The sequence below is a fragment of the Podarcis erhardii genome (assembly GCF_964252035.2).
Source record: "Podarcis erhardii genome assembly, chromosome: 1".
NCBI lineage: Eukaryota > Metazoa > Chordata > Lepidosauria > Squamata > Lacertidae > Podarcis > Podarcis erhardii.
In genome coordinates this window covers 104212156-104488826 of record NC_138497.1, presented here as the reverse complement: position 1 = coordinate 104488826, position 276671 = coordinate 104212156, and the positions used below count along the sequence as shown (strand labels likewise).

The 276671-nt window shown below is 41.5% G+C and overlaps 4 protein-coding genes across 14 annotated transcripts in view; all 4 read right to left on the bottom strand.

Moving 5' to 3' along the window:
* Positions 1-37159: 37159 nt before the first annotated feature.
* On the bottom strand, positions 37160-99425 carry LYPD6B (LY6/PLAUR domain containing 6B). 7 transcript variants are annotated; one of them, XM_081873962.1, is made up of 7 exons: positions 99173-99425; positions 46201-46278; positions 42713-42809; positions 41943-42094; positions 40968-41066; positions 39913-40043; positions 37160-37720 (listed from the first exon to the last, which is right to left on the bottom strand). In XM_081873962.1, exons 4-7 carry the CDS (start codon positions 42055-42057, stop codon positions 37556-37558), a joined length of 510 nt encoding a protein of 169 aa, XP_081730088.1. In that variant the 5' UTR covers positions 42058-42094; positions 42713-42809; positions 46201-46278; positions 99173-99425; the 3' UTR covers positions 37160-37555. The 7 variants fall into 7 exon arrangements, with proteins under 7 accessions (XP_081730088.1, XP_081730084.1, XP_081730085.1 ...); XM_081873958.1 differs by lacking the exon at positions 46201-46278 and adding an exon at positions 65217-65300 and having other exon boundaries at positions 42709-42809; positions 99173-99423; XM_081873959.1 differs by having other exon boundaries at positions 42709-42809; positions 99173-99423.
* A 10298-nt stretch (positions 99426-109723) lies between these two features.
* KIF5C (kinesin family member 5C) lies at positions 109724-180006 on the bottom strand. Its single transcript, XM_081871395.1, has 25 exons — positions 179303-180006; positions 161763-161853; positions 155924-155997; positions 148376-148480; positions 144269-144317; positions 141949-142004; positions 139892-139979; positions 137435-137559; positions 136836-136940; positions 136315-136463; positions 134872-135020; positions 129526-129701; positions 128520-128588; positions 126173-126379; positions 124169-124315; positions 122252-122440; positions 122010-122127; positions 119676-119752; positions 118122-118231; positions 115377-115478; positions 114315-114375; positions 112573-112644; positions 111424-111528; positions 110296-110512; positions 109724-109825 (listed from the first exon to the last, which is right to left on the bottom strand). Exons 1-25 carry the CDS (start codon positions 179426-179428, stop codon positions 109731-109733), a joined length of 2862 nt encoding a protein of 953 aa, XP_081727521.1. The 5' UTR covers positions 179429-180006; the 3' UTR covers positions 109724-109730.
* A 6198-nt stretch (positions 180007-186204) lies between these two features.
* Positions 186205-237992, bottom strand: EPC2 (enhancer of polycomb homolog 2). 2 transcript variants are annotated; one of them, XM_081871476.1, is made up of 14 exons: positions 237570-237992; positions 208324-208483; positions 206170-206315; positions 201115-201321; positions 199739-199887; positions 199304-199436; positions 198028-198219; positions 197449-197538; positions 195983-196128; positions 195527-195870; positions 190350-190480; positions 189070-189226; positions 188257-188590; positions 186205-187461 (listed from the first exon to the last, which is right to left on the bottom strand). In XM_081871476.1, exons 1-14 carry the CDS (start codon positions 237720-237722, stop codon positions 187389-187391), a joined length of 2415 nt encoding a protein of 804 aa, XP_081727602.1. In that variant the 5' UTR covers positions 237723-237992; the 3' UTR covers positions 186205-187388. The 2 variants fall into 2 exon arrangements, with proteins under 2 accessions (XP_081727602.1, XP_081727601.1); XM_081871475.1 differs by having other exon boundaries at positions 190350-190486; positions 237570-237990.
* A 28093-nt stretch (positions 237993-266085) lies between these two features.
* Positions 266086-276671, bottom strand: part of MBD5 (methyl-CpG binding domain protein 5) — a 105697-nt gene continuing 95111 nt past the window's right edge. For all 4 annotated transcript variants that reach the window (XM_081870507.1, XM_081870505.1, XM_081870508.1 and 1 more), the window contains 3 exons: positions 273900-273973; positions 270560-270635; positions 266086-269485 (listed from right to left, as the gene is read on the bottom strand). In XM_081870507.1, coding sequence (XP_081726633.1) covers positions 269414-269485; positions 270560-270635; positions 273900-273973 — 222 coding nt within the window. In that variant the 3' untranslated portion in view covers positions 266086-269413. The remainder of the gene's footprint in view (positions 269486-270559; positions 270636-273899; positions 273974-276671) is intronic.

Sequence of the window (276671 nt, the reverse complement as noted above, 5' to 3'; positions counted from 1 at the left end):
AACGTCAAAGTTCTGTTGGCCAAACTGGCTCTTCCTATTAGGTGAGTGCGGCAACTCCATTCATCCTGTTTGAAGTTTTAATGAAATGTCCTTTGTAAAATCCTCAATACTGTGGTGGCTGCTAAACAAAGAATAGTTTAAATCAACTCGGGCAGCAGCAGCAGCTGGAAAAAGAGGGTGGCCCCCTAATGACAAGTGGGGCTGAGTCTGGCCCAACAAAATTAGAAATAAACAGTGTGGCTCTGAAACAGATCAGGTTGCTTCCCAAAGCTACATATGCAAGTCAAATATTGTGGCTGGTGCACACCACCAGAGTAAGACCTTTTGAAGTAAGTGAAGCAATAACATTACGATCATTTAATTCAGTCTAAAATTATGAGTGCATCGCTGGCTGGAAATCTCATCTATAATGAATGTGTATTAAGTGTTGGGGATTATATATTGCTTCTTATGGTGTTAATTACTTTTAAAAACAATGGAGTACACCTATTAATGACTGCCCATGCAATCCTAACCTCATTTACCTGGGAGTAAGCCCCACTCAATCAAATGGAACTTATTTCAGAGGAGAAAGAGTTAGGATTGCTGCCTAATTTAATCCAACTGATTGCAGTCTGTGACTTAGTATAAGAATTTTTGGGATGAGTTAAGCTAAGAAATAATTTTTAAAAAGAAAACAGAATATTCTTCACTGCATGTCATGCTCTAAGCTTCCATTTTAAAAAAATTGTTTATTTTGTGAGTTCTTCTGAATGCCCACACAGGACTTATTTGTTTTGTTTTGGGGAAATGCACTTAATTCCTTCTGTTTTCCTCCATTGATTATAGAATACACAAAAAGAAGCAGCTCTGGGAACATGCCAGAAAATGCAGGGACAATGTAAAATATTTCTAAGCGAGGATCACTACAGTCCGTGGGAGGAAAGTATTTTGCAGAACTGGAATCTGTGATTGGTGCAAATTAATGAGGAGCTTCAGAAAGGCTGTAAAGATCTCATTAGGCGAAGTTCGTCGAGGATTACATCTTTGTTTTCTTAATTTCACCTTTAAATGGTCTTTAAATGGAAAGAATAATTACGCCATGAGACAGAAAGGGATAGGCAGTGGTGAATCATATTTCACAGCTCAATAGTTCCAACTTGAGCCATTTACTATGTTAACTTAGGCAGGAAAAATGAAGCACATCTATCGCTGGCTCTAGATCACCTACAGCAGACCGGTGAACACAGCCCCAGCTTTTCACCAGATGAGCTAATCCTACCCAATGCTGACTGGACTGGGACCAGCACTTGTGAAATTAATGGAACATAAACATCTGGTGCGGATTTTGCCATTCTCCTGCCCCACATATGAGCCACTGGCTCACCATATCTGATTTCCAGAAAAGCCGTTATTATGCCAAAGGACCCACCAGTTAGCTTTGATTAACAAGGTTAAATGCCAATAAGAGCTTCACACACCAAGTATGCACAAATTATTGTTCATTTGCCGTGGCATGTGGAATTGGCTATGTGAATCATCATAAACTGTTCCCAACCGTCATGTGGGTGTCTTAAAAAATGTTAACAAAAAGAACACCATCAAGCCCAGGCAAAGTTGAGGACTTTTTGAGCCCTCTTTATTTCACGAGCAAAATGAAACAACACTGTTGTTTTTAGAGCTAGTAAAACAGGGTAAAAAATCCTATTTTATGAGCTCTTAACCATTATATCATAATTATTATTAACATCATGCAGGACCTGTAACACAAGGTTGGAGTATATATTCAGGGTTCCAATCAACACAGAACAGCAGCTTTATAGTGCTATTTAAGGGAGAAGAAGAAGAAGAGTTTGGATTTGATATCCCGCTTTATCACTACCCTAAGGAGTCTCAAAGCGGCTAACTGTCTCCTTTCCCTTCCTCCCCCACAGTAAACACTCTGTGAGATGAGGGGGCTGAGAGACTTCAGAGAAGTTTGACTAGCCCAAGGTCACCCAGCAGCTGCATGTGGAGGAGCGGAGACACGAACCCGGTTCCCCAGATTACGAGTCTACTGCTCTTAACCACTACACCACACTGGCACACTGGAGAAGCGTAAGAAGGAGTGAAAATAATGAGGTTGCCGATAGGATGTAGTGGCTGGTGTTGAACTTGGGCCTGGATTCAAATCCCCACCCAGAAAGACACTCGCTTAGTAGCCTTGGGTTAGTCACTGTCACTTAACCAAATGCACTTCACAGGGTTGTTGCAAGGATAAAAATAATGTAGGCCACCTTGAGCTCTTTGGAGCCAAGTTATAAACACAATAATAACATTAAAAATAAACTACGCTTCCAACCACTACCGCTGAGACCTTCTCCTGATGTGCTATGTATTGTAAGAGGGCTGTTGACCCCAAACCTGATAATTTTATAGCTGTATAATGGCAGATGGAAGATGAAATTCTAAGGAACAAGCTACTCCCTCTTTTTGACAGACCTCCATTTTCCTTCTCCCACCTGACACTGTTCCCTGGCGTGAAAATTAACCATTTCAGTGTATGCGGTTTTGACTAATATATTCACTTTTATGCACCCTGTCCCCTAATATATGTCATGCTTCAATTTGCTTAATGTTTCAGAAAGTGTGCATCTGATAGATTTGCCTTTAAATGAGAATAAAATCAAATTTCTCTCCCATCCCTATAGCCAATAGGCATGGATGAGAAGAGTTGTAGTCGAGCAATATCTGGACGGTCATAGTTTCCCCACCCCTGTTCTAGACCTTCCAGTCATTTTCGTGACAGTTGACCATGGCTCCAGCTTGCCACTTGGGTTGAGGACAACTACATTAGTAAAGGAACAGTGGTTTGAATGCGCTATAAACATGCAACAACAGATGGCGCCAGAGAGCAGGAATTTTTTTAAAACACTATTTCCCATAGAGATTTTTTTCTTTGGTTATAAAGATCTAATTTCTGACTTATTTGTAGCGGGGGTTTTTTCCTGTGTCTAGATCCACCCTGAGAGTGATTCTGCTATTTTGTAGAGGTTGGGTAGCTTGTTCATTTTGTTTAAATATTCCTTTCTGACCTAAATCCACCCTGGACAATTAATATACAGTTGTACCTTGGATCCCAAACGCCTTGGTATTCGGATGTTTTGGCTCCTGAACACTGCAAACCTGGAAATGAGTGTTCCAGTTTGTGAACGTTCTGTGGAACCTGAAAGTCCGATGGGGCTTCCACGGCTTCTGATTGGCTGAAGGAGCTTCCTGGTTTCTGAACGTTTTGGAAGTCAAATGGACTTCTGGAATAGATTCTGTTCGACTTCCAAGGTACAACTGTATAGCATAAAAATGCAATACAAATACAACACAATGTCATAAGGGAACTTGAACATTACGGGGGCAGGGGCGGGACATAATGAACCAATTTGATTCTATGTCAGGCTCTAGCAGATAACCTCAGGGGATAGGATCTCAGTCCCAGGAGTTCTAAGTCTCTGATCCAGATCACTTACGAAGGAAAGCAAGGGCAACCAGTCAGCTTACTTCAAGCAAGCCAAATTCAAACACTGGGAATCAGCCTAGGTCCAGAACATACAAGGCAAAGTGGCTATCACACAACAGCCAGATAAGGCTGTACAGTGGTACCTTGGGTTACAGACACTTCAGGTTACAGACGTTTCAAGTTACAGACTCTGCTAACCCAGAAATATTACCTCGGGTTAAGAACTTTGCTTCAGGATGAAAACAGAAATCGCATGGCGGCGGCGCAGTGGCAGCGGGAGGCTCCATTAACTAAAGTGGTACCTCAGGTTAAGAACAGACCTCTGGAACAAATTAAGTTCTTAACCCGAGGTACCACTGTTTATTTATCACCTATATATATCATTTATATATATCACCTACCGTAGATTCTGGCGTATTAGGCTGCCAATTTGGGGGGGTCAACTTATATGCCCAGTCTTATACGCGGCAGCTTTGCTGGGCAGTGGCAGTGGGCGGCAGGCTCCGCGCCGGGAGGAAGCTGCCCAACAATGCTAAGCCGGTGTCACTGGGTGGCTTCCTCCCAGTGCGGAGCAGAGCCCGCCGCCCACTGCCGCTGCCCAGCGAACCTATACCCGGTGTATAAGACGACCCCCGACTTTTTAGAGGATTTTCCGGGGTTAAAAAGTCATCTTATACGCCAGAATCTACGGTATATATTTTCCCACAAACTAAAAGACTCCCAAGGGAAGCCTTATATACTCTGCCCCCCTCGATCACAGCTACAGCTGCTGGTGATGAAGGTGTCTCAGGGATTGCTTGCTCTCAAGGAGACCACTTACTCTCAGGTTGGGTATGTAGAAGTCATTGCTCTTTGGTCTGGAGCCAGTCTTTCTGGCAGCAGCATTCTTGCGGGCTGGAGGGTGGCTTGGCCTCCTCCTCTGAAAGCACTAAGGGTTTTTCAGTGAGTCTCTTCATAGAAAGCCCCTCTGTGCCAGTTCCAGGGGGGCCTTACTGCTCTCCTAGGTGCTTAGCCTGCAGGGACTTGGGTTCGTCCTCTAAGGCCTCTGAATCCAGTACCAGGTCAGGACTAGGTATGACATTCAAGCAGAATGAACCAAAAGAAAAACCCACTCCTTCTCACTTTCTCCCAAAGCAAGTATAGTACCAGGGCACTCAGAACAGGTTCCTTCACCAAACCAGGCCAGAAGCTGGATTCAGACTGCATACACACTATACCAGGCACAGGCAAACTCAGCCCTCTGTGTATTTTGAGACTACAATTCCCATCACCCCTGACCACTGGTCCAGTTAGCTAGGGATGATGGGAGTTGTAATCCCAAAGCATTTGGAGGGCCGAGTTTGCCTATGCCTGTACTATACCTTTAAAACACATCTGAGGTGCACACTCCCCTGAAAGAGCTCTGGGTTTACACCTCACAGAATTATAATTCCCAGCAGCTCATAACAAACTATAGTGCCCATAGTGATTTGAGGGAAGAAATGTGCTTCGAATGTGCTTTGAAGTTTTGGCATGTATGCAGCCTGAGATGGATTCATAAAGTACATCACACTTCCAGAGGAGCAATAGTCAAATTTCTGCTAAAGAAGGGATCGGTTAAAATGGATGAGGAGGAAGGGAAGTTTACAAACGTGTTAAAAGTATGTCGCACTTTATAAACAGTATTTCAGTTTTGAATGCAAAGGACGAGGCGTAGCAATTCAAGGAATGTTTAAGGTCATGGTAATATTTATCAACTCCAGAGAGCTTCGGAAGAAAGCGCACCCTAACAGTAAATCACATTATGACTCCAGTATCCGTGAGTGACAGCTCAACATCCTATGCTACCTATCAGACCCAAATCACTATTTATTCCCATCTTGGAAGAGTGCATGTATGTGCAAACAAACTCAGGAAATAGCACAGGGAGCCAAGGCTACTAGATATTGCTAAGCACATTCTATTAATTAATTTCCTAATTATTGTTCGTGATATGCTTCCGCAAAACCTGGGATGAATGGTTTTATAATTATGGGTGCAAAACATTAATTGTGATTAATAGGTTTTGGCTCTAAGAACTACAGGAAGAAATAATAAAGCAACATATTATCTCATCAAAAAATGGAAAGATTTATTACTGTTGAGCAGAAAAAGAACAACTCAAGTTTCTTTTCAGCCATCGTTCTAGTGTTTTTTCTAGCCTTTACATCACAAGAAGTAAATAGTTTCTTTGTTGGCACAGAATCAAAGAGTTGGAACGGGCCCTGAGAGTCATTTCATCCAACCTTATGCAGTTGGCCCATATGGGATAAAACCCACAACCTTGGCATTATCAGCACCATGCTCTAACCAACTGAGCTAACTAGTATTCATAATGCAGTTGACAGCAGACAGTCATTTATTTTAACTTTGGCCACCTGAAAATGCCATGCAGTTATTCCCTTTCAGCACAACATAATGAAGGATCTGGTTATACTAATGAGAGGGGGGGGTGTTGGTCTGACTGATTCCTCAAGGATTCGACTGTAAAAGATCCAGGTTTAACAAGGTGTAGCCAATATGGTGCCCTCCAGATGTTGGGCTCCAACTTCCATCGCCCTCAGCCACCATGGCCAATAGCCAGGGAAATAGTAGTTTAGCAACATCTGGATGGAATCACATTTACTGCCCCTGAGCAAAGTTATCTGCTCAGATGATACCTTTGTTTAATGGGTAAAAAAAAAGAGAGGAGGAGGGGAATGGTTTGTCCTTTTCTCCTTTGAGGACACAGTAAGCTAAGCTGGCATCTAGGTTGCCTCCAGACTGCCAGTATTTCACGTGAAAAATTTAAGTGCATATGGGAACTTTAGATCTTCACAATTAAATTTGATTAACGCTCTCTCTCAAGCTACCACAACAAACACAGTTTTTAAAAGAATTGGACTTTTGGCTGTTCAGAAAGTGACCTGGAAATGCATGGGAAAATGTGGGATGAATAAATGATCAATGGGAAAGATGACAACGTATAAACACTGTGCAAGCAAATCTGGAAGGAGGCTTCTAACTGCCCCACAAATAAATCAGAACAAACGCCCAATAAGAATCTGACATCGTCTAACCTCCCTGTGAGCTTTGTGCAAGCATGAATGCTCAATAAACAGGTCATCTAGAGGAGCCCTCAGAATACCAGTGAAGAAGTGGTGCTGATATTGGCCCAAATTGGCAGCGGTGGCAGGGCGGGTGGAGAAGCAGTGGCAGCGGCAGCAGATATGGCAGTGGCGGTAGCAGTGGCAGGGCAGGGCAAGGCGGCACTTTCTCCTCAAGCAGCGAAACAGGACATGCTGCCTCTGCCCCCAGGAAATCTAATACGATATATTGGAGTGTTAATGCTCTGAACCTTTCACTTAGTCATATCCTTTAGGTAAAGATAAAGGGACCCCTGACCATTAGGTCCAGTTGTGGCTGACTCTGGGGTTGTGGCACTCATCTCGCTTTATTAGCTGAGGGAGCCAGTGTACAGCTTCCGGGTCATGTGGCCAGCGTGACGAAGCTGCTTCTGGCGAACCAGAGCAGCACACGGAAACGCCGTTTACCTTCCCGCCAGAGCGGTACCTATTTATCTACTTGCACTTTGACGTGCTTTCGAACGGCTAGGTTGGCATGAGCAGGGACCGAGCAACAGGAGCTCACCCTATCACAGGGAATCGAACCACTGACCTTCTGATCGGCAAGTCCTAGGCTCTGTGGTTTAACCCACAGCGCCACCCATGTCCCATCATATAATTTACTTGCATGTAAATAGACCATAAACCACCAACATAACGCAAGCCTCCAAAGGAACCTGGCTACACACTGTGTCTCTGGAGTTCTCACCACACACTGAATTGGCATCAGCATAACAATACATCTAAGGGATATTGATAGTAAGGCAAACTAATGGAACCTAAAGTTTTTTTGCAAACGCCCTGCTAGGGATGGGGAATAATGTACATTAAATTAGGACAGGGGCTAGCAAACTTGTGTCTCTCTTCAACCAGATATTGCACATTTACCCATGCACAATAACAAAAACTGCATCTCAATTTCCGCATGGAATCCCTGGTTTACTCATATGCTTAAATGTATTCACATGCGTACCTGGACTGGGACCCAGATTGCTTGTCTGGCAGAATATGTGGCCTCATTAACTGCTTTTGTGCAGTACTAGCAACTAGAAGGACACAGAAATTGCAGTGGGATAATGTGCTTACACAAGGAATGCTGGATGGAGGCCACGCAAGTTAGAGATGTGTCACTGCAAGGTCAGAAGGTATGGAATATTCACAGCATCAAGAAAGCATTGTGTAAACTCTGTTGACTGTTAAAGTGGGGAATTGGCAGTGCGTGTGAATCTCATTTAATATACTGAGGGTTGTTGTTGTTGTTGTTGTTGTTGTTGTTAAAAAAGGAAAGCCATAGTTTTTCTCCATAAAACCGTGAGCACAGCAGGGTTTGTAGATTCCCTGTCATCCTCCTGAACAGATTATGGAAAGAAGAATGCAACATTTGTGCGAGACTGTTCTCCTTCCTCTGCAGCCTCCCATGTGTCCCCTAAATCTGCTCTGGAGGGTCCCCATACCCCGTGGGGCAGATTCTTAGGGTGCACAGGATGTGCAGGGACTACAGGGGTGTACTAAGATGACGTCCCATTACAGAAGCTGAAGTCACACATAGACCCACAGAAATCATAAGAAGCCAGGATAGAGAAGAACAGGATTCTGCATCAGGAATGGAAAACTTCTGACACTTCAGATGTAGTTAGAACGTAAGAGCTGTTCAACAGTGGAATAGCCTCCCTTGAGAGGGTATGGACTCTCCTTCCTTGGAGGTTTTTAAACAGAGGTTGGATGGCCATCGGTCACGGATGCTGTAGCTGAGATTCCAGCACTGGAGGGGGTTGGACTAGATGACCCATGAGCCCCTTTCTACTCTAGGATTCTATGAAAAGTTACAGGATTTCAGCCGGAAGCTATGAAACTTGCTCTAATCTGAAACAAAGCAGTATGTCCTACTCAAAACCTTTTCAGGTACAAACAGTATTTAAAGAGAAATCACACATAATGATACCTGATACCACATATACCTGATAGCACATATAACCATGAATGCACAACAAAAATGGACCTCTGGGGAAGCCCTAATGCATTCTACAGAGGTTGGGAAGGCTACAGAAGCACTATTTTAATTTAGAATTGCCATGCAATCACACATCTCTGGGACAGAGGGTATAATTTTGGGAAGTAATCATTCCATTATTCATGACACAGGATTATATCTTTCATTTGTCATGGCCAGATGCAAAGTTGTATCATATCTCCATGGCTTTGGGTTTTGTTTTGTTTTTTTAAAAAAATGCTGTCTTCCATTTGTATTATCTCCCTGCATTTACCAGCAAAACCGTAACAATGGGAATATTGAAGACATGCAAAAGGCAGAACACAGAGCTATTGAGCTGTCTGGTGTATCACAGATGCTATCGACTGCAGTGTCTACTGCTACCTTCCTCTTCGCTTCCACTTCAAAGGCTATCGGCAGAGCCAAGCAAATGTAATGTAATTGCGATGCACTTAAAGGTTCCAGAAGAAGAAATGACATTTCAACGTCCTTATTGTACAAAACATGAAGCAAGCATGCAATGAACCTTCCATTAATCATCTAGCAAAGAGACCTCAGCTCATTAGTTATTTCTCTCTTTCTTTAAATGGTCAGTCAACAAAAGAAACTACAAAAAAAAAAGGGAAGGTTAGGTGCAGTCATTTAATGCAGTCATTTAACAACAACAAGTTCATATGCATAACTTGTGGAACCTTCCTATCTATACCACAGATGAGAAAAAGATGTAAGAACTTCTGAGTGGTCCCTGCACTGTTTTTATATTTAGCTTTTGGTTTTAGTTAGTTCATTTCCTTTCGTTAAAAATATGTTTGCTTTCGGTACAGAAATAAACAGGAACCATGGAGTAACACTGAAATAACAGAACCCACATTTTTCTCCCCATCGCTTACGTAAATTAAAATCAGTGGTGACTATTGGATGCATGCAACCTCACCTGTATGAATTGAGGGCCCAAGGAAGCGTTTTAGCATATTGGAATCTCAGGTGGCAAGAAATGTTCAGGTGTTGTTTGCATCCCACTTGGCAGTCGTTAGCTGCTGGTAGGTTATTCTGGTCTCTGGTTTTGGATGGTGTTGCTGATTGAGTGCGATTTATTACTCTGTTTTAATGTGAATTTGTACTTTGTACTTGGAACCCATGCCCTGGGATCAGGGAGATGCAGGCTATCCATATTCTTAACTAACTAATTAATTAATTAATTAATTAATAGGGGTATTCATTCATTCACTCACTCATATTAATGAATATGAGTATCTACCTACTCCCTAGGGATGGGCAAATTTGTCAAATTTTGTTTTCTTCTCAATTTCTCATTTCTGCAATCTTAAGGTCAGTTCTCCACATTTCCACATCAGCTTGCAAATTATTACTTTTTACAGTAGAAGTCCTTGTGAAAATGTGTGTTTTGTGCAATTTTCTCATAATAGCATGCAAGCTATGCATTTCCAGTACACTCCCCTCACACAGGAGAAACCAATCCCATAGAAGACTGGCTTTAGAGTTATTATTGTAAACCAGGGTTTCCCAAACTTGGGTCCCAGCTGTTTTTGGACTACAATTCCCATCATCCCTGACCACTGTTCCTGCCAGCTAGGGATGATGGGAGTTGTAGTCCTAAAACAGCTGAAGACCCAAGTTTGGGAAACCTTGGCTTAAACATTTGGGGAACACGGGAAAGTGCCATATACTCAGTGGCAGCAGCTGTCCAGAGTTTCAGGCAGAGTTCTCTCTCGATCTGATGATGGCGGGGATTGAACCTGGGACCTTCTGCATGCAAGACAGATGTTCTACCACAGAGCTATGACCCTTGGGTATCCACAAACAAACCTGATCCATCAACTTGTTTGCACTTCTGCAGCTAGAACAGAGTTCTGGGCCTGGCAGCTAATGCACATTCCTATTTGCCAGCACATGATTAGGCCACTACAGGATTTCATTGGGACATTACAGCTCTGAAGGATCCATAAATCTGGAAAGCGAGAGTGGATGAGGGTCCCTTGCTTTTTCATTGATAAAACTATTACCTCATCTCCATGATTAATGATGTTTTTTTTACGAGAGATCTCATGGCTTCCCCAACTTCAGGCAATCTGTAATTTGACTATCTTTGGTCCTGGTGAAAATTATCCATGCGTGTTATATTCAAACAAAATGCACTTCCAATCCCAGAGCGGCAGACAAAGGTTAAAGATCAATTAAGGGAGCTCAAAGATAGCCCGCCTAAGGCTAGAAAAATTCCAAAGATGCTTCACTAGAATACAGGCATAATGATGGGTTTGAATATACCGATGGCAGACAGAAACACACAGACAGTCATGTGGCTCTCTGTGGAAGTTACAGTTTTTCAATTGCAATAAAACTGATTTAATACAAATCATGCTTAAGGTTGGAATCCTAAGCACATTTACTTGAAACATGTCTCAATAAAATCTATGAAATTTATCTCTGAATAAGCTAGGTGACAGATTATAATTCTCATCTGTGATCTGCCCAAATGTTGAGATCATCTTCAGGGACCCTGTCCCAGGTACTACACCTTTGGAGATAAGGCTGTTGGCAACTGGGGACAGAGCCTTCTTTGTGGTGGTGCCTCAGTCCTGAATTACCTTCCCAGAGAGAATAAAAAAAATATTTCCAGTAGCACCTTAGAGACCAACTAAGTTAGTTATTGGTATAAGCTTTCATGTGCATGCTTTTTTAAAAAAATAAAAATTCAAAGGCAGTCCTTGCATCACATTGTAAGCATATTTTTACGAGTTTGGGGCAGTTTTTTTTTAAAGAAAGATCATAAAATAATGTAGAAACAGGATGGAATGGACTTAAAAAAGAAGTAAAACTGGCACATACTGAATTTAGAGTTATTAGCTTATTCCTACAATCAGATTGGTCAATACTGATCATCTGACCTGGTATAAGGTAGCTTCCTCTGTTTTTAAAAAGCGATTGTGCCTGGAGAAGGGTGCAGATCAAGGAAGGCAAATCCGAGAGTTCCTTCATAGGCATGGCACTAATTGCCAGCTTCTTGTGTATCCCGCATGGATATCCAATATCTCTTCCTACTTTTATGCATCCCATTAGACATCAGAACTGCCCTGGAGTTCAAATATCTTACCATGAAGTGTCTCTCCTTATTGTACACTGTCTGTCAAGTTTCAAATTGGCTTTTAACCCTGCTGAAATGTAAAACCTTCCAAGACTGGATCCTGTGCTGCTTGAACAGTCTGAGCCATTACTTCATACCTCCCGTTACTATAATTATCTTGTCATCGTCTTCAGTTAGGCATTGGCCTCCCAAAAGTTATTTCCTTCATAATATATATTTCTTGAATGTGCATCTCCTATGTCCTTCCTCCCCCCCCCCCAAAAAAAAAAACCCTACCTATCTTGTCTTTCTCACTGTGGTCCACCAGTTAGAAGGAATGGCACGTGTAGGAAGAATAATTGTTTTAAGCAACAGTAATGTCTTTCATATTCCACAGGGGCAACAAAACCCAGAATACTGTGAGATCATCAGCCACCATCCATTTGTTCATTTGTTTAACTTTGTCCTCACCTATAGGGCTATAGGACAGGATCTTAAAAAGCAGAGACATCACCTTGCCGGCAAAGGTCCGTATTGTTAAAGCTATGGTTTTCCCTGTAGTGATGTATGGAAGTGAGAGCTGGACCATAAAGAAGGCTGATCGCCGAAGAATTGATGCTTTTGAATTATGGTGCTGGAGGAGACTCTTGAGAGTCCCATGGACTGCAAGAAGATCAAACCTATCTATTCTGAAGGAAATCAGCCCTGAGTGCTCACTGGAAGGACAGATCCTGAAGCTGAGGCTTCAATACTTTGACCACCTCATGAGAAGAGAAGACTCCCTGGAAAAGACCCTGATGTTGGGAAAGATGGAGGGCACAAGGAGAAGGGGACAACAGAGGACGCGATGGTTGGACAGTGTTTTCGAAGCTACGAACATGAGTTTGACCAAACTGTGGGAGGCAGTGGAAGTCAGGAGTGCCCGGTGTGCTCTAGTCCATGGGGTCATGAAGAGTCAGACACGACTGAACAACAACAACAGCTGCCTGAAGTCTCTTGGTGGTGAAACACCACCTCTGGAGTCCTCTCCCAAGTGAAGCTTGCCAAGTGCCTACTCAGTGCTTTTCTTCTAGAAAAAGAAGTGCCAGAACTCACCATGAATGCCTTCCTTATTCTCTTATAATGGCAATGGTGCCCATCTGAGAGGTGCCAGTTCCAGTGAGTTCTGGCTGGGGAAAAAGCCCTACTGACGTTGTTATATTGTTGGTTGAATACCACCCATAATCTCACATATTATTTTGCAGGTGCTCTTATAGAGCAGAGTGAGAGGAGAGTAGTATTGAACACTGGGAGAAAAATGACTTAAGTGTATTTTGATGAAGTAATGACAGTGGCAGCCAGAGGAGAAGGTAGGAAAGACTTGGAACAGTATCATGAGCCACAAGATTGTGCTTAGAAATTAAGAAGATGTAATAATTGTACATAGAAGTGGGACGGAGTCTCTATTAAAGTAAGGTTTGGTTGCCCTGCTGGAACAGAGATGGTAAAACTGCTTGCGCTACATAATGACATGTATTTGTATATGCAAGAGTTAGAAATCTGAGTTCTCTGTATGAATAAACATTGGAAAAGTAAAACCAGTCCATAGAAAGCTTCTGAGGTTTATAACATAAATGGAAAAGTCATTTACAAGTTAAATTTGTTCTATCTGTCCAGCATATATATATATTTAAATGCCCAGTAAGGGATGGGCAATTTGAGCAATTACTACAGGAACGCTGTATGAGCCAGATGGCTGAAAATCATTTGCATTTTTACTGATGCACAGACAGTGTGAGGCACATAATATCTGCAAGGAAAGTGGTGGATCAGCGACCAGGGGCTAAGTAGAAGCATTGTACTTTTGCAAATGCACGATTGATATTTTTTTAATTTTTTTTTGCTATCTCCAGGAGGCAACCCAAGTCTTTCTCACAAAAGGCACAAACTAATTTCTTTGCCACATGCGCTCCATGACATCACACTGATTTTTCATGACACTACTTTAAATATTCATGCTTAAATGAGCGTGCATTGAAATGCCAGGCCCTCTGTTTTATTGCAGGAAATGATGTCCCTCCTGCAGGCAAGTTCAAACTGGCGAGGAAAACGACTGACTGATGGATAGAAAGATAGAAGAACGGAAGAGAACGCTCCCAGGGAAGGCAATACATCTGTTGACGGGTGGAGGATAATGCATGGACACCAGCTCACTTCAAATTAAGCACCCACTATACTGGTGGGGAATCTCCTTCAAATGAGAAATGGTGTTTCTGCTCCTGCATGGTCCTTTGGAAAGAAATGCAGCTCATTGGTGGAGCATCTGCCTTTGAATGCAGAAGGTCCCAAGTTCAACCCCTGACATCTCCAAGTAGGACCAGGAAAGACTTCCTGCCTGGAAACCATCAGTGTAGACCATGGGTAGGCAAACTAAGGCCCAGGGGCTGGATCCGGCCCAATTGCCTTCTAAATCCGGCCCACAGAAGTCCGGGAATCTGCGTGTTTTTAAATAAGTAGAATGTGTCCTTTTATTTAAAATATATCTCTGTGTTATTTGTGGGGCCTGCCTGGTGTTTTTACATGAGTAGAATGTGTCCTTTTATTTAAAATGCATCTCTGGGTTATTTGTGGGGCATAGGAATTCATTCATTTTTTTTTTTTTTCAAAATCTAGTCCAGCCCCCCACAAGGTCTGAGGAACAGTGGACCAGCCCCCTGCTGAAAATGTTTGCTGATCCCTGGTGTAGACAGTACTGAGTGAGACTTAACAAAGGTCCCGCTCAATATAGGACAGCTTCCCATGTTAATTGATTTTCCTATTTTCTAAAAAGGAGTGCCACAGCCAAAATGTCACTAGCTGCAAGAGATATCTCAGAGCCAAACTAGATGCAATGTTAACCCCATAAATGCAATTAATGTGTGTGTTTATTTAAAAAGTTAATAGCAGCTGCAAGGGGGGGGGAGTAGTGGCACCACAGCAGAAGGAGAAGGAGAGTTTAACTCTCTCTCCACCCCTACCCCACTGTGATCCTGATGAAAGTCATCTCCCTGAAGCTGGCTTCTACACTGGCATCAATGGAGGGCTTCCCTTCCTGTGCAAATACCAGCTTCACTGAGATTATTTTCATCAGAACCACAGTAGGGAAGGAAAGGTTAAATTTTTACTCCTTTACTACTGTGATTGCTCCAGCCCTGCTGCAAATGCAATAAAATAAAAAAGAGCAAATTAATTGCATTCATTCTGGAGTGAGCCCAAGGACTGATGGGTCAAAGTTACCACAAAGGAGGCACTTCTCTATAGAAAAATATCATATGTCCCACATGTAGATTATCACTTGGCAATTGCATATGCTGACATACATCTTTACATATGCACTGTCTAGCTAGGGTCACTACACAAAGTTGATGTCTGTGTGGCAGAACCACACACATTCAATGCCCCTTTTTAATGAGTTCAAAGAATTCCACCTATTGGCTGTCACATGCCAAACCACTGATAGGTGGGATTTTAGCTTTTATTGAAGAGTTGTGTGTGCGCACAGTTCCAGGGGGTCTGTAAGAACCCAAATGGATCAGGACAAGGAGGTACATGGCACTGGGAAGCTACGGGCAATCAAGACTTCACAGCATCTACAATATCATCATTGCAGGGTAACCTTTTTACAGATGGTTACTCAGGAAACTTTAATGAAGGTTATTGTGTGGCTTCTGTTGATTTCCATAAAAACCTCTTGGTGATTTTCATTGTTCACAGCAGTATTTTTTTAAAAAATAAAAAACAAGCAATGAACAAACCAAAATAGGATGGCAAGTCATGTCTAAATTTGTTCAATCCCTACACAGAAGTGCTTTTGTGCTGAAATGTTGTCAAGTCTGAAGTGGCTCTCAGAATAGAGCATTTTATGATGGGCACCATGGAAAGTTTGCTTTCAACTCAGCAATTAAAAATGTTTATTCGCAACCCCATTGCCAAAAGGCCCACGTTAGTTTTATCTCAAGCTCAGTCAAGATAATCTATTTCATCTGGCCCATCACTCCATGGGGCTACATAAGCCAGAAGAGCCAGGGGACAAGATGCTGGCTTGAAATCAGTGAGTCGTGAGCCACATGGAAGTCTCTAACCATCTGCTGCTGACAATTTTATTTTTAAAGACTTTCACATGACTTAGAATTATTTATTTTATTCAGTCACATTTCTCTGGCCCAGAAGAATCATGCTGGATGCCTATTTTTCAGGTACTTACTTTTCCATCAGCCAAACAGTATCTTTTTCAGTTTTATAGCTAATCCGCTTTTCAGCATAAGTGAGGCTGTGAAATGCTAGCAAAGCAATGAACAGCAAAGCATGTCTTGCAATAGGAGGGTGGGGACAAGAGCCCCCTCCAGAGACCCTTTTTATTGTGGATTTGTGACCATTTGTGCTCCCCATGGCACTGCGGGGTTTATAGGCAATCCCACTTTCAATGCATACTTGTTTGCACCTGCAAAAGTTTCGGCGCAGACATACTGCTTCATTTCTGTCTCTCCCAGTAACTTCCTGCTGAAATCATGTCTTTTTTCCATACCACAAATATTCCAGATGTTTCGCCTTGGTTCTGTTGCTCCATGGTGCAAAGAGCACCCCTGTAGATGACAATAAGGCCATGACAACAGAGAAGCATCTCAGAACCACTAATAAATTGGAATGATGTGTAAATGGTCCACCACTAACATTGCAATGGCAGCAAAAGACACACCAGTCTGGAGGGACCCAGGTTTTGAGAACCTATGAGGCAACAACAAGAGGAAAGAGTAATACCAAGAACAGGAATCTATTTAAAGACAATTATGAAAAATGTTGGTCTGAAATCAAAAGGGATCTAGATGTATGGTCAAGATTGAAACTCTCCTTGTCAGGACGTATTGCTGTTATCAAGATGAATGTATTGCCAAAAATGTTGTTTTTGTTTCAAACTTTGCAGATAGTGGATAAAATGGAGTGTTTTGGGAGGTGGCAGCGAGATATTTCTAAATTTGTCTGGCAGGGCAAAAAGCCCAGAATCAAGTTTAAGATATTAACTGATGCTAAAGAAAGAGGGGGCTTTGCCCTGCCAGACTTAAAGCTGTACTATGAATCAGCAGCTTTCTGCTGGTTGAAAGATTGGCTACTTCTTGAAAACACTGATGTTTTAGATTTGGAAGGATTCAATAATGCGTTTGGTTGGCATGCATATCTGTGGTATGACAGGGTTAAAATACACAAGGCTTTCAAGAATCATGTTGTCAGAAAAGCAGTCTGGTCAAAATATAAGGACCTATTGGAAAACAAGACCCCAAGGTGGTTATCACCAATGGCGGCTAAGGCCCCGAAAAGACTCAATATGGAGGCCAAATGGCCGAAATATTGGGAAATAATAGAAAAAGATGGAGACAACTGGAGGTTGCAGAGTATGGAGAAACTAAAGGGGAAAGTGCGAGATTGGTTACATTATGCTCAGATCAAAGAAGTTTTTAAGTCAGATAAAAAATTAGGATTCCAGGTGGAAAAATCAAAATTAGAAACAGAATTGTTAGAACCCAGCTCTAAGATACTTTCAAGAATGTATAACTTGCTGCTAAAATGGAATACACAGGATGAAACGGTCAAATCAGCTATGATAAAATGGGCACAGGACATAGGGTACAACATCATGTTTGCTGACTGGGAAAAGTTATGGACCACAGGTTTGAGATTTACGGCATGTAATGCCTTGAAAGAAAATATTATGAAAATGATATACAGGTGGTACATGACTCCAGTCAAGCTTGCAAAGATATACCATTTGTCGGACAATAAATGTTGGAAGTGTAAAGAAGCTGAAGGAACATTCTTTCACCTCTGGTGGACTTGCCCTAGAGTGAAGGCTTTCTGGGAAATGATATACAATGAGATGAAAAAGGTATTTAAATATACCTTCCCTAAGAAACCAGAGGCCTTTCTCCTGGGCATTGTCGGCCAGAGTGTGCAAAAGAAGGATCGAACTTTTTTCATGTATGCTACAACAGCAGCAAGGATACTCATTGCTAAATGCTGGAAAACTCAAGATTTGCCCACACTGGAAGAGTGGCAGATGCAACTGATGGACTATATGAAACTGGCTGAGATGAGTGGCAGAATCCGAGACCTGGGAGAAGAACTGGTGGAGGAGGACTGGAAGAAATTTAAGGATTATCTACAAAAACATTGTAAATTGTATGAATGCTAAGAAAGATCTAAGATTTGTAATAACATGGCTCCAATAAATTAGTAATAAGGAGTATAAATTTGAATGTAATTGAAAGAAAAGACAAATTTCGGATAAACAATATTTTATAATTAAATCTGAACAAGAGAGTTGTTAAATTTCAAAATTTGAGATTTTAACAGTGGAAAATTTTATTATATAAACTAAATTAAGTTAATAATTTGCTGTCAAAATTTATGAGTTTAGAAAGCAGGAACAAGAGGTGCGAGGAAGTCCAAGGAAGTGTATGAAATGTGGATATTGGAAAATGTTATGTTATTATGTGTTCTTTACTGTTAAACAAAAACCTAATAAACATTATTAAAAAAAAAAAAAGAGGAAAGAGTAATACTGAACATTCTTGTAATATTGGCACTCCTGGCTAGTTGGCTGATTGCCACCCAAAAAGGGATGCTCCCGTTAGGATGTGAAGATCCACAGCAATAAAAATGTCTCCTGTGTAACGCACATACTTTCAACCTGAACGCTTTGCTTTTATTGATGAGTGGCATTGAAACGCTTGTTCTGGTAGAGTTGCTTTAATTTGGATAAAGCATTAGGATTTTTTACTCTCCAAGGCTGTCTGGAGAACAAAATTCATTACCAATGCATTCCTGAAGAAGAGCTTCATTCGATTCAGAGCATAAATCGCCTGCTGAAGATTTGGCATGCCTTTCATTATTTCCATGGCAGTATTTTTGCACTTTGCCTTCACTACTTGGCCATCTTTAGCCCTAATATGAAGAAGTCTGTAGATGTGTCAGATAGCAAAGACGGAAAACTGGCTCCTACTCTGTGCCTGATGAAATCATTTGTCCTGTAAAAGACAAAAATGGATGACCTTACTGAAGTCCAGACCTGAGCCTCCTACAGCTAGGCAGTGCTGAAAGATGGTCTGTGTCTTTTCCAGATAGTGGGGACATGGTGAAGCAGAGGAAGAAAGAAAGGTTATAAATACTGGTGTACAATGAAGCGTGGAAAATATATTACCAATTAAGGGGTATGTTTATAGATGTTGGTACTTCTCTCTTTAACAATCTATGTAAGACCATATCCCCATTAATAAATGCTAATATCCCACAAACAAAGCAACCCTATTGGCTGAAGTCATGTGGGGAAAGTATCATATTGGCTACAGTCATGTGGGACTCCATACGGGCCAATAAGACAATGCAACAACTAGCTATGAACACAGCGGGTGTCGCAATTTATTACCGGGTTTTGATTGTGTCAATTATAGCCAGGATGCACTGTGGTGGCCCCATAAATGTATCTATCAAAGCCAAATCAAGTTACGTGTATTACATTTTTTCTTTCTAGCCAAGTCATAAACAGAGCCTCCATGTGCCTTCATCTTTAAGATCCAGAAAGCAACGGACTGGCACCATAGGAACATTTTCTTTCAACAGCCAGAGGCAAAATCTAACACAATCCTCCACTTCAGGTAAAGTTTCATCTTAGAATTAAAAACGCCACCCTGTTTTTAAAATTACTATTGCAGAAGCAGCAACTTTTTGATATATCCTTCTTAAGGCCTTGTGGAATACGGTGGTTTTCCTGTGGTGTTAAAATAATTAGAGGGTAAAATATCTCAAAGTAGCTATGGGTGTGTACAATCTACATACCTGCAGAATTCTGCTTTCTTCCATCTTTTTTCTCTAATGACACATGTGCCAGGCTCTGAATCTAATGTGTGTGTTTGCCTTTCTTGCTGGACTTGTTGATCCAGCTATGTTTTCACCTCAGAACTTTTTGTTTTAAAGGCAATCTTTCTTTCTCTTACAATGCTGCAAGGATTTTGTGTGTGTGTGTGTGTGTGTGTGTGTGTGTGTGTGTGTGTGAGAGAGAGAGAGAGAGAGAGAGCGAGAGAGAGAGAGAGAGAGAGAGAGAGAGAGAGAGAGAGAGATTGCCACAAGGGCCAACCAATCAGCACTCTCCATTGGCAGCTTGTGCGGGAAACAGAAAGAACTTGAGTTCGATTCTGACTTGCAAGAAACGTCCAAGTAGAGAAGGCAAAGTGCAGAAAGACTGCCACGGAAATAATGAAAGACGTGCAAAATCTGCAGCATGCAATTTATGTTCTAAACTTAGTGAGGCTCTTCTTCAGGAATGCATTGGTGATTAATTTTGTTCTCTAGACAGCTTTGGAGAATAAAAATCCAAATGTTTTATCCCAATTAAAGTAACTCCTGCAGAACAAGTATTTCAAAGCCGCTCATCAATAAAAGCAAAGCTTTCAGGTTGAAGCTCTGCATATTATACATGGGACATTTTTCTTGCAGTGTATCATCACATCCTAAGGGAGTGCTCCTTTCCCACCAGCTAGCTAATCCAGAATACTCCATTCCATTCCCCTTTACCAGTTGTCCATTCTTTCTTTTCCACCTGACATTTAACACTATATAGCTATATAGTTTTCACTGAATGTTGCCCCCATGGCATGGTATCCAATGCATTCAATGAAAATGACCATCACTCTGAATTATTGAAGGTCAAGGACTGTTGAGAATCTGAGTGCTAACTTTGTTTCAAAACTTAGTTCCTTTTAAAGTTCACAGACAAAGTGGGTTACTCATGCTTTATTACTGCCACAAGGAGAGGTTCAGTTGATGCTGGCTGCTGACAGAGTTTCATGGACCATTTTTTCCACACAATAGAAACCAGCCCAGGAGACAAATGCTCATTAGTAGAATACATTTTGGATGAGAAATATTTTTACGAACTTGAGCTTCTGCCAATGTGAACTCATTAACCAAGTGCAAAAATATTCCTTCTTTTGCCAAATTACAGTAGCTGTGTATGGCATAGCCAAAACTAATTATGATAAAATTTCTGCTTTCAAGAGTCTAGGAATGACCTCTTGTTCTGCTTCATAGACATCTTTGGAAATTATCACCACTTCCATTACTGGTTTATGATCGAGTTAGATGGGGTAAGCTTCCTATTTATGAGACGTCAGCAGGCATTCTGGAGCTTTAAAGCCACACAGAGTTATAAAACAATATTCCACAATGCCGAGCTTGGCAATGTTTATTTATTTAAAATAAATACACTGCAAATGTATGTGCATTGTTTATCTGTATCAAAATTACTACCAGTAGGGATATTTTTTAAAAACCAAGCTCTTAAAACATTTTCATTACCATCACTAAAGACCAGAAGGCAAAATTACAAGCTCAACATTCACAAGACAATCATAGGAAACCATCTTACAATGACTTAGACCATTGGCCCATCCAACTCAGTACTGTCAACACTGACTGGCCCCATCCCTCCAGGATATCCAATCCTACCTAGAGATGCCAGGGATGGAAGCAAGGACCTTCTGCATGCCAAGAAGTTGCTCTATGACTGGATAATGACCCTTCCCCTTATTTTACTTCCTGAAACAAAAGGCAAGATGGTGGTTCTCCTCACATTCCTTATTCAGGAGGAGCCACCTAGCTGGTAATCGAATCCAGTTCAACACTGCTAATGGAATAGCATGCTCACTCACAGGCTACTTCAGGGGACATGGACGGACCCAGCTCTGTCCTCTAACTGAGGGGAATGGCCAGTGGGGGCCAAGAGAAAAGGCTTGAGGCTGCCATCACTGCTTCCACACCATCAATGATCTGCTGCCTCAGGTGACTGCTGTGTACATGCACTGGGACTTCTAAAGGCCTCCATTCTTCCTCAAGTCTTTTCTACTAAACACACACAAACAGGGGACCTTTGTGAGAAGCATTCTGCATGGAGGTCAGCAGCTGGAAAGGAAAGTTGTTCTTCCCCATCCTGTGTTTATGCACACATCTTTAAGTCATGCAGGGGGCTCACTTGCACGTGCCCACACTGATCATGCTATATGAATAAAACAACCTAAAAATTAAAACCATGAAATCAAGGGGTTGGATGCAATGGCTGGGGGTCCAACAAACATCAGGTGCTCGCTTCTCTTTTTGAAAGAGGAGTTCAGATCATGGAGATCTCTCCACGGAAGCCTCTTGTTCTTGAAACAGAAGCTGAATCTGTACATGAAATGGACTACTTTGGTGTCTTTGTTTTTGTAAGCTAAGGTTACTTGTCAATAGCCCCCTCCCCCCCATTTTAAAAATGTATTTCTTTCTAATCAATTTTGGAAATGGAAACATTTTGGACTGCTTCCAAAGTTTTACACCTCCTTTTCACACTGTCCTTTTCTTACAAGGCAGAAGGGCACAAGCATATTTTGTCTGGGAATAAGGGAGAGATGATATGGCAATGCACTGCAGCAACATTTCAAATTGATGAATGCTTTTTTCATTGATTATATCCATAAACAGTGCTAATAATATTTGCCCTCTGTAGAGGATGGATGTCAGGCTTCATCTGGCATTTGGAGGCACTGTTCGTAAGGAATATATATATATCTCAGTGGTGAAGTGCATTGTTGCCTTTTTGTCATTGTTAATAGTGCCATAGCTTCCCCTCTTTTCCTCTGCACACATTAATCGGAAGATTTCCTGTGGCTTTATAGCTGGACTTCCTTCTGAATTTAAAATGCCTCTGAAATGCACAAAGGGATCTCTAATTATCTATATCGCAGTGTCCAATCTGAGAATCAAAGGGCATGGGGCAAGCTTTTGAGAAAAGGCTATTATATTTTCTGGCACTTAATTTAACATAGTGTAAAAATAGCCTGAATAAAACATTTTAGTGGAAGAGACTAAAGCGATTGATGAGGATAATGATGAACTCATTGAAACTACAGTGACACTTAGCCTGCTGCCACTAACGCAGCCTCATGCATAATTCTTTTTGGAAATTTTATAGTACGGGAAATGGCATCTCACATGCCGACATTGAAATAATTTCCATTGAGGCCAATAGAAATAAAGCCTACAGATGCCTTGAGGGAGGAAACAGGCTGATAAAGAATTAATACACCCTTTATGTAAAGCAGTATTGGTTTTGTCCTCTGTTTTCACATGCATGGATGGTTTTCATTGCAGTGATAACCCAACAAATCCAACTGGATTACTTCAGAAGTCTCATATTATTACTATACATTCAAACAATAAGGGCTTTTTCAAATCTGATGCAAAGCAAAAAATATACCAATGTAGAGGTGCTCCTGGAATTAAAATCAGTATGTGTATATGAATTGCATTTATGGACACAAATGCTGATCCCAGAAATTGGTAGAACAAGCAGATTCATTAACAAGCCTGATTTAAAGGGTACACGATACTAGCATTAATGCTTTAATACTTACTAGTACAAAGAGCGGTGTACAATAATGCATGGGGTGCTTTTGCCGCACACAGGTGGATGGGAATTGTTTCTAACTTGCTCCTTCTCCTCCAGGGCTCCTGGTACACACATTCTCTCTCCGTTACCTGGGACATTGAAATCCTCTCCTTGACCTCCCCGTTCCTGTGCCTTGGCTGACCATTTCCTTGCTTCCTAGTGAGTAGGCCCCAATTCATAAGCAGGTCATTGAGGCCTCCTGGTGTCGTGATGGAAGAAGCTGACTACCCAGTACCGTATTTTTCGCCCTATAAGGCGCACTGACCCATAGGACGCACCTCGTTTTTTTGGGGGGGGGGATGAATAAAAAAATTATTTTCCCACCCCAGCCCACAGAACAGGCTGCTGCCTCAAGCCTTGCGCGCCCGGCAGGACCTCCCGCCGGGCGCGCAAGGCTTGCGGGCACCTGCCCAAAGCACGGGGCGTCCTCCGGAGGGCGCCCCATGCTTCTGGCTGCAGGCTCCCACCCGCAAGCCTTGCGAGCCCGCGGGAACTCCCGCCGGGCGCACAAGGCTTGCGGATAGCTTCCTGAAGCGTGGAGAGTGAGAGGGGTCGGTGCGCACCGAGGCCTCTCACTCTCCAGGCTTCAGCGAAAGCCTGCATTCGCCCCATAGGATGCACACACATTTCCCCTTCATTTTTGGAGGGGGAAAAGTGTGTCCTATAGGGCAAAAAATACGGTATTTCCACGGCAGGGATGCTATTCAGTGTTACAGCACATGCTTTGCAAGATACCTTGGCCTCTCAAGATAGGGCTGAGAAAGCCTCCCACCTGAAACCCGAGTGTTATAGTTTCCTTTCTGAGCAACAGCGTGCAGAGCTCAGTGGAGTGGGGGGCCAACTAACCAGAAGAGTCTCTGAGGTGTACTTGCCTGGAGACAGAATCAGCTTCCGAAGTCAGGACCAATCCTAGGGTTGGGCAAACAGCCATCCGCATGGTCAGATGGTCCGGAAATCCGATGATCAGGAGTACAAGGGTCAAGCTGAGCAGGAAGGAGCAAGGTAGAGCCAGGAACTACAAGCATTACTACCTGCTTGCTGCTGGAAGCCCTGCTTAAGAAAGCTGAAGCCAGCTGGTTCTCATCAGTGCCTTCTCCTCTGTCTCCTTGAAAGCTGATCAGCTGCAGGTGGAGTCAGTCCAGCTTCTCCCCCTTCAGGCTGCTGTTCAGCAGGTGCAGCTGACACCTAGAAAGCCACCCCCTGTCAGTGTAGCGAGAGCACTGAGCCAGGTGGACTAATGGCATGTGTTCCTTTGCTCCTTCTGTGCTTAACTTTTCCAGCTTTTTTCCTCCCTCTCCCCCTCATTTCTGTAACTGGGGGTCCTGCCAAAGAGGGATTGTCCTTCAGGTCTTTGTATACATTCATTCTCTCTCTCCAGGATCTTTGAGGGAGTAGCTACAAATCTCGTAAAGACAGGGTTGAGAAACTTGGAGCCCTCCAGATATTGTTGGACTCAACTCCCATCAGACCCAGCCAATGTTCAGGAATGATAGGACTCGAGGAGCCAGTGGTTAGTAACTCCTGATTTAGTGCACTACAATCTGCTCATGCCAAGGTACCTGACTTGAGTGACAACTATACTGTTTCAGTGACTGGACATCAATAGCAGCTGCAGGTACCGTATGTATTACTGAGTGTAAGACAACAGTGGAGCACAGCTGGGCACCCCGTCCCTGTTCATTCTTTAAACAAATAAAAGTGTGATCCCATGGATCATGCAATGGCCTTGCCTTAAGGCTGCTGGGTGGTGGCTTCAAATCTAGTGTATGAGAGCTGATGGGTTTTTTTTTACCTCAGAAAATAGAACAGGTTTTTCCTAAAGTCACTTTTTATAAAACATGAAATAACTTCACACTCTCAAATTCTGTGATTCTTCCATATGATTTTTAAAAACCTCACATCCCTTTTAAGCCCTGTCCCTGTTATATCTTCCTAGCCGTCAAATTCAGATGTCGAAAAGAGCCGGGAATGTGTTTCACATTCCGTAAATCATGTCCGTGTTCAGTCTCAGATGTGCATTAACACTTTATGCCAAGCCCATAAATTTCCATTCCGAGAACTCCCACACCGCATGAAGTCATCTCCAATGACCTTTGAAGCAGCCTCCAGCTGATAGCAAACCTCAAGATCAAACCTTCAGTGAAAACATTTGCAAAGCCCAAGCACTTGTAAAAGCTAATAGCTTACTCCTTGTCGTGGAGATACTGCCTTTCGATGTCTTTCAACTGTCCAGGTTTGTTTACATTGCGCCATCCTATCTCCTTAACCTCTGCTATAGATAGTCTTCAGCTTCTGGGCATGTTCCACAGCTGCAGATGTGCTATGAATGAATCACAAAGGAAACGTGATTGTTCTCTCTGGCTTTTACATAGCACAGTGGCTAAGAGATGGAAGTCTCATCCTCATCATGCAGTCCAGTCATGGCTTTCCCCAAAGAATCTTGGGAAATGTCGTTTACACCTCACAGAGCAACAGTTCCCAGTACCCTCAACAAACTACAATTCCCAGGATTCTTAAGGGAAAGCTAAGTATGGATGTTACCTGAGCTATGATTCAAGAAATCCTATTAATCTTGCCTCTGCCATTAATAGGCAAGATGTTCCATCTATGCAGAGGTAGTATGAGGAGGAAAATTGAATGCTCCAGACTGAGTCTTAGACCAGAAGTTGTACTCCCTTGAAGGACTATGTCCATGGTTTGGAAATTCTCAGGGATTTGACCCTGAGTCTCCCAGTCCTAGCCTGACACTGTTAACTGCTACCCCACACCAGTTGGGAATTCAATACTACATATAATTCAATACTGCTTCTTTTCACTCACACTGAAGGCTAGTTGTGCTGTCGCTTTGGAACTGCATCACCATCTTCTCTCTTCTGTTTATGGTGGAACAAAACCACAGGGTGGTGATCTGAAATACCAGCGATAAGAACAAAAAAGAGCTGTGCAATGAAAAACAAAGGAACACTGCGCTGCGACCTTTTAAACCACATCCTGAAATGACACAAATATATCCCAACACTCACAGCACTGAGGAGCTTCCAGAAAAACTTTCACTTGCTGGTTTAAACTGGGAGTTTTTCACACACACAAAATCACTTCCTGCTGATACTTAAGTTTGAAGCAAACAAGTGAGTTCAATGTGGGAAATAGAGGATACCTTAATATAAGGGTTAGCAGACAGCATACCATAGTCCATCGGGGGCAAATGGACTAACTTCTAGTCAAACCATCATCTTATTATTACCATCATTGCTGGGTCATAAACAGAAGAGAGAAACCTTTCTTCTTCTTCTTCTTCTTCTTCTTTTTGGGGGGGGGAATAATTGGGGGGGGGTGTTTTTAAAAACTGTGTTAAAAAAATAGTTGTCAAGTGTTTTTTTAAGGTTTTGTCAAATAATAACTTTTATGGCTAAAAAGTAAATACAGTGGTACCTCGGGTTACAGACGCTTCGGGTTACAGACTCTGCTAACCCAGAAACAGTACCTCGGGTTAAGAACTTTGTTTCAGGATGAGAACAGAAATCGTGTGGCAGCAGCGGGAGGCCCCATTAGCTAAAGTGGTACCTCAGGTTAAGAACAGTTTCAGGTTAAGAACGGACCTCCAGAATGAATTAAGTTCTTAACCCGAGGCATCACTGTATTGTCATTGAAGAAAAATTACCACTGTGGGAGAAAAACATACAATTTCAGACAAACCAAAACCCAAAAACCTGTGCAAAGCACTATGCAAGCCCTGCATAACAGACTTACGTAGAAGGCTTTGGGATAGCTCAGTTGGTAGTGCAACAGACTCTTAATCTCAGGGTTATGGGTTCAAGCCCCACGTTGGGCAAAGGATTCCTGAATTGCAGAGGGTTCAACTAATGACCCTTGTGTTCCCTTCCAACTCTACAATTCTATGATTCTAAGGTGGCTTTGGCTCAACTGTCCACCAGCTGATGGCCAGTAGAGTCAAAGGCATTATTTTGCAGGCACTAGCTGTGTGAGTTCCCCAGATCTCTTGCAGCCAATCCAGCAGGCAGGTTTCTGCTCTTCCAGCTGATGGAAGTAAAGCCCAAGTCTGTTTTCCCTTGCCAATACACCAGTGGGAATGCACTTTCAAGGCTCCCAATGGTACATTGGCGGCTGTGTCTGTACCTGCCTCTCACCTGAAGTCACGTAAGATGTCAGACATTGGGCTTATGGGCGTGGTTTGTGGAAATCGGCTTTACAGGCCAAATTTGAAACCCAAGTTTGGTCCCCAGGCTAGGGATATCCCTTCTGTGCTCTAGAGCAAATTATCAAAGTAGCCCCCCACAGCTTGGGATAAAAGGTTCCCTCTCCATACATATCTACACTATTTTTATATGTGCATGTTTTACTTCAAATCTTGAAAACTCTTACCTGCCACCACTGGTAGATTTACAGTTATGCACAAAGGCTTATGGAAGCAACTTCTTTTAAAAAAAAAAACACACATTCCCCCACCTCCCCAAAAAAGTTCAGATCTTTGGTGCACTCTTCTTTTTAAATTGCTGGAAATATTTGTGGCTTACATTTTTGGCAAATGTCTCTCCTGTATTTAATTATATCCCCCAAATCTTTCCCCTTCATTAAGCTCCCTTTTCACCTTTAAGTGCTGCATTTAGCCACAAAAAGGGGGTGGTGTCCTACACAATGCCTTTACTAATCTGTTATATCAATCTCATCACACTTATCTGGCTTCGGGGTATTAAAGCTCACTCCCCGACCCCAATGAATATCATCCAAATCTTTGTCTTCTTAATCTCCTTAAGGGTTCAATTATGCTGCTCCTCGCAACATGGGGCGACGAGGAGGAGTGGCACAGGTGGGGATGGAGGCTGCATGTCTTAAAAAAAAAATGTGTATCTGAAGAAGTGTGCATGCACACGAAAGCTCATACCTAGAACTAACTCAGTTGGTCTTTAAGGTGCTACTGGAAGGAATTTTTTTATTTTGTTTTAAAAAAAAAAACCAACCCTAATCCTTTCAAAGGTTCTGGAGAACCATAAAGAGAGGCACAGTGAGTGTGTGCTTCCTCAAAGAGCATGCATATGAAATACATGGGTGCTCTCGTGTTTCTTGCGCTTCTGTCTTGGCCAATGATACAGAAGGTCAAATACCAGGGCAATATAGAGTGTTTGTGTATGCATGGCTGTGCAATTATTTATGGAACACTTTGTTTTGGATGTTTCTATGTAATGCCAATACAAGGTTTGATGATGATGATGATTTATGGAACACCAATGGACAAGAATTAATGATGCCAAAACAGATGTGCTACACACGGAGAGACTTTTCCGAGATGCAGTCCGTTTTTCCTTCCTTGAGGCCCCCCCCCATGAAGACTATTTGCATGAGGAAATGGCTCCACAAGTGCAGTTTCCCCACTCAAAACTAGCTTTCTGGAGTCTTAATTTAACTGAAGCTGCATTTACATGCACATGCAAATCAGGACAACTTCCTCTACCTCCCATAAATTGGTCTTAAAACATGCATGTGGATGTGCCTGGCGCAAAGAAAGAACGAAGGCTGCCTCAAGTTGTAGCCAACATTTCTCACAAACACCTTCGTCATCTCTTCTCCCTAGGCAACAGTCTTCAATTTCAATCATTATATGAATTGTGAACCTGTGCAAAACGTTCCCAGCAGTGGAGTCACAATTTATAGAACTATGATACCCAAAATAAAATATGATGAGTTAGTACAGGAATCTGTATTTGCTGCATTCCAGTCTCTCACTTTGCTGCATCTCTCATATAAGAATCTGCCTTTCCAATCATTCATTCTGCCCAGCAATTTCTGCTCACAATGCAGTGGTATCAAAGCAACATTGCAATCTGAGATCCTTTAAGTCACAGGTGGGAAACCTTTGGCTTCCCAGATGTTGTTGGGCTCCAAGTCCCATCAGATCCAACCAGCACTGCCAATGGTAAGGGATGATGGGAGCTGGAGTCCAACAAAATCTAGAGAGCCACAGTTTCCCATCCCTGCTCTAAGCAGAAATGCTGGGGATTAAACTAGAACCTTTTACATGCAGAGTGCATGCTTGGCCACTGCGCTTTGTGCTCATGGCTTGTTTCTAGCTGTGGTGTGCATTTGATCTGAATATCTGCTCCTATTAAACATAGGGTATTTCTTGTTTTAATGGAAGCTCAGTATAAGGTTTATCCTCATTTGTGTCGCAAACTCTAGAAAGTTCACACTCTAGAATTTGTGAATTTTCGCTCATTAACCGAAGTATCCTAAATGCAATTTAACCCATTATTTCTTCCAAAGTGACACAGTACAATACTCTTAATTAAAGCACCAATTAAATGGCATCTAGCTATTGCTTTGTGATGCCATTTACAACTTGCAAAATTTCAAATTTCAGCCCTTTGTGTGTCTCACACACACATGCATAGTAACCAAAAAAGCTTTTAATAAAATAGCACCACACGTTAATCCTGTTCCCAGATTATCTTGGCTTCTCTCCAAAAGACTAGCCATCACCCATATTGGGCAGTGACCTTTTCTTTACAGCGTAAACAAAATCAAACCATTACCTTGTGTACAAGTAACAAAAATTTTTTAAAAACAAAGGACATATATTTTTGCAAACAAATGTCACAAAAATCAGGAACCCCCCCTATCAAAAAAACCCAACAACGAATGAGCAATGCTCATGGAAGAATTCAGGTTTAAGTGACGCATAATTCAGCAGAGGTTGATTTTCCTACTTTCATGCAATTCAAATTTAGTTAAATAAAATTAGAGCCTGAGCATGCAAAACCTTGGTCCAAAAGCAGAATGATTTAAGACACCCATGAGCATGGTAAAACAGAGCAATAATTAAGGAGAGTTCTGCAGTTTAAACTGCAGATGTTACTCTCTGTAAAAAGACTATAATAGTAAAAAAAATAATATTACGTTTCCTAGGCAACTGTTTTATCTAGACATGATCACTCCAAGTTGCAGTGTTTTGTCATCATATGTACAATACATTTAATACCCGGGGGTGTGGGGTGTGATCTAGCCCTTCCCTGAGAACAGCAAGGTATACATGCAGACCTGCACATCTGTGCAGTTTTTGGTGCATGGGAGGGAAGAATCCCCTTGTACATGCAAAGATCTCCACGTGCAAAAGAATTCATTCCGAGAAGGACCAAATCATGTCTTTATTTTTCTCATCCTCACAACAACCCTGTGAGGTAGGATGTATTTGTTATGTAGGGAAAGGATGTTCCCACAAACTGACCTGCCTGCAAGTCAGTAGCTGAGCAGGGATTTGAAGGTTGGATTCCTAACTGCAACATTTCATCTGCCTATAGATATTGGATGGCCGCTAAGAACACATTCAAAATCCACAGGATGACTGGATAAAGCTGCCCCCCCCAAAAGGAGGAGGGGGAGGAACCATGAAGGCAAATTTTACAAGAGGAAACTATTGTGCACTGATGAGGAATGACCTACAGGACCTCGGGGTTTTGTTTGGTTTCCACTGTATAATATCGCTAATTATTTTCTGTAAGGTCATGATGAACAAGATCCAGACAAGTTACACACATTGAAAACAATTGGGGGTGGGGGGAAGAGCACAATAGGTTTTGCTAAGCTACCAAATTTCAGGTGTATGAAACGCTTTCTCACTAGCTGTATAGGTTTCCAAGTAATTCATACACTGTTTGTAATGCTAATGGATACTGGTGGCCTCCATCCAGCGTGGGTTCATTGGCCACATGCAAACTGTTTCTGTGCATACACTGGAGTTTCCCCTTTGTCTTCTTCTTGACTATTATGCTGAACTAGTGGCAGGATCTAAACTAAAGGCTTTAGGTGCTTTTTTTCTGGGCTGTGAAGGGGTCCAGAATTTCCACACACTGCTTAGACTCAGGCACCGGTCCCCACCCAAAAAACACCCCACTTTATACTTGGGTTTAATTCAGGCATCATGGTGAAAGACACTGATCCATGACAGAAAAGTAGAGATGCCATGGGTTGTAATTAGTTAGCAAACTATAATTAGAAACAGGCTTGCAAAACCAAGGTTTGTGCTGATTATGATATCTGAATTTCCAAACCATAGTTGCAAGAAGAAACCTAGTAAACTGAGTCAGACCTTGGTCCATCTAGCTCAGTAACTGTCTACACTGACCAGCAACTGCTCTCCGAGATTTCGGACAAGAGTCTTTTCCAGCCTCACGCAGAGACATTTGTATTGAGCACTGATACCTATCTGTAATTACATAGATTCCTCCATGAATTTTCCATAGTTTATTATTGAAGAACTGATGTAGCAAGAGAAAAACCATGTAATTCACATTTTATTGCTGTGGTATGGCTTGATGTCCCAATAAATAGGATGTTTTAGCAGATGCCACACTGTTCCATCCGTTTTAAAGACTCATCGTCATCAAATTGACTATTTATTCTGAAAAGCAATATTGGGGGGGAAATAGACATGAGGGTTCAATGCTTAACCTCCATATCAGAGGGGGGAAAGAACAATTCCTTATTAAGATAATATGCTGTCAGGGAACTGCCATCGGAGAGACAGGTGGTGGACAGGCTACAGGAGAATAGGAGAGAATCTGCAGTAGAAGAGGGAACCAGCAGGGGGAGTGCAGGAGTCACAGCGGAGGGGAGGCTCTGGGATGCTTCCAGTGAGAGTAGTGGAGAGGTAACGGGACCCCCGTTGGGAACGCCCACCCTTCGCCGGAAACTGTCACGCAGAGAGTCTCGAAAGCGCATGTCTGTCAAAGAGCTTTTATGTTGGCGTAAATTCCGTAGACGCCCACTGTCAGATTCTACCAGCGACTGACGGAGTCATGCTTTGGGGGCTCCGTTAGTGCATCGGTTTGGATGACCAGCCAAACCCCAGAGGGATCAAGCTTTTACGCACAAGCAGCTCACTATCCCATCACAGCAATCTGACAGTCTTTGAAAGCAGCTTGTGCAAGCAGAAGGCATCATGAGCGAACCATCCGGAACCGGAGGAGCAGGAGCGGGAGCTGGCGCAGATCCAAGCCTGGAACAAAGGTACAGGGCGTTGGAGGTCCAGCTGGCACTGCAAACGGCGAGGCTCGAGGAGAGGAGGGCTCAAGATGCAGATAAGGGGAAGACCACCCCACTTGCCAGACGGGTGCCTGGACTGGTGCAGAAATTTGGGGGGGATCCCCGGAACTATCAAGCCTTTAGGACAGAGATGCAATATGCTCTCAATCTACTGTTTGATGACTTCCCCGACGAGAACTCTAGAGTGGCGTACGTGATTGGCCATCTAGAGGGAGGGGCGAGGGACTGGGTTCGGCCCCTGATGGCAGCCAATAATGAAATCTTAAAGGACACAATGAAGTTTTTCCGCGCCATGGACTTGATGTTTTCCAGCGAGATCGAGCAGGGAGTGGTGCGCAGGCAGTTAATGGCGTGTAAACAGGGGAGCCGATCTGTACGTGAGTACTGGACTGAGTTCACCATGCTGATTCATAGACTTGGGTGGGACCTTGCTAGTGAACCTATTCAAATGCTGTTTGAAGAAGGTCTCTCTCCGGCAGTGAAAGATGAACTTTCCCGGGCGCCTAGGGCGGAGTCTATGGATCAGCTGACTAAATCAGCGCTGTCCATTGGGGCACGCCAGGAAGCTAGAGCTATGGAAAAGCGGGAAGGAAAGGGGGAACGTTGGAAGGACTTCCGCATTCCAGAGATTCCGGAGCAGCCTTTCCCGCCAGCAGAGCCGATGGAACTTGGAACAGCGCGCGCGCGCGCAGTTTCAAACACCAGTGAAGGGCGGAAGAAGGAGGGAAAGAGCGGCAAGCGATGCTATCTCTGCCAACAGCCAGGTCACTTTGCCAGAGTCTGTCCGCAAAGGAAGGAATGGCAAGGGATGGCGGGAACTGTTGGGGGGAAGGAGGAAGAAGAAATCACGGAGCCAGTAAAAGCCAACGCCTGGTTGCCAACATCAGGGCACAGCAGCCAGGCCAGGGAGTAATGAATGTGCCCACGCCGGAACCTCCAAGACCAGCGCTTGTGATAGAGGTGTTGCTGGAACTGGCAAACGGACACCCACTGAAGATAAAGGCGCTATTGGATTCAGGTAGCTCATGTAATTTCATGAGCAAAGAGTTTGCAGCTGCACACCAAATACAGACTATCCCATTGAGTAAGCCTTTGCAGGTTACCACGATTGATGGGAGGGAGCTGTTGGGAGGAGAAGTGAGCCAACAGACTGTACCAATGATAATGAGGGTGGCACGACACACCGAACTGATAGCGTTTAACGTAGCCACCTTGGGAGGAGCTCCTATTATCTTGGGTATGAGCTGGCTGGCGCTACACGATCCGCTAGTAGGCTGGCATCAGAGAGTGGTTTCCTTTGGATCAGCACATTGCCTAGAACACTGCAAGGAGGGAGAGGCTCAGGCAGGCACCAGGGGCACTCTAGCAGTGATGGAAGTGATGGACAAAGGGAGGGTGCCACCACAATACGCTGACTTGCTTGACGTATTCAGCGAAAAAGAAGCAGATAAACTGCCCCCGCACAGACCCTTTGATTGTCAAATTACCTTACTCCCAGGAGCACAATTGCCAGTGGGCAAGCTGTATGCAATGTCAGACAGTGAGATGCAGGAGTTAAGGGAGTTCATTGACAAGAATCTCAAGCGAGGTTTCATCAGAGAGTCACGAGCGGTGGGGGGCAGCCCAGTGTTCTTTGTGGACAAAAAAAACACAGGCAAGCCCAGGCTTGTATGTGATTTCAGGGCCCTAAATGCAGTGTCAGAACCAGTGACTTTCCCTATGCCCAGAATTGATGACATTCTAACACGGGTGAGAAAAGGGAAAATTTTTACCAAGCTGGACCTTAGGGGGGCATATAACTTGATACGTGTGAGAAAGGGGGATGAGTGGAAGACCACTATGTTCACCCCCTTGGGGGCCTTTGAGTACACCGTTATGCCTTTCGGATTACAAGGGGGCTCCGCCTGTTTTCAATCATTCATGAATCACGTCCTGGGGCCACTGCTCTACAAGAACTGCGTAGCGTTCTTAGATGACGTTCTGGTGTACTCAGACAATGAGGAGCAGCATGTGCGAGATGTAAGAGAGGTACTGAGCAAGCTGCGAGAAAACCGGCTGTGGGTGAAACTGGAGAAGTGTCAGTTTCATACCAAGGAGGTGGAATTCCTGGGGTACCGGTTGTCTGACAAGGGATTGGCCATGGATCCCAGCAAGGTTCAAGCGGTACTGGAATGGAAAACACCAAAGACCAAGAAGGACGTGCAAAGGTTCCTGGGCTTCGGAAACTTCTATAGGAAGTTCATCAAAAACTTTGCCCATTTAACAGCGCCCATCACGGATTGTCTTAGTAGCAAAAAGAAATTTGTTTGGACGGGAGAAGCGCAACAAGCGTTCGAACGCTTAAAGCAGGCGTTTGCGTCGGAAGAGCAACTCTTGCACGTGGATCTACAACAACCAATGAGAGTGGAGACTGACGCGTCAGACCGAGCGGTGGGGGCCGTTCTTCTCCAGCCGGGAAAAGATACGTCTGAATGGAGACCGTGTGCATTCTTCTCGCGGAAGTTGAACAAATCAGAGAGGAACTACACAGTGTACGACCGAGAACTGCTCGCCATTCATGAAGCATTCCGGAAATGGCGGCACTTGCTGATTGGGGCGCAGCACAAGGTTCAAGTCCGAACTGACCACAAAAATCTGGAATACTGGAGAACAGCCCGAGTGCTGAACCAGAGACAAGTGAGATGGGCCCAGGAGTTCTCCAAATTCCACTTTGAGATTCGTTACGTGCCCGGCTCCGAGAACGTGAGGGCGGACGCTCTTTCCAGGAAACCTGAGTACTTAGAGGGGGAGGGAGCGCCTGAGGCAAGGCATGTAATCTCTGAAGACCGCTGGGTGTGTGGGGCGGCATTGGTGGGGCAGAGGGAACTGATAGAGGGTACGGAGAAAGATGAATACGCCCAAGAGAAACTCAGAGAGCTCCGGAGGACAGAGGAGAACACAGGGGGGTTCGAAGAAAAGAACGGGGCGTTGTATTACAAAGGGGCACTGTACATACCCGACGGGGAACTGAGGGGGAGAGTACTCAAGCAGTTGCATGACAGCCCCACAGCGGGACATTTTGGACAGCACAAAACCATGTGGTTGGTTACCAGGGAGTTTTGGTGGCCCAAGGTGAGGGAGGACGTACGGGAATATGTCAGGGGTTGCGACAGGTGCCAGCGAGCGAAAGGAGAGAGGGTGGCGCCAGCGGGGCTATTACAACCCTTACCCACGCCCGAAAGGCCATGGGAGGCAGTATCCATAGATTTTATGACGGACCTGCCAAAATCCAAAGGCAAAACAGCTGTCATGGTGGTGGTAGATCAATTAACCAAGATGTGTCATTTTATAGCTTGTTCACATGCAGTCACAGCGGAGGAAACCGCCAAGTTGTTTGTAGAACATATTTTCAAGTTGCATGGCGCCCCCTTGAGGGTGGTCAGCGACAGAGGGAAACAATTTACTTCCAGGTTCTGGAGGAAACTTATGAGCTTACTGCACGTAGAACTCAATTTCTCAACTGCCCGGCACCCAGAAACCAATGGGCAAGCGGAAAGGGCAAATGGGGTTTTACAACAATACCTGAGGTGTTATGTAAAAGACAGAGAAAATGATTGGGTGGATAAGTTACCTCTAGCAGAATTTGCCTACAACAACGCGGAGAACGTGTCCACAGGGATGAGTCCCTTCCTGGCAAATTATGGGTGTCACCCCCGGGCATTCCCAGGAGAGGGAGGGGAGAGGTGGAGCGTGCCGGCGGCGGAATATTTTTTTGAAGAGATGGAGGCGATCCACCGTCAGCTTCAACTTAACTTAGAGAAAGCCAAGGAAGAATATAAGAAGCAAGCAGACAGAAATAGGAGGGAAGGTGAAACTATAAGGGTGGGGGACCGGGTGTGGTTGTCCACCCAAGGGCTACCGTTCAAGGGCGGGAGTAAGAAATTGAGGCCCAAAAGATTGGGACCCTTTGAGGTCATACAGCAGGTCAACCCAGTGGCATTCAAACTCAGGCTGCCCAGTCACATGAAATTACACCCAGTATTTCACAGGTCATTACTGTCGCCGTACCGAGAGGGACGCGAGTGGGGGGAGCGTGAGAGAGAGGCCACCCAAACGCCCGTGATAGAAGAGAGAGAGCGCGACATGAACGTGGCAGGAATCATTGATTCCAGGTGGAAGGGGAATCAGGTGGAATATCTGGTAGAATGGGAGGGGGAAGCAGAGTCGGAAAACACTTGGGTACCAGCAGAGGTAGTCAATGACGAGGTTTTAATAGAAACATTTCATCAGCGTTTCCCAAGAAAACCGCAACCCGTGGCTCGATTTAGAAGGGAACACTTTGGGACCACCGATGAGGAAGGAGAGTTTGAAGGGTTCCCAGAGTCAGGGGTGGGTGAAGAAGCCGACTCCGACGAAGAAGAGGAAGACGGGGAGAGAGACGGTACGCCGTGGCTGGAAGTGTTAGAATCCTCGGACGACGAGGAGAGTTCCTTCAGGGGCTTTCCGCCCTCACCGCCAGTGGGAGAGGAGGCGGGAGGGGGTGAAGGGGGCCCTGGGGGGGAGGTGGATGTCAGGGAACTGCCATCGGAGAGACAGGTGGTGGACAGGCTACAGGAGAATAGGAGAGAATCTGCAGTAGAAGAGGGAACCAGCAGGGGGAGTGCAGGAGTCACAGCGGAGGGGAGGCTCTGGGATGCTTCCAGTGAGAGTAGTGGAGAGGTAACGGGACCCCCGTTGGGAACGCCCACCCTTCGCCGGAAACTGTCACGCAGAGAGTCTCGAAAGCGCATGTCTGTCAAAGAGCTTTTATGTTGGCGTAAATTCCGTAGACGCCCACTGTCAGATTCTACCAGCGACTGACGGAGTCATGCTTTGGGGGCTCCGTTAGTGCATCGGTTTGGATGACCAGCCAAACCCCAGAGGGATCAAGCTTTTACGCACAAGCAGCTCACTATCCCATCACATATGCAAAATGTACAAATTCTCCTATCAACCAGAAACTCTTCAACTGACTAGAATTCCAGTAACTAGCCAAGTCAATACAACATTTGGTCATTGTGTTTGGTTTTTTTAATACTTTGAGCAAGCATCTGCTGGTGTCTTCACCGTAAAAGCAGCACTCTTCAAAAACAACAGGACACAGCGCCATCCTATATTTTTTCTTTGTTTAGTAGATGTCAGAGGATTCTTCTTCTTTGTTACCATCTCATGTGGGTGCCATTGCCCTTCTAAGAGGATGAGGGAGGCATTCAAGGTGAGTTCTGGCACCTCTTTTTCTAGAAAAGTAGCACTGGTCACCATCTGAGAGACAGTCTTCATATAGCTCCAAGTGACAAATTAAGTCTCCTTGACAGAAAGAGTCATGTCACAAAACAAAAATGGCGGTGATTGAAACCAGCAACAGGATACTAGCAGCCTGTCTGCTGCTGCCTGACGTCCTCCGAGCATGGACAACTGCAAATACCGCATTAGTATGATTTGTTGGTATGTCTACATTGCAGATCATCCCTTCACAGCAAGAGATGCATTCCTGTAAGTTTTAAAAGACAACATATGATTTTTTAATTTAATTAATCAATGAATTAAATCGGCAAAAAGTTGCAAGGGAAGAAAAATAAACATTCTGAAGGAGCATTTTTTGTTTTGCTATAGTAGGCTCAACTTAAGAAAAGGCATTCCATCAATACACCATGGCAGAGGGATGCCTCTTTTATGGTGGTACCTGGCATCTGTGGGTTGGTGTTTTGTTTCACAAGTACCTGCATTATAAATAAGCAAGTGATCTGTTTCCTGATTTATTGGAAGGCACATATTTAAAATTAAAAGTTTTTTAAATCATTCATTTGATAACAATTAAAGTTGCTTCCACACCAAATTCCTTACACTTAACTGGAAAGGAAGTTCCACAGAGCAGTAATATGGCACTATGTTATCCAAATGTACTGTACCTCTGTGTCAAGGAGGCAGAAAGGAACCCACTGCTCTTGAATAGAACAGGAGCTAAGTGGCAGTTCATTATTATCCATCAACTGAACTGAAAGCAGAGAAACAGCGGCTGCAATGTTTCTACAGAAGTAAAAGTTGTAATCCTCAGCAATGCTTTGCCTGTCTACATTGCATTTGTGTTGTACAGCAAGAAATAGAAAACAAATGCCACAAATTGAGCCCGGCGGGGAGGGATGGGGACTCCTGGGATATAACAATTTGGCAATGGCATTGTCTGGATCCTCTGTAAGAAATGAGTGAACGAACGACAGCAATTCCTGAGAAAAGAGCTAATTACAGTGGAAGCAACCTAAATGTCACAGCCTCATATGGCAGCAGTTTCTTTACCATAATTAATTAACGGAAACTTGACATTTTTATGTAACTGTTAAATGCATAATAAAGGGCTGTATCCCTGCTAAATGTGTGCTTTTAAATGGAAGGTTAATAATTTGTGTAGTGCACTTGAGATGTGATGTGCAACCTAAAATGTACACTTGCAGATTCCCATTGCCAGCAACAGAATGGTAAACCATGTGAGTGCAAAGGAAACATCCTTCATCTGTGGCCAGCATTGTTGAATGTTCTGGCTTCCCCCTGCTTCATAATTATCATGGTTTTTCTCCTCTGCATCAGCTCTGTGAGTATAATGCCCATTGTCCCCATTTTATGGTTGTGAGACTGAGATTCAGCCTGAATGAGATGCCAAAAGCACCCAATGAGTTCTGTAACTGAGCTGATACTTCGGCCAATGTCCAAGCATGACACTTCTGTCAATAGGCCACACCAATTCCCAACAGTGAAGACCTGAGTCAGTGATTCAACGACATATAAACATGCATCATTTTGTCTACTACATGCTTGCAATATCTAGGTCAAAATGTATTAACCCATATACAGATATTCCCTTAGCAGCCTGATCACAGATGTCTGACAGTCTGGGACCTCGGCTATCAGCAAGAACACAAGGGCCAAGGAAACCTTGCTTTTTCCAGCCTCTTGGACAGGATTGTGTCCTTTAAAAATAAATTTAAAAAATCAAAATTCTAGGTAAAGTTGACTGATGTTCTGCAACCTATATAAACAAACACAAACCAAGCAATAATTATTTGTATGTTCTGTGCAATGTAATCAGCTTCTTCTGGAACGCTAATATGTGCATAATAAGCTGCTCCTGGAGAGTGACTAAAATAAATTTAATAATTAAGAATATACACTATGGCCTTTTAAACTGGGGGGGGGGGTACTGTTTTTGTTTGTTACTATGTTGTGTCTTTTTGTGTTTTTATATTGTAAACTGCCCTGTGATCCTTGGACGAAGGGCGGTATAGAAATTTAATACAGTCATACCTCGGGTTGAAGTCGCTTCAGGTTAAGCCTTTTGTGTTGCACTCCACGGCGACCCGGAAGTAACAGAGAGTGTTACTTCCGGGTTTTGCCGCTCGGGTATACGCAGACACTCAAAATGACATCACACGCATGTGCGGAAGTGGCAAATCGTGACCCATGCACATGCAGATGCGGGTTGCGTTCGCTTCAGGATGCGAACAGGGCTCCAGAACGGATCCCGTTTGCATCCAGAGGTACCACTGTACATCATCACCATCATCACCAATGCAGGCAACAACTATACTTGGGATGGGGATTACTGTTGCCTAATTTATGCCTTGGGCGTGGAGGACAGAGAGGGCACCATGTTCTAAAGTACTTTCCTGTACACAAAAAGGCAATGCTCACAGTGTGACTAGTTTCCCTGTGGTGGCGACATCCAACAAAACGGCACTCTTCTCTGGTAGCACATTTTTTAGTGACAGAGGTGCTCCTTCCATGACTGGTGAAGTGATGGACTGTCAAGCAGTACTCTGTGTCTAAGCAACCAAAAGGAAGAACAGAAAATCAGTAACAGAGTTGATGAAGTGAGATTCAAATCAGAGACTGGACTTTCTGCCCAGAACTCAAGATGTCTGGAGTTTTTCATAAATAAGGCATTCTTTTTCTGCCCCCACTGCCCTGCATCACCTGGTTTGACCACAGACACATCTCTCCTTGCTTCAGAATATTTTAAAAGTTTGTTCTATTGGCTCTGAAATTAGGGCATACACTTTCTGGTCCTGTTCTTCCTTAGATGGGAAATCCCTACATATTAACATACGCTCCTGCATTCCACTGGGTGCAGGTTTTCCCAAGTACTGGAGAAGGTGGCCAGGGTACCAGCACAACCCACCCTGCACCCATTCCTTTGACCAGCACATTTTCCCACACAAAAGGCAAGACAGCACTGCTTGCATCTAAATGCAATCTGCAGCACACATAGAGATTGGGAGTGTGGGTGTTACCTAGAAAAAAACTCAAGGAGTGAACACCACCTTTCCACTACCAAGTCACCATTTTGTTTTCCAATAACATGTTCCAAAGGTGCCCTTCATATATTACAGAGGAAATGCTGATTTGTGACATGTTAAAGTCTTGGCATCCTATTGGTGGGTTTGGTCTTGTGGGTGCTTTCTGTGCAGTGGATGACAGGCTGGGAATGGAAACAGTGCTATGGGAAAGAGCCTTACAGCAACAACATAAAATGAAGTTACTGATAAGCCGTATGAAGGACACCAAAGTCAGATATACATGTGATTGGCTCTGTGACAAATAAGAAGCATGGCAAGTATAGCAGCGTACTCTAAAGCCAATAGTGTTAAATACCTTCTTAGCCACTTCAATATCTAAAATACGGTGTGGTCAGATGGAAAAGCCAGAACAAAAAGCATTAAATACCTTACTGTTCCCCATGTACTTACTCTGAGGACACCATTTGTCTTCAGCCCATCTGTTACAGTTGTAATTGTCAACCACATTGTCACATGTAAAACACTTGAAGCTGCTTGGAAATGGAGTAGCTTTGAAATTAAAAATTAAAAATAAAGAAATGAAAAGAAGTAAATAGTTTCAGAATCCCAAATGTCCAAATGTCATAACTCCAAATTCAGTTCTTCCCCAGTTAGGTTCTGGAGAGAGGGGAACCAAACAGCAATGAGCCTTGTTGAATTGCATCACAATCCTAAGTATACTCACTATGGGCCTATTGATTTAAGAGTGGGTTTCAGGTGTGTGCAGGGGGCTGCCATGCGGGGAGGAGCTAGGAAAGCCCCATTGCATGAGTGGAGTTTTGCTCAGTTTTCTCTGCATGCAAACGTTAATCATTTATATCCTGTCTCTCACACCCAACCAAGATACTCAAAGTGGATTTTGTCTTTTGGATGCTTTCTTGATTTTATTCTTCATCTCAAGAGCCCTCAGTGGCAGCTCAGCCCATTGTAGGGTACCCACTGTACCAGGTTAAATAAAACAGATCAGCACTAACTACAGTACAGTGGCGCAGGCAGACTTTAAACGAGGAACCCATCCAGCCCCTGGTTTCTTGTGATACAACATCCAAAGAGCCAGGCAACACATGGAAAACCGCTATGTTCAATTACAGATGCAAAATCTCAGCAGGATGTGTCCTAAACAACAGTATGAGAAAGATGTAGCAAAAGTAATAAAAAGAGGAACATGCAGGTGTGCTTTAATCAAGGGTTCAACCAAAAAATTAACAACTACCAAAGACAATCAAACTGATGTTTAGCTTTTAGGTCTATTAGAAATGCATTGTGAATTCAGGATGATGATGATGATGATAGAAGGCATTTCAAATAGAAAATGCCCAAAGAGTTGAAAACATATGCACTGGCATAGCCAACAAAACTGTAACAGAACTGTAACTGGCTACTTACGGTCTACTGGAAGTCTCACATTATGGAAGTTGATGTTCTTGGCTAGAATCCAACTATTGGAGACTATGAAGAGCTGAACAAAAGCTGCAGCCAACATTTGATAGAGGAACGGCATGCTGTTTGTTGCACATCAAAGCATAAGGTTCTTATAACTGAGAGGAAGAAGGGGAGAAACAATGTATCATTACCAAAAAAAAGCCTGAGAGCTGATTTTATGTCTGGCACACTCTGTACAATACGTTACTCACATCCACCTCTGCCAGCACTGTTAGTCCCAGCAATGGCCTAGGGGGCATACATGAATTAAAGGTGACATCAGCTCCACAAAGCTAAGCTGGCACTGCCTTCTGCTGGCCTGGTTGTAATGTACATCACAGCGCTGCTACATATTACAGCAAAAGGCCATTCAAAAGTGCAGCGGTTGTGATAGAGCAGAGGAGGTTAGGGGGGGAAATCCATTAACAAGCTTGAATGGATAAAATTAAGCTTTTTTAGAAAGAAAGATGAGTGCAGGTTGCAGTGGCCACTGGGAATCGGAACTGCAGAAGCATATAGGCCTCAGGTTTATTTTTTAAAGAGGGCTTTCAAGACTCTGGTCAGAATCTACAACACTATGATTTCTAGGCTGTCCATTTTCTGCTGAATGCAAAACAAGTTCACACATTGTCATTACTGCATGCATTTTAAATTTCTTAATTAATGCTTATCTATCTTTAACAGGTAGCATGCATATTCAAAAAGTAGTTGCTCCAATAGAATTGCCTACTTGCCTATTTTGCATCTCTCATCTTGCACAATGCCATCAAATCAGCAAGTATCAATGCTCAGGTTGAAGGTATCAGAATTCCACATGCAGATCTGCAGATGCTAATGAGAAATAAAAAGGCATTCAGTGTGATTTCTCCCTCTAAAGGCCACATTTAAAGAAAATGTCTTCATGGATAAACATTAAAGAATTTTTCCAAGTCACAAAGACTCATTTACCAAAATGGGAGGGGGGATTTGATACTGGTTACATAAAGGACAAAAGAACTTAATAAGTGCAGTCATCCACTCAAACCGAGGATGGATTTAATCCAAAGGTTTGGTTAAAAGATGAATATGGGACATAGAAGACGAAGAAGAAGAGTTTGGATTTGATATCCCGCTTTATCACTACCCGAAGGAGTCTCAAAGCGGCTAACATTCTCCTTTCCCTTCCTCCCCCACAACAAACACTCTGTGAGGTGAGTGGGGCTGAGAGACTTCAAAGAAGTGTGACTAGTCCAAGGTCACCCAGCAGCTGCATGTGGAGGAGCAGAGACGCGAACCCGGTTCCCCAGATTACGAGTCTATTGCTCTTAACAACTACACCACACTGGCTGTGGGTCAGGCCACTGGTGTATTGAACTCAGTAACACTGCCTGACAGAGGCTGTCCTGAATTTCAGACAGAACTCTTGTCCATCTCTCCTTGGAAATGCTGGAAGTTGAACTACAGTCCTTCCACAAAATGTATCATCAATATCACAAAGTATTTTGCCATGAATGACATGATTTACAACAGAATGCACATGTGTCAAAGCTTACAAGCATGCACACGGTTAATGTTGTCATGCAGGAACATTGTTGGCACTTCTGAATATTGCCCAAACACAACATGGACGTGTCAGATATTAGTGGACTGTATACAACTGCTATTCAGAATCACCACTAGATGGCATAAGATAAGATGAGATCTGCAGAGTTTCCAAATCCCTTTTTGGACACTGGGATCTGAACTGCAGCCAGTTAAAGTGCTGGGAACCAGCCTGTGCTTCTTCTCTCACTCAACGTGCACAAGTTAAGTCAAGTTTCATTGGCTAAAAACCAATGGCCATTGCAAACATGTGAAGGTGACTGGGTATTACAGTTTATCATAGATTATTTCCAGAAGAATGTTCCATGTTTAGCAGGCCAAATTAATCCCCAATTCTTTCTAGGACACACACATTCTTGTGTATGATATGTTTATCTCCATCTGGTCACCAAATGAATTAAACAATACCCATACGAACATCCCAACACACCAGGCCATGTCCATACTTCAGGGTTTCTAACTTACCGTGGTTTATTGGAAACTAGCTGTGTGCTGATTAATTGCTCCTGCTGAGCTCCTCCTTCCCTGGTGCACGTGAGAGAAACAAATCAGGAAATTGATACTAAACTTGGCTTTTTTGAGATGTCCTGGATTGTGCACTGTTGCTCCCTGGCAAACCAGAATTACTAGCCATAAAAGCATGGTTTATTGACTAAAGATTCCTGGCTACTTAAGAGGAAGCAAACAATGAACTTGGTCTGAACATCTTGCTTTGGATTTCCCTGTGCATGACAAGAGCACAGTAGAATATATCTGCTTATTCCTGATAAATCATGAGAGGAATTCAATGTTGCACTAATCATTCTATCAGTGCAAGCATTTTGGCTTGCCACACAGAATGATGCCTCCTCTTCTCCCCACCACCATGTGCTTTTCCATGGGTTCTTCTGATCTACCCCCAAGCCAATGTCGGTGGGCACAGGGGGAGGAGATGGGGGAAAGCCCCATTGCACAAGAAAAAGTCATTGCAAAGGGCTTCCGCTGACAGGACGCATTAGTTGAATCCTGCCCAATGGAAGCAATGCTGACTTACTGTGACGTGCAAACATGCCCAGAGAATATACTGTCACACAAAAACAAGTCCAATTTGTTAGCAAAGTTATTATGTTATAACTTTAGAATAATTCCAGCCACCAATACCAAGTAGAAAGTGCTCCCCCCCCCAAAGGATGCTGATTTTCCTTGCTGCCAGGGGTGCCAACTTGAATAAAATATTGTGGGGGCCCAAGGTAAGCCCTGCCACGCATAGTCGATCACATGATGCAGTGCGCACACACCACTTTAAGAGGACTGCCCATCAACTTTGTGGGAGCCCAGCCCCCTAAATATTTTATTGTGGGGGTCGAAGCCCCCATGGCCCCTAGGAGTTGGTTCCTATGTTTGCTGCGGACCAGTATAAGGAGGCACACACTGTTCTTTAAAAATATTATCTTCGATCTTGTCTGCTTAGAACCATGCATTATTTTTGCTTTATTTCCATTTGAGTTGGCAACTATTTATCCCTGATGCACAACTGAAGAGTGGTAACAGGAGTAGACTCACCCTTGAAATACAGTGGTACCTCCATTTACAAACTTAATTCGTTCCAGAAGTCCATTCTTACACTGAAAGCGTTCTTTAAAAAGGCGTGCTTTCCCCAGTGAGGCTTCCCATTGCCAGTGCTGGTTGGCTTCCATTCGTCTTCCAGGGCAAAGCTCGCTAGCCGGAACACCTACTTCCAGTTTTGCAGAGTGCGTTGCCAGAATCATTCGTTAACAGGACTGTTCTTAGACCGAGGTATGATTGTACAGTGGACCCTCCGGATACGAATTAAATTCATTCCGGGGGTCCGTCCGCAATCCGAAAAGTTCGTAGGCAGAGGCGCACAGCAAAACTCAGAAGTATACACTTCCGGGTTTGCCACGTTCGTAACCCGAAAGTTACATATCCAGAGCGGTACGTAACTAGAGGGTCCACTGTATTCTAAAGCTTTGCATAGCTTTGACCGTACACAGTGTTGCAACACAGAGAACTTTGTTTCTCCCAGTCCTTGAAACTATTGTTTCTGTTCTCTCTTTAAGTATCTTGTTCTGTACTCTTCAAACACCAAACTAGCCAAAGAATCTTGGGCCATAATATAGGGTATGTACACATTAGCAGCTTGGAGCCCAGCAAAGTCGTTTTCCTCTGCTACATTTTAAGTCACATCACCAATGCCCATTACCTTATCTGTTTCAGTGCACCAAACCCCAGTTCACTGAAGATGTAATCTGCACATGCGCAATGACTGCCTGAACTGGTTTCCTATGGCTTGTGGCTAGCGTCATGTGTACTCAGCTTCCACCACCAGTGGTGCAAGTGTGCTGGAGCTGAATTAAGTGGTAATATAGACAAAGCTTTATTTCTGAATAGCTCACTTAATGTTTGCTCTGTGAGGGTGGGGCACTGAAACCCTTCAATGCAGGGCTTGTCTGTAGCAGAAAAGCAACCCGTTTTTATGGGAGCAAGGCATGACACAGAGCTTCTGACAGCCAACACTCACCTTAAAACACAAAACTGCACCTGCACCACCAAACAAACATTTCACTTTAGACCTTGTTGCTTCAGTATGAGCCACTTTGAAGAAAACAAACAATGCAAGCCAAGACCAGCCTTCGCCTACTTGCTGCCCACAACTTATTTTGGGTAGTAATTCTCAACAGCCCCAGCCAGCATAGATTTTCTCCACTCTGAAACATCCCTGTACAATTTTTTTTAAAAAAAAAACAAACAAACAAACTCATGGCATGTTTTTCTGCAATCCCAATCCCTCATCTAGGATGCCTACTATAAGGTGTCACTGGCTTGAACAAGCCTATTCTCTATTCTCTGCCTCCATCTTGTTATCTCCTTCCCTCCTTCTCAGACTAATGCCTTAACATTTTGTATATCCTGGAATCCCATGGGTCCTTGCTTGGTTGCTTAGAGTTTCTTAATATATATTTTTTCTGTTGATTTACAAACTTGCATACAACACCACACCTGGGTTGTCCCCTGAGTATGTGGAAACCACTGACTTGTTTTTGAATGAGCCCATTTAGTTGCCAGACTGACTAATGCTTGACTGTCTGGGTTTACTATCAGAGAAGTGATTCTCAAAACTCTCCTCAGCCCCTCAGATAGACCACTTGAAAAATGCTGAGAGCCTTGGTGGGACCACTAAATGATTTTTCTGCCTGTTGCAGCCACAGTTTGAGAACCCCTCTGAAAGGGAATTGCCTAAATTTGACCAAACTTTGGATGTAATATTCTTTCCCTTCTTCATTTTTAAAAATAAAACAAAAACTAGGAACAGAAATCTGGAGAGCTCAATGATTTAAGTTGTAATTACTCAGTTTTGGAATTGTCTATTTTTATCAGAAATTTTCTGCCCTCCAAGCTAAATACTCTAATGTGGAATGTATAGCTATTTTTCCTCTACACATAGAGTTCTTAATTTAAATCTGCCCACCCCAGGTTACATATTAAAAGCCAGCCGAGTTAATAAATCCTTCGGTCAATAAAGTCTCTGTATCTCAAACATTTACACTGCCACTACCCCAAAGGGAACCAGCCTGGATATTTCCAGAGATTTCTGCCCACCATCCACGACTTCATTAATCAAATTGTTTTTACACGGCAAATGGTGTGCAGCAGCCTGTGAAAGTATTTGCTACTACAATGCGAACTGAACAAATGCACTGTTTAGGGTTTGTTTTTTACCAGTTGTTCCTGGAAGCTATCTTTTTTTGCAACTGAAAATTGTAACAATCCAAGCCATTTCAGCTGCTACTTGTAATTAAAAACCTAAATGGAGTCACCAACTGTGAAAAACTACAGTCCTGTTTAAGTCTTGTAAAAGACTGATAAGAACATAAAACAGAAGCAACTGGTGTTAATGTGTTGGAATGTAGTATTTCAACGTATGGTTTTTGTTTTTAATGAAATACAATCTCTTTATCATTACCTAATGCAATATATATCCCACCTTTTTTTTTTCTTTTTTCTTTTTTTCTTTAAAGGAGAAGATAAATAGTAGTGTGGTAAAGTAATGGTAAAGGTACCCCTGCCCGTACAGGCCAGTCGTGTCCGACTCTAGGGTTGCGTGCTCATCTCGTTCTAGAGGCCAGGAGCCAGCGCTGTCTGCAGACACTTCCGGGTCACGTGGCCAGCATGACGAAGCTGCAGCTGGCGAGCCAGCACCAGCACAGCACACGGAAACGCCGTTTACCTTCCCACTATAAAGCGGTCCCTATTTATCTACTTGCACTTAGGGGTGCTTTCGAACTGCTAGGTGGGCAGGAGCTGGGACCAAACTACGGGAGCTCACCCCGCCACGGGGATTCGAACCGCTGACCATACGATCGGCAAGTCCTAGGCACTGAGGTTTTACCCACAGCGCCACCCACATCCCAGTAGTGTGGTACCTTAAAGATTTATTTATTTATTCTGGCACAAAACTTTTCGAGTGACGTCCTGCTCCATTAAATATAAATAATATAAACTGAACAGAAGTGGAACCCATGTAGAGTTTTGGTACACTGAGATTACCCAAAATCAAGCCTTTCTATTGCTGTATGTTTTGTTTCTATGTACTGTTTCAGCATCAGAACATTTATGTCATGGGTGGAGAACTTGGGTTCCTCTAGATGTTGCCTGAACAATGGTCAAGGTTGATGGGAGTTGGGGATCCAACAATATCTGGAGGGCCACAAATTTTCCATCCTTCCTACATCCTTATCTTCCCCACCCCGGTTGTGTAAGCCCCACCAATCACCTGATTGTTGGCACTGGCAAAGTGCTGTACAACCAGCTGGTTGACAGTGCCTACAAAGCCCCTTTGTCGCAGCCACATCTTTCCTTCCCCATACCTAACGTCAGATGTAGGGCTGGTGGGTGTGGTCAAATGGGGGTGCTGTCTCTATGGGCTGGACATTTCCCATCCCTGCTATATGCCAAATTAGATCCCATACATTACTACACCTTATGTATGACTGAGAGAGCAAGGGGGAATGCAAGTACTTGAACCAAGATTTTGAATTTTTGATTCATATTAAACCAGATTAAAATTTAAATGAAGGGTTGAATGATTGACAGGGCATTTTGTTTTCCTAAGCACAATAAAACTACTTTATGTGTGGGTAACAAGTGGATGCAAGTTTTCTCCCCTGCTTTCTTTACCATTTTAGGTGGCACACCTGTGCTTCAGAAAGGCGTCTTTGTTCTCTCTCGTTCCACTGCTGTCCTCTCTCCCTTGCTTTTCTTTCTTCAAGCTTGTTCCCTTTTTTACTGCCTCTGGTTTCTCCTTTTGCAACAAAACAATCCTTCAGGGTTGTGGGGGAGGCGTCTAATATGTGACAACTGTGGTTATGTCCAATAAAATATGGCAATCTTCCTGTCTATAACCAACATGCCATGCATCTCTGAATTGAACTGAACCCTGACGTTTCATTAACAGCTCATTCTTCAGATATTGGTGACTCAAAGGGGGAGGGGGGAAATGTGTGTAAACAGCTGCAGTTCAAGTTCACTTCTTTTTAAAGTATCACTCCCTTGTCTGCACTACAGCAGAGCCTCGTTTGGGTTAGGCATGTTTGTACTTACGCTTAACTGAAAGTCCAGTCTGATCCCCAGCTTCAAAGGAACACAGACTGCTGGTAAAGGACTGCAGGGCAGCATTTGCAATGAGCTCACTATACCTCCCAGGACTTCAGCACTGCAACCCACAGAGGCAGCATTCCCCTGCATGTGTCTGAATGTTCCCTTTCTGACTGCACACTTTCCCACTGGGAGAGCCATTGAACGTGTCCTTACCAGAACGCCCTCCTGCTCTCTGCTAACAGAAGACCAGTTCAACACCGATGGTAAAGAAAGAGTAAATCTTAACATGGTGTTGTAAAGCATGATTACAATTGTAAAGCAACTTGTGGTCTCTTGATGAAGGGCAGTATGTAAATTTAATAAATGATGACGACGATGCTTTGTGAAATAACAGGGACCAAGGGCTAAGAAGCGCTCCCAAAATGAGGGGTTCAGCATCCTGCATCTCTTGACTAGCAACAGGGTTATGTAAAAAGGCAGTGACCTGCTTAAAAAAGCAGGAAATGACAGAGAAGTCCCTCCCCATTGCTAAGTGCAATGTCTTCTCCCCTACCTGCACCTTCCGAGGAGCAGATTAATGGAAGAAGAGGCTCTGGCCTAGCACTGAAGACAGAAGGCTGAGATACAACCTCCTTCTCTCTCTCTCTCTCTCTCTCTCTCTTGGTAAGGAGATTTAAGTGGGGGAGCGTTGGTATTGCCCAGACTGCAGTTTGAAGCAATATAGGCCATTCTGCCACCTCAGGACTTTACACCTCCCTCATCTAATATACTGTGGTGGACAGGCAGACGGAAGGAGATACAGATGGTTTGGGTTCAGGGAAAGAGAGTCAGTGGTGGCGACAGAAAATGTGCTGAAGAAGGGGTGAGGCAAAGTACATTTCTGGGGCAGGCAAGCACTGTCCACCATGTTAAGATTTCTGAAAAAGAAACAACAGTGTATTTCACATTGGCATTCCCATCCATTCATGTCCCATTAACTTTGATGGACTTGACCAGTAGGTATGCTTAGGACTGCAAGCTTGTTTAATTTTATTATTAAACTGCAACTTGTATGGAAAGAGTGCCTTTCCTTCAAGCAATCACATACGTTGAGTAATTGGGAGACGGGAAGGGGCAAGACACTTGTCTAGTGGCCCTCCAAGAAAAGTGAGGGAGATTGTGTACTTCCTCTGAAGCTGATCCAATCCAACTACAAATAAACCAACTCACACCCAGGCATCAACCCATGTGTATCAATGCTTCCTGCAGACCAACCTTTCCCCAACCTTGGGTCTCCATATACTGGGTCCCCGTCATTCCAAGCCACCACAGCTAATGATCATGGATGATGCAGGTTGTAGTCCATCAATATTTGATGACCTCGAGTTAGAGGAGGCTACTAGAGAACGTGGGATTTTGTAGAAAGTTTTATGGGATGTGTATGAAGGGCAGGTCATCTGAACATCACACTATTTTCTGCAAGGGTTGTCTGCACAATCCTGTCCTTGGTAGTTCACATGCAGTGTTGCACCCTCTAGTACCCCCACAAGCACTCATTTTTCTTGCTCTGTCATAATTCCACTGTATGTCCTCATTCAGCCTACTGTCTCCAGAGGCTTCATTAAGATTGATCTGATTAAAGGGAAACTAAACTAAATCAACAGATCAACTGAAGTAGGTTAATAAGAACTTCCTAAAAAGAGGGCAACATGCTTCACTTACTTCATGCCTGAAAACAAGGTAATAAAGTAGAGATGCCTCAAGGTAATGTGTGTGTGTGTGTGTGTGTGTGTGTGTGTGTGTGTGTAGGTGGGTGTTCCCTCCAGTGTGGTATGCTGCACACTCATGTTAATAAAATGTACCTGGAGTTTTCACCCGCAACCTGCATACCTTTCACTCAGATATAAATCAGGAGCATGAAAAGGAAAGGAAGAGAAAAGCAGGTGGAGATACTACAGTGTCTCAAAACGATTAAAATTCCAGCTCTATGTGGTTCAGCACCCAGTAATTCAGCACTGGTATTTGAAAAACTGATCCCTGATTTCAGCAAAAGCAACCTTAAATTAGGACGGTTTCAACAAGGTAATGCTTAGTGACGAAAAGGTAAGATAGATGAATAACCAGGAACAATCTTGATTAACCTACCTCTTGTCCACCCTGATAACATATGAGTAGGAATGGGCAAATCTTGCAATTTCAGTTTCTAATTTTTCCAGTCTCAAGTTCAGTTCCCCACATTTTCACGAGAGTCTGAAAATTTTTATTTTTATTTTTAGAAAATCCTCACATGAATTTATCAGGATTTTAGGTCACATTTCTCCTAATATGCATATTTTTTCAAGCACTTTCCCGTAATATATATGTTTTGGTATGCTATTTCCAGCAATATAGGCATTGGTTTCTTCTTATTATTCTTTTAATAAAACCCTTTTTATTTACCTTTCATATGCTGTATATAGGTAACTAATATCCAGTGCAGATAAGTAATGCAATGAGTATACAGAGGTAAATGACACAACAAGGATAAACTAACATCTATAAGCAGAAAATAACAACAGCAACAAACATTCCCTCCCCCACTGCATTTCTATACACATGCTCCCCTAATATACACACACTGAACATGTTATTTGGTTGGAGAGCCACACTGCAAAATTCAGAGTAGTGCACATTTTGAAGAATAGCTATGTTTCATGTTTGCACATTGTTTTGGGACATGCAAATTTGCATTAAAACGGAACTCCATCCCTTTATATAAGATATGAGTTTTGCAGTCATCATTAGGTTTTTGTATTTCTGTTATGTCCTGTGGCCAATATGAAAATAAAGCTAGGCAGGCAATATATCATGGTGGTGTCAAGTCCTGCTAATCTTAAACTTGAGGAGATGCTGAGTGTCTTTGCTGAGTAAAGGTTTCCTTGGTGTTCTATACCAGGCTCCCTCAACATCGGCCCTCTAGATGTTTTTTGGCCTACAACTCCCATGATCCCTAGCTAGCAGGCCTAGTGGTCAGGGATGATGGGAATTGTAGTCTCAAAACATCTGGAGGGCCAAGGTTGAGGAAGCCTGTTCTATACAGTAAAATGGACTAAATTCCTTGGGGCTTTGAGGCATCCCATGAAACTACTTCAGCACTATGATGAGGATTTGAGACAATACTTCAATATTAGCTGCCAATTACCCAGATGTTTATATTACACTTCAACAAGTCCAGATTTGCTTCAGAGTACAAAATTGTGCCGCGTCAGATAAGAAGGTTTATTTTATTTTTTGCACATATTATACATCACATCTGACATGGCATGACACTGTGTGTTGAACGCAAAATGTAAAACAAGAATTATCTCATTAAATGAGTCAGCTCCTCCCATAAGTGCGATGTGGCCTTTTTAAAACATACTTTTTAAAAACAGGGGCACTGAAGCTAAGGTTAGCATTCCACCATCGCAAATATTTCTTTTTGCAAATCAGACTGTTCTCCCTCCCCCCCCATCCATTCTTCTGGGTTCCCCCCACAACTCTCCAGATGTGGGGATGGTGCAAAGCCACACAAGGGGGAGGAGAGGGGGGGAATCCGCTTGCACTAGCATGAGAAGTTAGCTGAATACCATCTAAGAATGCTTAACATGTTTTTAAGGCTGCAAATTTATGCACATTTAATCCCACTGAACAGCAGGACAGAAGTATAACATACATGGATTTGTGCTAAGATAAGGAGACTCTACAAATAGTGTTTTGTCTCTAGTTTTGCTAGTTTGTTCTAAAGTCTATGCCAGGGCTGGCCCACCCATGAGGCAAGGTCAGGCAAATGCCACAGGTGGGAGGATCTACAGAAGCAGCAAATCCCAATGCAACTCTTTATTTTCCCACCCCCTTGTTCCTGATGCAGATCCTCACTCCTTCTTCCCCGGAGGGAAAGAGAGGTGCCATTTTGTGGTTAGCCTTAGGTGCCAAAATGTCTTGGTCCAGCCGGGCCCGGTCTATCCTTTTACTAATTTAAACCCCAGTCTGCAACCGTGAGTAAAGATTCCCAAAGCTGCACATCTGGTAAAATTGGGGTGTGCTTTATACAAAAGATGACACAACAGAGCTGCACAGCAGCTGTGTTGAAAGCGTGTATATAATCATTCACAAAATTCTCCTGTGCTCCTAAAATCTTTTCTGCCAACTGTCAGCCTGAGGCAAATTTTTACAGGTGAGTTATAGCTTTCACTCTTGAAAACTGGGAGGGGTATATAATGGAGCTACTGACAAACCATCTTAATTACTACTGCTTTGAAAAATATGTTAGAAAGAAAGTCATAAAAGCCCCACATCCAAACCCCCAAAAGAGATTAAATCGGTAAGAATTCCTTTGCTATGAAACTACCATATGGGTATACAAAGGGAAATCTACATTATGCCCATAAATCAATAGATCCCTTTGATCTCTGTGTAACCTGATGAATTCTGTGCCCCTGATTTACACACCAGGTGGTGGCAGGCAATTGTCAATTGGCAACCAAAAAGCAAAAAAGAGAGAAAAAGAAAAGAAAACAGCAGCCAGCAAGTTTATTGTGGACCAAAATGTTCACAATAGCTTTTGGAAATCAGGACGTCATTCTTCTTTTCTTGATGTGCACATATTGATCATGAACTGAATCATGGCGTTCAAATGCCACCAATAAAAAGCAACATTCTAATCTAGTTCAGGGCTTACTGTATATGGAGTCACATATACTGTGGCAAGAGTGAAAATTCAAGATTCATAAGCGTTTGTCAAGGACAGAATACAGGCATAGAGCAAGTTTTGTTTGTTTTTTATGTCCATGTAAACCCCAGTCACAATTTGGCACCCCTTTTATTGAAGTGAGAGAAATTTATGTGCATGCTTTCCCCTTCCAGTAAAATCAAGGAGACAGGAAAGTGTCAGACTCTGGGAGGGGTGTGATCCTATTGTTTCAACCCCCCCCCCAACATGGGCAACTGTTAGAAGACTAAAACGATTGTACAAGCCCCTGTCATATACTAAACCCCTGCTGGCTTGCACAAAAAGAGCAGAGTAAAATTACTAGCACTTAAAGCAGGCTGAGCATTTAATTCTTGGTTATTAGGCACATATAATTTCCTGCAATTTAGACACTGCTGCTGGATGCCTCTTTGATGTTCCATAGTTTTAAGGTTGAAGAAAGACCACCACTAGCAGTACCATCCCAGAAAACGTGGCTCCTTGTTCTTTCATTTGTACTTGTTTGCTCATAGCACTGTGGGTGGAGGGGGAGAGGAAATCTCTTTTCTTTACATATTAAAATTGCTCTCAAGTATGCAGTTAGCAAAGCTTGTCCTAACAAATCAGTGGCCACACACATAAAGCAATCTCCTGGCTCCCAGGTAATCTGCACTCTGCAGCGTTAATGCTACCAACATATATTGTGTTGTGCTAAGGAAGAATATCCAGCTGGTGTTGTTCTGCATAATGACTGTGCCCTTATGGTCTATTTACACTGTGATGCTGTCAGACAAGTCTTATTGGCTTCAGTCTAGCCAAGGTTAGTCCCATTGAGAACCATAGTACTTAAGTTAGTTGCAACTAGATTATTTATTTAATTTGCATACCACACTTCATCCAAAGAGCACAAGGCAGTTCACAACGTGCAAAAATACAAAATGAGAAGACAAAATACACAACACAAAAACAAACTAATAACTCCCCTCCCACAAAAACATTTTAAAGGCCATAGAATGTTAATCAGCCAAAGGTCTGATTATGTACAGTGGTGCCCCGCAAGACGAACGCCTCGCAAGACGGAAAACCCGCTAGACGAAAGGGTTTTCCGTTTTGGAGGCGCTTCGCAAAACAAATTTCCCTATGGGATTGCTTCGCAAGATGAAATGTCTTGCGAGTTCCTGCGGGTTCCCCCCTTTTTTCCCCCTTTTCCTAAGCCCTAAGCCGCTTATCAGCTGATCCGCTTATAAGCCGCTTATCAGCTGATCCGCTAAAAGCCGCTAAACCGCTAATAGCACTAATCCGCTAAGCTGTCAATGGGCTTGCTTCGCAAGACGAAAAAACCGCTATACGAAGAGCTTCACGGAACGGATTAATTTCGTCTTGCGAGGCACCACTGTATCATTGGTCAAGACGCAATGGGGACACTGAGTTTAACCACTTAGCTACCCAAGAGTATGTCATTTTGGGAATAACAGAAACCAGGGTGGAAATTGAACCTGGAAGCTTTCCAGAGGGTTAGCTATGCTAATTCCTGGCAGCAAAAGCAACAAAGAGTCTGGTGCCACCTTAAATAATAACAAATTTAGTGTGGCATATGCTTTTATGGACTAGACTCCACCTCCTCTGGTAAAGTACAGTGGTACCTTGGTTCTCGAACTTAACTCATTCTGGAAGTCCATTCCAAAACCAAAGCATTCCAAAACCAAGGCGTGCTTTCCCACAGAAAGTAATGCAAAATGAATTAATCCGTTCCAGACTTTTAAAAACAATGTCTAAAACAGCAATTTAACATGAATTTTACGACCTAAGGAGACCATTAATCCATAAATTGAAAGCAATAAACAATGTACTGCAGTCACACAATCAATCAATCAGTAGGTGAACTGCATTCCACAGTCACAAAAGCAAAACAAAAAGAGCCACAAAAACAAAACCACAAAATAAATAGCAAAATCAGACAGACCTCAGTGTAACACTCAAAATGGAAGTGTGGCACTCAAAACGGAAGCGTAACACTCAAAACGGAGCATGTTCAGCTTCCGAAAAAAGTTCGCAAACCAGAACACTTACTTCCGGATTTGCAGTGTTTGGGTTCCAAGTCGTTTTGAGTGCCAAGGCATTTGAGAACCAAGGTACCACTGTTTCTATTTTCATTGTTACTTATTCAAAGATATACAAAAGTTTATACCCAGTACAATGTTATCTTTTTATAATACTCCACTTCATCCAATGTAGAAAAACAAAACAAAGAAAACCTATGCCACATTCAATTTGTTAAATCCTTAAGGTGCACCCATGAACTCTTAGTTGAGATTTCCAGTTTTAGCTTGTAAATGTAAAGCAAAAGCAAAAGCATTTCAGGCCTCATGCTTGCTGTGTCATCTCCCTGCCTGAAACCCTGGAGAACCACTGCCAGCCAATGGAGACAATTCTTCTTCTCCTCCTTCTTCTTCTTTGGCGATCACTCGTAGCCGAGTAAGATTGTCTTTCATAAACACGGTTTTAACAATGAGTCCGTAAGTGACTGTGGAGGCCAATTCTGGACCCACATGTCCTTCCACAGTGGGGACATTGTTTTCCAGGCAGGAGTTGATCACGGTGTGGATTTGCCAAGTGTGCCTTCCTCTTAGCACGTTTCTCCCTTGTGTCCTGAGTTTGAGTGTCTTCAAAGTCCATGACACCTTTGGTAAAGGCTGTTCTCCAACTGGAGCGCTCGCAGGCCAGTGTTTCCCAGTTGTCAGTGTTTATACTACATTTTTTTAGATTTGCCTTGAGACAGTCTTTAAGCCTCTTTTGTATTATGCTTTCCATTTTTAAGTTCGGAATAGAGTAGTTGCTTTGGAAGACGATCATCAGGCATCCGCACAACATGACCAGTCCAACGAAGCTGATGTTGAAGAATCATTGCTTCAACTCTGGTGATCTTTGCTTCTTCCAGTACACTGATATTATGGAGACAATACTGGCTACACTTATTCTGCATCTGCGCCAATCCTGTATGTTCATCTAGGGTTACCCGGGCAGGTATTATTTATGCCTAAAGCACATTCCGAGTGAGTTCCGTAACTCACTTTTCTCTACAGGCAACCATAAAGGGATAGGTTTCTCACTCCCCCAGAGTATGGTTATCACAGTATCAGGTCAGAGGTTAAATGCCCTAAATTATGTCGGTTCAGGTGAAGAACACAGCACTGCTTTGTAATGATTTTGCAAGAAGGGCTTGCAATTTTGCTTCTTAAGAGCAGAGGTGTTTGCTTGCTTTAGCCACTGCACAAAAGATAACAAGAGATAAGAATAAAGCTAGCAGCATAATAAAGCCGTGCAGATAACAGCACGTACTCTCAAAACAAACTCAACAATTAATAACCAGTGGCAGGAACACTAATGTGATGGTGACAATGCAAATGCAAGAGAAATACTAAGCTTGCTTTAATGCTGTTCTATTGCTTTTGTAACATGTACTTGAAAACTGAGACCTGACAGGATAGGCAATGAAGTCAGATAGTAGCTGGGTATGCAAGTTTTTATGACCCAAACTGTGCAGGTCTATGACACATTTTTGATAACAAAAGCAGCCTGGAAGATTGGGAGGACTGTTCACATATTAAACACTACTTGAAGAGTATCAAGCATTGGTTTCAATGTAACCAACTACCTAAAGCTGTTAAAGAAATATATTTCATCTGTTGAATAGTTGTAACCTCTTGGAAAACTTTGACTAAAATGGAAAATTTATTGAAATTTGCTGCTATTGTTTAATGAATTAGTTAGCTGCCCTTCACTATAAGGTCCAAGAGTGGATTAAAAAATTTAAAAGTGCACTGTTTTAAAAAGTTTAACACAAATTACATTTGCAAGACTGGAGGTGGATCATAAAAATATAGATCTTAAGTGTCGAGGTAAGAAGACTGATAGAATTTCAGGGATTCACCTCATTATACCTGTCACACAGAATTCATGAGATGTCTTCTACTGAAAAAAAATAAGCTTTGGTATACGTATTAATATATATATGTCAGCATTCTACCTCACTTTGCTGTCAGAGGCAATTGTTTAGAATCTAAAATCCCTCCCCCACCTCAGTTCAAACTCTTATCCACACCTGGACCCCCTCTTTTCTTACTACCAAATGTCTAGATTCCAGAGTCTTCCATATGGGTTCGTGTATTATGTATAAGCACTTCTTGTAATGGAGGAGAGGGGAATAGTCTTTGCAGTTCCTCTTGGCATGACTGGCCCAATTTTTTGCAATCAGTTCTGGCTTCCGGTGGCTTCTAGTCAAGATGGCGGCAGGCCAGGCAGTCAGCTCTGGAGCTCCACAGATTTTAATTGAGTTTTAACTTTAGCCCTAATATGCCTAATATGCATTTTACAGACAGGCATAAAACTGTTTGCAACATATACTCCTTCTAATGCCTTCTTTCACCATTCAAGGCTAAGCAGAAGCTACTTAGGAAGCCAACCGCATGGCACAGTGGAAGCATGTCAGCACAAAGTAGCCGAGAAAGGCATGCCACGGGGCTGACCCCACGAGGTCTTTCTGGGAAAGAAAAGTGATAAAATGTATTCCCACCTTATTCACAAGTAGCTCTCCCATTAGTAAGCAAAGATTCCAGCCCTTGGCTTGCAACATACAGCTTGAGGGCACCAAAGATGCCAAAAGTGGAACACTCTGGAAGACCACAGTGGCAAGATTTATTTCAAGTTGTTAAATCACAATGAGCAAAAGGGTGATTTTCCAAACCAGGAAATGAGATAACAACTAGTTTGATAATAAGTTAAGTTCATAAAGTTCAACATAGAATATTCATCCATATTTTATTTTCTTTGTTGCCTCAGGTTAGCTAATATCACAATGCTTCCTGGATGTTTAATTCACCCAGTCAGCCCTCCCTGTCAATACTCAAAGGTCTGCAACCTGGCCATTTCAGTTTCAACCAGTGTTTCTTGTTTAACTTTGCACATAGTACAGAAGATTTACCACCTGCCAAATGATATCTATTGAAAACAAAGCAAAGGTAAATTTGTCAAGCTGAGTTAGATAGACATTGTTTGAATTTCCATTTATTACCCCTCTTAGCTCATGGTAGAAATTAGTTCAAATATCCTTCATAGGATTAGCAACAGTGGGTACCATAGGGAGCACAGAATTAACATGAGGAGTCCAATGTGTACACTAGATTGGCTGCACACAGCTCAAGGTTTAGAATTTTATGGAAATACTTGATCATGAGACTTCAGAGAATAATGTAGAAAATACCTGATGGGTTGGTCACAAAATAAAACTAATGGCTTGCCCACTCCAGAGCAAAATGTGGATTTGCACACTGCCTGTCAGGCTCTCAGGCTACTCAAGCCACTACCTTCTCCATAAGCTACAGCCCTCAATAGCCCTGCTTTGTACTCCTCAAGTATTTTTAGTTGGTTGGAATGTGTCACTGAACTCTGATAATGCCTCTTATTTGTCCAGATGTAAGTGTATGTAGAAACTAGCTGACTATACAAAGGCACATGATCTTCACATGATTTTCGGTTTCACTGCTGGAAAAGCTGCCATCCTGGCTTGCACAATGCTCTGCTGTGTTCAGTGCAAATTCTCTCTAGGAGCTGCATCTAATAGTGTCTTTGCCTTAGTGGAAATTGCTTCCACTTGTCAAAGAAAGTTTTATAGAGTAGAAAACTGAATTCGCTGTAGTTTTACTGAAGACAGGAAGGGGTAAAAATAATCCATGTAGATTAACAGCCTTGGTTTAGTGAGAAGCGTATTAAGATAGCCAAGTAACAGATAACTTTTGACACATAGCCACATAGCCAAAATAATTATAAGGACAAGAATTTTGGGAACTGTTTGCTATGCTTCCACACTATCCCTCCCACACTCCGAGGCGCCTTAATCACCCTGCAGTCTTCATCCCATATCTCCCTTTGATAAGAGAGAGGGAGAAGAATGTCTAGGAGGCATTCCTTCTGTACCAGTGATGGGCCACTTGGAAGAGACAAGAGAATGCTACAGCAGCAACTTTCCTGGTGTTATTAGAAAGCACCACAGGAGAAATCAGAAGTGCAAACCGCTGCTGCACAAGAGACTGCTGCTGAACAACCACCATTCATTCCATTGAGACAAGCAGTTTGTAAACTATATTCAGAACCATGCCGAAGAAAACTTAGAGAAGAGACATTCTGCTCCCCACCCCCTTAAACCAGGCATAGGCAAACTCCGGGCCTCCAGATGTTTGGGACTACAATTCCCATCATCCCTGACCACTGGTCCAGTTAGCTAGGGGTGATGGGAATTGTAGTCCCAAACATCTGGAGGGCCAGAGTTTGCCTATGCCTGCAACTGTCACATAGCATTACAAGGCATAAAGACTGATACATACTTGGCTCCTGTGCACATTATGCCTCTCCTCATGTGTACTGCAGCATCTCTTTGTGTTTTCTACTCAGACGTTCCACTGCACTGAGTGTGTTTAGGATTGCAAACTTCCTTGCTCTTTGAAGAGTTTAAGGCACATGAGGTGTTTAAATGCCTAGATGAGTAGGTCCCATTTGTGTGGTCCATCTATTATAGAAAGGGGTGCAGATCACACAGAAATTGCTTGCTTAGGCACTTAACATGTGTAGTCCATGGGTTCACGTTACAAGGGTCCATGCACAATGGGGTAATGCTCCCATGCCTGCTGTGTGTATACAGAACAAGGCCTTATGTGACTCATACATCAGTCTGGTTCTACCATGAAAACTATTGCTGACCTTTATCAGTATCATTAATTAGGAGCCCCTTTTGGACTTTTTTGTGTGAAAAGGAAGATGAACACACAATATTTGGGTTTAAAGATTGGGATAACACTGGATTATGAAAAGTGGAATAGTTGGATGTTACAGTGGAACGAATGTTTGAATAATTATTTTTATGTAACTGACAGATGAAGAATCATAAGTCCTTTCTTTCTTTCTTTTTACTTTGTATCGTAGAAAAGCTTTAATAAAAAAAAAATGGGAAAAATCTGGTTCTACTGTGGAGTGTATGTGGGAGAGGTGCCTTTTAAAAAATGTTAATGACTTCATTTAGATCACCTGGAGCTACTCTGATTTATGTACAAGAGACTGCTCAGTAGATTGGTAAACCAAACTAATCAATATACCTAAGCAAAGTAAAAATTAATTATGTTGCCCTTTGCTCATTTCCACACACAATTATCTCCCAGGATGAAAAATGAGTCCTTATCTGGCTTAGCATTACATGTGAACCAGTGCTCACGGTTTGCTTCTCCCAAACTAACAAGCGGCAAGCCAAGAACAAACCTTGGCTTCCATTTATTGGAATATTGGAGAGAAACATATACCGTATTTTTGTCCCATAGGACGCTCCGTCCCATAGGACGCGCCTAGTTTTTTGGGGGGAAATAAAGGGAATTTTTTTCCCCTTTATTTCCCCCCCAAACCAGGTCGGGGAAACCAAACCAGGTCGAGGAACAGCGGGATGGTGGCGCTGCGCCTCCCTGCTGTCCCCCGAGCTTGTGGGGCTGGCCGATGTCTGCCCGGCGTGTGGGGCGCTCTGCTTCAGCGCGCTCTGCCCGCCGGGCAGCAGGCTGCTATCCGCAGTGTGGGGAGCCCTGTGGGGAACTCCTGCAGGGCTCCCCACACTGCGGATGTCTGCCCGGCGCGAGGGGCGCTCTGCTTGAGGGCGCCCCTGGCACCGGGCGGCAGGCTGCTATCCGCAGCGTGGGGAGCCCTGCGGGGAACTGCCTAGGCTGCGGATGTGTTCCCGAAGCGCCGGGCGCTCTGCTTTCAGCGCGCCCGGCGCTCCAGGAAGCAGGCTGCTATCCGCAGCCTAGACAGCCCTGCAGGAACTCCCGCAGGGCTGCCTAGGCTGCAGATGTCTTCCTGAAGCCTGGAGAGCGAGAGGGGTCGGTGCGCACCGACCCCTCTCGCTCTCCAAGCTTCAGTGAAAGCCTGCATTCGCCCCATAGGACGCACCCAGATTTCCCCTTCATTTTTGGAGGGGGAAAAGTGCGTCCTATAGGGCGAAAAATACGGTACTGAGCCCTGGTTCTCACACTCAATGCTAAGCCAAGGCTTGTGGCTTATTGCTCCTAGCAGAGCAGAGCAGCACTAGCACACTGTTTTGTTTTTTTTGTTTTTTTTTACAGGAAGCTATAAATCACGGCACACCATGATGAGCAAACCAGCCCCGTATACAGGGATTGGGAAGTGAAAGGATGCATTGAATATATATCAGGCTTTTAAGAAAAGTCTTGTAGACCTTTGAGTAAATGATCCTTAGGGGGGACCCAACAGGTACCATTCCTTGTTATTAGTTTAATTTGAGGGACTGCTGCTATAACCCAGTTTCTAGCTTACCCTTGTCTTTAGTTTCCTGAACACAGATGGTGATGATGTCCACTGAATCAGAACATGAACATAATTGCTATACTCTTCCTATGCCCCCCCCCAAAAAAGATCAGCATCTCAAGTAATAAATAATCAGTTGGAAGTTTGCCCAATGCCTTATTTTTTTTAATGTTATATGCAAGAGTGATCCTTTTTATTTTAATTAACTGCCTCATATTTCCATGTGCTCCTTCTGAAACCTCCTCTTGAAACACTGTTCTGAAAGGTTTGCCTAACAGGGAACATTTTTTTTAAAAAAGGTCCACATGGTGTTTCAGGGTTTGCTAGATAAGAGAAAACTCAACAGTGTGTGTTTTTAGTCCTATCTTTATTGACAAAGGCATGCCTCCTGGCAGGATGGTCCACTTAAGAGTGTAGTACTTTGCTCTGAAAAATGCTGAACACAAGTTTCGAGGGCTTTGCTATCTTGACAAATTCCACCCCTGCTAGGAAACAGCCAAGCAGCAATGGCCATGTTGTATGACTGGGGCACAATTCCTCATCATTCTACAATTCCCCAAGAGGCCCAACTCTTTCTTTCTCCACATGACAGCACTCTGGCACAATTATCCTTTCTTGTACCTTTCCCAATTCATCATAAAGTGAACTTGCTATGTGCCAGACCAGTGATACACTTTAATACAGCCTTTAAAGAATCCCAGGGTGAATAAAGTATATACCCTACCACTCTCACACATTGGCCACTGCTTTATTTTCAACTGGGGACTAATGGCTGCTTAGGTCCCATTAATCTTCAATTTCCCCTTAATTTCCAGGTTTCTTATACTATATTTCCAGGCTTCCAGAACACCTTAATAGCTGCTTTCCTTGGGTCTGAGTTCCACACGGCAGACTCTCGGTCAAATCAAAATAAAAAAATTCCTTCCAGTAGCACCTTAAAGACCAACTAAGTTAGTTCTTGGTATGAGCTTTCGTGTGCATGCTTAAAAGTAGCACTTTTAAGGTGCTACTGGAAGGATTTTTTTAAAAAAATTTTTTGACTATGGCAGACCAACACGGCTACCTATCTGTATCTTGGTCAAATGTTCAGCAGTCAGCAAGCTGGCTTGTAGTATTAGAGGTGAATTCAGTATTGGGCTATTACCTGCAGCATTTCTCTCTCTGTCATGGCTGATGTTCAGCAAAGAGAGGAAGGCACTCTGGGACTCAGCATCTCAGATCCTCCAAGTGTCCCTATTTTCCAGGGACAGTCTTAGATTTACAGAAGCTGTCTGGGTTTCTGATTTGATCCCAGAATGCCCTGCTTTTCCTTAGGACGTCCCTATTTCATTGGGGAAATGTTGGAGGGTATGGTGGGATGTTCCTATTTTCAATGGAGATGTTGGTGTTATGTGAGCTGTTTAACGTTTAATGTTTTATTATGTTTCTATATATATTGGAAGCTGCCCAGAGTAGCTGGGACAGCCAGTCAGATGGGTGGGGCATAAATAATAAAAATTGTTGTTGTTGTTGCTGTTGTTGTTGGTATTGAATAGGATGTCTCTATTTTCATTGGAGAAATGTTGGAGGCTATGGGATCTGGTCACCAACATCAGGGTTCACCCAGATCAGCTGTTCTACATGTCTCTAGCAGCACATGTCACGTTCATTTGGTTCCCTGGAGCAGGACAGAAACCTGAAAAGTCAATAGAATCTCTCCTCTCTCCCTCTCTCTCATATATATAAACAGTTTATTTGAAAAAGCTGCGCTAATGGGCTCATACTGAATAAGGGAATGGAAGGGGGGAAGGGGGAAGGGGACATGCTAGCACACCCATACATGCAATAGCACCTGCCACCACTTAACCCAGAGTTCTCTTGACAGCGCTTTAAGAGTATGTTTGCATAAAATCTCTAAACACTACTGTAACATTATTACAAGGAAAGGTAGGAACTGGGTCAACCGTAATGAGATGGCAGATTTCTTCTTCTGGTCCCTGGAAGTTAGCAAAGCCGGGCCAAGTTTCTAGCTCAGCCCCTCCAACAACAAACGGTCTTTGTGCACACCTGACAGAAAACGAGACGCCTGCATTCTAGTGTTAATAGGTCCAACAGAAATGATAAAGGTATCAGTGCCTGCATTCCCTGAGAAATCCTGGGCTTTGTTCACTCACGGTGGCAGCCATCCAGAGGCACAGTGACTGCAGCACTGTTCTCCAGTCATTTCTAAGTCTCTCTGCTAGCATTAGGAAAACTGTGGAGGGCAGGAGCAGGGAGAGAGAAAGTTTCCAAGTTAGAAAAGAAATTGCCTTGGGGGGGGGAGAATAATAATAATAATGCAATATTTATACCACCAGGGACACTGAACTAATTAAGCTGAGGCTGGCTTAATTATGTCAAATTATAGACATTGCAGAGGGTTGCAGCTGTGCTGGTTTCCCAAAATGACACACCACCCAGCACTATTTGTTGACATAATTGTGCCTCTAAACACTACGGCAGAATAAACACTCATTTATATTTAAATTATATCCAGGTTTGCTGCTTTCTGACATCCCTCTTTCATCTCAAATGTGGCACAAACTTGCCACGCACACAGTGCTTAACCCCCATTCTTCTACAATCCCCCCGGAAACGACGACAGCAAGCGGCAGAAGCAGAGAGAACTGTGAACCAGTCATCTGCTGCAAGTTTATGAAAATTCCAAGAACTCTAAACCATATGTGTCTAGTGGTGCCTGTTGAATGCTACCAGTGCCACCTAGCCTAAGAGAACCATGCATTCCAAACACCAAACTCACACTGCAACCCCATGCAATGCACTCAGAGGTCTGAACTGGCTGTCGATTTGCAACTGGGCTGAGTTCAAGGTGTTGCTATTAGTAGATAAAGCCATTAACAACTTGCCTATGAGATTGCCTTACCCCATTATATGTGTCCACTTGACCACTTTGATAGGCAGAATTGGAACTTTTACAGGTGCCACTTAATACCCACACCCAGCTCTATTTTTCTAGAAAAAGAGGTGCCGGAACTCACCATGAACGCCTCCTTTGTTCTCTTATAATGGCAGTGGCACACACCTAAGAGGTGCCAAACAGGACTGCAGTCAAAATGAGACCACTGAGAAAGAAGACCAGGGTGTCACCACACTTAGGGTAACCCAAGGGTTTGCAGAATCTCACATTAAAACTTTAGGAACAAAATCCTATGCTGCAATCCCCTAAAAATAGCCCAGTGAGGCTGAGATTTCTCATTGGCAATGTAGTGGTGAAGGTGGGGGGTAGAAAACTATAAATGGAATGGAGTGAAATTATATCATAATAAACATTAGTTTCTTCTTCAAATGAGCCCTTTTATTGTCTGGATGATAAATATTTATCAATTCCTAAATGTTTTCAGTTCTACCAAATAGGTAACCAATGCATGCGAAAAGTATATGGCATTAAAACAGTTGTTTCCAGCAAATGCTAAAAGTCATCAAAATGAAAAGGCAGTTACTAAATGGATTTATAATAAAAGAGATAAAGATATAGAGATAAAGAGGACAGGTCATCAAACCAGGCTCAGCAGACAATATCCAGGGCTGTCACGCAGCTCAAAATTCTGCAAAGCATATATGAAGAGCTGGTAGAAAGTGAGAGGCAAAGAATGTTAACGTTTTGAGTAAAACCGTGTAGCTAGTTTTGAGACAAACCTGCCTTTGAAACTCAAAACAGTTCTACAATTCAAGCTCAGAACATCTGCAAAGGAGCTGAATGTTGCATTTCAAATATGTATGAATTATTCATCAAGTAAAAGATGCACTTCCAAAAGGTGAGAGAGATCATTTGCAAACATAGGCACAGGTTTATATGGCAGGTGGCCGGCACTGAAGTCGTTTTCACACAGAGCACACTGATGCATGACCTAGTGATGGAGCGGAGCATGAAGAAGCCGAGTTAAGGAGGGTGATGGAATTTTAGAAATGGAAAGCTTGTGCTGAGAGGTTCACGTTAGAAGCACTTAAACAGAAAGAAATTCCCTCCAAGGATCTTACCTGCCCAATGCCACCTGTTAACAATCAAGAGGTAGCAGAGGACCCTCTCTGATTCACTCAGGATGAGTACTCCATGCTTGTTTATCTCCTCATCACATTAAAAAGGCAAGGCAAGAGGGCAGGCTAATCTGATTTCATTATACTGCCTCTGACATGAATTCTCAGAGTCGGCTTTGAAAATATGAAAACATTCCTCTTCTATGCATCCCAGTCTAACTTGGTGGCTCATAATCATCTATCCAAACTTATTAGACTGAGAAGCTTCTTTCCCCCTATATCTTCTTTCAACAGCAGTGCCAACCTTTGCTGCCACAAAGCATTTTTTTTTTAATATGTTCTCAACATTACTGCTACTTACATATATGGTTTTCATCTCAAATCCAATAGGTTTCTGTTGCCTGCTGTTGCTGGGCTCTATACCTGGTCCCTCTTTTGCTCAGCTACCTGCATCTCTCTGTTGTCTGTTAGCACGAGAGTATTTGGTAACTTTCCATGGATGTAGAGAAATGTTGCAGGAGCAGAAGGCAGAGCCAGTGTAACATCTTTAACAGCCTGCCTTCCAAAATAAAGTTGGGAAGCCTATATATATAGATGTTCACATCTCAGTGAAGGTTTTGGGGAATTTGGTAACTGGAAGCCTCTCCCATCAAAGGAGCAGTTTAGCAGCAGGCATAATAGAGACTCCAGAGAGCAAGATCCAGTTACAGAAATCAAGCTACAAAAGGCAACAAAAACAGTATTCATGTTTCTTTGTGGGGGGAGGGAGAAGCACAGAGGATTGGTATTTACAGGCAGGAGAAAATCAACACAAAGACATGGCTTCTGCTTGTTTGTTAAGGTGGAAGTAGCATGCTAAAAGAACTGTAGGGTCCAGATCCATGGTAAAAACTCTGGAGCACCGAGGGCATTGCCCTGACAGCACACACAATTTACTATTCAATATTTAAAAAATGCAATGATGTGATTCATAGCTTTCCATACAGGAATGAATGTGAAACTCAACTCATATAAAAGAGCAGGGCTTTTCCAAGACATTTAGGCACCTGAGGCAAACCACAAAATGGCACCCCACTCTCCACCAGGGGAGAAGGGGTGAGGGAAGATATTCATCAGGTGAATAAAGATGTACATCGGGGTCTGCTGCCCCTGTGGATCCCGCTGCCTCAACTTGCCTCATGGGTGGGCCGGTCCTGTGAAAGACACGGAGTGCAATGATCTTTTATGAAGATATCCTGCTGTGTGCACACAGCAAGGGATGTGTTTGCAGCAATCTGATAATCAATTGTTACTATTCTGAAGGCATCTGAAGGCAGCCCTGTTCAGGGAAGCTTTTAATGTTTGATGTATTAGAGTATTTTAATATATTTTTTGGAAGCCGCCCAGAGTGGCTGGGGAAGCCCAGCCAGATGGGCGGGGTACAAATAATAAATTATTGTTGTTGTTGTTGTTGTTGTTGACAAGAGATTGCTAAAAATCCTTACAGAGACACAATGACTCATTTTAGCTAACTAGGGTATTTTTTAACAGTTGAAACATTTTTGTACTTTCAACTTTTTTTACTGTAATTTTAACTCCTAATGTGTTTTCTGTATTTTGTGAACTTTTTTGGGAAGCTAATTCGACTTGATTGTAGGAATAACACCAGGTTGAATTCAACACTGTGCTCTTCCAGTTGTTCCATCTGTGCAAACATTTCAGGTTGCCAGGTGGAATGACTCCCCACCACTCTACCTACTGCATACTGTTTTGGGAGCCCTCCCAACCTCCATAGGGCCAATTTGGGGGGCATGCCTCTCTAATAATACTCAACATGACTGTTTCTTCACTACAGGTTCTCCCTCCCTAGACCTACCATTGCCTTCCCCACCATGTTGCCCACCTCAAGCGGGGGCTCCTATTTGCCTTCCTCCTCTGGCCAGATCCTTGCTATTTTTCCCTTCAGTTATGACCTCTTATGCAGCAGGACACAAACTCACGAGAAACATCTCATATACAATTCTAGGTCCCTTCACTTTTCTTAAACATCCAAGTTCTATCATGGGCCACAGTTTGGCCTTGTTCATCTACCCAATTGCTTGAGTACCATAAGCAAGATAACCTGGTGGCCTTGAGATTTTTCATCTTCGCCAGCAACTACCTTCCCCGGCCTGGTGCCTTCCAGATGCTACCAGACTGTAACTCCCATGGTCAGTAATGATTAGAATTGTGATCTGGAGGTGGCCAGTCTGAGGAACACGGGCCTACAGGATGTCATGCATGTTTGAGTCATACCAGGGTAAAGCACACACCCAACACCACTTAACTTGGATGACCTTCAAATCACCACGAGCCCTGCAATTTTATAATTCCAGTTTTTGAGCTTCTGTGATTAGGGTGGCAGTGATGAGAGAAGAATGAGAAGGTAATGACTATCCATCTAACTTTTATTTAATTGAAGTGAAGGTTATTGTGCCTAGCCTTGACTGGTGGCAAAGAGCCAAAACCTTGGTAACAAAGCTAGTGGTTCATCTTTCATTCTGAAGCTTAGTCAATGTGTTAACCACACACAAAGGGGTATAGGGGTGGGGAACCACAGGAGATTAGCTCACGATAGTGCTCCAAGGTTCATACACATTCATGCCAAAAAAGATAGCTGTGATGGACTCTCAAAATGTCCTGGAGTTTCTGCCTTGCAGGTTCTTGACTTTGTCTCTTGCTGTATGTCTTCTGCTATGGATTAATATTGTAACTATGTCCATTATTTAATATCACCCTTTTGAACCTGCCTTCACTGGTAGGAAATGTGCTGAGGAATAGGGACCTTCCCTATAGCAGTGCCAAGGGATGGACAGACCAGTCCATGTTACTTTCACATGTGTTCATTCATAAGTCTGTTCAATCTCAATTCCACATTAAAATTACATTTTTTTAAACCCCCCCCCAAATTGCATTTAAATAATATATGTTTTAATGTATTTTATCCCTAAATATGCATTTCTAAATGCATTTTGGCACTTTTACAAGCTGAGAACAGCACACCAAAATCTGGAGAAGAGCAAAATCTGATACGGATAATGGACTGCACATTACTGTGGGAACTGCAAATGAGGTAAGTTCAAATCAGAAACCACCAAGATCAAATTACTCAAACCACCATAGTGATGCCTTGATTAGGACATTCCTTTCCAGACATATATACATATATATATTTCTGCATCACCTTTATTTTGTAGAAGCCAGGTTATATTCGTTCCCAGTCCCCACCCTGGCCCAGGCTTTTAGTGGATGGTGGGTTTTGTTCTCTCCGATGCTCTTCTTTACACTGGCTTTTCAGTGGTTTTTCTCGTTTTTTTATGCAGCTTTTTGTGACTTTCCTAAACCAAAGTTCCTCACAAAGCAACAGACACCCCCCTCACTGTACCAGTTCAGCTAGCAGCTTGGGCCTCATATTTTGGGAACTGACTAATCCTGATTTATTTATTTTTAAGTCCTGCAAGTAGAAAGCTGAGCCGCACCACCTTATGCTGCTGCATGGGCACAACAGTCCTTAGATGGTCCTTCAAGGGACTTACTATCTACACTATGAATCTGAAACGGTCAGTCATGGCATTCTCCCAGGAACCCTGCAGAGCCGCCATTCTGGGAGGTGGGGGAAGGAGCACCTACTGTAGAATGTGCCCTGTGATGGTAAGCCAAAAAGTTACTGTCTTATCAAGGTACACAAATATGTGTTTATGGAGGTTAGGTTGCTATGGATGGCTGGACTGGAAGAAATAAAACAGAAACCAGGGAAATAAGCATGAAATAGTACGAAACATGATCAGATGATTTGCTTTTGTCTGAGCTGTTGCATGCTGAGGAGATCAAAACGCAGGAAACCCACATTAATAGGTGGCATACCACATACATCTCAGGCAAAGAGAAAGATTTATTTGCTCAGCGCGAGTGTTTAGAATGCCATTATAACTGCGGCCTCAAGGAACTGCCCTTGCATGTCAGATACATAGTTGGTCTTTGTGCTGCAGGAAATGAACACCCGCAGGAAATGAATACGCTGCCAAAGCCACTTCAGTTAAAACCTATTTGGGAAATCCAGGAGGTTCTCTAAGCCACTGATCACAGTACCATGACAGGTTAACCGGTGCAGCACAAGAGACCAGGATGAGTCACAGTGCAACAAGTGTGTTAGAGCTTTAATAAAAATCAGAATACTTCACTGAACGTATACATTTGCAGAATTTATTGTCATTCCCAGAACCCCACAACTCTGATAGAAGCCTTTGCTTTGATATGAAATATTGATCATGACGGAATTGCAGAATACAGTGGTACCTCGCAAGACGAATGCCTCGTAAGATGAAAAACTCGCAAGAAGAAAGAGTTTTTCGTTTTTGGAGTTGCTTCGCAAGACGAATTTCCCTATGGGCTTGCTTCGCAAGACGAAAATATCTTGCAAGTTTGTTTCCTTTGTCTTGCAAGTTTGTTTCCTTTTTCTTAAAACCATGTATTCAGGGGGTGCCGTTGCGACTTGACTTCGAGGAGCAACTCACAGCACGCGGTGTGGTAGCCTTTTTTGAGGTTTTTGAAGACTTTGGTGATTTTTGAAGCTTTTCCAAAGTCCGTGCTTCGCAAGACGAAAAAAATCGCAAGACGAAAAAACTCGCAAAACAAATGAATTTCATCTTGTGAGGTACCACTGTATTTGTTGCGTTACGAAATGTTGATCATGATGGAATGACATAACATTTGTTGTGGCAGGATAAGCTGTTACCTTCCATGAAGCATTGGCTGAATCCACCTGAGCCTCATGCCTTTCCATAACAACTCTCTTATAAAAAGACCTACTGTAGATGATGATTTCCACATTTGAGATTAAGGAATCATTGGCTACTGGAACAGGAAACTTGACATTTATCCCTGTCAAAATAATCAAGCAGGTTCACCAGCTGGGACACAGAAGGTTCAGGTTCAGGTAGCGCCAGCAACTCCCGTCTCACATCTTCAGAAACATGTGAATGGAGTGTGAGTTTGCACCTTCTAGTTATAGCCACCAGTCTGTTAGCTGTGGCTTTTGCATCGGTCTGAATGAGATGTATGTGCGTAAGGCTCTTCCATGCAAAGGAGAATCCTGATTGTCCCAGGATCCCACACCTGTCTTGATTTCCTTTCAATCTGACACCATTGTTTGGTCAGCCGATGACAAAGCCAGGGCCAGTGTGGGGTTGTTTTTAACCAAAATAATAACAACAATGAGGTGTTTGTAGTCATATATTGACAGAAGTGTCATAGGTGCCAGCACAAAATAGGCAGCAAAAAAGGGGGGGGGGTACTGGTACTCTGTACTGCCACACACACAAAAAGTCCTGGCCCAAGAAAGAGGTCAACTTACAAAATATATGGCCAGCAGTCACCATCTCTCACTTTCTTTCCCACCCATTATAACATGAATCCCTCAATGTAAAAAAAAAAAAAGCACCTTAATCCAAAGCTTAGAGCTGAGGGCTCCCCAACATGAGCCAAAGGCTTCAGAAATGCTATCAGATCCAAACCATATGTAATTAAGCTGCACAAGAACTTCCATATCTGTCTACTGGAGGTCTTTTCTGCATCTTACACAGTCACACTTAGATTTACATATAAATATTTATCCTGGTACATAAATTTAGTTGTGTGTTCTTTGAGCTATTTTTGCTGTAGGCCTATTCACACAAATTACAGATATTACAAACATTTCTGCAAGGATTTCCTCAAAACCACTTTGAAGATGCGGCTGTCTCTACACCCAATAAATACATATTATACTGAGAACATATGACCCGGCTTTTTCTTGAGTGATAAATTAACTCAGGTAGACATTATGGTTTTACAAGCACTGCAGTGCTTGTTTGGTAGGGGTTTTCCCGGCTCTTTGTGTGTCAGATCCTAGCTCTTTGACTAGCTGCCATTTTGAGAGGCAATCCTTGCTTTCATCCTCTTGTTGCTACTGTTGTTACTCTCTGCCACACCCACCATCATGCTGAGTACTAAAATCTCTTCTGTTGTGATTTGGACAGACAAGGCCCATTCACGGTAATGCTGGTTACATGCCAAATTTCCCCTGTATGAAAATGAATGATTTTCCCCCTGGAGCATACTTGAGTTGGCACAAAGCCAAAGGATATGAACCCAAACACACAGAGAAACACACTAACAATGAGATTCACAAACAAAAAGTCAGCTTCCAAATGAGTAGTCACGCAAGTCTGTTTTAGCAAAAACAACAAAGTTCTGTACCACTTAAAAGACTAACAAATGCACTGAACGAATATTGCTGATAATGTTTTGTTAGGTGGCAGTTTGCCCATCTTCATTCTGTACTTTTGTTTATACTTAATAAACATTTGTTATTTTCCTGTCAAAACAGAACAAGAGACTGGCATAATTATGACATAAACTACTTCTAACCACTGCAGTTGTTCAGTTCTATTCTCAGGACAGCTGACAAAAGGAAGAAAACCAGTGCTTTTTTCGGGGGGGGGACGCAGGGGTACATGTACCCCTAAACATTTTGTGAATCTAACGGAAGAGGATTTTAAAATTTTTAGTTTCTTCTCTAGCACGGTGAATTGTCAGTTTTGTTGCTACCCCCAATGGCGGCCTCATTTCCTTTCACAGTGTTTCCTGAGTCTCAGACAGAAGCGAGGGTTTAATGTGTGAAGTAGGAATTGGTGTATGTAAATTCGTGGTTTTTGAAAGGACAACATCTGACGATGAACACCAACAGCAAGCAGAGGAATCGGGAAGATGCTAGTGCACACAACCTCATGCCAATGTGGAAGTTACTGTGATGGTCAGCTGTGCAATATGAGGTAATGCATGTTATTTGTACTTTTGTCCATTTACTGCATTTATTTTTCCTGATTTGAACTATAAAATGGTGATTTTCTTGAGCCAAAATGAGAGTACCCCTAAACATTTTTTTTAGAAAAAAGCACTGAATGAAACAATTGAAATGGAAGCTGAAAGGATGAAAGATAAGATACGTGAAAAGGTAAACAGGCGGAAAATAAATCAAGATCCACACCCAGATCCCTAACACTGGTGGGCCAACTTAGTTAAACAGACATCTTATAACAGAAAGCCTCTTAAATTAAATCAATGAGTACTGAAGAGGTAGGAGAAGCTGACAAACGGGTGCCTTCTGGTGAAGCCAAAAAGGTGACTCCTTTTTGTGGACTTGAGTCCAGTTGATTAGATGCGTGAGGTGTTGCCATCAGCTGGCAGGAATATATACCAGTATATACCTGTGGGTGTAAAACTATTCACAAAATGCAGTAGTAAAGATATACACAGCACAGTCAGCTAAACTGTGTCTTTATATACTAGCCACTTAATTTTTGTATACAAATTCCTGTCAACTTGGAATTTGGCCCATCAAAATCCTTACCAGCCCTAGGGCCAGGCTGCCATAGCATATATTTTCACACTGATTTTTTTTTTTTATTGTGGCAGCATGGCCTTTGCGTAATGTAGTGCCATCCAGCTCTCATTGACATCACGGAATCACAGGGGACAGCAGGAGCTGTATGTTGAAAACAGAGGCAGCAAATGACCACACAACAAGTACAGCAGCAGGAAGCAACCATATAATACATACAGAGATAGCTATTTCAGAAATGTCGAAGGCCTTGTGCGTGCCTGGTAGCTTTTGAGTGTTGCTCTCTGAAGATCAACGTGCACATGCATGCATGTACAGGCATGCATTTGAAGGAGCATTGCAAATTAGTTTTCAAAGAGCTCGTAATTTCAGAAGTAGTTAGCCATAACAGTACTCATGTGGGGCGTGCAGAATTATCAAAAGGTACATGTGACAGCAGTTGAGCCACGTCTGCAAACCCAGGTCACTGCAGAACAGCAGTGGGCTGAATAAGCGAGTTCTAGTGGAAAACCAGACAACAGATGAAGGTGATGGACTATATGGAACTGGCCGAAATGACTGGCAGAATCCGAGACCAGGGAGAAGAGTCGGTGGAGGAAGATTGGAGGAAATTTAAAGACTATTTACAGAAACATTGTAAAATTAATATCTGTTAGAAGGATGTTGGAATAATATTATATGATTTTAGCAGGAATGATATAAAGGATTTGGGAATAACTGACTGTTAATTGATGAAAGGAGGAAAAGTAAAGTTACATTATATTAAGACAATTTACAGGACAAAAATTTTAAAAGAGGGAAAGGATTTGCTGAAATGGATAATTGACCTAGAATACAAAAAAGGGAGGTGTGAGGAGGTCAAGGAAATAAGCTAATGAAAGATTAGTAATGAGGAGATTTGATGCATTTTTCTTTGTGTTTTTGTTTTTGTTTAATGGGTTTTATTTCTCTGTTTTTTTCCTTTTTTTATATTGCGATGTGTTGTTTTGTTTTTGTTTAATGTGGTATTTTTACTTTTTCTTTCTGTAATTTTTGAAACTTTAATAAATATTATTAAAAAAAAAAAGAAAACCAGACAATAGGTCGGGGCTCCTGAACCCCTTTTTTACCCATTTCTTCCTCTCCCCCAGCCATCTCCACTTTCCATTCTCATCACGCTCCTCAACCCACCCATCACTTTTCTTCTGAAAAACCATCCTTCCCCTGCTGTTAGGTACGACTGCAGGGTCAAAGACATAACTCTGCCCCAATTAATGTGAAATTCTTATTTGTGTATTAAATTTATATTCCACACTTCCTCCCAAAGGAGCCCAGGGCAGCAAACAAACCAGTCATGAAATAATGCAATTAAAAATATACAAAAACAATTAAAAGGTTATAAAAAAACAAAAATTATCTCAGCAGCATGTTTTTTCAGAATGTGGCTAACCTATGCATGCATCTGGCACCACAAGAATACAACAGTACAAACAACAAAACATAATTATTATGGCATAAGCTTTTGTGGACTAGACTGAAGTGTACTTCATCAGATGCAAGAGGTGTTATCCTTCAGCTGACCTGGTCTAAGGTGCTACAAGACGTTTAGTAGTTTTTGCTCCAACAAGCCTACGATGGAAAACAGATCATCACAGTGGGCCACAGCTGCCCACATGATTTATGACCAAATGGGAAGTCCTAAAAATGTGAGATTGGAATAGATGATCTTTCATGTAAATATACAAGCAACAACAGTGCTTCAATGCATTCTATTTTTAAAGCAGAATGGCAAAATATAGCAGGAGGAATTCAACGTAGCACTGTGGCAATCTTTCAATCAGTGCAATCCCTCCTCCTCTTCATCTCTTGTGCCCTGTTCTGGGTTTTCCCTCAACCTCCACCCAATTCTGAGGGGCTTGGGTTAAGGAGAGGGAAGGAAGTCCCAATGTACTAGCAGAAATCCTCCCACAGGCTTATGCTAGCAGGACAAAGAGTTGAATCCCGACCAGTTCTTTATTTGGACAAGGAATTGTTATTTGGACAAGGAATTAAGAAAGATGTGTTACCATCACAATCTGTTTGTTTTGAACAGTAACTCTCAAGATACATTAAATATTTTGCAGGAATCCAGACATGCCATTTACTTCAGCTCGTTCTATCCCTCCTGCAGTAATAGCAAGAGGGCTTCACATAGCTGAATGATAGTGAGCCAAGAGCCCATTTATATAAGACAAGATTACAGCATATCAGTTGCTGAATATATCTTGCTATCTGCTTTTCAGCCGCAACAAGCTGTAAATCCTAATAAAAAATTCACCACAGACATGTAAGAGAGGGAAGAAAAGGACAACACAAACAAAGCACAGAAATAGGATCTAATTAAAATGAGGTTGGGATCTTATCTTTTAAAAGTGGTTAACCACATCAAGCACTGGATATGAATGTGCTTAGAATTTAAAACTAAATTTTTGCAGATAAAGTCATTTCCAGAGATATTGAGGCAAATGCTGTTGTTAAAAGCAAAGTAATAGATATGCAAAGACTGGAAGTGTTGTGCACCCGTACTAATAGAAACCTATCTAAGAAAAAGAACCACATTACACCTGCTTTGAGTGACTGTTCCAATGGGTAAGCACCAAGACAAACTAAGCATCAGATAAAAATAATTCATCATGCAGCTGAATCGTATTTATTTATCTGGATCATTTTTATGCTGCTCTGTAGCCAAATAAGGCTCCCAGAGCTGTTTACAAATCTCAGTGGATAACAGAGTTCCTTCCCTCAAGTTTACAATCTAAAAATTACATGACATAAAAGGAAAAATGATTGGGAGGGAGGAGGGGAAAATAAAACATGGCAACCCTGAAATTTGTCTAATCCTCTTTCAAAGACATCCAATTTGGTGGCCATCACTACAGTTTTCAAATAACTCACTGTTTGAAACATTCAAACGCATTCAGGTAGCTGAGCAATGCCTAAGCGCTTTTTCTTTTCTTTTCTTTTTTAGAAAACAAACAAACACAGTTCCCACTGGTCCCCAACAGACACATAGATTAAAAGGATACAGCCCAGTGCAAGGGTGGGGAACCTGCTAGATATAGTTGGATTAAAACTCCCATCAGCCCCCGACAGCATTGCCAATGAGATTATGAGAGGTCTGTTCACCCTTGTGGGGTGGGCAGCTTTGAGGATGGGCCCCGAGCTGTTCTTGTGAACAGTGAGAGGCCAGATCATCTCCCTGCCATCAAACTGACCAAACTGACCAATGACGGCAAGGCCTTTGGGACGTTCCCTTGGGTGTGGCATCAACTGCCCAATGGCGGCACTTGGCTCCACGCCCAGGACAAGCATAAAACGCAGCCTGCCAGGCCATTTGGTTGTCCATAGCATCTGGAGAGACTGAATTTCACCACTCCTGGTATAGTGTGTCATAGGTAAAGAGCAGGTATACCATCTAAACATTCCATGATGAAAATGAAAACCACTCCATTCTCCTCTCATCAGATGATCAATCTAAAAAAACACAGGGCAATGTGGCAGTGTTTTATCTCTCTGTGTGTTGTATGCCCATGTGATGTGTGCATTTATCCTGGTGTGTTTGCAATATGTGTGGTATCTGCCTGCACCTGCCAGGGATGGGTTGGCCACATCCACTTTCTGAGCACACTGGCTTGCAGCCCACAAACCTGGTGGAGATGCAGCCCTCAGGGCCATAAATACAGGCCACCCCTGTTAGAGCCAATTGCCAGACAGGGCAATATACAAGCAAGTAGAAGGATGCTTTGATTGTTTTGTCTCATTCAACAGATTTAATTTTTGTGGAACATCTCAAAAGTTAGCAAGGAGACTATTTTCATGCTCCCTCTTATAAGTATCAAAGTAAAGACTCATTCTGGTTTGCCTATGCAAGTTGAAGCAGGAATACATGCAATGTGACAATCAAAGGGCTCGCCTACCCTTCAAGTAGTTCTTAATGGTTTCATATGGCCAACTGTAGACAGCTTTTGTTTGAAGTGCTGCGAACCCTACTGCTCCTGCAAGGCAAGGCCAAAACTAGGCATTATTTCACCCAGGTCAAAGATCTGGTTTGGCACACACACCACACACAAGCTGGGAGCCTCAATAGCACTGCTCTGGAGGCTTCACTAGTGGCAAAAAATCTGGCTAGCCCACCCCCAACCCCGTAGCTATGGCTCTGCTGCAAAGGACCTAACCAAAGTCAAATTACCAGGATGTTGCTAACATTGGTGTCAGATATGAGTCCTGGATGCAGCAGCACAACTGACATAAATATCCTCATAGCTTAGAGTTTCAAATTTAAGGAAATAAGAGATGCAGTTTGATAAAAGACACACACTGCCACAGTTGCACAGAAAAAGACTCAACAAGCATTTGCTTAATAATTAGAATAATACTAATAACAATAATAATTTTAGATTATGCCTTGTTTTCTTTGTTTGTCTCATTCTTTTTTTATTAATTTTATTATGGCTAGGGAGTCTCAAAACCTTGAACCAGTCCAGGGCTCTCTGGACCTCTGAGAGGGCCTGAACTAAGCAGTGGATCCTGCAACTGTTTTCATACACAGCTGAATGTCAGAGACGTACACAGTCTGCAAGGACGCAGTTGCTCCATGAGCCACATTTTCTTTTTGGAGTAGTAGGAGCAGGTGCCGCCTTCTATGACAGAAGCACCACTCACAGTCCAGGAACGAGTCTTACTATGCTCCCCTCTGTGGCAAAATTGAGGCTTCTTTGTAGTGACCTCCTCACTTCGTTTACAGTCACACATCTCCCAGGGTCTTCCCTCGCCCCTTTAGCAGATTGGGGGCTGCATTTATTGCCTTTTGACTTCTGCACGACTGTTTTGACATTTGTAACTATGGTGACAGCAGGCTTTGCTTAAAATGGCTTACCAGGAGGTGCATGTTTCTTTTACCTCAGAGGAATTTATAATCAAACATGAAATTACTCGTTACAGGAGCTGGCGAGGTAAACTGGAAAGCATCCATTGTATGGCCTGATCAAATTTCTGTCCCAACCTTGCTCCCAGTTTTGGCCAACGAGTCACGTCTCTCACCTCGACACACCAGCTCATTCATTTTGTCAAACTAATGAAGTAGAAAACCTGGCTCACTTGACACTTCCCCCACCCCCACCCCCCAGTATCCGGCTGCACAATAATTATTAGCCACCCAACCTGGTTCTTTCATAGAGGAACTGGAAGGTCATGTCACCTCCACCTCAAGGGTATGAGATGTCAAGCTCATGCCATTCTAAATTCCCCATGTTCTCAAGCGATTGTGGGGGGGGGGGATCCATTCGTCTTTGCCAGTATTTAGAAAATTGTAAGGGTAGATAGTAATATTTGGAGTTTAAAAATTTCAGTCGTCTTATTCAAGAAAGAACAATGTTTACTATTTCTTTATTTAATATCAAAGATTTATAAGCCACCTTTTTCAGAGCAAAACCCTCACGGGGCAGCTTACATCAACACCAAAACAGACAATGGGTCACTGCAGTCCATAGGGATCATCACACCTTGTATCTTCTTTCCACATGAACTTAGCTTGACTAAAGCATTGCCCAGCCTTCTGTGTCTTGTGTTCCAGCAAGGGCCTAGGCAGACAAGAGACATTTCTGTCTTTAAAGCCAACATTCAGGCCAACTCAAACCATAACCTCAAGTTTTCTTGACCAGAACTTGTTTTCATAACATTTCACTGCTTCTGGGATTATCAGCTTCACCATGAAGATTAGATTTGCACCTCCTCTCCCCAAAAATGGACTGAGGGGAAAAAATGAAACCTACATCAGGAGCTTCAATGCAACATGATGTTTGGTCCTTAACATCTACAGCAGGCTTCCTCAACCTCGGCCCTCCAGATGTTTTGAGACTACAGTTCCCAGCATCCATGACCACTGGTCCTGCTAGCTAGGGATCATGGGAGTTGTAGGCCAAAAACATCTGGAAGGCTGAGGTTGAGGAAGCCTGGTCTACAGTAACATTTACAGGATCAGGCTTCTAATTTAGGATATTGTCTCTGCTAAAGCTGTTCTCCATACCAGCAAAATAATAATTAACCTAAATACATGCTCCATGGAATGCCACATGGATAAGTTTTCCTTAATTCAGTGGGTGGAGATGAAAAAGTGGTTTCATCAGTACCAGCAGATACTTCTCCCTCCAAGTTGTCCCTGCCCCAAGCAAGTTATTACAAATAGGAATGGTATTCTCCTGTAGGTAGACAGGGCAACTAATCCAAATGATGAGAAGGATTTCCTGGGAACAGAAAACAAGTGGGACGTATGAGTCATCTAGAAAGGGCAGTTTGGGAATCTTCTCTGAAATATACAGAAGTTTTATTCTAGCCTACAAGGTTAAAAACTATTGTGTTCAGCTTTGAATCACTGCATAGGACCACGCTCTCTACCCCAGATATATACTTGTAATAATAATAATAATAATAATAATAATAATAAATTTTATTTATATCCCGCCCTCCCCAGCCGAAGCCGGGCTCAGGGCGGCTAACAACAATCAAACAATCAAACAATCAGATAATCACAACATTCTAAAAGTATTTAATTATAAAAATCAATTAAAATCAAATTAATGGCAACTGATTAAGCAAGATTCTGTGCAGGTTGCCAGAGGAGGGAGTCAGGCTGCGCCCTGACCAAAGGCCTGGTGGAACAACTCTGTCTTGCAGGCCCTGCGGAAGGATGTCAGGTCCCGCAGGGCCCTAGTCTCTTGTGACAGAGCGTTCCACCAGATTGGAGCCGCAGCCGAGAAGGCCCTGGCTCTAGTTGAGGCCAGCCTAACCTCTCTGAGGCCTGGGACCTTGAGGATGTTATTATTTGCAGACCGTAGGTTTCTCTGTGGGGCATACCAGGAGAGGCGGTCCCGTAGGTACGAGGGTCCTAGGCCGTATAGGGCTTTAAAGGTTAAAACCAGCACCTTAAACCTGATCCTGTACTCCACCGGGAGCCAGTGCAGCTGGTATAGTACCGGATGAATGTGATCTCGCAGCGAAGACCCCATAAGGAGTCTCGCCGCGGCATTCTGCACCCGCTGGAGTTTCTGGGTCAGTCTCAAGGGCAGCCCCACGTAGAGCGAGTTACAATAATCCAGTCTGGAGGTGACTGTCGCATGGATCACAGTGGCTAGGTCAGGGCGAGAGAGATAAGGGGCCAACTGCTTAGCTTGGCGGAGATGAAAAAATGCCGCCATTGTTGTAGCTGTAATCTGCGCCTCCATAGAGAGGGAGGTATCGAAGATTACACCCAAACTCTTGACGGACGGTGCTGGCACTAATTGCACCCCCGCAAGAGATGGGAGTTGCCCCCTCAATCCCATATCGTCCCGCCCCAGCCAGAGGTCCTCTGTCTTCGAAGGATTTAACTTCAACCGGCTCCCACGTAACCATCCAGCCACAGCTTCCAGACATCTTGCCAGTGTGTCTGGGGCCGAGTCAGGATGGCCATCCATCAACAGATGGAGTTGGGTGTCATCAGCATACTGATGGCAACCCAGCCCAAAACTCCGGACAAGCTGGGCGAGGGGGCGCATAAAGATGTTAAAAAGCATCGGGGAGAGAATCGCACCCTGAGGCACTCCACACACCAAGGAGTGGCACGATGACAATTCCCCCCCGAGTGCCACCCTCTGTCCCCGACCAGAGAGAAACGAGCGCAGCCATTGAAGGACTGTGCCCTGGATCCCCACGTCGGCAGGAATTATTGTGAAACTTCTCGCAAGCAGTTCTGAGACATCACAATGCCTTTGCATTTTCCTACTTCTCCTTTGAAAATACCTCACCTTAACAGCAGAGGAACAGCCATAGCAATTTAGAATAATCAATACGATACGATAATCTTTATTGTCATTGTCCCATACAGAACAACGAAATTGAAAAAATCTACATCACAATACTGTATTCTTTATTATAAGGCCAGCAATCAGCAAAATGTCACCAGATCCAGCATAAAATCAAAGCCGCACAGTGCTCTGCCTGAAATTACTACCACATTTCCATGCACTGGTAAAAACCCTAAATCAGATGCAAAGAACAGCAAACCCAAAGGCCTGGATTGGCCTGCCAAATTTTACCAAGTGGCCTGCTATCTCCCAACCTAGCGGTGCCTTCACTGAAATAAAAAGCATGCAGGCAAAAGTGAGGAAGGAGTGATTTCATTCCTATCATGGTGATGGGTTGGATGGAGAGGTTTAGTGGGCATGTAAGAATGTGGGTGGCCCCACTCACAGTGGGCCACGCCCATCATGGGCTTATAGTCCCTAGAAAGCTGGTCATGGGTGAATGTGGTCCTCAGGACAAAAATATAGATATTCCTCACCCTACACTAAATGAAAAATATTTGCTGCTATTATCCCACTCTGATGAAAGGCAAGGTGAGCTTCAGGCTAGATGCAAAAACAAGAAAGAGTCTATGCTGGCTGCAGTGCTCAGACTGGATACAAGGTTCCAGCTTAGCTCTAAAACCACAGAACTCTTTGCAAAAAACAAACTTAGATGGAGCCCTATACAGTATAGTAGCAGCAGTTGATTTCCGATTGTTAGCCCCATCTACACTGGAAGGCATTTATTTGATTAAAGGGTCCCAGCTCTCTCCAGCACTTCCACCAGATGAGCCTAATGAGACCTGCCCATTTATGTTGTGAACTGCCCTGAGATCTAAGGGTATAGGGCATTATACAAATTTTAATCATCATCATCATCCTACCATGAAGGAGTAGGACAGCCTCCAGTTTCACACTAGGTCTTCTGCAATGAAGTCATATGGTAGAAGTGCTTCTGCAGCTAGCCTTGTGTGTGCTTCCTCTTCTGGTTAAGAGTCCTCAACCTCATCACCTGAAAAAGGGGCTCAGACTTCTGGTCCTAGACACCAGAGCACAAAGTACACACTACCCATAATGAAGATTGCACATTGGCCCTCAATGGAAATCTATGCAGCAAACAAAGCTGCAGAGACTGGGTAGGGAGAGGTGGAGAGTCCACTTCCAACCAAAGCACTATCAGAAATTCTGATAAAAACAGGCTAATAGAGTGACTGGGAGGTCTCATGGGTCCAACTTAATTAGCAAGTTTCACATCATGCTTTCAGACCCACAGTTCAGAAGGACACACCCTCCTTCTGGAATTCCAGAAAACATTACAGGTGGATGCAACATTGCAGACATACTCATGGAAGAAGAAAAAGAGGAGGTAATTACCCAAAATCAGAACAAATCTGCACCCAGTTGTCGCTTGAGAAACTTTCCCACATATCCACTGTTATACCGGCACAAACAACACTGGGGCATCTCTGCAAATTGGTACAGAGTTACACGGCTTGCACTTCATGATCTTCCAAAGAACATGGGGTACTAAAAAGCAAGTGAGCTACGTCTTAAGCTATGTCTATAATCGAGCTGAGAAAAACTTGAGGCATGTTAGGAAATGTTAGCATCAGACAAACAACCAGACTCTTTTGAGCTTTAGAATAATATACTCTCAGATCCTTTGTAAGGCTTTTCAGGCATGGCTGTAAATGGTTGCAAAGTCTTTCTTAGGGTTTACCATAATGGTAACTTTCACCATCACCTTTGAAGTTGGGAAGCAATTAAGAGAAAGGCTGTAGCTCAGTGGGAGAGCAGAGGACACATTTTGCATGAGGAAAGTTCAATCTTTGGCATCTCCAGGTATGCCTGGGAGAGTATCGTATCTGAAACCCTGCAGAGCAGCTTCTCTACAGTCAGTATGGACAACACTAAGCTATATGGACCAATGGCCTGACTCTTATATAGAGATATATGACAGTTTTCTATGTTCCCAACAGTAACTTTTGTCATCTGCTTGATTCCAGACTGCAATGAATCTGCAAAGGAGTAGAAAAGCATTCAAATTTCTGCACCTGTTCTAAGTAAGCCCTTCATTCTTTCCAGTGAAGCTCTGTGGCTCATGCTTTACCAACATTGCCTGGGGAAGTTATTGCTACAGATTTTTTTTTATTATCTTTTAGCACGAACCTTTTAGTCCCTGACAGCAGAATTTAGGCATCCTCCAGAAAGATTATACTCTGCATTCAGGCATACAGTTGTTAACAAATACTTTAGTTGTGAACTTCCAGTAGCTTATTGCTAGGTTACCTTAAGAACTGCTTGTCAGTTGGCAGATGAATTCAGATAACACCCATTTGTCTAAAAGGGAGTAATTGTTCACTCAGGTGTTGGGTGGCTCTGTCCTCCTCATTTATCCTTTTCTCCTTCACAATAAGCATTCGCTTCTTGGTTCCCAATCTAGACTTCCTTTTAAAGGAAACTCTTTTAAGGTGCATTCAGATATGGAGAATATTACATTAGTTTTCTTGATTATAATTCAAGTGCTTCTGTGCTGTTTTCTAATGCAGTGTTTCCCAACCTTGGACCTCCAGCTGTTTTTGAACTACAACTCCCATCATCCCTGACTAGCAAGACCAGTGGCAAGGGATGATGGGAATTGTAGTCCAAAAACAGCTGGAGGCCCAAGGTTGGGAAACACTGCTCTAATGTTCTTTTTGCACTGCAGTACCTGTTACATTGGGACGCAGGTGGCGCTGTGGTTTAAACCACTGTGCCGCTTGGACTTGCCAATCGGAAGGTCAGCGGTTTGAGACCCCGCGATGGGGTGAACTGCCGTTGTTCAGCCCCAGCTCCTGCCAACCTAGCAGTTCGAAAGCACGCAGTGCAAGTAGATAAATAGGTAGCACTCCGATGGGAAGGTAAACAGCGTTTCCGTGTGCTGCTCTGGTTTGCCAGAAGCAGCTTAGTCATGCTGGCCACATGACCCAGAAGCTGTACGCCGGCTCCCTCGGCCAATAAAGCGAGATGAGCGCTGCAACCCCAGAGTTGGCCATGACTGGACCTAATGGTCAGGGGTCCCTTTACCTGGTTTCGCCAGAAGTGGCTTAGTCATGCTGGCCACATGACCCAGAAAAACTGTCTGCAGAAGCGGACAAACACCAGCTCCCTCGGCCTGTAAAGCGAGATGAGCGCCGCAACCCCAGAGTCGTTCGCAACTGGAATTAATTGTCAGGGGTCCTTTACCTTTACTTGCTGCATTATGGTACTGTGACTTTTTTACTGATCAAGTCATGCAAAATTTCATTCACATTAATGGAATGTGTACGTGTTTTACACAAAAATTAATGTCATTGGACATTCTCCAACCTTTCATCTCTTTACTCTAGTGGTTATCTAGGTTAACAGCACTGAGAATGGGGTTCCCCATACCCCACCCCACCCCAGAAGTAATTAACATGGAAATGAGCACTAAACTTCCACTAGATTCCACATGACCTTATGTTATGTGAAAGCTCAAATATATAATGTGGAAACAAACAGGGAAACTGCCATGCAAATGCAGCCTTAGTTTATGCAAAGAAAGCATTAATCTCTATGTATTGATGCTCTGTTTAAGAAGCTCTTAAAGCTTTTGGAATTACTAGTTTTTCTGTGTACATACTAAGATGAGCTTGCCGGACAAACCACAGGAGCATGCCCTGCAGGAAATGCTTTAGTAACTCCTGCATTAGTTGCCACTGCAGATGTATTTTTGTGTTTTTATATTGTAAAGTGGGTGCCCTGTGATCTTCAAGTGGTGTAGAAATTTAATAAATGAATGCAACTAATTTTAAAATTGAAGCTGTCAAATCAAAAACTACAATAGCAGTTGCATTAAAAGAGCTAGGTATCTGGATAATTCGCCCTTCATAAAGTTTATATCTGATCATCGTACTCTTTACTACATTTCAGAACATACTTCTATGTCCATGAGACTGATAAAGGTATTCATATCCTTCATCTATACTGGTTGGTGTAGAATTAGCAGTCTGCTCTGAAACCTCAACTAGCTACTTCCCAAGGCAAGTTCAAGACCAAAGTCCTCTGTGTGGTCTGCTACAGGAAAAATGTCGCAACATTTCCAAGGGCCACACATTTTCAGAATAAACATTACAGTTCCTTGCCTCCAAAGTAAGCTTTCAGGGGACTTAAAGGTAAGACAAACACACAGAACTTCACTGATTACTCTTGGCATGACACTATTAACCGAATCCAGGCTCTCAACTGATGTCAATCACTGTTAATCCACCACAAAAGAACTGAACAGCATTAATCCTAATTTACAGAGGCACTCTCTATTATGTTTTTATGACAGGCTTACCAATTACAGCAATTGTAGGTAAACCATTATATTAAAACCCTGGATAAAAGCAAAGGTATATTGCTCCTACAATGGGTTTCACTTTTCAGACTAATTTAGAAGCGAACAAAATATGTTATGTATATGTGTGTGCACAGGGAGTACACGGAAGGCTTTAAAGTGAATTTTCTTGCATCCAATTATTTTCATGTTTATTTTTAAAATGAGGCACATTTCACATCTTACCCAGAGGCAAACCAGAGTTTGCCACCAGGCAAGCATGCAGTAAGAAATCACAGCCCATCACAACGCCTTGAGCCATATGGTAGACATTTGCAAACCTGGGTCTGTATACCTTTCACACAGTATTTTAAGGTGTACGACAAGACACGTACAACTTTAAAATATAATTTAAGTGTTGGGCCCTTAGATTCACTGAGAACTTAAAAAGAATAGTGCAGAGGGCTACAGCCTTAGAATATCATTTGATTAAAAATATAAACTTTTTCATTCTCGTTCCAAGTAGTACAGGCCAAAAACACTTTCAGGCAATAATATATATTTTTTTCCAAGTAAGTTTCACGAAGAGGATACCTTTAGTTATAATGATTTCTAAAAAAAATGATGTGGCCACCTCTTTATATCACGGTTTCTTCTGCACAACACAATGAAGCTGGAAGTATAACACAGAGAGCATGAGTATCGCAGTCATGACCATAGGGCTCCACGATAGCCAAGCCAATTAAAAACTAAGTTACTTCATACAGTCACTATTTACCTTCTATATATTACTTGCCTATTTTATATGAATGATCAGACTTTAATAGTTTTGGCTAAGCCAAGCATCAACTTCATAGGCAATTTTGTCCAGAGATGCTGCCAAGCAGTAATCATGAGCCAAAACTGCCTCTACACACCCAGTGACAGCACTGTTTGTTAGGTGAAAGAGAGTTTTGTAAGAAGCCAATCCACAAGCTAAAATGTGCCTCATAAGAAAGAAAGCTTTAAACTGGGGTCAGCAAACGTTTTCAGCAGGGGCCCAGTCCACTGTCCCTCAGACCTTGTGGGGGGCTGGACTTTAGTTGGGGGGGAATGATGCAAGAGCACCACAAGCCCTGATGCTGCTTATCTGTGTCTTGCGAGCAGTAGGGGCTTGCAGCAGCAGCAGGAGGACAATGAGTGGCACACGAAAGGGCTCCAGAGAGGGGCTGCTTAAAATGGCGGCCGCTCAAGTGCTACTGCTGCTGCTGCTGGCACCAATAAAGCCCAGCCCCCTTCCTCCTCTAGGCAGGGCGGGGAGAAGCCAGGAGGAGGGAGGGAGGAGGCGCCGCCACCGTGGAAGGGAGAGAGAAAGAACGCGAACGCTGGCGATCTATGTGGTGATTCCCGGACCATCCGCGGGCCAGATCCAGAAGGCAATTGGGGCTGATCTGGCCCGCGGGCCTTAGTTTGCCTACCCATGCTTTAAACATTGAAAATATTTGAGCGTTTCAGTTGGCCTCTTGTAATTGTGGCATCAAATAACATGCACATGGCATCTTGCTTGATTTTTAAATGTGAACCTTGATAAATAGTAGTCATCTGAAATACACAGAAAGGAAGAAGCAGTCCTACGCATTGGCTGCACAGCAAGTATGGGGAACCTCTGTCCCTCCAGAACTCCAACTCCCATCATCCCTGGCCATGCTTGCTAGGGCTGACAGGAGCTGTAGTTCGGCAACATCTGGAGCACCAAAGGTTCCCCACTTAGAATCATAGAGTTGGAAGAGACCACAAGGGCCATCGAGTCCAACCCCCTGCCAAGCAAGAAACACCATCAGAGCACTCCTGACATATGGTTGTCAAGCCTCTGCTTAAAGACCTCCAAAGAAGGAGACTCCACGACACTCCTTGGCAGCAAATTCCACTGTCAAACAGCTCTTACTGTCAGGAAGTTCTTCCTAATGTTTAGGTGGAATCTTCTTTCTTGTAGTTTGGATCCATTGCTCCGTGTCCGCTTCTCTGGAGCAGCAGAAAACTACCTTTCTCCCTCCTCTATGTGACATCCTTTTATATATTTTAACATGGTTATCATATCACCCCTTAACCTCCTCTTCTCCAGGCTAAACATGCCCAGCTCCCTTAGCTGTTCCTCATAAGGCATCGTTTCCAGGCCTTTGACCATTTTGGTAGCCCTCCTCTGGACACGTTCCAGTTTGTCAGTGTCCTTCTTGAACTGTGGTGCCCAGAACTGGACACAGTACTCCAGGTGAGGTCTGACCAGAGCAGAATACAGTGGCACTATTACTTCCCTTGATCTAGATGCTATACTCCTATTGATGCAGCCCAGAATTGCATTGGCTTTTTTAGTTGCTGCGTCACACTGTTGGGTCATGTCAAGTTTGTGGTCAACCAAGACTCCTAGATCCTTTTCACTGCTCTCAAGCCAGGTGTCACCCATCTTGTATTTGTGCCTCTCATTTTTTTTGCCCAAGTGCAATACTTTACATTTCTCCCTGTTAAAATTCATCTTGTTTGTTTTGGCCCAGTTCTCTAATCGGTCAAGGTCGTTTTGAAGTGTGATCCTGTCCTCTGGGGTGTTAGCCACCCCTCCCAGTTTGGTGTCATCTGCAAATTTGATCAGGATGCCCTTGAGTCCATCATCCAAGTCGTTGATAAAGATGTTGAATAAGACCGGGCCCAAGACAGAACCCTGTGGCACCCCACTAGTCACTCTTCTCCAGGATGAAGAGGAACCATTGATGAGCACCCTTTGGGTTTAGTCAGTCAGCCAGTTACAAATCCACTGAGTGGTAGCATAGTCAAGACCACATTTTACCAGCTTCTTTACAAGAATATCATGGGGCACCTTGTCAAATGCCTTGCTGAAATCAAGGTAGACTACATCCACTGCGTTCCCTTCATCTACCAGGGTTATGCTCTGGCGTGTAGACCTTATGGGATGCATACCACAAAAACCACCAACAAGTCCCAGAGGAAACCAGGACATGCGTCTTTCGGGACTGTGGAAGTCATGTGACTTACTCATCCAAAAGAACTAAGGCAGTGGCTATTTTCAAGCTTGCACAAGTCAATCATTCACATATTACTGAAGAATGGAAGCAGTAATGCTTTTGAACACCTGTTGCTGGAAACCACAGAAGGGGAGAGTGGTGGGCTAGATGAGCGACTGGCCTAATCCAGCAGGCTTTTCAAATGTCCTTAATATTTTCTCCCAGTTCATAAAGTGCCTTGCACTCTTTTAGCACAGCTTTCTTTTACAAATTCCTGAAAGCAACAATAGCAATAACCTTTATGGCATCTGGTCCCTTGGCGGAGGATTGAAATAATCAGAAGCGGTCCAAGGATCAGCACACTAGCCAGGGCTCATCTGACATAAGCTGATCACCAGATTTACTTCACTCTAGTTGTTAACATGACATGGATATAGCACAACACAGCCATTATTGGGGATACAGCTCTAGCAAAGCTGTGCTAATGAGTACCATCTGGGAAACCTCCATCATCCTAGAGGAGGGAGAAAGGGGAATGCCACCAAAACTAGGTGCAAAAGAAAAACCTGCATAGAGTTGGGATGCATGGAAATATCACCAGCATTATAATTCAAGAAGCAAAAGGATGGAAACAGAACACAAAAAGGGGAAAGTGGTTCTTCTCATTCTCTCTAACGCAGAAGATAACAATGTCCCTAAATTGTAGAGGTGCCTGTGTGCAAAACACAGATCTGAATGATTCACAGTGCAATCCTATACATGTGTAATGCCTCACTGTGTTAATGAGGCGACTTACAAGTAAATGGGTATAGGATTGTAGTCTCTTTAGGCTCCTCAACACAGACAAGGAACAAGACTCCTTTTAACAGGTATCTTCCAATTGCACCTCAACATCTTTCATTTTCTTAGCACAGTGGCCCGTTTCCTACTCTGTCCTAAGTACATACATGGTTGCAAGGTATACATTAGATTCAAAGAATCTCTCTTTCATCCTTTGTTATCTGTCATATGATTAAATATTTGCTTTTACACAGCATGCAAGGCCTTTTTAAAAAAGATCCTTACCAGTGAATAACACATTCTGATCAAGTCTTACATCTAGCTGACAGGGAAATACCTCCAATTGTACAAATATGTCTGCTTTTTTATACAATGTAAACAGGCAGGATCTTACAGGTCTGAACAGTATGAGGGGAACAAGGAGTAAGAGTTGGATACAACCAGAGGGTAATTTTTTAAAAAAATAATAATGAAAGGGTGTGTAAATTCCCCAGATTGTGACTTTTTGGATATAAATGTCCAGAATAACTTATTTTGCATTACATAGATATGGCAGTTAAAGGAATTCCAGGATTTTTTTCAGTCTAGTAAAGCTTGCATCCCTATATTCACGTATAGGGAGCAAGATTTACCAAAGTCAACAGAATTTAGTTTTTAGTAGGTGTGTATAGAATTGCACAGCAAGTTACACAATTACAGTGCTACCTCTGGATACGAACGAGATCCGTTCCGGAGCCCCGTTCGCATCCAGAAGCGAACTCAACCCGCATCTGCATGTGCGTGGCTCACAATATGCCGCTTCTGCGAAAGTATGTGATGTCATTTTGACCGTCTGTGCATGCGCGAGTGGCGAAACGGAAGTTACTTCTGGGTCACTGCGGAGCGCAACCCAAAAGCGCTCAACCTGAAGCAACTTCAACCTGAGGTATGACTGTACTGGGATGTATCAGGGAACTGAAAGGGTTCATCAAAGATAGAGAGGAGTGATAAAGGAGCAACTGAAGTAGATGTACTGCTTGAAAGGGATATTTTACACACACATACATACACACACACACACACACACACACACACACCTGGATGTGATTACATATGCAATTTGCAATGGATTATATGCAACACATTTATTTTCGATTGAACGTTTCAATGCGTAAACAGATGCTACTTATTAGATAATAATGGTAATATTCCCTCCCTCCCAATTATCTCTAAAGGTACAGAAAACCTTGGGGAAACTGGTGCAAAATGCTTGATTTTACATAAAACCCATGTGGATAAGAATGAAATATCATGGGCTCAGTTACACCACTGATGGTATGCCCCTTTCTCTCCTCTCTCCTGCTTTGGTATGCACCCATGGGCATGTGCACAGACACTATAGGCTTCTTTCATGAATGGGAGGTGCACATAGGCCTCACTCCTAATTCCCGTAAGGGCCTGGCATTGTGAGTGCCTTGAGTATACATGCTGTGGAGAGAGGAAGAGGAGGAAACAGAGCCCTATGGGGATTCATTTGGGTGCTGCACTCGTAGAAGACTGGATAAAACTCAAGAGTCCTTGTCTATAACTAAGTCCCCAATGCGCAAGTATTTTTACTACCAATGTGAAAATTCCTTTGACTTATTATCCTAGGGCATATGTAAATAAAATGTGGAAAAAAAAGTTCAAATAGGAACCTGTTAGGGTAAGCTATAGGACACACTGACTTAAATCTGCAAGAAATGAAGAGTTAACAGTAGTCAACCACCTATGCCTATTACTTACTCCTACTCTTCTTTTGAACAATAGTGTGCTATTTTCTTGATGGACAGCATAATGTTCGAATAACCCCCTCACACTGCAAACAATACTAGAGAAAGTGTGAGTTAGTTGAATGCATGTGAAAATTTCAGCATATATCTTGGCTTCATTTTTGAGCAAATTAGTCTCCATACAAAAAATTTATAGGGCCAGACATACTATTCACCAAATGTCTAGGAACCATATTTATATATTTTTACTAAAAAAAATCCCACCTGAATCTGACACCCAATTAAGAAACCCAACATAATGAGAAGCTCAAATTCAAAGTATAAAACTGTCCTGCAGCCCCAGAAAAATCTTCCAAAAATGTGTAGCTTGAATACGATAAAACAAAAAGTTGGTTTTTTTAACTACATATGTGTTAATTAATAATATTTTCATACTACATGTTGCTGGTTTTATTATGCAGTTGCTTTATTTTAGTTTTAGTCTATCTTACTATTGTACTACATTAACCTTGTGGATTATTTTTATTAATGAAAAAATGGGGTATACGTTTCTTAGAATTAAGTAAATCAAACAAATAGAAGATGCTCTTTACCTTGTATCCTGAAAATCCCAGAAGAAAATAGTCCTTTTCCATCCATCACTTATCAAAATGGATGTGGAAGTATTCACCCTAAAGACCAACCCTGGAGATGGTTTAATAATATGGCAGGTGCCATAGGCAAGGGGTGGTCAGAAGGTAGGTTGGGATCTACAGGTAGATAGATCTCTGGGTGATTTGCAAGTGTTTCTGGTTTCCAGTTGTTTTAGCAACAGAAACAACAAAACAACTTTTTTAATTAGGCTGCTGAAATGAGGAAAGCTAATCTGCAATAGATTTTTACCTGAAAAGAATAAGTTCATTTCATTTCATTTATTTATTTAACAAGATAGTTATATACCACTGCATCATAAAAATGTATAACAGCAGTTTACAACAATATGAAAACATAAAACCAGACAGTAAAATCCTAAAAAGTTTTTTTTAAGTTAAAAGCAAAACAAAAACATCAGCAGACATGGTGTGTACTATTATTAGACTGGCAGAAGAGGAAAGTTTTCAGCAGGTGTTTAGCAGCTGGTGCTGAAGTCACCCACTGAATCTCTATTGGCAGGGTGTTCCAGAGGACCGAGCCAATAACACTAAAGTCTCAGTTTCCTGTTGTTGTCAAATTAGCCTCATCAACTTGGGGAATGACCAGAGATGCTCTTGCAGATGATCTCAGTGACTGAGCTGGGATATAAGGATTCAAGCAATCCCTGAGGTGTCCTGGACCCAAGTTCTTCAGAGCTTTGGAGATCAATGCAAGGACCTTGAACATGGCTTGGTGGCAGATGGGCAGCCAGTGAAGCTGTTTTGATGTCACACGTTCTCAACCAGAAGCTTCCATCATCAACCTAGTCGCAGCATTCTGCACCAGCTGGATCTTCTAAACCAGACCCAGAGCACATTACAGTAATCTAGTCTCAAGGTTAACAATGCAAGGGCTACAGTGGTCAAGCTAGGAACAGCCATAGCTGGCAAAGCAGACAAAGCTGGTAAAAGGCACTCCTAGCATAGAGGGCACTTGGGCTTCTATTGACAGAGATGTATCCCCAATATAAGCACCTGCTCCTTCAGATGGAGTGCAACCCCATCCAGAACAGGTAAATTGCTAATTTCCTGAACATGGGAACCACAGACTCAAAGAGCCTCGGTCTTCCCAGGATTCGAACACAGCTTATTGGCCCTCATCCAGTCTACAACTACATCCAGACACTGAACCAAAAAGCTTTTGCAGCCTCTCCTGATTCGGATGTTATGGAATGATAGTTCTGATACTGATAACAAATTCCTGGGCTGAGAATGTGCTCTGAGGCACATTGTTCTTTAATTCTATGCCTTTTGCACAGGGCTCTGGCTGATAGATCTTGGGGGTTCTAGCAAAAACCAAACACCAACACTGTAGAGCTCCCAAGCCTGAAATCTCCCCACCCCTTCCATAGGCCGCACCAGGATCTCATTAAAGAGCGTGATAAGCTCCCCACAGGGCCTTTTTGTTTGACAGCCTTGTCAAAAACAGAGCTATACATTTATAAATAGTCCTATCTAAATTATCATTAATAATAATTACAAACCTCAGCAGCAGGGATACACCCGAAAGTTAAATCATACTGTAAGCAAAGACTTGGGAGTCCAGACAGCTACTTCTGGCACACCTAAAGGCTTGAATGTGCCTTGGGGAAAATTTTAATCATTTTTTATTTGAGCAGCTGACATCACACATACGCCATGCCATGTCACAATTTATTTCTGAAATCCCCCTCCATTTCAAAAGCAGATTTCCCTGTGTCACAGGCAGAAAGATGGCTATTGTCTGAATAACAGCTAAGGCATGTAGAAACATAGTACTTTGAATACCTACCCCAACCCCAAAATCTTTCTCTTAAAGAACACGTGCACCAGTTTGGGTGATCCTGTTTTCTCATGCAAATAAGAAGGCTGTTTTCAGAATGAATGGCATAGAGATAATATTTTTTCCTGTAAGCAGATGCTTGAAATGCTTTCCCAAAACCCAGATGCTACCTTGTCTTTTCATCATATCTGATGAACAGCATGCCCTGAGGACTCTTTGTTTCAAAATACAGCGATCCTGTTAACGATCCCAAGTCTCTATCAAATGCAGACAGTTGTTCCCTACTGCAAGCCTAAACTGACAAGGCTCAAGTTCAGATTTCATGAGTTCAATCCTGAACACGGATGAAGCCAGTCCCTTGCGGGTTTTCATTCTCCCTCTCCCAAAAGGAATGTTAACATTTCCTTTTCATCAACCAGGAAGATTTACATCTAATCTGTCACTTTGAAGTAACTCCTGCCTTGATTTATGCGCAGCAGATGCTACTGTAGAGCCTATTTATTTAAAATGCAATGCTGAAGTTGAGAGACTAATGGATCGACATCTGTAAAGGATTATACCACAAACACATATGCCTTAAAACATAATGAAGAAAAGGAGGTCAAAAGCCAAATAATTCCAGGAATTCTAGTAGTTAGGGCACACAACAAATCAGTACTGATCCTCAATGTTTTTACCTCTTGTTATGGTGTCTGTTACAAGCTGATAAGGAAAGACATGAGCGATGAGCCAAGTATTTGAAGGTTTGGTAGTATTGCCAAATTTTCCAGTGATTCAGCAGAATTCTGTTACGGGGTAACTACAATGCAGTGCTTGTGCGAGGGCAATTTCTTTCTCCTCTTCCCCACTACAGCCCTGAAAAGCTGTAAGGTTTTCCTGATTGTCAGTGGAGGCTTTTAGGTGGGACTCCAGTAGGGAAGAAATGGCAGGGATTGTCCCTTCCAGCGGCGTAGCGTGGGTTGTCAGCACCCGGGGCAAGGCAAGTAATTTGCGCCCCATAACCCGGGGCAAGGCAAGTAATTTGCGCCCCTAACCCCTAACCTGCCGCCGCTGCCAGCTTCTTGCTGCTGCCTGGGCTGGGGTATTCACAGTTCTACAAATCTTTGGCGCTGGCTTGCTCCATTAGTTTAACTTGGGGGGGGGAGAGAGAGATTGCAATCGTGCTATGTGCACCGAGAGGGGGGGGGCACGGTTGCAACGCAGTGTGGGGAAGAGAAGAAGAGAAACTAGCAGGAGAACCTTGATTTCCCTCTGCAGCTCTGTGGGGAAGGAGGGCGCAGACTGGGCTCCTTCCTCGCCACAAGATCCTGGCTGCGGGGCACAATTCGGGAGGCTCGGCTGGCCGGGCCCAGGCCCCGCGGGGCTCCTCCGCGCTCCCCTCCCCCAGCCGGGCGGCGCCTGCAAAGGCTGCGGGTTTCGCTGCGCCTCCGTCTCTCTTTCCACTGGTAGCGAGAGCGGGTGGGAGGAGGCCACCCGGGAGCCGGAACCGGGCGCCAAATAAGGAGAGCGGGGCGGGCCTGGATCCTGGCCTTGTTTGGTGCTTCCCCTCGGCCGGCGGCCCAGCCAAGCCCGCGGCGGCGGCGCGGCGATGCCCGCGCAGGGGGGCGCCCACCCCTCGGCCCCCGCCCAGCGCTGCCGCCCCAGCACCTGCCCGCTCCTCCCAAGGGGCCTCCTCTCCCTCCCGCCTCTTCGCAGCAGTCCTCGTGGGGGGGACAGGCTCGACTCTCCCCTCCCTCTTGCGCCCCGTCCTGCGCGCGATCCTGGCCAGGCTCCGGCTCCGGCTCCGGACCTCCTTGCTGGCGCCTGCTGCTCCCCCTGGTCGCCCAGCCCGACCCCTCCTCCCAAAGGAGCTGAGCCCCGAGGCTCTTCGGCGACTCTGGAGGCGGCGAGTGCGCCCCCCCCCAGATGTTGCGCCCGGTGCGGCCGGCACCCCTTGCACCCCCCACGCTACGCCACTGGTCCCTTCTGCACTCTTGCAGAAGCACTGCATTAGATAGTCTTTATGCTGTTTTTCAGTATGGCTCAAGGTGCTAACCAAACGGAGAATTGGCAAGGTGGATCAGCTCCAGGTGAACCAATAACTGACCAAGAGCCTGGAAATATCTGTGGAAAACATTACAGGGTCAGGCTACGACACGCCTCTTCAGCGAGAATATTCCACAACTTTGTCATGACTACTCTGCTTCTGAGTGTTACCAAAACCAGCTCACAATCAGATCTCTCAAGGTGGAGCACTTCGATGGGATAGAGGTATTCCCAAGGAATACCAAACTTAGCAGCTTTAGGACTTTGTAGGCAATGGCCATCACTCGGTAACTAAGCAGTGCTCTTGGGGGTAGCACAGGTAATCTATAAAGCCTACACTGCTGAATATCTCATGGTACTCACTGCAGCAGTCACTATGTGCAATTACAAAGCCATGCAATTACAGCTGCCAAGATCACCCATTTGTTGGTAAGTGTGTAGCTGTTGATGAAGTGTAACAGACAGAAAGCACTGCAGATCAGAAATATCACCTACTGTCTCTGAACAGCCCTGGTGGCAAACCACTCCATCAGAAGGAGTGTGACCCCCATCAAGCCACCAACTCCCATATCACAAAATTTGGTGTCGTTATGACTTCAGATAAATTCGTAAAATAGATGCTGCAGACCAACTCCCACGTTTCCTTCCATGCAAGATCCGGTTCATGCGATGCTGTCAGCCTTCAAAAATTTAAAAACCAAGCTGTGTAATGTTGTTGGGAGCAGCATGTGCACAAGCCCTGAATTCAGCCAAAGTTAGCCGTGGGCACAGCACCACAAATGCTGGAAATCCGTGCATGCCTAAAGTCCATCCCAGCTGAGTTCAACAGATGGTAGGGGCAAGGACAGAATTTCCTCACCAAGGGCTTTTGCAAGTGGAAGTTGGCCATGGTACCTTCCTCAAAACTGCCCCCTTCTTTGTGCAAAACACACTACAAAGCAAAGGGGTAGACTTTGGAGTCTATTCCCTCATAAAACAAAGTCACCCAGTATTCTGTCCATATGAAAGAGAGTCCATATGAAATATAAATAAAAACTGTCGACTGAATAGCTCAGGTGTGCAATTATTGACATTTGCAGGTCTGCACTCTCAGAGAGAGTCACCACAATTGTTGGTCCAGCAAAGCTTTATGGAAACAAATATAGTATAACCTACCAATTATAAGAGAAAAATGCAGCTCCATAGTTGGAGAGCAGAGGAAAATGACAAGAAAAGAAAACAAAGTTAATAGCAAGCTGGAACCAAACAGGACTCATGTTTGTGAATCACAGTCTAGCTTGTTTGTTCAAGTAAAACTGAGATTTGAATTTACAGCCCCAATTGTAATTATAGCTGCTTGACTCAAATACAAGCCAGTGTGTAATGTGCTTTTGTTTGTATTCAATTTATTTTTAGACCACACACCCAAACACAGCTGATCTAAGTATTTTTGATTTCTCAGTTTACTTGATGAATGGTACTGATAAGGAAGACTAGTCATGTTTAATGTAACTTAAGGCATATAAAATTTGGCCAAAAAAAGCGAATAACTCCCTTGTAGCTCAAATTATGTATTTGGTGCAGGTCCCTATATCTATACATTTAGGTGAACACCAGAAGGCCCCAAAATACATGGACAAACTGAAACACAGCAATATTTGTCTTTAAAAGCCCATAGGAAATATACTAGTGTGAAGAAAACAAATAAAAGAAATTAGATTTTTTTTCCCCTATAAAAAGAAGTTGTTGCAACCCAGCTGGAAAAAAAGAAAGAGATGAGTTCTGAACTTGAACCCACCCTGTTCAAAGGGGACAACCTCTTTGAACAAGGGTTGCCAGGTCCCCTCCTCCTCTTCTTCACAAGGTTCCTCTATTTCTAACACTTGCATGATGCGCATACTTCAACAGCTTAGCCTTTCAGCCCCAAGGAAGCTGGGAACCGTTCTCCCTACTGAATTCCTGCCCACTCTGCAAAGTGTTAAATGCACAGGCAAACCTTGCTCTGAATAGTCATAGTAAGGGCTATTTGCCATGAGCAAGAAACAGCACTCCCGGGGAACAAACAGAGCAACCTTCCCCAACCCAAGAGGTTGTCAGACTACACCTCCCAACATCCCTGACTGTGCTGGCTTGGGCTCATGGGAATTGTAATCTGCATTAGCTGAGGTGGTCCCCAGGTTATCAAATGGCCTTCCAAGTGTGTCCCGTGCCACCACTGTATGCTTCTTGGTGATTGGCTAAGACACACCTCTTTACTTGAGCCTTTGGTTGAGTGGATGTCTTCCTGCCTCCTGCGTTGCTACACACTGTTGTTCTGTGCTGTGGTTTTGTTATTCTGATATTAGCCCTTTATTTTTATTTTTAAGACCTGTATATTGCACTTATTTGAACTGCGATGGTTTTGTAACTGGCCCATGACCATTTGGTGAAAACGAACATAAAACTAAAATTTGGGGGGGGGGATTTTGCTTGTGAACTTCCTGGAGGTGTCTGGCTGGCACTAGGTGGACATCGCTGGACTAGGTGGACATCGATCAGAATCAGAATCTGCACGGCAATACTTGCAGCCTTCTAGAGATGGACATCACCTGTCTCTAGTGGCTGCAGGCTAGATCTAACCTAGCACAGAGCAAGAGTCAGAGAGACCAAGGGGTGAGGACACACAGGCTAGCAGAGTGCAACAGAAACCATTCTGACACATTCTTCAGCCTGAAAAAATACAAATGCCTCAGAATCCAAGCAGCGTGTGTTCAAAGCCACTTCCTTATCCCATGCCTTGACACGTGTGCAGAAGCCACGCTTTGCATGCAAAAGTTTCCATGTTTGATCTTTGGCACCTCCCTGCAGGGCCTCGTGTCTGAAACCCTGGAGTGTCATGGCCAGTTCCCCAAGACCACCTTCCCTGCCTCCTCGCATCCCAGGGTAGCCAAACAATAGCTGTGGACAAACTGTTTTGCTTAAAGCCTGGCAACTGGTCATACTGGGAGTCATGGGTATAGCTAGGATTTATTGGGGGGGGGGCAGTCCTTATGTGGTGGTGGTAGTGGGAACAACCAAATTATCTGTGATGCATTTGGTCAGTTCAATATATTTATTTCGTTGCCCCCTCTGGCGAGGCCCATGGTGGGAGTTGCTGTCCATCATTTCTGGCTTCCTGCTTACACCCCACTGGCTTGCCCCTGCCCTCTAACCCGATCCTCTCTAGGTGGGGCTGAACACACCCAAACACCCCCCAACTCCCACCAGGCCTAGCAGAGAGGGCGGGAGCTGGCAGGCCCAAACATCTGGAGGGCATCAGCTGGAGGCTAGGCAGGGGCAGACCCTCCCGGATGGACCAATCGCCTGACTCGCTATATGAGGCAGTTCCCGAGGAGGAGGAGGAGGAGGAGGCGACGCTTCGCCCAGAGCCCGCGCACCCGCTGCCACCCTGACTCACTCACCCCGCGCTCGAGTGGTCGTCTCTCTCTTCCTCCCCCGAAGAAGGTGCGCGGAGCCGAGGCGAGGCTTCGTTCAGGGCAGAGCGAGCGCCGGGAGCCCGAGGAAGAAGAGGAGCGCCGTCGCCACTTGCCTGCCGTCGCCTCACACACCCGAGGGGCGGGGCTTTACCTGCGGCCGGGGTGGGGCTGCCAGGTGGGCGCCCGCCCGCTCGCCAGGGGGTCGGCTCGCGCCCCTCATGCTGAGAGGCGGGAGGAGGAAAGGTTGAGGCTTGGAAAAGCGCTGGAGGAGGCGCGCGAGAAGACACCTCACACTCACTCACACAGTCTCTCTCACTCTCTCTCTCTCTCTCTCTCACACACACACACACACACCCTTCCTTCCCGCGCCACGGGCAAGAGCCACGCCTCGCGCTCCGGGACTCCCAGTTTCCTCAGGGAACGAGGAGCTCCTCGGAAAGTTGTTCCCTCGGCGCCACTCTCTCCCGCCGCCTCCCTCAAAGAAGTTGCTTTCGGGAGGCGGGACGTGGAGGATGCCGAGTTGTGCAACACCTGTAAGCTCGGCGGGGGGGGGGGGGCGGCGAGGGAAAGTGTAGCCGCACGGCAGCCGGTAGGCGGCGCTGTGGAGACGCGCAGTTGGGATGAGCGAGAGAGCGACCGAAGCGCCGGCGCGGATTGGGAAGCGGCTCTTCTTCCCCAGCAACTGCTGGGGTGCCTGGCAGGCTCCTCCTCCGTTTGGACCTGTGGCATCTTGGGGAACGTCGGACTTCGCAGGAGGAGGGTTCTGGGTGGCCACTTGTCAGAGATTCTTTAGCGGCGCTCGCAGGGGGTTGGACTAGATGCCCCTTGGGGGTCCCTTCCCACCCTAGAATTCTAGGAGGCCAGCGTTGGCAGCTCTCGCACGCCTCCCACCTGCGCGCGTGCGCACGGGGAGCAGCCGAGCAACTCGATGACCCCAGTCATTAACCCCTTGTCACCCGAGGCAGCAATGAACTCGGGCACAGCCCCTGCTCCTTCAAACTGATTGCTGATATGAAAAAAAAAACCAACCCTTTGTATTTGTATAGTCACACACAATAACCTACATCCTGCAATGTTACATATTCATATGCAATTGCATAAAAGGAAAATGAATGCAGGAAAGCAAGAAAAAATGGGCCAATTTCATTTTAGTTCTTATTAAGATAGCTAGGAAGATGGTTGTATATACGAATGGAAGCCGGATGTATGCATGTTGTAAAATGTTCTCGCATTCCCTCTTCCCCCAGCCCACTCCCTCGAGCTCTTAACAATAATTTTCAGGTCATCACTGCAAATACTTCTTTAAAAATGACAGTGACAAGACACCAATTTATAATCAGCAACCTCATTAGAGCCACAGTGATTTATATGGACTTCTTTCTCCCACTCTCTTTTGACCCAAGTTGATCTTTTCCCTATCAGAAAAGTTAAATACAGTACTGCACAAGATTGACTGCAAACACTGCCACCTAGTGGAAGTTAAGTGGCCTTGCCTAAGTAGCAAAGCACGGTTCCAATAGTAATATAACAATTCATAAATCAATAGGAGGGCTCCTCTGCAAGGGAGTTTTCCAGAGGAAACACAGGCTCTTCAACCACCCCTATCTGAGTTTGTATAGAAAAGGCCTCCCTCCACCTGAGAGCTTGGAGGCTTGCTTCCAGTCATGGTAGAAAGAACTGGGCTGGACGGGCCAATGGTTGACTCCTTAAAAAAGGGGAGCTTCATAAAGGGGAAGGGGATTGTGGTTGAGTCTGCAACTTGCCAAACACAGGTCTCCTTGTTTCTAACATCTTTATAAACCCCAACCCTTTGTGCAAACACAGTTTAGTACTCTGTTCTGATCAAAAGAGAAGGACTGGAAGGGAACTGTGTGTGCCTTGCTGACTGAGAAGTCATCATGCTACGAGGGACGACAAATAATAATAATAAATACCAAACGTATTTGCTGAAAGCAAATGGGCTGCATTCAGTTATCTCCTCTTGGGGAGACAGATCTCATCTGGTTAGTCATCGCCCCCCAACACGAAGGGCTTTTGCTGAAAATAGGGGCTCTGTGCAGGGTCCAAACTCTCTCTCTCTCCAGCAGCCTGTCTTCAGAGTTGAAGTGTGGTTGGTCCTAACAGGCATGAAATCTGCAAGGCACACCCAAAACCTTCAAGTTACGTGCTGGGCTGGGCTTATCAATCAGTAGGCTTGCAGCTTGGACTGGTGAACAGGTTTGCTCCCACAGCAAGCAACAAGAACCCTGTGTTTGATATGTTTATTAATTTAATTATATTATAATTATATCTTTATATAATAAATATAATTATAATTATATAATTAATTAATATACATTAATTAATTAATGTAGCAAAAAGATCTGACCTCGGAAAAACCGTCTGTAAACACAGAACAGGGTGAAATCGCAACCACAGATAAATACAGGCCACAAATGCTACTTGCAAGATAAAGTTTACTTCGATTTTATTTCCACTTTTAAACAGTTTTTGGATGATACATCATGCAGTCTGCCAGTGTATCCATACATTTTAATAGATAGTATTTTTAGAACCAAGATCAAAAGACTTATCTATGGGAATGGTTGGGGAGATTCAGGTCTGCTGTTACAGAGCTTGAGTCATTACAGCGTATTTTATAATAGTGGCAATTCCCTGCCCCCCCCCCCGATTGTAATCAGAAAAGTATCCACATTTCACTTTTTCCCCCTAAAACAAGCTACTGTACAGATACATAGATCCCAGAGAATACACATCTGGAGTACACATTACACACTTTACAAACTAGACATGTATACTTCTACAGAATGCCTGGATCCCTATTGTTCTTTCACATCTTCCACTATTTAAAGTGTTTCAGAAATGAGAGAGACAGAAGTATTTAGGAGTAAGACGTGAACTTGGAAGCTGACAATCCTTTTGTATGGGTGTTTAAAACAGACATTTGTCCAATGTTTTTTGAACTTCCTAAAGGCATTAAATAAAGCTCTAATTGCCAACACAACGGAGCAAATTAATCATCCTTGTAAGTGTTGTTGCACAATTCTGATGAGAATGGTTTACTGAATAAAAAAACATTTTTGGATTCTGCTTGCCTCCAAAGTGTACAATGACATAGTGTTCAATCCATCGGCAACAGATTGCACACAGTTGCTGTATAATCTCTTATTCCACATGGCTTGCATGGGCAACACACAGAGATAGAACCTTCAGAAATGGGAACAGTCATGGGTGATACATTCCCAAGACCAAGGCCTGGGGAGACCCAGCCAGATGGCCAGGGTATAAATAAATTTTAGTAGTAGTAGTAGTAGTAGTATGGTCCATTTCATATACAACATTCTATGGTTGATTTTTCACGTGTGTGTTTCTTTTTTTTAAAAAAAGTAAGTGTTTCTAGAGATCAAGTTGCTGTTTTACATTTTAAAGTAGTTTTTCCACTCACTGAGGTATGTATACAGAAATATTTCCAAAAACTCAGCTGCATTTAAGATACTAGTATAGCTTAAATGCTTCTGATTTCTACTAGATTCAGAATAATCCACTCTCACCTTTGCTTGGCAAAATACACACTTAGCAAATACCATCACGAGCTTTCTTATTTGTCTCAGCGAGGTTAAAAAGGTTAGGACTAAATAAAATACAAAGTGCATTTGAAAACAACTGCTTAGGAAAATGAGAAATTTGACAGTAGAAAAAGGTACAATTGAAATCAGTAACAAAGAAATTCCATATTGTATGGTTTATAACATGTCAAGTATTAGATGCAATACTTATTTAAATAAGCTGAAAGAAACGATTTTGAATCTGAAAACAAAAAAAGCAAACACAAATGACTATCAGTGATGAAATGTTGATGTTGCTGCCCAAAAATATGGTAAAAATTATTCTATATGACCTACTAATAGGTACCAAAACTAGATCTATTAACTCTTCAGCAAAAAAGTAACTCTAGCAGCAAAATAAAATTGCAGTGCCACAGAAACAAGATGAAAATTTGTGGACACTTTAAGAAGTCAACTCTAAGATGTGCCTTTTTAGCATTTCAGAGGATAATCTGCCGTCTCTGAATCAGAATGGAATAGTTAGTTCTGATGCCTCCATTAAGGGGTTTATGCTAGATGAACTGACTGGCTGATCAGCAACTAGCTGTTCCTAAAGTATATCAGGAACACTGTCCTTATAAAGGCATCAAAAGTTACTTTTCCATGGTGCTCAAGATAGACACACACTTGTGCAGAACAGCTAAAGCCCTCTGTTATGAAAGTGCTTGGGTACACACTGCACACAATTCTCATTAATTCTAATGGTGATTGCACAGGTATAATGCTCAATGGATTACATTCATGATAAGAATGAACTTTTACTTTAATAATAATAATAATAATAATAATAATAATAATTTATTATTTGTACCCCGCCCATCTGGCTGGGTTTCCCCAGCCACTCTGGGCGGCTTCCAACAAAGATGAAAGATACACTAAAATGTCACATATTAAAAACTTCCCTGAACAGGGCTGCCTTCAGATGTCTTCTGAATGTCAGGTAGTTGTTTATCGCTTTGACATCTGATGGGAGGGCGTTCCACAGGGCGAGCGCCACTACCGAGAAGGCCCTCTGCCTGGTTCCCTGTAACTTGGCCTCTTGCAGTGAGGGAACCGCCAGAAGGCCCTCGGAGCTGGACCTCAGTGTCCGGGCAGAACGATGGGGGAGGAGACGCTCCTTCAGATATACTGGACCGAGGCCGTTACACAAAACTATATGTTAACAATCAAGGGGGGGCAGTTCAGGTCCACAAAAGCTACACATTAAAAAAAAAAATTCGTAAACGATGTACATGATATAATATGATAGCCCACACACTGCTTGAGAAAGTATCTGAATGGCAAATGCTACTCATGTTATTTTGAGCCATTTCCCATGTGGATCATTCCCACTGCATATAGCAGGGATGGGGACCCTATGGCTAGACTATCATCCAGAGGGCCACAAATAAAACCTGATTCACCAGGTAAAACCTTAGTAAATATTATCGCCACCTTCTCGAGTAGTTGCCATTCAGCAACTGCTTCAAGCATCCTTCTTGGAGTTATGGCATATGGACTGGCAGTAAGTTTAAACAACAGAAATAGCAGTAGACTTCTTGGTACCTTTATTTGGAATACAGAGTTCAACTATATATAAACATCTTGGCCACATTACTCCCAGAAATAGGATTCGGATATGGCAACTTGTACCTTTCAGTTTGTTGGCAGTGCTCAATACATGTGTATTTGGAAACAAAAAGGGTTTTTTATATTTAAAAAAAATGTAACAAAATAAATTAAACAAATGCAAAAGATTCAATATTTCATTAAATATGTTACAAAAAGTCTCTCCCACACAAATAGTGCAACCCTTAATAAATTAAGCAAAACCTGAATATCTTTGCTAAGTTTGAGAGCTTCTAAAGCAACATCAGGACAAAACGTCTTTCCAAAGGCTTTAGGGTTTTAATGAGTTAGCTTTTAAAAATATGTCTATAAGCCAAAAACATTCAGAAGCCCCCAAACTTACCCTTAATTAAAAAAAAAAATGCCAAAGGAGCAGACAGGACTGAATGAATGCAAACTCCTAATTCAGTCATTTTGAAATAGTCTTTCAGGACAATACATTTTAATGTGCATGGTTGTAGATGTATTTTGTGTGTGTGTGTGTGTGTGTGTGTGTGTGTGTATACATACATACTACATGTAGTATACACACATAGTACATGAAAGAAACACAACAGACATATTAAGCTACAGATTTAACACCTGTCTGCCTATCTAACATTTCCTATGGCTATGTCTGATTTCCACTAGAAATAAAAGCTGACACCCTACATATGTCATTAAGAAAGAATTGAAAAAAGAAGTCTATCTCACTAATGGTGAGTAAGCTATAAAACTATACTATCCCTAGGCAGACTTGCATATTGTTCATTTCCAGCATATACTGTTATCTTATTTCATCTTATTTCATTTTAAACAAAAAGATCATCTTCCATCATTTTTCTTTTTTGTTGCACTGCACACTAAGCATGCAAACCTATTCTCCCTCAACACCCTGAAGAGAATCTTCCTTTCAGTACAGCAGATAATTTATCTCTTATTTCTGGCTTCTCAAAATCTTGAAGAAATTGAGTTAGGAAGAGGATGGCAATGGTTTCAGCTGCTTTTGTAAATGCATCTTTCAATTTCATTATAACCAGAACCATGCTTTCACATGGCTGTCAGAAAACCTGATCTATGTGTTATTACAAGGCAGATCTAATGCAACATTTTGAGGGTATGATGTGCCCATGTGACCACTGAATTTCAAGAGATTCTAGAGCTACACTAACACATATCTCTACATCAGGCATAGGCAAACTCCGGCCCTCCAGATGTTTGGGACTACAATTCCCATCATCCCTAGCTAACAGGACCAGTGGTCAGGGACTATGGGAATTGTAGTCCCAAACATCTGGAGGGCCGGAGTTTGCCTATGGCTGCTCTACATCCTCAGAGTTTGATCTCTACCGAATAAGTGTACTAATGATTCTGTGTTCTCTCCCATTTTAAATACAAGTTTAAAGATTTCACCAGGATATTAAAAATGCTAAATTGCAGAGCTGTACTTTTTGAAAGCATGTTAGGTTAAAAAGAAAAAAAACAACAACATATAACTGCACACTGTCATCTTCTAAAAATATAAAATAATATGCATATTTTACAGGAAATCAGAAAGATGGAGCACAATCACCTGCTTTTGATGGCACTTGGTTGTTGAATTGTTAATTCTTTGATGCCAGGTACCAGCATTTTAGTGATGCACCAAAGTACTTGAAACAGAACAAAAAAAGCATCAGTGCCAGCATGAAAGCCCCGAAGTAACTGGCTCAACAGGGTCAGAAATGCAGTCAGTCAGTGAAAGAGATTGAGCAGCAAACTCCTACCGTTAGCTTAAGTGCGTGTGTTAGATACACTGTACATGGTTTCAGAAGAAAAGCCAGGTTGGTCACACTTCTGTACACATGGAGATTCTACAAAGCAGAAAAATATTTGAAACCGGTGCACTGCAGAAGGCTATAGAATGCGTACAATGAACAGAAGTACAGATCCAGTCCAAAAGGGAAAGGAACTAGTGAACTGCTGATGATTTTTCACGTGCGAAGTGGAGCCTGCAATTTTATCTGCAAGAGAAACATGCCGACATTTGTTAGTCGTATATCCGAACAAAAGCAACATCACATGATGAACTTTCATTAGGAACACTTAAAATAATATACAAGATACACATCTCAGTGGTGCAATGCTGCATAACATAAACAGTGCTTAGGTTAATCTGAAATCAAAAGCATCAGAAAGAGTCAAAAGTGAGGTAGTGAATGAATTGCCTTTTCATAGTTCTCTATTATTATTTATTTAAAAAAAACACACCCCAAAATCTCCTCTTCTTCCATGCACTATTCCAGGGGTTCTCCCAGTCCCCCTCTGTCAATTTCAGAGTTGTTGAGGGGCATGCAAGGGGAGGAGAATGGGGGAAACTTGTTTGCACAGGACTCCACTGATGGGACTCCTTAGCTGAACCCTGCTCTATGGATAGAACCCAGTTGGTTCCTTTGTAGTCACGAAAGAGCTTTTGATCCAATGGACACTCCCACTAATGGAAGAGACGGAAATCAGCAAAAATCATATATCCAGTTCTGCTATTTGCAGAGACATCACCCTTCCATGAACATCAAATGGATGCCTTATCCTTATCATCATCATCTTATACCCCACCCATCTGAGTGGGTTGCCCCAGCCACTCTGGGTGGCTTCCAACATAATAAAAACACAGCAAAACACCACACACACACACACACACACACACACACACAACTTCCTGATACAAGACAGCCTTCAGATGCCTTTGGAAAGTTATGTAGTTGTCTATCTGTTTTGACATCTGATGAGAGGGTGTTCCACAGGGCGAGCGCCACACTATCAGACAATCTAATATTTCAATATAAGTTCAGCCACAAGCTAGGCAGCTGGAAAAGAATTAAACAAAAGACCCCAGCAACAGCGAAAGTCCACCATGAAGTGCTGAGTTCGGGCAAAGGCTGGGCAGAGCAAGTACACTTTTATTACTTTTAGGAGAAATTCCATAGACTACATCTGGCTGAACTTTTTGCAGAGAGGATTTCACAAAAGTTATGGCACCATGGAGAAGACAACGTGTGGAGCAAGATTTACTTAAGGCTTTATGGGAGAAAGCAACAGCTTAAGAATCTACTGGATCCTAAACTATTTCACACTGTGAAGGTATTTTGGATTGTGCTCAGAAACCGACAGGCACACTAGTGTGGCGAAGTGTATATTAGACTCTTGGAACTGGTACAAGTTTGGGTGCAAATCCACTACTCAATAATGATGCTCCTTGGCAGCCTTGGAAAAATAATTGTCTCTGCCTTGCTACCTGGAAGGTGAGAATACAGATGTAAAAGATCACTACCAGTCCCTCCTCCTATCAGTGCTATTTGAACAAGGCTCTTTTGTGGCATTTTGGGTGTTCCAAGAAGCAGAGCACCAATTGTTAACACCAGCTTGTTTGTTTGGATCATCTTTCTCTTCCATATTATGGAATCTCCTTCAGCATGCATACTTCATGTGCATTGATTTCAAAGAGGATTTAGAAGAAAGCCATTATTATTATTATTATTATTATTATTATTATTATTATTATTCAAAGAGTGCTAAAGGCTACTGTCCAAGTATCTTTGTAGCTTGTCACATGTAAAACATCTGCATTTGTTTTGTGTCTTTTACTACTATTGTTGGCTACTGTGTGGTTTTCTTCTATGTCTTTCAGCTTTAATTCAATACAGTCAGGACTATCATCATTCTTTTTTTGCTTTGAGGTTTCTGTTCTTGCTCTGAAGATATGCCTTTGAGTTCTTACTTCCAAACACAATGTCTCTTTAAAGGTGTACAAAACACACATACGTTCATTTTCTTTCACCTTGAAAGGCTCTTGCAGTGATTCTTGTTGGACTGCTTGCAAAGCTTTTATTGCAGATTCTATTGTATATGCTTCTTTTTGTTTCTCAGAGTGCAGAACAAGTTCAGGTTAAATTATTGGTGAGACAAAAAAACAACCCCACAATCCTATCCTTAGACCACATGAAAAACCGCTGCATTATTTGTCCATGGAAGGGAAAAGAGCTCTATATCTATCAAAGAAAACACCAGCAGCAAAAAAAAAAAAAAAAAGGCCATGGGGAATAAAGCCAAAATTTGATATAGCAGATGGTTTGCAACAGGTATGACATGCAATCTGCTCAACAAAAGTGGCACTTTATCCATGAATATTTGATGCCTAAAGAAACAAAGCCTTTAAATATACCCATATACAGCTGGTCTTCAGCCAGAGTCCCTTTCAGATTATGTGATAGAACCATGCAGCTGTTCATGAGGAAGATTCAGAAAATAAACACATGGGGGGGGAAATGGTTGGGAAAAGCTGGCAAGTTGCCATTACTTTCCAGAATCCTTTTATATTTAGCTGCTTACCTAAGGAAATGTTAAAAACATTGAGGAATGAAATGTGATATAACTGATATTTAGGAACTTCATCCTGTTTGTTTGTTTTTTTAAATCATACCATGCAGGTCGAGGGGTTAAACTGTTTAGAAAAAAGATGACCATGCTATCAAGGAGAATATATAGATTTTAGAAGGAAAATCCTGTTGCTTCAAGTATGTTTACTTGAATGAATGAATGAATGAATGAATGAATGAATAAATAAATAAATAAATAAATAAATAATATATTTATTTATTTATTTATTTATTTATACACCATCCATCTGGCTGGGTTTCCCCAGCAACTCTGGGCAGCTTCCAACCGAATATTAAAATACAATAATCTATTAAACGTTAAAAGCTTCCCTAAACTTGAATTGCTAGATTCCTGTTACTGCGGGTAGGGGGCTGAATCTAATAGTAAAATTATTAGAGAACAGGAGCCAAAAAGAAAAATGCACTACATCCATTTTCAGTTATAATACCAGCTAGCATGAAACAGCACTCATATATGTTTTCCTATAGGCATTACCACAGAAACACTACATGCAAATTAAACCAAAGGAAAGTTTCTGAGCCAGGAGAAGAATCAGTCCTGACCATTGATCATCATCATTATTACTATTATTTATTATTAGACATACATTGTCCTTCATCATAAAATCTCAGGGCAGTCCACAAATCATGAGATTTGTAGTGCAATATCTGGAAGGTTAAAGGTTTCCCCTTCCTGCATCTCAGGACTTACACTGTTGCTTTACTGATCTTTCTTCATACAACAGAAACGACCATGCTTTTAAAATCCAAGCATTTTCAATATGATGACATCAGCTACCAACCTACACAAAAGACCCAACCTTGCCCACCTCAATTTTTCTGCCGGTGAGAATTTGCAAACCGGCAGAGTGAGCACCTCACAAATAATCACATGTTGAAAACTTACAAGCCGATCACCATGAGCTCACCTGGTGTTTATTTCATGTTCTGGTAATACCCTCCTCCTCCTCGAATGGCATGGATGGCTGTTGGAGAAGATGCTGGATAATGGCCAGGGCGTATAGGCTTGGCTGCAAAGAGGCAAATCAAAGCAAGGGGGTGAAAAACAGGCTTTATACGAGCTTTGTGTGTTTTTGTGTTCTGTGGAAAGCCAAAATGGCTAACACAGAGAGAGCAATATCTAATACAGTGGTTCCTGGGTTTAAGAACAGCCCTGTTTACGAACAATTTGGTTTACGAACTCTGCAAAACCAGAAGTAGTGTCCCGGTTTGCGAACTTTACCTCGGTCTAAGAACGGAATCCGAACGGTGGAAGGGCCCTGGCGGTGGGAGGCCTCATCAGGGAAAGCGCGCCTCGGTTTAAGAATGGTTTTGGCTTAAGAACGGACTTCTGGAACGGATTAAGTTTGTAAACCGAGGTACCACTGTACACACGGTTCTAAAAATGGGGGAGAAGACAAGAAATCCACAACCTCCACTAGAGGCACTGCAATATTCAAATAACTCTTTATCTCTAATCCTCTTGAGCCAGAATACATACCAATCTGAGCAGAGTGTGCTCTCCTCGCCATATTCTTGGCTCTTACAGCCTCTTTAATGCGGTCCACTTCCTGCTGGTATCGTTTCCGGTCTCGCATGGCATTCTCCTTGGCTTCCTTCAGAGCACTCTCCAAGGCCTTAACTCTCTCTGCCGTAGCTCGGAGTCGTTTTTCCAGCTTAGGAAGCTCACAACGAAGATCTGCATTATCACGTACCAGCTGTGAAAGATTAACACAGAGATCTGATTATGGATAGTATGCAGTACAAAATAGTCACTGATATTTTTAAATTAAAAGATATAGAGAAAGTCACACAGCCTGTACAGATGGTACTTTCTGGGGAGAAATCTTTGCCATATACCACCCTCTGCCACAGCTTCTCATCCACATGAGAAAGGTAAGGGTGTGAACTGCTGCATACTATGTTTAACTAAAGGCAAAATCTCCCTGCCCCCCCCATTAAAGCCCTTTTTGAACTGAGATGTTGAGGGTTAGGAAGATCCCATGTTCAAGTAAACTCAGTACAACACAGTTTAGTGGTTATTTTTTCCATGCGAAAGAGTGCAATAGTCCAATACCCATGCTTATCTACACAATAGCAAGTCCTTGTGCATTCAGTAGAGCTTACTCCTAGTAAGTGTACATGGTCCTGCAAAAGCCAAGGTCTCAAGTTGAGATTTTTTCCAGGAAAAAAATTCTGAATTGGAGATCATGGCTCCAAACAAACCATGACCTGCAGCTAAGGTCTGTTTACTGATCACAATTTGGAGTTTGGATGTAACACTAAGCCATGGGTTGTGGTTTCTCCCCACCACCATCATGCTAGCAGGGAGAGAGGAAGTGGGAACAGCTGGTGCATTTTCAGTAAACGATTAACTGTGGCTTGCCATGATGCATGGATATTGTCAGTCACTATGTGATCTTTCATATATTATGCTTCGAAGTTTACTTTTTAATACATAATCATCATATGGTTTTTTTGTTTTATCAGTCAGAGGAGCTGTATTCTGTGGTCAGACAAGCCCACAGGAAGCCCACAAAGTTGACTGGGTAATGTTTTCCTTTCCCCCCGCCCCCAGGCTTGGAGGCTGGGGTAAGAATGGTAATAAACAACACCGCAATTATCTCACCTGCTTGTGAACCTTTGTAAGTTGTTCCAGGTTGTTTTCCAGAAAGGAGATTTTCTGCTTCTGAGCAGCACTTCCACCTCCATCATCACTGTCTAGTTCAACACTCTGTGAAGACAAAAAGCCAAATTAGAACCAAGCCTCTGAATAACATGAATAAATAGTGACTGAAAACCTCTGGAACTGTACACAAGTCCTTCCCAGAAAGCATTAGAGACCAATATGAACTTCAACAGCGTGCCTGGTATTGAAGCTAAAGCTGAAAAAATGCATTTCAGTTGACTGGCTTATTAACAGAGATTTCGAAACACACAAAAACTAAACATTGTTAAGTTATAAACAACCATGGTTTAAGGTGACACAACAACAAACCACAGTCCCCAAATATTAAAATCAAAGTGATGAGATAATTGTGCTTGGGTCATGCCTCTGTCAGCCCTTGCAGGAGGCCTCTCCAGCAACAAACAAGGGCACCCCCTCCTTTATGTGACAACCATTCGCCTTTACCCCTCAAAAGGAGAGAAATTTCAATCACAGTTTACCCTAGAAATGCCATTTCTTATTTTCATCATAACATCCAAAATTACTCAAAAGCATGATATGGGCCTCTGATAGTCTTTGGAAGGCAGATTAGGCATAACTGATTTGTATCATCATAACTGGCTGAAATGCTGCTATGAATATCATGGTTTCTACTACTGATCTGCCCAGTGAGGCTTCCCGGTGCAGCCTTTGGAATGGATTGTTAATGGCAATATCCAATAGTTCCCTAACTCCACATACACACCCTGAGAAAATTGCCGAGGGCCTTGGCAGACCACTTCTGCTTCTTGTGGCAAATGTAATGCACACACATATCAATGCTATATGATTTGTAATTGTATGATTACACATATGCCATGGACCCCTTAAATGAAGGCCACTGGTGGTTGTTAGAACTGTAGTTTGGGAACCCCTGGCATAGCCCATTAATATAGCTGTATGTCTGTTTGCAAATATTTAAACACAGCCAAGGTACACAGGCACTACACTGCAAGGTGCATATATTACTGCTAGAGTGCTAAGTGTGTACATACATACGTACATACATATGTAAGCCTAAGAAAAGAAGATTTTTGCACAATTATTCCCTCCCACAATATCTCAACTTACTTTTTTCACTCTGGTGGTGAGGTCTTGAACAAAGAGTCTGCGCAAGTTATGGAGGGTCTGAAGCTCTCTAGCCTGTGAACAAGTTTAAAAAAGCATTAGCTTAACAATGACCTATTTGAAGTAAGAAACACAAAGCAAACATTTATGCCAGGTCTTACAGATGGGAATATTTCAAATAAATTATTGGGACACTGTGGTGGCCAAGAAGAAGAAAAAAGAAATTGACATTAATGCTCCATTTAGTAGTTGATATTCCTCAGCATGTGCTAAATTAAATCTCTTAGTTCCTTATACATGGATTGTACGTTAATGCAGGCTGTATGTAATAATAAATAAGCACAATAAAAAACTAGGGCTGTCATGTGTTTTTGCTTCAGAACTGTATTTTTTCTTTTTGTGAACATATGCAAATTTAACTGTGAATGAATTTTGTATGGCGAACTATGATTTCTTTAATCAGTTAAATTTGCATATGTTCACAAAAGAAAAAAATACAGTTCTGAAGCAAAAACGCACACACTTTTTAAGATGATGTGCACAGGCCTTAAATCAGGCATCATGTTAGATGTGATATCCCTCTTCCTCACATGAGGTTTAGTTGGGTTTGAGTGCAAGTCTCTATGGACCAGGGCCAGAACCTTCAAAAAATGCACACCATCTTAAATGCATAACTCACAACCATAAATGTACATCTGTTTGATGTTTTAGTCAAATTTTATTATGTGAAAAGTTTTGTTTAAAGGGGGCAGAATTTGAAAATTCTACACATTTCACTCACTTCAGGGAGAACACAACCAAGAAAATAATATATAACATATTTGTGACTAACCTCAAACTTCACTTATATCTCTACGAACTGTATGCCACAAATCAATAATCTGGTGGAAGGTGACTAAAACAGGGATTTGATTAGGTGCCATTGCTGTACAGAATGGAGTTACCCTTGTAAATATTAAGTTATTTTATTCATTTATAGATTGCCCTGCATACAATTATGATGCAATAATTCTAAAAATGTTAATATAAAATCATTAGTCATGAAATATTAGATTAACATTAGTGGTTTGTAGCTACTTGTGTCAATACAGATGACAGAAGCAACACAGATCATCCAACCAAAAACATCAGACGTGTGTCTTGATTGAAGAAAACTCAGTGATGGGGCTGCTTGATACACCTCCAAAGGAAGGCAGTTCCACAAGCAGGATGTCACCAGTGAGAAGGTCCTAGCCTGAGTCACCACATGACACACCATATCCCCTAATGGGACCATGAGAAGGGCCTCCTCAGCTGATCACAAGGTCCAGCCTGGCAAATATAGGGGCAGGCAGTCTTTCAAGTATTTGGGCCCCAAGTTGTTCAGGCCTTTACAAATTCAGCATCTAGACCTTGAATTGAGCCCAGCAACATACAGGCAGCCAGTACAGAGCTGGGAGAATGGGTGTTATAAGACTCTGGTTTGATGCACTAGCCAAATAAGTCCCTTGCTTTCTTCCTCCATGACATGCAAAACAGGAGGGAAGTTCACCATTATGACACATGACCCACATGAACAGGCCATCTACATGAGCCCCTGTTTTTCATTTTAAGAAACCAAGGTATGCAGACTGAACCACATGTTTTCAAAAGGCACAAAACAAACTAAAGGGAGAATACAAAATTCAAGTGTGAAATAAGTAGCGTCATCCCTAGTGACCTCTTTTTTCTTTTTTAAAGAGAGACACTGTAGATTTAGTACATACCACAGTTTCTTCCAGCCCCTTAAGATCTTCTCTTGCTTGTTCCCTTTTATCGTTAAGCAGTCTAGGCAGAAAAAAGACACAGCTCAACTCAAAAAATTAATTGGAATAATGTAAAGTTTCCAAGCGAACGAAACAAACATGCTCATCTCAGCCTCCTTATGCTTTCCTCAACCTAGAAACCAACACCTGTGCCTATCTTCTACCAAGCACTCCAGAACTCCTGCATTTTAAAAAGCTGCATCACAGAAGGAACTCGAGAAGATGCTGCTTCCCTATATGTTGCAGTGTATGCAAGGTGGGCAATCAAAGAACTGGAAGCAGCAAGGACAAACAGCAGCACTCCTCCATCTGGAGTACCAAGGGAGCGCAGTGTCTTTCCTGCCCAGAGGGATGCAGGGCAGGCAGTTGTGGATACTACAACAAAAACAGCTACTGAAGCATAACCATCTGTGATGGTAGCCATATATTATATGCAGCCACAGGACTTAGCCCATTTCAAGAATAAATAGAGAAGCATTTTCCATGCATTTTTCCATGGGGTGGTGGTGGGAGGTCTGGCGCAAACAGAACACTCAGCAGAATTAGCACTGTTGCAGGCGCTGGATAATACTCATTCTGCACTTCTTAGAAATCTCTCTTTCAGTTTAGCAGCACCTATGCACACTATGGAACTCCCTGCCTGTTGATATCTGGCTGCAATCTTTTCACGGCCGGTTTAAAACATTTCTGTTTAGGCAAGAGTATCCAGACATGTAGAAGTAGACTTGTGTTTTTTTAGCTTACTGTTGGTTTCAATCAAATTATGAATGTTTCAAGTACTTGTGTGTGTGTTTAACTGCTCTTTATGGGTAATTTTAATGTTTTGTTTTTGTAAAACTGATCAGAGGTTCTATTACCATCAAGTAGTACATAAATTTTGTTACGTAAAATAAAGATCCATTTTCCTTATGTTTCTGTCCTGGAGTACTGTGTTATCACAGGGAGCCAGGATTGGTTGGATGCAACATTATTGGAAAGCAAAATATTAAAGAATAATAAGAATAGATTGCCCTGCAAACTTACATTAGCTTCTCCAGTTTCTTTTCCCGTTCTTGATCTTCTGCTTTCAATCTTTCATAGTCCAAACTCAGTTTTTCTTGTTCCAGCTGCAGCTTCTGATTCATACTGAGACAAAAGAAAAGGAAAAAGGAATGAAAAGAAACCTTCTGTTCAAGAAGCCTTAAAGTTAGTCAACGCTTATACATTTAATCATCACAGAAAGACTCTACACAATAACTCTCTGGGAAATTTTATTGATAAGACATCTTGCTTCTTTAGAGAATTTCCCTTTACACACATCAGACAACACAACACAATACTTGCCTTGTTACTGATTCTCTCTCAGCTTATTCACATGCATCCAAAACATAAAATGGCAATTCCTCTCTACAAGTGTGAACTTAATGCTAACTATTTCAAAAGTCAAAAAGCCTAGATCGGGGATGAAAAGCCTGCAGCCCTCCAAATATTTTTGGACTCCCAACTTTTGTCATCCGCAACCAGTATGGCTAAAGGTCAGGGATGCTGAGAGGTGCTGTGGAGAGACCCTTGCGGCTGGTTTTGAAATTGCAGCTAGTATAGAATGCTGCAGCCCAGTTTTTAGCTGGAGCCACTCCATATCAACATATGCTGAAGCTGAAAAGCTCTGCACTAGCAGCCAATACATTACTAAGCTAAATTCAAGATATTGTTGTTATAAAGTCCTAAGCTGCCTAAGACTTAGGTTACCCGAAAGACCACTTTATACATCTGCCAGATTACTGGGATCACCTGGAGAATCCCTTCTGGCCATCCCATATTTGTTTGTGAACTAAGGCTTCTAGCATAGTGGCACTAGTAATTTGGAATGATGCTCCTATTGAAATCAGGCAAGCACCTACAAACTTGGTGCTTCATCACCTGCCAAAAACATTTGTTTCACCAAGCTTTGCAGAATTAATTTGGCCATTGTGATTCAGTCTTGGTATTCCGTCATTTCATGATGTTACGGTAAAGGTAAAGGGACCCCTGACCATTAGGTCCAGTTGTGGCCGACTCTGGGGTTGCAGCGCTCATCTCGCTTTATTGGCCGAGGGAGCCGGCGTACAGCTTCCGGGTCATGTGGCCAGCATGACTAAGCTGCTTCTGTCAAACCAGAGCAGCACATGGAAACACTGTTTACCTTCCTGCCGGAGCGGTACCTATTTATCTACTTGCACTTTGACATGCTTTCGAACTGTTAGGTTGGCAGGAGCAGGGACCAAGCAACGGGAGCTTACCCCGTTGCAGGGATTCGAACCACCAACCTTCTGATCAGCAAACCCTAGGCTCTGTGGTTTAACCCACAGCGCCATCCTCATCCCTTCATGATGTTAGAATGCTTTTATTTCAAACCACCATGACTTCTATTATTTTTGTTACTTACTAATCACCTTCCACGTGTATTTCTCAAGGTGATGTACACAATATAAGGGAAAAAAAAACAGCTAAGATGCACTTTAAAAGAACACAGAAAATGTAAGCAAATGAACTGGAAAATGATCAAAAGAGGCGCCCATGGCAAAGTCTTGCTCATCCAGCCAGGAAAGCTTCTCGTGACAGAAATGTCTCCAGTTTGTTTCTGGAAAGCAGAGATAGTGGGCACCTGTTGCATTTCAACAGGAAAGCTGTTCCACAGAACGTGGACAACCACACTAAAAGCCCTTCTCCAAGTTACAGGGCTTCTGATTGCCTTGGAACCTTCAGGAGAAAATCTTCCATAGACCCCAGTGACCTACTTGGCATTTAAAGGATAAGGCAGGTAAGTTGGTCCTGAGATGTATAGGGCCTTATAGGCTAGTACCAACACCTTGGCTCAGCGCAGATTGGCAGCCAGTAAGGTGATATATGCTGGCACTAGTCTGCCTCCATAAGAAACCTAGCTGCTGAATTCTGCCCTAGCTGCAGCTTCCAGACCAACCTCAAGGGCAGTACAAAGAGGCAGGAAGTGCACTTAGCTTGAAAATGTTCCTTTCCCATTCTTTGTTTTACATAATCTTCATGCTAAAAAATTATAATGGGGGATGGGGTGGGGAAGCAAATCTATGACTGGATGCTGGTTTTAGTAATATTATATTCATTTTTCTATTTAACATGGCTTGCATGTAAACAGCTGATTGGTCATGATCAGATATTCATCACCCTCTCCTCCAAATTTACCACTGCTTTTTTTCCTGCATCACTGAATTCAGTAAGGGTTTCTTCCACTTTTTCACTTCCTAGTTATAAGCCTTCTGTCTTTCTTGGTCTCTGCTTCCCTACCGAGTTGTATAGAACAGCCCCGCCCCTTTCCTATTAAGCATCCACCGCCTATATCCATTTCAAGCTTTTCCTCCCACTCTTCTTCATTTCCATCATCTAGCTTTGCCAAAGTCAAAGCTGTATCATCCCCAGTCATTTTGATATAGTTTCTCAGTAGCAGCTTCTGAAGCAGTCTTAAGTCTGCTCAAACATTTATTACACCATGTGATTTATAAAGCAAAATAACTGAAAATATTTATAGCTTTCAGGTCTTTGAAATTCATTAAATGCAGTTTTCTGCACTTTCTTTACTCGATATCATTAGCAGGAGGAGGAGGAGAAGAAAACCCTGAACAGATACATCCACAGCAATAGGCCTCTGGGGTCCTAATGAGATGTTTGCCAATAAAACTAGATAAGAATAAATCATCAGCAGTTTGCAGTTGTGTGTGCAGAGAGAGAGAGAGAGATGGAATTGAAAGCCAACAGGAAAGGAAAGCATGATCTTACTCTCTGATCTCGTCAATGGTTTTCTGCTTCTCCTCAATCTCATCTCGCAGCCTGGACAGCTGCTTCTGGTGAGCTTCCCTGTGACTCTCCATCTGTTGCTCTAGTGTCTTCTGTTCATAAAAGAGAGAGGTGAATAAAATTACACAACTTTGCCTTTTTGACCGTGGCTTTGTCCAGTATTTCTGAAGTAGCTCAGAACTGCATATATTTCCCATGGATTGCTCTTTGCTTTTTTAAAAAGCAGCTGTGAATATTAACTTGCTTGATACAAATTGATTCTGCCTTCTTTAGTAAAAACTCCCACATGCATACACCACCAGCTATGGCTAGCATGTATTTGTGCCAACCATGGTCACACCTATGGATCAAAACTCCACTTTACACAGGGGTGCAACTAATTCCAGCACTAATGCTGTACCAACATGTTGTCTTTGTGTTTGCCTGGGTGGCCAATCTGTTGTCCTCCATTTGTTGTTGGACTCCAACTCCCATCAGCTCCAGACAGCATGACCCAAAGTGAAGGATGATTTGAGTTGTAGTCCCACAACTTCTAGAGAACAATCTGTTTCCCACCCCTTAGGCCCTTAAGGTAAATAGATGACCTGTTTGCTTACACCAGCACTGGGTATTAACAGTAGTGTACACATGAAGTGCCAGGGAATACAATAGTTTCGAGAAGCATGCTGTAAAAAGGATAATTAGCAACTTAAGTCAGGTATAGCTAACTTGTGGCCCTACAGATTTTGTTGGAATCCATCAGCCCAGTCAGGATAGTTAGGGCCAACAGGAACTCTAGTTGATCATCACCTGGAAGGATCACAGGTTCCCCATCCCCGACTTAAGGCCTGGGTTATAGTGCAATGAATGTTCAGCTAGTATAATTTGTTGGATGGGATCCATATTCTTTTCATTTCATTACAGGGGTATTGCACTATTCAAATACTCAAGCTGTATGTTACAAATATAATGAGCACTTATTGGACAGTTTCTGTGACTTCACAGCTCTACAAGTCCCATTCCACCCAACCCTTACATACAAAAATGCAATATGGTTTGGTTTTTTAAGTTGTTGTTGGCTGTGCTCCATCAGCATCAAACAACTCACTCAGCTTCTTCGCTACTATTTCAAGAACATCAATGAGATTTAAACACACACACATTTGCTTGCTGGTTGTATGCTCCCCTGTTAGCAATGTCTGGACAACATCTAGTAGATAAAGTAAACCTCAGCATATCTATCCTCTGCACTCTTGTGCAGCAAACCTATCCTTCCTTTTAATTATGTGAGCATGGAATAATCTGCAACTGGCAAGGTTAGTAGAAATAGCTACCAAGAATATAATACAATGGTTAAAAAAACACCAACCCAACAACACACATTTGGTAGGGAAGCTCTTCCACTGCACAGCAAACAGAACAGATTTCTTAATGCACACGTGTGCCTTCGACATGTTGTTCAAAAGTACAAAGCAACATTAGAAGTGCACCTTGTCATGACTTTGAGAAGTATTATTGGTGAGAAACTGATCTCACAATTGTATTGTACAATGTTACCTTCATTTCCTCTGCATCCTGCAGCAAGGTTAAATGCTCCTTCTCTTTATCTTTGAAACTGACTTCATGCATTTTTTCTGTTAAAACAAAAATTAAAGCTGAGCAACTCCTGTTTAATTTTATGCGGTTTAAACAAGATAGCATTCAGGGCCCTAAACAATCTACCTCTTCAAGCAGAAGACACCACTTCACATACTTCTATCTCCTGGCATTTGGACTTGTTTACAATGGCAACAAAACCTAAGGGAATCCATTTCCCGCATTAACAGCTGCTTCATTGGAACAAGCTACATTTAGCCTATGATTTCCAAGAGGTGCTTTTGGGGTGCGGGGAATGGGCACCATACCCAGTCCCATCTGTCTACTAAAATAACATATTGTATGTGCTAAGACCTTTTTCTTTTTTTCTTTTTCTTTTTTGCTACAGCCTGCTCATCCCAGCCACTGATAATTCAGAGCATAGCAGTCCTTCCTTAGGGCCAATTTCCAAGACTAATTCAAAATGCCAGGAATATTATTTAGTTGCAGATCCATGGAAATTTCAGCACATGAATGCAAATCAGCACTGGAGGATAGGATAAAAATCAGGGGTGGGAAGCCTGTGACTTTCCAGATGTTGCTGGCCTACAACTTCCATCACCCTTGAACATTGGCCATGCTTGGGGGGGGCGCTGATTGAGGTTCAAGTCTATAACAATATATGGAGAGCCACGGGTTCCACACTCCTTATATACTGTATTTTTCACACTATAAGACGCACTTTTTCTCTCCTAAGAAGGGGAAATGTGTGTGCGTCTTATGGAGTGAATGCAGGCTGCGCAGCTATCCCAGAAGCTAGAACAGCGGGAGGGATCACTGCGCAGCGCTCCCTCTTGCTGTTCTAGCTTCTGGCTTAGCTGTGCACAGCCTCTTCAGGGCAGCAGGATGAAGGCTCCCCCTGCCCCGAAGAGGCTTTGCGCAGCTATCCCAGAAGCCAGAACAGTGAGAGGGATTGCTGCGCAGTGATCCCTCTTGCTGTTCTGGCTTCTGGGATTCAGAATATTTTTTTTTTTGTTTTGTTTTCCTCCTCCAAAAACTAGGTGCATCTTATGGTCTGGTGCGTCTTATAGTGTGGAAAATGCTGTGAATCTTAGAGATCTACTCAGCCTCTGGCAGCCCCACAAAGCTGCCAGGAGAAGGTTGAGTTTTCAATCACGCTACACTGCACGAACCACACAAGATTCTCACATGTTGAATCAGATGATAAAGGATGCTTATGCAGCACATTTATTCTGCACCGCAATTTAAAAAAAAAAATCAGATCAAATAAGACATTGCAAATGCCTTGAAGAAGCACTGCTGCACCCAGATCAGACATGTCATTAGCCTTAACCAGTCTGAAATGCTATTTGAGTCCTCAACAATGAGGGTGGTTGTCTTGATTCCTGCCCGAAACATGATAATAGAGACTTTTCCCTTGCGAGTCAGATAGATATCTTTATTCAGGGAAGTTAACTGTACAGGCTCTGAAGCAGGCGCAGTGTAGGACTCAAGAGTTCAGGAGCTAGGCAGGAAGTTCAGGAATAGATGGAAGCAACAGAGATGTCTCCACATCACTCCAGCCAGGCTTTTAAAGATGAGGCATGGTGATCTTACGCATGAGACCCTCTTGCCTCACAGATGTGTCTACTTCGTAGGGGCACATCCCATCTGGATGGGTGAATCTATTCCCATCTATGGAGGCCATGCCTGGTCCTCAGAGGCAATGCCGCATCTCGCCTTCTGACTCCTTCATTCATCTCCCTCTCAGCCATCCTCAGCAGCCGGTTGATGTTCTCTACTCCACAGGATAGGCGGAAAGGGGAGAACCTACATCCCACATTCCCATCCTCCTGCTTCTTCCTCATCCAACTGAGCCTGCCAATCCATGTCCAATCCCAGTGGAGCTGTAGGGCTCATTACAGTGGTAGGAAAGAAGCCTCACTTTCTGCAATAGAAAAAGCCTCACCAAAATTCAGCATCTCCTGAGAAAAGCAGAAGAAAGCCCAAGGTCACAGACATTTAAAGCACTGTTGTACCACATTCACTGTTATGGCTTCCTCCAAATAATCCTAGGAACTGCAGTTTGTTAAGGGTGCTTAGAGTTGCTAGGAGACCCCTCACAGAGCTACATTTCCCAGTTCCATTAACAAGCTGCATTTCCTAGGATTGGTGTTTTTTGGGGGAGAGGGAAGCCATGACAGTTTAAGTGGTGGAAGAAAACTTTAAATGTACTGTGCAGATATGACCCAAGAGGGCTGTTTTCCACTCAGAAGAGGCAAAACATAAAACTGGGAATGCTTGAAAATATTGTACCTTGAGCACGCAATTTGGCCAACTCCTCATTAAGTGAATCCTGTGACTCTTCTAGCTGCCTTCGTTTATGCTCCATGTTCTGCATGTAGTCTGTGAGAGACTTTATCTTTGCTTCATGCTTTGAAAGATGTAAGCAAGGAAAAAGTATATATTTAATATACACAGAAAACGTGAGGCAAATTAATTGGACTGGTTAGTGGGTGGAGGAAGGGGGGGATAAAAAGAAAAAACACTCTAATAACCTGAGAGATAAGGAGTTGACAAGCGGCAAGTTCCCTCTCACTGGCATTCATCTTCCTGTTGGAGTCTATCTGGGCACTCTCCAGCTGCTTGCTACGGTTCACCAGAGATTTCACCTCGGACTTCATCTTACTGATGTAGAGCCTTGCCATGGTGAACTCCTCCTCAATCACTCCATTCACATCTGCTAACTGAACATCCAAAACAGTTGCATGGTGAATATGTACCAGTAAATTCAATTTGTAACTACTGAGATGCTCAACTCTGTTTGCATTAGGTAAAGGTACCCCTGCCCATCAGGGCCAGTCATGTCCGACTCTAGGGTTGTGCGCTCATCTCACTTAAGAGGCCGGGAGCCAGCGCTGTCCGAAGACACTTCCGGGTCACGTGGCCAGCATGACGAAGCTGCTCTGGTGAGCCAGCACCAGCGCAGCACACGGAAACGCTGTTTACCTTCCCGCTAGAAAGCGGTCCCTATTTATCTACTTGAACTTAGGGGTGCTTTCGAACTGCTAGGTAGGCAGGAGCTGGGACCGAACGACAGGAGCTCACCCCGCTGTGGGGATTCGAACCGCTGACCTTTCGATCGGCAGGTCCTAGGCTCTGTGGTTTAACCCACAGCGCCACCCGCGTCCCATCTGTTTGCATTAGGCAATGGAAATCAGCCCAATTTGTACTGGTCTTCCCTTACTGCCAATGATGCTGAAGTTCTGGAATGACTTCCCAATAGAGGCTCACCTTGCTCAGTTCTAGATACCAAATTTAAGGTATTAAAATCTATTATGTATTTTAAATGGCAACCAGCAGAGGAGTTGTTGTTGTTTTGAAGCATTATATATATTCTAAAGTTTTAAAGTTGGAAAGAAAGACGCTTGGGGAATTGTCACCATCCAGCTCCCATAGAGGCCCCTCTGTCCCCCAACTGCCATCACAGGGACATCTGAAGGACCATTTTGCCCTCAGGGGACTGAGAAGCAGTAACAGCTTGTCCTAAAGACACAAGTTGCCTTTTCCATTACATTGTAGCTTCTCCCCCCCCCCAAAAAAAATCAGTACTTATTGTTTAATAATCTTATGTAAACTGCTTTGTGAGGTTTGACTGAAAAGTGGTATATAGATAGTGTTGATAAATAAATACTTCATTTACCAGAAGACGCAATAGGTATTATGGTAAAGATAATGGTAAAAGACCCCTGGACGGTTAGGTCAAGTCAAAGGCGACTATGGGGTGCAGTGTTCATCTCGCTTCAGGCCGAGGGAGTTGGTATTTATCCATAGACAGCTTTCCGGGTCATGTGGCCAGCATGACTAAACCACTTCTGGTGCAACGGGACACCGTGACGAGTGCCAGAGCGCACAGAAATGCCGTTTACCTTCACACCAGAGCAGTACCTATTTATCTACTTGCACTGGTGTGCTTTCGAACTGCTAGGTTGGCAGAAGCTGGGATAGAGCAACGGGAGCTCACCCCATTGCACAGATTTGAACCGCCAACTTTCCAATCAGCAAGCCCAAGAGGCTCAGTGGTTTAGACCACAGCGCCACCAGCTCCCCTTAACAATAGGAATTATAATAGATTGCTGGATACCCTGCTTTTTATTTAGATCAATGTAGACAATATTCAAAATCTAGAAATCCCATCCAGAAATGCTTGGACTTGCTATGCAGAAGCTTCTCAGCTCACAGTAGTTTCCCCATGAACCTCCAAGTATTTCATATTTTTATGGGTTCAACTTTTAAATGAAAGGACCTATCAGCAATTCCAGCCCTTTGGATACACAAACTGGCTGGCAAAATGAATTGGGAAAAGCTCACTTGTTCATGAGTTTCATGAACATAGTAAGAGAAACAAGCTTTGCAGTCCAGCCTGCCAATGAAGTTAGATAATCCCATTTAAGATTTTAAAAAATTAAACTTACCGTTTTAACGTCATTAGTACCAATGATTCCTCCAATCTCGCCAAGGTCCTTAAGCAGTAAATTCAAGATCTCAGTAGCTCTCTTCTTCTGATGGTTACTGAGTTCTTGCAACTGTCCCAACTCTCTCTGTGTAGTTGTCAGGGCGGACTGCAAAATAATGAACAGCAGTGAAGACTTCACACTTGTTGCAGCAATTGTACATTTCTGAGGTTAAGCTGGTGTTTGCTGCATTAAAAGTTTGTGTTCCTGAACACCCAAGGATAAAAATGAAGGAATCACAGCCAATCTATGTAGCTGTGCCACCCTCAATAATGAATTAAACACAGACACTAAAATACTTTATACTGGTACCACCAGAAATTCCTGTATGGTTCTGCATGTAGTCTGTTCCAAATCCCATTAAGTACCAATCCAGAGATTCGATCGGGAATTGTACACTAGAATTTGAACATGTGGACTCTACACAAGAATATGTCTTAGTACACAAAATGTCTGTTTACACACAGCCTCAGCATTTCCCAGTTCAAATATCCCAGGTTTCCCTTAAACCCGACTCACTGTGAAAACTACTCAAATCAGAGCATGCCCCTGCTGGCTTCTAAGTAGTAGCTAGAGGTAAAATCACTAGAGATAAATCAGAATGGACCGAGTTGGAGGTGGGTGAGGGTAAATCATTGCTTATATTTAGTCTAAGTTAAGGGTTGGTGGCAAAAAACAAGAAAAACAGAAAACAAGAAGCAGCAACCAAGAGAGCTTTTTAGAATGTCATGAACACAAATAAACTGGAAGAACTGCAGTGTGTATTATAGCAACAAGATTGCTCTTTCCATCTCAGACTCCACCCTACATCTTCACTGCTGAGTGACATGCCATTGGTCTCCCTTTCACAGCTACATCATGAAGACCAGGAATTGAACTTTCTTTCTTTTTAATAACAGTGTAAGCAAGCTACTCTTAATTTCTCTTGAGATTGTATTCTTTCAGCAAAAACCATTCAATGGTAGCAGAAAAACTTCCCTCTTCCATTCGCCTAGCCACCCTGTTTCAGCTAATGTTCTTCCAATTAAAATCTGCACAAATTAACTGCTCCCCGGTGCCCATACGCAGAGGAATGGTACTCTGCCTTCTCGTATATCTGTCATGGCAGAATATACATAAATGAACAAAATGTAAAAATGGATGCACCCATGTTTTGATGATGATGATGATGATTTCCCTACTCTTAATTCTGCAACTGCATACAATATGTGTTTCTATGACATTCTCCGATATGTTGTTCACTACCTTGAACACCATCAATAGAAGTTTGCAAAAGATGTACAGTAATTAAAAAATATGGTTTTACCCTTAGCACCTGAAACAGGTCACTACTTTGGAGTATAGCTAATCCTCATAATCTCATTCGTACTTATTATAATCCTTTTTCCTCATTTCCTAAATGGGGAACAAAGATTTGAGACTCACTGGCTTAATTGCCTATTGAGTCTCTGGCCAAGCTGGAATATGAGCACAACAATTTATAGGACTACTGCGCTGGCTCTGGATGTGGGTGTGAAAAGATTGCCAGAAGCTAAAGAAGCAATGTAACAGCATACAAAGGAAAGAGACAGAGGCATTTAAAAAATATATATAAATCAAGACTTGAAGGTATTTTAGTGAACTTTGTGGTGGCAATAGCACTCTACCTTAGTCTACCTCAGAATATAACAGCATGAAGTGCAGACAAATGTGAACATGAACTGGGTGAAAGCTTACACATACTTACCTAACATAAGGGGCTACTACACTCAGTAATATGTACTGCTGAGTAAACGTTAATAAAATCAAGCTGCACATCTTATGTTTGAACAGCTAGTTTTAGAAATTCACAGCTTCTTTTGAAATTAGGAAGATATCATTGTTGATTCTAGAATGCATTTCCAGATTTCCAGAATGATGCACATGTAGGCATGCATGCACATGCACACGCACACATGCACACACACAGAAGAGGACTGTTCTTACTGTTTTCTGTGCAAGTTCGTCAGCTAGCTGTTCATTAGCTCTCAGCTTGTCCTCCACTTCCTGTGACTTCTGGTCATAATTAACAGCCAGTTCCTCCAGAGCCTGAAGAACTTCTTTCACTTCCTCTTTCGCAGCTTCATTTTCAATCTGGAGACGAGTGAGTTCCTCTTGGATCTTTTCATAATCTCTCCTGGTGGAAGCCAAAAGCTACAAAGAGATGGAAACATTAAGATTGTGTAACTCTTGGGTTAAAAGGAGGACCATTATGACATAAGCAATGTGAGTGAAAACGGCATAAACCAGACATTGGAAATAGAATTGGAAACAGGAGATGTTTGTGGGGGTGGAAAGGAATCGCTGAAACATCTCAGTGAGAGCAGAAGAGAAGCAGGGCCTGTTAACTGCCCCAACTCTTCTGAATCTTCCATTTGGCCATTATTAATAGAATAAATTATAACATGCTTAAGAGTAGCAAACTGTAATTATGGCTTTATAAGAATTCTAGTATACTGCATGATACTCCGCAACAACAGAAGCAAGAATGTTGCTTGCTCACACATAACAGTACAAGAGTGGGCTGAAAAATTATTTTTATTTACAAATTATATTTCTCTGCAGCCCCGTAACTCATGTTCTCTGGGCAGCATACATAAAAACCAATAAGAATAGATAAGTGGTCCACCAACTCAATGTGATACCCTCCAGACATTGTTCATCAACACTCCCATCAAACCCACTAAGCCAAATCCAACTTTCCCCACTTCCCACTTGATCACACCCTTCTGATTCATCCCTACACTAAGAGCAATCTTCAGCACTTTAGAAGCACCCAATGAGAAGCTTTTAGCCTGCCCACCCCTGTGGAAAGCCAACACTTCCTCCATAATTCAAAAGGTTATGGTCCAATAAAAAAGATGGGAGAAGTTTGTAAAAGGTCTTTTGGACATAAATAGTTCACTATGTGTCAAACCATGTATTTTTGTGAATGTGCATCTAACCTGTGAACACAATATCCCCTATATTTTTACCCACTTGTTATAGAAAGCCATGGAGTCTACGAGCATTTAGACCATGGGCTATGCCAGAAGGAGGTAAAGATAAGACTACAAATTTGGATTAATCCTATCTGAACTTACAGAAAGTGGCATTTCTGGGATAGTAGGCCATGTATTCCAGTTACAAAGCTTTAAAATGTTTCAATAAGCTATCCTTGCAAAACGGGAAGATATCAAAAGAATTAATCAGCACAATGTTAAATATCTGTGCAAAATAAGGGTTAGAACTGTGATCACGCCAAGTGAACATAAAAGACTAAAAAGCAGACCACATCAACATATCCATTACATCTAGCTTCTACATATACACAAAACTTTATCCCACATGGTTTAGCAATTTTTAAAATGAAGGCATTCACATTCAACATACGGTCTATTTAGTCCCAGCAAATGATTTTGTGATGCACAAAAAAGTTAATCAGTGGGACTAGAATGTGAAAGATATTAGAACAGCATGTTCCCCTTTTTGTAACACTTATGCTAGCAATGAATCTGCTAGCTTAATCAGCCAGAAATAAGTGTGCTGGCTAATTAAGGAAAGCCATCATTAAGGCAGACACCCTGAAGCCCATCTATCACTGAGCTCATCACAAAGAACGGCAGAAAGCACTAGAGAATACAGTAAACAGGGAACAAAATTAAGCAAAAGCACGCTCCATTCCTAAGCAGAGAACAGAGTGCCACCATACAAAAATTAATGGCTTTTGGTCAACAGCTGGTTTTCCTAGCAGACTGTTTGAGGAGCATAGTATAATGATGGAGAACTTGTGGTCCACCTGATGTGGTTGGACTACAAGTCCCATCATCCCTGACTACTGGTCATGCTGGCTGGGGCTGGTGGGAGTACATATCGAAGGACACAGGGTCTCTAACCCTGGTCTAGTGCATTAATTTCCACCCACTGAAGCACTGATGTCTCTAGGTTAGCAACCAGAAGGCTACATTTGGAATTTCTCAGTGGGGTCTGGATTTGATCAAGGGATCTCCAGTGTTACTCCCTCCTATTTTTAAACCTAGTAGCACTTTATTAGTATGGGTATCATTTTCTTTTTTTAAAAAAACACACCAAAAAACAAGAAAAATCTTCCAAGTCGCAGAGCAAGATGAACTGAGGAAAGGGTGAGCTTCTGCCTAATAGCAAACATAACCATGAATAGCAAATGAAACATCAGTTGAATTAGGTTTAAAGTGAGGGTTAGGATGGTGGGGCATGGAGAAGATATAGGGAAATGCCCATTTTAAAAGGTCATAATAATTATTGTCACAATAATATGCTTTGGACTAATATTTACCTCATCTTGATCCAACATCTGCTGCTTTAGCTTCTCTGCCAATTGACTCTGTTGATTGATTTCATCATCCTGCAATAGGTGAAAAAAACTATCAGGAGCTTCTTCCCCTTTTTCTACATTCGTTAAAGCTTGAAACCAACACAAAATGGATGCAATATTGGAGTGAAATAAATATTCCACAGAAGAAAGAAATATCCTTCAAAACAGACACAAAACTGTAAGTGGCTTAATCCTGCTTTCTTTAAATCGCCTACATAATGTGCTTGTAAACATTGCTTGAAATTGGAATCTGCTTCTAGTAACAGTGCCATTTTATATAAATACACTACAGATTTACAACAAAAAAATCTCTTACTTTATTAAGTGAGAATTCATGCAATAAAACTGCTGATAGTGTAAAGCACCCAAGTTGTTTCATATAGGGTATGACATATATTATTTTCCTTTGCTGTTTGCTGTTTAAGACAAATTGTTTCCCCCTCCCTAGCAGAAGCTCTTGCTTTTGCAGAGATAAAGAGAAGCATGTGCTTCCTGTAGATTCCTGAACATTTATCCAAAATCAAGAAAGAACTTCAGAGTGTTCAGTGCAATATATAATTATACCTGCACCATGTGCCAATAAAATCACCCCCTCTCCTTTGCACTCTCAATGGCCCATCACATTTCTATTGTTCTATTGTTCTCTTAATGGCCCATCACTTAGGTGATTACCCCAGCATAGAAAGTTAGCCTGGCTTACATTTTTAACAATTGATGGACCCAGGGATTCAAGAGGGGTCTGGCACCTCCAAATTGCATAACTGTACATATGGCAGTGACAGGAATGGAGTTCGGTTAACATTTTTCAACTGTAATGACCACAAAACGTGTGAGATTTTACACCACCAGTTTTCTATTTTGCACACTTCAAAGCATGTGGTGGTTTTGATGAATAAAAAACACTCTTTAAACAAAATCTACAGTAGTTGTCAAGACATAATAAGTTGAAAGGAAATAATTTCTAAACCTTATCATCCAACTGTCTGTAGAGACTAGTAATCTCTTCATCGTATTTCCTCTTTTCCTCAGTTGTGATACTGGCAACCACAGGTGCAATATTATCGATGATGGGTGTATTGTCACATGGCTCCAAATTCTTTTGGTCCTTAGCACTGATCTGTTCATCCTCAGGAACAGCCTCTCCTGCAGACACATCTCAATACAATCAGTGATAATACAAAAAGTCCAAAAAAGCAAGGAATCAATATTTAATCTTCAATGTCCTTAGGTGACTTAAATCTGCAGTCCTTATAATTCCAGGCCTCCATGCCTAGTGGTCTCTCAGAACCCGCTGAAATAAAAAACAAATCAGTTTACCTTAAGGATCATAACTACGTTGTCAGAAGTAGTGATCAGAAGTACGGTGGAGTAGATATACAGAAACAGCAGAACAACATGAGGCAGCCATCCTGCCAGCCCCATGTTTCAGACCACATTTCATTATTCCTCCAAAGAACCTATACATCTGGTTACTATGAGCTATATCAAGGTAGTGAGAAAAGCTCTTAAAAACAGTCATCTACTCTGCAATGTTAACATTGAGTATATTCAAAAAGTCTCATGGTGAAACCTTTTCTCCGTACTAAAGTCTCTGCCCCACCATCATACAAACAGGGACAGCACAAAAAAATAACTGCAGTAGCAAACATGCCCGATTATGATGAATGGCAACTCACTTGGAAAGAGAGCATACTTGTGTTCAAAAATCCAATATTTTAAGTCAAGTGCGAAATCACAAGTGCATACTACAACTAAGAATTTTGTGTTAGCTTCAGTAATGAATATAATTAACCTTTAGAGTATTGACTCACTGAAAAGATCTAGAAACAGAACTGAAGGTGGTTTTTAAGGGGCCTATGATTATGAAACAAAATTTTCAATACTTTTTATAGGTATTTAAAATTATTATTTTTTTTTTAAAAAAATCCTCTACAGCCCTCTCTGCATTTCATAATTAAAAATGAAATTCTTTGCAGCCATCTGGAATAAGGGGGCAGGGAGTGAATCCGTTAGCATTAGCTCACTGAAGTCTGAGATGATCACCACCCCTAAAATTACCTTATTTTCCTCTTATCCAGAGTGCACAGCAATAATTGCTCTTTATGTTACTATTAGCAACAGAATTGCTGTTCCCTATGTATTGAAGTTCTATCTGGGGGAGGGGGGAATTGTGAGTTAGAAATATTGCGGGCTGCAGCCTGTAGTGAAGGATTTAAACCTAAATGTTAAAATCCTGCCTAAGAAATAGTCACTACTTCACAGTCCACACCCCAGGAAAATGTAAAACAGAATGCTTGTTTTCATTCTGAAAATGCTGAAGTCTTGGCAATGTTCTTCCACTCTGATGCTCCAACTACCCAAGATCAAGGGCTGATTCACACAGAGAAAATGAGCGTGCGGTGAGGAAGATACTCACACATTCCCACTGGTCATGCCTGTTCAGCCTGATGTTCACACGTTGAATGGAACGTTGGAATGGGAGGAAAAACCGTTCATGGCCAATCCATTTAGCACATACCAACAATTTTGAGAAGACTGAGTAGGGAGGCACAATGCCATACCCTCACTACTATGGGAACATAAGAAGACTGCTGGATCAGGCCAATGGCCCATCTAGCCCAGCATCCTGTTCTCACAATGGCAGTCCAGATGCCTGTGGGAAACCTCAAGTAACACAGTTGAAGCCTTGCATGGACCAACCCACAGATACAAAAAGTACAGACTGCAAACAGAAAAAGGCCAAGGTGGTGGGGAAAGCACAGCCCTTCTGCCAATTCTAACCTTAAATGCAATTAGAAAGGTGATAGTACTTTGCACTCCACATTATCCAGTATGCCGCTGCATAATTATATGGGCAGCCTCAAAAAAGCAAAAAAAAAATATTATTTAGCCAATCCTGATTTATTTAAGATCCTTTATTGCTTGCTGTCTCCTATATGCTTTTTTTCTTCTTCTTACACATTGGGCGGGAAACTCTACCACAATCCTGCGAACCACTTTCTGCTAGGCCAACTGAAATAAGTTGGTCTATTTCCAAGGTTTCTTCTGCAATATTTCACTTACAGGCAGTTCTGGTGACATACTAGAGAAGAATGCCTGTCTCTTTACAGTTGAAGGCAGCAGTTCTGGAGGCTATGTTGCTATTTTTGAAAGCACCAGAAAAGTTAGAGTGGCATGTCTGTGTCACTGCAAGTGTCTTGGATACAAATGCTTTCAAAGGAAAGAGGAGAATCAGGTTTAATTAAGCACAAACAATCTCAGAATTTGTTCTAGTGTGTGCTTTCTGCTACTAAAGAAAATAAGCTGCTTATCATTTTCACAAGTGTATACAGTGGCAATCGGTAGAATGCCTTGGGCGGGGGGCGGGGGGAATGGCTGCTCCCAATGTTAGTTTTTTAAATGGCAGAAGTGTAAAGCAAAGCTGTGTCCCTGTGGTGGAATAATAATGATAATAATAATAATGATGATGATGATGATGATGATGATGTCAGGGGCTGTAGCTCCCATTAGTCCCAGCCACCATGGCCAGGGCTGTTGGGAATAATAGCAAAACAAAATTGGAGACCCATACATTCCCCATCTCTGGTATATATTTGCAAATGTCATTATCTTTTGCCCTTTAAGCTTTCCCTGCCTATCCAAGATGTGTGCAGATGGTGGTGGCTACTCAGCAGTGAGGGGGAAAGCTCCCTGTTCATGCTTGAAAATAATTTACTGCTACATTGTCCTGGCAAAATTAATCTTAGCTCCTGGTATATGTAATTTCATTTTTGTTATATTTATTTTTTAAACTAACAATATATGAGGAACCCACCCCATATGTGTCTCTTGCCTGTCATATGGCAGCACAGTGGCTGGGAAAACCCAGCCAGATGGGCGGGTATAATAAAACAAAAAGAATATTCTTTATCCCCCTTCACAACTGAGTAACATACAACCAATATTCACATATCTGGGTTATAGGGGGGGAAAGAACTCTTTTGCAATTGAAGCCCTTCTCCCTCAACAACACATTATATGCTACTATAGACGCTAACAACATCAGACAAAATAAAAATAATAATGTACCGTATTTTTCGCTCGATAACATGCACCTGACCATAACACGCACATAGTTTTTAGAGGAGGAAAACAAGGGGAAAAAATTCTGAATGAAACAGTGGATGTATCATTTTTGTGCTTCATGCTGCGGCCACAGACATGTGATTTGATGGTGAGTTTGGGGTAGCCCAATGCAAAGATCCTGAGGATCCATGTGGATCCATGCTTTGTAACCACGTTTTTGCACCATTGTAGCCCTGTTTTTGCATCAGATCATTGCTATGTGATCTGATGGTGAATTTGGGGTGACCCAATGCAAAGATCCTGATGATCCATGTGGATCCGTGCTTTGTAACCACGTTTTTGCACCATTGCAGCCCTGTTTTTGCATCAGATCATTGCTATGTGATCTGATGGTGAATTTGGGGTGACCCAATGCAAAGATCCTGAGGATCCATGTGGATCTGTGATTGGAACCACATTTTAAGTGGGGAGGGAAGGAAAAACATAGAAGGGACAAGGAGCACCGAGGGGGGTGTGCGGAGAAGCAGCTGGCTAAGAATGCAGGAGAGGGGTTTTACCGGAGGGAGGAAAGGAAGGCAAAAGTTCCCCCACCCACCCAAGCCAGCCAGCTCTCTCTCTCTCCCCCCCCCCACCTGCATGTTGCCTGCGAGTCCCTAGACGCACGGAGACGAATTAGAAGGAAGGACGCTCTGCTTTCCCCTCTGCTTGCCTGTAGGGGAGGGGTTTTCTCTGCTCTTTGTTCCGTTTGAGCAAACACAGTAAGGAAACAGAAGCGGTTGGGCAGTAAGACCCTGAGGCAGAATGCAGGAAAGCAGCACCTTCCTCTTTTCAAGGCTTCCCTTCTCCGGATGATTTGATATTTGCCTGATTTTTGCCTTCACTCGCGCCTGTCAGCTCCAGGGACCACACATTAGCTCAATAACACGCACAGACATTTCCCCTTACTTTTTAGGAGAAAAAAATCTGTGTGTTATAGAGGGAAAAATACGGTATCTATAATATTTACAACATACAAACAATGCTTTTAGGGGAAAAGTTGTGATTTCAGACTTATTGTTGCTCAGACTGGTATTGCTCTTTTAAGTAGTGAAGCATTTACTTCTTCTATATTATCAATCTGTAGGTCCAATAGTTTTCTGTCCAACAGAGAAAAACATATAAGCAGAATGACAACATGGTGGTGAATAAAATAAAACTCATCAAGGGCAGTATCCAAGTAAAAAAAGTGCAAGGACTTTAAGCTACACAATAGAGTTTCCCTGCCCTCAGATTTGGGGTTGTTGTGTGAGAAGATGAAGTTCCAATGCAAAGCTTAAAGTTCTTGAGCTAGTGGGGCCATTCAGTTGGATACCACCCCAAGTTTTTAAATTCCTACAAATGGAGTTCATTCATTAAAACCTGAACCATATGTTATCATACCTGCATGGAATTGTGGCATTATTTAACCATTTTGTGGACTCTCATTTCATTTCTCGGTTAGATTGCTATCCTAACTCCACTTACCAGGGAGTAAGTCCCACTCATTTCAATAGAATTAATGAGCAGACAAGCATGTTAAGGTTACTCAGATTCAACTGTTTTCAATAGGATTTACTTCTCAATTAATAGTTTCAGCATTTTAAGTTAAGAATGCAACAGCACAATGTTCCATTTGCAATTTTCCTTCCTCTCAATTGCAAGTCTATTGATGAGCAATCTCTGTGAATAATCCCATCCCTACAACACGTACACATTATCATTTTTAAGTTGGGTGTGACAGCTAGTAGCCTAAGGAAACAGGGCATAAATTGTAAATATTTCCTGCTTAGATCCCATACCCTCCAACATTCTGCCTGAAAATAGAGACATTATGTTAATATTCTAGTCGGTTAAACCAGAGCTTCCTTTTTCAGACAACAAGAGAACTCTGATGTAAAGCAAGCCAGGATTCTCCACACCAAAGCTATACAAGAGGAGGAGGAGAGGGCAGACCACAGGGCAGGACTGTGTGGGCCTAATGTTGGTTCCCAGCTTTATAAACCATGGTTTATGAAGCCAGCAATGTGACGTCCTGAACCAGGCCTGTGTTTAAGGATGAACTGAAGCTGAATAGGTCTATGCAGACAAACAGAAGAACATGATTCATCATTGTAACAGAGCCTTAACGGACAGTAAAGTGTATCATAATTTATTTTATTGCAACTATTTGGCTTCTTTAATTTAATACCTTAACAGCTGCCTAATAATTGACAACAGAGTTATTTCTCACCATTTCTCCACCTGTTCAGTTCCATCTCCAGATGCTGGATAACATTCTTCAATGTCTTGTTTTTTTCCTTCTCCTTCTCATATTTTTTCTTCCATTCTTCAGCAGTCAGCTCAAGATTCACAGAGACTGTATTCTTAATGGTCTTTGCTCTGTACAGAAATACAACACACCAAACAAGCACTGACATTAATCTTATTAACTTCTCTGTGGTCTGAAAGTTGTAATACTATACACACTTAGCTGGAAGTAAATTCCACTGAACTCAATGGAACGTACTTCTGGGTAGATATGTACAGGCTCGCACTGCAAAAGAATAAATACAAACAGCAGCAAATGTAGAATCTTTCTCCTGGAAAACGAAATATTAATATTTCTTTTGCATCCTTTACAGCAGGGTGAGCCACATAAGTCTTTATTTCTGGATAACTGGCTTGTACTTCCTTCTTGAAGTTTTCCTCAGAGTCTCTCTTTTCCTACCAGTCTCGGCTGGCATTTCTGTTTTTAATAAGAGAAATGACAGACTTTGTTCTGCTGATACCAAATTGCACTGTTTTTCTTTTTTCTCCCCCCCCCCTGCCCCCTTAAACAACCCCAGCATAGCAAGACTTAAATGTACTCATTTGATTCCAGTTTTATGGCTGGCACACATATCCCTGAATTCATTATTTATGTAGCATCTATCATAGCTCTCATTAGCCAAGGCTATACCACACTATGTTGGCTCAGTCTGCTGCAAAATGGATATGACTTCCAAATGAAAATCCCATCCTTTTTATTAAAAATAAATAAATGCTAATGCAGAAAAGGACCCAGTCAACAAACAAGAAAAGACAAGTGTGATGGAGACTAGGCCGTCTGAATTATTGCATCTGAGCAATAATCTGTCACATCCAAGCTCTTTACAACAATCTTTCCCCTCTGCCCTATACCAAAACCTTTGGATACAAATACTACTAAGCTTCCAGTAGCACTACTGGGGTTTAAAAATCAGAAGTGAAGCCTTCTGAAAGGCTTTTTTAATATGTCCAGTTACATTCACTTATCTGATCTGCACATTTACTGTGAGGAAAGCTATGCACATTATCCACATCAACGCAGTCACTGGAAGATCAATAGAGCCACATCAGGCTATGAGCCAGCAAAGCACCGATGCAGAAAATTAAGCACAAAGCAAGTTCTTTTGCTGCATATGCAATTTTATTCTTGAGTGCCTTATCATGGAACTACTGCAATATCATTGTTGTCTGCTGACAGAAGATGCCAAGTCCAACTCCAGCAATGTTTTCTTATCCAGTCATAATTGGCTGGCCTCACTTCTGCCCCATAACTCAGCTCCCATTCTTCTAATGAACACATTTGCTAGATTAAAGAGCCTGTGTCAGAGGAGGGACACAACTGGATCCAACCCATAATCTCTCCCAAGAGACAGGTGCACCTGCTCACCTCTGCCCAAACATTAGAGTAGACTTGGTTTCTGCTTCATTGAAGATGGATGGGGAGCAACAGATGACAATGGTGGTTCTACAGTTTCCACCTAAGGAGTCCTGAAGAATCCTGGTCATCTTGCTGTCTCGATAGGGGACATGTGTTTTCTAATTAAGAAGGATGATACAGGATCAGAATACACACAATTGCTTAAAAGGGATGACAATAAGTAAAAAGTAAGTCAACCTATGTAAAACTGTTTTCATATTGCTAAGGCAGGTTCATATAATTTCTAACAGATTGCCATCTGATCCGTCACTAGTTAAATATGGAACTAAAAGCTCCTGCAGTAAAAAACAAACAAAAAAACAACTTCTTGCCAGCTGGCAAAGTGGGGGTGGGTGGGAAGGGGATAGATACCTTTTCTCCTCTGAGTTTAAGGTGAAGATCTATTATTAATTTGCACCAAGAGGTAGAGAACCGGGAAAGTAACCAAGCCATCAAACGGTCACTATTTTTAAAAAGTATGAATTACTTACAGTTCCTTCTGCTAGTGCTGAGATCACGTTGCCCAAAGCAGACAAAGACTTGTTAATATTTTTGGCTTCATCAAGAACAGAGCCCTCTGCACCCGTTTTGCTGACCTGCCAGAAAGCAGATATTGCTCAGTGAGCTCAAATTCTGATCATTGCAAAATAAGAAAAAGGTTAAACACTTGAAAGTAGCTTTACCCCATCCTGCCTGAGCCAGAGAAGTTATCAGTTTGCAAAGCTACAAAATTTTCATAACACTTGTAACAGTTATTTTCTTTGCTAATCATATATAAACACAACACACAAGTGGGTTTTTTTAATAAAAAAAACTTTATTTCACTTATATTCAAATTTCCCTTGTAGACCTTAAAGCAGCTTTCATATGAAATCTCAGTGACTATTCTGGCCCTTTATAGAGGCAGATTTGCTTAGCTGCAACAGAATGGTGTCCTCTACTTCCAGATCATTCTCTGGCCCCTCTTGTATACAAGACAATCATGCAGTGACTTCAAAAGGACTAGCTAGGAGTTGAAATAAAGCTACCACCATCATGCACCACTAACAAATCAATAACGTTATGTAGAGTAATAAGGTACTTCTGTTACCTTTTCACTCCCAGCCAAGTCTACCAAATAAAGCTTCCCACTGAGTTTTTTTTCGGTTTCAACATTCTCTTGTTTGATATTAATGAGGAAGATGCTATGACTTCTAGAACTGTGTTCATTCATGTCTACGAAAAAGAAAATTCAGTGAGGAGTTATATAAAATATTATGCATCTCTTCAAAAACCTGTTTTGTCGTGAGGGTTGTTATTAATAACTAACGGGCTAAGACAAGTCAACAAGAAGCCCTCCAAGTTAAAACAATTTGTGACCACAAGAGAAAGTAAACAAAAGTCTGCTCGCACCAGCCACACTGTGCTACATATGGGAGCATTGTTGTGGCCAGTCCAGGATGTGGTCAGGGGAACCTAACTGCTTGGAGATACCCACACACAGCACCAGTATCTGAGGAGCATAGTCACCCACGGTTATAAGCCTTGGCCATGCCCTTGACAGACTCTTTGGCCATCTTCTGGCCCACCCCTCTATTCCAGTATAGGCTCACCAGGCACTTCAGACCTGAGTACAGTGGATGCTCGGGTTGCGAATGGGATGCACATTCACAACCCGCAGTGTTCACAACCCACAGCGGTGCATCTGCGTATGCACAGGTTGCGATTCGGCGCATCTGCGCATGCACGACCACCAAAACCCAGAAGTAACCCGTTCCGGCAGCGGGTCCGTAACCCAAAATAATGCAACCTGAAGCGTCTGTTACTCAAGGTATGACTGTAGTAATTTTTTGCCTGCCTGCAACTTAGTCAAGCAGGTCCCTTCACCTACTCTGTATTGGATTTCGGGGAGTTTAGGGGTCAGTGCTGTTAAATAGAATGACTTGGTTTTGTGGTTAACTTGGCACTGTCAACAGGGAGCTGCTGGAAAAGTTAAGGCCAGATAAGGTAATAACTGAGCACCCTTAGGCACCTTTGAAGGTGAAGAGCATTTCCAGAGCTCAACCGCTCTGAGTTGTGGGGCCCTCAGCCTGGATATGGAATATTCTTGAAGTTCAACTGCCCAGAGTTGTGGGGCCCAGCAGGGGATGGGGCAGCAAGGCCTTGGAATTGGCAGGGTTGGGTTTGCCCAAGGATGAACCTAAGCTAGCTTCCCATTCTTCTAATTCCCCCTGCAAATATTATACGGAAAATGTGACCCTAGTTCAAGTCATCACTTGCGTCTTGCCTTTTTATTCCTGGGTCCGGTCACAACAACCAAGTGTGAGATATTGTAAGACCATTTTGAATAAACTAAAGGCTTTTCTGCAGTGGGAAGTACAGTGGTACCTCGGGTTAAGTACTTAATTCGTTCCAGAGGTCCATTCTTAACCTGAAACTGTTCTTAAACTGAAGCACCACTTTAGCTAATGGGGCCTCCTGCTGCCACTGCACCACCGCTGCACGATTTCTGTTCTCATCCTGAAGCAAAGTTCTTAACCCAAGTTACTATTTCTGGGTTAGCGGAGTCTGTAACCCGAAGCGAATGTAACCTGAAACGTATGTAACCCAAGGTACCACTGTATGTCCATGAGACATCTAAAGCAGATCACAGCTTATTCACCCTTTTTGGAGGACAAACTAAAAACAATTTAGACCATGGGTGACAAGATATCAAAATAGATTGCAACCAGAAAGAAAAACATAATGCAGATCAAAGAAACAAGTGGAGGCTTAAAGTCCTGAAAGCCAACTTTAGAAAAAATAATAACGTGGAAACCTTGTGAAATTAAGTCTTCTCTGTTCTACTGATAGTGAACCACAAATGGTTCTACAAACACTTATGTATCAAAAAAACCCATTCTACACTAATTAAGGCACAAAGCTGTGCAGTCATCAGAATGATGAGGCTATCTCCCATTACACTGAGCACATTTAAAGAAAAAAAAAACCCCCACAAAGTTTAATGGTGGCTAAATTTCACTCATTGTACTAGAGGCTTTATGACTATGCTAGGCAACATAATTGTTGCTCTTTGCATTAAATCTGAGCAACATTGTTTGCCTTATAATTCACAAAAACAGCTGCCACATATTTGTAAACACTTGAGTTTGGCTACATTTTACACAAGTTATAAATGTGAATACTCATGGTTGCTAAATAACACAAAAAGTTACAGGATTTTTAATTTTTTTTAAAAAAAACCTATAATTTATCAACAACAAGGTAGGAATTCATTCGGTATATTGTAAATTTAAAGACCTAAAATATTATCTCTCGTGAAAATGTTAATCATAATTTTCAAAATGCCTTTCAAGTTGCAAAAATAGTAATATATTTTACCATTATGCATTAGGAACTCCAGCATAAGAAAGCTGAGTAAAATCAAAGAGACTAATCACATATTAATTGTACCTTTTTTTGCATTATAGCAGGCAGTGATGCAACAACATTGACTGGAACTTTAGCATGGTGTTGGTTGCAGTTAGTTAAAACCTAATTACAGGGTTAGCAGTACATAAATGCTTACTTGTAACAGCTACATGGCGGTTTGTTTTCCCCTCATCAATTACATCCATAACTTCTTCAGGACTAGAGACAAACCTTTCTGTGCAGCCCTAGAAATTCAAATTCAGCACTTGTCAGATAAAGAGAATTCGGGAGAGGTAAGGAACTTGTACCAATAGTCAATATACTTGGCCCAAATCAAGGCCAAAATTCTGTCCTCAAATTTATGTTGGACACAACCATAGAAAACATACCAGATAACAACAGAAGAGCAGTTTCTACAGTGCAATTTAATACGCAGTTCCAGAAGGCTAACAGACCGAGTTCTGAATAATAAAGATTGAAAAAGACCTTTACTTCCCTGACACCTGGAACATGAACCTAAAAACACCATTCCCTTCTATGAATATTGAGAATAAAATACTTCCTTCTAGTGTCTTCCATATTTATTAAATATTAATATTAAATGCAAATGTTTCATTTCAATAGGATGACTAACAAAACAAAACCATTTAAAAAGGAGGAAAATGAAGCAAAAATTGCAAAAGTCCATTAATATTTCAGAAAAGCATTGCTTTAATTTTTACGGTTAGAATTCTCGGTTGATGATAAATTATTCCCTTCCATTCTCTAGTGTAAGAAAGGCTTACTGAAGTACTGTTAAAGATAACATTCAGAGCAGCACAAGGAAAAAAAATGTTTCTAAGTAATTGAATCTGAATATCCACTGTACCACAAAAAAACAGCAAATTATTTTGTGACAATTGCTTGGGGGATGTGTGTGTGTTTGTATGTGTATGAGAAAAGTTGTCAAAATTTACCTACACAAGGTCTTTTCTCAGGAAATAAAAAAAAATCCACTGGGAACATAAATGATTGCAGTCTTTTTTATTTTACCATATTTTGAAGGGTTCATTTAGGTGGCTGGTATTTGAATGAGTCATATTCTGAATAGACCAATAGACTAATTAAGTAAGTCATGACTTAGCTGGATACTGCCTAGAATTTCTTACCCATTGATTTTCTTTTTGGTAATATGTATGTTTTGTTGGCTCCAGTAGTTAAATAATGGTATGACTGCTTTTATGGCCTCGATTCTATACATGGGGTTGTGCCCCAAGTTGCTGCTCCACTCACATAGCAGACTTTCACTTGCATGACAGAACTCATCTCCTAAGCTCACCCCATGCACCCTCAGAATCTGCTCCAAAGGGTTGGGGAATTCTCTGGAGCAGATCTGGCGAGAGAGGGGTGCAGGAAGAGGAGAGAAAGCTGCTTTCACTGTATTGGAATCATCTATAGGTGAAACTCGGAAAATTAGAATATCGTGGAAAAGTTCATTTATTTCAGTAATTCAACTTAAAAGGTGAAACTAATATATGAGATAGACTCAATGACATGCAAAGCGAGATATGTCAAGACTTTATTTGTTATAATTGTGATGATCATGGCGTACAGCTGATGAAAATCCCAAATCAGCAATCTCAGAAAATTAGAATACGAAATGAAATCAGCAAAACAAAGACTGCATATAGAGCAATATTGGACCTCTGAGAAGTAGAAGCATGCATATGTACTCAGTACTTGGTTTGGGCCTCTTTTTCATCAATTATTGCCTCAATGCGGTGTGGCATGGATGCTATCAGCCTGTGGCACTGCTGAGGTGTTATGGAAGACCAGGAAGCTTCAACAGCAGCCTTCAGTTCTTCTGCATTGCTCGGTCTCATGTCTCTCATCTTTCTCTTGGCAATGACCCATAGATTCTCTATGGGGTTCAGGTCAGGCAAGTTTGCCAGCCAATCAAGCACAGTAATCCCATGGGCATTGAACCAGGTTACTGAAATAAATGAATTTTTCCACAATATCCTAATTTTCCAAGTTTCACCTGTATGTATTCTGTAATTTTTTTATTTAGTGCTATCCACAGTTTTTGTCAAGCTATCTTGATGGTGTCTGAAAAAAGGTGGCATGCAAATTTTAAAAATAAAGCACATTCATGTGATCACACAAACCATTTTCAATCATTAGACCAGAACAATTTCTAAAGGTTTTTTCTGTATCTAAAGGAATGTTTTTTACCTTGACATATGGAACTCTGTTCTTGTCTTCATGAACTGCAAGGTTTGTCTTTGAAACTAAAAGGAGGAAAAGTCATCAAGAATCACTGATGAAGAAAGTGCACAAATTTGATGAGCCACAAGAATAATCTGAATAACACAAGCACAACCATCCATGGAGGAAAGCAGCAATTTAATCTACACAAGAGTTAGCCACATGATGTACTTAGAGTATACAATGCCATTGCTTAGTTCTACATTAAATGACAAGACATGAGACTCAACTAAACTCCCCCAAAAAGCAATGCTGACACACATACTTTACTCTGACTTGCTCATGAAAAACATACATTACAAAAAAGTTGGGATCTTTGATGTATGTCTGCAGTGCAATTTCTCCCAGATGGTTTAACCAAGATAAAAACTACTTGGTCAATGCACAAAATCGTCTTAAAAATTAGAAGTGACCAGATTCAGGACCAAAGTGATAATGGTGCCACTTCAGCCCAGTTCACAGGTCACATTTTCATTCCAGCAAACTACGTTCCCATCATCATATGCTCTGTGGAAGACTTCTCGTTTGTTCTATGGCCTTTTAAATGTGTTTGGGGAAGCGGGGTTGCTGGTTTGTTTTTGTTTTATTATGCATTTTGTGTTTTCATTCTGTATTTTTATGTTGGGGACCACCCACCCTGTAATCTTTGGATGAAGGGTGGTATACAAATTTTAATTAATAAATAAATTCTTAAACCAAAGCTCACCATGACTCTGAAACCAGGCAACAGTATATAGTCATGGTTTGCAATCCTGGTTTGTAGAAAATGGTCAACTTGTATGTTCCCAGTTCAGGTGTTTCCATTGTGTTTATATTATTATTATTATTATTATTATTATTATTATTATTATTATTATTATTATTTTGTATTGCATTGTATTGTACTGTAGGTTTGCAGTTTTGTTTGTTACATATACATACTGTATTTGTTATTTTGTAAATTGCTTGGAGAATATGAAATAAATAAAAGTGTCATGGCAAAGAAAGCTCATGACAGCATGAGCTTGTTGTTTGCTCCCAGTCCAACAAACTATAATTTTTTGGACCACATGCACTAGGCCTTACTGTACAAAGTACTTCAAACCAAAATATTAAGGATGCTTCAACTGTTTCAGCTCTTTTATTTGTCAAAGCTCTCTGGCTTGTTAAATATACACAAGTATAACATGATTCTCAATTCATAAGATACCTTTTTTAAAAACGAAAACAAAATATTAAGAGCATTCCCAGCAAAAAAAACATTTTTAAGTGTGAAAAGAGGGGGAGATTATTGCTTCAACCACTATTAAGACCAGGAAAAGGGAACCCAACAACCCTTGAAAGCCCAGGAAGTCTGGTGGGAAGGGGACATGGATGCAAACATGACACTCTGCTCTCCGGTCTGAAATTGTAAGACAGTTTCCCAGCTGTTATATGTTATCTGCCCCCGTTCTCTTCCTGTAAGTAGTGCTTTGTTTACAGAAGTCTAAATATTGGGCAATTGACTACAGTCTCTGGGCATTTCAAAAACAGGATATGGACAACCCAACCAGCCTTTGCTTCTGCATGTACTTCTGGAGGTACTTCTATAGTACAGTTTATCTTTTAATCAGGGATGCCTTAATGAACTACATAAAAATTGCTAGCCTGCGCCCCTCCAGATGTTGCCCAACTGCAAGTCCTATCATTTCTGACCACTGCACCATGTTGGCTTAAGCTGGTCCAACATTGCATCTGAAGAACTACAACTCCTATCAGTTCCAACCAGAATGTCCAATGGCCAGGGCTAATATGGTGTAGTGGTTAAGAGTGGTGGACTCGTAATCTGGTGAACCGGGTTCAGTTCCCTGCTCCTCCACATGCAGCTGCTGAGTGACCTTGGGCTAGTCACACTTCTCTGAAGTCTCTCAGCCTCACTCACCTCACAGAGTGTTTGTTGTGGGGAAGGAAGGGAAAGGAGATTGTTAGCCGCTTTGAGACTCCTTAGGGTAGTGATAAAGCAGGATATCAAATCCAAACTCTTCTTCTCTTATAGAACTTGTAGCTAGCAACCTTTGGAGCACCAAAGGTTTAGTTCCACACCCTCCACTTTAAATGGGGGATATAGTCTATTAACCCAAATTTTATGAGAAAACAGTCTTATCAGGCCTTAATGTCTGCACTGTATGAATATTACTCCAGGAAATGCACACATCCAAATGTCCAGGGTTCAGTCCTTGACCTGAAAACCATTTTATTTTTAAAGATAAAATATACTCATTATGGTAATTACAATTACAGTAAAAGAGAGAGATGCTGCTTTACTTACCATCCAGCAAATCCCTTATTTTGTCCAAGTAAATCTCAAAGTAGGAAACCTAAAGAAATGAAACACACTAATTTAACAAGTTTTCAAAAACCTCTATCAATTTGGGTTCTTGCAAAAAGGTCAAATCTGTTGCAAACAACCATTTCATGCTGTCTATGCATACTACTTTTGTTGTGTATTCTCTGCCAGGGTTGGATTTACTTATTACATTTTTATTTGTATTGTGTAAAGGCTGAAACAAGAGTCAAAGAATATTTGCACAATCCACAGGCTAGCTAAACGGGGTGTGTTTGTGTAAATAGATTACATGAAGAACCACTGAAACCATTTCTAATTATTTGGGGTGGGGCAAGGAATTAAGAAAGTAAAATCCAAGCATACTGAGAGGATATATCAAAGAATAACAGACTCAGGAGATAAATAAATCCCAGTAATTTCAATGGAAATGAAAGGTATTTAGGATCACTAACGGTAGGGCGAAAGCACAGGTTAATTAAAACAGACTCCATGAGTGGCACATTATTAGAACAGAGTGTTTATACCTTAAAAGTAGACTGATGGGGTTAAAAAAAAAAATCTTCGTAGGGCTGAAAATTCACTTGATATGGTTCTGAAAGAATTTCCTTCAGGCAATGCACAAAAAGGTGGCTTCCATACTAGCACACTTATGGTGTATAGTCCAGAAGAGCTATTGAACTTACTTGTAAAAATTTATCACGCAGCACTCTAATTTCACTGTCACAAAACTTGTAAACTAACATAGCCATTCCACTGCATGCCACAACACATTATCTCTAACTGGAACTTCTTATATGTCTCCTCATACAGATTTCTTTCCCTTCTCATCTTTTTCTAATATGACAAAAACAATGGATAGCTGTTTTCTTGTGAGCAAATGGCACTGATTGAGATGAATGCACAATGCCTAAAGTTTAGACTCCTATGTTTTTGTTTCTGTCCATGAATGAGAAGCGTCCAAGACTGTGCTGCAGTCTAGTTACGTTTTGTCTTACTTTCGCAGCTTGCTAAGGAACAAATATGTACAACTTCCCATTTGTTTCCCAAGCAACCATAACATGAATCAGTCACTTATGCTTATTAAACTAAATACAAATATGCTCAATCTTAATGTTTGACTGGGTATTAAGTTACAGTCCATCTGAGAGCTTTTGTTTGCTTGTTTCCATCATTAAATATTAAATATTTGATGCTGGACTCTCAGAACATGAGCTACTCAGGCAGAACACTTTTGCTATTGATGTAATGATGGCTTTAATTGACTAGTTCTCACTGCTCACTGAAGCCAGACTACAAAGTAGCCTTATTGCCTTAAAAGAAAAAAAAACATGCTTACCAATACTGACAAGCACCATAGTGACTAACTTCTAAGATAACCCCGTTTTAATTGAGAAGAGGGGCTGAGGACTGGGTACATCTGAAGTGCTGACAATTTTTTTAATCACCCCTGGGGCAGCATGACAATTTTGCTTGCACTTCATTCATTTCTTCTTCTTTTTTCTGCCACCAGGAGTATACCAGAAGTACAAAGGTGATAAATTACTGAAATCAAAGGTTCACTCTCTCTCTCTCTCACACACACACACACATCACTATCAATATGAAAGCTAAGCATTTCTATATGAAGATGCTCCACTATCCTTTTGAATTTTACAACTGTATTATAGATTTACATTGATTCAGATGTTTGTTGATATAAAACATAGCTTATTTCCCCTTCTTGGCAGCCCTGATAGCTTGACGTAGAGGGAACTCACTCTGCAGAATCTGAAATCAACAGGGATTTTTATTCGAGTAATTACAGAAGGAAGGGTACCACCTGACCTAAATCATCGTCACATAACTCTGAATAACACTCCATTTACATTCATGCCAGAGCTACAAATCAAAATTTTCCCTTCAAAAAAGATCACTATCCTTACAAAAATAATAATAAGTAAAATAAGATACCGTACTTTGCTTATTTCTGAGAGGATACTCAGGACATATTTCCACAAGGAAACAGTAGGAGAAAAGACACCCAAATATGGGGCATACTGAATGGTAGAGCTAAGCCTATAATCGTCATTCTATTTACCTCCAATGTTCAACATGCGCTGAATTAAATTCCCCCCCCCTCTGTTGTGTATGTGGAGTGCATTTCGCCCATGTCTTAGTTAAAAATAAGCATGTCTCTGCAAGACTCAACATTTTAATAGAAACATTCTAATGCTAGAGCAAGCTTTGACAGTAGCAATATTTTATCAGAAAGCCATGTAGCTGTTTGATGGAATTCCCCTCTCCATGTCCAGAATGCCTGCCATTTCCAAATGGCACCTCTCTTGCATAATCAGCTTGCACAATTTGTTCAATGCCATTCAAATACATTTGCTGTCACAGCAGTACAAAACAGTAGTTGAGTAGGCTAATTTTAAGTATTCATCTTCTCCTCTTTTTGTGCACTCACGAAGAGAAGGAAAACTATTTCCTTACATGTCTAACGTTAGACAATGACTGAAGAGATCTTATATTCAAATTTTGCAGGGGTTTTTAAAATTCCAAAAGAGATCTAAACTCTAGTCAATCACCTCTATCCAAGAAGGACTATCCACATAAACAAGTAAAGCTCTGTGTCATTATAGAGAGAGAAGAATATGACCGATGTGGTGATTTAAAACGACAACACAACACTATATGCAGCACCTGGGGAGTGATGGCGCCAACTGTTGAGTAGTAGGTGCATGCAAGATCTTTGCAAGCAGCAGTGATGTGCATCACCTGCGTCTGCAAGAATCTATAGCTTGGAACAGATGGAGTCTGGTATGCTAGCAAGCTGGATGTTGTTAGCATTAATCAGGGTTTGCAAACCAACTTCCAGCCCTGGTTGAAAAGCGAACTTTGCTTAGCATTAACTATACTAAACATGAACATAATGTTGCAGTTAATGAGGAAAGGGTGAGGGCAGGGAGCACACACCAAATCTCCTAACCATATCCTTAAAAGAAGGTTGACACTGCCAGCTTTGTCAAATGGAATGGGAGAGGAAAACGACGCCTCTGGATATGTGAGTTTAATCAACACGCAAATTGTGTGCACCAAGATTGATGTATCAGGCAAATCACCCATTGGGGGTGTGATAATTAAATCAAGGTATCCAGTCCCCATCACCACTACGCCGCAAAAGCAAAGCTTGACAGCACCTACATTGGGTGCAAATATATAGATCTTTTCAAATGCAGCACCATACACAGTCACTACGGCATGCAAGGATCTGTGAATCATTTCTAATCTGTCAGTCAGTAAGTAATAAGGACACTTAATTTTCCAGCAAAGCAACAAAAATAGTGGGAGCTTCTTAAGAAATGCTAGTCTACAAGTAGCATTTTTAATCCCTTTAAATGCTTACAACTATATAATATTTCAGTTGGGTGCCACATCTGATTAACTCAAAACTTTGCCAATCGAAGAAAAAGCTATCAGCCTGGTACACAACTAATCCTGCCATAAGTGCAATATTTGGCTGAATAGCTCACTCCAGGATTATCCAGGAGCCACTTAAAGCTTTTAAATACAGCCGGTGTTAAGATGTGCTAAGCTCTTAAATCTTGATCATATCATTAAGAGTGACATATAACAACTTTCTTTCCACAGCAAAATGCAGACTGAATCCAGCACAAAATAGGATTGTGTCTGGTCACTGTGCCTCAAAGGGATGTGTTTTATAGGATTTTACAACCTTTTTTTTTTCTTTTTTTCAAACCATGCAAACCTATATGTACTTTTAGCTCACTACTTGGTTCACATTTCTCCAAATCACATTTGATTCAGTTATTTGCTCCCACTCTCAATTCACAAGAAAAAAATAAATGCAGGCACATAAGAGCTCGTAAAGACCTGTATGTAGAAATAGAAGTTATTTCAAATAAAAAAAGAAAGGATAATTTTATCTGAGATACTGAAATCGTGACAAGTAACATTTGTGAAAGTGAAATATTGCAGACCCAAATTTATTCTGAGGTTTTCATTTAAGGGAAAAGTGCAACCTTTGAGGTTTGGCACCTCGCTCAGCTTTTTATCTGACCATTGCATAACATGTCATTTTGCATTTACCTTTATGTGAAATTCTAGGTTTTCATCCATGGAATAGATGTGATCGAAGATGTCATGTGCAATTCTTGGAATTATTCCCATTAGCTGTGGGTCATGTAGCTTCCCCTGAAGACACAAAAGGTAAGAAGTAAATCGCAGAAGACTGTTCACCATGTGCATACATGTGGCGAATCTTCACAAAATGCATGTTCACGTAACAAACATAAGCTGACTGCTTTCCAGTAATTTTCTAGATACGTACACAATTGCAAGTATTAATAATTCATATAGTGCTCCTTTTCAATTTGTCAGGTTCACAAACTTTACTATGTTTTTCTCTCCGCAACAGTCCTGCAAGATGGGATACCAATGTATGTACCTGCTATGTGGCAAATGCTGTAAATAAGTAATAGTATATTTTTTTAATTGCCTATTTTGCACACTATGGTTATAGCCCCACCATATGTCTTATTCCCCATAGTTGATGGTAGAGGGTGGGACATGGACTCAGATCTGACTCCAACTCTCAGCTTACTTCTGCCCCCACAATGTACTGTTTGTCAATAGTGCAGCAGGGTAGTTAAGAGACTGAGATATAAATTGGGCAGATCACCTTTGCCATGAACTTACTAGGTGGCCTTAGCCAAGCCACAACCTTTCTGTCTCAGGGACACACCCCTGGAATATACAGTGGTAGGCAAGAGCAGGACAGTCCATGTGAAATGCTTTCAACACTCAAAAGCAATATACAAATGCTTGTATTTGTTATGTATTATTACTACAACCATGATTTATCATACTGTTAATTATTACTAGCTTCCCCCCGCTTTATCCTTCTATCCCTAGAACTTGCCCAAACCACAATCATTTTTAGAGAAGTTGCTGAATGTACATCTCTTTACCCAGTTCCCTGCTGACCCCTTTTCTCGTCCTCACCTCTTCTTCTACTGTGCAGGCCTGCCGAAAAGACTATTTCTACTTATATCCTTGCAAAGTGCTTAGCAAACAGGGCTGTAAGCACTTGTCATCATGTGACTATGCAGCATAGCCCCAACTCTACACCTCAACATCCTCTATAATGCTGTACTAAATTAGGTACGTAAGAAGCCGCCTTTTCCCAAATCAGGCTGTATATTCATCTAGCTCAGTATTATCTCCTTGACTGGCAATGGCTCTCTAGAGTCTCATGAAGTGGACTTCCACATCACCTCCTACCTGATCATTTTACTTTTCTATTTTTTTGAACAGGAGATGCCTGAGACTTGACTCTGGGATGGTCACCTTCCACGTTCAAAGCATACACTTTACCACTAAGGTATGATCATTCCTCAATTTATTTGTCCTTCTTGGAACTCTCTATAGAAAGAAATGGCTCTTTAAGGCCATTTAACATCAAAACAAATCTCTTTTGGGGAATGCAGAGCAAATGTCTCCAGAACACAGTTTCTAATACTTGGAAGGGAGTTTCCAGCTTATGCACCAGCGACTGAGCTACCACATAGATGGAAATTATTGCAAGATGGAAGAGGGGGAGATGAGCCTGTAATAAGTCTGCAGATTGTTCTGCTGGGCCTAATGCCAACAAATGCTGCTTTGCCAGCACTGCTGGTAGCTTGCACAGTCAGCTTCCTTTGCTTTATTCAGGAGCTCTGAAGATGAAAGAAAAGAACATTTTTCCTGACTGCATGTCATTTTTCACTTTTCCTCTGGAAACAAAAATTAGTCAGTGCCACAATAATGAACCAGCATCCCCCTTCACTTTTCTTTTTGTTAGGTGCAACATAATGCAAGTGGACTTGCGTTCCATCTGTTTAATTATGAATATGAAACAGTCAACTTGCCCTTTCAATCAGCACCTTGTGACTGAGGTCACCCTGCCTGAAATGTAAAGCTTTCACTCTGAAAACATTACCCAGGGATGTTGATGTGAAGGGTTGCAATGGTTCTGAAGAACAGCAAAGGGTTTCATAACAAAGGTCTTGCGGTGCATGTGCTCTTAAAGAAGGCAAGGTTTTATGAACCTCAGGACACTCCTGAAAGGATCATAGAACCATAGAATTATAGAGCTGGAAGGGACCCCATGGTTTATGTGGTCCAACCCCCTGCAATGTAGGAATCTTAGCTAAAGCATCCATGACCATCCAACCTCCGCTTAAAGAGCTCCACAGAAGAGGAGTCCACAACCTCCCGAAGGAGACCAATTCACAGTTTCACAGCACATATGAACTGAAAAGCCAGAATACATGAAGCCTGCTTCCGCATTGCCAGGGACATATGTGTCTATTGTGTGCACTCCTGCACACACGTGTGAACGAAGGCAAGTCAGACCAAAACATACCACACAAGCATGCTTCGCATAAACAGAATGCAAGAGGAGGGGAGCAAACCAGACTTCTCTTGTTTCATGCATGCATCAGGAATCTATCAGCTGAAACAATTTTGATCCTGCTTGTAATAAGTAAGGGCTAAGCATGAAATTGAATACTTTCAGTCAAGGATGCGACATGTGAAGCAGGAGAGCATAGTAGTCCTGTTTCTGCTATTGACAACATGGATATCAAGAGGGCAAGCAGGGAGTCAATCCAAGACGCTGCCTTAGGTAGGGAAAGGAGAAGAGCGTGACTGGATTCTTAGGCCTTGTGCCATTATTTTCTGACTGTACAGCACCATACTGGTGAGGATCAAAAGTACTGGGAAAGTAGAATTAAGAGGAAAATGAGGGAGGATACCACTTCTCTATCCACTGGAAGCCTAGCATTCAATCTAGAATGGCCTGCTGCTACATCTGGATTTTTGCAAAGCTGGGAAACCTTTCGCCCATCCCTCATCCCTCATAATTATTCCATGATGGATGGGGCTGTTGGAAGTTGCAATCCAAAGGCTCCCCAGGCCTATATTACAGTGAAGGGCCCTTTAATCATGTTTTTTTTAATGAAGGGTGGTCTATAAATAATTTTAATCAATGTAAATAATATAATATGTTTACAGCCCATCTATTTTTTGCCTCGCTGTGCCACTTCACAAACAAGGAAACTGGCAAATCCAGTCAGTTTTCATCACAATTCTCAGCTGCATCTCCCTTTGGGCATAATGTGCTGTACTACACCACAACAGAACTGGTGGAATGGCAGCCAGTTTAAACATTTAATCCAGTCAGAAGGAAATTAAAAATGAAAAGCCAGCAGACTATATATAGCTGCCTGACTCAAGGGTTCTCTTCAAAGTTTTCCATCCTCCAATTACCAGTGCTATTCAGGAGGCAGAAATGAGAAAGAAAGCTGTGAGAAGGATGATATTCAGAAGGCATCCCTAACAAAGAACCATTTGGCTATACTTGGATCACATATTATGCCACAATAATGGCAAAAATTAATTGATCTTTGCAAATATCTGACAGATGACTGGCTACTGACTATATACATTCAGGAATACTTTGAAGGTCCAAGATTTAGAAGATGACGTATCCTGTATATGTACTTCACTGAAACATGTTTCATTGACATTTCAAAGTCTTCATGTTTGACCCATGTCACATTCATATATATAATGCAATAAAATTATGTATTCTTCTTTAACCAAATCCTGAACTTCTGCACAGCACATTCTGTCTACAGTCCTGCTCCCAACTTCAGTACCTGAATACTTAGAATATATTGAGTGGGTGAAGAATTGTGCCCACTAAAACTTCCCAACTTCATACATTCAAGCAGGAGATGAGAAAGATGCATCAAGAGGAACACTGTGGTTAAATGGACAAGTCTATCTCATCCTTCTCAATCCTGTATTTTGGACTGTACCTCCCATCATCCCCAGTGAGTATGGCCAATAGTAAAAAATAATAGGAGTTGTAGTCAAAAATATCTGGAGGCCACTAAATTGTGGAAGGGTTGTCTATACATATACAACTTGCAATCCCCAATGGCCATGAGAAATGGGATGTGGGAACAAAAGGAAGCAGTTTACTGCGGATTATGAAAAGAGTGGCAAACTGTAAAAAGGTTATTGTCTTTTAGCATTCAAAGTATTTTCAAACCTGGAAAAATCTGAAGCATTTAAGATGTTTACTTCCAGGAATTAATGACCCCTCCTCTCTTCATCAACCCCCCTCCCCCAATAAAGATGTATTCTTAATAGTATTATAAGAGGGCTTAAAAGGAGGATTAAAATAAAACTTAGTAAAGGCCTGGAGCTGCATTTAAAGCATCATAAAAAGCATGATTTAACAATGGGTAGCAAACATTCCCGTCTTTTCCTACAATAATCTGAGCCTGTGACTCTGAATGCAAATTGGCTTTCAAATATATTTTTTCCATCCACCAGCTCAAGCACCACAGACATTTTGATTTAATTAAATTCTAAGCTGGTGGATTACTCTGTCATTCCACCATCTGCACACAACAAGTGAGTGATTCCCCTTGCCTGCTCCACCCCCGAACCTGTTCTCTAAAAAGGCGGCAAAGCAGAGGTGGCATTTTATTCCATCATTAAACTTAAAAGGGGGAGGAGGTGGGAGCTGCGGAGGGAACTGGTTATATTATAAGAAGCAAAAAGCTAATTCTCACTAATTCTCACTTCCCTTCTTATGACAGACTACACAGTCATTTGGATTCTCACCACATCCAACCTCCAGTGGCTCAAGGCATTCCACACAATTGTTACTATTTCATCTAAAAATTAAAACACCAAATACACACAGTCAGCCATATCACATCTAAAAAGAGGAGCCTTGAAGTACTTGCAGAAAGTGTTCCATTTCTGCTGAAATAGAAGTCCTATAGGAAAGAATTCCATATTGGCAGAGCAGCCACCAAGATGGCCTCTCTACACATCCATAGACCAAGATGTTCTTGGCGAATCAGACAATGTGATAACCTCAAATTAAGTGGCATTTTAGGTAAGTAAACACACATTAATATTCAAACTTGTAAAAATATCATGTGTGCCTGTGGCCTCCACCTTACATGCTACAACATGTAAGGATGGCAATCACAGGTTTTGGAAGGTATTAATTTAACACTGACCTACAAGAGATTTACACAGAGCAGGGGACCAGCAATTTGATTAGAGCTTCCTGCTGTGTGTCTGCATCTTTCAAACCACATGAATGTTTCACATAATGTGTGTCCTTTAACCACCTAGGAATGGAGAACATGTGGCCCTTAGCCTTATTTAATGCAGCTGGGGAGAGGGAGGCTCCTTGGGGTGGGGGGGACACCAATGGAACAACGGAAGGAAGCAGGAAAATGTTTTTTTGGAACACTACACTACTTTAGTGCATAAGAAATGGTCATCATGTCCTTGGCTAACAAGAATCAGCAGCAGCAGCAGCTCGGAACTTTCTATAGGACTCCTGAGGGTTATAAACCACCTAGAAAATCAGCACAGCAGGAAGCCAGTCAGTGGTTTTGAGAGGTGTGCATTTGGAAGGAAAATAGGCAATTGTGTGACAGATAAGGCTGCTTCTAGACCAGGCAAATGTGCCACCACAACCACATTCAAGTATGTTAAATAATGCACATTTAATGCACACTAAAAGCTGAACTGTGCATTATTAAATACTGGTAGAGTTATTTTGCAGTCTACTGCTAGCATGTCCTCCCTGCAGCATGTTATTCTCTTCTTTAGTTTGAGCTGCACATTCATTTACAAAGAGAGCAGGGGAGCTTATTTGCCACTGCCAGGGGCTCACATCCATGGTGACTAGAATGGAGGATAAGCTTGCAGTACCTCTACTACAAGTGCAACAAAATATTCATTTTGTTAAAGCCAATAGACAAACTAAAGACACAAAATGTGTGGCATCAGGCTGATTGCAATGCTCCATCTCAGAAGTGTTGTGGACTGGAGAGGAGTTCAGGCACTGGGTTTGGGGGGCAGCAGATGGGCTGTAGAGAAGGAGGGGAAGCATTCAGTTGGAAGCCTGCAGTTTTCTGGGTACAAGTCAGAAAAATATGTGTGTAATTGCTGCCTAAGCTTCTGCCAGTTGTTTGTTTCCCACCCTTCCCAGGGAGGGTTATAACAATAAAAAGAACATTATTTTTTTTGGGGGGGGGGAAACAACCCACAACCATAAAACAAGGGGGGAGGTCCCAAATACATACACCTCTGGTGTCAAAAGCTGGGATAAAGAGGCTCATCCTCATCATTCTCTAAAAGCTGTACACTGAAGGGTCCAGATGCACTTTGATGGCAAGGAAGTTTCATAGCTTAGAGGCCACAACACAGAATGCCTCTTCCTGGGCTATCACCCCACAAGCCTCTGAGGAACTACCAAAAGGGCCTTCTCTGTCAATCTCAGCACCTGATACGGTCTGTATGTATGGAAGGAAGCAGTCTTTCAGGTATCTGGGACCTGAGTCATTCAAGGCTTTAAACATGAATACGAGCACCTTGAATTGGGCCCAGAAATGAACTGGCAACCAGTGTAAATTGTATCTAGCTACCAATGGTATGGCTCAGTATAAGGAAGTTTCCTATGCTCCTGTATGTCCCTAGAGGTTGCTACATACTACTCCTCTCCTATAAAGGCACAAAAAACTCTGTTCTACAGAGGCAATCTAAGAAATTGGCTGCCAGTAGAAAATATTGTTGGCTAACAAGCCCAGTTACAGCTTGCGGATCCTTGGCTATTATCAATTTTCTAACTGAGGAAACCCTAATAAGAATAGAAGGAAACCCAGAATACAGTTACAAAACTCTGATTATGTTATCAGATTTGACTGAAGAATGTGCTATTGTGTAGGAGAAGAGTAAAGTTACCTTCTGATAAGCCAACCTTGCAATGCCCTTGCCATGCATGATCAAATTCTACCCAGTATATATGTAGCATGGCCAAAGGACCTCAGCTGGAGGAGAAGCCCCATTTACTTAGTGTAGGATGCTTTTAAGCTACAGAACACTTTCTTATTCTGTGTGGGCTTAAGACACAGAGAGAGATTCTAGCTTTCTAGATGTAACTGGTTGACTAAAAGCAGAGAGTCAAATATATGCTAAGAAACAACCACACATATTTATGTCCAGACTAGAACATTTGAGTTGGGTAAATTTCAAAATGGAAGTGTACATACATACACATGCACATGCAATATATTATATTATACATACAACACAGTTGTTTGCTTGTGTGTGTTTTTTTTTTTAAAAAAAAACCTTACCATGAAAGTTTACCCTTCTAAAAATGCAGTTTAATTTTAGTGGGGTCTACCGGTTGTATCCTTCAAATTGTGGAAAGCAAAGCGTTACACACACAAAAGGTGGGAGGGAGAGGTTTTTGCAAAATGCCCCTTTTCCCCTGCAGCCCTCTGCAGTACCACCTGCATGTTCCTGGGAGTTCACCAGCTCTCTGAAGCAGATTAGAGGAAGGTGTTATAGAGTAACAGAGAGAAAATCCACAGACACCACTTCTCCCCTTCCATTCATGGGAGCCTCTGCAGGATCAAAGACGGACATAATTTGACACAACCCACTCTTTCTCTATTAGTAGCAAAATCCACTTCAGCGATTCCAAGCTGTTTTTCCTGTCTAATAAGCATATTGTCAATAAATCTATATTTGAAAAATCACTCTTACCTCCATGGTATGCGTTTTTCCTGAAGATGTTTGACCATAAGCAAAAATTGTGCCATTGTATCCCTCAAGAACATCTGAAAGGAGAAAGAATGAATTTGGTTTTTTTAATATAGGATACTATAATTCATCAAGGAAGGTGCCATGAGCCAACATTTAGCCAGAAGATGGGGGGGGGAGGTGGGGGGGAGGAACTAGGAAATTAGAAGAAGGTATCTGGCAGGAAAATGTACAGATGTACCGTGCAGGGTAACATAAAGAAACCAGATTTCTTCCCAGCTAGATCAAATTTAGAAAATAGCATCTGTTGTGACTTCCTACTGCTTCCCCGAATAAATATCATTTGGATACTGGTTACTGTCCAGTTTACTAATTGAGGAAGATAAGGAAAGAAGATAATTATATGAATCATGAGTTATGCCGGTTCCAAAGTAAAAGGAACAATGGCCGTTTTAAGATTTGCCTACTGCTTCTTCTCAATATAGGATTGTTTTATATTCATTTTTTCTTGTTATTTAATGGGAAAGGTGTAAGAAAGTTTATTCCAATGCCTACTCTCTTGAAAAGATATGGAGCCTAGAATACTCCCAGTGTAAATTTGGCACAATGAGTTCCTCCTTCCCATATTATGGGGGACATCCAGTGGTGTCTGTCTGCCAACAGAATGGTCTTCCACTCAAGCAAAGAGACTTTCCCTTCCTCTCTCTCCAACCTGCACCCCAATAAAATCTGCTCTGGAGGATTGAGGGAATTCACTGGAGCATATGGGGAAGCTGTAGGGGAAAGAAGAGGAAGGAGAAGCCCTGTTACATGAGTGGAAGTAACCTAGTGAAGACTGAGGACAGAATATTATATCCTAGAGCTCATATGGCAAAAGAAATTAGACTGGAACAGAAAGTTACTTTCAGTGCATACTTATTTTAGGAAGGAAATGACTCTCAAGATCAGAAGGAATAAAAGTTATAATAAGGAACACAAAGTATTATGTTTCCCTCCCCCTGCCAAATTCTTGAAAGTTACTTTGGCTTGTAAAATGTAAGCAGTTGGATTCACCTAACAAGTTCTCTCAGTGCAAGCCCTGCACAAGGGCTTCTGCTTGCACATCAGGGCTTTCCCTCCCGCTTTTCCCGCAGTGCTCCCCAAAATTGGCTCACGGAGTCAGGAGAACACCCAGAGCAGCATGCAGGGGGAGGAGGGGACAGAATCATTCCATAAAGAAAGCTGTAATGCTTGCACTGCCAGGATGTCTACCACAGCACCACACTGAATACCACCCAAAAATTCACCAAACAAGGAAGTTAGGAATACAGGGGGGAAATGTAATTAACAGCCAGTAAGACCACATTGTTCCCACACAACATGTTGTGAGGTTGACACACACTCTTCTTCACCTGGCACAACTTCTGCTGTTAAGAGTCTGCCCTGTAGCACAAATAGCTTCAAGGATTTGTGACAAGAGAAACCATGTCCCGTCCCACCCACCCCAAAATCCCTACAACTGTTGCAGAAATTCCAGGTACCTACTCTCAGTTCCACAAAGGGAGCTGTCCATTCAAGAAACAGAATGACTGGACTTGCATGCATTTTGGAATGGCCAGGTGGAAAAGAGAGAAGGGCTCCTGAACCTTTTAATAGTTGTGTGAGAACCTAAGAGCAGACTGCTGGGTCAGGACAAAGGCTCATCTAGTCCAACATCCTGTTCAACAGTGGCCAACCAGATGGGCAAGACCTGAGGAGAAGAACATACTCCTGCATCTGTGTTTCTCAGCAACTGGTGTTCAGAGGCATACTGGCTAAAAGTAGCAGTGTGTTGCCATACAAACTATGTCTGATAAAATTCCCTCTTCTGCACAACTATTAAAAGTGCAGGAACCATGCCCTCCTTTTTTCATCGGGCTACTATCGCATAGCTTTTGGCTCACTAGGGTTTGTTGAATTGGGCTACCTAAGCTGCTGGTATAGTCAAGTGGCAGTCAGTAGGGAAGTGAGAATAAATAAATACCCCTCTTAAAGAAGATGGTGTTACAACAACTTTTACTGATGGAGGTTGAGGTGGACTATAAAAGCCTCAAAGCAACTTGTAAAAAAACAAACCATCATGCTTTTAATAGCAAACAAGGGTGCTTATCCGGTTGGAAATGCTTATCAGGCTGGAAGTAAAACTGGGTCACCCCAAAACATATTTCTATATGCTCAGTGGATTTCCTGGGTATGCAGAAGTATATAAATTTGAAGGAGAAAACAGGAAAGGTATTTTTTATGTGAGCTTCAAATCCTACAGAATGCTAAAGGCAGAGAGAGAAAATACTAGAATAACTAATCATTGTTTGGAGAAGAACCTTATATGTATCTGAAAAGCGTGGGGAGAGACACTGCTGTCTAATCACAGTGGCTGTAAAATTATTAATTCGTCTATAGTTTTCTATAAGCAGTTACCATCCCAGGGGAAGAAATCATACAAATCCAGTGACTCTTTCCTTCTTAACCCCATTTCAAAGCTTCAGTTTTCTCTTTAGCTTACTAGGAACCATATTTCCTGGCTTTGAGTGGGGGAAATCACCATGCTACTATGCAAAAACACTGAAGAGCAACAAAGAAATACTGGCATAGATAAACAACGAATACTAGGACATAGAAAATTTTCCCTGTCCTTCTGCATCACAAACATAATTACTGATTATACATTACTGATAATAATAAACCTTGTTCCTTTCCTACTGCAAGACTGACAGCACTGATCTCACAAAATGGAAAAAAACTGAACTAAAGGTTTAGCCTTTAAACACAATAATTTATGTTTCTGGCCTCTTGCTCTTAGCAAAGGGGTCCCTAAACAGCTGGAGGAATTACAAGCTTGTGGAATTGCAAAGTCTCATTCTGAATGCCTTCCTAAAAGCAACATCATATTGATTTTCAGTTCAATGAAACAAGACTTGCATATTATTGAGATAGCAGCTTTCCTTGGTAGAGCAATCAGTTGTGGTTTCAAATAGATAATTATGAACCAGATTTTTAACGATCCATGCACTGTATTTCACTCAAAAGAAACCACTTAGGCTGAAAATTAACATTTAATTTAGCTCTTTTTTAAAAAAAAACACAAAAGCTTGGGGCAAATAAACAAGGTAAATGAAAGGCACTTTTTTAGAAATTAAAAAAACATATTTAGAGCACGCTAATTTTAAAACACTTAGATCCAATAGATAGGCAATATTTTTACTTACTAAAATCTGGATCTTGCAATATCTTCCTAGACATTTACAAAGATATTAAGAATCAGTTTTTCCAGAAATTAGACAATGTGCTGACTTGTGTGTTTTAATGCAGATTTGCTAATCTACTAGGTCAATATGCTTTGAGGTAATCAGTAAAATTGTTGCTCTTTTCTGAAATGAAACTTAAGATGTTTGTGCAGAATTTGGAATGGCTGATTGTAAGGTTTACAATCAAAGCTGGCAGTTCAGGAAGAAACCATCAAAAACCTCCTGAGTTCTATCACACCCACGGAGCTGTCCAGAGGAATAGTGCTGATGGCTGTGTACTAAAAAGGCACTGTCGAAACCTGCATCAAGATCCTGGAGTGTTGTCTTCTTCCAAACTGAAGAATTTCTTTATATATAGACCAGGGCTACCTAAACTGTGGTCCATAAGCTTCATTCAGGTGGTCTATGACATGTCTGTGGATATGTGGCTGAAGACCAGACACAGCACATCCATCACAATAAATATTCATATTGATTTGTAATTGCATTTTCATTGCTTCTTATATTTCTTATATTGTATTTATTGTATTACAATTTGGAATTTTAATTGTCAAACCATAAACTATTACATATAAGAAATACAAAAGATAATAAAAATACAATTAAACATACAGCATTTAGCACAGTGTATGACAATTAATACAACATTCAGAAAAACCATAAAGCCCAGACTCTCAGCAGTTTTCAAATGGTCTGCTGCAAAGAAAGTTTGGAAATCCCTGATACAGACTAGGGCAGATTCTTATGCCATGTTTCCATTTCATGCTAATTCTAACACAGGAATGCAGAATTCACACAGGAGAAACAAAATCAAGGACAGACTCCACATGTTCCTGCTCTTTTCTGTTCATGCATTTCTACACTGATAAAATAGCAACCATATTGCTCCTGTAACACAAGTTCATTTCAAAATTACACACATACACCCCTCTACATTTTACAAAATAGATATATCTGCAATTTATTATTCAATGGTCATGCAATAATATAACCCAAATGAGTCAGTCAATAGTTTATTCATTGTGGACTGAGGATGTCTCAGTAAGCAATTATTTTAACAAAATCATTAAAATATCATTTTGCCTTTATCCAAGGCTCCAGATGTCCCTTGTGAACAGCCACAGTAAAAAAGATAAATGCCCACCAGTTTGCGTATATTGGCCATTTCTTATTCCTACGCATTCCAGTAACATCTTTTAGTAACCATGGTGCTTAATTCCTCTCAGTCAGCAGGATTCAGCTGATAGAACAGTCATTTTCCTGCACAGAGAATGGACTGAAGGCTTTCTATTCTCCTAACAACAAATAGCTAGAGCAGGACATGAGAGAAAGCAGGGGGAACAATTTACAGGAAATTGTGGTTGAAGCTTGGGGGAGAAATATCAGTGTTAACATATTGCAATGAAGCAAGCTTTGAGATATACCAAGATCTCCCCCCATCCCCCTTTGGAATAACTCTGAGTATTAGGAGGAGTTAGAGAAAGATTATATGTGATATTTAAGACAGCCATCGCTTTGCCTTTCAACTATCAATCCCCAGATTCAAAACTGCATGTCAACATAACACTATTGGTATCCATACCAACTGACAAAATGATTACGGAATAAAGTGGCAAGCTCCACAATTAACATATCTTTTAAAAATAGCATTTCCAGCTCCAAGTCACTAAATGGGAACAATCCCTAAGGACCAGGTTGCCACTGAGAATAAATGAGGACATGATTAATTTATTCATTGGGAGGGATAGGTATAACCCTATCAGTTAGTCTAATAAGGTTAATAGCACTCCAGAAAAACCAGCAGATGGATAAAGGCACTGCAGACACCAATCTGCATCCAAAACAAAGGCCACACCTGAGCCAGATTAACAAGGTCAAATGCTGCATGAATAGTAAAAACTATAGGCCCAGAGAACTGCGGGCCACCCAATCAATGCTTTAGGTTTACAAATGCCTCATCTTAGACAACAATGTCATTATTTGTCACACTTCACAGTCACAGCAGTTACAGAAATAGATGTCAATGCTATGGAGATTTTAGGATCATGCCTCTGCCAAAAAAAGAGTGTTTTCAAGAATGATTCCAGAAACTTGGTAAGTTCATAGTTCAGAGAGGCTCATCAAGTACAGCTACATCTTTAAAAGTTAATGTTGAAAGGAATTTCAGAACTGTCTTACACCAAGTCAGACTGTTCATCCACCTAGTCAAGGCCAGTCTGACTGGCCATAGCATGGGGAGGGTCCCAAGTAGAGAGCTTTTCCACTCACCTTTTACCTGCTCCTTTTAACTAGAGGTTCAAGGGATTGGACCTAGGAGTTTCTGCATACAAAGCAGGTACTTTACTAACGAGCTATGCTATTCAGAAGTAGGGCTATGCAAGATGCATGTATTTCTCCACCTGAGATCCTTGAGCTCCCAGTTTAATACAGAGGTTTTCACATCTCACCTGTAGCTCCATACATATCAACAGAAACAAAGAAAAATTACCCCGTTCCACCTTTGTTTACTACCCATTCTCTATTTCAGTTTGCCATAAGCCTTTTCAGGCATGCTTGGAAATTATTTGAGAATCTCTTACCTTTAACAATCTGCTTGGCACAAGCATTATAGACTTGTTCTTGGGATGTATTCGAAGGGAACACTCTATCGAAGACATAGGGTTTCCCTTGCTGAAATAAAAACAAAAGGTATTTTTATGAAAGACCACAAATGACAAAAGGGTTATTATAAAAGCCTACAGAGAACCATATAAAAAAGCACACCTGCTCAGTTTGGATTGTTGATTACTACAAAAGATGTTCCTATGGATATAATGGCATATCTGGCATTTGTGAGACAGCCTATTCAGAGCACTTAGCAAACAGCAACTAGAATTCTAATTTCCCAGAAGCTTATCAGATTCATCATCGTACGAAGGAAACAGAATAGGCTCAAACATTAACATTGCAGTTGGAAAGGCTTGACCTCCTTCTTTAGCAATTAAAAATATAAAATGAATAATCTGAACAGAAACTTGCATTTGTAATATCAAAACATTACAATCTCTCTCATATAATATCTTATTCCCACTGAATCCTACATTAACAGCACATTAAGATACAGATATACCTTGTTTCAATTAAGGAAAGTGAAATGTTTAAAGGGACATGGGTCTATAGCTGATATTACCAAGGAATGGGAAACTCATCATAACACCTTCCTCCTTCCAATTGTGTGAAGTGGGTGGCAGAAACATCAGTGTTATATAATTAGGATAGAAAATAATATAATATATTGTACTCGCATACAAAAGCCTCACTTTTTTATAAGAAGCAGGAGGAAGATTTTGACATGGTCACAGTCTTTCAGGTGTCGTGCAAAAGTGATTTCAAATGCAATACAAAGAATCAAGTAAAAAAAAGGTAAAGGTAAAGGACTCTTGGATGGTTAAGTCCAGTCAAAGGCGACTATGGGGTGTGGCGCTCATCTCGCTTTCAGTCCGAGGGAGCCAGCATTTGTCCACAGACAGCTTTCCAGGTCATGTGGCCAGCAGGACTAAACCGCTTCTGGCGCAATGGAACATCGTGACGGAAACCAGAGCTGCAGCGGTACCTATTTATCTGCTATGCACTGGCATGCTTCCGAACTGCTAGATTGGCAGAAGGTGGGACAGAGCAACGAGAGCTCACCCCGTCATGTGGATTTGAACTGCCAACCTTTCGGTCAGCAAGCCCAAAAGGCTCAGTGGTTTAGACCACAGCACCACCAGCGTCCCTCTAAAGAATTAAGTATTGGGTAGATGGTACTTGAGGATTAAGAACCTAAGAAAAGCCCTGCTGGATCAGGCCAAGGGATGATCTAGTCCATCCTTTTCGCACAGTGGCCAGCCAGATGCCCATGCTAAGTCCAAAAGCAGGACACTGAATGGCATCCTGCTATAGTGCTTCATGGATGCCAGTAAATACATAAAAAGAGGTATGGGCAAAAGGTGATGGGAATGCATTCTAGAATATCCAAGTACACATACACAATTATTTCCCAGATCAGCCAAAAGGGGGAGAACACATTATCCAGCTCAGCCAAGAGGCGTAACTGGAAGCCCTTATTCCCAGGGCTCCTCTTCCAGCCATCCTTGGTACAGTTGTCAATCTGAAGGGCTCACAGAGGAGCAGAGCACATATTATATCCATTACACTCATGCTGAAACAGCCTCCTCTTTAGATTCTATTGCATAGAACTCACAGTGCAATGAGGTCATCACCTATACCTATAAATGCCAGGAACACAGATACTCGTCTAACAGCACAATCCACATTGCGAGCACACACGCTGAACCCTGTCCGTGGAGCCTACCCCCCAAAGAAAGAGACAAGAGACCAAAGTATGGGTTCAAATTGGCCACAACTTTATTTAACTTCAGAATTTGAGAAACTTGGCATAGGCCTTGGCATGTAACTCTCTTAGCCTGTCCAGGTCTGAGGATGTGCAGGGCAATGAGGTGCAGTGGGAGGGGACTGTAAAGCACAAACTTACACAGCGTGCCCTCCCACCTTACCTCCGCCAGGAGTTTGACCTACATGCTGCCACTCTAGAGCCAGGGACTCCCGCAATCAACCCTTTAAGGGGCCCTGCAAACGCTGCCACATGGGGGTGCATGAAATGCCTCCCCCCCCCAACTTGAAGATACGACTAAAGGATACCTTGCCAAAGACTAGATCCGCCACCCGAGGCCCTAAGGAACCCACATTGCAAGTACAATTATGTTACAGCCAGAACAAGGAAAACTTGGCTTAAGGATTCTGCCAAAAATGGCCTCCACTAGAGGCTATGTAAGGGAGAGGGGGCAGAGTCCTCATGGCAACTACAGTGGTACCTCAGGTTACATACGCTTCAGGTTACAGACTCCGCTAACCCAGAAATAGTGCTTCAGGTTAAGAACTTTGCTTCAGGATGAGAACAGAAATCGTGCTCTGGCGGCACAGCGGCAGCAGGAGGCCCCATTAGCTAAAGTGGTGCTTCAAGTTAAGAACAGTTTCAGGTTAAGAACTGACCTCCGGAACGAATTAAGTACTTAACCCGAGGTACCACTGTATAAAAAGCATCTTGTCTGAACACGAATCACAGGCACTTTAAACCCTCTCAACACTGGTTCATGGGTGGAATGAAAAGCCCTTTGCCTTAATCTCTGCTTGATAGGAGTCTGTGGGCAAAGTTAACACTGCTTGTCCTTCAACCAGTACTTGCTCAATTAAAAAAACCACACAGCTTCTTTTTTTAAAAGAAGAAGAAAAAACACAACTGTTACCAACCCGAACTTGTAATTTAAGACTGCAAGCTACCTTCTATACAGATAGGTTCTACTGTGTTGTAACATTTAGTTTTACCTGTGACTGCCATCTGCAATCAGATGTTCTAACACACATAATTCACGAGTTTCACTTTTACTTATCCATAAAGGCAACTATAAACCTGTCACCTGCTTAAATTAGAGACCTGTAGCAAAAAATGTGCAAAAGCCACATTCAAAAGCAATATATTATCCATGAAATGAGATCTCACCTGCAATATTTTGTGTTTCAATGTCAGTGTGTGCTACTGACTATAAATCCATCCTTTTATCATAATGGTTCAAAATCTACAGTGTAGTAACATATTGTAATAAAAGAATGCAATGTGTTTAAGACACATGTTAAGTCCAGCAGGCACCATAATTTGACATTTTACCCCTTTTAACATGCCTAAGGTGATAGCTTAAGGCAGAAGAGATACTCACAGCCTGAACTGTTCAGTTTCCAGAGAAGACCAAGGTTGATGCATGTTGCCCAAGCAGGAAAACACTTACTGTAGGGCCCTATAAAACCAGGTAACTTGTAGGACTCACTAGAATTCAGCTAAGCAATCAATCATGTTTTTATTGTACCAAGATGAAAGTACAAGTTCCTTTATCAGACATGTAGAAGTATGCAGCTAAAAAAGATTTTTTTACCAGTTCTTTCAGGACAAAGAACCAGTTCATTTGTTTCAGAATTTCTACAAGAGTCACCACATTAAACAGACACACACACATTCATTTTTTATTTTATGAAGACAAATGCACATTATGGTTTTTGCATACATTGTTATTTGTAGTGTGACAAAAATAACCATGATAGAGAGCCACACTCAAAAACACTTTGAGCAAACCACAAGCAAGAAAGAAAAAGATTGTCTGAGAAACAGCAAAGTATTGCAATCTTGTTTAAGTGTTCAGATATAGAAAGTTATATTGGGTTTATTTTTCTTTCTTTTTTTAAAGATTGTATTCCACCCTGGAATGTTATGGTGAATGGTGCATAAGAAATCTAGCAAATAAAATTAAAAATAGGGAGTGTGTTTTCTATAAATGAGAGAAAGAGAGAGAAGGAAAGAAAGAGAAATTATGCTGGAAGTATGTGCACCTAGTGCAATGTGTATCATGTCTTGGATCAGCCAAGTGATATCATTTCAAGATTCTTGGTGAAAAGGTAAGGCAACAAATGTACTGAATTTTAAAAGAGAGGGAGAATAAGCTCTGGAATAGAGTAAGAATTGCTTCCTGACTCAAGCAGGGCAGTTGCTGTGAAGAAAACTGCACCTAAACATTCACTACAATCTAGATCATTCATGCTGTAAATATAAAACTAAGCAAAAATCCTCAGGCAGTTGCACCAAGTTAACAGAAATCACCATTAAGCTACAGCCAACACTCCCTTCAGGCGTACACATATTAGGTTGCCATTAAAACTGTGTCATCTCTTAAGACACAGTTCCCTACCTGGGGGCTGTGATGAGCTGCAAGAACTCAATTACTGAATGCTTGCACACCGCTTTGCAAATGTGAATCATTGCAAAAAAAATGCTATCTACCACCAACTCCTCATTATGCTCAAGGCCAACATAAAACAACAACACCAACAAAAAGTAAATAAAAAACCAGAACAACCAGCTTCCTGCAACCTTCTTCTATCAAACTTCCCTTGTGTACAAAACTGCATTTTGCCCTTGTGAGCAAAACCAAGCACCTTTTTGACAGGAAGCACAGAAGTGCATTTGTATGATTTTATCCATTACTAAGAACTCTAGAAGTATGTCTATAGGAAAAGATGCGCATTAAAGAGAGAGCGGGAGGGGCTATCACTTTATTATATATATTATTATATGCAGTGCTTTTTTTCTTTAAAAGTGTTTAGGGGTACTCTCATTTTGACTCAAGAAAATCACCATTTTATAGTTCAAATTGGGAAAAATAAATACAGTAAATGGACAAAAGTACAAAGAGTCACAAAATGTTTAGGGGTATGCATCCCCCGGTATCCCCTAGGAAAAAAAGCACTGTTATATGAATTTATACCCCGCCCAGACAGGGACTCAAGGCAGCTTACAGATAAAATAGGAGCAACATAGAAAAACAAAAACAAAGAAACCATTAAAAATTACTATATAAAAAAATATAAATCTGGTCTGCTTTCGAACAGCTAGGTTGGCAGGAGCTGGGACCGAGCAACGGGAGCTCACCCTATCGCGGGGATTCTAACTGCCAATCTTCTGATCAACAAGCCCAAGAGGTTCAGTGGTTTAGACCACAGCGCCACCCGCATCCCTTTAACCAAAATATAGACAACAGCAATAGTGAGTCACTAATAATTTCTGTTATCATCTTTCCCTCACCACCCCTTTTGTGAACAAACTCAAGCTACCTTCCATTTGAAATCACACAAGCCTCAAATATGTATTCCTTCGGTGAACAATGCTCTTCAGTCTTTCAAACTGTAGCACATTGAGCCTCCATACATCAGAAAGATGGACTGAGTAATACTGACAGAAAGGAAGTGAGTGAACCTTCTCTCTCCCTCCCTGTCTGTGAAAAGAGAACTGTCTTCATACATATATAATGGGTCTGACAGAAATACTACATTGAACTTTACAGAAAAATAATAATAATGAAACTGTTTTTTTCTGAATTTTTTAAACACACACTTGCATCTTATAACCTTCTACTAAAGCCAAAGAAGTCCTACAAATCTTATTTTTCATTCTTCTAAGTTTTTCATTTATTCAATGATCTCCCGGAGCACCAAATTTACACAAACATCCTAACTTCAGCCAAGACATCATACAACCAAGACCAGGTCACTCTTAACAACCTGCTAGCTTATGAGGAAAAAATGTTCCTAGACTTCTCACAAGAACTCCTAGCAACCTCCAACAGGTTCTCACATCTGCTTCTTTCTTTACTTCTCCAGACCTCAGTGCAAGTTTCTCCTGCTGTGTCTTATCATACTGTGCCCACAAATAGGACTAGACTCCACCCCTCCCTTGAATCTCACGCAACAGGCTCAAAGTACTCACATGTTATGTATCATGGATAAGCTTAAAAACAGAGGGCGAACCTTCTGCCAGTTCCTCCCTTCTCCATGCTGCTTCACACAAGGCCTTGCTCAAGGGAGAGAAGTCTTCTCCGTTACAGAAAGTTTTGGATACAATACAAAGCATCAAGCGAAGTCTCTGCTCTCTTAGGCTCACTTTACTCTAGAAGTTCTCCTGCCTATTCCTGAAGTCCTCTGTACACATCTGAGGACATAGAGAGTGGGGTGAGGGGAGATTTAGTAGTGAGGCAGAAGAGACTGGTAAGAAAAGCAAATTTTTATGAATTTCTCCAAGTGTTTTCCTTGTACACTAGGAAATACTGACAGGTTTCAAAAATTATGATCAGATGTGCCTAGGACTTCTTCTTCTTCTACTACTACTACTAATCCTTTTAGACTATGAACTAGAAGACTACATGCGACAAAGTTGTTTTGGACACTACCCTCTGTTCCAAAACAGGAATGCCATATAACATGGGAAGAGGTATTCAAAAAATCAAAACCATCTCTCATGGGTGTATAGTGGTACCTTGGGTTAAGAACTTAATTCGTTCTGGAGGTCCTTTCTTAACCTGAAACTGTTCTTAACCTAAGGTACCACTTTAGCTAATGGGGCCTCCCGCTGCCGCCACGCGACTTCTGTTCTCATCCTGTAGCAAAGTTCTTAACCCAAGGTACTATTTCTGGGTTAGCGGAGTCTGTAACCTGAAGCGTCTGTAACCCGAGGTACTGAACTGTGATTCTTTGGCTCAAAGGTCTTTTATCTTTCTGTCTTGCACTAGTATAATCCCAAAGCGCTAGCACTGGGCAGGAGGCCTTGAGTAGCCAAATTGTAGAATGCAGTGCTTTGCACAGGTCAGAGGTGAATGGAGCAGGGTACACTGCCAGAATGCAGGGTTTTCAGTGTTAATCTCTATTCTGTTCATAATATCACGATCAGAACTGCACGCACCTCCCCTATGTCTGGACACTATCGCATAAAAACATTCATTCTACACCTTTAGGGGCCAGGCGAAAATGTTCCTTTTTAACCAGGCCTCTGATTGATTTGATTGACATCCTATGTACACCCTTTTAAAATGTGGCTTTTGGGGGGGGGAGTATTATTGAGTTGTTGTTTTTATTTTGATTATGTATTATGTGGTTTTATATTTTGATTTTATTCTGTGAAATGCCCTGAGACCTCCAGGTATAGGGCAGTATAAAAATTCAATAAGCAATAAAATAAAAGTAAGTAATCAACTCAAATATACTATTGCTACACTATTTGTCATGAAATAAGGTAAAATTCATTTCTTACGTTTCTTCATGCTGCAACAGTGTAATTTCACAATTTCACAAATGAAGCCTTTTGTTGCACTGTACAGGACTATGATCAAACAAGAAATAATGCAGGTGCACATTTTGCTTAGATGTGTATTTCTCATCTACTTCCCGACTTTTGTGCTTTACATGCTGTCGGACATGATGTTCTTTTTTCAAGACCCCATAATCAATTATTGTTTCGACAATCCCTCATTGATTCCTTTTGTCATTTCTTCCAATTTTGTTCTAATCTCACCCACTGTGTTTCACTTTCCCCCCTCCTGCCATGCCATTTTCAGTCTGCAGCCAGTTTTCTCACTTAGGGAGAGGGGGAGGTGGGAATCAATATTCTAAATCAAGAGAAAGCAGAAGCAACCCAGCTGAGAAGCACAAAGCACAGTCAGCACCAGCTAAATAACCGAGCCAGGTCACCGGTGGCTTGAATTCTAAACCCAAAGAATACTAGTCAGCAGGATACCAGCTTCTAAAGAGAGCAAACAGGGTGGGGAGGGAAAGCATTTCCATTGATGAAGTGGTAGCTAGTGATATTCCACAATTTACTGCACACAACAAAGCCTTAATCTGTGTTCATATCATATCATAATGTATCATATCTTTCTTTAAAAGCATTGTGGAATAACTGATGGGGACACTGACCTCTTTGAAGGCCAAGGCAAGAACGCTGGTCTGTAAAAACATGGAAAGCCCCAACACTATCATTCATTTACAATGGGACCTCCTTTGTCACCCTGACTTGGCTGTCCAACAAAGGCGAGCAATGAATTAAGATTCTAGTATTGCAGCTGATCCCATATAATCAAGAAGCATGCACTGCCTCAGACACTCACAATGGCACATGCAGTTGTGCATGCTGACACACACAAAATATCTGTATTCTTCTGGCCTGTTGCACCCAACAAATGAAAATCTCATCTGCCTACGTTCCAATTCAAGTGAATTTATCAAGGCCTAAACATTAAATAGAACTTGCTTTATTTATTTATTTGATGAGCATGGTCGTTAATGAGCCAGATTCTAGCATTCTTAATCAACATCCCATCATCTCTGATCATTTGTCATGCTAGCTGGGGCTGGTGGGAGTTGTAGTTCAGGAACATCAGCCATAAAGCATATTAAATATATTCTAGGCAACTTCAGCAGTAACAGTAGCCTTTTTGGTGGAGTTAGCCAGAGCCCTGCCTTCCCAGATGTGCAAGACATCAGCCAAAGAGCAAGAATCAGGACTTGCAGGTTTTACAGCTACGTGGTCAAGGTCATAGGCTCTGATGCTTCTTGGAAGGGCCTCAAATTCTTCTGAATGTGAACCTGATTCAAATGCAGCAAACCTCAGAAATTTATATCATTAACTGTACTTTGTTCACATAGGCTGTCTAAAATGACTAATTATCCTCCCACTTATAGCCAAGATCCAGATTTTGCCTCTAGTGTCCCAAGTAAAGATGTTGGCTAGTGTTTCTGGACCACAAGAGATCTAGTTGCTTCTAATGAACGTCATATAATCAGAATGACTTGACAAATGATCCTGACAAAAAGCCAGTCTGATGAAGGTGTGACCTCTGGTGATGCCAAAAGGATGCAGCAAACCAGAAAGAATGAAAAAGGGAAAGGAAAAACTTCAGTCTTGCAGACAAATAAATCCCTACCTGAAAAATGATATGATTAAGCTGCAGAGTACTTTCCATGTTATATCTTACCTAGCTGGGTCTTTGCACAGGCAAAGCAACACTCAACAAAACTGATAAAGCAAAAATACAATTTTATGTAAATAAAATTTGCTTCATTTTAAAACATCATATCCAGGATGGGAATTTTTGTTCATTTTCCGACATTAAGAGACCAATAATTTATAATAGATGTAGTTGCCAGTTACAGCGGTCAAATGTAATTTGAGGAATTGTTTATATCTTTGATAAAAGCACACAAAACAAATGTCACACTTCTCAATAATCAATGATCTCAGCAGATTCTTCTGAAATACTGTTCTCATGCTCCAATATGGTGTTCTTTTTTTTGCTTCTGTTCCATATTCTTGTACCAATGGAAATAAAATGTATATCTGTCCAATTACAGAGGGATGGGAGCAGGGGATTACCCTTTTATGCCTTTTTTTGCAAGGCCAAGCTCATTTTTCCTTAGTGCTGCTCTTCCCTCCACTTTTCAAAAACTACCATGCATAGAAACAGCATTTAACAATGTAAGATAAGTCGACACAGAGCAGAAAGACAAAAGTTAACCCAAAGCATTTGTGCTACTGGGTAAATGCAGGTACATCACATATATCAAGCTTATTATCATGGCAACAAAATGTCATGGTACAAAGTTTAGGCATTTCATTATTTTATAAAACTGAATAATTCAGGGATTTATTGGGCTACCAGTGTTGTTTTCATGATGGTTTCACAATCATTTGTCTTTTCATAGGCTATTATTTTACACAGTAATGGATAAATCTGTTGGCATCTGTCTGTCTCAAGAGACAATGGAGTGCGCCTCCAAGTCACTGGGGGTGAAGACAAACTGCTGCAATAGCAGCACCGAGGTGACCTCTCTGGGGCACAAGCCTGTTGTTGTTGTTTAGTCATTTAGTCATGTCCGACTCTTCGTGACCCCATGGACCAGAGCATGCCAGGCACTTCTGTCTTCCACTGCCTCCTGCAGTTTGGTCAAACTCATGCTGGTAGCTTCGAGAACACTGTCCAACCATCTCATCCTCTGTCGTCCCCTTCTCCTTGTGCCCTCCATCTTTCCCAACATCAGGGTCTTTTCCAGGGAGTCTTCTCTTCTCATGAGGTGGCCAAAGTATTGGAGCCTCAGCTTCACGATCTGTCCTTCTAGTGAGCACTCAGGGCTGATTTCCTTAAGAATGGATAGGTTTGATCTTCTTGCAGTCCACGGGACTCTCAAGAGTCTCCTCCAGCACCATAATTCAAAAGCATCAATTCTTCGGCGATCAGCCTTCTTTATGGTCCAGCTCTCACTTCCATACATCACTACTGGGAAAACCATAGCTTTAACTATACGGACCTTTATCGGCAAGGTGATGTCTCTACTTTTTAAGATGCTGTCTAGGTTTGTCATTGCTTTTCTCCCAAGAAGCAGGTGTCTTTTAATTTCTTGGCTGCTGTCACCATCTGCAGTGATCATGGAGCCCAAGAAAGTAAAATCTCTCACTGCCTCCATTTTTTCCCCTTCTATTTGCCAGGAGGTGATGGGACCAGTGGCCATGATCTTCGTTTGTTTTTTTATTTTGAGCTTCAGACCATATTTTGCGCTCTCCTCTTTCACCTTCATTAAAAGGTTCTTTAATTCCTCCTCACTTTCTGCCATCAATGTTGTGTCATCTGCATATCTGAGGTTGTTGATATTTATTCCAGCAATCTTAATTCTGATTTGGGATTCATCCAGTCCAGCCTTTCGCATGATGAATTCTGCATATAATTAAATAAGTAGGGAGACCATATACAGCCTTGTCGTACTCCTTTCCCAATTTTGAACCAATCAGTTGTTCCATATCCAGTTCTAACTGTAGCTTCTTGTCCCACACAGAGATTTCTCAGGAGACAGATGAGGTGATCAGGCACTCCCATTTCTTTAAGAACTTGCCATAGTTTGCTGTGGACCTTCCATTTTGGATGGCATTTCAGTTGGTCCCAGTAAAGGTACTGACTAACTTGATTTTGGAGTTTATTATATTTTAGTTGTTCTACAGGATTTTATATAATTTTAATGGTATGATTTAAGGGTGACACCAACATCATCCATATGTGAGTGGGACTGACTTATTGTACAAAAGTGCTTCCCCTTCTTCTCACCCTCCCCAATGCTGCCAGAATTTTTGGTGGGGAAGGGCACAAGGAAGTCCACTTGAATTTTACCCTAAATCTATGGTTATCTGCTTTGAACATCCAGGATGAAACATATGCTTACTCATTCAAAGACATTTTAATATTTTTTTAAAAAAACACACTGTTAAAAGCACCATTCAAACTATTTTCATGCTAAACAGTGCAAGAAATCAGGCAGAATAAACAATAAAATTCTGCTAATGAGCAGAAGAGCTTTACAACTTACTGTATTAAGAGTTGGGTTTTATTTGACTAATTAAATTGTTGTGTTTAAGTTGCTAACCATAGATTTAATACCAAAACAAACTTCTGAAATTTATTCCTGACACTGGGACATGAATTGTTGTGACAACTGTTTTTTCTAGGAAGCATACAATGGATGGCTGTCACAAAGTTATCCCTCTTTATTTGAGAACGTTCTTCTCAATCCCTGAGCAAAATGCCTTTATCTAGATTCTTTTATAATGATTTAAGGCACAAGTAAAATAAAAGTACTTCTAAATCACATTGATTTCAGTAGGACTATCCAATAGATACTTAAATCTCTCCCACTGAGATAAACAGGACTGGAAAAGTGCTTTACTTTGGCCAAAACATGCTTCTGTTTGCTCATGCAAACAAAAGGCCTGTCGTGGTGATCCAAGATCCCTGGGGTGCATTCTTTTTTTATTGACTTTAAACCAACAGGATGCAACAGGCAGCAGATCTGGATTGAAAAGAACTGATTGAAAAGCATGCACTTCATAGCCCACCAGAGGAGTCTATTGAACAGCTATGGTTTGTACTGCTTTCCAAACCTCAACACTGCCAGCACTGCAGAGGCACAAATGGTTTGCTGAGGTTTGTTTGTTTTTTAAAAATGCACAAATGTTGCTGTTTCCTTTCAGTTTTAAAGTCCATGTGCAAATTGGTGTGATGGGTTCTATCCCACCCAGTGTCAGGACACAGAACCAGCACAGCACTGGACTAAAGCATGCTTACCGCTATGGAATGACAAGAAATACTGGAAAAAGTAGAAAGTATCAGCTGTTGCACTAACAGCAGAGTAATTAGTCCAACTAATCACTGCAGTATTCAGCAGAGAGAGAAAGGAGACCTCAGCAATTACAGGAGGGCCATCGTACAACCTACATTTGTGCAGAATATTCATTTGCAAGCCAGAGTAAAGCATGCCTTTGATTGCAAGTTAACAATTGGCTGCAATCACTGTTACAATTTTTTTTAAGACAGCAATTTGGTGAAGTGGTGGAACAGTTTTCCTAGCTGTAAAATCAGGCAGGCAGGACATAGAGAGTTAGGCAACAAGTTCCCCCTGAAAAACACCAGCACCTATTAAATCTTGCAGATTTACGTGAGATGCAATAAATCCACTTAGCATGGTGAGCGTGGCCTGCCCATAAGAGAGTGTGATAAGTGGCCTGGCCAACCTTTCCGCTTTGAAGGTAGTCGTGTGGCAATCCTCTCCAGGTTCAGAGCTGGGAGAAAGGCTGGGAACTGCATGCCCAAGGAGAGGAGAAAAAGCAAGGTAGGTGAGGAAACATTGGTTGCCTAAGTCTAAAGATGCCCACAGTAGCTTCAGACAGGGCAGCACAAAAATGTGTACACCCTCATCTCCCAGTCTTTCCAGAGGAAAAAGTAGTGTGGGAAGTTGCTATGATTTTGGGGTTTGTCAGCAAGACCACCCAAAAACTACCGTATTTTTCATCCTATAGGGCGCACCGGCCCATAGGACGCACCTCGTTTTTTAGGGTGGGGAATGAATAAAAAAAAATTATTCCCCCCCCCCAGCCGCGGCTGCCACCCCAAGCCTTGCGCGCTCGGCGGGAGCTCCTGCCGGGCGCGCAAGGCTTGCAGACACTCGCCCAAAGCACGGGAAGCCCTCTGGAGGGCTCCGCGTGCTTCGGGCGGCAAGCTGCAGCTCCAAGCCTTGTGCGCCCGGCGGGAGCTCCTGCCGGGCGTGCAAGGCTTGCAGACACTCGCCCGAAGCATGGGGAGCCCTCCGGAGGGCTCCCTGTGCTTCGGGCAACAGGCTGCCGCCCCAAGCCTTGCGCGCTCGGTGGGAGCTCCTGCTGGGCGCGCAAGGCTTGCAGACACCCGCCCGAAGCACGGGGAGCCCTCCGGAGGGCTCCCTGTGCTTCGGGCAGTAGGCTGCCGCCCCAAGCCTCGCGCGCCCGGCGGGAGCTCCTGCTGGCCGCGCAAGGCTTGTAGACACTCGCCGGGGCTGCAGGCTGCTGCCAGCAAGCCTTGTGAGCCCGCAGGAACTCCCGCCGGGCTTGCAAGGCTTGCGGATAGCTTCCTGAAGCCTGGAGAGCGAGAGGAGTCAGTGCGCACTGATGCTTCTTGCTCTCCAGGCTTCAGCGAAAGCCTGCATTTGCTCCATAGGATGCACACACTTTTCCCCTTCATTTTTGGAGGGGAAAAAGTACGTCCTATGGGGCGAAAAATACGGTAACTGCTGACTACACACAATGCGAAACATCTCTAACCCTTCACATTTTGAACACAGGAATATAAAAAGGTTTTTGTTGTCAAGCTAATGTCAACACATTGGCATAAGTTGATAAGTGCATGAGTTATTCATGTAGCAAATGTAGTTGCAACTAAGTAATTTAAAGGTGCTAAAATTTGTAATCACTTACTGAGTTATTTTAGATAATTTCTCTTATGAAGTAAGCTAATTCCACAATATCACACACAGCCTGGCAAGAAGGAAGGAAGGAAAGATATTCAGCAAGCTAAATTTATGTTGAATCAGCTTTGCTTGATTCTGGTGCAAATATAAGGAGTTCAGTCTGTGGTGATGAAGAACACAGAAAATATTATCACCTGCAAAGTTTGCAGAGGAAAAAGAATCAAATCACTGTTGGTTTCCTCCACTTGCCTCGAGACAGCTTTACTGGCAAACACGTGAAGCAGGCTGTGATTGGCAATGTCTCCCCCAACTACACACAGCCAGGAATCTCCACCCACACAATCCCCCTAAAAGAGCCATAGAAGCCAGGAGAGCAAGAAAGTAGTGAAAGCTGTCCTGAAACAAATGGAAATTACACAACAAGAAAGGATTGGGAGGGTAGAGATTTCCAGTGGATTCCACCAAGCTTATTTATATTTGGTTTTAGGCAACTAAAAACAGCTAGCTTCAAAAGAGATGGTTTGTAACTAGAACACATTGGTACAGCTTCTTTCAACAAGCTAAAAATAAGGGATATGTTAATTTGTATGGGCAGGGTCCAACTAAGTTGTTCTGTGTGAAGGACAAGGTCTGCTTGTGTGATAGGACTTTTCCCTCCTCTCCTCCCCTCCTCCAAGAGTTCTTCCTGCACTCCCTAAATCTGGCCTGGAGAGATGGATGAACCCCCAGAACAGATTTGGGGGCAAACAGAGGAAAGACCTATTACACAAGCAGATCTTGTTCCCTGCACACATATCCCACTTATCGTGCTACATTGAATACCACCCTATAAAAATATATTCTCAAATTCATCATTGTGCTCTTTAAAAATGAAAGCAAAGCTGTACCAATGTGTTCTAGTAACAAACCATTTTTAAAAACAAACTAATTGAGCAAGGTTTTTTATTTTATACTTAGTGATAGAACTTTTAAGTATCCAAGGGCAAAACCAAATGCAATTAATAATATCACTGCTACATCCAGAACTACCAAGCATAAATAGCAAAACATAACGACACCTACAAACACTGTAATTATTGTTTGGCTAATTGCTCACTAATTCAAGTAAAAATTATCTAGCAGAGTACTGAAGTAAGCCTATTAGAATAATCATTCATTAGAACAAAGCCCTATAACCATTTCCCTGACAACATAAATATTACACCCACATACAAATATCTATTGCCATTTTGTTGTGGTTGATAGACCAGAAGTAGAAATGAACAGAGTTGGCTAGTGCTTAATTCATTACTAAAGTTTCCTAGTCCAGCTCTGATGTAACTCTGAAAACTGGGTGTGGGTGTACTGACAATTCAAAACAACAATTTCAGAGTCGGGGGCAAATTCTCATTGCAGAATAAAGAGAAGTAGATATCAAATAACCAGTAAAGATCAAATAACCAGACAGATTTCCTTTTGCTTTATCAACTGATAGTTGGTGGGTTTTTTAACTCCTCTTCTTAAAAAAAAAAAAATATTGTCCATTTATCAAATCTTATAGGAATGTTTACATTTTTAAAGACAAGAAAAACAAACCACTTCTTTAGACAACACGCAATTAATATTGCCACAGAATGTTCCAATGACAACAACCATACAATAAAAAACATAAAAATGTTAAAATCAGAATTCAGCTAACAATTACACATGCCAGGGGATTGTTCCTGGGACCCTGCCCTACACACTCACAAACCTGTTATGATAGAAGCACCAATCCATTACAATAGTCTCAGAGTTCAAGTACTTCTCACACTTCTGAACATAATCTGTCTTTGACAGTCACCTTCTCTCAGCCATCCCTACCTTCTTAAAGTTATTGTGAGACTCAAATGTCGTTTGTGGTCCAGAAGTAAAGGAGGGAGGATACAAGGGTAACAAAACCAAAGGTTGTTGAAGAAGCTGCCCACCAATGTTTTAGAAATGTAGCTTTCAACTCCTTTAATAAAATGCTTTCCACACTGACTTTGTCCACTGAAGAGTCCACCTATCTGTCGAGGACTCTTTGGTATATTCTGTGGTGCACACTCAGTTCACTGGGGTCCACAGCTGCACACCACCAGGAACTCCAGTAATGGGCAGACAAGCTGAAAGCTTTGTCTGCCATTACTGATCTTCTAATTAAACCAGCTTCCTTAGAACACATTTTGAAAATCTTAGCATGGAGGCAGAAGGTTGCCATTATTCAGGGGAATTCAGGTGGAAGGTTGCCATAGATTCATATTACAAGACTATTAGGTAATTCATATTGCAAGGAGAAAATTACCACAAATTGCCCTGAAGGCCAGATACCTCTGGAGTTGAGGTCAGATATATAGGCATCCTCTCCCCCACCCACACCAGCGCATCTAGGACAAAGGAAGAGCAAACGTCTCAACCAAAGCCAATATGATCCTGTAAGTGATAAGGAAAGGAACTCTTGTTAAGCGAAGGTTCTCTCTCTCTCTCTCTCCCTCCCTCCCCATAATGCAGCAAGAAGAGCAGGAAATGAACACAGCAGGCAACGATTGAGCATCTCTGGATGGAATACATAAATTTTGCTCTTGTCTGCAGAGACTGCAGCTTGGCATGCTTTTAACTCAGGGCTGCAAAAATGCATGAAAACACAAGCTGGGTTGGCAGAGGGGGTGGGAATTCCTCCACCTCTGTAATTCTCTCAGCAATTTCTTGCCACCTGTCAATCAGTCAAAGGCATCAGGAGGGAGCATGTGAGCATGCCCAGTGATCCAGATGACATCAGCTTGATCAATGCTGGGGATTGGAAGGCTGCAGCAGCAAGGAGGGAAGTGAGGCAGCTGGAAGAGTCAATTGGGGTTGACTCTATTCAGTTCCCCACCATTGCCCTCTGCTGCAGCTACGAAAACAAGGAACTCAGCCAAGCAGTACCTGGTTTTCCCCTGTAGAAAGCATCCAAAAAGGGTTGAAGGGGGGTGTTTTGTTGCAGGGCACTAACGTTTGGCAGATGTAGGAATTAAATGTAGTATCTGGCCTATAGGAGCAAAGGACGATAAATCAAGAAATGGGCACTTCAACAAAGCTAGACAAGGGAGTGAAACATTAAATAAATAAATGCTTGCATTTCATGCCTTTTCTGCACCACCATTCGCAGTTACTTTCTCTAGACCTATTTATGCCTATCTGTCAACTGAAGGCAACTATGCCATGCATCTGCCAACGTGGGCTCTCAGCCCACAAAAGACTCACGCCGCAATAAATGTCAGGCTTTCGAAAAGGTTACCGCAAGACACTTGGCTGTGCCATCCCCTTATGCTTACTCACATGAGATGGCTTGAAATGTTGCATCCCCCAAAGGAGGGGGGGGGAGAATGCTACCACCAAACACCTATATTACGTGACACCCCCCCCCAACAAAACCTACCCACACCCTTTGGGTATCTATTCCAGCTAAAGAGATGGAGAAGAGGCATTCTCCTTTGGGACCCCCAAGCTGATCTCCAAGTCTGAGGAGTAAGGGAGGAAGCCACCCAGGCGAGGCGCGACCTTTCCTCCCACGGCAAGTGACTGGAAGGGGTTTCCCAACCTCATCCCCGCACCAGGAGCTCAAGGTGAATGCGAAGAGCCTGGATGGGAAAGCCACCCTGCACCCCGAAACGCGAGCGCACCGTCGCTCCAGGACAGAAGCCAAGGTTGGGAACAATGGGCGGAGGAAGAAGGAGCACAACAATGCAGTGCGAAGGCACGCCAGGCAGGGGGCCCGGCAATGTTGGCCAGCGGGAGGAAATTGGCGGGTCTCTCTCTCTCTCTCTCTCTGCACGTTGCGGCAGGAGGCGAGGGAAGGTCCTGAGGCGAAGGGGGGAGGAGGGCAAAATGAAGGCAACTCCCTCGCCCGCCACCCTCACCAAAACACCACCACCCGAAAAGCCACCCCAAGCAAGGCGGCGACGAGGAAGCTTACCCCGACCACGACCGTCTCCTCGCCTTTGAATTTGGGGATGAATTTGTCCCCGCGGAGGATCTCGGCTTCGTTGAGGGGCCGGAACCGGCACATCACTTTGATGCTGCATTCGGCTGGGTCCGCCATCTCGGCGCCTTGACCTACGGCGCGTGGCGAGGACGGCCCGCTCCTTTGCCCCCCTCCCCGGCTTCTCGTTTCTTTTTTTTGGGGGGGGGAGGCGGGGGTGGTGGTGTTCAAGCTGCAGGGGAAGGAGTCCGGCCCGGTCAGGAGAGGCGGCGGCGGCGGCGGCGGCAACGAGGCATGCCCGGTTGCCTCACACGACGGCGGGCGAGCGCCAGCAACTTACTTAGGCAGGAGAATAAATAAAAGGGCGGGAATGGCCTGAGGTGAGGTGAGGTGGGGTGGGGGGCGCCAGCCTCAGCCCCTCGAGGGCTTCTTCAGAGGGGGGCAGCCGGTGCCGGGAAAGAAAAACATCCAACTACAGGAATGCATATGGTCATTTGAAGCCTTTTTATAAAAAAAAATAATAATAATGAAGCCGGGTCCTTTGCTCTCCACGCCGCCCCACTTCCTGCCCACTCAAACGCCGGAGCCGCTTGCTAGCTTTGCAAGCTCTGCTGCTGCTGCTGCTGCTGCCGCCGCCACCATCCTGCATCCCCGCCAGCAAACCACCTTCTCCCTCTCCCTCTCTCTCTTCCCCCACCCTCAAGGGCTTTGTGACTTCACTGCATTACATCAACCCCTCCCAAAGCTCACGGGCTGGAGGGGGAGAAGTTCCTGGCGCATCCTGGGAGTTGTAGTTCTTGTAACGACAGGTGGGGAGAGCGGGGGGACCGGAGAGACCAGGCGAGAAGGAATGGGAGGAGAGGTGGTTTTCCTCTCTCCCCACCACGAACTCCCCCCCCCCTTCTCCTAACGTTTTGCCCTATTTTGGCACCTGAAGGACTTCTAACTAATACAAATAGAAAATATATTTCCAATTAACAAGCAGAATGGCACAATGTTAGCATGTATAAAGCCTGAAATCACCCGTCAGACTGAAAATCAGACGCCTCCTGCCTAAAAGAGAAGGTTGCAGTTCTTCCTCAAATCTCGTACACAATCCCATCCCACAGTCCCAATATCTTTAAGCATACTAGTTTTAGAGTGCCTTGCTTGAAACAACTTGTGAAAGTAATATTATCTGCCGAGGATGATATTATTATTACTGTATTATTATATGCTTTTTTTCTATTAAAAAAAAATGTTTAGGGGTATTCTCATTTTCCTACTCATACTGAAATATTGCCCTTCAATGAGGCCAAACTTAGATTCACAAAAAGTTTAGGGGTATGCGTATCCCCCGTACCCCCAGAAAAAAGCACTGATGATTATTATTATTATCCCTTTCTGAGATCTTCCTGATGTTGCCTCTTCTCATTTTAATTTACTTAATTTAAAAATCCTGCTCTCCATCACTGGCTCATTGGGTGGTGTTGGTACATTACTCTGGTAATCCTTTCAATCAGACGGGTACCCAACTATCCATGACTTCTCAGGAACCATCTGAATATTACAAAATTTAAAATATGTATATTAATAATTAAATATTTGACTTGCCTCCTCACAAGTCTTTCCAATAGGGTTGCTTCCCTTTTGCTTTTCTCGCAGCTTCATGGATTCTTGCTTTGTCAACAAAGCACTACTTCACTGCTACTTAGAAAAAGTTAATGGAACATGTTTCCAAGATAACGTTGCTTGCACCAGCTCAAGCAAATCATAATTTTATGGTGGTTCCAGGCTTCAGTGCACATGTAGTTTAAAAAAAAGTTTTTGCTCACTGTCCTTTGCCTTATGTTGGTATTTCCCATTCATGTTACAGTGTTTAATGATCAGTGCACACCTATTATAGATCTGTCCCTCCTTTGTGAGGCCTTTCTGAGCTTTAGTAGTAATTGATAGGCAATATTTATGCGAAGTATATTACCTGGTTCTGTTAGTGTAGACAAGGCTGCTACTTAATGTTGCCTCTCCTCTGCCATGTTCCCACTGCACTCAAGATTATTTCATTGTTATTCAGCCTTCCCACCAATGAGCTCAGAGAAGCATGCACCAAACTCATATTGTATACACTGTTCTATATTATTGAATCAATGCAGTACATAAATTGTCAGGTTGCCCCTGTGCAACAACTCATGCACCCAATCCTTTTGGATTGCACAGTGCACACCAAGATTGATCTGACTAGCCGTTAACCCAAATACCTTCCAACAAATATTTGTTCCATTATGATCAATGAGACCCAAAAATGTGTTTAGAATTGGGGCGCTTTGTAAGACCTTATATTAAGCTGCCATCCTGAGCACAAAGCAGGAGCCTAGCATGAAAAAATAATTTCTATGGTTCTTGCTTTGTGCTCAGGATGCTAGCTTAATATAAGGTATAGTAACCTTCTTGAAAAAGTACCAAATGAATGGATCAGGCTATACATGCTTACATTGAACTTAGCAAGGTTTATTTCTGCGTATATCTGCATAAGTTCAAACTATAAATGTCTTACATCATTTTCAGCCATATATATATATGAGCTGTTCAGATAGTTATTTCCATTATCTATGGAGGATTCATATTTATATATCTGATCCTTTATTCTTAGGTCACCTCCTTATATTGTGCTTTCTGCAGCCTTGTTTTCATGAAGACAAGACTTTATACCTTTTCACTAATAATTTAAAGATTGTACTTCATAATAATTCCCAGTATTCATCAGAGATCCTGGGTTTTAAAGCATTGGTTTGAAAGAATTATCCATTGAGCAAGAAGTCCTCCTTGCAAGTTCTAGATGAGCAGACTATCTGTAGCTACTAATTGCTGGAGGAAAGGCACTCCATATTCTTAGATTGGTGCCCTAATTTCCATCACCCCAAGCTGCACAGAAAAACAATCTAGCCAATGGGTAGATTGGGAAATCTATTACACAGGAAAGTGTAAAGCTGAGTGCTTAAAGAGGAGTGCTGCCTAAAATCTTTTAACTGTGGCGAAGTAACCCACCATGTAAGCCTAAAGAGTAGATGTTTTAGGATCCCCAGAATGGGATAGACAGATTTTGAAAGCTATACAGTATTCCAACTTACTTCTAAAGGACTATTGATACCTGGAAAAATATACTCAAATAGAACTTAGCCGTATCTATTCATTTACAATCTGAATTCATACATTGTATTCTAGAGAAATCTGAGACTTGAAACTAGGTCCTAGGGCTTCATTCTGGCTCAAACCAGGAATATTTTCATTTGTTTAGCATCTTTGTCCGATATCTGCTACATATTATTAATGCAGGAAGTTTTATGGAGAAAACAACAAACAACCTGTGCACAGACGATCCAGGCAACCATTGTAATGTTTTATAAAAACTATGTATCAAATCCCTGGGAAGAAGTTAGCTGTGGCTTCTTGCCAGATTGTGTTGCAAAACCATCACATGGCGATAATGCAGTGCAACAGTGTCAACATGAAAGTGTCATGTCTTGCATAAAACGTTTTCTATGTAGACAAGTTTGTCATATGACAAGTGGTTGTTACTTCACAGATCACAGAGCTGTTTTGACCAGAATGAATAGTTTATAATACTAAATTACAGAATGTATTGTTATTAGTATAGTTTGATTGCCACTAAAGGATGGCTATCAATATGAAAGGTGATTTGTAGATTGATAAGTACACATACATTGAGGCAGGCAAGTTGTCACAGTTCTTAACATAGTGGTAGTCAATGTTTTGTTTCTGCTCAAAGGCAAACAGTCAATCCATTACATTTTGACCTGGACCACGTGTTCCTTAATAATTTATAAACATTAAAGAACAAAACACAGCATTCTGAGGGATTACTTTAAATAACCTCAATGTTTTCTGGTTCATTTGCTAATTAATCCCCAGAATATTGAATTGCATTCCTGACTTCACTCCCCTCTAGGTTTATTCTTCCCATTTGAGCTCACTCTTGGCCTTTTTACCGGCTGCATAAAATCAGTAGAAAGGTTTCAATGCAGCAATGACAACATTCCAACTAATGGTGAATTTGGGTGATCAAGTGCCTAAAAGTCTGGAAGTAAAACAAAGGCTGCTCAAAAAGTGGCTATTACATATTCAGGGTCCTTCCTGAATATAAATTTGCAAATTAAAAGCCCTTTAGCGGTATGTAGCATGGTGGGACAAAGTTAGAGGTTTGGAACACAATACCAACATTTTGTAATCCACTAACTAGTACTAGTACATGAACCCAAGTCACTCAGCTGTTGGCTCCACATCTTAGGTACTGCTGTGCTAATTGGCAATTCTAACTGGCGAATTTCCCTACTCAAACTCTGAGCAGCGTGGGATATTTCTTCTCTTACAGTGGCAGCAGTCTTCTTGGTACTAATAAAATGTATGAGCAGAGCCCCTCCTCAAATGTTGCAGAGTACCACCCTTGGTGTGCATGTTACCTAACTGTGGAAGAAGTGGCTGAATAAAATGAAAGCATATTAACAGGAGTCTCTCTGCTATAATTTTCTAAAAAGCACAACCTCTCTGCATGGAAGTAAGTAAGAGCATGAAACTTCTGCATACAGTTGAGTGCTTGGCCGGGGAGAACTGAGGGGCCAAATTTGAATGTCCTTTGCTGCAACATGAAAGCCATAGGGGTTGTTCAACAGGGAATCCAAACCACCCTTACTTTTTATCTGATGTATTAACGACTGACTATATTGCAGGGCTGAGCTACTCTCTCTCAGCACAGACCTTCAACCAGTAACAGGAATTGATTGAATTACACTGCAGGGTTGTTGCGTATCAGTCCAATCTGCAGCATAGAGTGCAGATTACTGAACTCACCCAGTTAACTCCAACCTCAACTTAAGCACATGGAACAGAAATCTAATACTTCTGCACAATACTGCCCAATTGTTGCAAACAACGTATCAATGGGAACCCTTCCCAACTCCCAAATGCATCTGCTTTGGAATTGGCATTAGTAGGATTATTATTTTTTAAAAGAAAAGTTTAATACATTTAAAATTTAGAAAAATAATCTTCCTTCATACCACCTTTTGTTTTTGGTTTTTTTGGTGTGTGTGTGTGTGTGGTACAAACATATTGGTGCCCGGTCTAATTAAAATATTGGATTTCTCCATTAATTTATGCTCTTGCATCGCTGGGAGCATCTAAAAATAGCTTGGTCAGAGAAAACTAGGAAACGAACAACCCAGGCAAGGAGTTTTCTTTGTACTCTTTTAGCACTATGTAGGTCTTTTTCCAGTCTTCCTTTTCAACTGCTTCATTCAATTTCCCTTCCACCTGGTTGCCAATTTTTTTTCATTCAGTTGCTCAGCACTCCATGCCATCCCCCGCCCCTTAGTTTTTGCCTTTTTTCTGTTTCTGCAAACCTCAATGTTCCCCTAATCTGCAGGTACCTGTGTACAGGTGCTGCCACGTTGTCTACATAACAGTTGGCATTCTCCCCTGAAGTTGCGAAATAGAGCGTATGATTTGAAAGTGATGCAAATCCTGCTACTAAACAGGATGGTTACCAGAAAAGCACCTTGAAGCTGGACTTATGTGCCATCATTTCTCCCTTTGCCCACAGAGTATTAACCAAAATTCCAGATATATTTGAATTCTTGGTTCTTTCTTTAGCAGTGCTTCTTCAGACTGATAAAATGAAGGAAAAGCAGACCTCAATATACCAGTTTTTCATGGCTTGAACTGCGGTTAGATGTTTTATTTGGAAGACATGAGGAGCCACGTTCAGTACTTCTGTAGGTTCTTCAGGACAATTTAACTGACTCCCTATATTTTGCTAACAAACAATATCCTATACCCGATATCCAATATTTAGACTGGCTCAATAGTATGTATGGAGCCATCAAGCACGAGTCACCTATTCATTAACTTCTTACCTTTTTTCACAACCAAATCTTCACAAAGCATGAGGAAGGGTAACATATATGCTGAAAATTCTTCTGAGAAAAAGCCATTCAAATCCTTTTTTTCCTTCTCTGCAATGTTTTAAAAACTCCAGGAGTTCATTAGTTGCCAAGAGGGGGAATGTCCTCTGGCTCTCTCCTACTTTTAGACAATCTGAAAACTCTGGCAGCAAAGAAGCAAAGAGGCTCAATGCATTTTACTTTAGAACAGATAATGATTCTTTATATAATAACTGATGGAAGTATATTAATAACATGGTATACACACATGATTTATACTTTTTTTTAAAAAAAAAGAGGCACAACATAAAACCATGTAATATAATATAATAAAACCTAAAGGCAGCCTAATTCAGATGTCACTTGTTACTTTAAATATGTTCAGTCTCACTTCAAAAATATAAATTCAGAAACAATTAAAATTAGAGAAGCATTTTGTCGTTTTCTTTGCCACATACATAATTCGAGTAGTAAATTTCTATTTAGATGATTCTGCAAAAGCAGGTGCAGCATAAGTTACAGCTATGAGGTAGGGATTACTTGTGCAATATGCACTAATGTACATCGATACAAATGAAGGAAAACTTGCCCCTTTAAACAGATTCAAGCCCCAATGAAGAGATTGGCACATGCTGCCGTGTGTTGCCCACACAGTTCTGCACATGCCCAGTGTTTACCACAGTCTACCAAGTTGACTTTTACAGCACTATTTGTTCAATGATGTCTACACGGTACCAGTCCAATGTTGGGATTCACACGTGCAGCCTTGAGTGCTGGATGCAGAGATCCAGCTCCATGCAGCAACCTTCTGCACATGCACTCCATGATCCAGCCAGTCATGCGCCTCGAGAAGCTTCTATGTGTTGCTGGATGGAGGTGCAAGTGTACATGCTCAACCTCGGAATATGATATGCAAACTGTTCTCCGCATTGTGAAATAAATACGTATGCAAGGTGCCCATGTTTTGATATGTATTTTTATTTCCCTGCAGTTTTCACTTATCAAGAACAAGTAACAGGGAAAGTTGTCTGAACTAGTGCATAAACAAACATTCTGAAACACCACTACACGTATCTAATTTACAAGAACCGTATAAAAAAAGTCACTAAAACACTACACTACGAAGGTGTCCAACGCTTACAGTCAGACTTTTTCCAACCCGTTACTTGCCTTGTAGCCACAGGAAAACTCTCCAAAATTGAAAGACAATCTGCCACAACCCTCCCCCCTCCCCCATCACCTGGGATGGCTCGATATCTAGACATCCAATAATTATTGCAATGATATATAATGCAATACATACCTGGTAAAATATCATTTATGTGGTGTGTTACAGTTAAAAGCCGGTTAAATTATGCAGACTTCAGATAAAATATAATCAGTTGAAAATTTTCTTCATATCTGCACAGTTTAATATGTGCTAGATGCATAATTTTTTACTAGTCAGGTTTTCTGTGTAATTATTTTTTATAAACTGGTATTATAAATAGAAATATACATTCAAAATATATGGAAAAGTGGGTTACTACATTAAATTTGCATGTATCGATCCATCCCTTTCCCCTGCACAGTAATAGAAAATACTATTTTGCCTTGAACTTCATATTTGACAGTGAAATGCCACTAAAGTATTTACCAAAAAGTCCATCTAAAATTGTGAAACAAAATGAACCAAGTGAAAACTTTACATTTTCTTTAGAAAAAAATTACAAGAATTTTTCCTAGCTATGAATCTTTTAACTTTTTTTTTAGACACAAAGTTGGATTTATTTTTACAAGATACAAAATGTAAACATGGCAAAATAAATAGTTAAAACAAGTGATGCAGGATCCCATTTCATGCTCATGATCCCATTAAAGAATTATTTTTAAATCCATTCAGTTGCAAATTCAAGTGCAAAAGCATGATGATGAATATCTACTATTCAAGTAACAGAAATAATATTGATGATACAAATAAACTATTTTACAAGGTAGTGATTTTCCCAATTTTACAAAATGTACATTATATATCGACTTAATATACGATATGATAGTCCATTTAGGTCCATTTTAATTCCCTGTGATCCACAGGGTGTTGTTTTGCATTCAGCTGGAATATAAATGACTACACCATTAGCACAGGTTGAGCCACTGCTTTGAGGTTATGTCACCTCCATTGCTACTGTCGTCTCTGCTATTCCATTCAACCCCAATCGTTCTGGTTCATGGTTCTCTCTGAAAATGTGTTTATAAAAGGAAAATAGTTAATTTCTCAATATTTGGCAAATTAATTATCTTAAGTGTTTTTTCCACATTTGTTGTGGATAAATAATAAACATAAACACAAATTAAATTAACTGAAAATCTTACTGTTTATTTTCCAGATTTTTAAAATGAAAAACTTACCTATTGGATGTTATTTAAAAGTTCATCAAAGTTCTATTTAGTTGAAATGAATCTTATCACATGAAAACTCACAGTACAATTCTATCCAGGTTTACTCAGAAGTCACAGAAATAGGACTTATCAGAGATAAATGGACATAAGATCGCAGCCTCAATATTTTCACCAAGCAGTCTAAGTTTCTCCCACAGTAATATTTCCAAAAAAGTTTTCTTCTGATTATAGGCGATTATTTAACTGAAAATCAGGATTGTGGGTACATTCAGTTCCAGGAGCATACAATGTGAAACTGAAAACAGAATTCAGTTTACTGAAGGGGAAAATAAAAGGCACGAATGGTAATGTGTGGATTTTCAGATTTTTCCTGAAACTTCAGAAGGTGGTGTGTTGACTGAATAAACTTTACAGTCACTGGGGGTGGAGCTTCATAGCTCCCTTCACCTCCCCGTGACCATCAAAACCAGAACAAATTAGCTCAGAATATAATTAAAATTATACTTTTGTAGGATGTGATCTGGGATCAATTCAATTTTATGTTAAAAATAAAAAGCAGAGGTGGCCACATTAAAATCCTGGTCTGAATCATTGTCTGTCTGTCTGTCTCTTTCTCTGTTTATATATACTCACCTTGCTATGCTGCTGATGGCGCTACTAGGAGTCACCTTTGGCACTCTGTCCATACTGGCAGCAACTGTGGCAAGTTTTAAGGCAGTTGGCGATGGTGCTGAAGTCCTTGTATTGATATGTACATTGACTGGAGAAACAACACTGACATTGTTGAGGTGCACTGCGTTGGTGAGACAAGAATTGTTCATGGGAAGCGTTTGAGGGCTGTTTGTGCACAATGCTGGGATTAAGTGGTTTGTGGTGGTGTGGCCAACTGTCCTTACAAGTTGTACAGTTGAGATCCCTGGGCTAGATGACAGAGCCATGTTGGTGGAGTACAGAGTTTTTGACGTTGCTGTTCAAAACAAACAGACAAACACACATATACAGTAAGATTTCCAGGAATAAACAATAACACGTTCAAGAAAATCGAGGTCATTGTGAAGCTAATCTAGAACTAAACACCAGAACTCTTTTGCTTAACCCTCCAAAGCCTGTAAAAATTTAAAATGGTAAAGGAGGTTTAAGCTGAGGATAAGATCTGCCAAACTGCTTTGAAAGGGCTTGCACAGTTGAGTGCAGATAGTAAGAAGAATCAAAGCACTAGTGGGCACACATAGGCAGCAACTCACTTCTCTAAAGTGTGGCTGAAACAAAACACACAGTGAAAGTATGACCTTGCCCATTTGATAAAACAAATTTACTCTCCAATGAACAAATTCTCATTTATTTCCTAGGTTTGTTTCCAAACCATCATTTGATTTCACTAAAAATAAGCATCAAGCAGTTTGTTGCAAATCTTACTTGATTGAAGAACAAAAAAGAAATCCATACCTGTGGGCTGAACAACACCATTTATATTGTGGCTAGCACTCTGTTCCTTTGTCACCTCACTGCGACTGGGAGCAGGTGCACTCACCACTGCAGATGCAGCAAAATGGGCGCTGGCTGAGTCAAGCGTTTTTGACATACAGTCGGAGGTGCTTGAGCCCTAGGGAATTTGCACAAAACAATTATTGTTAATTATGGACTAATAAGGAGATGCTGGTGCATTAGCTCAGTGTGCGTCTCATAACAGGCAGGGAAAGTCAAAATATGATTCCAACTCAGTGTTATTACCTTTCAATATCATACCCCAGAGTCAAGAGACCATAAATCTTTGCCTTTCACCCTATACCTCTATTAGCTCAAAATTCTGTCGATCCGTTCTGAAACTATAAAGAGTTCCCTTGGATGTCAACACCTCCACACCCCAAACAGTAGCAGTTACTGCTACATCAGATACTGCTTGCCAAGAGCTACAGAAGACATTAAGTGGTGGGGTGGTTGTGGCTTCAATGATAATGTGCAGTGTTCTGCATGAGATTATTCTTAAGAATTCACAATTCCAAATAATTTTCAGCAATAGTGTAATAATTTCCAAACAAAAAATATGGGTGGGCTTACTTATTTTGAGTGTATAATGTGAGTCACTTATTATTTAAGATATAAAAATGTTCTTAAAAACTCATTCACAGGAACAAAAAAATATGAGGGGTGAAATCAACTAAGCATTTCTTAGTCCAATTTTTACTGATTTCAAATGCTCCTGTTTGCTGAATCACATTTTAAAATAATCTGTTTCCTTTAAGTAGGTATTTCTGCTACCTAGACCTACAAGCAGAACAACAGTAAAGCTGACCCATACTTTTGATATAGACAGCCATCATGACATTGGCAGAACTTTTTTTTGTTTTTGTTGTCTACGTATGTGACTGTCCAGTTCAAACAATACATTTGTCTGTGTGTATATGTGCATGTATACCTAGAGCAGGGATAACCAATTAGGTGTCCTCCAGAAGTTGTTGGACTCCAGTTCCCATCAGCCCCAGCCCCATGAAAGATTCCAACAGCATCTGAAGGGCACTACTTTGGCTATCCCTGACCTAGAGGAAGGTCAGTTCAGGGATGACCATATGAAAAAAAGTGCAGCGTGAACCAGTTTTAAAGGAAGCAGCTCAATTCCTTTTGGGGGTGGGTAGTTTTATTCTCTCTCTATCTCTCTGAGCAGGGATAACTGCTGTTAGAATCATGTTTATAATAGAAGAAAAACATTTTCCAGAACAGAATATTACCTGTGCTTTTGGATGCGTCTGTTGGGAGGAATGCTGAGTCTGCTGTTTCTGCTGAAGTTGAGCAAGTTGCTGTCTTTGCATTTGAACTAACTGCTGTTGATGTGTTTGAAATTGTTCTTCTGTAATACCCCCTGTTACTGCAGAAAAGGAGGAGATTATGCTTAAATTTCCTCAAAGAATCTGGAAGAACACAATTCTCATAGCAAACTTTAATGAATATGAAAACAGGAGAAAAAGCAACAGATTTATAAAAATCAGTTAAGCAATGTACAGAAGCTTCAGTAAATGCTTTTAATCTTGTGCCCTTTACTGGTTTCTGTTTCGTCTGATGACTACCTGCTGGATCACAACATTGAACAGTGATTTATAGTATCTAAATATAGATGCTATGGAAGAATTCCTTGTCTAATGAAAACCCTTTGAAAATGTGTTATGATTTGAGGTAAGTTACTTAATATTTAAAATGCCACCAGAAATGAACTCCTTTCACAGGTACTGCAAATAATTTCTCAAGTAGTCATCAATTAACAGGTTCTGTAATATTCCAAGAATCAATGAGTTTCCTGAGCAAATGTTGCCTTTTCCTTGGAATGTTGAGAATGACTTGTCTCTGTGTTTGGAAAACTCAAAATATCTTGCTAGAAATGACTTACTAATGAAGCGAGTCACTAGCATAGTTGCTCAATGAAGGCTAGCAAAATGATGGGTAGGGCTGTTTCAGGTCAACAGATTCCCATGACAAAAGGGAAAACTTGATGCATCCCATCCCATACACTAAAAGGCAGTTACTACACAGGTATTACCGTATTTTTCGCTCTATAACACGCACCTGACCATAACACGCACATCGTTTTTAGAGGAGGAAAACAAGGGAAAAAACATTCTGAATGAAACAGTGGATGTATCATTTTTGTGCTTCATGCTGTGGCCACAGACATGTGATCTGATGGTGAATTTGGGGTGACCCAATGCAAAAATCCTGAGAATCCCTGTGCATCCATGCTTTTTAACCACGTTTTTGCACCATTGCAGCCCCAGGCAACAGTGGGTGCGTGATTTTGGGGGGCAGGCTGTAGCCATGGACATGCTATGTGCTCTGATGGTGAATTTGGGCTGACCCAATGCAAAGATCCTGAGGATCCATGTGGATCCATGTTTTGTAACCACGTTTTTGCACCACTGCAGCCCCAGGCAACAGTGGGTGCGTGATTTCTGGGGTGCAGGCTGTAGCCATGGACATGCTATGTGATCTGATGGTGAATTTGGGGTGACCCAATGCAAAGATCCTGAGGATCCATGTGGATCCATGCTTTTTAACCACATTTTAAGTGGGGAGGGAAGGAAAAACACAGAACGGACAAGGAGCACGAGAGGGGTGTGCAGAGAAGCAGCTGGCTAAGAATGCAGGAGAGGGGTATAACGGGAGGAAAGGAAGGCAAAAGTTTTCCCTCACCTACCCACCCAAGCCAGCCAGGGGAGGGGCTTTCCCTGCTCTTTGTTCCGTTTGAGCAAACACAGCAAGGAAACAGAGATGGGTGGGCAGTAAGACCCTGAGGCAGAATGCAGGAAAGCAGCCACTTCCTCTTTTCAGGTTTCCCTTCTCCGAGACCGCGATTTGATTTTTTTTGCCTCCCCTCGCGCCATTTGGCTCCAGGGACCACACATTCGCTCAATAACACGCACAGACATTTCCCCTTCCTTTTTAGGAGAAAAAATCTGCGTGTTATAGAAGGAAAAATACGGTACTTCTTTGTAGATGAAAATAGCCGTACTGTTTATCATCATTTAATATTTATGAAAGTGACTAAAATATACTAGTGTTACAAAGGATGAATGCACATGCTTTCCTAGTTGCAATTTATGATGATAACACGAAAAGCATGCCTTCCAATGTTTTATGGTGGCTTGTGGTCGTCTCATTATTCAAATTCATTGCAACCTAGTGTGAGTAATTCATGGTCCAATTAGTGACCAAGTTGAAGCTGAAGTAGCAAAAAAGTTTATAAAGCATTCATGAAATTTTATACTACACCCCAAAATATTTTGTGCTATGGGTGCAAGCAAATGGGAAAAGCATCCATCAGTAGTATAGGAAAGGCAGCAATTTGGGAGGCTGCAGATTAATTGCTGAAAATTGCCTCCATCTCTATTCCGCTAATGCATGTCTTGCATTAGTGGGTATATACCCACCCACTGGATCCCACCCTATGTATTATTTTAGATAAATGTTATTCCAGAAGTCACCATAGTTTTCTTGAAAGCTAGTACAACTCACAAATTAATGAAGAAAAGGAAGTCAATGAAGCAAAAATAAAATTTCCAAATTTCAAACTTGTCGAGCAACTCAGCTTTTGCCTTTGCTGCATTCTGCTGCTGTGCAGCCCCTTTCTACTGCAGCAGGCCAAGACTAACATAAATCCCCAAGGAGTTGAGGAGAGGGGAAAACAGGCTTTCGAATATTAAATGCCTCCTATATACTCAAGTAGTTACGGCCTAGGTTAAATGATGCTAACAAATGGATGTGCAAAAAGCAGAAGTTGTAGGGAGTTTTTCAATTATTTCAGCCCAATTATGGTTTTGACTTGTACTTGGGAATGGAATGCTACTTGAGCTCTTCAGTGTAAGCTTCAAGTGTTTGGCATTTAGCATCAGAACCTTAGTCTTAAGGTTGAATAAAAGATTTAACATGCCTAAGCATTTCATGTGCCTCTGCATACAGCTAAATAAAAGGTATCGTGTGCCTAAGCACCAGAACCAAAACGCTTAACATAGCTTTTCACCCCCAGCTTCACTGAAATAGATTCTTTTGCCCATATTTAATTTGGAAACATTCTATTAAGTGAACAATAGATTACTGTTGCTTTTTTACTGAACAGTAATGCAGTTAAACCACATCCGGCTTCCATGCATGTGCTCTCAACCTTTAAAAGGATGATTTTTGACGCGAACTCAAATCTGATATGCAAAGAACTGGTGAAGCGCAGTTGTGATCATGAGTTTTGCCAATCCCACTCCTGCAGGCTTTCAAATCCCACTGGCAGGAGCCCACTGGGGATACTTAAGTAAGCTATCACTCTTTTAGTCTCAGTACCCAGGCTATAATATGGGGATAGTAATTCTGGACTACATTAAGGCCTGCAGGGATTATTGCAAGAGTTAGATAACTAATAATTATAGAAATCAATATTCTTATGCCAAGAGTACTTTCTCTTGCTGATGTAAAACTTGTTTTTGAAAGTGCGAATCATTTTGTAGTGCAATGACTATTTTGCTCTCAAAGGGTACAGATATGATTTGTCTACTATGCACAATCACTTTAATTTGACAATTGACTTGTTAAGGACAGTGCTGCTACAGTTGGTTCCATTTTCAGCAAATATTAGTGGAGAGGTTAACAGGAATATGCGGTCAGAGTTCTACAAAAAACCCAAAAAGCTAAGATACTAAGGTGTGTGTCTTCATCACTCCGTTATACATACAGGAATCAGTTCTGAGATCAGTTGCTGCTGGCATGTTAAACAAGCACACAATTTTTGCATATAGCACTTACAGAAGGTATTGAGAAGAGATAGGAAGTAACAGTTAAGACTCAAGATCCTTAAGGTATTACCCAGTTACTGGGATAAAGTGCCTATTGCTGCTGCCTCAAGGTAAGCCAGGGCAATATGTATAACATGCGTTCCTGGAAAAGCTTTTAGGACTCCCCCTTCTCCACTTTAACTAAAGCTACTTAAGACCTATGAGAAGCAGGCCGTCAGGAAGTTCATATATCTGTTTCTGAAGACTGCCCAAGACAACTTAGTTTTTTTCTTAAATTTCTTTCTTTCTTTCCTATTTTGATTTGTTGCATGAACATTTGCAATGTCATGGTAAAACCACACAGTGGTAAGCCACTGCATACTAACAGCTTTCTAGCCAGTAATTATGGCCACAGAGTGATCTACCGTATTTATCGCTCTATAGGACGCACCCGACCATAAGACGCACCTAGTTTTAGAGGAGAACAAGAAAAAAAAACTCTCCCTCTCTGTGCAGCACCCCTTCAGCAAAGCAGCAGGAGAAGCGGAGCTCCTTCCATTTCTCCTCTCGCTTCACTGAAGGGGCACTGCGCAGAGAGGGAAAGCTGCGCAGCGCCTCTCCAGCGAAGCGAAGCCAGGAGAGCCAGAGGAATCGGTGTGCACTGACCCCTCTCTCTCTCCAGGCTTCAGCGAAAGCAACGCGAAGCCTCCAGAGCGCAGTGGGAGCGCTCCGGAGGCTTCGTGTTGCTTTCGCTGAAGCCATGGAGCCTGCATTCGCTCCATAAGACGCACACACATTTCCCCTTAATTTTTGGAGGGAGAACAAGTGCGTCTTATAGAGCGAACAATATGGTAATAATGGCCTCGACCACCATTAAAAAGCTAATGTTGCTCAAAGGAGGTGTGCATAAATTGTACAGCATTGTGCACATACTGTTATCAATACTAATAAGCAAGGGCAACTCCTAAGTCCCACACGAAGAATAAAGAATTATGCCGAACACTTCTTTAAAATCCAGCAATGCAAAGTTCGGTCCATGGGAAATGTATGAAGGTCAATTCACTTATTATCATTAGGGTGTGTGTGTGTGTGTGTGTTACAAGGTGGCTTTGGTGTTCCATTAAGGATCAATGTGCTACTTGTGCTGTAACTGCTGTAAATGGTGAATCAGTTTTCACGATACAAAAGTAAAATAATGGACTTTATAAATTTCTTCTAATTTCTTCTGTTGTGTAGCCTGACCTTTTTTATACGTGTCACCAAAGCTTACTCACGACTAAGTGTGCAGCCTTAGTGCTAGAAGTATAATCAAGTCATATGTTAGTCCTCTGTTTAAATCCATTACACCAAATATTAGTAAATGATCTATGTGGGTGGGGAGTGTAATCTCAGGGACAAGATGGCCGAACTACGTAAGACTTGCAGCGTCCAGGACAGCATTCATTGCCCTGCATGGCTCTTTACACATCCACTGTATGAAAGAATAAAATATCTGTACAAAAGTATGTAACGCACACACACTGTGATTCTATTTTATTGCAATGACATCTCTCTCTTCCCACCCCCAATACACATACTATTTTCTCTCCTAGAATCCTCAGCCAGGTCCCAGGTGATAAATATGCATTTAAAGTTCAACATTGCAAATCTCTGCCTACCTGATATGCCATTCTTGCTGGTGTTCAATAAAGCTACAGATGGCGCAGAAACTCTTTTATTATTCACAGCCTGCCCTGGTTTCCTTGAGGTACATTCTTCGCTATCACTGTCCTGTATGTTTAGTAGCCGTGGTTGGAAACACTGCAGTCGACACGATCTGATATTGCTTAGTATTTCAGAAAGAGAAAGTCTATTTTCACAATGTTTATTGGAAGCATTGGTCCGTGAAAAATTAGAAGAAAAGTCTACATTTTGGGAAGAGCTTGAGCAACTGTTTAGCATATCTGGGTCAATCTGTTTCAGGACAGGATCATGTTCTGTGGATATCCGGTCCATCACCACCCTGTTTTAAAAGAAGAAGAAAATAAAATATTAATATACATTTGAGTTTTGCTTCCATGAAAAGGGAAGAAAACAGTATGTTATTTTACCAACAAAATTAGCAATTCTCTTACCTTCCACCCCTGCCAACTCGTCTTCTTGCAAATCCTATACATCTTCTTGGAACAGTAAGTGTTGTAAGGCAATGCCTATACCTTAGCTTATCCAATTTTGCCAGTTCTGAATTCTCATGAGAATAATTAGTTTGGTCCAAATGAGCCTGCAGAAGACAAGACAAGAAAATTTTTGCTTTCATTCTTGGGAAAGGGAAAATGAAACTTGAATAGAACTATTTATGTAAAGGTCCTGACATTATTTTGGCTGCAAAAAGCGGAACACTTTCATAAAACAATTTTCTCATTTTAATTATTGCTCTGTATTGCTTTTAATGCTTTTATACTGCTATACACTACCCTGATGAGGGGATGGTATATAAATATGAATAGAATAAACAAACATCATACAATGTATGCGAAAGGGTGAGATAATTGCTAAGAAGACACAAACATTAGGTGTACAAGCAACAGGATTACCGTATTTTTCGCCCCATAGGATGCACTGCCCCATAGGACGCACCTAGTTTTTTTTTTGGGGGGGGGGAATAAAGAAAAAAAATTATTCGCCCCATAGGACGCACACACATTTCTCCTTCATTTTTGGAGGGGGAAAAGTGCGTCCTATAGGGCAAAAAATACGGTAGATTTGAAGGGTTCAAGCTACTGTGTAAGATATTTTGATGGAATGTAGTCCCATATACTTAAACTGGTGCATTCTTGACACTATTTTTTTTTAATCCCTTCAAATTCCCTTCACTGTAATCTCATATGCCCCAACCTCCTTCCCCTGCAGTTTAAGTGTTTGTGTATGTGTGTGTATACTCCCTCTCTCTCATGTCCTATTTCTCTTTCTCTCTCTCTCTTTCTCCACACACACACACACACACACAGAGAGAGAGAGAGAGAGAGAGAGAGAGAGAGAAATAGGACATGAAATCCCAAAACTGAAAAATCAAAACAGAAAAAGCATAAAAGAGTAAAACCAACAACAGAATAACAGTATTCCAAAGGATCAATAAAGTATTACGATTTAGTCTGCAAAGCCTGGGGAAATAAAAAGGCCTCCACCAAGCACCAAAGACTGTAACAAAGGCATTGAGTGAGCCTTGTTGGGAAAGGCATTCCACAACTGGAGTGTCACCACTGAAAGGGCCCTCTAGTTAGTAGCCACCAGCCTCACCTCTTTTGACAGCCCTACCCTTTCAAGCATACTGAAATAGTTCAAGTGAAGCTAGCAGTTCCGTGTGTGCCCCAATTTCCTCAAGGTATATCCCTTCCTGTACATTTGACAGGCTTGACTGGATACACTGTAGCTGGCATAATCTGATATTGCTTAGTATTTTAGGAAGATCAAGTCTGTTTTTAAACACCCAAGGTGGACGAGAGAGGAAAAAGAGGAAGGCTGAAGTATGTTCCTTTTGACCAAACATCTGTCTTCTGCATTAATCAATTAGATAGGTCTTAACAGCAGCAAGAATCCTTACAGCATAATACTGGCATCCTGCCCTCCTTCTGAATGCACTTGCTCCATCAGGATCATTTTCTTCTTCTGGCTCAGACACCGGTGAGGGTACCTAGGGGGCCAAAGCAGTTTGATTTAAAAACACGCAATTATGCCACCTTATTATAACTGACAAGTACTCCGTTTGCTCAGTTTCAGCAGTTCATTTATTGGAAACTTAATAAAATAAAATAAATTCCCATCAGCCAGCATCTAAGGAACGGTGAAGCAAGTTTTGTGAACTTGAGGGTTTGTATAATTGTTTTTCTCCATTAGTCCCCTATATCCCACAAAGACTATGTTTAAGAACTGTTCTTGAGAGCCTGGGAGATGCGAGCTGCCCAAACACAAAAAGGACACCAGGCTCATCTAAGCCCTTTGTAGAAGCCTAAACAGCCCTTTGGATCCCAGTCCCTGTGGCATGACATTCCAACAGAAACCTACAGTGAAAGGGCAACATTTAAAAAATAAATAAATAAATAAATAAAGTGACAATTATTTCTATTTTACACAACTTTTTCCCTTTTCTCTCTGTCACTATAACTTAGTTGACATGTATTACCTGTGGAAATTCATCTTCATCTGAACTGTGGAAGTCATACTGTTTGATATCACTTTTACTGATCACAGGCAAAGGCTCAGTAGTGGGTTGCTGAGGATTTATTACACTCTCAGTTTTAGGCTTCTTTGGATACTTCTTCTTTTGACGGACAACATCAGACACTTCCTCTTTTAGAGATGAGTGGTGAGCATGCTGTTGTATACAATAAATTTTGGACAACCCCCCGTTTGTTAATAATTATTCTTATTTCATTGAACAGTCTATATCCACCACCACCCTTCTAATCTCACTATGGTTCAGCTTTGCTCATGAACAGGCTGACTAAAGAATAAAGTTTATATAACTCTGAACAAGTATTTCTTTTACAAAATTTAATATTCAACAACTTGCACATATAATGTTCAGTATCCTTTACTGTGTTCTGCATTAACTTTTAAAAGTACTCAGTAAATTTCTAAAAAGCTGGTGTCTTGCACACTTTTTCCTGCTCAAAGTTTGTTACTTTGTGGCAGCAGAGAACAAGGCAAGTATGAACCAAACTGAACAGTGATAGGTGCCTACAATGTAATAACCACTAGATGTCATCAAAGTTAAATACAAGAGAGAAATGTTTTAATGAAATGTGTTCTTTTTGATTTAAAATATTTGAAAATGTTTCATTCTTTTCTAAAAAGAACCATCTAAATATATGTACTGCAAATAAGCCAATTCTAAAAGCTCAGCCAGCATGAGTCTCTATGAAATAATTGCAACTGTTACCATTACAATGATTCGAAGACAGTGCTGGAAGATTATTTCTCTACTAATATGAAGCAATTTTTTAAAAAAATGTGTCTGGATAAATTAGCTAAAGTTAACTGCCAAAAAACTTTAATCTGCAGTTATCTCTTGTAAGAGGACTAAAGGAAGAAGCAATTTTAATGTTCTTGACCTCTGTAACCTGAAAGCATTCTAAAATGCAGAAATGCCTCCACCAAATGATTTCATATACTAGAAATATAGCCCTTTCTAATTAGTTGCATAAACCAAGAAGCACAGCAAACCTTCTCAGCTCCTATGCTATTGATTTTTGAACTGCTAAAATGAAAAAAAGATATACAGCTCGCTGCGTACATCAGGTATTGCTATCTGTACATACAGCTTAAGATAGATTTTTATTTCTGCTTTCTTCTGACAACAGTATAGAAAATAATTATTACTACATATACATCACACTTTCCACATTACAAAGAGGACAATGTATCCAGGGAAATTAATGGTGATGCAAGTCATTTACCTTAGCTTTACATTCTTGAACCTTGTGATGATTTCCATTATGAAGAGCTGCTGGAGTGGTGTTCATCTCTTTTTCAGTTGTATTAAGTTTGACTTCGTTAAGTATTTCACCTCCATAATCACCCAAATGGTATCTTAACAAAAAAGAAAAATAATCATTGCTAATCATTAATGAACTACTTTAAATATGTTAAGTGCTTTAAAATATTTTGTCTTTATTTATTGTTGCAGGAACCCTGCAAGGCATGTCATCATTGCTTCCTATTTACAAACTCAGAACAGAGGATATGTTTGATATAGGACAGAACACTCCATGTGCCAAGTGAAACATTCCACCAAACATACTATATTCACTAATCACAGCACTTCAACTAAAACATATTATTTTATGGAATTCAAGCAGAACCTGTTTAACAAGAATGGATGAAAAAATTACCTTTTCTCCACAACTTCCAATGTCAAATGTAACAGCTCTCGTTTTGTTTTCTCTCGTCTCTTAATCATCTCTAAAATTGTTATGGCTCTACTAAACTCCCTTCTTAATTTCAGCATTTTCTCATAAGAGGCTTCATCATTCTTTCGGTTCTGTTGGGGAGGAAATATTAATAGTAAAAAGCATGTATGGAAGATGTAGTCGTACTGAGTTTAAACAATTGCACTTTATACTGAATCACTGACATTTAAGGTTGGGTCCAAATTATGTTCTGCTTCCACAACAATCATCCAGAACAAGGTAAACTTCACCTCCCCAGTCAGAAACATCCACAGAGCCTATGTCTTGCCTGAATTGAGTCCATGACTTTAGGCACTTAGTTCAAGACTTCTACTGCCTTACCCAAGTTAGATGAAAAGGAGGTAAGCCGAATGTCAGCAATGCCCTGGTGACATCTCAGCCCAAATTTCCAAATGGTTTTCCCCAGCAATGTCATATAGAAGTTAAATAGCACAGGGAATGATACAGACAGTGATAGTCCATAATATAATTGCCATGGCACAGAGCAGTTCCCAGCATCACCTTCTGGAAGGAATCCGCCAAGTAGGAACAGAAAAACCAGAGCACAGTGGTTCTCAATATCTAGCTCAGCCAGTGAATCTCAAAGGACACTAGTCCATGTCCCTGAACGCTCCAAGAAAATTAGCATGGTCACACTTCTCCAGCCTTCTTCCAGCAAATGTCATCCCATAGGGTGATTAAGGCAGTTTCAGTTCCAAGCTGGAACTGGTCTGAAGCCAAATTGAGATGTCTCTTAAATAGTGTCATCTAAAACTGAAAAGCTACTGTTTGCTCAAGCTACTTCCTTAAAAAGGAAACATCTACAACTGGCCTATAGAATATTTATCTATTTCCAAAAGGCAAAAACAAACAACAGAAATCAAAATAAACAAAGTTACATCTTTTAACATAATCACCAGTCTAATAAGATACAGAGACCGAGGCATCTGAAATCCAAGAAAATGAGACTGAATCATACTAAAGAATGGACTGCAGAAAGAGTCAAGAGAAGGCAAGCTAAAGTCTTGAACCAAAAATTGGAAATTAGGATCCACTTTGAAGGCACACTGAATTCATGGTAGCTATAGTACTCCAAAAATTAGAATGAGAATGTGGTTAGTCCCATGATCTTTATTTTATTAATATTCTAGCTAATTTACTTAAAAACTTCCTTACTATCATCTTGATTATGAGTTGGTTAACAGATTTTAGCAGACAATGCAACATTTTCACCTTTTGACCTTAATAAGATGAAGAATTTGTGACATTTCACCTTTGGAAAATAGCAGTTTGGAAAACGGCAGAACTGAGAGAGTTACCTTTCTTGTCTGCATTTTCTCTGTTCTCCTCCGAAAAGCCACGTATGGATCATTGTTGGTGGAGCCATCTCTTTTTTCTTGCTTGATTTGGGGGATGAGGGAAGGCCCTCTGCAGTTCTTACGTTTTCTTACCCAGTAGTCATAGACAGCCTTAATAAGGTAATCATCCTCATTTAGCAGCAACTTAGCTTCCTGAAGTGTTACAAGCTGGAAAAGATATAAAAACATTGTTGTGTAACACAAGGAATTATTTTAAAAGTTGTTCTTAACAATAATCCAGGATGAAAATTTTGAAGAGGAAATGTAACACACAGTCCTCTACAACGTATTAGCTATTAGAACTTTGGTTTCTTCATACAATTAGTACTGCAAGGTGTGAAGAGAGCAAAGTGGTATGACTTTACAACTTCAAAAAAAGAAAGACCCGTTGCACAAAAATTAGACATCACACATTTTATGACAAAATACTTCTTTAATACTACTAATTATTCATGGGTGTCTGAAATGCAGCGTCTGTATCACTTACTTCCACTGTAGCAGCAGACAATTATTTTGGCTGCAGGTGCACATTATATTTCCATACTGTCAATACAGCAATAGAAACTAGGAGGTTCCTTCAGGTGATTTGGGTTGATCGAAGTCAGAATATTTTGTACCTCAATAAGCATATCTTGCTAAACGATAAAGGGCTAAAATGATGCCTACACTTGTGTCAAAATAAATCTATAATTTCTCTTCTTCTCGCCATTTCCATAATCTGGACCTTGGCAAACCTACCAATTTCTCTGAAGAACGGAGATGTTCCAGGGAATACAGATCCGGACTACCCCTGAGCTACACTGGAATTGTCTGAGTTCTGCCTACACTCCTTGAGGGAATGGTCTCTCCATTCCAAGCAACAAAACAAATAAGCTAATGAGTTCTATTAGGTATTTAAAAAGATCTACATATTTTATTCACTCAGCCCTTAGGAGTACCCAATGAAAACAAGTTTTTCTTCAACTAAAGGAGGAAAAGCAAACTGGAAAATGTCAGTTCATCTTTACATAGATAAAAATTATTGAACTTTAGTGCTGTGGAATCTAGGCTGCTAAGCCTTTTTCCTTGCCACATAATGACTATAATTAGATTTTGGTGGGATTGAGGTATAAAACTAAAGAACTAGGGTAAAAGGGATATTTTATTATAAAGAAGAATGAGAACAGCTCACAGCCACAGGAAACAAGAGTTTTCAGAAAGCCTTCTCTCGTAGTCAAAATGAGGATATCAACACCCAGCGGTCCTATTCTAACTAAAAGTAGTCACACTTATCTCCCATTAAAATTAATGGGGCTTAAGTTAGTTGTAACTACTTTGCCTCACAGACTTTAATGGGACTTGAGTGCAACTAACATTTGCTGAAACAAAACAAATTCCTTCCAGTAGCACCTTAAAGACCAACTAAGTCAGTTCTTGGTATGAGCTTTCGTGTGCATGCACACTTCTTCAGATAACATTTGCTGGATTGAGACAAGTACTTTAGAAAAACATGATGATGCTTCAGACCACATTACCCTGCAATTCTGAGTCTTTAAAAAAAGCTACCCTATAGGTCCCAAAATACTGATTTCTGATGCACTGTGATGTACTATACACATTCCTAAATGCTCCTAAGAGCTGCACATTGTAATCCCAGGTGTTTCCAGAAATACGTATGTTTGGTAAAGTAAGAGTTTGACATTCTGGGACTACTTTTTCCTCCTCTGAAAACACTCCAACACAGTGATTCCCAATTGGGAGTCCATGGACCCTTGCAGGTTCGCGTAACTCACTCAAGGGGTCCTTAGCACCATTCACATAACAAAAATTACCAAATAATTTCTTTCCCAAAAGTAGAGGATCCATGGCTTGGCTTTTGAAAAACATGGGGTCCATAAGGTAAAGGTAAAGGGACCCCTGACCATTAGGTCCAGTCGTGACCGACTCTGGGGTTGCGGCGCTCATCTCGCTTTATTGGCAGAGGGAGCCGGCGTACAGCTTCCGGGTCATGTGGCCAGCATGACTAAGCCACTTCTGGTGAACCAGAGCAGCGCACAGAAACGCCATTTACCTTCCCGCCGGAGCAGTACCTATTTATCTACTTGCACTCTGACGTGCTTTCGAACTGCTAGGTTGGCAGGAGCAGGGACCGAGCAATGAGAACTCACCCCGTCGCGGGGATTTGAACCGCCAACCTTCTGATCGGCAAGTCCTAGGCTCTGTCGTTTAACCCACAGCGCCACCCGCGTCCCCATGGGGTCCATAGTACTTAGCTAATTAGGAACCACTGCTTTTTAAGATATTGGCTGTGTTCACAAATAATGCTAAACCATGGCTTGCCCACTCCACCCTTCCCTCTATTCCTCCTGTTTAGTGGGATGAGGCCTTCTGTGGAGATTAGTTTCATTTTCAATGAATGTTGGCTTGTTGTATCATGAACCAGGAATTAAGTCTCATGGTTTGCAGTTTACCTTACGTTAAAAATTGCTGAAGTTAACTGTAAGTTTGTTTGTAAAGCTGTTGCATACGCAGGCACAGATTGCACTCTTAAAGCTGCAACACTTTAAAAGTAACTTTTTATGGGGTGGCAGGTTGAACTGGTTCTTAAATTCTGTCAAGGTTCATTGGCTTCAGGCACATTTGATAACAATGCTAATTATAACAATATCAAGGATTTTATAAAAATCTTTTATTTCACTTTTTGAGATTTTGAGAATAGTAACTGGATACCCAGACATCAACTAAACAGAACAACCTCTCCATTATACGTATATGCCTGAAAATGTAAAGCTACTTTTGACACAAGTTACACATTTGTTCTATATATTTGAGCTCAAGACATTTGAGCTCTATTGTTCTTTGTTTGCACAAACAACTATTTCTTTGAAATGAAAACTGATCACTTAATGAAGTTAACTACTTCGTTGGAATACCTTGCTTTTCAGCCAGTAATGATTTAATAGCACCTACACAGAAACTATTACTATCAGCTACTTTTCCTATATGAAACGTACCATATTTTTCTGTGTATATGAAGCCCCAATTTTGGGGGACTCCAAATTAAGAAAACACCCCTCAGCACTACCCATGTATAAGACGAGCCTAAACCTAATTTTTTTGGTTAAAAAGCCTAGTCTTATACACGGAAAAATACGGTATTTCATGGGCAAATTTCCAGTTCCACATGTTCAAATGCTTATTCTGGGATCCTGCACATGCTCTGCTGGATTAGGTTTAATGCCATCCAGTGCCTGAGAATGGAAGACTGAACTTTTGGCAGTTTGAAAGAATACACAAGTGTAAAAATGAACCAATATTCAGCACAAATCTATAAGTTATTCCATGCTCTTTCACAGCCTTATTTTCTTCACACAAAAAATCAATGATCAATTAACTATCATTATTTGGACAGTACCTGAAGTTTAAACTAGTTGCTATCTTATTTACACTTTAGAAGATGACAGTATATGATTTCTATGGTCAAGTCCTCCCTTCCAGAAGAAATGTGATCTTAGCATCAATTATTACAGAGTCTGCTCTATAATGAGAGGCCCTATGAAGTACTATTTAACCAGCCAATTGAAGTACAGTAGAACCTTGGTTTGTTCCGGAAGTCTGTTTGACTTCCAAAACGTTCGAAAACCAAGGTGGGGCTTCCCATTGGCTGCAGGCACCCCGGAAACAATAGCCAACAGCCGCATTGGACCTCCAGCTTCTAAAAAATGTTCGAAAACCGGAACACTTAATTCCGGGTTTACGGCATTCGGGAGCTGAAATGTTCGAGTACCAAGGCGTTAGAGAACCAAGGTTCCACTTCACATGACACAACAAAGAAAATTTCCCAGTTCCAGGTTATGAATAAAATGGCTTCAAAAATCTCTGGTTTTTGATGGCTCTAACCACACCATTTGTCTAAACTGTTAAGGTTCATATGACAGAATAGCAGTTAGTGCTTCAAGAAGATGTAAAATCTTTTTATTACACTCATTCACTAGGCATTTCTAAAACTATTGTTGGAACCACAGAAGAATACGCAAATATAGAATGATTCCTCAAAGTATAGATAAAACTTTAATTCAACTTTGAATATGGTTTTGTGAGGTTCAGGTGACCCTCATGCCACCTATATTATAGCTCTGCCATGCTTCTTGAATTTGTTGGAACAGAGCACTGAGCAAAATTTTGCATCAGCACTATAGAACATATTGCCCTGTGAAGAATAACAGTCCCCTCTCTTTTCTTTCATCAGTTGGTAAAGATATTTTCATTTTGGCAGGCCTTTGCCTTGCTTTGTACTTGATGTTTTGTTTAAAAGTCACAATACCTGCCTCTATTGTATTTTTAAAATATTTTTTAAAATATTTTAACTGAATGATTGTTTATGATACTATGATTTAAATTTTTGTAAATCACAAGGTGGAAGTGAAATTTCTAAATAAAGAAATATCAGTAACAAAAAATTGGAAAGCTTAAAATGAATACTTTTTTGACAATATAATGAAACTAAGGATTTATAGTCTATTGTGTAAATTGACGTGTCATGTTTTTCTTTAAATTGGAGAAAAGCTTTTAGCTTGACAAAAGGCATGCTGTGGTCCTTTCTACAGCAGCATTAGTAAATCCTAGCTAAAGTAATTTTCTGCTCACCTCCTGGATTTTGCACCTAGGCATGACTCAAGCAATGCACAAACCATGTAACTACTGTCCCTAAGGACCCTTCATGCAACATTAAATGAGAGGTACAGACGGCCTTATCCCCCCACAGCTGAGATGGGTGTTCAATACAACCTCCCAACAAGGAAGAGGAACTGGTAACAGATAAAGGAAAACTCCATAGACTAGTAAAGCTTAAGGCTTTCATAATGAGATATAATAAATATATAATTTTATTTATATGCCACCCATCTGACTGGGTTGCCCCAGCCACAAAAAAAAAATAGTAAAAATAAATAAAGACATTCACATTAAGGAACTCTTATCAAAATTCAACTTTATTAGTGAAATCTTAGATGAATAGTGCTTTGGAAACCGTAATACCTGATTAGAACTAGCTTTCTCAAGCCTGTCTATCATAATTTCAAACTGCAGTGGTTTGATTTCCATCTTCCGATTGAGCCTATTTAATAATGTCTCATCTTCTGAGTCCATATCATAATCAGGTTGCTCATTGTCCAGATTGAAAGCTGAAATAAAAAAGGGACAGAAACATAATTTAAAATACCATGTGAAATGGACATATGCATACTAACAACAATCAGCTGGAAATGACTAAAATGTCAACTAGTTCAACAGCTGCTCTCAAAAGGCAGGACTTGTTTATTGGAAAACTTTCTCTTCCACCATAGACAATACAGAAGATCAGGATCAGTACACCATAAAAACAGAGCATCTGTGCTGCTGAAAGATACCCATAGAAAATTTGGCTTCAGCTGACTCAAAGTAGTGACCTACTGTGCAAAGAAAGGCAAAATAATTTGGGAGCTACTAAACTAACAAGACTTAAAAGAATAACATAGAACAGAGCACAACTTGGAAAAACTTTCCCCTAATGTAAGATGACAGCTTTCCTATCCTACCACATAATATGTGTTAAGACACCCTATCTTAATGACATTAATACCCTTTAATGTTTTAAAGGATAGCTGGACACTTTTTCCAAATACCAGTTCTCAAATTACAATGACAAAAAAGGAGGGAGCCCTTATGAAATCTACAATCCCTATCCTTGGATGCCTTCAATTTTAATCAAATTAGGATCCCAAAAAACCTTCTAAAGCAGTAATGAAAGGGCTTTCACAATCAGCCACCCTTATCATTCAAATACTGACATTTACTCGTTTGGAAGGTTTTCATAACATCAACAACAGCTGGATGATATAAATAAATCTCACTTTCTTATTCCATGATTATTTTTTAAAGGAGGTTAGATTATCACCTATTGACTTCATCCATCTACTGCAGAAGACTGAATAAGGGAATAATCAAGATTATTCCAATTCTATGAAGTTAAACTTCATATTTATTTTTCTTTCTCTAGTAGTAACTGTTTTCATCTACAGTTCACATTATGCTAACCTCTCACACTAGGCAAAAACTTAACTTGTCCATAAGAGTTCGAGATCATGAAACAAACAAGAAGCTCATCCACAATCTAAGACAGAAATAAAAATTCAGAATTGCACAAAACAATCATTATAAATGGGGGTGCGGCACCTTTTCCCTTCCAGATATTCTTGAAGTACAACTCCCATCAGCCCCAGCAAGCATGGTCAATGACCAAAGCTTCCCCACATCTGTTATAAAGGGATCCTGATGCACATTTCAAGCACCAGCTCTTCCTTGGTGAAATAATTTTTATTTCTGGGCACAAATATTTTTAAAGTGCCATATTCAATAAAAAGTGAGATTTGAAACATGCATTGAAATCCTAAAAAAAACATACTTTGTCTAGAAAAGCTTGATATAATAAACAGATGCCTACGAACCTAATTACCTTCCATAATCAGCACCAAACAACAGCACCACTCCCCCAAGAAATTCAGAAAGGGCATAATGAAAACTGTCATTTTGTTCATCCCCTGCATATGTCAGTAAGAGATGCCATGGTAAAGCCTATACTGAATGGATTGTTCTAATCCCGAACACAATACCTGGTAAATAACTGGATCCATATAACCCTTTGTTCCCACTAAGGGTGAAATACTGGATTCTAGGCTCCCAAATGCATGGCCAGCAAGCTGAAGCTAAAAGATCTGGAGAAATGTCAGAGCCAAGGTGCCACATTAAAAATGCCCTATTCTTGGTCCACACCTGCCTCACATCATTGAAGACCCCAAAGCAGGATCTCTATGAATGACTTGGAAACATGCTATTGTGTATTTGTTTGGATAAAGCCATAATTCTGAACTACAGAAAATGGTTTTGCACTTTCCAGCATATTTTACTATTTCTGTACTCATCAATAATAAGAAGCCGAACTGTTTCTGTTAATGTGAATTATATGCAAGATAATCTAGAATCTCATCCACAAAACTAATGGCTAGTTCCCAAGAGGCCTTCCTACTTTTCTCACAGATTGAGGAAATTACATTACTTCTTCAACTTGAAAGTACTAGTGGACATCTTTTGTCAGCAGCCACTCTAGCTTTGACATTTAATGCAAAATGAAAAAAAAAGTAACAGTGAACTTACGTTGGATATGAATGAACTGTTTTGGCTGTTTAAACTCTCCTTTGTATAGACGATTGTAATAGTTGACATTACTTTCTGCTTCGGGAACTGGAATAACCATGTTCTCTTTCTTTTCTCTGAAGACTTGCTGTGCTGAGATAGCTCGTTGCAAATGGTGTTCCTAAAAAGAAAGTAGTAGTTTAGATGTCACTACTGCACTACAGAAAAACAACTAGCACAATATCCTGCCTTATCATACTGAAAATAATAAAATTTGGAAAAAGCTTGATTTCAGAATATTTCAATAGGTCAGATAGACAATAATGCTTCTCCTTAAAATGAGAAAAATATTTTTATTAAACTGTTATATATATTCAAGGGAATGTCTCATTCATCCTTCTTCAATGAACCCACAGGTTACAATTAAAAACACAACAAAACTTTAGAGAAAGATTGCTCTCATTGCCTTGCCAAGTAAGAATACCCTGCAGGCAAGCAGGCAGGGAATCTTTATAGAAACTATTTTTCTTCTTCTTCTGTTAAACCACACATAAATACTATAAATATGTGTGGGTATGAGTACTAGTAAACATATTAGTGGGTTAATTACTTTTGTGCATTTTTTTTAACAAGGCAGCTGTAATGAGAAGATATCTGGCAAGGGAAGAGATTTTATGAAGCACTTTCCAGATGTCTTCCAGTAGCACCTTAAAGACCAACTAAGTCAGTTCTTGGTATGAGCTTTCGTGTGCATGCACACTTCTTCAGATACCATAGTCAAAACAAAACATGTGCACACGAAAGCTCATACCAAGAACTGACTTAGTTGGTCTTTAAGGTGCTACTGGAAGGAATTTGTTTTGTTTTGACTATGGCAGACCAACACGGCTACCTATCTGTAACTGGAACTTTCCAGATGTGTGAAAGATGTAAAGGGCAAAAGCCCCTGCTCACTTTCCAGAGCACAACTGAAAACGATGAATGCAGACATAGATTGCAAGTTGATTAAATTAGAAAGCTTGTACCATGCAATGCCTCAAAAACAGGGTCAGCAAAGGAACTGCTGGATCCTAAACCAACCCATTTGTTAGAGAGGGGCCCTGGGATAGTGGCTCCACCCCATGAGAGATCCTGGGGCAGAATTAGGATTACCCTGCCCATGAAGACTCCTAAGCATCAAGATTAAGTTTTTAAAATCCACAATGAGGATCAGATCTTTCTCTTTTTTCAGTACACAAATATTTTAAAGCAAAAATGTACTGAATAATTAATTATGAATCCCCCTAACAGAATAAGTGTTGCCTGCTTCATCACTTAAATTCTTATACTTCAAATAATAAACACATTTGCAAAAAGACAATCCTAAATTTGCCATAATTTCTTTTAAATCTTCATTAATCACCATGTACCACACACACAGTGCTTGTGCTTCAGATAAGAAATTTCCAAGACAGGTATCAGTTTCTTATAGGAATGTTTAAGTGGACTCTTAGGTTAGTGTGAAACATAGTTACCTTATACTGAATGAGACTACAGTGGTACCTCTTGATATGAACGGGATCCATTCCGGATCCCCGCTCACATCCTGAAGCGAACGTAACCCGCATCCGCACGGGTCACGATTTGCTGCTTCCGTGCATGACGTCATTTTGACCGTTTGCGCATCCGCGAGCGGCGAAATTCGGAAGTAACGTGTTCCGTTACTTCCAGGTCGCAGCGGAGCGCAACCTGAAAGTGCTCAACCTGAAGCATATTTAACCCGAGGTATGACTGTAGTGGTTGGAGGAAAAATGTAGCTCACACTGCTTGCAGAGTGGATCAATAATTAAAGCCATTCTATAAAAATGAGAACGTTAAATAAATTCAAGGAAGAAAAAGCTTGTGTCATCCATTTACTGGCCATGTCCAGACTGTGGTAAGTGTGATGTGAAGGATCATAACCTCTGTCTGCATACACTTGCTCACCTCCCACTCAGCTAAGGAGGAATTCAAAAACTTTTGCTTTTAGTCAACCTTCACTTCCCAAACTGTTAAAACAAGGAATTGTAAACACAGTACTATGTTTAGTTTCAAGGGGCAAATTTCTGAAACTGAAAGTTTAATGTTTGCATTTTAAGTTTAAAATGGCAGAATGAAATATAGCCGCAATACGAAAGTGTAAGAAAGAAATGCTTTCCCGTTCTGAAAACCATTACTCCCCACTTAACGTGCATTTATTTACTGTATCGACATAGTAGATTTAGAGGCTGCCCTTCAGCACCAGGCCCCCAGGGTGGTGATATCTGAAGATCACACATTAATTACATGCTCTATCTATTCCTGAAAATAACATTCAATTTTAAATCAGTTTGTTCTATTATGCTCTGAATAAAACCCTTATGAATGATATCTCATCATACAAAAGCAACCTTTGCAAAACATGGATACTCAGAGGCTTACTGCATAATAGAACAAGCAGAACTTTCAACAAAATGTTTCAGAGTGGAGTGCTCCTCTTCACTTCTGTGGTCAGCTGTGCCCTCCTATGGGTACTCCATTCTATATACTGCACACTGTTAACTCGCTTATCAGTCAAATTTGTAATTTGTCATGAGAAACTCAATAGACAATTCAATGGGAAAGAGAGAAGCAAGACTCTCCTGAACTCGTTTCAGCTTATTATTATTATTCAGCTTAATAATATTATAATGCTTTACAATTGGTGGTTAAGTTTACTTTCTTCTTCCTACCCTGGCCCTTTTTTCTTGTGTGTCATGTTTTGCAACTGCAGGCTTGCAGGCAGGGACTATTTTGTTTTAACTGATTTTACATAAGCCACTCTAGGAGGTTTTTTGGCTGAAGGGTGGGATATAAATACTATAAATAAATAAGAAAGGAAGAAAGATGCACATGAGTAAGAAATTACACACCATTTACAATGGCACAAATTTACATGCAACTTATCTTATGCCTATTAAGAGACTAATTTATAAAGTGTAATAAGGTTAGAAATTGAGGAGCACATACTGCCCTTCTTAGATTCCACCTCAGAGGCAATCATAGAACCTGAGCCTGTGCCTCCCTCAAACCACCAGTCAGTAGCTCCTAAAGCAGGTTTGACACCTTTAAGGCAAAAGGCTCTACTAATCAGGGGTTGGCCTAGATGTACAGTACTACTTAAGGCTCAGCCAGGGTTTGCCAGTTGCCTGAATAACATTCAAGTTTGCCTTCCAGCGTTGGCTCAACTTGGAGCTATCCAGGGTGCTACCCATTTTGCTTCTTCACCTTTTGGCCTTGACTGCAGCTTGCCTGACTTTTTTTTAATAATCATGACCTATCCGCTGCTATGTCTCACCTTTCCTTAATAAAACCTGGCCTCTTCTTTTCTTTACTTACTGAACCTTAATGTGGAAGTGGTGGTACAGGACCTTGCTACAAGTGCCTAGAACACGCCTCCCCTTCAGGCTAGAACTCTATCTCCCCAGCTGGGACCACTGGGAATATATAGGAGGGAATAAAAAACCCAGAAAAGGTCTACTCTGTTTAAGTGTTAAACCACAAACATGGAATTTGTTATAAGCAAAATGCTAAATTATTTCCCCTGCCATGGGGAAAGGATCCTAATTTGCCTTTCCCATTCAAGTTAAGACTTGACCCTTGACCGTTAAAAGAGTGTGTGTGTACACACCTATACCACTTAAAATAACGAATATCCCTAAGTAATTTACAATAAAATACAGTAACAATAAAAATGCAAATATCTTTCAATAGATTTATTAAAAATAAGATAAAAGCCCAACTGTATATTACAAATAAAACTGAGCAGAGTACAAAACAAGACAAAAAAATGTAAGAGTCAGAATCTAGGAGAGCTTGAGTCAACCTAAAATTTAATAGGCTGTTTAGAAGTCATTATTCTCTCCACTTCATGAATTACCCAAGGGGAGGCATTCCAAAGGGTGAAGTTTTTGCTGGGAAGGCCCATTTTTACACTGCTTTCAAGTGACACCTCACTGGTCATGTAATGACCAGCAAGGTTTCCCCAAAAGATTTTCAACACTGGCTTGGTGTGTATTGGAGGAGACTGTCTGCAAGGTACCTTGGTCTCAAGTTGTTTTTTTAAAAATATTTGAACTTTGCTTCAGGATGAGAACAGAAATTGCGCGGCAGCGGGAGGCCCCATTAGCTAAAGTGGTGCTTCAGGTTAAGAACAGTTTCAGGTTAAGAACGGACCTCCAGAACGAATTAAGTTCTTAACCTGAGGTATCACTTAGTTGCAACTTCTGAACCAAGTAGCCTCACATGTAGTACATTACAGTAGTCTAATCAGGTTACCAACACTAGTCCTGTCTAGGGACAGCCACAGTTGGCACCAACTGCAGATGGTGTGCCAAGTGCTCCAAACACAGCAGTGTACCTAGCAGCACCTTTAATACATACACCTGCTTCTTCAGAGGGAATATAACCCTATAGAAAGTTAGTACACCACCCAATTGTCTGAGCTGGGAACTACCCAGGAATAGGGCCTCCATCTTGTCAGGATGTGGTCACAAGTTATTAGCACTCAAACAGTCCATGAGTGCATCCAGGTACCAGCCTTCAAAACTCTAGGTGCTCTAGGTACCAGCGTTCATTGTTCTAGGCGCATTCTGAGACAGGGAATTTCATTTATGAGAACAGTTTCTAAGCTCTGGGGGCAGTACTGTGCCTAAGATTTCAGATTAAAATTGCCACTGCTGGAACAAAAGGAGGACCTTTTGCTGCCTCCCCACTTCCAGCCACTCTCTGAGGACTGGAGAATGGACCCTCATAAGAATATTAGGGGGGCAGACAGGGGAAGTATGGCTTTTTTTTTTTTTTTTTTTTGCAGTCTTCAGATAAGGACTAGACTATGCAAAAAAATGAATATAAGATTTTAGATGCAGTCAATTCATTTTCGGCATTGTATTCTTGTACAGTAATAAAAAACCACGCCTAGACATTCTGTTGCAGCACCCATAACCTAGCTTTAAGCTGCCATTTAGCTCCTAGCTTTCATATTACAGTTTCTAACACTGCCAGGTACAGTGGTACCTCTGGTTGCGAACGGGATCCGTTCCGGAGCCCCGTTCGCAACCTGAAAGGAATGCAACCCGTGTCTGCGCATGTGCGGGTCACAATTCGCGATGTCATTTTGCGCGTCTGCACATGCATGAGTGTGTAACCCTTTCCAGTACTTCCAGGTCGCCGCGGGACGCAACCTGAAAAGACGTAACCTGAACTGAACGTAACAAGAGGTATGACTGTACTGGTTTAGGGTATGCACACCATTTCCAGATTCAGAGAAGCAGAGTTGAGTATCACCAGCATACTGGCAACATGTTGCTTTATCTCTTTTAACAACCACTCCCCATGATGTCATACAGAAATTAAATACAACTGGGGACAAGATGGTGTGCTGAGGCACCTCACAGTACAACTGCCAGGGGGCTGAGGTGCAGTCATCCAAACCCATAAGCAGGAGTGAAACAGTCCCACCCCCAACCTACAGATGCAGTCCAGGAGGATACTGTGGTTAAGCTATCAAAAGCTGCTGAGAGTTCCAGGAGAATCAACAGTCACACTCTTCCTGTTCTTCTCTTGAAGGTCATCAGAGTGACCAAACCAAATTCTGTACCCCAAAGCAAGGGCTTAAGTATCATACTGGAATGGGTTGATACAATCATTTCATCCAAGAACGTATGTAGCAGAACTGCCACCGTCCAGTGGAATACATAGATCAGGAAGTAATTCTGGTTTGCAGGGTCCAGAGAATATCCCCTGGCTCAGGAAGGTTAAGAGAAACATTTTCAACATACTGGTTAAGATATAACTTAGTAGTTAAGAGCAAACATTCTCAACAGCAGTGTTCATGTAACTTGACCAGTTTTCATATAACTTGGATGGAGATAGGTGGCTGAATCAAATGGTGTCCCTTCCCTTTTCACTAACAGATGAGATTCCCTTTCCTCAGCCCTCTAAATATGCTCAAGAATGGAAGAGAGACCTTTTGGAACAGTATGGAAAGAGGAAATTGGTGAAAGTAGCTTTCCACCCTGTTCTGTTGACAAGAGCCTCTGCTGGATCAAAAAACTTTCCAGCAGCATGAAGAACACCTGTTAGACATGCTTAGAAAATTGAGGTAATTTAAATCTGTTTTAGTATTTTAACTTTTGCATGTTTTAAAGTAAGGATGCACTATTATATCTTTTGTAAACAGGTTTAAGCGTGTATATTTTTAATGAATGAATGAATGAATGAATGAGCCCAGTGTGATGCCCTTCTTGAGTACTTTTGCGTGGTTGGAATGAACTGTGATAACACTTCTTGAGTGTTTGGAGCTATGTATGTGTAAAAATACCTGACTTTTGTATGAAGAAATTTTGGAATGTAACCAACTGCTCCATCCACCACTGGAATGTGGTGTCTGGAAGATTCCCCCAAATTCAGTCTGTCACCTCACCACTGTGGCCCAGTTTGCACATCACTCTAAAACATTCTTCTGACAGCAAAGCATACTTCAGAATGCAATTATATATCCTCCTCACTAGCGATCCCTGAATTGGACATCACAGGCTTTTTTTCACTCATACCATACTCAGTAAGCCAATACAGTGGTACCTCGGGTTACATACGCTTCAGGTTACATACGCTTCAGGTTACAGACTCCGCTAACCCAAAAATAGTGCCTCAAGTTAAGAACTTTGCTTCAGGATGAGAACAGAAATCGTGCTCCGGCGGCGCGGCAGCAGCAGGAGGCCCCATTAGCTAAAGTGGTGCTTCAGGTTAAGAACAGTTTCAGGTTAAGAACGGACCTCCGGAACGAATTAAGTACTTAACACAAGGTACCACTGTAATCTTTTGGAGAATATTAGAGAATTTTCATTTAAAGTAGGAGAATATTCATTTTAATGCATTGAAAATAATATAATTGTAATGCATTGAAAATTATATAATTAGTTAGTATACATGTTTATTCATGGGTAAACTTGTTCAGATGGCAACCAAAAACTAAATAAAAATATAGAAACGCCAACTGTTTAAATCAAGGCCACCTCACATGCTGTTACACATAATTGTATAGGGCTAGGTACTTTAATTGTATAAAGCATTAAAGCTACTTTCTGTTTTTTTAAAAAAATCACACCGTATGGCCAAGGGTATAGAATTGCTAAGAATAAGGTCACACCAAAATAGAAAAAAGGCTATTACATATAGTTGAAATACTTTTGAATTCAAATGTTCATCAAATTAAATGAATAGCATTTTTAAAACTAAAAAAAAACCCCAAATGTTCTCTGTAGCTCACATTTCAGAACTGCCAATGGTGAATGACACAATGCCCAGTAATGTAACTGGATCAAAAAACATCATTATTCATTACTTAACACAGCTTGACTTATTATTTTCTAGATTTTTAATATGTGGGTTGTAAAACTGGTTCTTACATTAGAATTTACAGTTTGTGGAGAATATTCTCTGGAGAATTTTCTAGCAGAGAATATTCTCACCTTACATCACTACTAGAGGCAAACCACAAAAAGGGCACACCCCGCAAGGGAAGGAGTAAGATCTATAGTGGGAACAAGGTTGGAGGGCAGGGGAGACAAGCAGCAACTGCTCATCAAGAGGTCGCTGCAGAGGCAACATGGGGGTGGGGGGCTGCCAAGGAAACAGCAGATCCGGCCCAAAGGGCCCAAAGCTGTCACCACCACCGTGGCAGCAACAGTGGGCGATGCATTCCTTGGAGGCTGGATCTGCTGCCCCCGTGGATCCTGCCACCTGAGGTGGTGGCCTCATCTTACCTCATGGGTGGGTCAGCCCTGAGTACAAGCCTTGGGTTCTAGGCATGTGCATCAATTCTAAGAAGTAACACAGGGCTGCCTGAAGCAGGCTGTACAAAGGGAACAAATTAAGAAATAAAGCAAGCGTAGAATGAAGAGGAGTATGTAACTATGAGTAGGGAGGTACTTAGCTAGTTTGGAAACAACTACTTTTAAAAATGTAAACAATGAAAAGGCAACTCCATCCAGGCTAGATCAGAATACAAAAAGAGAGCATATAATTAGAATCTGAACTTAGATCTCCCCATTGCCAGTGCAGCACGACACTATAGGAAACTAGGCAAGAACATTTTTACAGTCTCTCTCAACAAAAATAGCTCCACATGCATACACATACTTATGCCACATGCTCTCTCAAAGCCCTCGATTAAGTATTCACCCTCAAAAGATTTCAAATATTTAGATATGCCGCAAAACAGCAAAACAGACTGAAAGATTCTTAACTGTGCCATTCAATATATGTCTACTCAGAAAATAGCCTATTGGATGTACTCTCAGGTTTAAGATAGCAATTTAAATCACTATTCAGTTCTTGAATAAAGTATGCATAGCATCCTTGTTTTTGTTAAAGTAACTGCAGAGCTTATTTATTTTTAAAGAATGTAACCTTGGAATCCACAACTGTGTGTGTGTGCGTGTAATTTTCTAAGCATATATAAATGACAGAGGCAAAGAAAGAAATGAATGAAGCACACTCTACTCTTAATTGTTATAAGGTATTAAGTAAGCAATCAGAGCTCAAAATTTGAGGTAGACATACTACAGTAAGACATAATCTAATTATCTGTGTGACCTAAGAAAGAGGAAGAGAAAAATTAACTTGAATGACCAGCAACAAACCAAAAACCCAGGGGCAACATTGCCTTCTGGACAATCTGCCAAGGGACACATAACAGTGGTGAGCAGGGCCAAAGGCAAAAATTAGTGGAGCAACAAATGCACATTCTACTTTCGTACAGTAGGTCACACACTCACATACCCCTCTCTACCCTCCATCCAGGCAGGTAAGAAGTATTATCCATGTTCAAGGACACATTCTAGCCAAACAAAAGCACTCAAAAAGGGTGTGAAGAAGGGCTAGTGAGGAGCATGACCTAGAGGGCAGGCTGGAGAAAGCCCCACTTGGGGGTGTTCTAGTGACCACTAGAAAAACAAGTTCATAAGAAAATGAGGCACATAACCCTAAAGCAGGTGTGCCCCTATTTCAATAAAGGAATATAATAATGATAATTATATATTCTCTCTCTCTCTCTCTCTCTCTCTCTCTCTCTCTCTCTCTCTCATCTGACTAGGTTGCCCTAGCCACTCTGGGCAGCTTCCAAGAAATTAAAACACAATACAACATCAAACAGTAAAAACTGAACAGGGCTGACTTCAGATGTCTTCTAAAAAGTCAGATATGGTGCTTGCTCTCCCTTCTGACATTCAGGGTCCCTGCTTCAACTCATGCCAACTGTACTTAACTTGCTTCACCTCTGAAAGGCTCCAAATTCCTCTAAGACACCCCACTTTCAGCTTGGGATTAATCTGATGCAGATTTCAGTTCAGTTCAGATATGAAACTTGACTGGGAACAGAACTTCTCCTAAGAAACATGCTTGCACAACCATCTTAAGAGAACCTTCTTTCTATCTGAGGTGACAGGGAGATGATTGGGAAAAGCTCCCTTGTGGTTGTGACATCCCATTTTTATGGAATTCACTTCCCAAAGAGGCTTGCCTATTACGTTCTTTACTATATTTTTAGCACAATGCAAAAACACTTTTATTCTCCTGGGTTTTTAAGATCAATGTATTTTATTAACAACCTGTTTTATTACTCCATTTTTACCCCGCTGCTTTATTTGTTGATGATGTGTTTGTATTTTATAAAATAAATATTGAAGCAAAAAGGGAAGCAAAGCAGGAGAGAGTGAGGTAATAGGTATGACAATATACTGAACTGAAATCCTATTTTTAAATAAAAACAAATTTGCTTTCTACTCCCCATCATTTCATCAACAGTCCTGCAATCTATGGTATATTTCTTTCCACAAACATCTAGCACCTCCTTTAATGAGCAAAAGCCAGAAACAAATTAGATACAGTGAACTCACAACGTATGCATGTTTAGCTTGTATGAATTCTGCTTTATGCACTTGGCCAAAAAACAAAACAAAAAAATTAAAAAGGGAGCACCAGGAACATTTTGACTATACGTGATTTTGACTTTATGCGCTATCCCCAGAACATGCCCCCTATGTAAGTTGAGTCAACAGTACAGTGGTACCTTGGTTTTCGAGAGTCTCGGAAGCCAAACGTTTTGGTTTCTGAACGCCAAAAACCCAGAAGTAATTGCTTCCATTTTCGAATGCGCCTCAAGTCAAATGGCTTCCACTGTATTTTTTTCCTCCCAATTTTCTTAATTGACTTTGCAATCAGCTCTTTCTGTCTTGGTTGTCGAACATTTCGGAAGTCAAAAGGTCTTCCACAATGGATAACATTCGACAATCGAGGTACCAATGTATAGCGAATTGCAGTAAGGGTTTTTGCAGTTTACCTTGTTATAAAAAAGGCAGGTGTTATTTATTTGCTGGAAAAAGACAAATTGTCAAACTCTGTATGTACATACAACATGAATTCCTAGTTTATTTCCACTGCAAAACCTGTGCTGAAGCACACACACATGCAAAACAGATGCAGAATTGTGTTCAAGGCACTTGATCCTGAGCCTCTGTGGTCCTTAGGATACCTCTAACAAGGCTTAGGCTTTAAACTGAAAAACATCAACAAAACCTAAGATGCTTGGATCCCAATATGTGCTCACAGAAGGGGGTTTATATAAGGAGAACTTGACTGTGCCCAGTTTGGGGCAATTCCACTCTCCATCATAGCCCAGCATCCAAACATTTAGGAAATTTTTTTTAAGGAGGCTTGGAGTTTGCAGGTAGGGCTGTTCAATAAATCGCCATATCGTTGGAATACCAGTATTGAAATAACATCATGGTAAGTGTTTCAACAAGCCAATATACCGGTGAACAAAAGGGGGTATCTCAGCTGAATGATACTTTGCAAATAATTTGCATGCAAGTGTGTCCTGCTTTGTTTGCTCTCTCCCTCCTCACAGATAAGAAATGAAGATAAACCCTCACACAAACTAGCAAACTCTTTCAGCTTTACTGGTATCTATCCACTTAGCTCATCTAATTATGCAGAGCTTGCTAACAATCCAGGAGGAACCCCCCTCGACTAGACAATCAAAGAGGCAAAGTAAACAAAGAACTGGAAAGCACTTCTTTCTTCTCTCACCAGTGAAAAAAAGGGGGGGTATTTTTATTTTCTGCTGGTGTTGATATTGTTGGTTCCCCCTAAACAGCTTTCTTCCATATTAAAAAGAATGCTTTTTAATTTAAAGGAGACTAACCTAGACAGCATCTTAAAAAGCAGAGACATCACCTTGCTGACAAAGGTCCATATAGTTAAAGCTATGGTTTTCCCAGTAGTGATGTATGGAAGTGAGAGCTGGACCATAAAGAAGGCTGATTGCTGAAGAATGGATGCTTTTGAATTATGGTGCTGGAGGAGACTCTTGAGAGTCCCATGGACTGCAAGAAGATCAAACCTATCCATTCTGAAGGAAATCAGCCCTGAGTGCTCACTGGAAAAACAGATCCTGACGCTGAGGCTCCAATACTTTGGCCACCTCATGAGAAGAGAAGACTCCCTGGAAAAGACCCTGATGTTGGGAAAGATGGAGGGCACAAGGAGAAGGGTGCAACAGAGGACAAGATGGTTGGACAGTGTTCTTGAAGCTACTAGCATGAATTTGACCAAGCTGCGGGAGGCAGTGGAAGACAGGAGTGCCTGGCGTGCTCTGGTCCAAGGGGTTCACAAAGAGTCAGACACGACTAAACAAATTAACAACAGAAACAATCTTTTTGCTTGCTTGTCCTCCCTCCCTTCTATAAAAAGGGAAAGATTGGTGGGATGAGGGTTGGGCCTTTCAGGGGGGAATGGGAGAAGATTGAGCTGGCTGCCTTATGCTGAAATGGGAGATTGGGTACTGTGTAAGAATGATGGGGAGGGTGTTTTTCAGAAAGCAGTGAAAGCGAATGTGTGTCTATTCACAAGCAAGCCCTACTGAACTCAATGGGGCTCATTCCCAAGAAAGTAGAAGTAAGCTTAGTTGAACTCAGTGGGCTTATGCATGCACAGATTTCACTTACACCTCTGAGTGGGGAAGCAGACGCAACTTGACTAGTAAATCACTTAAACTACTCATAAATTAGTTGAAAATATATTAAATATAATATATGGAAGTTTCTTTAATATTTTCATTAAATCTACTACTTCCTTACATTTTAAGGCACTCCACCGCCAAAGGGAGCCTCGTCAAGGCCCTCTGCTGCTGTGGGGTGCTGTGCTGTGTGGCACACCCTCCGTCACTGCAGGAAGGTATGCCAGGACCCTCTGCCCCTCAGGGAGGCCCAGCAAGGCCCTCCGTCACTGCAGATATATATTGTGATATATCAAGATATCATGATATTTAGATGGTGATATATCATAATGTTGAAAACTAGATATCATCCAGCCCTATTTGCAGGGGGCATGAAAGTGCTCTTCCACCAACTCCCTTCTTCTTGAGCACTTCTTAATAGCAAACCATACAGAACATGTAGCCAAACCCCACCTTAAGCCTCCACTAATCAGGTGAAACTGTGAGCAGTTAGCTTACCCAGAAAATTCTGAAGGCATGGGCTGAAGGAAGCAAACCAATTCTAACGCTCAGTACAGAAGCAAAACATCCAAGCCCTAAGATTTTATATGGAGCCCTCCAAGCCATAGTGATGGGCTTGCAACCAAACTAGGGCCAGATAGACAATTCAAGGAGAAGGTACAGAACTGATTCTTAGGCCCTAGCTAAGTAGTGGAAACTGTGTCTGCACACAAAGCAGTGAGGATCCTCATCTCTCAGGTACAAACAACCTAATAGGAAAGCTCTGTCAATGTTAAGAATAGCCAGGGAATTAGAATTTACATGTAAGTACTTCAATTTCATATTATTAATCCTGCCTGAATGTGTAGGATATAAATATTTTAATAAATACGTTAAAGGACACAGTTTCTAGTTGTGTGCAGCAAGGAGCTTCTGGTCCTTTTCAACAGGAGTTAGAGCAGGGGTCAGCAACCTTTTTCAGCCGTGGGCCGGTCCACCGCCCCTCAGACCGTGTGGTGGGCCAGACTATATTTTGGGGGAAAAGCGAACATATTCCTATGCTCCACAAATAACCCAGAGATGCATTTGAAATAAAAGGACACATTCTACTCATGTAAAAACATGCTGATTCCCAGACCGTCCGTGGGCCGGAATGAGAAGGCGATTGGGCCGCATCCAGACCATAGGCCTTAGGTTGCCTAACCCTGAGTTAGAACAAAATAAAAAAATTCCTTCCAGTAGCACCTTAAAGACCAACTGAGTTAGTTCTAGGTATGAGCTTTCGTGTGCATGCACACTTCTTCAGATACACACTGTGTATCTGAAGAAGTGTGCATACTGTGTATCTGAAGAAGTGTGCATGCACACGAAAGCTCATACCTAGAACTAACTCAGTTGGTCTTTAAGGTGCTACTGGAAGGAATTTTTTTATTTTGTTTTGACCATGGCAGACCAACACGGCTACCTATCTGTAACCTGAGTTAGAAGTTCACTACAAAAAGCAGGCAGTGGCTGAGGTGGTAGAATAGGGCACAGGAACTCTGGGGCAGGAGGCACAATTCTTTCCATGGGAATGGTGTCTTCCTACATGACAGAGGCTGTAACTGCTGCATTCCATTTGACACTCTCCACCCTATAATCCTTCCCCTGCGGCAAACTGCAAACTGCAACCTGCTTTTTCAATTTCCAATAAAAGACAATTTAGTAAAAATAATAATAGTAACATTTCAAACAACGTACATGGCAACTTCTTGCAGGTGATTAAGAAAGGTAAAAAATAGTGCTTTGTTACAAGCACCATTGTGAAGTTGGTTGCAATAAAGATGTTTTTTCTCACAAACATTCCACAAATTAAATCCACAGGAGTATTCGGTTTCCCCCCAGAATTTAAATGTGTTACAAAAGAACTATCAGCTTGGTAACTCCATGTTTCACCTAACCATCCTTCAATGTATGTTGAGTTTCCAGGTAGCAGGTAGTATTCAAATAATAAAAGAAAATTGCTTACGGAACTCACTAGGACGGGGACTCTTAAACTGGTAAAGCAAACCTTCCTAAATTAAGATGGAAAACTATGTTTTGGTTTGTATGAGGCCCCTTATCATTTTTGTAGCTTATGGTCTGAGAAGACAATTGAATCCAACTAATAATTTAAATACTAGCGTGCAGTGATCTCACAAAAGTTGTTTTTGTTTTGTTTTTAACTTGCAGAGAAATAGTTGCTCTGCTGATCCCCAAAATTGGTAATTCAACACAGGAACACATGTCACCAAGAAACACAATGGAATGAGTTAAGTGTCTCAAGCTGTTTTGAAGAACCACTGCTCTAAATTTTCAAGTGTTTTTTTTAAAAAGGAAATTCTCTCATACTGAATAGAAAAGAAACCTGTTCATGTATATAATGGCAGGCAGTAACTGTACTGGACAAGTGCAGAATCTGAAACCCAGTTGTGTTGTACAAATGGCATAAGTGAGGTAGTTTCTAATGGAAACAGTAATCTAAATCCAAATAACTGTGCAACCTGTTCCACATACCAATGGGCTTGAACAGTGGCCCTCTTTACTTCCTGGCAAACCTCTCTTGAATATAAAGAAATTTTGAAGGGAGTGTGTGATATGTATAGGGGGCAGCAGTTCAAAGGGCAGAAAGCATACCTAAACCAGGGCAGATAAAAAAATTAATGATTTTTTAAAATCGGATTTTTAAAAATTTAAATTGGATTTTTAAAATAAATTGCTTTTGGAGGGGAAATCTTTCTAAATATAGTTTTATATTTAAGTTACATTATAGTTCAAAGGCTGTTCATCAGGAAATAAGGATTTGTTTTAAGTTTTTCATGTGTGCCAAAATAAGGTGGGGGTTTTTTTTAAAAAAATGTTTAACCACATCAGTTAACAAACATGGATACATATGCTATAATGTTACTGTTTCAGTTAAATAAATTGTTTAAATTGTTATTAAGGAAATGATTATTTATATAAGCAGTTAACTTATTAAGTCTCACAATAATTTCATAATTATCTATCAATGTATTTCTAATAGTATAACCAAATCAGTAATTTTTGATATAACTGTAAAAACTACTCTGAAAATTTATTATTCCAAAAATGAAACCTTCATCTGGTTGTAAATATTAAGATTATACCAGCAAAAATGAGTCTTTCTGTAAAAAAATGATTTAAATCAAGTCTTACTGACTAGTGATTTAAATCGTAATTTTAAATTGATTTGATTTAAATCAAATCCACCCTCACCTAAACTACCGTAGTTCTTTGGATCATAACCATTGTCATTTGGTCTGTCAAAACTTAAGAAATGAGAGGAGCTATTCTGCAGCTAGCCAGATCTATACAGTCATACCTCGTTACGTCCGCTTCAGGTTGCGCGTTTTCAGGTTACGTCCCGTGGTGACCCGGAAGTACCAGAAAGGGTTACTTCCGGGTTTTGCTGCTCGCACATGCGCAGACACACAAAATGATGTCATGCGCATGTGCAGAAGCGGCGAATCGCGACCTGCACGTGCACAGACGTGGTTTGCATTCCGTTCAGGTTGCGAACGGGGCTCCGGAACGGATCCCATTCACAATCTGAGGTACCACTGTACAAGCAAGAGTCTGGAAGTGTGACAGTAAAAACAAAGCAAACCTTTAGCAATACAACTGCAGGTGCGGGGGAGCGGGGTTTAGAAACAGAAAAGTAGGGGAAAGGCAGATTGAATTATTTAGTATAATCAGGTCTTTAACGTCCCTTGAGGGACAGCCAAATTTAAATAACAATTTGACACACAGCTCAGAGGCATTTGCGAGCTTTTTTGCAGAGAAGGTCTTGTTGCTCCGCCATGACCTCCCTGCCAATTTGGATACAATAAAGGAACTGGAGGCCCCTTGACTGTCCTCGGGTCCAGTATTGGACCACTTCGACCGGATATCCCCAGCCGATGTGGAGAGACTCCTCCGAGCTGGAAAGCCCGCCACCTATCCTCTCGACCCGTGCCCGTCTTGGCTGATTAGAGCGTGTCCAGACGAGGTGCGGGCCCTCCTGGGGGATATCATCAATTTGTCCCTTGGCACGGGGACATTCCCAGGGGAACTGAAGGAGGCAGTGGTGCGCCCGCTCTTAAAGAAAACATCATTAGATCCTTTAGATCTATCCAATTACCGCCCGGTTTTGAATCTTCCGTTCCTGGGTAAGGTGATTGAGAGAGCGGTTGCTGAACAGCTTGGTGGGTTTCTGGATGAAACATCGGCTCTGGATCCATTCCAGTCCGGCTTCAGCGCTGGTCATGGGACCGAGACGGCTCTGGTTTCCCTAACAGATGATCTTCGTAGACAGCTGGATCAAGGCAGGTCGGTGCTGCTGATTCTTCTAGATCTGTCAGCAGCTTTCGACATGGTCGATCACGAACTTCTGGACCACCGCCTTGCCGACGTGGGGATCCAGGGCATAGTCCTTCAATGGCTGCGCTCATTTCTCTCTGGTTGTGGACAGAGGGTGGCGCTTGGGGGGGAATTGTCATCGCGCCACTCCTTGGTGTGTGGAGTACCTCAGGGTGCAATACTCTCCCCGATGCTTTTCAACATCTTTATGCACCCCCTCGCCCAGCTTGTCCAGAGTTTTGGGCTGGGTTGCCATCAGTATGCCGATGACACCCAACTCTATCTGTTGATTGATGGCCATCCTGACTCAGCCCCAGACACACTGACAAGATGTTTGGAACCTGCGGCTGGATGGTTACGTGGGAGCCGGTTGAAGCTAAATCCTTCGAAGACAGAGGTCCTGTGGCTGGGACGGGACGATATAGGATTGGGGGGGCAACTCCCATCTCTTGCAGGGGCACAATTAGTGCCAGCACCGTCCGTTAAGAGTTTGGGTGTAATCTTTGACACCCCCCTTTCCATGGAGGCGCAGATTGCAGCTATTACAAAGGCGGCATTTTTCCATCTCCGCCAAGCTAAGCAGTTGGCTCCTTACCTCTCTCGCCGTGACCTAGCCACTGTGATCCATGCGACGGTCACCTCCAGACTGGATTATTGTAACTCGCTCTACGTGGGGCTGCCCTTGAGACTGACCCAGAAACTCCAGCGGGTGCAGAATGCTGCAGCGAGACTCCTTACGGGGTCTTCGCTGCGAGATCACATTCACCCGGTACTATACCAGCTGCACTTGCTCCCGGTGGAGTACAGGATCAGGTTTAAGGTGCTGGTTTTAACCTTTAAAGCCCTATACGGCCTAGGACCCTCGTACCTACGGGACCGCCTCTCCTGGTATGCCCCACAGAGAAACTTACAGTCTTCAAATAAAAACATCTTGAAGATCCCAGGCCACAGAGAAGTTAGGCTGGCCTCAACTAGAGCCAGGGCTTTTTCGGCTGTGGCTCTGACCTGGTGGAACACTCTGTCACAAGAGACTAGGGCCCTGCGGGACTTGACATCTTTCCGCAGGGCCTGCAAGACAGAGCTGTTCTGCCAGGCCTTTGGCCAGGGCACAGCCTGACTCCCTCCCTTGGCAATCTTCACGGAGCTCTGGTCCAATGGTGGCCAGTGGCTTGAATTTAATTAATTTTATAATGAATGATTTTAGAGTGTTGTTTGTGCTGTACTTTTGTACTGTTTTATTGTTGTTAGCCGCCCTGAGCCCGGCTTCGGCTGGGGAGGGCGAGATATAAATAAAATTTATTATTATTATTATTATTAAACAATACAACCTCCTCACTCAGAATAATATAATGGGCATAAACTGTCTCCTGCTGCAAAAACTACAATTTGCTTATTCCATGCTTATTTAAAGAGAGAGAAAAGTTTCCAGCAATATTTTTTGAACTGGATCTTCCTCTATACCAGAGATGCTGTGTGAAAAAGTGAATATAATATAGCCTTTAATTTGCCATTTCCCCACTCACCAGGAGCTAGAAGAAACTCTCCACAGAAGAACAAACTGTATGTGACCCATGTGGAGGACTCTTGGTCTCCCACTTTGCAAGAAATTACAAATTTAGGGGCTATGCAGGAGGGAGAGAGGGGAGCAAAGTCCCACTGATAAGGCGTAAGGTGATTAATGCTGCACAATGATGTTTAATGCTACATTGTATACAACCTGTCTATCTCACCACCCTTCCACTGCATTATGCAAAATGTTCTCTCAGAGTCAAGGGTTTATCTTTGCATTTTCTGCCTTAAAACTCTCTTTACCATATACAGTCTACCAAAAATGACCCCAACAAAAACTACTGTGGTGATTGAAAGTATGGCTCAACTCATTCAGCATTCAATTTCTACTCAAAATATTCACAAGCAGACTACTCCTTACTGATTTTCAGATGTATACTGTTCCTGAATACTGAAGCTCCATTTCCACTTTCATGACTATTAACCACGGATAGAACTACTGTATTCTGTGATTTTGTCCAATAAAAATAAAACCTAAGATTCTACATTTTATTCTCAAAGTTTAGTGTGCCTTGTGTGAAATACAGTGGTACCTCGGGTTACGTACTTAATTTGTTCTGGAGGTCCGTTCTTAACCCGAAACCGTTCTTAACCTGAGGCACGCTTTCGCTAAAGGGGCCTCCCGCTGCCGCCGGTGCGCAATTTCCATTCTCATCCTGGAGCAAAGTTTGTAACCTGAGGTACTACTTCTGGGTTAGCAGAGTGTGTAACCCGAAGTATCTATAACCCAAGTAGTAGTAATAGTAATTTATTATTTATCCCCCGAGATGATAATTTATTATTTTTTATTTATTTAATTAATTAATTTATTATTTAACCAGAGGTGTTTGTAACCCAATGTACCACTGTACCTGCTTTTGTCTGTTTTGAACTGACTGCCAATATCACTGGAAGATCACAATACAGTGATACCTCTGGTTGCGAACAGGATCCGTTCTGGAGGCTGGTTCGCAACATGAAAGGAACGCAACCCGCAGTGGCGCGCCTGCGCACGCACGGGTTGCAATTTGCTGCTTCTGCGCATGCATGCGTGTCTGTGCATGCACAAGTGGCAAAACCCGGAAGTAACCCTTTCCGGTACTTCCAGGTCGCCGCGGGATGCAACCTGAAAAAACGTAACATGAGGTATGACTGTAATTTGTATTGAGAGAAATAAATACAATTAATCTACCCACTCTCTTCAGGCTGTTAATAATCTTATAAATATTTGTCATACCCTTTATTGGCTGTAATTTTACTATAAGTAAAAAGCACCAAAAGCTTTCAGGTGAGGTGCACCAAACCCCTGTTTATCTTAGCTTCTCCCTGTTGTGCTTTTTCCAGTTATACAGCAGATTTTTTTTTCTGGGAGGGCAAGTGGGGGAGACATCAAGCATAAATGTACAAAATATTAAAAGTGTGACCACACTGTGGACTACAGCTAGATTTTCTCTAGAGGAGGAACAGAGATCCAGCAGGCACACCAGTGGAGAAAGAGAAAGAGACTGCACTGTTCACACCAAAACCACCTTCCATGATGTTACAGATTGCCCCCCCCCCATCCTCCAGAGCAGCTTTTTAGGGAACATGGAGTGGGGGAATGAGTAAAAATGGTTACTCCACTCTCTTCTTCCAGCACAGGCAGAACTCTACTGAGTGCAAGCCTGGATCCAGCACCATTAGATTTACAGAATGTCACAATGCTATTGGTGTTTTATTTTCTGTCCTTTCCCTAATACAGTCATACCTCAGGTTGAAGCACCATATTTTTCACTCTATAAGATGCACCCGACCATAAGACGGACCTAGTTTTTAGAGGAAAACAAGAAACAAGAAAGCAACGCAAAGCCTCTTGAGCGAAGAGGCAGGAGCACTCCGGCTGCGCTCAAGAGGCTTTGCAGGGCTATCTCTGAAGCCAGGAGAGCAAGAGGGATTGGTGTGCACCGATCCCTCTTGCTCTTCTGGCTTCAGCGATAGCTGCGCAGCCTGCATTCCCTCCATAAGACACACACACATTTCCCCTTACTTTTTAGGAGGGGGAAAGTGTGTCTTATAGAGCGAAAAATACGGTAGCTTCGGTATAAGTATTTTCGGGTTGTGCGCTGCAGCGACCCAGAAGTAACGGAGCGCGTTACTTCCGGGTTTTACCGCTCGCGCATGTGCAGATGCGGCAAATTGCAACCCACGCACATGCAGACACGGGTTGTGTTCGCTTCTGGATGTGAACGGGGCTCCAGAACAGATCCTGTTCGCATCCAGAAGTACAACTGTAACCTTTTAGCACCGACCCCTCCCCCTTTTTCATTGCCAAAGCTTGGAAACTTCTTTATTAACACCTCTGTTCCTTTTTCTTTTTATGTAATAAAAAGCAAAGGTGTAGAGAAGGGAAAAGGCAGGACACAGGGGAGGGGGTGTAAAGGGAGGGAGGATATAGGTCAGATTGAAATGCCTATATCAGGGGTCAGCAAACTTTTTCAGCAGGGAGCACCCGGTCCACTGTCCCTCAGACCTTGTAGTGGGCCAGACTATATTTTGAAGAAAAAAATGAACAAATTCCTATGCCCCACAAATAACCCAGAGATGCATTTTAAATAAAAGCACACATTCTGTTCATGTAAAACCACGCTGATTCCTGAACCGTCCGTGGGCCGGATTTAGAAGGCGACTGGGCCGCATTCGGCCCCCGGGCCTTAGTTTGCCTACCCATGGCTTATATACTTGGAAACACTTCCCAGCTCAGAAAGTTGTTCTAGGAACAAAGATCTAGTTACTACCAACAGTACAACCAGCCCCAAAGCAGAAATGACATTGTGGGCAAAGAATTCAATATAAGAGGCCCATCTGGAATAAGAGAAATTTGGAAATTGCAGTCTACAGAAGGATGCATGTTCAAATACAGAAAGCATACTAAGCTCCTCAGTCCATTGTACCACCACTGGCAAAGATTTGGCATTTTCAGTAAGCTCTCTACTGTGACCCCAAGATCTCTTTCCTCAACAGTTACAGCCACTTTTGACATCCTCAGTTTATGAGACATTATTTTGGTTTATTTATTTGTTTAATGTGCTCGAGGTTACATTGAATCTAATGTACTAATTGGTTCCTAGTCAACCAATTTGAAAAGGTCGTTTGGGAGTCTTCCACAGCCAGCACATCCTGAATAATTCTGTGCAATCAATAAATTATATTTATTTCATCCTACTCCAGATCACTGATTAATAACTACCGTAGAATTATTCCAAATTTAGATTCTTGGGGAACTCCATTGTTAACTTCCCTCTAATGCAAACCACCTGTTGATTTATTCAACTCCCTTTTTAAGCAGTTACTGATAAAAATTGCTTAGAAACTCTGTAATTTTTCAAAATATATTTAAATCCAAATTTAGCCTTTATCTACCAAATCATTCTAATTTCACGTCTACTGACACTATCTAAAAATTATCTAAAATCTAGTGAAGCAATATTTTCTGTTGCAGAAAAAAAATAATAATTCTGTGTCGTCTAACATAGCGTAACGTAACGTAACATTACGTTACATTTCTGTCCTTTGCAGTACTATCAGTTTACACGGGCAAGCATGATAGGAAATGTGGTTCATGTAAGGCCAAAGGTTCCCAACTGTTTCTGTCTCAAAATCTTGTGTCACTCCACTTGAGTCTTCAAAATCATTTCCTCAAAACCATCAACTCTTCTACAATGAAAATTGGTGTAAATAGTTCATTTAGCTTCTATAGAGTCTCCCTGTCATCTTTCAATACTCCTTCCCCCCCATAGCTATCTAATAGTCCCATTGGCTGTGTGACTGATTTCCTGTTTCAGACTATTAAAATTTTTATTTATTTATTTCATATTAATATCAAGATTTGGTTCATACCATAAGATAACAGTAAGAATACTAGCATCAAAGAGTGTGGCTGCAGTCGTAAGCAACTAGTAACATGTAATAACTGGTGGCTATGACTTTGCATCCTCATTCACAACACACTTCATATCTAGACAGTTAAACAGAGCTTGGATGAGCATGTACATCCAGGTGCATTTCCACATGTGTGCAAGCTAGGCTATATGTATATATTTCTTTTTACAGAATCAAGGCATTTGACTTGCTCAATAATGGTTTACTCTACCATCAATTACCCTTCATATGCCCGAGTTTGTGCTTCCCACCCCCACCTTTATTTTAAGAAAATTCACCCTTTAAGATTAAAAGGACTGACTGCATTAGGTCTTCTGGAAAATTCTCAATTTGCACTGAAGTTAAATATGATACTACTATGGCCACAGTATCCAAATGGTTTGGCAATGCTTAGACCTCATAGCAGATCCTCATCAACATTAACAATGCAATCCTATGCTCACTCACCTTCCACTGAACTCAGTGGGGATTACTTCTGAGCAGACATATCTAGAACTGCATTGTTAGTAAATCAAAAGTCATCTTTCTTCTTGATAGCTCCATGGTCACTGCTGCAATCATCTGCAAATCTATTGGACAATATATCCCATTAAACACACTGGGACTTCATTATGAGGAAACACGCACAGGACTGGGCTGAAACTATCACAGTTACAAAGCCAAGCAAGGTCCGGGATGGTTTCAAACTGATGGGGACTGAGTGTTCAGATTCCTGCATTGCAGGGGGTTGGACTAGATTACCCTTGGGGGTCCCCTCCAAGTTTCAACTCTACAATTCTATGATACTCCAAGATGCACTTACTTTTGCTTTAGGTGCATCTGTGTCAAGTGTTGTCTCCTTTGCTCAAACTAAAGAGGAAAATCTTTTACGTAATCCACTGAACTGATTAAATTCAGTCACTGTTGTTGCATTCCCATTAGGCTAAATCAAAAGACCAAGTTCTAGAAAGCTGAAGTCACTTGGGCTGTTTCACACACTCTAAAACCCTCCAAGCAGAATGCAAACCCTGGGGAGGAAATCAGATCTGAATATGGCCACAGTAAGAGGCACTATTTCCCATCAACATTTGTCCCAACAAGGGAGGCAAACAAATGGATGGAAACATTCATGTGGCTCTCTACTGGAAAGCAGTGCATTTATAACAGGTGTGTTGATAGTTCCTGTCTCTGGGCTGTGTTCACACTCTGAAAACCTTTTCAGAATATCTGAACACAGCATTTTGTATAGCTGAAACTGGACTAAAACTTGATTTCAAAGTGTGTAAACTCCATTATTTATTAGCTTAAGAAACTTACACAGCTATCTTCAGTTTGCGTTAGCAAAGACAATAGAATACAGTGGTACCTCAGGTTACATATGCTTCAGGTTACATACGCTTCAGGTTACAGACTCCGCTAACCCAGAAATAGTACCTCAGGTTAAGAACTTTGCTTCAGGATGAGAACAGAAATCATGTTCCGGGGCGCGGCGGCAGCGCAAGGCCCCATTAGTTAAAGTGGTGCTTCAGGTTAAGAACAGTTTCAGGTTAAGAACGGACCTCCAGGACGAATTAAGTACTTAACCTGAGGTACCACTGTATAGGTTTAGGCAATGGGTAGGCAAACTAAGGCCCAGGGGCCGGATCCGGCCCAATCGCCTTCTAAATCTGGCCCGCGGAAAGTCTGGGGACCAGTGTGTTTTTACATGAGCAGAATGTGTCCTTTTATTTAAAATGCATCTCTGGGTTATTTGTGGGGCATAGGAATTCGTTCATTATTTCCCCCCCCCCAATATAGACTGGCCCCCCACAAGGTCTGAGGGACAGTGGACCGGCCTCATGCTGAAAAAGTTTGCTAACCCCTGGTTTAGGCTGTGACTTCTTGTTGAGTTCACTGCAAAACTACCAAGCTGCAAGTACATTTCTGTAAATTTCCATTGTATGTTAATGATTTAGGATTCTGCCATGCTGCTGGTAAATACCAAGAAAAGGCTTGTGTTCTAAGGCTTTAGGCAGGTTGGGGAACCTTAGACCCTCCAGATGTTGCTGGTCTACAAATCTCATCAACTGAGTCTGCATGGACAATGAGCGAGATGCTGCGATTGTTAGTCCAGCAGCAGCTGAAGGGCCCCAGGGTCCCCACCAGCTTTAGGGTGCAAACGTATCTGGGAGTAGCCCATCAAATTCAACAGCACTTACTTTTGAGTGGACATGGCTAGAACTGCACTGTTACTAAGTACAGAATACCACCTCCTAACATTTCTAAAGAAGTTTTTCATTCTGATAGCTGCATAACTGCTAAGAATGGTGATGATCATATGTGTACGTGAAATGTGCTAGTAGTTTTTCAAAAAAAAAAAACACACGAAAACAAAGCTTAGTAAAATATTTTTTAATCTACTATTTAATGCACAACAGTCTCTTGTGCTTTATGCACAAATTAGATTTTAAAATATGTATGCATTAATATTATCAAAATTAATGCTGCCTTTATAACCACAGTGGTGCAGCTAAAGGCTGGACCATAGGGCTAAATTCTAGGGCCTCACAGTCCAGCCCTCCACCAGCGACCACCTAGAGCAGAGAAGATGATGTACTAATTTTATTTGAGTGGAACGGCATCTAATTATCGTAGGTACTCAAGTGGCACTATTGTCATGTTCCACTTATACCTTACAATCACAAGCAACACTACAAAGTTAAATCTATTCCACTTCATGTTTCTGTGATTCTGTACCAGCAGAACTGATCCCTAAAAAAGCTATGCAAGTACTAAATAAAAAATAAAATAGTTATTTACACCAGGCAGGGGGAGAAGAGAGATACAGCACCTCTTTATTAGGGGTCCACCATTTAATAAGATTAATCAGTACCCTGATCCTGCCAAGCCTGTTGTAGAATTGGTTCAAACAATGTAATTTGGGTTACCTTGCAGCATTATCCCCCACTTTAAAGAACAACAAGAGTATACACAGTCTAGTTATAAACTCTGTCAACCCACTCCCACACTATTTTAAGACCATTTATAGTAGCACTGTGCTCATCATCATCAATGGCAATTATAAGCAAAACTGACTGAAATGTGACTGAAATGTTTTCCACGTACAACTGCATGAAAGAAATAAAACTGAGGTTACTTTATAATGCCTCACTGCATGTATAAAAAGGTAAAGGGACCCCTGACCATTAGGTCCAGTCGTGGCCGACTCTGGGGTTGTGGCGCTCATCTCGCTTTACTGGCTGAGGGAGCCGGCGTACAGCTTCCGGGTCATGTGGCCAGCATGACTAAGCCGCTTCTGGCGAACAAGAGCAGCGCACGGAAACGCCGTTTACCTTCCCGCCGGAGCAGTACCTATTTATCTACTTGCACTTTGATGTGCTTTCGAACTGCTAGGTTGGCAGGAGCAGGAACCGAGCAACGGAGTGCACCCCGTTGCGGGGATTCGAACTGCTGACCTTCTGATCGGCAAGTCCTAGGCTCTGTGGTTTAACCCACAGTGCCACCTGCGCCCCACTGCATGTATATATCCACCCTATTACATCAGAGACCCACTTGTAATAGTAGCCTTTATGCTTTTCTCAAACAGAAATACAGTAGAGAGCAACCAAGAGGATGTGAATGAAGTGAAATTCAATTTATTTAAAGTTAGAACAGCTTTCTTGAGTCTCCAGATCCTGTTGGACTATAAATCCCAACCTCCTTGACTACTGGCTATGCAGGCTACGGGTGTTCCAAATTGGAGCCAAACAACATCTGGGAAGACAAGGTTGAATAAGGCTTAGTTAGAAGTCCTATTCTAACATGGGGAGCAGATAGGCAAACACACATAAACATCACCACAGCATCAACATCAAGCAAGACAGTCTGGAAGAAAAAATCTAAGCATGTTCATTTGAACATGGGCTAGAAGCTTCCCCAAAATTGGAAATCCTGCCTTATTCAACCAAACACACATAGAACTTCCTTCAGATGTTTATGCTGAATGTATGATTGTCTGAAGAGCCTGCCATGCAGGGGCACTGTATCAGGACTTGCACGTGCCTCTCCACTTTTACCTCTTGCATGTTCAATAGGGCTATAGAAATGGCAAGGATACCATTTTAAGGATGGATACTGTATCCTCAAACCCCTTTTGTCAAAGAGGAAGAGACAGCACCTTGAGCCAAAAATATCTGCGTTCCAAAGAAAGAGAAATCCAGGGTCAGGCTTTTTTGGTGGCCACTCCATAGGAGGAAGTATGTACAGTGGACCTGGTGCATCTTTAATAACTAAGCTTGGTCTGGGCCAGGCATAGGCAAACTTGGCCCTCCAGATGTTTTGGGACTACAACTCCCACCATCCCTAGTTAACAGGACCAATGGTCAGGGATGATGGGAGTTGTAGTCCCAAAACATCTGGAGGGCCGAGTTTGCCTATGCCTGGTCTAGGCTAAGAATGGTTGGTTCCCATCTTGTCCAAGCAGCCCTTTCTTTTGTTTGAGCCACTTCCTCTCTACAGAGACAGAACCCAGCACCAGACTTGCATCTGCAGCCCAGCACAGAAGCTCAATGGGAGAGGTCCCACTGAAAAACAGTCAACCAGTGCCAGGTTTTCCTGACAACAATTTCATGGGGAAGTATTGAGAATGGCATAGGATACCAGATCAGAAATGGCAGCCATGTATAGAGGAACCCTCACATAAGAGTAGGTATCAAGATATACTGAGGGTTTAATTACGTCAGTGGTTCCCAAACTTTTCCCCCTCATGGATCATTTGAAAACTAAATAGTCTTAGTGGACTATTTAATGATTTTTAATGATGCACTGTCCAAAATGCTTTATGATTTTTATTTGTGTCTTTATTGCTTCTTATATATTTTATAACAATAACTACAATGCTAAATAAAAGACAATTAAAAATCAGGATGACTATTTAATGCAATGAATATGCCATCTCTTGTCTTTAGCCACAAATCCAGACAAGCTGTGGACCACATGAATGAGGCTCACAAGTGACTGGGTGGTCCGCAGGACAGTTTGGGAATTCCTGACGTATGTAAACATCTTTGTGGAGTTCATCAGAAGAATATGTAAATGTATAAATCAAATTAAATATTTGTTTCAAAGTTCATCCCACTGATATCAATGTGATTTTTTTTAGTAAGCATGGCTAGCACTGGGCTTGAAGCTTACTAACTATGCAATCCTATAAATGTCTACTCAAATAAGGCCCATTGCTTTCAATGTTAAATCCAAGTAAGTGTGCATAGGATTGCTTTAGAACATTAATATTATTCATATTTATTAGTTGCCTAAAGGCTGAAAGGAGATATATATCTTTTAAGTGGCAGTCTAAGTGGGCCAGATATCTGCACAAAAGACACTCTGGGTCATAGAGCCGTACTAGGAAGTAAGACTCACTAGACACGGTGGGACTTAGTTCTGGCTAAACATGCACATGACTGTACAGCAAGGCTTCAACCTAACCTATCTGTGAGAATGTCCGAAAGAGACTAGCGAATTTTGTTTTCAAGAGACATATTTCATATTTAACTGTAAATTATGACTGCTTTTCAAAAAAAACCATTAATAAAGGTTGTATATGTTGGAATAATTTAAAATGTTTTTATTAAAATTATACACAAAATTTGCAAAATTTAATATCCAGATTTTAAAAAGAATATTAATTCCACTTTCTACAAAGTGTAAGTTGCCTGTAACGATATAAATCTGATCTCTTTTAAACTAAACAACTACTGGAAAAAAGCAGTTAAATTAGTAAATATAAACTACATTATAGTTTGCTTTAAAAATACACATTTGCATTAATTCACTTCTTAAAAGGGTTAAGACAGTTGAAGTATTAACAATACTCAATATATTATAAATTATAATGCAAAAAAATACAATGAGGTCATAATCATGAGTTACCAATGATTACAAAGATGCCTCTCTGTTTTAACAGTCAAACAAGAAAGCCAATCACAAAGTGTGCGACCTTCTTCTAACAGTCACAACCAATCCAACACACAGTGGGCTGGCAATGAGGCGGAGAAATAATTTCATTGAAGAAATTTCTGAGGATACATTTACTATCAGCTCTGCATGCAAGCACAGCCACTTTAGAGGGGCAGCTTGTACACAGATATGCAACTCCAGCGTTTAAGAAAACTAATTCAGCAGGTTTGCTCAAGAAGCACAAATAATACAGACAGCAGGTGTCTTATCTATAACATACAGCAAAGGATTATACCTATACTACAAAAGCAACCTTAACATTTAATTGAAATCATAACAATGAATTAAATCAAACTATCACAACCTAATAGAGATGTGAACTAACAGAAAGCTGGTATTTCACACCTGCAGCCCATTACATACATTCAACCACCACAAACAACTGTCATCATTTCCAACATTAGTGGTCACTTACAGACACTTCTGTTGTGAATCATTGTCTCAATTACAATTCTATACACATTTATTTAGCAGTAAGCCCCATTGAACTCAGTGGTAGTTGCTTCTGAGTATATGCATGTACTGGATTGTGCTGTCAGTGTTGTTTTGGCAACAGAAACAAATCAAAATATAACGGAACAGTGCTGGATCACACAGATTAACGTAAACCATAAAAATCCCGTATTTTTGTTCTGCACGGCTCACAGGTTAGCCAAAGCAAACTGGCAGCGTTAAGCCCCACTTGGATGCAGAAATGCGAGCTGTCAAAATAATATGACAGCTTCCGAGTCTTGGGATATGGTCCATTCCCTGCGAGCTAAGCACATCACTATTTCATTAAACTCATACGGAAACAGAACCCTGCTTCCTTTCCCCTAACGTACATCTCTGCTATTTACCCAGCCAGATACAGCGCTGCCATCACTCGCTGTGCTGCTACGAGAGCAAATGTGTACGAAACAATATCTGCTATAAGGAAGGTCTGATGCCCTGGAATAAAGACACTCCGTCAAAAGCAAAGAAGCATATGGGAAACTCTAGGAGCGGCTGCCGTTTTAAGCCCAAGTCCGCCTAATGCACACAAACTGAAGACCAAACAGCAGCAGAAGACAAGCTCCGACAAAAACGGCCGGCGCGCACACTCTCCCATTCAAGGACGCCTTTTGCGCTTCCCTTCTCTTCCGCCAGCGTAAGAGCCTTCCCCTCTCACTCTCCCCGCCCCTCCTTAATCAAAACACTTCGCGAGTCCTGGGGACGCAAAGAAGATGGCGGAGCAAGGCCCCGCTTACGGCGCCGGAGGAGAATTTACGCTGCGCTGTTTACGCAGGACCCCATAGGGAGCGTGCGCCGCTGCGGCGGCGAGCGTGCGTAGCGGCGCTTGGTGAATGCCAATGGCCTATTTCCCGTGAGGGGAGGGGGGGTGGAGATGTCTGATAAACAATGGTGCCCCCCCCCACTTGCGCGACTCCCTTACCGATTCCTCCTCCTTCTCCATGCCAGTCGGCATCTGCGGCACGGCGCGGTTGATGGAGACGCAGTCATTGAGGTCGGGCATATCCTTGCCGCGGTAGATGGGAAGCGGTTTGGCGGCGTCTAGCGCCCGAGCTCGGAAGGAGAGTTTGCTCATTGTCTCCCCCTCACAATAACACCCCGGGGCCGGGCTGGGGGGGGGGAGTGTGTGTGAGGGGGGACCCCCTCACTACGGCCTCGCCGCCGCCGCCTCCCAGCCGCTCCCGGACCCGGCCCGACACACCATGGAGAGCCCCGCCGCCCCGGAACAGCTCCGCCGAAGAGCCGCCCGCAGCCCTAGGTCCGCGCCGGGCTCGCTCGATCCGCTCCCTGCGCCATGGCAAACATGGCGGACATTAACCAAAGCGGCCAGCGATCCCGGCAGCCAACGCGAGAGCGCGGGGAGAGGGAGGGGTGGGGAGAGAGGAGAAGTGCGAGCGCGCGAGCGGAGCGAGGAGGGGTGGGAGGGGGGAAGAGAAAGAGAAGCGGGGAGAGCGAGAGGAGGGGGGAAGGCTGCGCGCGCAGCCCCAGCCGGGTGACCCGCAGAGCGGGCTGAGGGATACGAGACCCTGCCGCCGCCGCCGCCGCCGCCGCCGCCTCGCTCTGGCTCTGCTTCCCGCCCCCACCCGCTCGCCGTTCCTTCGCCTCAGCGAACGCCGCTGCCGAAGGCGATAAAGCGGCCGAGGCGCTGCTGAGGGAAGAGCTCCAAGAGCGCCGTCGGGACCTTTCCTTCCCACCAGCAAACTTCCAACCCCCCCCCCCCCGGCAAATGCATAAAACACACATGCCTTCTCCAGTTAAACCCTCTATTTATAAAGGAATTGGCGGCTTCACACATTCCTCTTTGACACGGGTTCGAGAGCACAATACGAACGGGGACCGGCACGTGTATGAGGGCGGGGGGGGGAGCAATGGGCGCTCGGAAGGTCCCTGTTGATCGCTGAACCCGTAATTTGTGAAGCTGGCCGGGTGACTGGAATAACAGGTGAAGAACAGAGCTCCCATGCTTTTTTCTTTTGTTTTCTGGTAGTAGCAAAATAGAAAAGGGCATTTCAGCTGAGGTGCCTCTGCCAAGATTGAGAACCCCGCTTTCGATTCTAGTCGCCTTCCAAACAACCCGAGACTTAGTTTAGCATCAGGGATAAGAGACTAGATAATGAGAATTATCTATGGTCTTTTATTCACCAAGTAAACTTAAGTAGGGTGCTGTCAGCACCCATCCACACCAATCTTAATGCAGGTTATTTGCCTACCTCACTGGGTTGTGTGGACTCCCAAGATAATGAATGTGAAATAGCATATTTTTCCGTGTATGAAGCTCCCATGTGTAAGGCGCCCCCTATTTTCGGGGACTCCAAATTAAGAAAACACCCCTCAGCACTACCTAGCCCCAATTTTAAACCTTATGGAAAATATATGGAAAATATACGGTACTTTGAGCATTGAAAGATGCCCGTGGAATCTTCTTTTTTAAAAAAATTATAATAAAATAGTGTACGTAATATAATAGAGCAACAGCTCATAGTCGAGAAGCACTTAACGAAGAGATATGACAGTAAAAAGATGTATATATAACACATTTCAAGAGTTCACTTTTCAGTTAAAGCTCTGTAAACTAGCTTGATTTCTCCATATTCAATAGCTCTTTGCTGGCAAAACAGTAGTAAGAGTTTGAGGAGAGCTTGGATTTGGGACATGCAGCTCAGCTCAAAAACTTACCTACTTTCAAGAGGTCCTCACTGCATCCAGTAAACTTACAGTACTTGGTATTAAGAAGGCTGTGTACACAAGACTGAAATGAGAACCACTGTAAGTCCATATGTAATGCAAAATAAAAGCCTACATTGATCAAAGAATGTAACCACATTTCCCCCCCCAGCTTTTGTTCTTTATTAACAAGCAGACATTAGCACCAACACCATGAACGTTAAAGTGAATTTATTGTGCATGCATAGTTGGTGAACACCATCCCTGCACATGTGCAATAAGACTTTCAAACATAATTGGCATTTAATTTAAAGACACCACACAAAGCTATGATGTATACAAATTCTGGCAGTAATTTAATACCAGTACCGGTATGTTGATGTGCATATGTACAGGCAAATACACATTTTACCTAATACACTGAGAGTGATCCCCAGATGAAACTTAGCTCATGTATTTCCCTATGTAAAACAGACATGAACAGAAAAATTTCTTATTTACTGCTATGCCTGTGCAAACCTGATAACCTGTCTGTTTTTATCATTATTTTGCACATGGGCTTCAAAGTGAAGATCGGTTCAGTTTAATGTCATTCAAAATAGAAGCTAGAATGGCACTGAATATTTTTGTGGGATGTTCTTTTTTGTACCAAAAGACATTCTTTGTATCAAATATTGTGTCTGCATTCTACTTTCTTTGCCACAGCTATGAATGGAGCTGAACGATAGAAACAGTTTCCTCTGCTCTAGTGAATGTGAACATATGTCTAAAAGTAGAACTATAAAACATTGTCCAGTGTGATCATACTGTGAATAGAATTGACTGTTGACATACATGCTCAGATCACAGTAAAGGAGCAGACTACCTAGACCTCAAGCCATCTAAAAAAACAACAGCCTAGGAAGAGAAGATGAAACTGTTGTCCAGCATCCAGAGAAGGAAGTGTTGAAATAATGTGTGACTTGAATTATCTTCTCATGATCATCCTGGGCTATTAATCTAGGAGCCTGGTATTGCTGCCCATAGTGATTTTGTTAAATTACATAATATTAATGTGCATATACAAACTGACTTTATTTTTATTCCAACCACTACCAGTTAGAAACACTCGTCTGTGTCACACAGAATCATATTCCCTTCACACAGATCCCTAAATAATACTTACTGCATTATTATATGTATATGCACATGTATGAATAAAGATATTAAATATTCATGGCCTATACTTATGCCAACATTATCCATTTATTACTTGAGCAGCAGTGGTGGCATCCACATTGCACCAGGAAGAAAAGTTGGTTGTCTATAAAAGTGTGTCTATAACTGCATAGACACACTCACAAAACCTGGACAACGTTTAGCACAAAATGTTACAGTCAGTTCATACCACTTGCCCAACTTTTGTCATGGCTGCTGCTTGTGAAGCGCAAAAATCCAGTCAGTGGACAAAATGCTTATCTAGATGCTTAACTGTGGTTGATGGTTTTTTTACCTTGGGCAAAACAATAAGACTACAGTCCTAAATGGAAGGTATGATCTTATGGATAAAATGTTGATTGGCATGTACAGTGGTACCTCAGGCTAAGAACTTAATTCGTTCTGGAGGTCTGTTCTTAACCTGAAACTGTCCTTAACCTGAAGCACCACTTTAGCTAATGGGGCCTCCTGCTGCCACTGCGCCGCCGCTGCACGATTTCTGTTCTCATCCTGAAGCAAAGTTCTTAACCCAAGGTAATATTTCTGGGTTAGCGGAGTCTGTAACCTGAAGCGTATGTAACCCGAGGTACCACTGTACTGCCTGCTGCACTCAGGTCTTCCCATAGGCATCTGGCTGGCCATTGTGAGAACAGGATGCTGGACTATGATGGGCCTTTGACTGGATCCAGCAGGGCTCTTACTATGTTCTTATGCTTAACCAAGCTTGCTGTCTCTAACTCTGTGTTTCACAGTAACATTCAAACATTAGACATTGCTAGCTAGCAGATGTATTAGTGCTGTTGCCAATGCCATGCGGACATGGAGCTTTGCTAAAAGCAATTTATAGAACTAAACTCACCCTGGAAGAGTCATGAAAATAGGATCCAGTCCCCTGCCCCACTTCATGCCAATGCATTACTAATAGTTAAGCCCTCATAATGCCATACAGCCCGCTGTCACCAAGACTTAAGCGCCACAAGTAGCACCACTGAAAACAACCTGAATTAGCAACTAAAAGCAGCACTAATAAATCCCACCCTGAAGGATTGCTCACAAAACAACTAAATTAAAACAACAAGGCACTGAGCAGAAATGCCATTAAATGCTTTGGGAGATCATCAGTAGCATCTCCAGTTGCCCCCAGAAGCATAAATGGATAAAGCCCAAAGATCTGAGTGCAGACATTATATGAAGAAAGAAGACAGCTGTATTCTGCAGGGCAACTGAAACCTTTGGGTGGTTTTCCAAGGACAGCCTTTAGCATATTGCAGTGGATTTAGGGCACAGACACTTTCCATGCTATCCCCTCATCCAAGTAATAACTAATATATTCCCTAATCTTTTCTCCAGGTTGTACACATGCATTACACTGGGCAACAATTTTTTACTTTTTGAATGTTGTCTAGATTTCTACAACTGATTTAGGGTATTTTTGCACTGCTGAATCAGGAAATGGCATCCGTTTCTCTCCATCAGGTCAGGTTTTCTGTAAACTGAATGGTGGGCATTGATAAAGGTAAGTACACGCAAATTGCATGTTGCTTCACCATTTTTCAAACTTCAGGACTTGAACTTCTGTTTCTTGGAACTCCTGGAATGCTCAGCAGCATGGAGGTCTCTCTTCAGAGTCCAACAGTAGTTAGCCATTATGACTGCGTCCCAGCGACCCTGATACCTGGTCTCCATCTCTTTCATGTCCTGATGGAATTTCTCCCCCTGCTCGTCACTCATTGAACCCAGGTTCTCAGGAAACCGGTCCATATGTGAAAATAGGTAGTGCATCTTGACACTCATATTGCAGCCCAGGTTTCTGAAAGCAGTCAGCATGTTGTTGACAAGTTCTGCGTAGTATGTTCTGCGTAGTTTCTGGCCTTATTGTTGCCAAGAAAGTTCTTCACTACCAGAACAAATGCCTTCCACGCTTCCAGTTCCACTTTCATTCATTGAGTTTCCGAACTCTGGATCTCTGATGAGCTGACGGATCTGAGGACCGTCAAAGATGCCAGCTTTCAACTTCTCCATGGTCAATCCTGGAAAAGCCTGGCACAAGTAAATGAAGCAGTCACCATCCTTGTCCAGAGCCTTGGTGAACTGCTTGATTAAGCCGAGCTTGATGTGCAGCGGTGGCAAGAGTATTCTGTCTCTGTCCACCAGAGGGTCATTGATGACGTTCCTTTCTTTGCAAGGCACCAATTCCTCCCGCACAGGCCAGTCCTTCTTCATGTAATGCTGAGCACAGTCCCTACTATCCCACATGCACAGAAAACATGGGTACTTGGTGAAGCCAGACTGTTGTCCCAACAAAAAGTTCACCATCTTCAGGTCAACACAAATAAACCACTTATGCTGATCATAACCAATTTTCTCCAGCACATACTTCACCGCTTCATAGTTCTCCTTCAGTGTACTCGAGTGAGCCAGGAGTATAGAGGTAAACTGTTTGCCGTTGTGTAGCAGAACACATTTCAGTGATCACTTGCTGCTGTCAATGAACAGTCTCCAATCTTTGGGTTCGTACTGTGGCACTCTAAGCTTGAGCAGAAGCTGCGCAATATCTGCGCAGTACGCCAAGTCCTTCTCTTCCGAGAAAAAACGGAGGTACTCTTGATGCCTGTTGCGGAAGAAGCTGATGCGAGCACTGTCAGAGAGGAGGTTTTTTTCCTTCAATCTGGATGCCAACAGTTCGGCAGAGTCCTTTGACAAGCTGAGGTCACGAACTAGATCATTCAACTCCTTTTGGGAAAATGGATGTGGAGCATCATCTTCAAGAACCACTTCTTCTTCTTCATGTCCTTCAACACTGGAGGCATCTTCATCACTAATGTTAGGAAGTTCTCCAAAAATAGGCACTGGAATTTCATCACAATGAGCTACAGGACGACGTGCTGATTGGAGATCAGGATACTTGGTGGGGCGGCTGCCCCATTAACTTAGTTTTGATCCCCCAACTTTATGCTTTGCTGCACCAATTTATGGAAGCTTTTGAGGTTTTATGACTTCAAACTGATCCCTTTTCGACATAATCACCCAGAACTATCAGACCTGAATACTTCTTGTCATTAAAATAATCATTTCCAATCAAAACAATTATTTGACAAGGCATTTTACCCCCACCAACTTCTTCTAAAATGCTCCACACAAGCGTACATGTGAACAAAAATGTAAAAAGACATGTGGCCATAGCTCAAAAACTTGACCTGATTGAGCAAAACCAATGTGATTTTTGGATTCAGTGCATCAGATTCGTCCTAAATCAGCTGAAAAAACACAGACAACAAATTTGTTGTTGACCAGTGTTATCTGTTTTTAGCAACAGTATTTTTAAAACATGTTTAAAACCTGCCCTCATATACCATTACTTTTAGAACATTTGCCCATTCATATACTTATAGTGGGCATCTGCACATGAAAAACATCTCTAACATGTTGGCTATTACTGATGGAATGGGGTGTGTGATAAACATATTTAGATGGGGGTGGACAAAAGGGCAAGATCATTGCCACTGAACTGCCACACGAGGGCCAGAAGGCTTTCAATAAATGGAACAATTGTCTTTAGCTAATGGCTCTGCCAGGTATTTCCAGCAGTCAGCTGTTTTGTGGCACTGCTGTCAGGCTGCCCTCTCAGATATGCTAATCAAGGACAGCCCCCCACTCTCATGCCAGCTGTTTATGGGGGGCAATATCCAGTGCTTCCAGTCTACTAGAACAAGAGGCTTATGATAGAACTTTCCCCTCCTCTCCCCTGGGGCCCCTTCCCCATGTCCTCAAAATCAGCTCTGGCGTTTGGGGGGACCTTCTAGAGAATATTGTGGCAGCTCAGGAGGGAAATACAGGAAGCAGAAGTGTTGCTGCATCAGCAGAAGTCCACTGGTGCTGCTTTAGATATAACCAATAGTTTTAAAGGACACATGCAACATCAAACAACACATTTAATATCACATGTAGTTTGTATTGATGCTTTTGAATTATGGTGCTGGAGGAGACTCTTGAGAGTCCCATGGACTGCAAGAAGATCAAACCTATCCATTCTTAAGGAAATCAGCCCTGAGTGCTCACTAGAAGGACAGATCGTGAAGCTGAGGCTCCAATACTTTGGCCACCTCATGAGAAGAGAAGACTCCCTGGAAAAGACCCTGATGTTGGGAAAGAGTGAGGGCACAAGGAGAAGGGGACGACAGAGGATGAGATGGTTGGACAGTGTTCTCGAAGCTACTAGCATGAGTTTGACCAAACTGCAGGAGGCAGTGGAAGACAGGAGTGCCTGGCGTGCTCTGGTCCATGGGGTCACGAAGAGTCAGACATGACTAAACGACTAAATAACAACAACAACAACCCTTTGTACCATCCATGCTAATAGCAAGAATACACCACAAGTACCACACATCTAGATCTTAGCTTCATCCATTAAAAGGCTATGCATTGATGGAAATCTTTTTTCATAGATAAACTTTAGATTATTATTTGTTGTTTCCTTAAGCAGATGGCTTAGAGCTCCTGCACCAGCCATGCTTCAAATTAATAGTGGCTTGAATTTTCCAATTTAAATTAGGTCTTTGAGTATTTAAATATAAATACATATCTCGCTGTCATGCATTTAGAGAGTTGGAAAGTATTTAGCTGAGTAAAGTGCAGACTCCCTTCAATTCACTGTGTAAGATTTAAACACACTATTTTTAGCTAAGGAGAAGTCATTTATTCACTGGCTAATAATTCTGCTCAGCTATTTGTTGTAAATCTGTGCTATGACATGCTATCTACACCATAAGTTTAATGTTTTTAATACTATCCCCTCTTGCCTTCAAAGCATCACTATCACCAGGGCTTGTAGAGGTGGGTCCCATTCTACGCATTTGTTTGCATGCACATCAAAACTATATTGAATTCTGTTTGTGGTGATGAAGCTTTGGAGGTTGGGTGGAGTGATGGCATGGTACACTTAAGAACATCTCAGCTGCTCAGGAAAAAAAGCTGAAAGCAGCACAATATTCATAGTTCAGCTTTTGCGAGCAAAGATTGAAACCTCATAGGTCCTAAAAACAGAAAAAAAACTTTTGTGGTGAACACTTAACACTCTGAGGAGGATTCAGAGGTAATTGAGAGAAATAACTAAAGTACAGATGCAAAGTAGGCAATCGACTGAAGAACAGTAACATTTGAAAAGAGAAGGAAGGAAAAAGTAAGAGGTTTAAATAAAAGGGTGTAGAAGATATGGAACTGAGGTAAGAATGTGAGAGGAGGGAGTTGAAACAGCCAAACAGCACTTAAGAGAAGAGGCATCTGAGTTATCTGAGTGAAACAGGGTGACAGACAGGAGTGCTGGGAAAGCTTGGCCAAGTCCCTGAAGAATATGTAACAAAGGAGGCAGTGAACTAAGAAATTGAAACCCGATGAGAAAATGGGTGGTAGGGAGACATGGAATTGAAGAAAGAAACATTCAAGGAGGACTGGGATAAAACCTCCCGTTGGGTTCAGAGTCAGGAAGGGCTGCAATGATTAGCAAGAAGGAACTGAAGAGGCAAGACAGGTTTTGTGGATGAGGGAAGTAAATGGGTATTGGGTTGCCAGGTCTAGAGCAAGAGTAGGAGAGAGGATCTGGCTGGCAGGTGAGGCTGCCCACCTGTCAATTACCTCATCTCTCCATGGTGCCAAGTGAACCTGCTTCAAAGTAAAGAACAGGGAGTGCCCTCTATCTCAGTTCTCTCTTCCTTTGCATCCCAGCCTTAGTTCAAGCTGTTACTCAAGGGGGAAATGTCAAACCCTTGAAAGTGATCAGGCTTCCCGGTAAGTGAGATGCAGTTTTTGTAAATGATGGCAGCATTCTGCCCCACTAGCTCCCCAAATATCTGCTGGTGCTGTACTGAATACCTAAGAGAGCATAGCTGGGAGAAGGTCAGTCTCACCCAGGTTTCTGTAATGTATGCCAGGTCATGTGGCTGATAGACCTTTAATCACCAGCAGCACCTTACGGTGAGATGGCTCATTAATCAAAGTGTTGAGGGCAGTGTTGTAAATATTTCTTGGCAACTCATGACTTTTAGGCAATTGCTCCATTCCAGCAAAGGAGATCAAAGCATGGAAAAGGTGTTGGGGTGAACATTGCGCACACACTTCTTAGGGGCTTCATGTGAAAATGGCAAATTACTCCCATGCAAGTAGGAGGTTTGCTTTGCTATTCTGAAATCTGTTCAATCCTGCCAGGTTTATCATTTCTGGGCATAGACCTGAACTGGTGATTACCTTTCATTTCATCCAGCCCAGTGGTATTTTTATAGAAAAAGAGGTGGTGGAACTCATTATGAACTTACCCTTGTTCTTTTATAATGGCAATGGTGCCCATCTGAGATGTGCTGGAACTCAGTTCCTCCGAGTTCTGGATGAAAAAAAAGTTCTGAACCAGACCCAACACATTAACAGGTTTTGTAGCAATGTGGCAAAAAAAAACCAAAAAAAAAAAAACCAAAAAAAACGGGGGTGTAAAAGCAATTTCCCAGTTTGCTACACATTTAAAGCTTTCATAATTTTTACAAAACTTAAGATGCTGAAGTGCAAGTTTGGATAGCAGACAACATTTGAATAGCCAGAAAGCATATCTTCTGCACAAGGGGGAAGTGCAGAGCATTCTGATGGATAGATAGATAGATGAATGGATTTGGAGTCCCACTAAAGACTATGAAGTCCTTCTTTCTCCCTTTTGCGGAAAACTCCCAAATGAAATGAAAGGCTCCTCTGTCCTATCAATGTCAATGGGTTTTTGTCATTTATGAAAAGCTTAATCAAAGTAGCTACTAAGCATGCTGAGTGGCTCCTGCTCAGAGCGTTAAACATCTCAGCTGTTCCAAACTATTTTCATCTGAAGTTACTATAAGAGTTTACAGGGCTAGCCATCTGAATCCTTTCCTCCCTCCTTCTCCCGGTTAAAGAACTTACTGTTTAGAAATGATATGTACGATGCCAGAAAGCTACTAGGTTAGAAGCTTTCCTAAAGATGAACCCAGTAATGTCTTAACATTTTATGGTAAATTTTTAAATATACAGTTCACTCCAGAAATATCCAGTCCTGAAATTTGAGTAGGGGGAAATAGCTGGTTATAAAGCAACATTTAGAAGGAAAAAACAGCAAGGCATTTATTTAATTTTCTGTGTCTGTGTGTGTGCGTGTGCGTGCGTGTGCACGCGCAATGAGTATAGCAGCTTACCTTCTAAGATCTTAATTCTACTGTTATTCAGTTCTTCTTAAAAAAAAACACAAGCAAAATAACACTAGTTTCTAACCCACACTCCTACTGAATAACTCCATCATTGCTGTAATTTCATGGTTAAAGCAAAGCTGGAATAACTGTGGCATGATTACAGCACTATCTTTATTTGCTTTTTTGGTTGTAACACCATAAAAAAGGGTGAGCCAGCATAAACTACCTTGCTACGTTGCTACATAATGCACTCTTGGACAGCATTTTGTACTGAACGTGCAGCTGGCTCCCACGTTCCTCCTCCCTTAGCAGGAGAAACAAACCATGGTCCCTGGCTTAGCACTGCTTCAGAACTAGGGATCATGGTTTGTTTTGCTCCCAAAAGACTATGATGTGAAACCAACATTTGTCCAACTGCAGTTTGCAAGGGCAAAATAAACCATGACTCCTAGTTCAGATCATCACAATTTATTTATTTTTCATTTTCTGTTGCATGAGATTTTTCAACTGTTCTTATATGTTCTTTCAATGTGGATTTCAAATCTGAAATCGGTTTTCGTGTACATGCTATAGTTATCTTACAATTTCCGACTTTTGCCGTAAAAATAAAGAAAAATTAAGTTTGCAAAACAATAATTACCATGTGGTTAGGGTAGATCAACTTGTCAGTGTCCACTTATCCCCAGTGTAAATATGACATATTGGCAAAAGTCAGAAATTGCAAGAGAACTATAGCATGTACATGAAAATCGATTTCAGATTTGAAATCAGCATTGAAAGAACATTTAAGAACAGTTGAAAAATAAATAAATTCATTTATCCTATTTTTTAAATTATTGATTTAAATTCTATTTTAGATGGCTGTAAAATGCCATAACATTATATGAATATAAGGAGGTATATAAATTATTCTAAATGCATACATACTGTAGAGAAGTCATCATGTTTGTAGTATGTTGATTCTGTTGAACTATGGGATATCAGGATGTCAGCTGGTGCACTTGTTCAGGGCAAAGTTATACTGTACATAAGTTTTGAAAGTTTCTGCTTGCTTTTTACCTTAATAGAGTTAAGACCAATGGGCTAGAATCAGACTAAAAGTTTGCTGAACTTGGGTCCCATGGAATTTAGTGTGAAAAGCTCCTTGTGACATTGTCAAATCCCAGTTATTTCAATGGGAACCAACCCAATGCAACTTTGGAATTATGGAACTGGTTTTTAATGGCTTTATACAGTATATGGAACATTTTTATTAATACTAGACCTTTAAGATGAGATACATAGCATTATTTTCATACTATATTTCATATATTTTCCTCTGATCTGTTCTTTCTTTGGTATATATTTTGGTCTACTGATTAACAGATCCTGATTAATAGACAATGTTTAGAATATCATTTCACCCCACTCCTCACCCCGACTGCAACCTGTTTTCAAAATGGTAACACACAAAATACACTGTAATGAAATCTCTGCTTTAGAGGCTGGGGTACCAGAATGCTATCTGCATAATGATTCATTTGCTCAAAAGCCACAGAGGGGAAATTGTATTTGCAGAAAAAACTGTTTTTGTTCTGAATTATTATAAAACCTATAGCTGTTTTCTAAACATTGAGAAACTTTAGCACTTATGGGCCCATTTCTATGCTTCAAGCCAGTTTTTTAAAACATAAGGTGTATACCATATTGTCAGCAAAATATGCCCTATTACTATAGGAAAAAATACATTACAAGGAACTCCACTGCATGACCTGTAATGGTACACAGGGCTCCGGTTTTGATCTCTTGTGCATCCGTAAGCCACCTAAAGCCACAAATCTTCCACGATACAGCACATATCTTCACAAAATGACCTGTCTACTGTACATTTGCACAGGAGGAGGAGGGATGGACTTAAATTAATCGAGCCAATTGATTTCAAAAATAATTCACCAAGTTGCAGTCATCAATGCAGCTCATGGATTATCCAGGAATCTCATCATAATGACCCAGCAAAGAACAGCCTAGATCTGTTCGCAACTCTCTAAGCATCAGATGGGTCAACATGAACTTATGTATAAGCTTTCTAAGCTTACACCTATACTTTGGTAGAAGTAACATTACAATCCCAGGTCTTTCTCCCAGTGATTGCAATTAATCAGTCATGCATGAAATAACAACACCAACCACCAACCTACCTAAAAAGGTAAAGGGACCCCTGACCATTAGGTCCAGTGGTGGCCGACTCTGGGGTTGCGACGCTCATCTCGCTTTATTGGCCAAGGGAGCCGGCGTACAGCTTCCGGGTCATGTGGCCAGCATGACTAAGCCGCTTCTGGTGAACCAGAGCAGCGCACGGAAATGCCGTTTACCTTCCCGCCGGAGCGGTACCTATTTATCTACTTGCACTTTGACATGCTTTCGAACTGCTAGGTTGGCAGGAGCTGGGACCGAGCAACGGAAGCTCACCCCGTCGTGGGGATTCAAACCACCGACCTTCTGATCGGCAAGTCCTAGGTTCCCCGCATCCCTTACCAACCTCCCTCCCTCCCTCCCTCCCTCCCTCCCATTTGGGCTTTGTTCCAGGTAGGACAGGGATGGGAAACTTGTGGCTCTCCAGATGTTGTCTGACTCAAACTCCCATCAGCCCCATCCAGCATGGCCAATGGTCTGGGATGATGGGAGTTGGAGTCCTAGTATCATCTGGAGGGCCACAGGTTCTCCATCCCTGTGTATGTTATAGAACATTATGGAATTGTGAGATATAGCACTTTTGGAACCTTGATACAGGAATCATTTCCTCATGTAAAAGGAAATTATTTCTTGTCATTTATCTCACAGGTCTCAGAAAGCTATGCACACCTTCTTCTGTGCTGCTGCATGTCTATGAAGGGATAAAATTGCAGTCTACCTCTTTATAAAATATTTATCACTATATAGAAATCTTTTGGTTGGTTTGTTGTGAGACAAAAGAAAATAATCCTATGCAAAATTCTTGGGCGGGGGGAGTTCAGGATAAATCTTTTTCATAGTTATGTCCACATATTAGACTTTAAACAAAACATTTATCTGCCATTCTGTTAGTTAATGGAACTTGGCTCAATCATATATTTTATTTATCATATATTTTTCAAGGACTGCTGACCACTGCCCCATGTGGTGAGCTGCATAAATGCAGCCTCTGAGGGAAGAACCATCCAGATCTAGCCGGGCTTCATCCACCCAGGCTGGCTATTGGCTTCCCCTTGGCTGTATGAAGTATATAAGGACTTCCTTTTCCAGCTGCACCTTACTTTAGCAACAAGGTCTACCTGAGTTGTAGCATGTATTGCATTTCTTGCATTACATCTCTGCCTTGGCTTTTTTCCCTGACTCTACATCTTTGTTGCCCTTGTGTTCTGTTTCTTGATACTCTCCAGACTGATGCCCATGGCCCAGCCCTGTGTGATACATGTAAATATACAAAATTCCTTTATTATGTTCGCTTATCCTTAGAACCAAAATCACCTTACAGTGAATGGAGAAGAGAGACATTGTCATTTTACAGAGTATGTTGAAACAGAGAGTAAGGAGTGTTTTTTGGCTGTAGTCACATGGCTTGAATATAGGAGATAATGTGCTCACAAGCATGAACAGTGGAGCACTATTTTAAAAATCTTCTGTCCCCATGCAAATAAGTGTTGGGAAGGTGTGACCCTATCAGCACAATACCATATATATATAAAAAGCTCACAGTAAAAAGAATCATGACATCTCTTGCTACTGCAGAAACAACCATTTGGATAATTCCCATCCAACCCTACTAGCTCTTTCAAAGGTCCAAGATGAGTGTCTATCACTGAAGTGTGTCAAACTCAAGTCAATGTCTTGATTCAACATATTATCCACCAAGCAACATTTAGTTTGGTTTTTCAGAAAGAGGCTTGCTTTACTCTGCCCTTCTTCCTTCTCTTAAACTGTCTTGGATGTTTACCCACAACATAAAGTTCCAATATTGAGATAAAAATGGTATTTGTGACCCATCCTTTCTCAGAGTGAAGAACCCATTTAACCCTCACACAATCCAGTGAAGTTAAGCTGAGTTTTAGTGACCGGCCGAAGGTCATGCAGAGAGATTTGTGACCTGGAGTTGGAATTTCTCTTATGTCACAAATACTCTAGCTGCTAAACGTACAGTGGTACCCCAGGTTAAGTACTTAATTTGTTCCAGAGGTCTGTTCTTAACCTGAAACAGTTCTTAACCTGAAGCACCACTTTAGCTAACGGGGCCTCCTGCTGCTGCAGCGCCGCCAGAGCCCATTTCTGTTCTTATCCTGAAGCAAAGTTCTTAACATGAAGCACTATTTCTGGGTTAGCGGAGTCTGTAACCTGAAGTGTATGTAACCTAAAGCGTATGTAACCCGAGGTACCACTGTACTGACTTTAAAACACCAAAATGAACCCAGTTAATTCTGTGGGATTTTTTTAAAGAGAAAAGATGACTTCAGGTTGAAATCTTCTGCTTCCATATGTAAGAGCCAGCAAGTCCCATTAAGACATAGTGGGATTGACTTCTGAGTAAGCATGCATGAGATTGCGTTGTACATAAAAAGGTTCTCACTACAATTCCATATCTTAATCACAAACAAATGCAACTCCCTTAAGGGAAAAAACCCAGAACCCCAATCACACACCCCACAACCGAGTCCTCAGTTGAAAGAAAGTATTATAACAGGATGCAGTGATAGCAGGAACTAAGCTGGTGGCAGTAACTAGGCTGGTGGCAGGAAATCAAAATGTTCTTAGAAGGCCACTCCTCACTGCTAGGGGACCGTTCTTGAATGACTGCAAAATGCAACTAATAAATGTACCTCTCTTTTAAAAAGCTGATTAGATTTAATATCTCTCTCACACACATGCAAAAGACTGAGGTGAAAACTAATGATCAAGAAAGCAGTCAGTTACTGCAGTTTTGCATGCAATCATTTGGCAAACTGGTCATCCGTGACTTCTCACTTAGTAGCAAAGGTAATTTTACATAATTCCTGTTTCTCTGTACTTCTGATCTGAGGTGATATCCAATAATGTTGCTTGCTTGTGCAGGGAAAATCAGCTTGTACAATAGGACTTCCTTTTCTTCCCTTGCACCCCACCCAATTTGCCCCAGATGATTCCCCAAACTTCTGGAGTAGATTCTGGGGATGCACTGAGGTTGCAGGATGCCATGACCCATGACAATGCACTGTATGATGGAAGACCAAGGAGGATGAGGCTTCAGCCATATCCACTGGGGGGCAGGGACTGACGGGACCTTCTTCAGGACCTGAGTGGCATGAACACACTGTCCTGCTGCCTTCTTCTGATTCAGAGAAGTCTCTCACAATACTTGTGTTGTCAAAGACTGCAAAATAAGGCAAGAGCCCTTTAACAGTCAACCAGCTCCTCTAGGAAGGAGGGTTCACCACTACAGGGTCAGTTAACTGACATACAAGGCTTCTCATGGATCTAGGTGCTTGCAGAGACAGTAGTATATATTGCTGTCTCAGCAAGATCCTGGGAGCTCTCCAATGTCCTGCTGGTGCTCAGGACATTGGAGATGGCACACAGCCAGGCTTCTCATATGAGCCTCAAGCTCTCACAGAGCAGGACATGGAGAGGGGAGGGGAATGAGAAGCCTTGTTGCACAAGTGGAGACCACAAGTGGACTCTCTCATGCAATAACTTTATCAAACCGACAAAGCACACGCAACTTGACTTACAGCATCCACCTCTCTCCCTTCTTGCCATCATCCTCTAACAAGGACAGATTATTTTCCTTTGCTAACTCCCCCCCCCCACACACACATTATCTGAGCACCAACATAGGCTGATTGGGGTTAATAATTTCCAGGGTTGGCTGTTTAATGGAAAAGCCTTCTATTGAAAGTTGATTTCTTGACATTAAAGTTTTATAATGCAAAGCGGCATAATGGAATAGCTCAAAGTGACCATGCTCAGGCACCATATAGCATTGCCAGTACAGAAAGTTTGAAGCTTCTGAAAGTTATATAGGCTGTCAAAATAAGGTACTTGGAAGCCCTTGGCACAGATGTGCATGTGAAGTGCCTTATTGCAATTACTTCTAGGGATGACGTGGGACCAACTCACATAACTATCATCTCATGATAGCTGCAACTATAATGATGTGAGCGCCTGGCTGAGTAAAACGGGCATCACAAATCAGTTCTGTGAAAGTTCCTTGTCGATGGAGGCTAGTGGGGAAGGCAATATGTTGACAGACAATCACTATTACTCCAAGAAGGGTGTTAACTGGCCCAGAGGGGGAAAAGCAACAACTTAGGAACGTCTGATAAATCCATAAAAAACATGTTACCCATTTTTAATCACTGGATGTCTCTGTCCTTATTGCATGCATATCTATTTCCAGGTGTTATGTTTTTGCTTTTCCATATACTGTATGTTATTAGACAATATATTGATGTATTGTATTACCCCCTGCATTTTAATTACCTTGTGATATTTGTGTGTGTGTGTGTGTGTGCGTGCATGTGTAGCATTAAGTCATTTGGGGACCTTTGAGTGACAAGTGACTACTAAGTTAATACATAAAATAAAAATAAGGTGGCACTGGACTTCAGTTCCCATCAGCCCCAGCCAGGACTGTCAATGCTATGGGATGATGTGAGTTGTAGTCCAACAACATGAGACGGACGCCATCTTGTTTACCCCTCAGTGTTCCTGTTACAGCAGCACAGACTAGGAATAGGCAGAAAGTAGATGGGAATTTGCTAGTCAATTTCTGTGTGATCTGCAGTAGATCAACAAGGGTTTCTGACTCCCATATTTATATAAAAAAAGGCTACTCCTTTCTCTTTTCTTAATTAGGCTGCTAGGATTCCAGAATTGTAGCAATGTATGCAGGTAATCCCAGCGGTGAAGTTAATAGCTCTGCACCCTCAACAAGTATTGTGGCCCTGACTCTGGTTAGCACAAGTTGGGGTTCTGGTCCAAAACCAGATTTCACAAACTTGAAGGCTATCCTCACCTGTTTAAAAACAAACACATTTCCATTTGCTTTCCATTGACCAGCCCTTTAGCAAGCCAGTTTCCTGAGACACCTAATAATTACCTGAGGGGAGAGCAGCTTGCCAAATATCCATTACTCCAGCTGTCCTGTGACTGACACATACACAAGCCAAGCTGCTGTTAATACACAAACATTTTAGTGCAGACACACAGGGAGTAAAGTGCAAGAAGTAACATCTCTGATTAGCTGGAATCTATTTTTCCTGATGGCAATGACCAGTAAAGGCTCCAGTTCAACTCTTTAAGTTTCAAACAAAGAGGCTTATAACATGAACTGGGATGGAACATGAAAAGTCATATTCCCACAAAATCATTCCATTCCAAGATCTCTGTTTTGCTTGATAATGTCCTGCTGGGCATACTCCATAATTAATTGAAATCTACTTAATTAAAAACAGTCTGCAGGGGAGGAATGTGGCACAGTTATATTTGCACTGAAGTCAGGTAACAGTTGTTATCTTTTTTTTCAACCCTCAAGGTATTTGGATGCTATGGAAATAAATACTGCAAGAGATAGGATTCCTCCATGCTCTTGGTACAATCTTTATAGATAAAATGCTGGACTACATAAATAATATTCTTTGTTGACTTCTTTGATTATGCTTTCAATCCACCCACTTAAAACTGGTGTCTTATTATGCCTGTGTAACTATGTAAAAGCAATAAATTTCATTAACAGTAGCAAGACTGTCTCTTGCTAATGGTGGGAAAAGGCAATGGAGACAATAAAATAGATAAATAATATCTGAGAACAGAATCTGAAAAGCAATCAAAGCTGTAATCCTGTAATTGCTTACCTGTGAGCAAACCCCTTTAAAAACATTTGCGCTGTAACAAACAAAAATGAACTCACCCAAAAAATCTAGTGCTTTTCTGTATCCAGGGCTTTTTTCAGCCAGAACTTGCTAGAACTCAGTTCCGGCACCTCTCAAGTGGGCGCCATTGCCATTCTAAGAGAATGAGGGAGGTGTTCATGGTGAGTTCTGGCACCTCTTTTTTGAGAAAAGTAACACTGTCTGTATCTGTACCTATATTATTATTTTTACATTTAACAATGGCTGTTTTTGAGATTCCTGATTTTTTTTGTTGCAAGCCACTTTGAGCATGATACTTTTTGTGGAAAAGTAGCATACAAATAAAATTATGAATGAATATGTATCTATCTCAGAAGGGGTGGTGGTTGGAAAATCCAGAGTTTGGATGCTGGTTGTGACTTACAACAGTAATTCAACAGTAATTTGGGTTTTAATATAAACCCGTGGATTTCTACAAAAAACAGCTTCCCATAACCAGTGAGAATGCTCAATCCTTGTTCGGCTTCTTTCTCCGTTTGGTCTCCTCCCCTTTCCTCTGTGATTATTTTGTAGGGATGGGAGCAATCCCAGGTACACTAAGCCCTTTAATTTCCTCTACTGATACGTAAGGGCAGCTTTGTCTTTCATCCAGAGCCATACCTAGGGTCCCTTGCACCCTTGGCAAGGAGCTTTATCAGTGCACTCCCCCCCCCCAATCACTTTACCACAATAGCTACATTAGAAAATACTATTTTACACAACCAAGTACAGTGGTACCTCAGGTTAAGTACTTAATTCGTTATGGAGGTCCGTTCTTAACCTGAAACTGTTCTTAACCTGAAGCACCACTTTAGCTAATGGGGCCTCCTGCTGCTGCCGCGCCGCCGGAGCACAATTTCTGTTCTCATCCTGAAGCAAAGTTCTTAACCCAAGGTACTATTTCTGGGTTAATGGAGTCTGTAACCTGAAGAGTATGTAACCTGAAGCGTATGTAACCCGAGGTACCACTGTACTCAAAGTGTACAGAGTGAGGGCAAGACGAGGGTGAAAAAATATGCACTCCTTTGTGCTGTGGTGCCACACACGTATACATCGTATACTCCATAGTCTGATAGGTGAAATTTGTGCCCCACTCTGGGCCTGGGCCTGCGCCCCCGGCAGGGGCTGGTTTCACCAATCCCTAGGTCGCCTCTACTTTCATCTCCAGGGACACTGAAAAATAGCTTCTCAGTGTGAATCGCCCTGTGATCTTTGGGTGAAGGGCAGTATACGAATTTAACAAATAAAAAGGAGATCGGCTTTTTCTGACCTTTAGTTATGTGTATCTGCCCTCTTGCTCAAGCCATTCCATTCTATGTCTCAGGGTTCTCCACTCTGCCCCCCCCATCCCCGCATGACAAGTCCTATTTGGGCTTTTCATTTCTCTCATGTGATAACAATGATATAAAGCAGTGCTGACAAGCCCTGCCCTCACTGGTGCATCATGGTGCCTATTTTAACAGTCCTCCCTGAGCTGTAGGGCATCCTTCTGAACTGAGTCTCTTTTACTTGTGTGCCCAATGATTTAGAACCCTGGTAAAGTCAAGGAGGGCTGTAAAGAAGGGGAAATGATGCACTGGAAGGGGTGGGGTGGGGTGGGGCTTGCCAGTGCAACCCTGTTCTCCCACACACGATTGAAAAATTAATGCCCAAAGTAGGGCTTCAGTGTCTCAACATTATGTCCCACTGAGTTATTATGGGTCGATTTGGAGTTCTGCCCCTCCTGCTGCTTGGGGTACTAGTGCCCACCTCATGGCTTCTCCAAGTCTGCCAACACTCAACTGATTCATTATGCCAGTGGTGTGGTTTTGGTTACATATGAAAATATCCAAATAAATATTAGTATACAGATTTAAACTCATAAGCATTGTATTTCAGACATATCCCCCCCTCCCAAATGTTGGTAGACTGTTTTTCACAGTGATTTTAACTTACCTATTCTGTATTTTTTTAAAAAATAAAGAGATTCTGTTTTCAGACTCGGCTAAACAGAGGCAAGCTTAGGCCCATCTAGGTTAAAATCTTGCTTCACCAGACTCACTGCATAGCCACCAACATCTTCCAGAGTTTTTGTTTGTTTTGTTTTTGTTTTGCTAAGAGTAAAAAAGAAAGTTTGTCAAGCAATTTCATACAGTGCTATACAAATTGTAAAGCAATTTCATACAGCACTATACAAATGATATATAATGACTATATTCAGACAAAGTGTCTTTTAATTTATTCCCCATTACAGCATAATATCCCCCTATTGTTTACTCTGTTTCTATGAAATAATACCCAACAGAGACACACACCAGAGATTATCACTTTTTATAGCAGAATTGTATTAACTATCTCCAAGGAGAGTTTCCTAAGGACATACAAGAGCTTAGGGAGAACTTTAATTTTAATTATGTTTACTTTGTGCTTGGAGAGTCAGGCTGGAAGGGCTTCTCCCTTGGCAAGTTCTTGCACAATTTGCCAATTCATTGTTCTGTTAGTAAAAGCAATAAATATTAATGAGGAGGACAAACAACATGGGATGTGAACTATGTTAACATTGAAAATATACTTTAGAATCCTCATCCCTTTGTAGACAATTTGCACAGCTATCTTGATAGGACAGGAGATGGATTGAAATGATCCAAATTGCCAGTGCGTTTTGCCTGGGGGGAAGCCAAGGTGTTCAAATTATAGACTGCTATCCGACTATATCTTAGTTGATTAATTGGATGAGCTTTAGCTGATACGCCAGTTATACTAAATTATATCTACATATGGGTAAAAACAATAGTTCAAAATCAAGAGGCATGCCTTTCCTTTGTTTTTCAGATGATGTATCCATGTATCATAGCAGCCATCATATTCAAAGAGGCATCCCCCACAGTCTTAAGACTATGCTTGCCATCCATAGGTTTTAAAAATATAAATTTCTGAATGAATACACACAAACCATGAGTAATCAGGGTCACCATCTTTTTCTTTTTCAACTAGTCAATAAAAATAAAAAAAACTTTGGGCTATACTGAATGACATATCCATGCGACTGGTAGGCTGCCCTATCCAGCCCAACACGAAATTCTAGTGAAAGTCAGTTTCAAATTGTGCTGTTCCCATGTCTGTCTACATTGTCCATGAATGCTTATGAAGATCTGTGCTTTGGATCCATTATCTTTTTGGGCACCACAGCAGGGCTGGCAGGCACTGGATCTGCTATTCTTACTGCGCTGTCCAAACAGCTTTGCTTCATACTTAGTTGTAGCATTATCGCAATGGACCTTTGCTCCTGTAACTGAAAGGGCAGCCCTTGGCTCATGGTTCAAAGGGCAGAAACAAGGAATTCCCTTGATTTTTAGTCCCAGCATTACAGCAGCTAGGAACACCTGAAGACAAGCAAAGCAACACTGCGACAGTAAGGAAAAGAGAAGGCAGGAACTGAGCGGAAATGGAAAGCAAGGCTGGAGCAGGAGCAAAATACTGAAAGAAAATTAAAGTTAGCATATATGAAATAGTGCTTCATCTAGTCTTCTGTTGTTGATTGGCAGCAGATCTCCCATGTTCTGAAGCAAATGTGTTGCTTCCTGGGACCTGCAGAAGGCAGGATCTAGGACCTGCTGCATGCAAGCATCCTTTGGGAGGAAGGGTGGCATAAAAAAGAAAACACATACATACATGCAGCCATTAAGCTATAGTCCCTAAGAAAGTGAGGTGAGTTTAAGAAGCCAAATCTAAAAGATGCAGCAAGTTCTCAAGCTGTTTCTCTCCACTTCTGTGTGCACCTCAGAGCAAATTTAAAGAGCAAGGAAGCAGGCGTAGTAGCCTGATCTTTACATGCTGGCTGCAGGCCACCATTTGTGTCTCCCAATCTGGCTCTCCTATTCTTTTCCTTTTCCTTGTTTCTCTCTCCCTTTAGCAATGCTTTCTCTTAACAGGCAAGGGAAGCAGTAAAAGCTAAAGAAAGTGGCAGACCACTGGAAAATGCTCCAAATTGATAGTATTGGTAGGGTTGCAATGCTAGCATTACACGCAGGGTTGCCATGGCGACTGTGCTTGTGGAACTCGAAGCGGCACTATTTTATTTGTACTTTCAAAAAAACAAGCATCACCAAGTGCAAATTCTGCCACCTCAAATCTCCCCGAAGAGACAACTTCTCTCTCTTTGCTTCACGATTGGACTTGGGGCTCCGCATTACAACAAATATACCACGGAACCTATAGTGTCTGGGCTGCATTTTCCTAATTTGTGAAGAGCGCCTATCAAATCACAATCTAACAAGCCGCACACTCTAGTAATACAGGCACAATTTTCGGTATTTATCAATTCACAGGGAATAAAGAAAAAAGCATTTGAAGGAAGCAATACTACCGCAATACTGATAATATTATCCTCTGCCTTCTCACACTATAGAACGGCATACATATTGGGAAGGAGGAGAAGACAAAAATATGACCTTGCATGTAGAAGGCCAGTTGCAAGACAAAATTAACTACTTTTCCTTTTATTAAGTAAAATTTCCTTTCTGAGTTAAATGCTGGATGAATGTGATCCCAGAAATTTCTGAACCTAACCTGGAGCTGAATTGATTACACCAAGTTACACCAGGCTGGTTAAAAGCACTATCACTACAATGGTACCTCTGGTTAAGTACTTAATTTGTTCTGGAGGTCCGTTCTTAACCTGAAACTGTTCTTAAACTGAAGCACCACTTTTGCTAATGGGGGCCTCCCGCTGCCACCGCCGCGCGATTTCTGTTCTCATCCTGAAGCAAAGTTCTTATCCCGAGGTACTATTTCTGGGTTAGCGGAGTCTGTAACCTGAAGCGTATGTAACCTGAAGCGTATGTAACCTGAGGTACCACTGTACTTTCAAGAATAAAATGAAATTATGAAACGGCAGCAACGGCTCCTTTGTCATCTGCCATTTCTTACAGCTTCAGATTGCAATTTCTAGCCATAAAAATAGCTGTCTTCTCATTGCCACACCCTTGTTCCTCTTTCAACTTGCCTTCTCATCTCCAGTGCCCTTTCAACAGCACAGCCTTGCCTTGTTATTCAATTGGGTAATTTCCTGTGACCTTGGATATTTATACTTGCAGTCACACAGCGTAAGCTCTAATAGTATCTGTTATACCGGCTTTGATATTGCTTAATGGCCATGGCTACCTGCAGAAAATACACAGATAAAAATGGCTGGTAACTTTTAACATTCAAATTCCATGAATTTGAATTTCCATCTTCATTTGTGGCATTTTTTCAAAGCAATGCAAAAAAAAAAAAGTGTTAAATGAAATATTACAAAGACAAAAACGCACAGTTCAACACATTACAAGATAAATTAAAAGTAATAACATGATATTTTTAAGTAGGACACACTTTTTGATGAAGATCTTTAAGTTCTTTCAAGTTCTCGTACTTTCACTAAATGCTTTCTGGGGCAATCATCCCCAGGATTGTTTGTTGAATTGCTTTTATGAAAACTTGCTTAAAGAATCAGAGCCTAGGCTCCCACAAGATAGTCACTTCCCCAAACAATTGTGTGGAGATACATTTAGAGAGCAAACCATCTCATGGATTTGCTTAGATATCCATTGAAGAGTTTTGCATGCAAGTTTCAATTTTGCTGAAATTAAAAAACTTATAGATGTTCCTTTTCCGAAAAAAAGTTGAATCATATAACCTCCATATTGATTTGAGCTGAATCTGGCTGATTAACGAAGTTCTGAGTCTTTTAATTGGTGCACCTTCCTAGTAAACAGCTTATAGAGAGCAGCAGATAAAAGAACTGCTCCTGAAAATGGAATAAATGGACAACAACATGTAATAAAAATGGGTTGGCTCTAGAGTTGCATCATGGAAGAAATTCTGGTGATGGTGCTATTCTGTAAACGATTATCCAAGAGCTGGTGGAGACATTGTATGACTTTATGCAAATGACCGTGTATTGCTTTGTGCAAACAAAACACAACTCTGGATATCAGTTCTCTTTTTTCATGCAAGGATTTTGTGCCAAAAGAGAAAAAAGCCCTTCTTGACAAGGAATGAGATTCCTGTTCATGGAAGACCACCTCTGGATGCAATCATAATAGCTCTGAATGCTTGTTGGCCACAAATACATAAAGTATAGCTTAGTAGTGATTTCCACTTGTTAAAGGCCTTGAATAGATTCCATTCATATGCTTCCTTCCAAAATCTCTAATTTTGCCTAAACAATGCTCTTGCAAGGTTTAAATCCCCCAAAACTATTTTCATTCTGAAGGCAGCTTACATAATAAAAGGATAACTATAATTCAAAAAATATTTTTACTTCCTTCATACTACTTCCGTATCTAGAGGTTCTCCCATTTAGATATAGAATTAAAAAAATATATATATCACTACTATTCTCCACCATCTCTCCCCATTAGTCAACAGTCTGCATCGGTGTCTCTGAGCCTTGTCATCTATCTCAATATATCAATACTATGAAGTCTAATTGCAACATATCCTTAACTACCTGGAAAATTCCTATTAATGCACTCTTTCCTTCAAATATGTTAGTGAGCTGTTTTATTTATATTTAAAGTGTCATAAAATGCATCTTCCAGCGTACCGTCTCATATTCCATTTGAGTATCTGAAAGATAACACTGTGTGTTTCACTGACTGCAGACTGAATGTCGTCAGTCATTTAATGTATTTTATTTCTTAAAAGTTTCTTTGCAAACTAACAGTGCACAAAGCAGTAAAAGACCCATTGAAATAAATGGGAGAGTTAAGCTCATGCTTAAATGTCTCCTGCTGAAACCAATGAGACTTCAAAATGATTACCTTTGGCTAGATTAGGAGTACCCAGTAACTGTAAAGAGGATTCCTTCCATAGATGCTCTAGATGAATCTTTATAAGAAGCCATAGGCTGAGCTATAACACTCTCTACACTGTTCCCGTAATTGCTTTGTTCTCTAAAACGCATTTATTACTATCTTGAGATGTAATTTGTTAATATATAGAATAGAACCTTAGTAATATTAAGTTACAGATAGGTAGCCGTGTTGGTCTGCCATGGTCAAAACAAAATAAAAAAATTCCTTCCAGTAGCACCTTAAAGACCAACTGAGTTAGTTCTAGGTATGAGCTTTCGTGTGCATGCACGAATCTGAAGAAGTGTGCATGCACACGAAAGCTCATACCTAGAACTAACTCAGTTGGTCTTTAAGGTGCTACTGGAAGGAATTTTTTTATTTTTTTATTTATTTTTTTTAGTAATATTAAGGTTAGGGATGCAGGTGGCGCTGTGGGTTAAACCACAGAGCCAAGTGCTTGGCGATCAGAAGATCGGCGGTTCGAATCCCTGTGATGGGGTGAGCTCCTGTTGTTTGGTCCCTGCTCCTGCCAACCTAGCAGTTCAAAAGCACCCCTAAGTTCAAGAGGATAAATAGGGACCGCTCCGGCGGGAAGGTAAATGGCATTTCCGTGCGCTGCTGATTCGCCAGAAGCGGCTTAGTCATGCTGGCCACATGACCAGCTGTGCACTGGCTCCCTCGGCCAATAAAGCAAGATGAGCGCCGCAACCCCAGAGTCGGTCATGATTGGACCTAATGGTCAGGGGTCCGTTCACCTTTAATATTAAGGTACTAAAACTGAACGTACCATCTGAACCTGTAACCCACATGCACATCGACCAAGGGCACATAGTACATTGTATTTTGGCACTCACTAAAAGGCACAGCTGCTGTTAACAAGTATGCCACTGGGAGCTAGGCTGATGGGATACCATAAGACTCAGTTACAGCATTCCAGAGGGTCTGTGCTGAGTGCCTTTTCCCATGGGGTGGGTCTCAGGCCAAGTCAATCGATGCTTTTGTTAAGGGGTCAATCACCCTGCATTCCCTATTATTTTGGTCATTAGGGATGGAACAGAAGTTCCAGCAGCAATAAGGGTCCATGTAATTTATAATTCTGATGCTGGAGGTTGGAACCCTTGCAATTAGGAACAAAGAGGCACGTCAAGTAGCCTCTTTGTCAACTAACCAACTAAGAAACTCTCTAGTCAAACAGATTTTGTTTATATAACCTTCAAATAACTTACCTGCAGTTAGTAATGCCATGAAGCGTCATGAAAAGATTGAGTTGGAAGAGAATGAAGACATTTATCTTCTGCATTGCCAATTCACTCTGGTTCTGGAATTCCAGAACACCTGGATAAAAAGGAATCTTATGTACACTAGTAGTTCAAAAAGATCTGCAACTCGTTGTTGGGATATGAAATTCATTCCAGGAGACATTCAGCCCAATTCAAATCTATTGAACTCTGTGCTGAGTTCATTTGTGAGTACGGCTTTCTTCTTTTACTTCATGATTGAGAAAGCACTGAATGTTAATTTCAAACGTGTTCTCAACCTTAAAGTGAATGAGGAAGATTATGTCCATTTGTAGAGGGTGGAGGGATGAACTAGAACCAAAATATCTGGATAATGTATATTGGCACAGCTTAATTTTTTCAGTCCTGTGGTGTCTATAATTGAGTGATATGAACTTGAGAATGAATCTTTGGCACACTTGCACATTGCAGATTTCCTTTTATCCATTTTGTATTTATGACCTCTTTCTTTATTGCTTTCTTATCTAATAAGTTACACCATAAATTCAAAACACAGCAGTAGATTACTCTGTGGCTTATAATAAAATCCACCTGAACTCTCCCCCCCCCCCCACAATTAATTGAGAGGGGAAAGGTAGCTAGATCTCACTTTCTTGTGTTTTTCATCTGTACAATTGGAAAGCAAATCCATTTTAATTAGAGACATCAAAAGCTTCATATGCTTTCCATGGATGTTTTAATGAGAAATAAATAACTTAGTGTTTTAGTTTTGCATTTAGAAGTCCTCCTTTTTCTCAGTGAGTAATAGACAATCTTTGTAGCAAGGCTGATGCCAGTGTTTTGGGTAAGGATATATCCAGTATTATGGAGGCAATGGACATTGGGATAGGAGTTTCTGCTTATCCACACTTTTTGATACATCATCAGGACTGGCAAATACCTTTAAGGTTAGGTAGAATGGGGTTAGTCAACCATTTCAAAACTCAGATATATTAAACTAGCACAATTCTTTCAAATTCTAGAATGTGTCTCCCTACCCCTACAGCATCAAAATATTAGAATAGGGGGTCGCTGAACAAAATGGATTAAGGGCAAGCAAAAATAAGTATTTCTTCAAGTAACACATAATTCGTTGCCAAAAGATGTGGTGCTGGCTTATATGGCTTTTTAAAAGAGTATTAGACCAATTCACAGAAGATTTATTTTTCAATGGCTATAATTCTCCCCCCCCCTAAAAAAAGCTTTAAAATGGAACATCAGAAGGTGAAACATGCTAGATCAGGGACCAATAGGACTTTCCATCAAGTTCTGTGAGCTTCCTGTGGGTATCTGGTGGGTCACTGTTGGTGCTAAATTAAATGGACCTATTATCCAATCAAGTAAAATGTAACTACCATGCTTGCTGCACAGCTTCATTGATTATTAGCTGTCAAAGTAACAGGTTCTTAAAATGTGTAGGATGCACAGGTTCTTAAAATGCCTAAAATCTGTAGGATGCAATGGATCGCAGATACAAAATAATGCATTTTGGGTTTTTTGATCAGTTTCAAGACAACTGTGATCTTCACAAATATACGCCCAGTCGCAGGGGAATTAATTGAGAATTCTCTGTTTTAACTACAGATGACCAGTGCAGAATATACAGCCATCATGCAATCTTATTTCTAAATGGACCTGCTGGATACAGTATTTTATGAGTTGACATCTTTATTAACATCTGGACACAACAGAAGACTTGAGTGCTGTGTCCCAGATTTTCTATCATAAGCAAATTATCTGAGGATTATATATTTAACTCAGTGTTAATTTTATGGTTTGTTTTTTTAAATAGTACAACATACACCCCATTTTAAGTCAGGGACATGTACCCCCTCCCAGACTGGTGTTGTGCAGACATGGCCCCCTTCCGGAAGAGAACATAACAGTGAGGCTTTTTGTGTGATTTAATCATAATATTGACAATTTTATCAAATTTTTACAAAACTGATATTGTTTCTTTTTAAAAAAATCTAACTCTTAGTAAGACTAGAATGGGGTTCTTTTAAAATAGAAAAGCATTCTTATGCTACTGCTCTTCTGGAATATTCATATTAAAAACCCTATGTAGCAAAATACAAACTGTAGCTAATAAAAGGTAATTCAGTCCACCATGATACTTTATACCATTAATATTCAGGGAATCCACAGTAATATTGCGTTATTAGCAAGTTGTATGCACAATGGCATTGGTAAATTTAAATATAAAACTATAAATCAAAACCCCAAACTTAGGCTGTGGCCATAATTGATATGGGACATGTATTAACTTTCCCCTTTAGATATTATTTTTATAACTACTGTCAGCAATCACTTTCAGCCTAAATAATTGGTTTTAGGAACTAAACCCTTTTCATAAATAGAAATAATTATATGGTGTTCATAAAGCTCCATGATAGAAAGAAGAATAATTCCTTTGATTTTTATATAATTTTATCACAACCCACCAAGAATAAATAAATAAATAAATAGACACATGAGGATAGTTACCACTTTATATCCTCAAAACACCACACAAACATTCACTAATTGATCTAATGAGAGGCTAATTAATCTTATGGGGCCCAACTTTAGTGTCCCACTTGTGATTTCTGTCATTGGGCCAAGTTGCAGAATTCAATTATTCCACTTTCCAAAATGAGGGTATTTTCTCACTCTCTAAATATAGGAGTATTTCATCATAAGTTAGAAAGTTGGCAAAAAAAAATTAAATGTTAAAATCTTCTGTTAGAAAAATATAGATTTGTTAAACAAAAAAAATAAGCGTAGAAAGAAGGGTTGGGCCTCAATAAAAAAAGTAATTTATGCTTCAATGCAAAGAGAAAGAAATGGCTCTATGGGCAAAATTCAAGTACGAGTGACCAGCGTTTTAATTGTAAAGTAGGTGCAACATTTTTAAAAATGTTACAACACTGCATGACCTGTAATGCTCACAATATTTACATTAACTGCTTACATAAAACCATAAAAACTCTAAAGAGGAAGGAAAAAAATCTATATGGACTGAAACAAACTATTCCTAGCACCCACATCAATGCCAATATTAACCAATGAAATCAAGTGCACAAAAATACTTTACATAGTCTACTAATGTAAAGTATACATTGGTGAGAAAAGTACAAACCTAATTCGTTAAAAATGTCAAAAGAAGGGTTGGTCAATACAAATTCAGTTTTAGGGACAAAAAAAAATTAATAACTTGGGGGGGGGGAGAACTAAATATAAACATACACCCACTCACCCAAACATACACACACACATGAGTATTCATGAATAGAAACATCTGTTTAGACGAGAGCAGAAAGCAGGCTGGTACGAAAAATGGACATTAACTCTTTAAACATAACAGACACATCAACTCGTAACAAAACAAAAACAAAAAAAAGAGTGCTAACTAAACTACACAAAAGATCACTTCACATGAGATTTCATGTAGGATTATGGCAGGCTGCCCTGCCATTACACAAAAGACAAAATGAACCTACCCAGCAGAAGGAAGGGTTTCTGTCTCCAGGCCACTGTAGCTTAGTGTAGCTAATTGCATTCCCTCGGGTTGGGGTTGGGAGAAGGGCTGGGTCCACATGTGATAAGAGCAAGTCCTCTAGCCCAGGGGTAGTGCTGTGTGCGTTGGCACAGGAGAGCGGATCATGGGCATGTGGCTCCTTCAGATCCCTCTGGGGCTAATGGGGCTCATGTCACATAGGAAAATGGAGTAGGTGATGTGGGCAGGGAATGAATACTCCTTGTGTAAGCACTAGATTTGGTTACCAGCCATGGATGGTGCCAATTACCAGCAGTCTTTGCTAGGAGAGGTAACTAGGCCATTATAAGGAACGAAGTTCCAGAATAAAACACAATGGTGGCTTCCCAGATGAAGAGGTAGAAGGTGGTCCTAAGGACTCCATCTTGGGCCCAGGCATGGCAAACAGAGAATATGTTTTGGGCTGGCTGGGGAGAAGGGGAGGGCCACTGCTGCCACATGCAGCATCAACACTGAAAGTGACACTTTCTTTTAAAGATGCTGGTATTTTGAGAATGCCTCGCAGCTTTAGGTTTGTGTAGTGTATGATCAGCTTTCTAACGCACGTTTCACATTTCTTTCAAACTTAACATAACATAAATAATCTGGTTAATAGATTCAACCTGCACATTTCTGCCACATTTATATGTATATATATAAATATATATATATAAATTCATATAAATTTATATATATATAAGAATCTGTTAATGGTATAAATAATTCTTATTAAATAAAATAAATCTGATATGTTACATAATACTGATAAAATCATTGGCTGGGATCCAAAGAGCTACCTTTAAGGTACATCCAAAGATTTGGGTGTGCCTAGCTGGATTCTTTTTGACACAAATATCCTCTTAAAAAGAGACCCCACGCTGTATCACAAACTGTTTTTGCAAGTCCACTCAGGTTCAGAAGTGGTTTGCTACCCATATGGTTGGGAAGGAGATTTTCTATTCAAGAAACACAGGCCCGTTGGGTGCACAGAACTAGTTCTGCAGTTCTTTGGATCCTGGCCAGTGCTGCTAGTAGTTTTGTAAGCCACCTCTCAGCTCTAGAATATTAATACTGGCCAGTGGGCATCAGTATCAGCAGTAGGGTGATTCAGTGACCACTTGTGCTGAGAGAGTCCCACTGAACTCCATAAAAACACCCAGGCACAACTGGCCACTGAAAGTTCTTCTTTAATTTTAGGAACACTTTTTTCTGAACTGTAAGGTCTGACAATTAACAAAATTAGCAATGAGCATGGTTCTTAAAACTGGGCTATTGCTCCCATACATTAAAATCAATCATGTCCCCCGTTTCAAAATATTGGGCTAGCCAATTTAGGCTATGAAGGGGTTCAAAAGAAATGGTGGTATAAGATGAACTTGATTTTAAAAACAGGTGGCTATGAAACTCTGTTAAAGCAATAGCGGACTAAAAATATTCTATCTAAATATTCTTAATAAAAAAATCTACAGCATTCTACTTTAAAACTCAGGCAAATAATAATAAAAATGCAACCAGCAGTTGCAGTGTTTGACTTCTTAATTTGACCTGCAATCCCACATCCCTTTAGGAATCTGCAAGGTTGCACTCTCCTACAGAGACCTTAAATGGAGTACAGCACACTTCCAGGCAAGGTTCATTCCAAACAGACACTATAAATGAACACTCAGTGGCGAGAAGTGTTATGTCATAATTAAGGTATTACATAATCATGCCTTTTCAACTGCTGTTAAATACAAAAACAGCATCTTTTACATTATTATATAAAAGCATTTAGGCTGTATTTTTATTTATCACTTTACACTGGTAGTCTCTTGTATGTGTACTCAATAGAAACCAAAGAATTTTGTACACTATTTTTTTGTACAATAAAAGATAAAGTGTGCATTAGGTACGCTTGTACATGACAATATTGTACATTATTTACATTTGAGATATCGTCATGAAATTCTGTTTTATCTATATACACAATGAAAGTTTTGCAGAAACATTTGGACTATTTCTTATAATCACAATTTTAGTATTATAGAAAAAAGGGTTCTATACACACACTGTAATCTTTTGAAGATCTGGATTAACTTCTCCTTCTTTACCAATAAGAATACTGTACCACTGTTTTGTTTAGCACCCTGTGGTGATGAACTCTATCCATCCTGATATTATATATATATGTGCATGTGTTTTTTTTTTAAATAAGTACTGGACCAGTAACAAAGACATTCAATGTTATCTAGAGATCTTCCTCCTCTTGGGTTTTGGAGGCTTCAGCTGTCTGTCTCCCTGTGGAATTTGGTGCACCTGAAAAAAGCACAAAGGAAACAACAACAATGAAAATGCTGGAAGCCAGTTAATAATAATGAAATACTTGTTATTTATAGAGTATTTTTTTTCATTGTTTTCAAAGGAGCCCATATACGTCATCTCCATAATCCTTATAAACACCTATGCTTTATTATTGGGTTAGATCCTATAAACGACCTGCATTCAGAAAATGGGGCTTTCTGGCGTCCCCCTGCCAAGAATAGTGTTTCAGATTTTGGCAGTAGGGGGTAAAGCTACAAATAGGAGGTCAGGAGAAATCAGCACCCACCCCAAGTTGGGAAACAGAAGCATTTTCATGCTTGTGCCGAGCACCATTAGACCCAAGTAATTATTCCCATAGTAGAGGTGGGGATACAAAATGACAGTGAGCTGCCTACAGTGATGCAGCTAGGTAACGTTAAGAGTCTGCCCTGAATGGTGTTACCACCACACCCCTTTCGACTGTAAATGTGTATCCCTTTCCAACTGTAGGAGTGATGAAGCCAAACAATTTGTATGCAAGCCAAGAGTAAGTGTGCTAGACTGAGGCCCATTGATCATTTATTACATATATTGCAAGTTGCAATTCTTGACTTACTTACCTGTGATTAAGCCTTATTGAACTCAAAGGAACTTCCTTCTTAATAGACATGCACTCGATTGCACTATAAGAGACCTTGAGTATGAGGCCTGTGGTTCCAGACTTAAGAGATGTCATTAAAAGGTCCCATTCTATTTATTCGCTTGCTTTCTTACATTCATATATCCCACCTTTCTTCCATTTTGGAACTCAAGGTGGTGTATGTTAGGTTCCCATGAGGTTTCCCATTCAGGCACTGACAGATGCAGACCTGCTTGGCTTTAGAAAACTTCATCAAATCTCATGTCTTCATATCAAATGCTAGGAATAATCTATGGTAGCTTCTAGTTCTCTGGGGTTGCTGAAATTATAATGGCTCTCTAATTGTAGGATTTAGGTTCAGTTGCAAAAATAGAACCATCATTTTGTTAGAATCACCCCCCACCCCTGGCTGCTTTAAATAAGTTATATATTCTACAGTTGGTACTCACATTCCCAGACATTTTGTCAAGTTCACTCATGGCCTCATGTATAGCAGCTTCTAAATGATTATTTAGCTTCCCACTTCTAGGATTAAAAACAAAGGAAAAAAATTAGAGGAATGCCCATGACTTTTTGTAGTAGAATATGCAATTTAAAAATATGTAATTTAAAGACATAAACTGCAAACTGAAATAACATTCTACTCAGATTTTCAGCCATGGGAGACCATCCATTGCATACAATATAGCAGTTTAGATTAAATGCAGCCTATGCCTCAAAAAGCATAAAAACAAAAAAAGCAAACTGTAACTTAAAAAAAATTGCATACACTAAACACATAGGCATAAAATCAATCTTTTTTTCTACATGAATTGCAAATTAACTTTATGGGGCAATCAGTATTTTAGTTTGCCTCTTTTAAAGGTGTTTCTTTTAAAATGACAAACTGCACAACAAAGAACACGTTGCTCAAAAGCAGAGCATGGAATTATCACATTTTTACTAAAATGCTAAAGTGGATGTTTGAAGAAAGCACTGGTTGTTGTGGTGGGGGGAGAGGGAGAGAGAGAGAGAGAGAGAGAGAGAGAGAGAGACAAAGAAGCAGGTATCAAGAGGATAATGTATCTTTCTTTTTAACTTAGCTATGTGCAATCAGTATGTGCACCAAAAAAAATTGCCTCTCACAAAGGCATGATTCAACTATTTAGGCTGCTTTAAAGAATCACCAAGCTGCTGCAGAATTTAACAATGGCTTGCTTTACCTGAGTCCCAAACTGAACAACACTGCATTTATTCCATAGCTGGAGAGTTCAATATGAAGAAAGCTTCTACAGTGTGTCTTCTACCTTCAGTCTAATTACAGAATATTCCATGATATCTATGGCTTTTATGGATCTTAGGGTTCCATATATGCTTATGTACTTTAGGGCCATTTGCACAATATTAATTTCTTATGTGCATATAGCACCCATAGTGGAAACTCCATTTACACTGTCAGGTGTGACAAACACATACAAGTTCATTTTGCAACAGAGATTAAACAGACACATTATGGCATATGCAGAGTCTATTCAATTTTCTACATATATGTTGTATCCAGGAAGCAAATCAATCTTGTCTGTCTTGGCCCTTGGTTACGGAAAGAAACAGATAACTGGGTGGCTCTTGCAGGGCAGCATACAGTAATTAAGCTAACCAATTATTCTGGATGTTTTTCAGAATTTTTCAAATTGCTTAACATGCAACTTTTTAGTGCCTTGTTTTAGTTTCATAGCTGTCGTGCTATATGTGTAATTTTCTTCAGAATTCACCCATCAACTGCACCATGACCACACGGTGGCCAGAAGAAAACTGGCCCGCAAACATTTAATCTTGCCTGCATCATTTATATTGCACTTTTATCCAGGTGGTCTGTGCACAAAAAGGACTGAAATATTAAGGACTCTTCAGAGAAACTGGAGGAAGTGATAATATGATTAGATATTACAGGTGCAGAATACACCTCTTTCTAGAATGGTCAAATTGAAGACTTACATGTTTGCATGAAATGACTGCATGTCTTTGTGGCAGAGAACGTTTCAGATTCACTCAAACACAAATGGATTATTATGAAAATAAAATAGGAAGGAATATGGGATGTTCCCCCGCCCCCACTTTGTTTTAGGTTAGATGTGTTGGGCTGTCTGTGGACATGTAACCATGGTCTGCCTTTGCCCAGGAAATACATTGGTCCTTTTGGGCCATAATGCCTTTATGGGTGCACTGTCCTGAGAGAATCTTAAATAGAATCTCCTGAGCAGTTACAGGTGCCCCTACCAATCTTCATTGTCTGCACCCCCAACTGATGATTGTAGAGGAACCTGCAATGAGATTAAAACTAAAAGTGAGGCATTGTTCATCTCTCCCTACAAGGAAAACATCACGTCATGAGATAAGGTGCAGACAAGAAGTCAGTGTGGCTGGCCTAAAAGCATGGCCCAGTCAGAAAGCTCCTTCTGATATAGCTCAACAGCCAGAATGCACAGTAAGCTTCCTTCTCCCTCCTGTGTGGGAGAGAACTAGAGAACTATTTTCCTGTGGTGCAGCCCTACCTGGCAATGGTTGCCTGTGAATTTGGGGAAGCAATTGCCTTGAATTTAATAGATATAAGAAAAGATTAGATGAAACAAAATTCAAATAGTAAATTTTATTTATAAAAGGCTTCCTAAGGTACCCTGGAGTTAACAAATATAAATCATTTTGCTATAACGTTACAGTAACAGGCAAACAGTAATATTGACAGAAGTTAGAACTGGTAGCAGTATCGTTTTTGTATTCATGCAGATATACTACTTTCCTTTGTGTCCTATACAATGTACGCAGAATTGATGTGAAAAGAGCCAAAACTAAAATTAGCTTAACTTCAAATATTATCCTTATATAAACAACATATTTGTGTGGCCTACATTTTATTTTGGTGTACCTCTTGTCTAATTACTGCATGTGTTCAAATAAATGTTTCAGCTCTCTCTCTCTCTCCCCCCCCCCCCCCCCGCCTGGCTGCTTGTGTGGTGCTACATTTGAAAGGGGGTGTTTGTGCTTAGCTAAACTAAAAAGGGTGTTAATTGCTTCTCCTCTGACTGATGTGCCCTCTCTGCAGGCTGCTCACTTAATTGCTCACCTGCTCATTGCTTTTTAATCTGTTAAGGTGTATCTTTTCCCCCCCTCTCTACAAGATGCATAGTGGCTTTAAAGCTGTGGTCTACTTTTCAGTGTGGTAATTACTAACGGGATACACTAATCAGCTTGTTAGCTCATCAGGGAGCATGTTAATTTCATGATCTCTGGCAAGCTCTATGGATGGGCTTGGCTAATTGCCATCTTTGGGATTAGGAAGGAGCTTCCCCAGCTCAGATTGGCTAGTGACTGGGGGGGGGGGGAGAGAGGGAGAGAGAAGAGGAGAAGGAAGATGGGCAAAGAGGCAGTGGCTTGTGTTCTCTCATCTCCTTCCAAGCCCAACTGACTCCTAGTTGGTGTGTGCGCATGCGTATGGAAGCTGTAAGCACACCAAAAACTACAATTCTTCTTTCAAATTAACTTCAGTCTTTGTAAAGAGTGTCATTTATCTCTAGGATAAAGTGAACCCATCCTATTAGTGCTAGAATTTCTGCTTGTGCAATAAGACTTGTCCTCTTCCGTCTCCCCACGTGTGACCTACACCCTCTCCAAATCTGCTCTGGAGGTTGGGAAAAAACCTCTAGGACAGGATTAGTGGGTGCACCAGGTGGGAGAACATTTCATTGGGCACTGATGGAATGTAAGACTTAGTGCTATGCTGGAATCCACTCTTCATATATATAGAATACTTACTTTCTATTCCTCTTTCTGACATGGTTGTAGGCTTCCAGACCTTCTGTTAGTGTCTTCAACTTATCAGGCTCCACCTGAGTAAAGACATGAACACCAAGTCAGTCATTTTCAGGGTTTTCAGAGTTTTCTTACAACTTTGTATCACGGTTCTTAACTATATTTACCACTTGCTGGTCATTTGTGTGAGAGCAAGTGAAGACAACTATTCTTCACTCAGGCATCCTGTTATTAAATAATGATTTGCAGATAGATACACAGTCTTACAGTCTATGATCCCATGGGTTTCTGTCTCCATAACATTCATCTGCTTTTTAAACTCAGTTATTCAAGGCAACAACAGAGACACCTTCAGATACATTATAGAAACAAAAATAATAAACTTCAACACTGACTAAAGCCCACCTGGCATGGACAGCAAGGAAGGCCTCAGTCAGTAGAGCATGAGACTCTTAATCTCAGGGTTGTGGGTTTGAGCCCCATGCTGGACAAAAAGACTCCTGCATTGCATGGGACTGGACTAGATGACCCTTGTGATACCTTTCAACTCTACAATTCTATACAATGGAATTCTATAATTCTTCTGGGCTTCTTGAAGGTGAACAATACAGTCACAGTAAAAGTGTCCTATAGAATGCAAACCAACTGGCACACATGCAAAAAAGTGCATGAACATTACTCACAGGTATGAGTCACATATAAAACCCCTTACACATCTATATTTACATATGAAAAATCTGTTCTGTATGTGGATGATTTTGCAATTGTAAAGTGCCAAATCTACACATGAACATTTAAAAATTCATTTTAGTAACAACATTTCTTTCATCTAGGTCCCGCACTGCATAGGAGCCAAGGACTAGCTCAAACACAAGAGAACATCTTGGCTTACAACTCTCGTGATATATGTTTTATCAGGGTAGTGGTGGCTGCAGGAATAGCAGCAACTGCCTAATATTGTCCTGGTTTTTGGCAAAAAGTTCCAAAGTCACTCAGGAAAATTTAAAAAGGGCATTTTTCAGAGCAGGATGGAAGGAAAAGATTAACCATGGCACTTATTGCAACATCATCAGGGAGTTTAGGGTTAACGCAACTGAAGTCCCAACTTACTTGCCTCAGATTTAATGTTACTTTAACTTTAGTGGGAACAATCAAGGTTTGCACTGTATCAGCTAAAGTCCTGGATAAGATTTACCTGTCTACACAATTTAAATGGCAAGTGAATGAGGTGGTTTGTAAAACAATTATGCTTAATCTTTGATTGATTATTAAAGCAACACATTTTGTTTTGGTACCAATATTCCACTATACAATTTAGTCCACTGTAATTAACAAAAACTACAAATTGGGCAACACCAAAGAGAGTTCAGCTGTTGTGAAATAAAGAATAAAAATTATAGATTTCAGCACCAGATGGCTCAAGTCAATTTCGTTTCTAATTGAACTTTGTAAATTCTTTGTTTTGTGCAGCCGTATGTACAAATGACATTACAATTATTATGTGTAGATAACTTTGTTTTTCAGATGGTATTCAAGAACTTCACAGTTCATTTCACCAACCCAATCAATGAAATTAACATTTAAAATCTGAAATAAATTCTATTAGTTTATCTTCATTGTTGCATCTTTGGTGTTTTTTCTTTTAAACAAAACACACACACAAACTTAAAGAGACAATTATCTTTTGTATAAATAATAGCAAATTTATACATTGTATGAATGCATAAAGTCAACTGAACCATTACAACAACAAAACTCCTGCTATGAGCTTCAAATGAGCAACAGGACTGAAACCTAAAGCCTTTATCCTGAACGTTTGCACGATATAAGAACTTTACATCAGTATGTATCACAGCATTTGTGATATGGCAGTGGTAGAGCATTTGGTGTTCCATATCCTTTTTAACTGATCTGAGGACTCCAAAAGGGTAAATATAGGCATTTGCTGATCAACACCATAGTGCTGTCACTCTAGCAGTGTCCCCACTGTATGGAATCTATAACTGTGGATCCCATACTGATGTTAGTATTGCCTATCTGAAGTTAATCAGAACAGATATAATATCAGCTATATTGAAGCTCAGCATAGAACGATCATGCTGAAGAGATTATCTGAAGATATGAATCTGGGATACTAATTCATTTTGCATTAGTAAATCTTATATTATGAAAAATTTTAATCCCTGAAAAAAGGTTCTCCAGAGCATAGTACTTATATCTTATCCCATAGAGAGTTAAATAGTCCTTTGATGAGAAGTACAGGGAAAGCAGCTTCTTGACTCAAGATCTAAAAGATTCCAAAGATGCTTACAGCTGGCACAGAACCCCATTTTCTAGGTCTGGAAATTAACTTATGACAGCCAATTTATAATTCACAAGTGATGTCATCATTTAACACAGGTCATCATGATGAACTGTTCATGCAGTGAACTGTTCTAGAGTTCCTGGCCAATATTAAATTTATTTCATTTATTTATCTGAATTTGTATACTGCTTAATTGTAAATAAAAACTCAAGCAGTTTACGAAGATTATAAAATATACGTTACAATTGTCAATGGAAGTCAAAGTTATCAATGGTGGTTTGTTTTTTTAAGAAATCACCTTAACACTATCTCTAATAACATTTAGTTTTATTTTCCTTTATTAAAAATATTTTTACTGCATATTTCTATTGGAAAGACCTCTGGGGATCTGAACTGATATGATTCTCCTCCAAAACATTATTTGAAAAAACAATAAATGCACAGAATGTCCTAAAATTATAATGAACTTC

Excerpts from the sequence above, each read along its gene's own strand:
- LYPD6B (XM_081873962.1), bottom strand. The coding sequence starts at position 42,057 with ATGCCGTTCCTCTATCAAATGTTGGCTGCAGCTTTTGTTCAGCTCTTC. Across the intron at positions 40,044-40,967 it reads AGACAAATGGTGTCCTCAGA|ACACAGAGTACTGCTTGACA; the intron begins GTAAGTACATGG and ends TTGGTTGCTTAG. Across the intron at positions 37,721-39,912 it reads ACAGGGAAACTAGTCACACT|GAATGCATCTCTTGCTGTGA; the intron begins GTGAGCATTGCC and ends TAAAACTTACAG.
- KIF5C (XM_081871395.1), bottom strand. The coding sequence starts at position 179,428 with ATGGCGGACCCAGCCGAATGCAGCATCAAAGTGATGTGCCGGTTCCGG. Across the intron at positions 137,560-139,891 it reads CCGCCATGTAGCTGTTACAA|ACATGAATGAACACAGTTCT; the intron begins GTAAGCATTTAT and ends TCTTTTTCGTAG. Across the intron at positions 119,753-122,009 it reads GGCCAAATTGCGTGCTCAAG|AAAAAATGCATGAAGTCAGT; the intron begins GTACAATATTTT and ends TTGTTTTAACAG.
- EPC2 (XM_081871475.1), bottom strand. The coding sequence starts at position 237,722 with ATGAGCAAACTCTCCTTCCGAGCTCGGGCGCTAGACGCCGCCAAACCG. Across the intron at positions 199,888-201,114 it reads AGAAAATGCAGACAAGAAAG|AACCGAAAGAATGATGAAGC; the intron begins GTAACTCTCTCA and ends CCTCCCCAACAG. Across the intron at positions 190,487-195,526 it reads CAGCAAGAATGGCATATCAG|TAACAGGGGGTATTACAGAA; the intron begins GTAGGCAGAGAT and ends CCTTTTCTGCAG.